The sequence below is a fragment of the Argiope bruennichi genome, chromosome 4, assembly GCF_947563725.1.
Source record: "Argiope bruennichi chromosome 4, qqArgBrue1.1, whole genome shotgun sequence".
Lineage (NCBI taxonomy): Eukaryota > Metazoa > Arthropoda > Arachnida > Araneae > Araneidae > Argiope > Argiope bruennichi.
The window spans coordinates 67,355,570-67,625,521 of NC_079154.1; the positions used below are offsets into that span (position 1 = coordinate 67,355,570).

The window sequence follows — 269,952 nt, forward strand, 5'->3', positions numbered from 1 at the left end:
TAAAGAATTTGCAATCCCTCATTATTAAATTATTAAAACTCCACCAGTCTCAATCACCTCATTAATATTTTTTACATTTCAGATTGATTTTATCTTTATTAAAAAAAATGTATGAACAATTTTTTATTACATTCGATGATTACTTTTATCTTTACTTGGTAATTTTTAAAAAATGAATAGGCAGATAAAATAGTTATGTGTAATAAATAACAATATTTAATATTTGATATGTTTATTATTTAGAACTATTTGAAAAAGAGCCGATATAATTTTTTTTTCTTTCTCACTATAGAGAATGGTGGCTCTGAAAAATTTATGAATCTTTGGCTTAACCGAAGAAAAATTGGTTCCTTTTCCCTTTTATTTCAATTAATTGGGATTGTACTGTATTCTTAAAAAGAGACAAATGTTCATTGAAAGTTTGGGATTTCATAATCAAAAGGACAAGAAGGTGGATAAGAAACGGGCGTGGCTCCCAAATGTTTGTTCATGTAGATAACTTCACCCACATTCGGCACCTTAATGCTTCAAGAAACTGGCATCTTAAAATATTCAAAATATCAATAATTCCAGTTCAAGTAAATTATTTTTTTATAAAGCTGTATATTCATCACTTAGCACCAACGAGTCGAACATTTTTATTTTGTCAAAGAAAGCGACAAGCTCTGTAAACGTTCGGGAATGCCCAAACCCGAATAATGTCTTTATTCCAATATTCGTCAAGCACTAGCCGGTTCCGTCTTTGAAACAAAACAAAAAAAGAATAAAAGAAAAGACACCTCACCAAAAGAAAGAAAACTTTACCTGTAGTGACGTAGGCATTCACTCGGCCAATCAGCGGTTAGCGAGGGCCTCTGAAACAGGGTTAATCAAGGACAGCATCGAGCCTTGAGCCCAAAGAAGTTCTCTCAGTTCGACTGCGCGCGCGATATTCTACTGTTCTAAACGCATCCGTGGAAAAAAAGTTTTCGCGGATGCCCGTAAACATTGAGAAATCACCATATGTTCCTGGAGTTATGACAGAAAGAAAGTGAAGAATTTGTGATCCTTTAGGTTTTCACCCCGTTTCTAAGTTTTAAATCTAAGTTTCTGAAGTGTGTGCTGTCCAGTTCTGCGAATGAAAGCTTATTTGGGTTAAGTGATTAAAAGTTGTTCTGGATTTGAGATCTCCACGTGTTTTGTTTATTTGTGAAATAAAGTGGACTATGGCATCGTAGAAGACAGTACGAACAAATTTGAAAATGTTTCGGATAGCTTTGTTTATACTTTTGGCAAATTTGGCGCAAGGTAAGGAACTTTTTGTTTACATTTTTTTTTAGAAAATTTATTTGATTCATTGAAACGAAAAGTTCAAATTCAGATACATATTAAATATATTATATTCGCATAATTGTTTTGATACAAAGCTAGTAATCGAAAGTCTATATATGTTGCAAAATTATTACAAGATGAATAACTTTCATAAATATTTAAAGATTAATAACCAGATTTGTAATTGGCAGGTAATGAAATTATTCAGTATGAATAACTTAAAAAATTTTTACAATAAAATTTTGAATATGTAAATTACAAACCAAAATTTAAAATTTTACTTTGTATTTGAAACATTTTCTCCATAAATTAAATATGTACTTGTTTTGAGATTAACAGCAAATATTTCATAAATTAAAAAAAAAAATCGGAGAGAGAGAATCTATTCTAAAATGTGAGCTAAAAAATTAATTCATTGGCAATACAACTGCCTTGTATTTTTATCTTGAAAAAGTCATTTATTTAAAATTGGGACTTTCAAGCTGATTGTTTATTTAACTTAATCTGCATAAAACTTCCGGTGCAGTTGAAATTTCCGACAAATTAAAAATCTGACCTTCAGAACTCAGTCGATTTGTTATTTCGTTTTTTGTACTTATAAGCTGACACTTTGATTAAAATTCAAAAAGTTTGTGACTTGCATTCTTAACAAAACAAAACAAAAAAAATCTTATTTATTTGCCAAGGAAATACTTTACTGATATTTTCTCAGCTTTTATTTGTAAGACGAATATTTTGACAATTAATATTCCTTTTGCGTGTTTTCGTTGGTCAACATTTTTGGCCAATATATTTTTCTGTTGCTCTGATATTCGGATATATCTGAATTAATAATTGCATTTAATAACACAAGTTTTCGATCGGTTATTCTTTAATATAACACAATGAAATAAGTAAATATATATAAATTTTTTTTTCTGACTTAATGTTTTTTTCTAGCTTGATTTTTATATATATTTTTTAAAAATGATATTCGACAAAGTATATTGATATTATATTTAATTTATAAACAAATAAAGTAATATTCCACAGTGTCATTCTTTATCATTTGTGTCCTGGTTGTTTTAATAGTAGAGGCTCAGTTTCAAAATCATGGGTATAAAACTCCATTCTGCTGCAAGGGTTGTCATGTACACTGGTCCGATCTTTGTTAAAATGTTTTCCCATTGGTTAGGTGTTGTTTGCAATGAGAATGCTGACGTGTATTTTTTTCATCAACATCTCATCAAGGTTCAAATTCATGAGATTATCAAGGTTCACATTCATCTACTGTCGCTTAAAGGCAGATCTGCCATATCTTTAGATACAGACTCGTGTTGTTGATTTTACTGCGATGTCAACTGTAATTGTTTTTCTAGAACTTAAATAATAATGGTTCTTTTTTTAAATTCTATAATAATTAAAGGAGGGAAAAAATGTTTAGTAATTTTTTTCCGGGTCTGTGTGTAAAAAAAATATCATTTTTTTAAAGACGGTTGTTAAGGATTACTGAAGAAATGTCTTAGCCCTAATAGGATTATCTTATATATATAGGCACTTACTTTTAAAAATTCAAAAGTAAAAATATCTAATATTTAAGAGACAACGACATTCTGGATTAATTCACTTACAGGATAATTTATTGAGTTCATAATTTTTGGTCAATTTACCAAGAATTGTAAGTAATTATTTTATAAATTTTTTAATTTGGAGATGTAGTTTTTTGTTCTAGCTGATCCGGAAAATTGCAGCGCCAAATTTAGTATGGATTTTGATCAACTTTTAAACTTAAATTTTCCAATCTGGTAATATTTAATGTTTCTCACTGATATCGAGAATAAAGAAATGCTACGTTTAGTTCAACGAGGAATAAAAAGAAAAATTAAGAGGATTCTACTGAGCCAAACACAAAAACTGGCACTGAAAGGGAAAACATTCCTAATTCGATTTAAAGTCCCAAGAAGACTAATGGGAAATAACTTTATATATATTTAGCATTACATTTCTTAAATTTTTTAGATTTTGAATAATGAAAAACGTTGCTTAAAATATCACCACATAATCTGTTAGTTCCTAAAAAAGTGTAAAAAAATTAATTATTTCAAAAAAAAAAAAATGTGTGCATTTTTCAGACTGTTTATCAGTGTTAAATTTATTGACTTTAAAATAACTGTTTTTTTCAAATGAGTTATTTGATCACTATCCGTTCTGACTTCTTTATATACAAATTTAATTGGAAAAAACTTTTTGCATATCATTTCCTTAACCTTTTCGCTAAACCATTAGCGGCAATTTGCGTACAAACAGATGCCTTAAAAAATCAATTATCTGAAAATGTGCAGAACATCTGAGAAATATTTTATGGAAAAAAAAAAAGCAACGCATATAGAATAGAATTTATACGATCATTTTTAATGGTCAGTTGTTATACTATTTTTCGTTTGTACGCCCATATTTGAAAATTTTTTTGATCTTCTGACAATAAACAAAGTGTTTAATTTTAAAAATACTTTTTTTTAACGTATCATAACAGAAGTATGACATATGCCTAGCCACTCGAAAAAAATATCCAAAAGTCAGTAGGTTCACTTAGTTAGATTTGTAATTTAAATTTAGTGTATATTCGATGTTCATAAATTAATAGTTGAAGACCGTGGTATCCTAGTAATGAGGTTCCGACTTCTAGATCAGAGGGGCTTCGAGCTCGTAACCCAATATTATCGTAGAACCACCTATGAATGGTCTGGTGTGTATTAATCCTTCGAGAAAAATGCTCTTTGTAGTTGGGCGCAAAGGTTGGATAGGAGGGATACCAACTGAAATGCATCCTCGCCATCGGACAACGATTCTGAATTACAAGGCGAGCCCCAATAAAGCCCTAGTGTTGCCTTTAAATACGACTAAAAATAGCTAAATTAAAACTTTGTAATGGTGAAAAATGTGGTTTTGGAAAATGTTCTCTTGCAATGGAATCTGTACATAAGAAATACTGTAATAAACTTCAGCGTATGAATTTTTTTTAAATGTGATTATTTTTTTGTATATGAGCTTTTAGTTATTTATACACTTAATAACTTGAAGTGTGCTTTCTTAAATACCCTCGAATAAAAGAAATGGGTTTATATTTATCCAGTACCCGTCGCTCTATTATTAAATCACTATGCAATAATTAAGAGGTGATTTTAATAAATTTCATATCAGGAAAAGTGCAAATCTTGTCAAAATCAATTTACACTTGGACTGTAATTGAAAAGCATCCAAGCGATTTGCCACTCTCACGAAACGCGCGGCCGCGAGTGAATTTAGTTGTGAAAGTCGTGTTCTTCAGCTATTCGACGTCTCGGAAAGCGCTGGCTGTTAAGTGAAGATGCATCGAGATGCGGACAGCAGTCGAAAGTTTCATCACTGTCAAATTGAGAAGCGGAAGGAGATTATTAGGAGGGCATTATCCCGCACCAGCTACGCCGAGATAGATCCGCCTGAAGGAGAAAAGCTCTCTGCTATCAGTGTTTTTTTTCTCCTTCAGATGAATCTATGATATTGTTGAGCAAATTCATTTATGCATAGAAACGCCATAATTTCACGCCAGAGTAGGAACTTAAAATTCCTAAGTTATTACGATGAGATGAGTTGGTTAATTTTTGATATGTTTATGGGATCACACGACCGGCAAAAATGTTTATTTTATAAAAAAAAATGTTTTGAATTAGCCCTGAAAGAAATTTTTGTAGAATGTTTCACTGATTATATCATCATAAAATATTTTAATTTATGCAGAGAAGATTTACCAGAAATAACCAACCGCGTAATTATGCATTGTTAATACGGTCTTAATTTTATTTTTAAGCCATTCAGTAAGGGATAAACTTATGACTTAACCCTCTGACTGCATATTTTCTAAAATAACTATTTAGATGCGATGCAAATAAGTTCAAATATTTTTCAAAGTAAACTGATAGTTTGCCAACGGATTTTAAAACCCTCCGGGCTTCTGCGCATGCGTTAGGATGAGTTTAATTCGACAAAATAGGGGTGAGAAAGGTGAAAGGAGGAGTTAATATTTAGCAATAAAGTAAATTCTGGAAATGAGTTCATCCTTCCGCGTCTCGCCCCTCAGTGAGATAGAATCGTCGAAAATTGGTCGTCGCAAGATACTGAAACGAACAGTACTATATGTCACCCGATAATAATATGATATAATAAAAATCCATAATCATAAAAATAAACATACTAAACTGTGAAAAACAAGGGATACAATAGAAAATGAACCGATTGCCACACTGCAGAAATCGCGGGATAAGCAGCTGGAGGGTTAAAACTAATACTCTCTCTCTCTCTCTCTCTCTCTCTCTCTCTCTGTGTGTGTGTGTGTGTGTGTGTAATATAGCTTTGTTTGTTTTATATATACAGCTTTATTTTTTATTTTACTTTTCGTATTTTATATATTGGTACGAATAAGTGTTATGAATATGGGAAAAATAATTAAAATAATCATTGAAATTCTAATTTTTATATTAAAATTAAATTTACATGATTAAATATATACTATTTATTTAGTTATTAAAGTATTCATAATTGCCTTAAACAATTTTAATATAAAAAATATAGTCAATATAAATGTCAAACAATACGCAGTGAAGTTTTTAAGGCATTACTTATTAATCATTTATCATTTTTAACTATTTTATAACTTATCGTTTTAATCATTCTAATCAGTTTTAATAGCATTCCAATAAATTATAAAATCAAATACATCCTCTCTCCCCACTTTTATAGAATTTTTAATAATGAATATAAAAATGCATTTTGTGCTGATAATAAGTTTATAGTATTTTAATTATCGGCATTTAATGTAATCTTGGTGTCAGAGATGTTTTGTTATTTTTTGGATTTAATCATTTACTAGAAGTCAGTAGACGATTTTTTTTTTCGGAACTCACTTGAAATGGATTGAAAAATGCATGGTATTCATAAATTTGAGCCTTTTAAGAGATGCTCATTAGAAGCACAAATTTACCTCTTTGCCTTCCAATGTCCGGCCTGACTGCCATTGTACTGGATCCATCATTTCCACATTCCTGTTGAATAATGGTTATTAAAAAAGCCGTATAATAGCAAAAACTTTCACATTAATTTTTAGGAATTATAGCAAACCTACAACTATTTCTGAGATTTCTAAGCACTAAAAGGAAAAGCACTTGTTGCTCAATTAATTGAATCGATACCAGCGATGTTCTAGATGCTTGAACAATATTATTGGAAGAGAAATATATACTATTATAATGATAATGCAACGGAAGCACTCGCCTACTTGGAAGTTTCGTTTATCACGATTTAGCATTAAACAATTCTGTCAAAAAATTATGCTGTTTAAATAGCTGTGTTGATTCTATTATCTTATTTATAACCTCTAATCGCCTGCAAGAGGTAACAGGCGTAGAATCGGATTATCAAATGGGAAAAGTAAGAACTGCTTATTTTGACCTGTAATTTCGGTAAGAGGAGGGGCAACGCTCCAATATTTTTTGCAGCATTTCCAAAATTAGAAAATATTTATGCTCTTTCGTTTGATTTAAAAAAAGCCATGCATTGTAAAATGTTTAAATTCGAATTAAAAAAAATAATTTAAATCTTCAATAAATCTCGTTTTTGTATTCATTACGATATTTAAATCAGTACGACCTAAATTTTTCCCTTAGTAATGAGACTGACTTAAATATCTACTGCTTGCTAAACTTTGTATTTTGGTATTATTTAAATTTAAAAAAATTTAAATTATAAATATTTTACTCGATATATTGGACTTTATTCTCTTGAAGAGGATTCACTGCTGAATCTTTTGTTATCTCAGTCAGTGGAAATATTTATTGCTTAAAAACTGCTTATATACAGATTAAATTAAAATTAATAAAATCTGGTTTAAAAAATTATGGAGGGAATATGGGAAAATGAAACGAATTATTATTAATGAATTATTATTATTAAACGAATTGCTTATTAGTCCTAAAGGACTTCACCTAGTCCTCAACCAGGATGATAATACTTGGAACTGATTGGTGGAAAAAAAGTCATTTGCAAAAGCCATTTTTAATAATGTCACATCTTGAATTTCAAAAAAAAAAAAAAATCTATTGTTCCACTTGTACAAAATGGAAGGCATCTAAATCTTAAGTATTACTTTGTGGTCATTGACCCTAAATTAACTGTCTTTTAACAATTCACTTATTTTTTTTTTCACCAACCACCATTCTTGCATGCGAACTCTTAAGTTAAGGTCCTTCAGAAGCGCTGAAATGAAACTTGCAATTTTTTTTTGTAACTTTAATTCCCTCTCTGCTTAACAGTGAAGTGGATAATATTTTTTTTTCTTCTAAAAGTCCTTAAAGAATTCTTCGGCACCGAGCTTTGTTTCTTCAAAAGATTAGAAGGAGAGAGAAAAAAATTCATCCGAAAGAGAAATCACTGACATTTCTTTCCTCTCAAACATTTTTTTCCGCATCCACGCCTATATAAATGCTAAGTAATTCGGTTCAGTGAATTCCAGCTGCCCAGCTGCTTTACCATTCCTACAACTGAACCGAGCCCTTTTCTTTTCCGAATTCTCTTGTGACGGACATTATTTCTGTCTTGTTGGTTTTATGGCTCACAAATATGAATGACAGAAAACTGTCTTTTATGCTCGGAATATAGAGCAGATGAATGTGCCAGTCGAATTAATTATTTTATGTTTAACGTAAACTTCCGCATTTCCGAATTGAACAGCTGGACATCGCTGTTCGGTTTCTAAGAGGGGAAAAAAATCAGTTGGCTTGGCTGTTTGATTTGGATTCTGATTAATCTCGGAGTCTATGTACTTGTATTGAGTGCAACAGAAGGATAGAAAAAAATAATTTATTGCTATAATAAATTATCTACGTGGGAAATAAAGTCATTTGCAAAGGAGCATTTCAGATAACGGTGGATTTTCGTATCTCGAAATATTGCTTTGGCTTTGAATCCTTGCTAATTAGGGGTTCATATCTTCATGCATTATTTCTTCATTTCAAAAATTAGTTACTTATTTCAAAACTTAAAAAAGCAAAATTGGTGTAATGAAAACCTCGATTTTCAGATCAAAGGACGGAGGGTTTAAGATCTATTTTTAATAAATACTGCCATAGAACAAGTAACATTAGCTTACGACGTTGAAAGTCAGAGGACTATATGCCATGTTAGGATTAGTCATGTTACCAATGTTTATAATTACGAGATCCAGCCAGTGTGGCTTTTGAAATTAGACGTAAATCAGCAAAAAAAAAAAAAAAAAAAAAAAAAAAAAAAAAAAAATCAAATCACCACTTTAAAATCTCCATTAGTAGTTTCAGGAAAAAATTTCATGGCAAGTGGAGATACTACAATGTCATAAATAACAAAAAAAAAAAAAAAAAAAAAAACCGTTTTGCAAAACAAATTTTGTGTTTGGAACCTTGAAAGGAAAATTATCGATTCCCGTCAAATATGAAAGGAAATCTACTACGATGTCTGTCCTTTTTTGTGTAACTGAACACGATAGCTCAAAGACGTAACAGGTTAGATTTGTGAAATTCGGTAAATAATTTTATTAGAATTGCAGATTTGTATCAAATTGTCGAGTTGATCATATTTTTCAACGAATTGATCCCCTTTCGGTCTGTCAATTCTGACACATGTGAAAGAGATAGCTTATGAATTCTGCCAATTAAAAGTTCGATTTCATAGTATGATGTTTTAGTTAAATCTAATATTTATGTCTATGGACTAAATTTATTGAGAGATTTTTCGATTGTATGTCAAAACTCAAACACAAAGGTAAAATAAATGGCATTTTGAATGTGATTTTACATCAAAATAATGGAACTATTACAAATTTTAGATCAAATTAGCGAAAGGGGAAGAACATTAAAATGTGTATTTATTTTTCTTTTAATTATATTAAAAGAATCGAATTCACATTCATAAATTCGAATTCACATAAAAATAAGAATTCTTTTATTATTATTAATCGAACTAGTTCGATTAAGTTGAGGACAGAAACTCAAATTGCTTCTATTTGACTACATTCTTTAAAAAGCGTTGTAAAAAGCGTTAAGCGCTTAGTTTCTTTTTCAAGAAATCGATCTGAAATCATCTATGGCTATCCACCTTTTGATTCGTTAATCCTGAAGCCAACAAACTCGTCGAATTTAATAGGCCATTAACCAGATTTAAATACCAGTGTTTCGACTTATAATTCCATGACCAATGAAATTCATGTATTCCTTATCCTCAGGGGAGGCTCCTTTATTGATTTCCTTGTTATTAAACTTCTTCAGAATGTTTACCTTGAGATTATAATTCCTACCTTCTCGCTTTTCAGAATTTTTCTCTCCCGAGGCGCAAAGGACACGACCCATTCATCACCTCAATTAGCATTTTATTCATCGTACTTTCTCATCGCGTGTGAAATTGATTAGTCCTCGGAGTTAAGCGATGAGCATCGGAAATTGAAACTAAAAGTGATGGCTGGATGGCCAATTTCGTATACTGCACAGCAGGTGGTTCAAATATCGTAATGTGATGTATGATTCCATTAATCGGTTAAAATCTTCACGTATACTCTACAGATAAAGTTGTAATTACATGTAGCAAATCAATTTATCTATTTTGTTTATATTTTTCAGCACAAGGGCTTGATCTAACACTTCGGTGTAAATGATATTGAATATGTTTTATAAAAAGGTCGGATAAATTAAATATTTTGATACAAAGGAATTGTTTTTTGCTTTCTTTTGAGGAAAGTTGTACAAAAAATAAATGCTTGTTGGAAAATATTGTCCAATCTTTGCATTTTACACTATCTGAGACAACAACAACAAAAATTTTGGAATTATATTTGTTCGTCAATTTATCTGTACATGAAAATAATTTAAAGTTACATTAAGTCAAACGGATGAAATTATGTTAACAATCTTTATGCTCAAAAATGAAAATTCAAAAGAAAAATAATAAGTTCATGCTAGATTTTCATTATTACTACGATGCCAATTACAAGATGTGTATTCTAATTTAAGAAAATCGAGGGACAGATAATTTCATCACAATTTTAGATTATGAAATCAATTATCTTAGTCAGATTCTAAAAATTAAAGTTCGAAGGCCAAACTTGAATGTCAAAGATGGCAACTGATGGAATAGCACCCTGCTTTTCCAAATTTGCACGCCGAAATCAACTGGATCTAACAGCAAATTTATTAGTTTATTTTCCCATTTCTGTTTATATATTTTATGCGAAAATAAGCCATGAAGTGAATATGGAAAAATTATGAACAATTAAAATTTATCGAACAATAAAAGTGGACTATTTCTTAATTCTTTATACAAACGTCAAAGAAATAAAAATAATTAAAATTAAAAGGCGATTTTTTTAAGGATTCATAAATGGATTTTTCCGCACATAAATAATAATTAAGTTGCATGATAATGTAACCATATGTGCCATCTAACAGCACGTTTGTGCTGAGATGTGTTTTCTTTTTCCTTTTAAAATATGGCAAATTCTATATTGAAAATAGTTAAGCACACTTAACGCTTAGCAATGTGAATTTGCCATATTGTTCTTAAAATTATTTTCTGGTTGATATCTCCCAAGATATACAATCAAATCACGACCCTGTCATTTTAAATTTTATTGATTCAGAACTTATTTGCATTATAAGTAAACTGAATAGAATTTATGGAATTATTGATTTCTAGCACAAATTCAAATCAGATTGCTGGCCATTGTCTTCATTCCGAATATCACTTTAGCTTCTAAAGATATGAAATATTATTATTGCTTCTTTATAAACGAGTAACAACGCTTTGTTAGTAATATTATGCTTATTATACAAATGGTTAGTTAATCCTGTCCTACATCATTTTTTTTCCCTTTATTATTAATTTTCAAAATCAGTCCTTGCCTCTTGTTCTCATTTCTCTATGCAGAAATTCTTTTTTGTTTATTTTGCAGCAAAAGATAATAGTAATATAAATGTATTTTCTCTAAATTAATTATTTTTGATACTAAAATGTTCATGAAAAAGCAAATGAAACCAGTCTTCAAGACTTAATGAAGCTTTTTTATAATTCGGAACAAGGTTGATTTTCTAGGGGAAAAATAAAATACATGAATTTGATGAATGAATTTTTTTCTGATAATTAACCAAACAATGCTTAAATCTTGTATCAGAACATGTGTTAATCATGCAATGCGTTAAACATCAATTGAATTCTTTTTGATTATAAATAAAAGTACTTAAAATTAAGGTCAACAATGATTAAGAATGTGATAATTGATATATCTTCTCTTTCATAAGCGTGGTGTAATAAAATATTCTAATTTTAATGGAAAGAATTTTTACTTTTTGAAATGTATTACAAAGTCTCCGTTACTAGTCAAAATTATGTATAAAAAATCTCTTAATAAGACTACAATATTTCATAATACTAATTGTATTTCGAAATATACCTCAAAACTATGCTCAGTCGAAAGAGAATTTCATGAAAAACCAGCTACTTTACCCGTGGTCCCGCCTGCATTTGTTATATATATATATATATATATATATATATATATATATATAAAAGCAAAGTACAAATTTTTTTTAATCGTACAGTTTTTGAGTTTTTATATTCAAATCCTAACGATTTATTAGAACCTTCAATCCTTATTAAAATGGTATGATTGCGGAAAACATATTAAAAATAATTAAAATTAGAGAAATGGTTGTACGAAAATGAAATTTATGCGATTGAAAAGCCAAATTTTTAAATTTTAAGATAATTGCAAAAATGATTATTTTGTTCAATGATATACTTCAAAATTATGACTTTAAAATTTGAAATATTTCTACCTTCATTGAATCCTTTTAGCGGACTGTAGAATTTTTTTTAATAGCACAATAAATCTTTCTAGGTGCTAAGAAACTCGCTAGTTTAGATTCTGTCAAACGGTGTGGAATTGTATAAGGTTAAAAAACAAACATGTCTTCAATTTTATTTAATATATGTAATTGACTTTACGAAATATTTAGATAAATCCTCTATTAGAATTTATAGTCAAATTTAATATAAAGAAGCGTAAATGATTTTATTTCTTGAATCGTTTTGACAATGTTTCTTCATTTGTGGGGGACGATTTTAATATCATTAGATTTATTAAACCCTTTCCACAGCCCTGAAAATTATAATAATAATAAAAATAAAAGCATAAAACATTTTTTTTGTTAATATTCTGTGAATGGTTATATCAAGCCAGAGTTTTCAATCCAACGACAGAAAATCCTTTTTCGTCCAACATATTCATTCAGCAAGGCGTTGCTAAAAACCTACATATAGAGCTAACAATATAGTTGAAGAGTCAAGCATTTTTAAGCATCATTTATATAAAGTTTATATAAATAAACAGGAAAAAAAAACTCCTCCAGTTTAAAAATTTTTAATAGTTTTACTACAGATATGTTTCCAAAATGTAGACGACAAACTGTCTAAGTCAGATTCTCGATTCAACACGGAACAGATAGTCCTACTCAGTTGCGTGTTCCATTTGATCAACATCGGACTATAATGAATTTCGCATTCTTGTATCTATGAAAAATATTTTCCAATATTGCTGTTTTAAGCTGTATGAAACTGTTAACGCTGTTGCCGCTGTTACTGGAATGAAAGGTCATACTGAAAGCATTCCCACTCTGTCTTCAATCTGATGAGTTACAACGACGTTTTACTGTTTAAAGACAAATTTATTTTCATTTTTGATCTATTCATTCTGATTTTGGTGAAAAGTGCAGCTATGCTCTGCTTACTTCTAGACATTTATGCGGCAACTATCAAATATTTTCAAAAGAAATTTTGAATAAAATTCAACTTTTATTGAAATTAACACTTACATTGATTAACACTGCTTTTATTTGTTGGCCAAAACGGTGGTATCATAATAAAATGAACTTTAGATTAATTAATGCGAGGGTAGAACTGATAGAAGATTAAACCTTTAAACAGTTGATCAAATCACAGCCGTTTATTAACCGGTTAAAATTGTATATTGTTTTAAGCAGGGAAAAGGACGAACTGTTTCACTTAATTTTATCTTTTTAATTTACATATTTTTAAAATTTTAATCGTATATCTGAAAATAGTGTCATTTTCTTATCTTTGAACTAATGCAAGTTCATCAATGTGAACTAGTACTATAAAATTTCAATTCTAATAAAATCACTTAATGATTTATAAAGACACCAACGATGTTTATATACGTAGGAAGTTCTCCGTAAAGCACACACTGTTGGTGCTTTTTGAAAGATAAACAGCACCGCCTTAAAAAATTTTCAACCTTTTATTCAAACGATTAATGATCATATACCGAACTTAAGATCAATATAATAATTGTGAAAAAAATAATAATAAAAAAGAGACAATTGGAAGAGTCAAATGGGATCATTAATGGGAAAACTTTACATCTCTGTCTGGTTACTCCAGTTATGAAAAGATTACGAGGCAAATTGCTGGAAATTTAATCAAAGAGGGGTGTTTAAATTTCTGAGATAGTACGAAAAGTTTATCAATACAAAACCAGTCTAGTACAGGCAATAAAAATTGGATAATAGCAACAGTGGCAGATAAATTTATAGATTGCATTAATAGATTGCAAACGGAAATAACCGGAATGTATGCAAAATTAAACCGAATAATGAAACGTTCAATTCAAATACTTTCAAAATAAATGCAAAATTTCAAAATACTTGCAAAAATTTAATCTATGTCCTTAAATTAGATAAAAAACAATGGTGGGAACGAAAAAGTTAAATTAAAATTTATATTGATTTTGCAATATAAGCAACTTGACAGTGAAATATACATATATATTTATTATGTGAAAAAACGATTTTTCTATTTTGATAGCAATGACAAAAATTACATCTTGGGATTTGAAGACTACAGAAATATCGTTTTCGTCATACAGAAAAAAAAATATAATCTGAAGTCAATGGCAAAAAAAAAAAAAAAAAAAAAAAAAAAATCAAAATTATGATATTAAACAATAGTTTGTGCAAAATTTCAGACCAGATTTTTAAAGAATATTCATGGATGTCACTGAAGAACGATTCGATCGTATAGCACAATAACTTTTTGACAGCATGTACTTTTAAGTGATTTTTCTTCTTAATGTTGTAACTATAAATGACAAAACTGGCAAAAGGCTAGAGACTATTGACTATTTAAACTTTTTGTTATGAAGGCGAAACCAGGTGTTCCACACACCGCAGCTGTCCTACCCCTGCAGGACTAAAAAATGAACCCCTTCTAAAGCATTTACAAGAGATCTCTTTATGCCTCGAAGTCTATCATGTTAAAGTATTCAAAAGAGCTGAAGAAAGAAAAGAAAGTCAAGAAATATATAAATAATTGAGTTTTTAAATATTTAAATTGTATTTCAATATTAATCTATCTGCAAAAAATTTCGTAAATAATGTGTTAGTTTTATTAAGTACCATTTCATAGGGAATTACTATTTCCTAACTCGATTATGAATTTGATGAAGTTCAGCTACATATGGAGAAATATTCGCTGCAGTAACAATTTTATTGCGCTGAAATACACTTCTCACATCATTTAAGGTAATTATATAATAATAACATCTAATTTTCCCACACAATTTTAGATCCGAAATGAAACATTCTGCTCTAAATATTTTGTTCCAATTAAGAAATCTGTAATTACCATTTTCACTTAAGTTTGCGTTATTGTATAATGAGTTATTCAAAAGGCAGTGAATTTATAAGGAGCTCTGCATAATTTCACACTTTCTTGATACATTGTAATACAATTCTCATTGATCTGCGATTTGCAAGTTCCTTGTTTTCAATTCCTCACCTGAAATATGATAATGAACATTAAGTCGGTTATCCATGCTTAACAAAGCGCAATTTGCAAGTTTTGTAAATTAAATGTCATTGACACATCAAGCTCTGAAATCAATACATACAGGTTTGTTTTTATTTTTGGGTGATTTTGAAAGCAATTTATGGTTTCGTTATTTCTTAAAACCGTACTGTACATTGTTTTTTAATGAAAGAAATAATATCTTACATGTTTTAGTTAAATTGGATTTTTTCTTATCTATCAAATCTGACTTTTAATATCGAATTTTTAACTCATTTAGAGTTCTAAAATTCTCTGTTATATTTTCTCAATAACAATAAAACATTTTACTATTTTCATAACTTAATTAGTTAATTGCTTGATTTTAATTAGTTTGATTCAATAACGAGAGGTCTTATCTGGTAGTGAATTTAAGGGGAAAAAATGACTGAAAGATTCTATAATAATTGTTGTATTAAATTATTAAATAAATTATGAATAAGTTTTCGAAAATGAGTCTTTTTAAGTAATTTCATTAACATATTAAAATAGTGAAAATATTTTTTTCACTAACTTCTGGAAATAAAAGCTAAAATCCTAAAAGCGTGAGACTCTGTATTAAATACGACAAAAAAAATCAAACTGCTATAAGTATCAAAATCAATTTTTAAAATTATTTATTAAAAAGGAAAATATATCCTGAATGTCCTGAAGTGCCATAAAAAAAATGGATTTTATGTCAGTACTTCAAGATTTTAGTTTTCAATTTGGCCCTGGACTGTTAATATACAAAATAAATTTTCTATATTTTAATACATTACAAAGAGAACTTTTATTAAACATCTTTACTTTTATAATATTATCGAAATTTTAAGCTGTGGATACGAGATTTAGAAGCGAATTCAAAAATCGGGATAAATATGTAAAACAGAACTGTATCGAATTCCAGCTTGCATGATATTCTCTGAAAACCTGCCTGTCAAACCGGAAGACTGTCAGATTTACGAAAAGGCCGAATTAGATGTTTTTTAAGAAAAAGCATTTTAACAGAAAAATTTGCGTTTATTGCCCAAAATATTACATAAAAGTACCTAATTAATACTGTATAATAAATATAAAAAAATACAATTCAAAATCAAAATCCTGTTGTTTTGTCGTTCATGCTCATTAAAATCCGTATGCAGTTGGGAGTTTAAATAATTTTTTCCCCATTCGTTCTTCTAAATACGATGAATTGCAAGATAGGTGGGATTAGAGTAAATCCACGACATTCGAAGGTCATGGTAAAGCGGCATTACTGAGAGTACATTACATTTTTAATTATAACCGTTCTATATTAAATTAATAAATGAAAATTAACTTTTAAGTATCTCTCTTCAGAAATTTCTTTTATTTACATCCGTTGAGTAAATTTTATTTGTTTTAATTCCAGCCGTTTGCTAAAATTAAGAAGTATAACATTCATAGTAATTTTTATGAAAGCAAATAAAATAATTCAGTTGAATGATTCAATCAGAGCCTTTGAGAAGTAGTTTGATTACTTGAAAAATAAATAAATCACAAAACATTCCTAAATGAATGTTAGCGAATGTTTTCGTAAGTTAAATCCTTCATGATCAGAATTTAAAAAAAAACTAATATCTTTAATAAGCCGTCAGTTAACTGCAAAACTGAATAAAAAAATATTTGATTTTAAACAATCTTTATGAAAAAATTTAATAAAAATAGAACAGGATAAAGAAAATATTTAAAAAAATTCAAATCCCTTATTCCATCGCAGAATAATAAGAATTTTGAATTATCGAAGCATAAAAAAATAATAAATGAATATATTTTCTGAGATATATTTAAAAATACATTATAAGATATACCTTAGAACATCAAGGAAAAAAAATATATTAAGAATTATTCGTTTGAAAAATTCTTACTCTTTTTTTTTTTTTTTTCTTTGGAAACGAGATTTTATGATAAAAGATGAATTATTATTAATCGATTTAAAATTGCGAATCTGCGATAAGTATTCCTTTACAAATCATTTCAATCTATTTTTCCAAGATTATGAAAACATGAATATATGAATGCGAGAAACTCGGCGCTAAAAAGGATTAATTCTTTTTTTTTAACCGTGTTAAAAATTTGCATACATTAGGAATGAATATCTTAAAAACACAAAAGTGAAGATTATAAAGAATTATTTTTTTAATGTTTGGAAATAGTTATAAATAGTCCGGTAATATTATAATAGTTTTGATAATGAATTTTGATTAAATATAACTGAATTTAAATCTTGGTTATTGAAGTTTTGAGGTATTTTCTTTTGTTAAACTTTCCTAAAATATATTTTTGAGTTTAAAATTTCAACAATCTTTCAGTGAATCTCAAATTGCCTTTAAAAATGTATTACAATACAGACAATTATTTCTCCATATTAATTGCTTCATGAAATGTGTTCATTCAAAAGTCGTTTTTTCTTCTTTTTTTATGATTGCATAACAAGCTTATTATGAGCGGGATAATTTTAAAGAATAGAAAATGATTATCGTCTGCATTTTTATCTGACAGATATTTTTTAAAATAAGGAAGTAAATATTTCTAAGGTTCTCGCGGTTGTTTATTAAAACTAAGGCCCATTTATTAAATTTAGATCACTTCATTCATTTCTAAACGAAAAAAAAAAAGTTTCTTCTGATATTATACTCGAAGTGGGGATATCCAATCTATATAGTTGTGAAATTTTGAGGGGAAAATGTTTTGCATCAGTTGAGATATATGCTTTATTCGCCAATATGATGCTGAAAGAATAAAAAATTTTCTCTCTAAGAAGCTGAGATATTATAAAAATACTGCATTATTTTTATTAAGTTTATTTCTTTCTCCTGTTGTTGCTTCTGACTGTATTTTGGAAAATGGAATCATTTACTTCTAAAAGTAGGACTTCGCTGTAATCCTAATTTTTTTAGGCTTTGTATTCAAAAGTTTGCTCACATAAAGGCGGGAAACACGCCCAACTCTTCTAACTGCATACTAATAACACGAGAACAAGGAAAGTAGAGAATTACTAGTACAATTACTATTTCCGGTATTGTTATCTGGAAATAATCTCTCCGTAAATCCGGATCCACGAGACCTCTACTACAAGATTCGACTGGGTGTTCGTATCCAAGATCATAAATAGAGGAAATGTCCAATGAAATTTAGAAACCTTCGAAAAAGTTCTTCCGCCGAGTTTTGTTCAACGGTTTCAGTTCTAAATTGGTCGAACGCGTTTCTGAACTACCATACTTAACAATGATGAACGATAAATTGCTTCCTCACAAAGTTGTCCCGTTCGTTCGCACTGCATGTTTGTTTCCTTGTACAAAAAGATAATAATAATAAACCGAACTGCTAGTTTCAGACATAGTAGCGCGATAATAATTTAATTTCAAAATATCTTTTTTTTTTTAAATCTGAATTGACAGTATTTTGTGTGAAACGATTTATATATCAGTTTATATAAAGTCCGTCTGTCTTAACGTCTTGGCTTCTTTCCTCTTTACATACGCAAACAAAGTGTAGAGAAAGCATCATAATCATTAAAAAAAAAAAAAAACACCGATGGGAGTGGTTTTTCCAAAACTTTCTTGCATACTTTCTAATAACGGCGTTATTCCAGAGAAGCCTTGCTTAGAATTGGCGTAAAATATTTATGAAATATTAACTTTTGGTGTGAATTTAGCATTTTTATTGTATATTTCGTGCGAACCTTGGCAATTAATCATAGCATTCGAAAATGGAATTTGTGTTTTAAACACGTTTTTTCCAACCGATTGAAGCAACATTTTGATACAAAACTACACTTGTAGTCTTGAAATCAAATACCAAATTTGATATATTTAAATCGCTTTTAAAGCTATCAATATTTAGAACTATGTAAAAAGCTATCGCTTTTACATAGTTCTAAAATTACAGATATCAGGTGGTCAATCCTTGTTGGATTTGGCTCAAAGTTTGAGAGGTGTGTAGACTATAGAAGTTAATTCGGTGTATCGATTTTTATCTATCTAGCTCTCTTTTTGTAATTATCGTATTAAATTATATTCGAACATCCAGACTTCCTCTGAGCGGATTTTGCTCATAATTTGATAGAAATCTATAAATTTGGTATTAAGACCTTATATGAAATTTCTATCGCCCAGCCAAAAGCGTTTTTGAGTTATCTTTTTCACAGGCAGACGGATATTTTCCAAAAATGTGTTTTTGAAAATATCACATTTTTCGGGAACTCGAGGAGGTCTGAAGCGTGGAGATGCGTCAAAATCTCTACTTCGAATTTTTTGACGATTACTGTACTTTCTCTACACTACGTATACGAGAAGGTAAAGTAAAAAAGGCAAAAAATGGCCTTAAGATTTTTGGCAAATTTCTACATTTCAAACTTCTCGGAATTCGAAAAACACTTTTTTAGCATTATATCTGTCTGCGAACATATAACTCAAACGCCTTGAGCTAGCAGGATGACATTTAATGAAAAGACTTTACACCAAATTTATAGATTTTTATAAAATTTTATGCAAAATACATTCAGAGGAAATCCGCTTGTTCCGAAGTTAACGTGATGACTACAAAATCGAGAGTAAGATGCGGGAAATTTGGTACACAAGTTTAAGATCTTTTAAAAGTAGATACTTATCATATTTGGATCAAAATCAATCAAGGCATGTACAAGCACGTAAACGCAACTCCAAAACGAGAGTATTTAAATTAATGAATTTTTAGTATGTGATCTTGTTATTAAAAATTTATTTCTGCGTCCAATTCTGGTTTCAGTCGTTTGGAAAAAAAAATCGATTTCCGGGTACTATGAAATTGCTTGCCAATCTCCAAGGATCATACGATAGATTCAGTAAAAATGCTAAATTCATGTAAAGTATCGATATTTCATAACGTCAGTGTCATGCAAACATTCAGGACTTTACACAAAGTCCATAATTTGAAGTAGGAATAACAATTTTATGCAAAGAAAGTTTTGTGGAACCTATCGCTACCGCTGGTTTCAGTGAACGATTTGAGCATCACGCAGTTTTCATTCAGTAGAAAAAGCCTAAAATAAAACCTTAAAATCATTATGAAGTTATAAATAATTTATCAAACGGACGCCTTCTTTTATAATTAATATAATTTTCCTGGTACTGTAAACCGATGATTCATTTACTAATTTATGAAATTATCTTTTTGTGGCACTAAAAACCAAACTTTTTATTAAATGGATATTTTTTAAAGCAATTTGGTATTAAACAAATGTTTATGTCGCTCTAATCATCACATTAAAACTATTGGCAAAACTAATTTTCTAATCCTCAAATGTTGCATTACTGCTTTTTAAAGGAATGAATTCTGTAAGAATACCAAAAGGCAGGAAACAATAAGGAGCCATTCGCAAAATGGTTCACTAAATTACCATAATCGATTGAAGAATCGTCCTGGTTTGATTCGATGAGTAAAATTGGCAACCGATTTTTGACTATTAACCAAGTCTGAACCGTGACCGGCAATACCCATTGAGTTCAAAAACAAAGAAAACAGCAGGGAGGTAAAAAACGCGCGAAAAATATGTGGACGCGAACACAGAAGCCTTTGTCTTCCAGCACAACAAAGGCTGGCTTCTTGTTGACGGCGGACCCGGAAATTCAAACAATAAATACACAATTCGAATCGTTTCTGAGGAATGAAAAGAAGGCTTCTGAAGTGGTGTGGTCAAGAAAAAGAATTGTAGTAGAACTGTATCGTTCTTTCTGGTATTAAAAAAAAAAAAAAAGCAAAGAAATTTAAGCTGAAAAAAAATTTCTCAATTCTTATTCCAGCTGTCATTACTAAACTGAATTCTTGATTAAGGAACCAGCATTTATTTTAATTATTCTTTGCAATATAAGGAAAAACTGAAGTAGTTCTAGCTGTTTTGAATTGATTTGAATGACTTTCGTCTGTTTTTCAAAGGATTCCGCGTAGCAAGTTATGTAGGTTTTCTTTTCTAGTAGAATTTAACGAATCATTTACTTTGCGCTATATTTTTTTTATTCTTGCCATATGCATCCTTATAGAATGAATTAAAGACTTGTTTTATTGCAGACAGGTTGATTATGAATGAAGGGGACTCATGAAATCCGTATAAAGGTTGGATTATTCTATGTTTCATTCATTTGTTTATTTTTTGTTCTGTGAACAAGCAATTAAATGCAAAAGAATTCCGGATATGAGTAGTAAGTTTAGAAAAATATTAAAGTTAGTTCTTTCATATTTGGTTTGCTAAAAATTACTCTATAAATATTACTCTATAAACATTTGCTGTTTTGGAATGTTTCAGTTTCCTTTTCCACATTTGAATGATAATTTTTTTTTATATTCTTAACGAGGGGAGAAAAAAAACAGCAATCATTTCTTGATTAATCTTTCATGTCAGTTTTTTTCACAATCTAACATATTCTGTTTCGTTGTTATTCGCAATCTATTTTGAAGTCTTGAGATGTATTACAATTTTTCATTCATAAAAAATAAAAGTTTGGAAAGAAAGTGTACTTAGTTTTTTTATTGAATATTTAAAAAATTATTGTAAGATTCCTTTTTTTTTTAAGTATAAGGAAACCTTAAGATAGTACATTAATGTATTAATTTTAAATTCGAGTATTTTGTAAATACTATGCGCAGAAACAGGGATATAAATACAGTGCTCGATATTGTAAACGATAATGCAGTTATTCGCCATGTGAGTATATCATGCAAATTACTTCAGTTTACAACAAATTTATTTTTATTTTTTAATTATTTAGTATTGTTTAGACAAATTTCAAATGTGTGAGAATTCTTCGACCATTTTATATTTTTTGTTGACTTTTTATGGAATTCGAAGACCATTTCGTCACCTCTTCGAAAGGAAGTATAGGGGATCTTTGCAGGACAGACCGTTTGATCTAGAATAACTAAATTTGGTACAGATGTATTTTAGAGGGATAGGAGATTAGTGATTGGTCATCTTGGATCGATTTAAAAAATATTAATTACAATTTTCATTAATTAAAAATTAAGCGAGGTTTTCGAATTTATTAGTAATAAATCCTGAGACTGTTATTGTGCATAACTGATTTTTACATTAACTTTTTTTAATTTTTCAATCATACCAATTTAATTGTAGAGCAAATTTTTTGAAAATTTTGCCAATTTAATTTTTTTTCGCTACAGATTTTATTGTTGCAATGAAAATGAAATTATTTTTCGCTATTTCATCAATTACCTAATCGCCCGATTTTCGTCTATTATAATTTATGAAAGAAAATCCTGCTTATTATCCGTGTCTTTTACATGAAGAAGTGGAAAGTGAAATTACATTTTCAGAAAAAAATAAAGAGAAATTTGAAATAATTTATTCGGACACTTAAGCTTTAAATGTCTCTGTGATGTCACGGGACTGGACTCCATTCGAAAGGTTCATGCATTTATTTAATAAAGATTTAAGGCTATTGAAATAGCACAGTTTTAATGCTGGAAACAATGAAAAATATTTATTGGTGTACATAAAATTATGCATAAAAAATGTAATTGAAATTAAGGACAATCGTCGAACTTGCTTGTCGACAAATACATCGAAGATAAATTTAAATAAATAAATAAATAAATAAAGAGTAGTTTTCACATCTAGTAAAAATTTCAAACCTCAGCTTATTTTTATATCTCTCGTGTTATTTCTAAACGGGATAGGTGTTAATCTACTTGATGCAGCACAACAAGGTAGAGATCACAAATGGCGAGTAAGAATCTTCAGTTTTACCATCTGTTTTTCCGTGAAAGATCCAATTTCCCGAAATCGTCTATTTTTGAAGAGCTATCATCCAAAATAAACAGTCTTTTCACTTGTTTAACAACTCTCTTCGCCGAAAAGTAAGCGCGAAACGAAAATGTTATCATAAAGAGGGCAGGGAATGTATTAAATTTTGATGACTCAAAATGCCTGACGAAAGTGTTCTTTGATCCAAAGTAAACACCACACCCTTGGTCCAGATGCTCATCTTACCTGTAACCATGACCCGAATCACTTTCAAAGAGGTCATTGCACGATCTTAAGGTCAATATAAAATAGCGAACTTTACAGTTGGTTTCAGGTACACAAGAAGAGATGGCAATATATATGTCTTTAAAGAACTCCACCCAGTTATAATCAAGTGACAAGGCCTATAATTAGGGAAGATACATTTTCCTCAAAATGATGTCAAAGGATTCGCTTAAAAACAGAGGATTATTTAGATCGTGGTAAACAGTTCTCAGCAATTTTTCTTCTTCTTTAAGACCTTACGACAGTATTCCATAACACCCAATAGCGGGAACACATGAAATAATGATGCCAAAAATTTCACCACTATAGCCATTTTAAAAAAGAAATAGAATAAAAGGTTTGGTTAAAAGAAGAATATGAGGAAGCTCCTTATTGGAACTCCAGTGTAAAATCTATTTGATTTCATAATATAAAATGCATGAAGAATACTTGAAGAAGAACATAAATGCTGAAAATAAAAACAAAATTGCATTTTTGTTTTCAGTACTGCCATTTTTTTTATTCTAGCGATCAGTTCTTGTTCGTTGCAAAATGGAAGAAGTGATTGATCTCTATTAGTTGTATTCTTTGCAGCAAAAGACGACGAACGTCATAAAGCTTATAAATATAGTAAATTTTCGTAAAAGAAACATTAAGTTGTTTCTTTGTGGATAAAAAATTAAATTATTATTTTCGGATCATAGTAAAAATTTTACATTTTTGAAAACAAGATTTCTTTTTTCTCATCCATGATTGATGTAAATATTATTTCTTGTTTACTCAGAAGAACCTAGTTTAAGAGGAAATTGCATTAAGTGCAAATTCAAAGTATCCCAACAATCTAACAAATTTACCTACATTAGAAGATTGATTCGTATTTAATTCTGCAACTAAACGTTACCTTGCTTTCCTCTTATATTTGGCTCGCATTTTAAGATCAAAAGTCAATGGATGGAAAATAAGTACCAAGCCCTGAACGTCAATTATTCTAGCTGCACCACAGGATTGCTTAGAGTTTTGAAACTTCAAATTAAAAATGCTAAGTATGAAGACATTTAAGAATATATACTGATATATCGCCAAGAGATTATTTTCCCTTTCATAAAATAAATAAAAACGTTGCGAAATTTCACGGTATCAAAGACGAGTGAAGTCATATTTTTGAAAACGTTACCACACGGAACTATTACACTTTCTAAGAAAATACACAATTTTATTTCTATCGGTTGAAACATCAAAGTTGATGCAATCATTCGTCATTAGAATTCGTAAAGCATAGACTATGCAGACTGGATAGCAGAAAAACCTGATTGCCCCAAACTGCTTTTATCAGCTTTATGTAATGTCTTAGTAATGCAGAAAGAGTCACGTATCTCCTTTGCGGTTAAAGCATCTTTAAATGTAATAAAATAGTAACATTAAGTAATGAACTTGTAAACACTGAACAATTTTTATCATCGATAACCTTTCTAATATGATAAAGTATACAAAATATAAAGTTTCAGAACTTAACATTGTTGAACTCGGTTCATTTCATAATTTTTCTTCTGGAATGACGATTTCAACAAAAGGACTTGGTTTAAGATGTAAATAAAACCAAATGCTGAATTAAGGAGATCCTTAATTATGTATGTTAATGCTTCGCAAAAATAATAATAAAAGTAAGAAAAGTATAAAAGTCAATTTCCTTTTTATTTATTTCTTGTATTAGACCTAATAAGTTGAAATAAAGATATTTTGGCTCCAATAGAATAAAATGTCCTTTTATGGACAAACTTCTAAATGCAATGTGAATATGAGGTAATAATAGGTGTAAATGTTAAGTTTACTAACAATTTGCATTCATTTTTGTCTGTAAAAATTATTTATGTCAGCTTTAGCCTGATTCTTATAAGACAGACTACTCCACAAATTCAACAAAACAATAACAACAACAAAAAAATTAATGGATGCATGAAACAACAGACACAAATTCCTATTTCTCTTTGAGAATTTGTTACTACGTTTCCAGTGCTCAATAATAGGTTTAATATAATATAATGAAATTTTAATTGACTCAAACAATTTTAATTTAACAGTAATTCGAATTTTCATTTCTTGAATTTCTAATGCACAAAATTTTAAAATATCGCCTATAATTGATTTTTATTTTTTTGGTCGATTGATTCTGATTTATTCTTAATTCACTCCAGATGTAAACTGTTGTTCCATGTATTCAAGCAAAAAAAAAAAAAGACATAAAAAAGAACTTTGAACCCCTTAGATATAAATTTTATTGCTAATTTTTAAGTGTTATTGCACGATTGTTATATTCAAAATGTATATTTTTTGTTGAAATTTCTTACTAAATTGGTGAAATTATAGATAAAAATATTAAAATTTTAATTATAATTTCACTTTTATTAAGAATATTTATAATTATATAGGGTGTCCCAAAAAAGTATATGCAGTTTGGATGATCATAATCTCAGTCTGTCGCATATTACTATTTAAGAAACAAAAGAATCCATATAATATATATAGATTTTCCTCGCTATTCTGGTTGATGTACTAATGATGACTTGCAAACTTCAAGAAACCATTTACCATTATCAAGCATTTTTGCGTAATTGCAGCTTTTAACTACACCAATATTGTCGGCTTTCTGGAAATAGATTTTAAAGTAGACAAACAAAGTCGAGTAATGTCTGAAATGGTTCTAGCTGAGACTCCCTATCGCATTATATTTGTACTTCTGCTACATTTCCCTACTTTTAGCATTTGAAACCTTTCTTTTTTCTTCTAGAAGTTAATTTTGGTTCTTTCATTATTTCTAATTAATTAAATATTGACGAAAAAGTAAAAAGTTATGATCCTTTAAATAGTGTATACCTTTTTAGGACACACTATAACACTTAAAGTAAGTCTTTAACTCCATTCTGAGTTTGTCACTTTCTTCTCGTATTTAGAATCACTTTTCATCAATTCGAATACTGTATTACCTCGTATTTGTAATTCAGTCTTTGACGTTTTCCCTTAGTTTACAATATTTTTTGTTAATCCCCTCGAATCAGTGGCATAGTGACCGGACATGCTCTGAACGTCAGTCTTAAGAAGCGCCATGGAGAGAAAACATTAGAGTGATTATGCTAGTATTTAAATATTATGAGAGGGAATAATCCCACGACATGGGCGTCATTTACTTTCGCTACGTCATCGCCTTCTGGCAGTTATTGTATGTGGCTTCAGTTATTAACACTTCGCTCCAATTTGAATTATTTTTCCCGGGTAACTTCCCTTTCTTCTGAGGCTTTCCAGCTTTCAATCGCTAACTTCCACTGTATTTGAAAAATGGTACGTATGGCTGATCCATGAGATTGAAAGTAATAATGTAATGTAAGTATTGTCGATAGCCGTGGCAATTATTGAATGTGGCTTTAGTTATTTACACTTCGCTCTGGTACACACTACTGTTTCTTCGGTTCCCTTCTATCTTACTGAGGGCTCGCCAGCTTCCATTTTGCGAAGTTCCACTGTATTATTTGAAAAAGGGTACGTATGGGTGATCTATGGGAATGTAAGTAATCATTAACATTTTTAATGTAACTTACCGATAGCCGCTTGATTGGTGAAAACGTAATAAACTTGGGCAATAATATTTCACGGAAGAATGGATTTTATTACTGGATACACTGACTGATAAAAGCACCTGCAATTCTTATTTCATCCCGGAGATAAAATAACCAGATTCGCGGTACATATTTAGGGTACAGTACACCTATTTCCTCTTCTCATTTTCATAGTAAATCACAGACTTAACAGCACGTAATACCAAAAATCCTTATCGGTCCATCGTTCCTGTCTCGCGCAGGGGACAGAAAGATAGACGTGCGCATCTGAAATCTCTATTTTTAATACGACACATCCGCTGATCCCTCTTGGTGTAAGTGGATGGCGTATCTGAAGGAAGAAAGATGGCAGTTTTCTAAGAATATGAAGATGTTCTTGCCCCATTACTCGTGACATAATTTCTTTTCTGCTCGCTCAACTCGATGACATTCTAGAGCTCCTTTTTATGGTTTTGTTTTCTTTCGACCAACCTCTTGATCAAGAATAATTGCCTGCTTCTTTTTTTTTTCTTTCTTATTGCTATAAATAGTTTTTAAGCAAAGCGGTGATGCATTTTTTAAAAGCATTGTTGTATACGGTGTTTCTGAGGAGATAATAATAATAAAAAAAAAATCTGAAAGGGAATTAATCAAATAAGTGGAAACTTTTTAAGTTCTTTTGTAACGAGACCTGTAACTGTTACTCTCTTGTTTTTTCAGGCACGCGCTTTATGTTTTTGTGTGAATTTAGCGATTTTCAGATAATTATCGTTTTCATTTGGACTATATTAGCTGCATTTATTTATTTTTTGTGTCTTGTTATACGTTGGATTTTCGAATGAAGTTTACTATATATATTTTAAATTGCTTTACACTTTTGATAAAGCTTGAGATTTCCTGCTTAACGTTATGTATCTTCTGATTTCATTCCTTGAGTTTAAAGCTCTGATAAATTGCCTTTCATTGAAAACTGGAAATATAATTAATAACTCTGAATTACAGAATTGGAATTCGATTGATTTTATTCAATAATCAACCGCCATTTAACAAATAGCTGGTTTGCTGGGATTACTGGTTGGACACTTTTTCAATTAAATTTTTTGTACATAACTTAATGGGTTCCTCAATAAACTTTTTTTTAAATTAAAATTTTCATAGACATGCAATTCTTATTATATTCGAAGCCTTAAAAATTTATGCTCATTAACTATTCTGGGCCTTCCTAAATGACTGCCATTTCACCTAAAATTTTAACAATTTTAAACAAGAAGCGATTAAACTTCACTCATTCCAACAATTTTAATCCCTTTTTAATTGAAACATGTTCATAAAAAAATAAAAAGAATCACTCAGCATCGAAGTTTTGCATGTATTTCAAAATGTTTTGCATTTTGTTAGAGGATTATTCAATAAAAGTTTTCTGGTTCAATAAAAATCCAATATAGTAGTGTAAGAATGCAAAATTTCTGCAAAGTAATGGTAAGAATCAAAGCAAATAAAGAAAAAGCTAGTTAAAATAGTGATAATATATAATTATGCATTTATTTGTATTCCAAAAAGATTAATAGTTATTGAAAATGATTGAACCTTAAAAATTTTTTCCCATTGCTTGATGTTGCCATTATTTATGTTAACATTCCATAAATTGGGTGTCACAGAAATAAAGAAATCAAACATTTTATTCAACGCAGGCTTTAGATAAACGTATTCAGCCATCTTGAGCTATCAGCTAGTTTACTGGAATTGATGACGTCTAAAATTTTCAATAAAATATTTTATGTAGTAATAACTTCGTCAGAAAAATATATTTTTTAATTTCAAATTTTGATAAGCGCGTGACACATGCTATTTTAGATTTACACCATTCTGCTTATTATGCCGTGTGTGAAGTTCCCTAATTTTCTTTCGTCTTGCCTAATATATAATTTGAAACGGAAGGGGTTAAGCTTCAACTAATAAGAATTATTTAAAAATGGACGTCCTTTAAAAATTTTTCATCATTGCTTACTTGTGAAGTCAAACGTTAATTGTAAGCATATCAAATTTCAAAAAGTTTTTAAAAGAACTCTTTAAATATAAATTTACTCACCATAAAATAAGATGTCACCATAAAATAAGCTTATTTTCGAATCCTCACCATCAACAATGGAAAAAAAAAATTTCGAACAAAATATTTATAGCAACGAAAATGATTTAAGTTTCTTTACTGCGGAAAAATATATTATTTAAAAATAAACTTAAGGCAGTCTTATAAATTAATCAAAAATATACAAACTGTACAAAAATTAAATTTATATACTTGAAAAAATAATTTGTTAAATTTTAAGATGGTATAAAATTAATTTTCGTGCAATAATATCTTCGGCGATTTTATAGAAAAAATGAGTTTTGCTTGGTTTTTAATTAACTAAAATGCTAACAAATTTTCAAAATTCGCGCACATTTTTGCTATCTATATTATATACGTTCCAAATTTAGTAGCCGTAGATCTAATAGTATGCAATGTAAAGCGTAAACACTCGCACACGCTCTATCCTTTACTATTAGCAGAGATTAAATTCTCGACACATCTGTTTCTTGCCAACAAAATACGTTTAAAAAAACTAGATTTTATTATTGTACCCTATATGACTAAATTTACTTGTTATTACATCAAGCATAAAGTTTTTTTTTAACTTTATGGATGAAATCACATAAACAGAGTATTCTTTTATTCGTGAACTTACTTGAAACTACTTAATTTCATAACTATCCAGTAAATAGGCAAGTAAAAAAAAAATCCAAAATATACTTTTTACCAGAAGTACAATTGAAAATGGTTTTACAGTTTTTCAATTGAGCTAACCTAAGCAATGTGGATTTTATTACTCATTTAGTTGAGTTTTCAATTAATACACTGTCGCCATTTTTAAGATTTCATACCGAATAGGTGGTATACCCAAGACTTTCTTGTATCTTTGTTCTACATTTGTTTTAAAAATTATCTTGAAAGATTTTTAAAATGAAGAATATTTTGTGCTATCAAATATATTTGCCGAACACTCAGTTCTTATCAGAGTCTGAATATTTTTTGTAATTATTATGCTAATAATATAATCTATTTATTTATTAAGATTCATTTTGAACGGATTTTCTGATTTTGAAATATCGCATAAAAAATGTATATATAATATAAGAAAGCCAAAATGGCGGAAATTTTATGAGTAATGCTAAATATTAGATTTGAAGTAAATTTTATAGATATGTTACCTCTGCATTCAAATTGATATCCAGTAATAAATAAAGTAATAGAATAAAGAAGTCGGTACCCATATTTATTTGGAACTAAAGCAATACCAAGAAAATTGAATTTTTATGAAATCTTATATTTTTGTTTTTTTTCCGCTTTACTTTTGCTACTAAGAATTTACTTCCAAAAATCTAGTTTTTATCAAAATAAAAAGGGATGTCTTTATGACATCTGCATAGCTTTATTGCAAATTTCTCAACTTCAACTATACCCATTGTTTGAAAAACCCAACCCCGAAATTTTTAGTTTCTCATTTTTGATTTGCATGTCAATATAATTTTGAAAACTAATGATTGCTAATTGATGAAAGAAACTTCTCAAATTAAATCTACAAATAAAGAAGATTGCATTGAAAAATGTAGAAATCAAAATAAATTGATGAAATTTCATTTAAAATTCTTGATTATACAATCGCAAAAAGAATAAACACTTTTATAACGTGAAGAGATTTTACACCACCATTTGAAAATAAAGATTTTGTCTAATAAATCAGAAATTACTTTTCTTTTTTGCCAATTTTTCTTAAACCATTGGAAGTCGGTCAATCTTTTTCAATAATTACAAGTCAATTTTCAATCTTTGATTGTTTTGACTGCTACTTAGTAATGCAGCATTAATAGTAAGCAGTAGACAGAGGAAAAAAACGTTTATTGGTAAAGCATTTGCCTTCTTCATAAGAATAAATAAATAAAAACACGCTAAAATTTGATATTATTTTTGTTGTATTGAAGATACTTAGAATTGTATTACAAATTCCGTGTAATGATACACAGTAGTAGGTAATACACAAACTTAAAAACAATTCGTGTTGTTTCTGTTTCCCGACCATCTAGCAAACAACTTTATCGAATTACCTATTTTATGTCTAAATCCTTCTCCTCTGACTGGAGTTCCGGTAACTCGCTTCTACTAAAATGTTACAACATTTATATCTTTTTAATATCAAGATGGAAACAAAACAAAATATTCTTCGTGTAATTTAAACATTATTTGAGGTCATGAAGGAAATAATATTTTATTTAAAAAAAAAAAGGCTATTACTAAACCATTGTTATTCTGTCCAATAAAATAAAACGATAACGAACACTTCGATAGAAAGTCGATTGCGATACGTTTTCCCACCGACTTAATAAAATGCTCAACGAACTTGGATCTTGCCGTTACAGCATTAGGAAGTACATCAATTAACGTATCCGGCGGTCATGGTCTTTTGACTGCGACCGTTGAGAAAAAAGAATCAACCATCTTTATTCGGATAACACGAACTTCCTTGGTAGGAGATACAAAAGATGTAGCACGGAGGGCTGATTGTTACCATCCTGACCTGGTGACATTGAAAACCACGTTGCTATTAATCAGATTATTGCCGTGATTAGCTGCGTGGAACGATTTTGAATACCACTGACACAAATGCAAGTGATAAGTTACACAGCAAATATATAAAGAGTAAACACAATGGAGTATCAGTATATCCACTCTAATAATCCTGCCACGAAAAGTCACGCATAAGAATGATCGCATACATCACGAAAACGTTACAGAACTTCAATGCGGTGACACTGAATGAAGGACCAGTCTTTACCACTGCCAGTATTTGAAAGCTAAGTAGCGTGATAGTGTTCTTTCTGAAGAACTGCAGTGTATCTTCCTGTGTTTTAAACTTTTTCTTCAAAGACCGATGTGGAAGACTTCACTGGTGTCATCGCTGAAGACTTCACTTCATCGCTGAAAAATTTTCATATTTTTCTTAACTGTTAATCATATGAAATTTAATATATCACGTGACAACCATCTTCCTCTGAATATTAGTAAGCTTGATACCTTTTGGACTTAAGAGCTAATTTATATAAATATAAAATTTTAAAACAAATGTTCTTTTGTGTTATAAGTAGTGATCAAGATATATTCGAATACTCTGTTAACGGCATAAAGAAGCGAAAGTGTTTGACATTGAAGTATTACCCTCTTACTTTTTAATTTTCACATATCACTTTTAAAAAGTGCAGTTATGAGGACTTTGAGTAATCAAAAAATTCTTTTTGGGGGGAGAGGGGGGGGAATTGGTAGAGCAATCTTTGATGTTTCTCTAGAGAAAAATAACCTGCTCATTTTTTGTTTTTGTTTGAAGCATTTGAAATAGTCTTCCATCTTTAAAATTATCATTATTAAATTACCTGGAGGAACCATCTTAGTAATGTATATGATCAAACAACACCCTCTCCGTATAAAGAAAAATCTAGTATACAAGTGCAGAAGAAAATGAGAAAAAGAGTGCTTGATTTGCAGTTTATTGAAAAAGTCCGCAGTGAATGCTTTTTTTGGCTAAGGAAGCCATTTAAAATCATTCTGAATCAAAGACGATATCGTACTTTCATTCTTGAAGAATCATCATTATTCGTGCCACGGATCTTTTATTTTGAGCAATATTTTTGTACCAGGTCGATAATTTTCTATCCTGAACTAAGTGAAGTGAAAGACTTCCTTTTTTTTTATTGGGCAGACAGCAGCGTAGTGATCTGTATCCCTTTCATCTCTATAGACACAACGATCACAAGAGTATAAACCGAACCTGAAGGAATGGATCATAAAGGCCCCATATCTGTGATGAACTGATTGGATTTTGAGTTAAAAGAAGATAGATTTATATTAACACAGGTATGAATAGTAAATCTTGACGCCCCGTCTCCGAAAGATTGCATCAATCTCATCAAATTTCGAAGAACCACTTTGAGATTTTTAAAAATATACACCATTTACATCTTTCCCATATTGGTATTTTTTGCTAAATAAAAATTATAAACATGCAAATGTATATCACAGTATAAGAAATTTTCACAAATCCCAAGATTTCAAATGTGACAAAAAATATCTCTACACCGTTTACATTATTTTTCATCAAAAATTAAATATTTAATTCTCAAGTTGAGCTATAGAATTTCTGGACGCAGTTCACATCTATTTGCATCTATCACATCTACTAATTTTTATCTATTTGCATTTTAGAAATTTAGTTAGATTTTTTCTTCTTCCATTGAAATCTATTTTAAATTATTCCCAATACATATTATATATGCAGATTTTATACAAGTTTTAGGAAGATGAATTTATACTCGCCGTTGCAAAAGTGATTTGTGTAACACAAGTTTCATGCCATTTATCCATCTTTAACGCGATGAATAAAATTTTGGATAAAATTAAATAGTAATATTGGTATTTCAGAAACAATGACTTTTAATACGAATTCAAAGTTTTATAATTTTACCCTTTTGCACTCAGATGGTGCCTCTCATTCAAGACGGTGCATTATTTTTACGTTTTATTTATTTATTTTTTCAATTTTAATTATTAAAAATGGCTACAGAATGGTAAAAAAAAAATGTAGATTTTTTTCAGGGAAATAGAGCTTTAAAAAATTATATATATTTATTTTTAGAAACAATAAACAAGCCCTTGTATTAAGTGAGTAATTATGCATCGAATTACTTTTCCGAGTGTACAGCATTAAAACACAAGGTTTCAATCCCCATTTTCTTTAAAAATCTTTTTACTAGAAATCTTTCAATTGGAGTTTGACCAAGCTTTCACTAAGAGTTCTATTCTAAATAAATCGGGAAGTTAATTGCATATTCATTATCACTTTTACCTGCATACCTTTTTTAGAAAACCATATCAATATATTAACCTCGTTTATAACCTGAAAAGCGACACCTACTGATTATTAAAAGCCAGAAAAGACGAAATCGGGAGCACATTTCCCACACAGTCTGTCGATGCCTCGGGACTATTGCATACATTTTTTTTTTTCGGTAAATTCCCTGTCCTCTCTGACAGACGTGTTTTTCTCAATCTGAACATAAATAAAACGACTTCATGTCATTGAACGCTCCGTCTGCAACCGTGGATAGAGACAAGCGGCTTTATGAAGTGTGTCAAGGACGGATCGTCTCTTACCTGAGCCGATTAAGTGGCCTGATCCATTGATTTGACTTCGCTGTCGGATGATCAAAACTGGGAGATAAGCACTTGTCACTTTGTATGCATTGTATTCGTGGAATGTAGGCGGTCCTACGAAGTGCAAACAAAATAAATGAACTGGTCAATGGAGATACAGGAAATCGATACATTTCCTTGATATTAAAGAATTAAATCGGGATGTAGAGTCGCCCTTAATGGACATTAAATAGATTGATGTTGTTACTAGCAACTCCAATTGACTAAGAAAGGTAGCATAATCATCAAATAATCGCGCTTACGTCTTGGACTGAATAGAGATCTTCATAAAAATACACAATTTTCACTTTAAATATAGAATTTCATTACATAGAATATTTTTCTATGTTTTATTTCAGTTTAATATAATATATAATTAATATAAATTTTAGGCAATTTATTTCAATTCCATTTTTATTTCATCTCAAAAATATAAGTTGCTTTTGAATTTGTTGGGATCTTTTTATGATTGTTTAATGCTAAAAAAATGATACATCATGAAACTTTCTTTTTATTGTCAATTGGAACAGATAGCAATTATCATAAGAAATACAAAAAAGTCCTCTCGAAAAGCTGGAAGACAAAGGTAGATTCTTTTACATATGTTACTATCTAGAAACATAAATTGTTGATGTTAGAACAGTCAAAATTAGGGCTTAAAAATCCCTAATCAAATATTGTAGTTATAGAAAAAAAACTTTAAATAAAGAGGTTGTTCGTCTTAATGAGGTGCTAATTTGGTTAATTGGATTTATTTTTCTATCTTCAATATATTAAAGTTTTAGTGAGATGAAAATTTCAACCCGCCCCCAACTACCATTTCCATCTCCTTTGAGCTAGATACACCAGTTACGAGATCGTCAAATATTTTTTTCATTTCTAACAGCATAGTCCATGGCAATTAAAATCCAAATAAAATTACTCTAGTAGTTAACCTGTTCATAAGATAGCATAGGCAAAGCGTTATACTGATATATATAATATAAAACTTTAGAATGAAGGGTGGTTCTAGGGACCATGTAAGTTCTAGGGATCAACAAAGAATAGAGATATTTTTCCGAAGTCTTGTCATGAGAACCATTGCAATAAGTAGTCATCCTGTAGGAATCTACCTAAAAAAATTTTGAAATGCTCTGTTGAATTTTTGTGTGATAAATCTCACTGATTGAAGCTTAACATATTTTAAAAGTATAAAATACATTTTCCAAAAGGCTGTGGGCAATGTCTACTTTTGCAACTAAATTTAAATGGGTATGACATTAATTTTCCGCGTAAAATTACGCCAACAAGAATAGTGGATACTATTTTAATTCGAACTAATAAGATTATCACTTTATGTATCATACACTACATAATAAAAATTATTTTTGAAAACAAATTTCATGCTTTTTTCGCACGGATAATATGAAATTAGGGAGGGCCCAAAAAAAGTTTTTTTCTTTTAAAATACATATCACTGAAAAGTAGCCAGTTGAAGAGAAATATGAAGAGGAAGAAAATTAATGGTATTTTCCGCTCCTGCACAGGACTCAAATGTCAAAGAGGGGCGTATTCGCAAGAATTTTGACGTTTTTGAAAGCCTTTTTTTCATCTAAAGTTCAAAATCTTAAATATTGTGCTTAATTTAAAGAAGGAGGAAAAAAAAAGTACAAAATTACGCAAATGTAATCTTGAGATCTAAGTAATTTTTTTACAACCAGCAGTTCTTGGTATCAACGGATAATTCATCCAAGAACAATGAATTTTAAAATCTCCATAAAATAATGAAGCTATTAAAAGTGAAATTGCTGCATGGATTTTAATTACAACATCTTATATATGTGAAGATGAACAGAATTGTGCTGCGTGTTTGATGACCTCCATAAAATAATAACAATAGTGCAATTTACGTTCGTTGTTAAACGGAATTATTGTCACGTGACTCTGCCATCTAATTTGCTATTTTGCGCGGAATAGCTCCACGCAGTTAATTCTTTAATATTTCTGAGTAGAACAGTTTATGAACGTTATTAACTCCTCGTTTTTACTTTACATATATCTATTGCTATTACGAGTTCAGATATTTTTTTTTTTTTTTTTTTAAGATTTAGCACTTAATGAAAAAAAATTCGAAAATTTTAATCTTCCATAATAACGATATTCTCCAAATGGTATTTATCTTTAAATAGGTCTTTTTAAAAGCAGAATGGCAAAAATATAATCTTAAATAGTTTTTTTTTCTATATATCAAACAAAATTCTTGTAAATACGTTAAAATTTGGTATTTTGCACTGCTATTTTCCATGAACTAAAATTCAAAATTTCTATCTATAAAAATCAAGATGAATTTTACATATATTATTTATTTTTTATGAGAAATCCAAGTTTCTTTTTCTTTAATTTTTAATATAAATACTTTCCAATAATGCAATTGAAAAAATGGACAATGGAAAAAGGACTCAGTCGTAGAACGAAATTTATTAAAATTTGTACACTAATAATATTTAAATAAACACTTGATTTAATTTCTAAAAAAAGTTTTTAGTAGAAATATTTAACATATAATCTTACATTTGAGAAAGATTATTTGACAGCAAAGCCATTGCCAAAAAAATTATTTGCATCTAAATTAAAATTTCATTAACATCGGCTTACAAAATTTTAATTTTTTGTTTAATTAGGAAAAACATTTATATATAATGAAAAATTTTTATAATATGCAAAACTGTCTTTGAATATGTTTAATATGCTCTTTAAATATTTTCTTTGAATATGTTTAATATGCTCTTTAAATACTTTCTTTGAATATGAAACATGAAAAAAAAATGTCTCAATTAACTCAACTTCTTATTAAAAAGAATGATTTTATCAAAACAAAACAAAAAGGAATGGAATATATTTTTTCAATGAAGGAGCCAAATTTATTTACTTTCGCTTAGTATTTGATTCTAGTGAAGATAAGAAAACAAAATATTAAGCGTAATAAGTTTTAAGTTCTCAAATATAAATTCGATTCTTCTAGAATCAATCTAGATTCTTTTAAATATGTAATAGATCCCAATTGTGTCACACTCACAAACTTTGGGATATCTTCAGCTTAATCTCGAATACACTGTGAAAAATTAATGTATTTTGCAATAAACAAACTAATACAATCATTTGCATTATTCTTGTGGGTGACTAATTTGCGAGGATAGGTATTTTCGACAGTGCACTTCTTTAAGCTTACACAAAATGTTATGGACAAATGGTGATTTCTTCAGCTATCAAACAGTGGAAAACCATGAAACAACATTCTTGATATATCTACCGACACCAATAGAGACATCTCAAACGATATTGGTTGCAACGGTTCATTTGAATTCTCGTAAATCTCTTTAGAATCGTTCTCTTGGGCCTATTTAGAATATCTTCGTATTCATGACAGATTATTTATTCTAGTTTGGCAAGCGTCATGAAATTTCACCAATAGAATACAAATTTCGAATGGTCCTCAGGGTCACACATGGATTAAGATTCGGCGAATAAGTTAAGCCTTCTCCTTTCCTTTGGAGATACCATACTGATAATCTAATACAATAAAATGGTTATCAAAATATTCCATCAGGAAGGTGAAAACTTGATTTATTGGATAACTACCGCTCCATTTTGGGTAAAGTATGTTTCTGGTAATTCGTCCAAATGTTTCATACATGTTTTTATATGATACACAACGATATTTGGGCATTAATAATATTCTGAAAAAATAACGTAGGTGACTACATTAAAAAGTAGTTTTTTTTTTTAGAAATTATGAAATTTTTGTTTATTTAATGTTCTAAATTATTGAATAGATTTCTTTACAAAACCGATAGAATTTTGTTTCCAAGTCTATTTTTCGGAAACTTACTGATTTCTATATTCGCTTTTACACACATTTTAATGCTATCTTGCATCTTTAGATGCTATTTTCTGAAATTCTAATCTTTGATAGAATTTTCTGACGAACAGCTTCATAAATTAAATTCTAATGGATATTTTTTGTTCAAATTTGCTATAATGATTTCTCAATCTATTCATTTTAAAATTTATAGTTATTTTAGTGTTTCATAATGTGAATAGAAATATAGAAGGAATGAATAGAAATATAGTATTGAAAAATAGAAGGATATAAATATATCATACTTCTGAAGATATTGCTTATTTTTTAGTTCAGGGACTAGATAATATCTTAAGCTTTTACAACACTTTTAGCAAATTATTTAATAAACCTCTAAACTAAAAGATTTTTGCTTTATACTTCTTTTGAGCCGAAAAATGCTTTTACCAATTTTTAAAAAAAACATTCGCCATTTTACTGGTATATTTTGGTGTCGTAGATATTTTTTTCAATCTCTTGTATGCAAATATTCAAAATTATAACTACTTTAGAACGTTTTTCAAAAAATTCATCCCGAACGTAGTGACATAAGAGCTATAGTTATTTTGCAAATCCTTTTTTAAAAACTTGGACCATTTCTGACCACCATTCAGCATCCAAATAAGTGAAAGGAAATTCATTTATATTGGAGAGAGTAGGAAACGCAACACTATCAAAAAGCCTTGCGTTGTTTTATGTATTACGATATAAAGGAAACTGTCCCTTTCTTCTGCAATTATTTTTATTGGCTAACAACATTTTATGGATTTGGATCAAGAAAATGACAGGGTCATTAGGAACTCTTTTATTATCCAACGTGAAAACGGCCTTTAAAAGTTCATTTGAATCGTTATTTTCATTGTGGAAGCTACATAAACTAGTTTCTTCTGTGATTGTTTTCTTACCTTTTGTGGTAGTTACGGTTGTAAGTATTTTCATTGTTTTACCAGAGCGTACCTAAGTGCCTCGGGCGGTACTTTCATCCATTGTGCACGCAGTCACGGGACCATGTGGACTGTTTCATTTTTATGCGTAGTATCCCATCTCATTTGTCTATCTTCAGACTCATCTGGGTATTTAAGACAATGAAATACTTAAGATTCATTGTGCCGCTGGGGGAAATCAATAAGCTACCTGTGTTTTCTGGGTTACCGGGTGAATTTTTTTTTCTAGATTTCTGTTCAATTAATTTTGAGAGGAAGTGATCGCCAGACAATTTACATCAATTTCCTGGATTTTTTTTTTTCATTCTTCAATACAAAGCTTTTTAAAAAATCGTAAATTTAATGCATTATTCCTACTTTTATAATGCAAGTATAATTAATTTATACTTTTTTTACACGAATAAAAAAAAAGAAATATTATAGTCCTGAAGAATGCTTATTTGGTTTCTTATTCCTTCATTGATGTAATAAAGTTGCTGTTTCCCAATTCTTTTTTCAAAACTATACAAAGACGCTCCAAAAATGACTCTGAATAAAAGGTAGTTAGGTAGATCTCGAAATCCCCCCCCCCCAAAAAAAAATTGCATGCAAAGAATATCTTCTGGAGTATTATTGCTTGTCTTTATTTATTTTTTTTATCTCTAACCAATGTTTTCGTAAGTGCGAGAGTGGCGTTATTCTTCTTTGTAAAATTTGAAATTTAACAAGAATGTTGAAGATTACCGATTCAATTACTTTATTAAATTACGACATAAATAACTGTTAAAACAAGAGTTTTCTAGTTTTAAAACAAAAAAGAATTACTTAATTTATTTGTTGTTATTCGCATAAAAATTTAGGATTAAAATAATTACTGAAAATTTAATAGTCGAACATTTTTATTCAAGTTCACTTTAAAATTTTATTATAAAAATTCATTTTTACTATGGCATATAATAAGACACTGAAAATTATAGTCTTTCCCAATTTCTTATTAAACTTCATATAAAATCTGAAATTACTTTTGGAATCGAAGTAAATTTTGTATTTCTAATAATAAAAATTTAAATTTTTATTCTCTCAATATTGGATACACATAAGAAACACTAAAATTTTTACACTAGAAATTTTTTATTTATTTTGTGTTTTTTTGCTGGTTCTATTTTACTTATCTTCATACATATTTTGTGTTAGATCAGGAAATAAAACCTTGCTTGTCAAAATAGCATCCATAATTAGAGTTAAGATTCGCTAATCCGAAAAAGTTTTTAAAACATCTAAAACGATAGATCTTTAATATTATGCTTTTCTTAAACAGTTGTTTTTGACTTTTTAAAATCCCTTTTCTGTCAAATTTCGATAAAAATCTAAACTGATTATCAAAAGTATTGACGGTAAAAGTCAAAATAAATAAATAACCGTTTAACATTGACCTATTTACTAAGTAATTTTTTGAAACTTAAATGCGGTTTTGGAGTTTTTTTCTGCTCAATTACACAGTTTAATAGTATTATTTTCTATATGAAGTTGATTGTCAATCATATGTTTTAATGTTTGCTTTCTCTTTTTAACAACACAATAACGGTAAGTTTACCTTGTTTCTGTTTCCAACTTTTTTGTTCGTTGCCATCAATGAAGTGGTCAAGGACATTTATCTGCCCGCTTCACTTCACTTTGCTTGGTTTATGATCTTGCTAACAATTAAACATTTCTTTATTTGTTTTTGAAATCTCTATTATTTGTTACCATGAATTTTCAAAAATGTATCCAACAATAAAAGAACGATTCAAACTTTCAGAAATTCTAATATTTGGCGAGCAGTAGTTCAGAAATATTGGCGTTTGGCTGAAATTTAATATATTTACTGAATCCAGAGTATAATCTTTGGCGATTCATTGCTGGCATGCGGTTAATACATAATATCAGAAATGTATACCTAATATGTATTTTACAAGCCTTTGTACAACCAATTAAAACAAAATATTTGACCCGGAACTACAATGGTAATCACAAGATGACATATCACATTGCATTTAATTGTCGTTGCTTTTACATGCATGCGAAAGTACAGATTGACAGATGGCTAACCTCTTGATACTCTCATCACCTTGGTTCTTAATCTGATACACATCTGTCTTTCAGATGCTAAATCTATGAACCAAATTATATACATCTAGCTAACTGTTTACTTTTTTTAATCGTATTTATTTGTACTCAGAAAGCCGAACAGACAGACTTCCTCTGAATGGATTCATTCCAAATTTGATAGAAATCTACAATTTTAAGTGCATATACGTTTTCATCCTTCTAACTTAGAATGTCTTTCAGTTACGCTTTTAGACAGATGTAATTCCAAAAAATGTGTTTTTGGACACAGAAAGAGTTCAAACGTAAATATTCGTCAAAATCACAAGTACCAACTTATTATTATTATTTTCTGACTGTATACCTTTATGGAAAAGAATGTATGAGTGTCTATATATACGAAGTTTGTATGTATACGCATATGAAAGTCACTGCCTCGAAGATATTGTGTATATTGTGTCCCAACTCTAGTGTGTCGATTGTAACGCCTTGTTCAAAATAACTTAAATCTTGATAATTTGTCTTGTAACAGCCAAACCCGATATAACAATTTTGCAAGACACTTTTTGTCTTATGTAGCTACTACCAGATGACGCCATGTCACCCTGATTGGTTGTTTTATTTCATATGCATTTCTGTACCAATTTTTCTGGCTCTTTAATGTAAATTATCATGCGCAGGGCTCATAACTATTCTTTTAAGTATAATTCACTTTATATCGTTTCGCGTACTACCAGTTAAGTTGTCATTGATATTAAAATTCTAAAAATACTGCCCATATATGATGACCGTAACCGTTTCATTAATTGTAGTCAAATTAGAGGTAAGTATGGGCACATAATACTTCCCTTTCCTTTCATTTATGGAAAAATTACAAATACCAACACTATATATAACACCTAAGCATTATCACATGTTTTACATGGAGAGTGCGAAAGTTTTGGTTCAAATACAATTATATATTTTAGGACGTTTATGAACGTCATAGAAATAAGTTGGATATTGTATACAAAGAGCTCTTCATGTTTGTAAGTACTAATCAATCTAATGATATCTCCTTTCTTTTACAGGCCAAATAGTGTTATATGCCATCTTTAATACTGCTGGTCTTCGAGGCAACATAACATTCCACCAACGGCCTGATGACACCAACGTCACCATCTCTGTGCATCTAAGTTCGCTAAGTCCAGAGCCCCGTTCTTTTGCTTGGGGCATCTACTCTTTCCCAGTCTTTTTCGATTCCAGTGCCCCATGTTCCTCCGCGGAACTTGGCTCCACGTAAGTTCCCACCTTTTATTATTTGTTTTTGGCATAAAATCTTATTATTAAAATAGATTTCGAATCATATTTAAATAACATACGGTTCCATTTGTTTCCATAAAATTTCAACACCCTTATCAAAGATACTTCCATATTCGAGATACTATACACATAAATTAAGAGCTATCGTGCAAGTGAAAATAAAAATTCTTAAATTTTATATGAGATTATAAAAAGATAATGAAACACATGACAATGACTCTAGTAAACTTGAAATATAAAGTCGAAGTTTTCATCTGAGTTTAGTCTTCAAGAAATAAAGAAATTCGAGTATTTCCACAAGGATTTTAAACATTCTTGGAAGTATAGAAAGAAAATTGCCATCAACAGCAAGAAAGCTAAAGTATCATAAAACAATAATTTATGGCAATCGCATTGGATAGAATTTAAATTCATTGGAAATCAATTGACGATCCACACTTTCAACTTTAAAATTGTTTGGGCATCCATCAGTATAATTCCTGCAATTGGAACGTAGCTTTATCAGATAATAGTACAAATTCAGTTGCATCGTGATAAAAAATATTTGTCTCTTTTAATCGTCTGATTTCGTCCAGAGATTTATTATTAATAATTTTATTTATTTTTTTCTCTACTCTATTCAAAAGTCACCGAGCCCTTAAACTTGGCATTTTGGTACATTTTAATGAGCGACCGTCGCTTGTACTAGTATTACATCAAATAGAAAATATCATTATGATGTATCATCACCACCACCCTCTTATAGGTATTCTAATAGAACTTTATCATCAGGGATGATAACACTTCTATTATTATACTCTATGCAGGAGAGTAGCCACTTAGTTATTCGGTATACTTCCCATCACCATATCAAGGACTCTGATTTATTAATTAGAATATTTAATTAAAATTATAATTGACATCTTTGAATTAGAAGTGAAGCTTAAGAATTTGTTATCCATTGCCAGCGAGATATTTAGACTATTGCAGCATATTACAGATCTTCTTAGCGGGTGCGCTGATAGAAAGTTGTACTTTTATCTCTCCATTTAACATCTTTAATGGCAGAATAACCAACTGCCTTGGGCTGCTTGAATGAGGGTGGAGCCGCAAGCAGGTAGATTTATTTTAATGTAATTATCCTAGCTTTCATTATCCTAGCTTTCAAATTTTGTAAAATTATAAATACTATGAATTATCAAACATCTTATTTTTCCAGATGCATATTATAAATATGCCCTCAATTGCGAATCAAGTATAATTTTACGAAGTTCCCGAAATAAGGCGACCTAAAATACATACAACAGAAATAAACATGTTGATTTAGTTAAACAGTGTAGAGCTGCGAAATTAAAATGACTAAAGGAGGCCTCATAATTTGTAATATCTAAATCCGTGAACGAACATCTTCCAATTTATCTTCAAACCCTCAATCTTTGTAAATAATTTTCATGCTTCGATCCACCAATATTCCATTACTTTCCAAAGTATATAGATTAAAAAACAACAACCATGTATCAGTAAGAATTAATTTAATTACAATTGTTAGATTTTTTATCTTTATTATTTGTATCCCGAAGAAAACTTAATTTGAAATGAGCATGTGCACAATTTAATTCCTTGGCTTTCCCTCAGAAGCTTTCAAATAGCACTTATTTGAGCGGCCGTACCTATTTTCTATCTTTAATCAGTCTTTGAGAGAAGATTCTTGCAGATCAGAACAAAGGAAAGGCATGAGCGTAACAAAAGGTACAGGTTGGAGGTTAAAATGGAACGATGGGTGGGACAAGTGTTTTCCAGCTGTTAGGCTTAGGAAAACATCATTAGCTCGAAGGGGAGAGTTTCGAATCGCTGAAGGATGCGCTTTCCACTGGATTACAAAGAAGAGTGTTTTAAAGCGCTAATAATGGGTTTAAGAAAGAATTTTCTTATTTAACTGGTGAATGGAAAGGGGGAAGGTCACACAGTCGTGCACAAGGATTGAAGAATTAAATAACGTTGGTTGATAGTTGTTTTAATGTAAGATTGATCTGTAATTTTTTACACATTAAGAAAAGATGGCCATCGCGTCCATCCTCAGGGTACAGAAAGAGATTATGGAGTAATGATGAAGATTTACGAATATTAATCATTATTTCTAATCTAACATAACATATGAATTCTTTTCATAGTTGAAAGATTGCAGATTTCTCAGCAAATATTCATTTAAAAGTATTTGATTCTCAACGCTGATTTTGGCACTCATTTCTACCAGGCAAAACATTTCATTTATTTATTGAAATCATGTTTATAATTTAGCTCTAGGATCCTTTAGCGACCAATTGTTCCCTACCATACTGTTCCATTCAATTTTTACTGTCTCTTATCTGATCTTCTGATGTATCTTATCCCACCAAATGAAAATACTATTTAAAACTTTGCTTGCAAAATAAGAATGGAGCAATCAGATTAGTTAGCTATGTGCGAAAAATGACGAAATCGGTGTAACTTCTGATGTTGGGGGCTATGTCGAAGTTTTATTATCTGATATCTCTAGAAAATGAAGAAAGTATGAGACAGACTATTGATGATATATGTAAGGATTTCATATATAATGCAAATTAGCAAAGTATAGTGGCTAGTGATGGGGGACTCTGTAGTCGTTTTTGTTTCTTTTCAGGAGAGGATGTAAAGTGAAGTAGTATTTTTGAGGTTTTTCTCGCAAACTGGTGGTAATGGGAAAACATTGATGCAATTGCAATCATTGATGATATATTTAGGGATCGTGAGTTTTTATATGAAAGGAAAAAAGACAAATGCGAAAAAATGTTTCTAAAGTGTTAGGTTTTTGATTTCCTAATTATTTTATTATATAAATTTCAAAAAAATATTGTAACATAAGGTGTATTTGTTAAAAAAAAATTTAGAAAGTTGTATTCTTTCACATCAGTAATATTTTGGTTAATGCATGTTTATGAATCAGCGAATTTATACAAACGAAATAGAAAATTCAGCAAACGTTGTCAAACATTCGTATCGAACAATGTTTTTGATTCCCACATAGAGAAATTAATTTTTGAAAAAATATACCACTTAATGTATTGCTATCATTTAATGTATTCCCTGGTGGAAATATTTTGAATTACTGGAAGACATAATATTGAATTTGATTTAATAATGTGGCCCGCTAACCTAACAAGTAGTGCCATTTTTATGATTTTATTATGTGCACAATAGTAAGCAAATTGCTGTGCACTTATAAAGAAAATAACTCGCAGTGCTTCATCGGACAATTGAATTCAGAAATTAACGGGAGTGGTCTTTCAAAAACTTTCTCGCATACTCTAATAAAGGTGTTATATTTCAGACAACGCCTGGCAAGGCATTTGCATACAATACTTACGAAATATTAACCATTCGCATGAACTAAGCCTTTTTATTGAATATGTCGTGTCATTCTTGGCGATTGATTCCTGGCTTGCAAGTTAATAGTATACAGTATAGGAAAACTGAATGTGTGTTTTAAACATTTTTTCTCCGACCGATTGAAACAAAAATTTGCATTTATGGTTATAAAATCCTATATCAAATTTGATATACTTAAGTCATTGCGATTTTGAGTTATTGCTTTTATATTTTTCTGAAAATACAGACCAACGGACGCTCATGGTTGGAATTGGCTCAAAATTTGATTGGTGTTTACACTGTAAATGCTAAATCTGTGTACTGAGTTTTATCTATCTAGCTCTCATCGTTTTGTAGTTATCTTGTATTCAAACAGCCAGACAGACTTCCTCTGAACGGATTTTGCTCAAAATTTTATAGAAATCTACACAATTTGGTGTAAGAATCATACACCAAATTTCATCCGTCTAGCTCGAAGCTTTTTTCGTGGTCACAAAGAGGCAAACGGAAATTTTCCAAAAATGTGTTTTCGAACTCGACGAAGTCTGAAACGTTGAAATTCGTCAAAAGTCTGAAGTTCGAATTTTTTGATAATTATTATATTTTTTCCATACTACTTATACGGAAAGTAAAAGGTAGTAGACTTCTTTAAATGTTAATGAATCAACGAAAGAATATCATCTTCCACTTAAAACGAAGATTAGTTTTCTAGAAACTGGAAAGGTTTTAACATATTTATTGATGATATTGGTTTTACATAATTTAATTTCATGGAACATAATGCACGTTAATACCTACCGAAATCCTATTGTGCATTAAGATGCAGTATTTATTACAGAATGCAAAATTGAGTAGCGGCATTTTGTTTGTTCTGAGCCCACAACAAAAGCGGATAGTTACTATCCAAATATAGGATTGTTACCCCACCTTCCAAATTTAGAACAAAGCGCCCCTCTATGCCCCAGAGATTCGTTTCAACTGCGTGACCAATTGCATCATGTGGTAATAAAACACATCCGATCTTTGTTTGCAGTTGAAAACCGTAGATTGGCGTTCGACAGGAGAACCAAAATACTCTCGTTTCAGACCATTTTCTCACCTGGTTTGATGCGACTCATTTATCATTTGAAACGGCGGTTTGTTCCAAGAAATTTTTTACGCGTATATATGAAAGCCATGAAAAATTACTTTTTTCTTTTTTGTCTTAGAAATAAGGACCTTGCTGATATGTTCACTCTTACAATGACTTTCTTGTTTTCTCCTACTTAAATGACACCATGGCATGAATTCGTTGAAAAGAAAAAAGCGATGAAAAATTGATTCATACGAAAAATTGACCTGTCTTATTTAATAACTCAAACCTCTTTTTTTTTTAATTCTCTTTTACAAATTATGCAAAGAAAAATTTAGAAAAAAATTCAAATTTGAAATTTTGGCGAATCGCACAGAGTTTGAAAAACACACTTTTGGAATTATGCCTACCTACCTGCGAACATGATAATTGAATAATTCTCTAACAAGTCAGGTGAAATTTGATGTATGGTCATTACATTACATTATATTTATACATTTCTATCAAATCTGAAAGAAATTATTACTGAGATGAGATTATTTTGAGAAATTATTACTTGGATGCGCAGGGAAGGATATCTCGAAATGAGCATGAGAAGCTTCCGGCATGGTAGTTGTTTCTCAACACCCTGGAGGGAACACTAAAAGATGGAGGTCTGACTCCCCCTCCCCATTGATGATGGGACGTACTTCATTATGGAAGGGTTGTACCGTGGCCGGTGCTGGCCTTTAGATCTCAACCACAGGTTCTGCCAGTGTTGGTGTAGCGACGATCCGGTCATTCAGTTTTATTATCCGTGTGCCTTCGGGTGGGTCGGAGAGTCAGTGATATGACTATCTATCCGAGTTGACCGTTCATTTTGAAATTTTATTCTATTCAAGTATTATTTTATTCTTCTTCGTACTTATTAAAATCATTTATATAATAAAATAACTATACTATTATGATTTAATTTTTTAAAATTATTTGTTTACGTGTCATGTATAGTTTACTGTGACTGTATTGAAAATGAATTTTTACTTTATCCTAAACGAAGTACTGAGAAAGTACTGTAATACTCAAAAAAATTCAAACTTGAAATTTTGATGAAAGTCTTCATTTCGGACCTCTCCTAGTCCGAGAAATGCATTTCAAGCATTATGTCTGTGTGTTGGTATGTAGGTGCTATGTAGTACCTTGACTGAACTATAAAATTTCAAATGTAAAATTTTGTTGTTTTGGGTTGAATGTATTGCACAATCAACAAGTTCTGTGAATGCGATAACTGGAAAAAGGTTTGAGCTAGATGGCTGAAATTTGTTGTTTAGAATTATGACCAAATTTGTAGATTTTTTAAAAAATATTTTAACGAAATATTTACAGGAAATCTGTTTGTCTAATTATTCGAGTACAAGTGAACTCAATAACTGCAAAACGCAAAGTACTAGGTAAATAAATTTTGGTACGCAGGTTTCGCATTTAAAATATAGACGCTTATCAAATTTTGAACCAAATCCATCTAACGATTGACCGCCTGTCGGTCTGTACTTTCACATGCGTAATTTAAATCATTGAAATGCAGTATGTTATCTTGAGATTTGGTTTAGTTATATTAAAGTCCCATTTGAAGCAACACTAGGGCTATTTTGGAACAGACCTCGTAATTTTGAACCACGGTCAGATGACGAGGGCGACACCTGAGCTGGCACCCCACATCACACACCACACCACACCAGTGGGAGGACGTTTGGTCATGACGGATTTAACGTGCAACAGACCCCCTTACACGACGGTTTTTTGGTGGAATCGGGTCTCGAACCTGAAACCCTCCGGTTCCGAAGCCGAGACCTTACCACCAGGCCACTGCGGTCCCCATGTTATCTTGAGACTACAACTGCAGTTTCGTGTCAAATTTTGATGCCAATCGACCTGCAAAAAGCCGCCAAATATACATATACTCGATAGATTCAGTAAAAATGCCAAAACCACACTAAACTTTCGTTCACTAGGGCTATAGAATTACCCACAATTTTATGCGGAGGAAAATAAAATAAAATCCTTATGTGGAAATCGCTCTTTCCTAAATATTTCGGAGAGATCACACCCACTGGTTTTTCTTATACTACATGTTTAGATCCAGCTTGTCTCAATTTAAATTTTTGGCTAAATCAAATTTTTATTGTTGCCCTTCACCTTCAAGTCATCTAAGATGCTTTGTAGTTACAGTTTTGTCATTATTTCACTTTAACTTCATTTAAATTTTCCTGACTTAAACGAAAATCCTTGGTTGACTTGCGTCACTTTGTTTTAAATGTTTATTTCGGAATGAATGAAGGCAATGGGCGTGTATAGAGCCACGAAACTGATCTTCGAATGAATCTGCTGCACGCATCTCTCTCACTTCGACCTTGCACTTCTGTCGCATCTGGCAATGGCATTAGCTTCCTGGGCAAATAAAATTCTTAAACGGGCCAGAATGAAGCGTGGTGAATCGCATCTGCTAAATGGCAGTGGAATGCGCTGCTACTGGCGGTTCGGGCAGCTCTAGTCAATTAGTGTCTCATTTTTTTGCACGATGTGCTTGCCAATTTCTTTTTAAAATTGAGAATACAGTTTTTTGCAACTGTAGACTGCGTTATTATTCTGAAAATAAATAAAAATTCCAGAATTATAACTAAAAAAGTTTTTTTCACCCTTTGTAGCATATCCAAAAAGATATAGTTTATTATTACAGGACTACTCATTAGGATTTTAAAAAATAATTGGATCAAAACATCTCACTAAGTTATAATATCAATTTTTTCTTCTCTAATCTTTCCAAGTATTTTCGTATTATATCAGGAGTTATTAGACCATTTACTTGAATAATACGTTTCAACTTATCCACAGTTGCAGTTTTTATTTATACGTTATGGATTTAATGAATCCGCAAGCAAAAACGTTCAATGGTGTCAGATTCGAAGATTTTGGCAGAATTAGGCACCCTCATCCAATTCAACTTATATGAAATGTCATATTCAAAAAGATAGTAACATCTCCATGATAGTGTGGTACAGCGTTGGAATGGGAAATCCGTGGAATTTGTGGAACAGAAAAGTTATTTTACCATTGTAACCTAATCTATACTAATAAAATTAAAACTAAATCTTTACTAATGAAATCTATTGGCTTTTCACTTTCATGCTGGTTGCTGATTACTTAAGCGTGTGCAGCTGATCGGTCTAGATCCAAAAAATCCAGTGCGGTTTCCAATTCATGGACTATTACTCTATTTTATTATATGGAAACTTTTATACTAATAAACTATAATATTTGAATATTTTTAGCCAGGGCAGCCAGTATTCCATTTTTAACTATGAGTTATTTTCGGAAGGACTTTAACAATATTCTGTATTTTAATGTACTGTAGCAAGTGATGGGTTTAGACAATTAGCGATCCTAGGCAATGCTATTAAGATGCCTCTAGTCGGTTTAATATCCCATTTTTACAAATTTTTATCTTAATTAACATGTTAACGATTTATTTCTGTTTAATATTTTATTTTAGCAACTTTATTAAAATATAAATGTTTATTTTTTAATATTTATATTTGGGGAAAATGACTAAAGTAAAAAAAACAAAACACAAATTTATCAAAATCGATTGTTGATAATGCCCTTTGATGATGATGATGTCGTGTCCGCGTTACCACGGAAAGGGGGAGCAGTAGCTTCTGAGAGTATAGACCCCCTGAGCACCCAAGGGCAGAAGTCTGATTTTTAACTCATATGAAGAGGAAACTCGCACATTCGCTTGCACAACCCCTTTTTACAGGGGGGCACATTCACACACCTCACAGATAGAACACAGATGAAGAACAACCATGCCCGAACCGAGATTCGAACCCGGGACGCCCAGATCACGGGGAAGATGTGCTATTCCTATGCAATGACGCCGGCGATAATTTCCTTTTAAAATATTAATTATTATGCGAGATTATAGGAGAATACTGAAAGTCAAACAAATATAACATTTAAAAAAATTCTTCTCGGCAAGCTGGAAGGCAAAGGTAGATTTCTTTATATCTAAGTAACTATCTGGCAACATAAATTGCTGATGTTACAAGAAGTCAAAATTAGGGCTTTTGAGTGCCTATTGCAGTTATAGGAAAAACTTTGAATACAAAAGTAGTTTGTCTTTATAGACCACTAATTTGACCAATTGGATTTTATTTTTCTATTTTCAATGTTAAGGAAGTCATAGCGAAAAAATTTTTTTTGAATCCTTACCATTTCCTTACCTTTTTGAGCTAGACAACCCATCAACGAAGTGGGCTGAGATTTCTACATTTCTAACAACATATTTCAAGTCAATTCTGTATTCAATATTCTGTTATCAAGATAATATGGGTAAGGTATTTATTTTACACACACACACACACACACACACACACACACACACACACACACACACACACACACACACACACACACACACACACACACACACTTTTGAGTTCTAGGGACAATGATCGATGAAGAACTGAAGAAATTTTCTCGAACTCTTGTCATGCGAACCATTACAGTAGTAAGTTTTCCTTAGGAATCTACCTAATACAGTTTTACAGGATCTGTCAATAAAATATAATGTAACAAGTAGAATATAATGTAAATAATTAATATTCTAACATATTATAAACATATAATTATACTTTCACAAAGATTGCTGTTTTTAATATTTAATCATTCAAAGAATTTATATTTTTCCACCTTTTTATTTAACTAATAACATTTTTAATGGATCTGCCCCCATCAATGGTTCTAGGCAATTACCTAATTGGAAATCGACCATTGACTGTAGCAGGATTCACATTATTCTGATAATAGAAACAATAAACAAGTGTTTATAAATTTCGGTCAAATATTTTATTATTCTTTGTTGAATTAAATAGTATTAAATAACAAAAATAATACTCAAAATATTCAATTTATATGTGTGATTTACTTTGAAAAGGAAAGATGAATTCTTAAGAAGAAAAAAAATTCCAAATGGATGCTTCACAACTGCACACTATTCATTCAAGTAATTTTCATTATATATATCTTAAAAGGATTCTGTATTTCCACCTTAATTAGAAATATTTATCGTTAGAAACAAATAATCCTTTCATAAACAAATATATAAAGAATTTAATTTAAGAAAATAATTTTTGATGAAGATATTTTCAGTTAAAAAAATAATTTCTCTAATTAGAATGAAATCTTTTTATCCTGAAATACACATATAAGTTCGTGTAAGAAAAATTGTTTTGCGATATCAAGATTGTTGATATCAGAATTGAATCAACAGGCCTCGCGACGATTAGATCAAGGACTGATAAAAAATTTCACATTAACATTCTTTATTTATTTTTTGTTAGCAATTGATACACCATGCTCTTGTAATTCTTGTTATAAATAATTTATTCATCTGGTCTATAGCTTCCGTATCATTATGATGAACAGAGTAGTGCAAATAGAAGCATTTCTAAAGGTTATTTATCAAAGTAGTGCAAGAATAAAAAAAAATACCTTTTAAATATATAGTGATGATAAAAAAAAAAATTGTGCTAGGAAAGATTCTGATCACTTTGCAAATCAGCTATTTACAGCCTAGAGAGTAGTAATATTTTCTATCTAATACATGGTTAGGAGAAAAAGCATGTATAATTAATATTGTTTTATTTTTGTTTCATAATCGCGGAGTCCTATTACTGCTATCTCAATACTTTGAAACAGTTTGTAGATAAGCTCAATATTATGGCATTTTTTTTTTTTTATTTCATAGGTTGTTTATTTTTTTTTTATAAAGGTTCATTAAAACTTCAGTCGCAACTTTCTTTGATACTGATCAGAAATTCTTGAATTATCTCTTTAAAAACACAATCAGATACGACAAAATTCCTCAAACATTTTTCAAAGCTAATGTAATGTGCCTTATATGGAAACTCGTATTAGTATCATGGAATCGAAAAATATTTAATGCAAAAATAGGTTTGTATTTTTGATTATTTTATTTAGACATTATAGATCTGATTTGTAAGAAATGGGAAACGAAAAATAATTCCAAGATTAAATTGGATTTGCTAGGTCGATTTTATTGTTTAGACATTTAGCAATATATTTTTCTATTTACGTCATTTTCACGGTGATATATATTTGATATAGCATTTCATTAATTTTCTATAAGAATATCTTATGGTTTTAAAAGCGGTATAAATCCATTTTTTGTTTGTTTATTTGAGAGATTTAGTTAAAAGATAATCTCTTGTAAAATCTTGGATTCTACTCATTTTTTGCTCAATATTTATTAAGAATGACCTTTTTAAAAAAATATGTACATGATTTATAATTAGAAAAAATGTTTAACCCTTTTATTTAAATACTCGTTTATCACACATGTGGAATGTAATTAATGCATTTTTAAATTTATAAATTAAAATGTATTTATAATTTCTATAATTTTGTACAAAGTTTACATAGATTTCATGAGCATTTCATGTACTCTTTGAATATGACAACTATTTAACAGCACGATGATGGGCAAGAAAGCAAAACAATTGAAAATTAAATTATAAAAATCTCGCTAAGGATTATTTAAATTATTTTTATTCTAAGTACTTTTTTTTAATGAAATTTTGCATTTCTAAATATAATTGTACTTTCATAAGAAATTTTCTCTACCTAAAATTTTGCCAAAACCCTAGAAGAAAGCATACATTTGAAGCAAAAGTGACGCTCAAAACTAAATTCAGTAATAGTACTTTCTGTCATTGGAGTTACGTTTTATATATTAACCCTTTGTACCCGGAAAAGTAATTTGATACATAATTATTCACCTAATAAAAATATTCGTTTATTGCTCTGAAAAATAAATATACATAATTGTTTTAGGTCGAATTTCTTCGAAAAATTAATCTACATCTTTTTATCATTCTGCAGGCGTTTTTAATAATAATAATATAATAATAATAATAATAATAATAAATAAATAAATAAAACGTCGAAATGATGCACTTCCTGAATGGTGAGTGAGAGGCACCATCCGAATGTAAACGGTTAATATAGATAAAACAGTAGCTATTGCTGTTCAACTTCTATGCTTGAATAATTTTGCAGACTCTTATGATAAATCAATCTCCCCGTAGCTTCCAAAAATGAAATACCTTAAGGCCAAAAAATAAGCCTGAAATAAAATAGATGAAAAAACAATATCCCGACAGCACCAGTGATCTAGTTATTCTGCTCTTCCATAACCAACTATAGCAACAATACCTGTGTGGTCCACCGATGACAATCGCCTTTTGTTCTTTCGATACCATCGCTACAAGAATGCTCGTGTTCGGTGCACTTCCAGACAAAAGCCTTTGAAAACTGGCAGCACGATCGATAGCGATAGGTTTAAATGTTTCTAGATCATTGGACAAATTAATGGCGCGGTATAATATCTCTTACAGATCGAAGCTGTGTCAATTTATAGTGGAAAGTCCTGTTCAGATATTTCCGGATCCAGTAGTAAGGCGTTTTAATCCTTATGTCTGTAATGAATCTAAAAGTCATTCGATAATTCGTACATTAAACGTGGCTAAAACAACAGAAGCTGATCTATCAGTTTGACACTATCTTGCGACTGAACAATCGTGATGTTTTTCTTCTAATTGTATGATGGATATACTCTTATGGCTTAATGATTTGGAACGGAAGTGCTGACATATAACCCAGAAATGTAACATTTACGGTGATTATATTAAAACTTTGTATCAGACTAAATCTTTTAACAGGAAGAGATGTAAAGTGGATAACGATTATCTTCATTATACTACGAAGGTAAACTCAAAAACTGCCATATTGCCTAAATATAAGAAGAAAAGAGAAACAGCTAAGAGAGAAAACAATACCAATTTTTCTTATGAAAATAGTGTTTTGTAAATTCCAAATTTACTTCCATAACTTTGTGGAAAATCTCATTTATAATGTATCTCGAATTATTTTTTAAATTCCCAAATACTTATATTAATATAAATAAGTCGTTGTGGCTATGTATATTTGTTTCACGCCTTCTCAACATTTAGGCCGAATTCAACAAGATTCCCTTCCTTATAATTTAAGACAAGAAAAAGAATATTGCCAGCTTTTCAAAAGACAAAAGCTTATTAAATAATTAACCGAAATTTGGGTGTTGTTCCACAGAAATTTCGGAGAAATTTAATAACTAATATATGAAATTTAATAAACTAAAATATGTTGTATCATTTTAAAATTTAAAATTTTTCTTTACAGTGATACCGCCTTCATTTCTATTAAATTCTTTCTTCTATTTTAATTATGTTTTGGAAATTTATAAATGTTTGAATTCATGCAAATGATTGAAATAAAGAAATTTATTGATACTTGGTTACTACGCAGAGGCAAGATTTTGAGCTACACTTTTATAAATTTTATATATAAAATCTACATATACTGTTCAATATATCATTTTTTTTAAAATTCTTAAAAAATATACAGAAAATTTATTTTAAAATATCTTTTAAATTTAATTTAATTCTTTAAAAATAATACTGCAGATGATAAAAAGATTTTTATAATATATTTTATATAAATTTTTTCATTAAAAATATTTTAAAAGTACTGGTTAAAGGAAGCTCTGAAATTCAAACAAGTATTAATAGATTCTTCTTTTTCGCATGTTGTCCATAATTCAAATTATGCTCTCAAATATTGGAATATAATCAAGGATTTAATGAAATTTTTGTAGCAACTAAACCATTTCATTAGTTAAAAATATAAAAATTTCATCCGTAGACATGCTGGATAATTCAGCCTATTCAAATTATTAAATATCATTGAAGCCTCTAAAAACCTTTTTACCTAATTTTGATATTACTGAACTACATATCATGCATAAGAATGAATATAAAAAAATATGTAAAGAATATGAAAAAATAAGAAAAATATAATAAAATATGTAAAGAATATAAAAAAATAAGGAAAATATAATAAAATATGTAAAGAATATAAAAAAATAAGGAAAATATAATAAAATATGTAAAGAATATAAAAAATAAGAAAAATATAATAAAATATGTAAAGAATATAAAAAAAATAAGAAAAATATAATAAAATATGTAAAGAATATAAAAAAAATAAGAAAAATATAATAAAATATGTAAAGAATATAAAAAAAATAAGAAAAATATAATAAAATATGTAAAGAATATAAAAAAAATAAGAAAAATATAATAAAATATGTAAAGAATATAAAAAAAATAAGAAAAATATAATAAAATATGTAAAGAATATAAAAAAAATAAGAAAAATATAATAAAATATGTAAAGAATATAAAAAAAATAAGAAAAATATAATAAAATATGTAAAGAATATAAAAAAATAAGAAAAATATAATAAAATATGTAAAGAATATAAAAAAATAAGAAAAATATAATAAAATATGTAAAGAATATAAAAAAATAAGAAAAATATAATAAAATATGTAAAGAATATAAAAAAATAAGAAAAATATAATAAAATATGTAAAGAATATAAAAAAAATAAGAAAAATATAATAAAATATGTAAAGAATATAAAAAAATAAGAAAAATATAATAAAACATGTAAAGAATATAAAAAAATAAGAAAAATATAATAAAATATGTAAAGAATATAAAAAAAATAAGAAAAATATAATAAAATATGTAAAGAATATAAAAAAATAAGAAAAATATAATAAAACATGTAAAGAATATAAAAAAATAAGAAAAATATAATAAAATATGTAAAGAATATAAAAAAATAAGAAAAATATAATAAAATATGTAAAGAATATAAAAAAAATAAGAAAAATATAATAAAATATGTAAAGAATATAAAAAAATAAGAAACGATGAAATAGAATGTAAGAAAAATAATAAGAAACAAATATAAAAAGAATATAAGAAAAATAATAAGAAACAAATATAAAAAGAATATAAGAAAAATAATAAGAAACAAATATAAAAAGAATAATATAAGAAACAAAGAAAACAGAATATAGTTGTTGAGTTCAAATAATGAAAGAATACAGATATAAACATCAATACAGATAGTTTAGTCAAAATAAATAATAGATAAATAAACCTAAAGACACTTTATCATCTACTCAAATCGTTGCCTCTCTCCTTGAACTTTCCAAGCTATATATTTTCTTGATTAAAAGCCGTATTACTTAAAATAATACACTATTTTCTAATAAAAGTCTTTTTTGTCCTTGACATCAGTTGCTCGGCAACCTGTGTGGGTTTTCTTTGTCTCGACCAATCTTCCCTTTCATCTAATGGAAGTCCTTTAAATTGTTTTCACTTTCTCTTGTCTATTGATTAAGTGTGCATTGTTGGTTTTAACCATTAATAGCTTCTAGAAAGATCTAGGAGATAGGTAGCTTGATTTTTCTTGTTCCATAAAAAGATATCTTGAAAAATATGGGCAAAATTCTAAAATATTTTAATCCCCAAAGTATTTAGATAATAAAGTGGAATTTTCAGAAAATATTTTGATGTCCTTTTTTATAATCTTAACTTTAGATTACATGTCATTTTCTTTTTCAATTTCCTTTTAAGTTAAGATTAGCAGAGTTGTTTCTATGGTATAATTTAAGTATTTAAACATTTCACTCTTATACAAGAGATATATTATATTATATAATATATCTTATATAATAGTTTTAACATATCTGTACATATAATAAATGTTTCTAAATGTTTAAACCTGTCATTCGAATGCCATAGAATTTCTCATGTATCTACTCTCAAGATATAGACTCAAAAATTTAGTGTTATAGCTTAAATTACCATTCATGTAATTTCATAGTCATATGATTCCAACTTTCATCTAAATATATGATGTCTACATTGTGGCGGAACGGCCATTCTGTGACCTTATGCAAAATGCATAATAAATTCCAAACCTAAATTTTCAAGGACACTTGGTGTGTATCACGTGAATATGAATTAAGTCCATGTCTCTTCGTAAGGCAGTTATATCTCTGAAGAATTCGTTTCTGATCCATTTGCTGTGAATATATTCAGAATTAGCATTTTAACACACACTTGAGTTTTGATCATGCAAGTCAGACCATTTAAATATAAGGAATAATTGTTTGTAATGGGTTGTTTATCATTAAAGAGCAAAATTAAACTATAGGACTTGTTACATTCAGCAATCTTGCCTATCAAAAAGTGCTGAAATATATTAATGAAAGATTTAGAAATCCAAAGCAATTTAATAATTTGCCAATGAATGGGTATTAAAAAAATGAAAAATAAGGCCTTATCATGAGGCCAGAAATTAATTAATGGCATATTTTACAAGTTAAACCACCAGTTGGTTTTTGCAGTTGAACATACACTTTACATAAGACAAATCAATTAGAGAAACGATAAATAAACTTTCAATTTTTCTCCATTCTGGTGCTCAACTGTCAGACAAAGGACCATGACTTTTACAGTCTTGGTGTGCTTTGGGGTTATTTTGGAGCAAGAGCCATAGATTTGACATGCTGCGCCCGACTAAGTGAAATTCCATTTGGAAAAAAAAGTAAAAGATTTTTACAGCATTAAGGCTAATTCCTAATTATCTGAAAATAACATAAACAATAGAAACGCAGTTTATCGTGAGTAAAAGTGTGCTTTCTTGACTTCTTGAGCTATGCTTCCCAGCTGAAGGTAGCTCATAGAATGTTTTTTAGCTATTATTCCACTCATTATTTTATTTATCAACCACAACATAATAATTGTTGAGAAAGTTTTCGAGAGGCTCTGACAAATACATAAAATAACAAACATAGGTAAAGAAATGTGATTAATATTTATCTTTACTTTATGTAAAAGAAAATCCTATCATTATAAGAAATAAGTTTCATAAATTCGTTCAACTCTTCAAATTATTGTATTAAGATACGGAGTGAAAATGTAAAAAATTTTATTTTAAGAGGCTTTAAAAGAAAGAAAACCTTGGTTACGACATGTCTCTTAAACAAATAATTTCAATCAATTGAACAGACTTTAAATTTTTAATGGGACGGTTTAAATTAACTTGTGATTCTGCAGAAGGACTAAAGTTCGAAACATCTGTTAAAGCATCATTTTTGTACATTTAATAGTCACTAGCATTACTTTAAGAACATAATAGTTGCCATTTAGCATTTATAGTCAATATTTGCATTTTTTTTCCCCTCATACATAAATTTTTTTTTCTCTAGTTTCCATGATCTTGCCAAGCGCCATGGATCCATTATGGTACCTGCACCTGATGGGATGCCACAAGTATTTACAGACTCTGAAATTCAACTTCGTGGAGCCAATACCATTTGGGGCCGATCTCTGTTGCTGCGTAGCACTGCATACAGCACTGACCTCAGGGCTTGCGCCAACATTGCAACTGACGGCGATGCCAAAACAGTGGAAGCGACCTTTTCTTCACCAGTGGCAGGAACTGTCATCTTCCGCCAAAGTGAGCTAGGAGAGACCACGATCTTTGCCAATATCTTTCACATTACAGAGGATTATACACCTTCCACTAATCATGAATGGAGGATTCTGGCAACGGATATCCTTGACACGTCACGAGAGATTTCGAGGAAAAGAAGATGCGAATACTTGCAGGTACGACAATATTAGATTTTTGTCAAGTTGCTGAGTATATTCATTACAAAGTAGAATATAAAACAAAATCTTAACATTTTTAACGAGAAATTCTTGCATGTATATAAATTTATTTCGTGTATCTCGTAAAGGCTCTAACAAATTGGATCAAATTTTATATTTAGATAAGTTTTTTCTTTTTATCTATAAAGATGTCTTTCCTAAAAAAAATGCAATTTTGCCCCCCCCCCCCCCCCATAAAAAACATTTTTTTATAACTAACTATTGGAATAAGTATATTAATCTTCGCTTCGAAGTGTGGGCAGTGCAGTAAAGTCGTCAGAAAAATATGGATGGCGCTTGTGTTGCAGTTCCTTGGATTCGAGGCGCGCTTTCTGTTTTATTTTTTTACTAAGTGTGTTTATATTTAATATTTTTGCTTTTTAAGTTTATCTATATAGGTGACTTTCCTGAATATACGAGATTTTACAAGCAAAAAAAAATGTTTTATGACTAATTATTAGATCCTTTTTTCTAATTGTTCTCATGCTGATAATGTCATATGGCGCCATGTCAGACCCAATTTCACCAATATAAAATTAAGTTTCAGTTTAGAAATATAAGTAATGATAGATAAACTGCAAAATGAACGCTGTAACAGAGCAAATTATTTCGAATAACGTGTTAAATTATGTGCATTCATGATTCCCCCCCCCTTTAAATGACCAGTTCATATTGAACAGTAAGATTGAAAAATATTCATATGTAATCAATATGTAATTCGTATCTAAATATTTTCCCCCCAAAAAAATTGCGATTTTATTAAAAAACAAACAAACTGCCCAATTAAACTCGGTTTTCCAGACATTGGTAGTGAATTGTTATAACTTAAAGAGCAAATTCAGAGGATTGAAATTTTATAAAGTATTGTTACGAAATTTCCGGGGTTCGTTTGGATAGTGGAAGTTATATGGTGTGGAGAACGCTCAATCAGCAGGCGACAGTAGAAAAAGAAACAACGACGTTTATTTACACGAAGACGCACAGGACAGCACAAAAACGACAACTATATACAGCATAGAAGACGATTATCTTCAGACGAGACGTGCAGCATACAACAGCATACACGGCAGCATATAACAAGACTCTACTGCAGACAGTAGCTCACAGCTTAGTTCAGCACTGGCTTGACTCCGTCGCTGCTCTGCTAATCTCTGGAAGGCCAATTCTTTACTATCGATTCCGACTACGACGACTCTGGTTCACGACTACCCGACAGCTGCATGCTGCTCCTTTTATAGGTCACAGGAGGCTGGGCTAGAAGCCTCTTAACCAATCAGGAACGTTCGAACGTTCGGTTCCTACTGGACGGATCGGGAAAATTCTCGATGTTTCGGTTATAATCTATTTTGGTGCCAAAGTCGCCAAATGGTCGCCAAGCTCTGGGACCTCCTATGGAACCCCCTATGCTGGGAAGCCGCATCACAGATTCGTAACAGTATTAATCCTTTGTTTAATTTGGATTGTTTAAGAAAAACGGATAAATTTAGACCTCTTTTGTCGCTACTTACTAATAAAAACTAACTTATACCTGATAGAAATGATATCCAAATACATCACAGAAAAAATATAATCTCTTATTTTGAATGAAATATTAACACATATCTATTATTTTCTCATTTAAGCAAAACGTAGCGTGATTAACTAATATGAAAATACCGACAATATCAAATTTATCTGAAAGTCATTGTTGCACCCCATGCTTTCTTTCTAGGAAATGAGTATATAGACAAGATTTCCAAAATGCATCTTATCTACGTTTCATCAATAGCAATTGCTATATATATCCACCCATAAAAAAATCCTATCTCAAAAGATCGTACAATCTTTAAGAAAAAGATGCTATGATCAGTGATGTGGAAAGAAGCTTGGAAGTAGACATTCGTCATTTTGCAGGTGAATGCGCTACCTATAAGATAAAAATTTTAAAAAGAAACATATATTAGTATTTATTTTCAGTAACTGCAGTTAAACTATAAGAGTACGTTGCACTGTGAAAGTATATTAGCATTAATGGAATGGTGCATTTCTGTATTAATTTCTCTTTATTTAAAAATCAAAGAAAGAGATGTAACGAAAGGAAATAACATTGCTTTTAATCTCTTATAAAAAATATTCTATTTAAAATGTCAAATTTCAATTTTTGATAGGTTCTCTTTGATCCGAATAATGTGGATGATACAAATTGTTCCCAGTCGTCTCATGAAAATTGCAAAATAGGAGAAATGACCCGGAAGCACGGAGAAGCAACGGTTGGAGCCACCAATTCAAGATATTCGAAAAGGTTTGGCATATTTTAAATGGCGTTTTGTGAAAATTATCTTCTCAAAAACTGTAAAATTTCAAATTGAATGATGTTAAATTTATCGGAAATTGCTGGAGCCATAAACATATAAATTTCTTTTTTAATTTTACTGCTAAAATGCTTTTTGGAGTTGTGCTCCATTCATCTAACTGCATTCAAGATTTTCTCTGTTCACTATGTTTACCCTCATATTTAATATTATTCTTATAGATGATGGATAAAAAAATATAGAAAAACAACTTGCAAAAAGTATAAAACATTGACTAATAAGCATAAGATAATCTTTTGACAATTGGAACTTCTTGCAATATCCTAAGAATAAATATGCAGTGTTATCGGTAGAATCTTTTTAAGTTCCCTATATTCCGAACAACGTCTTGTAGAGCTAGAGAAGTAACGTGGACCTATAGTGAAGTTGCTGAAATGGTTGAGACATTTCGCAGCATCCCTAGCGGTGAAATAAGGAATCTATAAAAAATAACACACAAAAATTAAAGGAGATCGATCAAAAAGTTCAATTGGAAAAATGTACGCTACTTGATAATAGAAACATAGGAAAAATTTTCATGGATATCGTAGATATCTGTAAAATTGTTGGAGACATTTGCGATTAATATTATTTTTCTGACTTGAAAAATATATTGCTCTGCATTATCATACATTTTTTCCGAATTCAGCAACCGCGAATGAAATTTAAGCAACCAAGAAGTAAACAAAAATAATACTGAAAAAAAAATGGAAAATGCACTCGAGGGGGAATACCGGAGGATACATTTTTCAGTTTTAGGATGGGTCCTTTTTCAAGACATAGATTCTTAATTCTAATCGCAAATACTTCCTCCAGTTTCTTAGATAACGCTATGAATTTTTTTTTTCCTGAGTGTGTGTTTTTATGATATATAGAGTTTATTTATTTAATTGGATTTTCTGGACGATCTCATTCATTTTTTGCAACTTCCTTATTTCGCTGCTAAAAGCGCTGTAATATGTCTCAATAAATTTAATATAATCACTTTACTATTGGTACACGCTACTTCCTTGACTATGCGAGATGACATTTTAAATTTACAGGACTTAACATGGCGATTGATAAAGTCCTTTTAAGAGATATTTTGTGCTGTACTGGGATTACCAGAATTTTTTAGTACAGTATGGAATCAACAGAACACTTTTGTAGCCACGGATTACTTGTTTTCCTTCATTATAATCTTGTGTGCTTTCAACTGTCTTTGTCACTCAGCACGCCTTTTTGTTCCCATTGCTGTTTATAATCATCGACTTTTCAGTATTCTGTGTGCATTCAAACTTTTGGATACAATGCCTCAACATAGACAATCCTGCTTATTGAAATACTACCATACGATCTTATCAATTCGACCATATTGGAGTTTCGTCAGCTCTGACAGGATTCATTCACAACTGTACTGAACGTTACTTTAATGATAATGATACTACGTCGTAATATCTAAATGATTTAATGTAGATATTTGCATTACATTAAACAATACCTTCTGCAACCATTGCCATAACGAAGAGGAAAATTAAAGGAAGTTTTATGCAAGATATTTCCACATTCTGGTCCATCTTTATACGACTAATATGCTAGTTAAATCAAAAAAAAGTTTAAGAAACGTAAACATTAAAAACATTAAAAATCGCGCAAAACACATAAGTAATGGATATGTATAGCAATAAATATGAATGGTCATTATTTCAGTATGAACATGTTAATATATTTTCAGAAATCATTTTTGGAAAAAAACTAGTTGACCAATAAAAAAATTGCAAAATAATTTGGTTTTTTAAAATCGGAACTTGATCTGACATCAAAGCCTGTTTTCATGAATCTTGCCTAAAAATCATTGTTTACTACTCATAAAGATGAACAATCAAAATTCCAGTTTGTTTTTATCACATTATCAATTTTATAATATAATTATTGATAGCTTGCATCTTACATTTTTTAATACAGCATTCTTTTTATCTCGGTTCACACTTGTTTGAAAGTACAAAATTTTGTTAGAAAGCAATACCTCTTCTTATAAAATAACCATAGAATAGGTTATAAACACCAACTATTCAATAAAATTATTAGAATAAGAAAAGTTGGACAACGATGAGAATTTTTTTTTTCTATATGTGGTATTAAACTCTGTATGACTTTTATAGGTTCTACGTAGACACCAACCTGCCCTTGTCCTTCGCAGAAGTTGGTCTTCGTTCCCTTTACTTAGTACTATACGAGAGTGGCAATGCCTTCCGCATCATGGCCTGTGCCCCATTGGTATCCGTCAAGCCCAAAGAAGTTAAGGCTTTCATTAGTGCCGATTCTGTTAAGGGTCATATTCTACTCAGCCAGAGCTACCGAACGCAACCCACTGTGGTTACCGTTCAGTTGCACAATTTGAGAGGAAGAGGGTCAGAATTCAAGATACACGAGTTCCCCGTTCTACCAAAGCTCAAAGGTGGGGAAAACTACTGCCAGTCGAAATATGTAGGAAACGTTTACAATCCATACGCGATGCCAGATGAGAAGATTCCTCAACCTGGTACAGGTGAGATGTGAACTGTTTTTGTTCAGTTTTTTATAACTGAATTTTTTTTTAGTTCATTACTAAAGGAATCGGGTAATGAGAAATGAATGAAAAGATATCTCTTCACTCGGTTGTATGAAATACTAGAGACAGTTAGCCTTTCCCTTTGCTTTCGTGAGTACTGATATATATTTATATCAATTATAAAAGTACAAAAATGAGAGGAAAAAATATTTAATTCTTGGAAAAGATTTATCCAAAAGATTATTTCATAAGTATGCAATTTTTTTAAACATGAAAAACATCTAGGAGAGAAGCTTAAAATATTTCACTGAGTTATTCTCGAATAAACGGTGCTTTGAAATTATAGCTTCTCTCTGGAACGCTTCCTAAACAAATATTTCAAGACATTATGGAACGACAGTATTTAAAGAAAATCAAATACGTTAATTTATAGTTTAGTAAAAGAAAAATGAAATTATTGTAGACTAATTGAAATTATTATTACTAATGTCAGTATTAAAAGTCATTTATTATTTCAACAATATTCTGGCTATTTGAGGTTTTAAAATATACAGTTATTTCTTACGGAGCACAGGAGTAATGCCATTTATACATTCGGGGCAAAGTAATATCGCGTTCCTTAGTTTATCGATAGGAAAAAAAATGTATTGGGTATAATAAAATTTGTATAATGTGACAAATCTAAATATTGTATTTTTAAAAAGAAAATAAATAAATAAAACTGATTGAAAGGAGTTTTATTAGTGCTTCCTGAGTAGGTACATGTTAACAATTATTTTCTTTACTGTTTTTGTTCAGGATAAAGATAGACGCAACTCCTTAGTAGTTTCGAGGTATAAGAGTAGAATTTTTTTAAAATGTTTCTAATAAAGGCCTCTTCTTCTATCCTTTGCATCAATTTCTATTGCGAAATCAGATAATTTCTACGCCCTTTATTATTTAACAATTCGTTTAGCTTTTTATAAGTTAAAGACAGTTTATCATCGGCTGATGTTACAAGGTCAAATTAGTATTGGTATCATCGGTTGGTGTTGCAAGGCTCAATTCTTCCTTCCCCGTAATTAAACAATTCTTTAACTTCTCATTCCGTCTCTAAAACTCTCTCGCTGCTACATGCTTTAAGAATTTGTTCAATTTATATTTCTTCCTTTTCAATACGACAAATTGGCCGAACCTCAGGCACATGCCGCACATCAATAAAATTTTAGCACTAAATTAAAGGGGACGATTAAGATACAACCCTTATGTGCAAAACTGTGGTCTGTAAATCCTCACTCGGGAAAAGTTTATTGTATGCTGAATCAACTTTCGTGTATCAGTCGCAAGGTAAATGAAATTGCATAAATCGGCTCGTATGAAACTATACGTTCGCTGTAACGTAATACTATAAATATAAATAATAATAAGATGAACAATGAATTCAAAATTAAATCGGAGAAGCATATTTTGTCTATTACTTGAATATGAATCGACTCCTTTGAAAGTCTTTTCAAAATTGTTTTATCTATATATAAAAATAAAGGTTTTAATGCTTATAATTTTACAAATATCTTGATCCACATTATTTATTTTTACTTTCATTGGAATATTTTTTGACTTTTGAATTAACTTAATTTCCACGAAAACCTTTATTTCAACAACAGATCTCGCCTCAATTCTACAACAATTTTATATCAATTTAATTTTTTTTAATATAGTCTTATTTGATTCTTTTAAAAGGCTCTGGCGATCAGTATCCAGTTGGCGATTTGAGCGGCAAGTTTGGTCTTCTGGATGCCAGCCCGCTGATGAATCTTCACCTGGGCATTCACGTGGATTTCAATCTCCCACTTTTTGGTACAAATAGTGTCATTGGCAGGTCCATTGTCATCACCAATACAGAGGGAGAGCCATGGATCTGCGCAAATATTGGGCATCCTGGTCCCACGAGGTTGGCCGTGGCCACTTTCGTTTTCCCCTTAGCAGGGGAAGTGTTTTTCAGGCAAGATGCCAAGAATCCCTACGGAGACACCACAGTCTTTGGAGAATTTTATTACATAGATGGAAGTGTCAATGATACTATGGAGCACAGGTATTTATTTAATAAATATTTCGATATCTTTTAGTTATAATTAAAATTACAATTTGGTAACTGATAAGCAAGCTCAGCAAGAATTTTTTTCTTTCATATCGTTATTTATTAACCTATTTTTATATTTTTGGATAAGTTGCTTTTATATTTCAGTTATTTCGAATAGAAAATTTAGAACCACTTTGGATAAATTTCATTGAATTGGATCTCACTTTAAATAAGATAATTCGAATTTCTCACAAGTAATGATTTCTATCTTTCGTTTTCCTCACTTTTTTGCCCTTATATATCCATGTTCCAAGTTTAAGAACATTTAATAAAAAGAAAGCCTCGCAACAACTTTGATTCATTAAGTTTATTGGCAATACACTGGTCTACTGTCTTAAATATGTTAAAATTCGACAATATAAATCAATCAGCTTTTATTAGATTAAGGATAAACAAATAACTTTTAAAAATGTGCTATTCAATGTCAATTTTAATATAAAACATTCTCAATTTTAAAAGGTATAAATTGTGAGAAAATTACTAGCCAAATGGATTCTCAACATATCAATATGGCATGTTAGACTTTGGATAATCATTATAATTGAGCACTGCAGTTCTGAATAAAGAATTTTGATTCATCCAGTAGTAGATTCTTTATTAAATAAGAAGCCAAAGAATGCATCTAATTATACCTTTATTTCTTATCAAAGTTCAGGATGCCATCACAGTTTTTTTATTATCCTTCAGCAATTTCTGAGTATTGTTTTTCTTAATAAATAAGTATCTGTATCATTTTTAAGAGGTAGATAACCGTATGTCGGGTATTCTAATACTTGCAAATTATGCATCACTGAAGACGATAATTTCGGATTATTCAAAAAGAAAAGCACAATGACCACTTTTGCCTTTCCACAACAATCCTAAGCAGTAGAAGTTATATATACCAGCAACATGTATTTGCAGCAGTAAGTCCTACACGGACTTCATGCCAAAAATACCCACCACACTACTACTATTATTATTATAACTAATATTATAGCAACATTCTTCGATTTAAAAACATTAGGAGCATTACAAGTTATTTAGGAGGTTTTATGTCATTTTCTCGAAATATCTTGCGGAAAACCCCTTGAAGGGGAAAAAAAATACGAAATTTTATGAAACAGCAAGCAACACTTGCGACGTAAGTCATTCTGTGCAAGCGCATAACAGTTTGATGGCAGATACAGAAAATCTGCATTGATAAAATGATTTAGAAAATTTCACATATAACATCTTGATATGACGAAGACAATATACAACTACAATACATAGATTACTAAAAAATTCGTAAATTACAAGAATATAGCTATAATTTTGATTCTTGCTCTTATTCCAGGTGGGATGTACACGAATTCGAACCAGGTCGAGATTTTTATAATTGGACTAAGCGTTGTGAAAGCACAGGGGCACAATACAATCCATTCGGGGTTGGAGCCGGAAGACAGTATGAGCGGCATTGCAATCCAGAAAACCCCTTGAGATGCGCTGCTGGAGATTTAACAGGCAAAGGATCACGCCTCAATATAGCCGCAAAGCAGACAAACGATAAAAATATTCGCAACAGGATCTTTTATACAGACGTCCAATTGCCACTGTCCGGACCAGACAAAATTGTGGGTAAGGGGCTAGTTATACACGACGACTACGCTCCACCCCATCGAGGTGATCGACTTGCTTGTTCTGGAATTAGAATCCGGCATCCTGTGAAGGCATCTGTGAGAGGCTGGATCAGTGGTCCGGCCATAGAATCCAATGTATCTGGTGTTATCCAGTTTTCTCAAGAAACGCCGTTCGATATAACTGAAGGAAAAGTGGAATTAAGCGGATTGGCTGGGTTGGCAGGAGGTTATCATGTTCATAAGGTAAAATATTTCGTATTATAAATAGTCTTTCAAAATATTATTCGCTAACCTTAATAGGCATTTTTCTAACATTTAGTTACTAATATTTTTTGTTACAATTAAAATTGGTAATAACGTTGTTTTGTGTTGCTTAGGATAAATAATATTAAACTACTCACCTTTGTCCGATTTCTGTACTCGTCATAATAATAATTGAAAGATTCATATAGTGATTTCATCACTGAATGCGCTACAAATGGTAATATTTAATTTGTAGATATCATTCATTACCTTTAGATTAGAACAAAAGTCTAGGAACGTATTTTTTATTCATAAATTTCAGTTCAAACCCAAAAGAATCAATGACAAATACAGAAAAAAAATGTTTCTGAAAGAACAATACGATTTTATAAAAAAAACTTTTACAACAAAACTTCTGAATTTCTGCAGTCTATTGAAATTGCATAATCGAAGAAATCCTCTAATTTATTAACGAATATTAACTAATGTTCCAGATTATTTCGGAGTATTAAAAAAGTTTGGGCGTCAAAATACTGTATTGCGATATATCTCTAAAAACAAATTTCAATATCAGACTCGACAATGAATAACAGAAAATATGTGGCTTCCTTTGTTTGTGCATAATAACATCAAAGATCTATTTAAAATAATCTTTTTCAATAGTTGTCACTAGTGATTTTCAGTTTTTACTAAAGCCTTGGGCTTTGCCCAAACGGCTAAATTATTTATTTTTATTTATATGGTAATAGTTTAAATCTTTTCAGATTTAAAACCTAAATATATTTAAGAAATAAGTCATATGAATGGAAGAAGAATGAAAAGGAGAAATATATCGCACGAATAAAAGGAAGAAATATGCCACATAAATTTGAGAAATGCCATTCAATAAAGGGATTTAAATTATATCCCTGTATAATTAAATGTTAATTATCTTAAATTTATAAGGTTTAAACTTTTGGTTGGTTGATTTATGTAATTTTTCATCTCATATTTTGACATATTGCAAGATCTTCAAATTACAGGTGGTTTTTCTTTAAATAAAAATTCCAAACTTGGAATCATACAAACACAATTGAAATTAAACATACAAAGGACTATCATACATGACTGCTAAATTTACTAATATGTATTATTCTTTTATTTTCAGTGGTGGGTTCCCATCAGCAAAGAGTTCCCTTGCACTGATGACTCAGTGTCCGGACATTTCAATCCCTTCAACGTAAACGTTTCTCTGGGTCCAGCAGCAGGTGTTGGTTCTAATGACCAATATGAGGCCGGAGACCTCAGCGGGAAGCATGGATCTCTGGATGGTCAAGACAGCTACAGATTGCCTGAATTCCGAGACGCCAACCTGCCCTTACATGGACCTCATAGCATTGTTGGACGCTCAGTAGTCGTTCACAAGAAAGCTAGGAATTTCCGGTGGACCTGTGCTACGATTCAACCAGACTACAAAAAAGATGGTATCCGAGAAGTTATTGGACTGGCATCTTTTCATCGACCTGGCATTTTTGTTGAAGGTTACATCAGGCTGGTAAGCCATTATATTACGCAATATGTATCAAGTCGCTATAAATCAATTAAATACGAAGTAGTTAACGTCATAACATTCATCAGCTGATGTCTTAGCTTTTAAGTTTAAATTCTATTCAATAGCAGAACCTTGGAATGAAATTCCTGAATTTTTGGCAAGAGAACTGCATTTTACGTTGTCCACTAAGTCAGAATCCCTTAAAATAATATTAAATTCCAATTTTTCTTATGCATCAGTAACATATATAAAAATATTACTGATATATAAAAAATTGTCAGCCTACTTTATCTAATTATTAATCTCTTATTATATTAATAATCATAAGAAAGGGTTAAAAGGAAATATAGATGTCTCTGGACCTAGACTTGGAGAACAATATTAGAATATTCCCTTGCATACAATTACTACGTTCTATGCTATAAAGAATAAATTAATGTGTACTGTTTGGATGAGAAACTTTGGGAAATCTTAAGGAGTACTACCAAGACAAATTATTAGTGCGTTTATTCCTGTTTTTGAAGTCAAATATGCCGAAAGAAGGATGAAGGATGGATTGCATTGCTTCAATACATCTTATATACTATATTTGCAATTTAAATACTAATAAGGGTTTTAAAAAATATTTTAATGCAGCTGTCAGATTTTTAGATGAAGTGAAAAAATTTGATGAGATTTATGTTTGGATCTGAATTTTCCTCATTGATTTCAGCGCCAACTGGAGTATGCAGATGGTGGACGAGGCGACACTTGGATTGAAATAGATCTCCGTTATCCTGGAATGCACAACAGAAATATTGTAAGTTTTTTCTTTCCAGTTTCAAGATGCTTTTTTCATATTCAGGGATATGGGGATCTTTTTTCTATTTGTGAAAATATTAACAGAAATTTCTAAAATAATTCGTACAAGAAAGATATTTCTGTTAAAAATGTACCATCTACCGCCATCGTGTTGTCAAAACATATACACCTTGCACAAGTTTATTATAATATGATATTCGCATCTTACGAGCTGAATAACGTGTAATCAAACCTTGTTGGGGCCGATGTACAAGTACTAAGCCAAGGAAGACGAATGATAGGGCATCGATTAGGCTTGACTTTGTTACTTCAAGACCGTAAAAGACAACTTGTGAAAATGCCTGAATAATGAAATGAAAAGAGACCAAATAAGTAAAGGACAACTAAATTAAAGATGTTTTAAATTGTGATTTTTGTTAACTTTTCACAAAATATTTGTAACAAAATTGTAATAATTCATATATTTGCTGTATACTATGCAGTCTAACGTGTCTGAACTAAAACATATAATTGAACGTAATTATTTTGTTCACCCCCCCCCCGCTTCTTTTGCGATTCCCGAAGTATTCCACTAAACATTCATTGCAATTTGTACTTTGTGCATCTTCAATATAAGCTGAATAATAGTGAATTCTTTTTATGAATTTATGAACAAACCCAGTTTATGATTATATCTGATTAGTAAGAAAGCAAAAATGCTGTAAATCAAATTTAAAAAAATTTTAAAATGTCACGAATTTAAAAAAAAAAAAATAGTGAAAATTAGCTTGAAATTATTATTCCATTTAAGCAAAGGAAGATAAATTGATAAATGTAACAAATAGATAAATAAATAAAATAAAAGTAATCACTTACTCTTTATTTATTCCAAATTATAGTAACAATAAAGAGTATGAAAAAAAAATATTATTTAATGTTGTTGCAATATACGTGTATGTAACGGCAGTTGCTAAAACCATGAAAAACATTTTTGTAAAATATAAATGTTTTGAAAAATTTATTAAAATTGGAGAAAATGATAAAGAAATAAAAACCTTTTTATATAATTGAAAAGCTTTTCTTTCGTGCAGTTATGTGTTCGAAAGTCATTGAAAACAAACACAAAAATTTCGTTTAATTTTCAAAAAAAATTTTAATAAAATTTTGAGAAAGGCCCCCTTCCTCCCCCTTCTTAATAATACTAAAATGTGTTTTGTCTGAAGTAGTAGTTCAGTGCCAAATTCGGTAGTCTTAGGTCCAACGATGAGTTCTGTAGAAAGTTTCGAACGATTTTTGCATGATGCGTGCAGCAGCTAGAAAATTACAAATGATATGCAGCTTACAAACATTATTGTATTAATAACACTAAGTTTCCTATGAGTCTGGGATACATTTAATGATCGCTTCAATTCTCATTTTCAGACACACGGCCACGAGTGGGCTGTTTACGTTAATCAAGTAGCTCACGATGCAGTGGAGAAAGTGGAATCCTCCAGATGCATATCCTCAGGATTCAGATGGAATCCGTACATTGTAAAATCTGATGACGTAAGTACTAAAATAATCATGCAGTTCTTTTAACACATTAACAGTCATGAAATACAATGGTGATTAGACCAGTGCTAATAGATACGGTGGTCTTTATAAGAGTGTCAGTTATAAATTAAATATGCAATGTAAATTCTACAAAATATTGGGTGGTACTTGCATATATTAACCGTATGCCGGGCATTAATCTTCAAAAAACAAAAATGACCAAAGATTTCGCAATTATCAGCAAGCTATGGCCGCCAAGGACATGTATTTAATACTTAATTATCTATTTGATTTTCAGATAATCGGTTAAGTTTTTCTTTTAAAATCATATCGTTACAGAAATTAGCAATATATAACTAATCAATAGTAAAGTTAAGAATGGAAATTTATCATGCATTTATTATGCAGCGTGTGAAGTTTTGAAAATGGAAAGTAATGGAAATTATTAATTTCTGTCTAGCATCTTATCTGAAAGATAAATCGCATATTTTCATTACCTGTAGATAATATTGTGAAAATAAGTGGTCGTAATAACAACAATGATAAAAATTTCAAAATATTCGTCACTGGCACGTTCTGCAGCATTCTCTATTTACTCAACAAAAATGTAGATACAACAACAGCAAAGCTAATGACTGAATCGAATTACGAAGTATTTAGATAAAAAGAAAACACTGAATAAATCACAATAATTCCAACCTCTAGATGAATGCTAAAAATAAACTTGCAACGATTATTCTCAAACGCTAATAGTATCACATTTCTACTTCCCTGTGCAACGTTTATATTCCCTATCGACTCTAGGTAAATTACAATTTTCATGCTTCTTATACCTCTATTGCAATATTCTGAAAATACATCTGCACGTTGAGATTCCTGTATTTTATTCAGGATGTTATTTTATTTATTTAAATTACCCCACTAATTGTTCTATCATTATTTAATGAGTTGTACCGACATCGAGATGGTATTAAGGAATACAATTGCCACGCAAATTTATTTTTGAACAGCCTATGTACTATTAATGGAGGCCATAAGAATGTATCACAAGTAGCTAGGTTTTCGTCTTTTTCAGAGTACTAGTCGCTTTCGAAGACCACTTATTAGCCACCATATTAATAGTATTAATTTAATTTTACACCAAACAATTTATAAAGAACCTTATCTTATCGCAAAAGAAGAAAATGACATTTTTAATTATACTTGTACAATAATTATAAAGCATTCTGATTGGTTAGCTATGCAAGTAAATGGCGAAATAGTTTTAGTTATTGTGGTTGGGAGATGCATAAAGATTTTATTTTCAAGATGGAGAGGAAGGGAAGAGCAACTATTAATGACGTATCAAGGCACTTATAAAATTAAGAGAATATAAGATTTTATTTTAATTCAGAAAATTCGACAAAAAAGTACGGTAGTTCCATTTTTTCTTGTAGAGAATGTACAGTGAAATAGTGTTTTTGAGACTTCACTTGAAAATATGGGTTTCGAAGAGGGAGAGGAACAAGCAATCGTTGAGACGTATCTGGGAGTCACGAGCTTTTATAAGAAAAAAATTAGTAATTGGAACTGAGAAGTTAGTTCCTTAGTATTTCTTCATATTCTGATAATAAATCATTAATAGGCCAATTTAATGTAATTAATTGGATTCAACAGATCGGTACAAGCACGCGAGTACACAGCCAATACCACAGATCTAATAGAAAGGTGAGGGGAATGCTTTACGGTTATGAAACGAAAGTTAATTCACTGGATCAATCGCATAATGAAGTAAATCGTATTCTTCAAATTTTGACAAAAACTATTGTTTGAACATTTTTGTTCACGAATATTAAACCAAACCGGAGGTTGTTCCATTCAAAAACTCTTTTGGCCACTTAAAATTTTAATTCATATTTAAAAAGTAAGTTAAAAAAATAACGGAAAAGTTAGTTTGGAAAGGAATATAGAGCGCAGAATTGTATTTTGAAAACTGCAATGGTGTTTTTCATGTTTCACTTTCTCTTTGTTCTCAATGGTGTTAAACCGCAAAGATCTAGATTTTCTTGTCTTATGAGCTTTAGCTTTCTGATTCACAAAAACGGTTTTTTTTGTTTTTGAATTAAATGTTTTAGTCTGCACGTAAAATTTAGCAATAGAATGCGAAGATCAGTATCTATTCCAGCCAGTATAAATTTCTCTTACCTCTGCGGTTTCTTCGGAATTCGGACCAAAAAATTATAAACTGCTCTGAGAGTTTAATCGTATTACTCTCAATAAAAAAACTTGATAAAAGCTTTTATTTTCAAAATTTCGTAAACTAAAATTTGCATATATTTCTTTTTTATTTTGAAATACTAAAAGTTATATATAATGGATTCTTTAGCTGAATGAATATCATGAAACGGATGAAGAACAAAATTTATATTCACAATCTTAGGATTAGTCGGACATATGGAACTGGTGCATATCATATTTACCATTCGGATTTATCATCCCCACTCGATGTTAGATCTAATTCTGAAAAGCAGAATAAGAGAGTTAGAGTACTGACCATGAATCCCCATTTCTTCAACTTCAAAACAAATGTTAATTGTTTAACCTTGTTAGTTAAGTGATTTCTTTTCCATAGTCACTATCGGATGATGCACTGCATGATCTTTCATTGCTCAATTAATTCTTAGATTTCTATACCGGAAAATGTTTCGCCGTCATTTGCTTTTGCAATTTCTAAGATTTTTTTTTTTTGGACTTTGTTCCCAATGATGCTCTATAACGTACTGCGCATGAATGAAAAGTGCTAGAAATTCCAAATAAAATTACGCATATAATAAGTTTGGTTTAAAAAAAAATAGTCGAAAAATGGAAATACTTCAAAAGACATTAATAACTGTTTAAAATGTCCGGTAGGTGATGGTGAATTGATTTACGAAGATTTTAAAATATTTCTTGATTAAATCATGATGTCTTTAGAATCCAAATAATTCGTTTTCATAAAAATTTGGAGTTTTTAAAACTAAGTAGACGTTATATACATTTTTAGATTCACGAAATTTTAAAGTAAAAATAGAGTATCTTTTATATTTTGGAACACCATTTCTGATATTTTTAAGCTAACTAGTGACCCAATATAGTCTAGCTGTGTATGCATTAAAAATGAAATTTTAAAAATGTATGTTCCAATGGGCGAAAAATATTGATAAAAAATTGAAGTTATCAAATTTAAAGGTCTGATAATAATGAAGATTCAGTTTGAACTGAATTTCTAAGCAGTTTCTTTTCACTTCGAGATATGTACTATTTTATCTTTTAAGCCATTTTTTTTTTATTATTAATCTTGGAAATATTCAGATCAAAATCGTAATGTTGTAGTTGTACTATAAATGTTGTATTTAATTTATAATATTTCATTCACTTTTAACATTAGCTGCAGGAAAACCACTAATGATTTCGTAAAAATCATTTCCATCAAATTTAGCTTTCGCTCAATCTAATAACATGACGCCATTAAAAGAATGCGACTTAGAATGGGTTCTAAATAATGAAATTCTACACTTAATATTTGTCTTTGGCTGTTGATTCATTTATGTTCTAAATATGAAATAAATGTTTGTACTGCAGGATCTTTACAAATCCGAATGTAACCTTGAAAATCCATACCGATGCGAAATGGGCGATTTGTCTGGCAGACACGGACCTCTCCACATTGGATTGGGAAAGAGAGTCTTCACTGATGTCAATCTTCCTCTGGTAGGAAATTATTCAGGTAAGCCAACAAATGCCGATTCTTAGAATAGCTCTGTAAATCGAAAAGTCGATGTTCGAATTCTCTTAACTTATTACATTTTACAACTAACCCACGATATAATAAGAAATGTACAAACTTAGCATACTATTAACTTCAAATATTTGGTAGTATGATTGAGCAGATCTATCAGATTCTGCTTGTTAGTCAATCAGAAAGGTTTCTTGTAATAATTTAACTCAAGAAACACAAATTTCATTAGAATCTGTATATTTCTATGAACTGTGGAAATAGCCATCAATCCAGGAGTGTACAATATATGCAAATCAAAAATTGAAATTGACTTGATAAAGTTTGAGCAATATACCACTTCTTTCTCTGTAAATGAAAGTCTAAATAAGAAATCAAAACTATGAGGTATGAGCATAACATACAAGATATGTAGGATAATAAAGATAGTTGTCTAGCTTAACCATAGAATGTGAATGAATAAAGAAGCGAAATACAATATTCTTTTCTTTTCATAAAATTCAGAACACAATATAAAATTGCTGTAGAAATAATTTCCACATAATAATCGTATTCACATCACTTTATTAGTTATATCCCCACTGTTATGATACAAATGAAACTGTCTAGTATTTATTCAGAAATTTTGTTAATATTTTAAATCTTGCTGAAAAATGGTCTAACTTCCGCCACATTTGCCAAAAAATGTTTTAATTTTCCTTTGACAATGGTATTTGAAGAATTTAAATTGACACTTAAATTGATTTTAACACAGAGAAATCTTTTCTTGTTCTCATAAAAGGTGATGATATCATTTAAGAAATTTAAATTATAGTATTTTACTTTCGTGCGAAAACGATTATTTTTCATGCAGCTCCTTTTTCTCAAAACTATAATTTTTAATTATTACCACAAAATTACAGATTTAATTAAGGTTCAATAAATTCGTAATTAGTCTCGGATCAACTTACTCTCTTTCCGGATCTAGCAACAAAAATTTAAATTCGATCAATCCAATCATTTGATGCTAGAGTAGGTAGAGAAATTAAATATTCTCCTGGTGAAAAATTAACCATAACCACCTGCATTTCTAGGTAATCAATAATTAATAGTTGGGAACAAAATTGTGGAAAGAAAAGACAGATCATGGCAGATGCACCTCTTCCATCATCATCATCATCACCCCACGGATTGACATTTAGAGAAAGAAGAATTAAAATAATAACTTGTATTAAATCACTGAACACATAAAAGCACTTCATAATTTTCATGAATAGCAATCAGATTTAAATTTTAATATTCAATACATTTTTTTGGTTCTATATATTTATTTTATTCACTATTTTTTTCAGTAATGGGACGTTCAATAGTAATCTTTGCAAAAGATGGTTCGAGCAATAAACTGTCTTGTGCTAACATTCTTCCCGACATTCATCTGATTCGTCACGTCACGGTTAAAAAGAATCCAGGATTCACGGTGTAAGTATGAATAACATTCTATAAGGAATACAGGATTAAAATATTCTTTTCAAACATTTTATTCGGAATGTAAATGCAGTTTTGTGCAATTTTGAATAAAAGTTTAGTTACTACTATTTGGATACGAATCTAGGCATCATATTTTATATTCTTCAGCTATAGTCTATATATTTTCTGTAGGTGGTTCAAGGTCACATTTTCTACCTCGTTATTAGTTGTCTGGTATCAATAACGCGGTAGAAAATATGACCTTCAACCGCCTACAGGAAATACAGACTATAGTTTTAGAGCAAATAATGGTTGCGAAATGAAGTCTTGTATTTCTTCAAAGAGGTGAATTTAAATGTTTTGTTTAAATGCTTTAAGTTTTAGTAAATTTAATACAGTTGATAATGTTACTTTATCGATTTACTAAAAAACAGCATTGTTTAATAAAATTAATTGATTATTTAATCTCGTTAAATGCACCTGTTAGTTAATACTGATGTTCTGTAAAAAGCAATAAAATGCTTCATATACTTTTTTTTTCTTTAGAAAATCAAACTATTACAATTTTTTAAGAAACTTCACAAAACATGCTTCCAGTGGACTTCATCGTTAAAAAAAATTTCAAACAAGTAAAAAATATTGAATTTAGAAGTGATAAAAAATGAGCTGTTATTCATCAAATTCAAAATTTAAAAGGGTATAATATTTTTTTGTTCCCAGGATCTTTATATTAATTCGTTCACAATTGTTTTATATAGATATAAGATTGTACCAATATAAAAAGCACAGTACAATAAATACAGTGTCAATATTCTAAGCAGAACAAAATGAAGATAAAATTCCATAATATGATCATTTTACAAGATATGAATACCTGCATTCTTTATAGGGCAAGATTTATGGAGCATATGAGAGACCTTTTGGACACTAAGGATTGGTTGGTGGTGCAAGATACACAATCACAAAGAGAGATTCTGGATGGTCAATGTATCCAGCTAACAGTCCACTTTTACGGTAACATTCTTTTACCGTAAACTTTGCTAATACTCAATAACATTGTAATAGTAAAGATGAATATGTATGTGTGTCTGTGATTTGACACTAAAAAGCACAGACCATCTGACCTAGAGTTCTTAAACTTGGTGTATATAAACTTTAGAAGGTGGGAATAGGCACCTCCATTTTTAAAAAAATGTTGTGATTTTTTTAAAAAATCTTAATGAAAAGTTAAGCGAATTTTGGTAATTTTTATGAAATAACTTTCAAGAATATTAGAGCATAAAAAATATTTTTATATCATCTTAAAATTGAGAAAAAAATTATATTTTCAATGGTTATATAATTTTTATTTTTAATCAATCTTATAATAATATATTTCATGGTAGAAATGAAAACTGACATTTTTTTACCAATATTTTATCCTGGCTCTTTTTCTATTGTTGATTATCGATATTTAAAGATAATCCTTATTTTTCCATACTGAATGGGTTTTGGTATAAGATATGCTTTTTTTTAAAAAATGTGTATCCATCTTTTGATACAGTTGCTTTAACCTGTGATATAACTGGATATATAATATATATATAGGCTGAAACTTAGTGGAATGCATAGTACAAGAACAGAAACGGCATGAGATTATTAAATTAATATGTCATACATCAATCAAAATTAGAAGTTTAAAAATATGTTGTTGTGTAAGCCAAATAGATATATTTAAGACATAGTAACATCAAAATATTTAATAGAAATTTTTAACTGGCATTAATCCTAGCAAACCAACTAGTCTACAAAGGCAGCTTATATATATAATTAAGATATTCTAAGAGTTATTTTAGTCAGTGAACACACTTGCAGAATTCTTCCAGATTATGCCTTTGAGGTAAGAAGAACAGCGTCAATGCGCACCTAATAACGATATTTCAATTTGAAAGTTAATGGTGATTTTAATCTCGGCCTATCTTGTCAAGTTCATGAATTAAAGAATAAAGTCAAAGGAATAATCAAAGAATAAAAGCAAAATGTGGTATCTTTTGATGCTCCAAGTATTTGTCTGATTCAGGCGAAATAAAATCAGAAGGGCTTTTAATGGATATGCCCATATTTGAGTTAAGTTAATAGGAAAATTAACTACAACCAACTTGACCACAGAAAACACATATTAATCAATGTGTGCTTTTGATAATTGAGACCACAGTCAAAGGATAGACTTCATATGTGTCCTTAATATTTTTTTTCCTAAGCCAAGGAATGATTTAATCCACTACACCTCCATGCATGAGAAAAAATTTTAACGAATAAAAAAAAAAAAAAATCTTCTAATTCCTCACTTTACTTTTCTTAGCTTTGAATTAATTTTTTTTTTACAGGCCCCGATGCTCATCGACTTCAAATCGAATTTAGTAATCTCATCAATCTTGGAAGTGTGAAAAAGAGTACACGAGTTGGCATGAAGCTCATTGAAACTTACTACAAACCATGTAGAAATTGTAAGTACAGTCCATTAATGTAATGAATGATATTAGTCCTTCTCAAAATATATAATCACTAAGATGATTATTATGCTTAAGCAATTCTTAAGAACCTATACAAATTTAAAAATTATCAACTATATTTCCTGTCCTCAAGTAAGGATTCATTACTACAACCATTTTTAACCTGCACATCAATCTTTCAACTTCAAGCTAATTATCACTAATATATTTTTGTTTGCTTACATAAATGAGCTGGTTTTTACTTATTTAATAAATAGCTTAAATTGTGTTATTTCTTATGGCACTTGTCATAACAAGCCCTCTGACAAAGTCAGATTTTAAGCTGAGGGAGTGCCTCTTGTTTCAGTAGCCCATCTAATGTCACAACCCTTTTTAGGGGACAGAGCTTAAATCGTATTATTATTATTATTATTATTATTAACTGGATAGCACAAATTGAAAAATCCCATAATTTAGATATTTTTTATTCGATATAGATATTTAAAAAAAAGTGAAAACTGAACTGCATTTTTTCTTCATAAAACTACACATACTTAACTAGAAAAACTGTAAGAAGATATGAATTTTTATGCATAACTAATTAAAATATTAGCATATTCAAGAGTAAAATCCATAAACTAAGCTATTCATGATTAAAAATATCCAGAATTATTTTAATCATTAGAAAAAGAATATGCTGCTGCATTCAGAATTCTATAATGGTATCTTGCGCGATGAAAATTTTACAATTTCTTAACATGCCTGATGTTAAATGAAATACATAAATATTAGATAAAACTTATACAAAGAATAAATATAAATTAACAAAACAAAATTTAAAATACATTTATAAAAATAGAACTAATAATTTTAAAATCAGTGGTAATAAGTTGTTTCTCACTATGTAAGGCTATGAAGTTCACATCTCAGGATATTTTAGCTGTTCAAAGTATTTCAAAACTAAAATAACTATTTCAATATAAAATAAGTAAACTAAATAAATATTTCATAAACAAAAATAACTATTTTCCTTGTATTTGCCATAAGAAGATAACTGATTGAAACATAAAAACATGCACAAAGAATAAACATTGATATTTAATACCATAGTAGTCTACTTATGTCAGAGATCATCAGGATTTGCCTCTTATTTTAGTGATTCTTATGTTCACTTTACAATGATTTTTCACTCACTTTTTATTATCTTACAGATATAAATTTAAGCCTTTAAAATGCTTATATATACAGAAAACATCTAGGAAAACTTATTTAAGTATAAAGAAAATATTTTAGACAAAAAAGAACGAAAACTATAAGATACTAAATTTTTTGTATATATTATATTAAATATTCTAGCAGCAAATGCAAAATGAATTATATAGAAATTGTGCCATAATAAAGTATTTTTCTTAAGAAATTGAATACTATTAATTATATTAACATAATTTTAATGTTTTTCCTTTCAGTGAATGATGTAGATTCATCAGTTGCTTTTCAAGCATCTCAGCTCCTTGTTCTAATAAGCATCACTGTATTAACAATTTTGCAGTATCGCACTAGTTTGTAAAAAGAGTAAATAAATTTGGTGATAAAGACCAAAACCTGAACTTGTAAATACAAATGAACTTTTATTAAAAGTGAAACTCAGGCATAGAAGACCAAAGCCAAAAATTTTATGGGAGATATTTTTATTTGGGTGTGCTTTTGTAAATATCTCATTAAAAATGCATTTGTTAATTATTGACATTTTCATTATATTGCACTTAATATATATGTATTTTGTTACTCAAATATGTCATTTAATTTGTATTTTGTTATTCAAGTATGTCATGCATGTATTATAAATGTGCTGTAACATATGAATTTTTAAGCAAAGTTTTATAATAAATTTGATTTTTCACTTTTCATCTGGTAGAAATGGTTTCAAAAATATAATTCATTGATAAAACTAATTTTTTTTTATTAAATATAAATGCTTCCACAGAGTGAGAGAAAAAGTTTTAATTAGTATCAGTGACTCTCTCGCTAAAAGGCATTTCAGATATGAGGATGTGAAGTTACCATTATGGTTGTTGATGACGAGGATGGCAAGTTCTCCACACCACACCAGCGGGAGGATGTTTGGCCCAGTCGGATTTAATGTGCAACAGACCTGCTTACACGATGGAATTGGATCACAAACATGAAACTCTCTGGTTTCGAATCCGAGACCTTACCACCGCGACCCATGTATCATCCAGAAATAAGTCATTTAGTTTATTATACTTACTAAAACTAAATGTTTTAAAGAAACTATTGTAAGATATGTAAAAAAAAAAAGTGCTAGAAAACCAAGACTCTAGCCAAAATAGATTTTTTTTTAATAGTTGGAATAAATAGGCATGAAACATATTTTATTGCTTTTATATCCAAGTATGTATCGGCACTTAAAATTACAAAATACAAGAACTCATTGAGCATGACTTAATGTGGCATTTATTTTCTTATATACTTATACCACTTTATCTGATATACAAAAAATTGAATATTGAAAAATTAATATCAATTTTGCTTTCAGTGACATTAATTTTTTTTAAATTTAAAAAAGTGTTCAGTTTTATATTTGATAAATATTAGTCAACTTCTAAAATGGACTATGTCATGAACAAACAGTATTGGAATTTTGCTTTTCTAAGAAATTTCTACTTAATTCTTTAAAGGGCTATTTTTTCCTAATAACCTGAATCCAAAAGAAACTTTAGTTTAAGAAATGAATATGCATTGACTTAAATAACTAAATAATGAATCAAAACACTTTTTAAGGAAAGAAACTGAAATACATGACTTTCTTAATGAAAAATTTGGTTAGTGTTTATTTCAACTTTCTCTTTAGTGACAATATTAGGCTCAATACTCTCTCAAAATGAGACTAATTAACTGGAAATTTCATTGCTAATACATTGTGAAATCAAAATGTTCATTAATAATATAAAAATAGTTAAGCAATGTAACTTTAATTGGAGGGGTCCAAATAGCTTATCTTAGACATATAAAAATTGATGAACTAGGTGGTAAATATACTGCAAACTTTAAAAGGCTTAAATAGAGCCAACTTTCTTTATAAAGGGGCCTGGAAGTACAAGAAACCATTTAGAGCCCTAATTTTCTGTGAAGAAAAAAAAAAAAAAAAAAAAAAATACAAACGCAAATATATATTGTTATTGTATGTTTATTTAATGTTATTTAATGTTTTTTTCATAATAATTACTTCAGAGAAATTAGAATTTTTTACAATTTCTTTTTCAATGCTTAACATAGCAAATACATTTAAGCATCCTACACTCATACTGGACCACACATTTCTTTATTGATTTTAATTTTAATTTGCTGAAAGAGCATTTGCTATAATAACTGGCAAGGTAAAAAAAAGTTTTAACACAGTTAATATATTGTCTGGTAGGTACTCTAGTGTGGAACTCAATGACACATACAAGAAGTAGAGCTAAACCAATTTATTAACAAACTCGGAACACGGTAACTGGCAGATCTCCTGCTTTTATACTAGCAGAAAAAGTTCCAGAATACTTTTCTGGTGACAGTAAGAAAAGTCCAGAACACTTTCTAGTAAACTAAAGAAATGTCCAGAATCTTCTGGAACATGAAATAAAGAAAAACATAAAATCAAGGAGTTAAATATTTACACAAACTGTGAATCGCATTGTCTCTAGTGGGATTCGAACGTTCGATCTCTTGATTAAGAGACCAGTGCTATGACCATTCAGCCATGGAGAGTCAACTTCCTCTTTTCAATGCAGCAATATTTTGGAATAATTCATTATAATTATTATTTAGTACGTACAGCAGTATACCTTGTGCGTTAGTTACATCCCTTTTATTCGAAATCAAATCCTTTAGCAAGCAAATTCCTTGGATTAGATTTACATTTATAAAGTTCCTGGAACATTTTTTCTAATTCCTGCTTTTTTTTTTAAATCTATTTTCTATCTGTACAATAGTAGTATCAATGCTAAAAATAACAACTATCCTCTACCAGGTTTTCTATAACTTCATCTTCTGCTATTTCGAAATATAATATTTTTTCTTTTTCAAATTTGTTTTTCAGGAAAATGTTCTGAAATATTGAAATTGCAAGCTATCTCTTTTGCTTCCTCTAAAACTGTGTTAAATTTTGGATTTCATTTTTAATTTTATTGACCAAATTCAATTAATCAAGAACAATTGTTTTTGCTTGAAATAGTTTATTGATAGTGTTAATTTTAGACAATATTAGAAACCATACTATTAAACATAAGATAAATGGCAATTCTTGTATTGAATACTAGACTTTCTGCTTCAGAACCACTGTAGTATTGTTATTAGCATCAATAAGTTCTTCTAAGGCATTACAAGTTTGTTCAAACTGTGCATAAACCGCTTTAACCAAATCTGTTTTTGCTCCCCAACGAGTGTCGTATAATGTTTTAAGAGTAATATTTAAATGTTTTTTGTAAAATTTCCCATTTTTGTAGATTTAGAAAATAAGCAATATAAACGTTGCAATATCAAAAAAGAATTACAGTATATTCTGCTGGAAGCAGCATCACAAATTTATAAATTAAAAGAATGTGATGGGCAAGGCACAAAAATTGCATGAAGATTTAGAGCAATTATTCTAGATTGTACATCTTTGTATTTCCCTTTCATGTTGCTACTGCTACCATTGCAGTATGCAATGTCTCGACAATTCATTCTTATACAATATCTAAATCAAGGTCACTTAATATTTTCAATGGAATTTTTGCCTGTCTTTCTTCAGTTACTTAAACTTTTCTCATCAAAATTTACATACCTAATAATGACTGAAGTTTGTTCTTTTTAGGGAATATCAGGAGTATTTGAATACTATAGTAAATAACTGCTTTCACATCATTTTAATTCTTAATCGTGTTGGCCCCTGGCACGTAGCATCCATTGCACCCTTCAGATGGCCAACCCTATGTTTAAATTAGTATTTTAACAATTTGCTATAGAAAAAACAACCAATTCTAATTTTTTAAATTAAGTTTTATGGCAACATCTACTGAGCACAGATAAAATGTAATCCTGGGTAGTAAAAATATTAATTCAAACAACTGATTATATTAAGGGATAAAAAAATTCTATCATACAAAGAGATTCCTAATATTTGGAACATTCTGGGCTTACATTACCCTTTATCCTGTACTTCATCAAATACAGGTAACAAGAAATCTTTTGGTATTCTGGCAAATAGTATACCATTTTGCTGAAAATGTTTGAAGTAGAAATGAGCATAAAATTGAAAAATGAAAACAAAGCATAAAATTTCAATGTCATATTCAACGTAGCTTAGCTCTTTGGATTTAACTAGAACATCTCGCTTAAAAAATATAAGCCCATCTTTTTTCTAATTTTAAATTAAATATTATTTAAATTAATTATTCAATTTATGCTCAGAATGAATTTTTAAAATATTCCATGGATAAAAGTAATTAGTTTTTTGTATAAATTTTTTTAAAGATTTCAAAACAATTTATTAAGTTGGAAATGATCCCATCAACAACGATTTCCTACTTTAATATTTTTCCTTTCAACCTTGTATTCAGTTCCCTTTTATCAAATAAAAATAGATAACAAAACAGCACAATGCACTATTATTCACTTTAATTTAAAATTTAGATGCATTATATACAAAGAAGTAAGGTGTTTTTCTTCTCTATCAAAAAATATAACAATAGAATACTAAGATGCAGCTTTAACAACTCCCACCATTGCAGGGCGAACGACTCGATCATGCAATCGATAACCCACTTTGGTCACAGTTCCTACTGTTCCAGGTTCTTTAGATGCATCCACCTGCTCAAACAGGGCCTCATGAAGGTTAGGGTTGAACTTCTCACCAATTGGATTGATCTTTGTAACACCATGTCGTTTAAATACACTAAGTAATTGAGCTTCAGTCATCTGCAAGCCTTGGAAAAGGCCCTTTAGATGAGGGTTGTCTGATTCCAGAGCTTCTTTAGGTATGGATTCAGTAGCTTTTCCTAATACATCAGCCACTTCAACAAGGTCTTTCACAAATCCTTGAATCCCATACTGCTTAGCATCGTTTATTTCACGCCGCATTCTATTCCTGATGTTTTCATTATCAGCAAGAGCTCTCATATACTTGTCCTATTAGAAAGAACATACTTAAATAGCAATCATAATAAAATCAAATATGCAAACCCCAGAACTTTAAACATTATTTTACTTTTACACACTAGCATTTAAATGAAAACTGTAGACTACTATTTAAATCATTGATGATTAACTCCTGAAATATTAAAATGAAGAATGTCTGAACATTTTTTCAAAAGGGGAAAAAAGTCAGTTACTTATTTTTTATAACTGAAGATTTGAAAAGAAAATTATTGCAAGAATGGAGGATTATACTGTATAGTGAATTGATAATAATTCGAATATACAACATCGACTGCAATCAACCAGAATGTCTTGTATTTTGGAAAGGATGTTCCCTGCCTTTTCATGAACCAGTTTAGAAGAATTTATACTCAAGTATCTGCTGCAGTAAAATTGAAAGAACACCCAAAATTCTATACCAAATTATATATTTTTTAAAAAAATCCACTCGGCCAGCTGAAAGGCAAAGACAGATTAATTTTCATTTAAATTATTATTTTCAAATTCCTTTCAATCCTTACACGAACACTAACGGGTATAGTCTTCTTGAAGCGTTCTTGCATATCCTCCAATTAATTTCTCCCCTTCCCCCATGCGCTCTTCCTGCATAAAATTGTGGACCTTGGATAAGGCTATGAATATATCGCATGGCTTTCATTATCACCAGATCTGGTGATAGCTATTAAATATAGATTTTTGACAAGAATCTAGCATTTTTACATAATCTATTTTGATCTATGTAATAATAATATACATAATCTATGTTTGGGAGGCATTTTGCAGACCGATTCACACCAAAATTTGGCATGAAAGTACAATCATATTGACAAGGCAAAATAATAAATTTCACTGATTTAAGACATAGTGCTTATGAATTATTGCATTTACATGCATGAGAAAAAAAAGGTCTGTCAAACTGTTGACCAAAATATGGACAACTTTTCGACTAATTTGGTTCAAAATTTGATACAAGTCTCCATTTCAGATACTAAACTTGTCTACCATATATAATTTACACTACAAAACTGTGTGTTCCATCAGTTGAACAGACAAACTGGCTCTGAATAAATTTTGCTCAACATTTGACAGAAATCTACAAATCTAATGATCTGATCTGTAAATGAAATTTCCCTTGTCTACTCCAAAGTATTGTTGAATTATCTTTGTTACAGACAGATGGCCATAATGCCAAACATATATTTTTCGGACTCAAAGACATCCAAAACAAAGAGTTTCTTCAAAATCCTGAGTTCAATTTTTTTGATGATTACAATAACTTTTGTATATGTCATATATGATAAAGTAAAAATATAAAATTGCTATTGAAGCAATCATTGGTAATGCTTATAATGCCTACGAACAATTCAGTATTTATTGCAAAATAAATAATATCAATATACAAATAGTATAAAAATCTAGGCTCATAACAATATTATATCATTGAAAAATTTCCAAGGTTTCAAGAAAGTGCCAAAAGTTTGTATTAGTTAGAAAGAACTCAAAGTTTATCTATGCATTTTAAAACCTATTTGAAGAATTTAATGATCGTTTGCAAATATTCTTCTAGAAATAATTGCAAACAATAAAATTTTATAATAAAAGGCTTGAATTTTTTTTTTTTTTTTTTTAAGGTTCAAACAAAAAGTTTGAAGTTTCATTTATATTGGAGGGGAAAAAAAACTGCCTTTCCCAACTAATATTAGAATTAAGATCTTATTTTAACGTTATAATACTCCAATAATTATTAATTATAGTAAAAAGAGTTTTTTTTAGATATTAATGACATTTTATAAAAGTGTTTCTAAACTTAAAGCTCATAAGGTTAATTTTAGGGACATCGATTCTGAACAAGATTTCTAACTATGAGAAAACTTAAGAATAGCACCCTCTGGATTTCTATAAAAATTTTCAACAGTCAAATTTTATCTTTAAAAATAAAATGAATACATGAATCAAACAATAATCAAGGTAAAATAAAACATGTTACAACTTGTTCCATCACAGTTTTTTTTTTTTTATCTTTGTTAATAAAAAATATTGCCATTAGAAAATAAAAGTTTTTTTTTTTTTGTAATTTAATACAAAGCAAAATAAATAAGTAAATATATTGTTGTTAAAGAAACATATGTTCCACCTGTTTCAGTTCGGCACTAACTGTACTAATATAATAGGAAATAGAATAATCATATCTAATAAAAATTCCAAGGTTTTTTTTTTTAATAAGTGTAAAGTACATGTTATAACTAGTCCTCAATTAAAATATTTTCATTACATATCTACAGTGACTTCATTACGTTACAGTTAGTAGTATTTAATATATATATATATATATATATATATATATATATATATATATATATATATATATATATATATATATATATATATATAGGATAAATCTACAAGTTTTAATACTTAAATTAGCTTATTATAATTTATAACTTATTAGAAATTTTGCTATCAAACATTATTATTCAATTTTCTCATTAGTACTTTTTGTAACACATTAAATTTTGTTTATTCAATTTAAGCAAATCTCTAATATTTTTCTATAAGGTGATCAAATTCTAATATTCTTTTCTTAATACTTAATGAAAAATTCCAAAAAGACTTAAAATCAATGGGTTCAAAACAAAGGGTGCATGGTAAAACAGTTTGACAGCTCTAATAATAAAAAAATTTTTAAAAAATGCTTTATTCACACAAGAGTATGAATACACAGGCAACAAAACTCAAGTGAAGCATATAACATAAAGAGCACTTGCAGAAAACAAAATGCAAGCAGTAAAACAATAATAAACAGCAAAAAGCACTCAGAAGGAGAATTTGCTGAACTCAAAAAACTAACTCCAGCTCAGACTTTCGACCATTTATAGCTTCCGAAGAAAGGCAGAAGGTTCCATAAAGATCATTATAAATAATAATTTAATGGACATATTGTAAAAATTCCTGGAGATTGCAGAACTTTCCATTTTGTCACGAAAGTAACCAAGTTTGTTGCCAGCCCCAAGAGTCAATGATCCTACATCTGCTTAACATATAATAGATCTCCCAAACTGTCTTTCTTACAATGGAACCAGCTAAGCTTGGAAGTAACATTACCAATTTGTAACAATATCATTGACAACATCTTTGGCCCTCTGTTATCAAGAATATGTAATATTTTATATGAACAAATATTGTTAATATTCTCAATCTTTAGTGATGTTCACTGCTTTATTGTTAGTTTTGCAAGCATTCACCCATTCAAAATAATCACTTCTAAAAGTTGATTGTGAATTAAAAGCACATTTTCTTGGCATATATCAAAAAAGTTCTTTTTAAACAAAATTCACTTTCATTAGAAATACTTAATTTATAAGGAAAAACATTGAAATATAATAACAGATGGTCTATAAAGTAATAACCATGTACAAAAAGCAACTACAAGCTAAAGTCATTTAAAATGAGACATACACAATTTCTGAGAATACATGAAATTACACTTGAAAGGACCCACCCCCACCCAGCAATGTAAAATGAGACAAAAGGAGTGTCAAGACAATGAAAAGTAAATATTTTTTCTCAATATTTTTATTTCATTTTGAATCTTTTGCACTGACCTTTAGAAGCACTTTCAGCTGAGATGAAAGATCAAACAGAAAAGGATTTTTTAATTTTTGCTGGGGGGGGGGGGAGGGAAGTACCTGGGTAGAATATAAGCATTTTAAGATTTTTATGTATAAATTATTAAAAATAAACAGTTTTTAAGAACTTTCAACGACAACACATCCTGTTCATATTAAATAATGTAAAAGGTTTTTCAAAGCCACCAAACAAGTGATTATCTTTTAAGGATACAAAATTATTCCCAAGAAAGAAATTGAAATAATAATAAATAAGAATATAATTAAAATTCATGAGTAACAAAAAGTATCCATTTGAACCGATTAATTGTGCAACCTACACAATAGGCATCAGAGAAGTTTTTCCCCCTTCTCTTCTTTTCATTTACTTGCACTTAAATATTCCCTTCTTTTACTTACTGTTAATAATTTTACTTTCAAGCAAAAAGATTCTATTTTTTTAAATCTACTTATCTACTACTATTATAGTAAATCTTTAAATTGTAAGTAAGTCTAGAAAATGAAATTTTAGGAGACAGAAATGGACAACAATAAAGCTTACATTTAAAACTTTGATATCCTCTGCCAATTTTTCCTTTTCTTGAAGAAGTTCTTTTTCTTTAGGTGAAATTTCATCTTTCATATTCTGGTTACTTTGCTCACCTTCACTGTTAGCTGCTTTTTCTGCAGATTGATCACTGGCAGCAGCAGATGTTGAAGAAAACCTATTACTGCATTGTTTCCTATAGAAAAAACACTAAACTAAAGCTTTCCCGAATAAAAATTCTTTGAAGGAAGTACTTTCTAATTTCTTTTTTTATGCAAAAATGCTTATTAATAATAAAATTTTAATAAAATATTATGAAATTATATTATTACTTTTTTAGCAAATAATTCATACAGAAAAATTAGAATACATTTAAGAAATCAACTTCAGAAAGATCTTCTTGACAACTTTTACTTTTCACAGAATATGGTTACATTAATAACTTAAGAATTAATTATTATTATCATTATTATTTTAATTTGCACGTATGTCAAGCAAACTCATGTTACGCCTTTAAGCAGTTAATATGACCAGTTTAGATAAACTTGAAAAATATATAAATTTATGTCTCTTTACCTTTCATTCCTTTAAAAAGCTCAATATTAATCTACATTATCAGTAATATTTTTACAGGTATTCTCCCCACCCAATGCTCTCCTTTCCTGATCAGTTCAGAAAACTAGGTTACTTTATTTAAAAATAGATTAGGTAAGCATTAAAAAGAGAAACACTTCCTAACAGTAAATGTGTGCACAAAGCTCCCATCGTTATTAAACGGGGGAAAAAATTCAAGACTTTAGAAAATTAAAAATTGACATATTTTAGATATAAAAAATGCAAATGACATTTTAAAATAAAACATTGTCCCTATGAATGCTCTGCTTCAAAATGCTTATGAGAGAACTCTAAGGACAACACCATTAAAGTGTTGTAATTATGATCATCCTGCAGTTAAGAAATCAAGACTTACAGTTCAAAGTGGGTTTTGAGATCACAATGCTTCTTGCTGTTGCTACTTCTGATGAATTATAAACATTAACCTTTCACTACTAATCCAGTTGAAAAAGTCCTATATTAATGGGCTGTTTTGGGAACAGTTTCTTTTTGAAAAAAGTGTTAAGGATGTAAAGCAAAGATGCGATTACCAAAGATGCCCCTGTTTTACGTTCTGAATTCTTCATTTGAAAAGGAAATCGAACACAAAAGGGCCTATTAGTACAGATCTTATGCAAGTGAGTTGGTTTGGATTAGTAACGATAGAATTACTGATACACATCAGGAAAATACAGTCAATGGTCAATGTATACTATTTTGCCACATCTTGATGAATTTTGATAACATACAGACTAAAAATATCTCCATTTATAAACAATGCTCAAAATAATTTTAGCATTTAATCATCCTACGAGTAAAAAAATTAATGAAAGTTGAAACCATCCATTGAAATAAATAAAATCTTTCAAATCCAGTTTTTCTGCAAAATTGCAAAAGTCTGATAAAATATTTTTGGCTAAAAAAAGTTCCATGAAAGTTGAAGCAAAATATCTAATTTCAAACTCCTTGTTTTACTTCCTATTCTAAAACCAAATCTGTTTTTTTTTTTAAACTTAAATTTGTCTATGGAAGAAATTTTTAACACTGTAGCCATTTTAGAGCAATTCTCTAAACATTTCAAAAACCATTTCAGTTCTGTTTCTAAGCATTCTGAAGACACAATGAATGATTTAATAGTATCTACGTGTTTTGGTCTGAAAAAATTCCTAGGTGATAACCCTGCTCACTCTTGGTTTATGAGTGATAGAATTCTCATAACATCCATTTTCTGTCGGTGGAATTTTCGAAGCAATGATCTTCTTTCCACTATAAAAAATAATAACTTGATATATATTTTGTCTCTTTTTCAAAGGCCAAAAGATATACCAAGCACTTTCCCAGGACCTTTGATAAAGCAAAATAAAACTCAAGAGTTTCAAAAACTGTGAAAAAACTTTTGTATCTTCTGATAGTAAATATAACAAATATCTATCACATCATTCAATTGGCAATTATTAATTCAAATTTTTGACTAAAAAAATAAATGTTTTTAAAGTGATAAAGCATTCTAAGATAATGCAGAGTAATGCATATAGTATTATGAAAGATCAATAACAATCTTTGGTTACAAACTTTAAAATGATTAAAAATTCACGACAGTCACAAAGCTATCTTTATTCAGATTAATTGACTATACTACACAGATTTAAAGACTTTTCAATAAAAAATGTAAGAAGTAGAGCACAGGAAACAATCATACTTAGGGTGCAAATGCATAAAAATTTCCAATTCATACTTTTTTTAATTATTTCATTTCACAAAGCACAGTTTAAGAAAATTAAACTAAATCAAAAATAAATAAAATTACATGTACTATTTAGTTATGTAATAAACTTATACCAAAATAAAAAAGAAAAAGAAATTAAAAATATATTCAGTTAACAGTACATACTTATGATTTTAAGAAGCAATGTTATAACTGTCATTGTGTTAAATATTATCGCTTATATGGCTAAAAACAATTTTAAAGGTATTTTTATATTAAAGATAGCACACTACATTGCTTAAAAAAGAATATGCAAATTTATTTCCAGTATCTACAGGGGTGTTTGTGGGACCCCAAAAAATCCCCTGAAACTTTTACGGACTTACTACCGACATTTTGGAGTTTCGAGAAGGGGGGGGGGGAGAAATGAAAAATTACGATTATGAAGTATTGAATGACCTAATTATAAAAGTTCAATGAATTACTTTTTTTGCAAAATTAAGACCTTTGAACCCAGGTCACGTGATCGCACATCTGGTCGAACGAAGTCTGTCCCTTTTTTTTCTGCCGCGCCTACTTGCCGAAAAGAATCCAGAAGAGAATGTCCGAGAATCGGGGGAATGAGTCATAACTCGCAATAAGGAAAGAACAAAAAAGAAGTTTTTTCCCCCTTTTCACGCATTATCACTGCCTTTGGAGAAAGAAAGGAAAAGTTTTCCCCACACACACTGACCTTGCGTTTTCTGCTTTCAAAGCAAACAAAATTACCCAGATCAAAATAAATAATTCATTATTATTCCTACTTCCTTTTGAACGACGATCCCCGGAATTTCCGGGTATCGAAGTTCAAAATCCCCGGAATTCCGGGGTTTCCCCGGAGCACAAACACCCCTGATCTATCATTGTTACCAAATCTTTATGATAACATACATCATATAAAACAGAAAATCTAAGGAATCAGTGATTTAATTATATCTCATAAAGTCCTTGTTGCACCTTTTAAAGATTTGAATCAATAATTTAAAAAACATGAAAATTAATAATTTTAGAATTAAATTTTTTAAATTTTTCTTCAGTTTAAATATATATTTAGTAGCCACAAGCCAAATTCAGACACTACAGGGAAAAAAAACTTTCTAAATATTTTAAATAAAGTGATTTAGAAAAACATGAAAAGTTTTTTAACAGTGAATTTATTGTATAGCTAAAAACAAAACCAAATATTGTCAATTCATAAATTATAATTAACAATTTAGACATTAAATTAAAATTTGTGGAAGAGAGTCCATATGCCAAAATTAGACATCTCACATTTCAGCTGCAAATAATCGCAACTTTGGGTGAAAATTACTGCCAACTTTATAGTTAACATTATAGTTATTCAGAGGAATTTCCCAATTTGTGTTATTTTCATTTGTTACGGAAGTAAATATAAATTTAATTAAAATGTCAAGGCAAAGGGAACCAACGAGCATTGCAATAAGAAAATTGGCTATTAAGCATGAATCAAATGGAAAGTCTGTGCGAGAAATATCAGAGATTGTTGACAGAAGTCATTCAATGGTTTATGACAACATAAAACACTTTAAAACGAATATTAAGTGGAAAATAAGCCTAAGATAGCCGGCATTTTTTCACTGAAACAGATGAACAATATTTAATAAAAAAAGTAAAATCAAAAATGCTCCTCAGTATGCCAAAGCTAGCTATTATTATTGAAAATGAATTGCAGAAAACAGCCAGCCCATCATCAGTAAGAAATTTGCTCAATAAAGCAGATCTCAATGGAAGAAAGTCAGACTAAAGCTTTTCATAAGTAAGTGTAATCAGACCATAAGACTTAAAATCACAAAAAAGTATGAAAACAAAGATTTTTCTTATTGAGAAAACATGTTATTTACTGATGAGAATAAATATGGTATTTTTGGATCTGATGGTAAGCCTTATGTTTGGAGAAAATCAAATTAGGAGTTGAGCACAAAAAATTTGAAAGCAATTATAAAGCATGATGGGGGATCAGTAAAAGGCTGGGGCTCATTTTTCCATTGCTGGCCCAGGGAACCTGAATTTTATTTATAGCTTACTGGATCAGAAGGTATACCTCGACATTTTAAAGAAAAATGGTCTTTCTACACAATATGTGTAGAAACTTTCTCTAGGTAAAAACTGGCAATTTTATCAGAATAATGATTTTAAACATAAAGTTTATCGAGTGTGTTCCTATATAATTGTCCGCGTGTAATGGACACTCCACCCAAAAGCCCCAATATAAATCACATAAAAAATTTATGCGAACACCTTAAAAAAGAACCCGGAACACACTGTTTCCGGTAAAGATGAATTAAAAAGAGGTAATGTTTGTAAAAAATTGATGCAATCTATGCTTAAAATGATCATTAAAAAAAAGGGGGGTATATAAAAAATATTTATTTGAAATATTAAGTAGTTTTCAAAATCTTCTCATTTGTCCAAGTTTGGATTGTACATTATTTTTTGCTTTTTTTAACCATAATTTATGGGTGAAATGAATTAATTTATAATTTTTATAATTTGTTTTTATAATTCCAATAAATATATTAAAAATTCAATTAACTGCACTTCAGCCCTAGCATTCGTTAGTAAAAAAGTTGTAATTAAGATTTGGTAGCTTTTATCTTCAATTTGATTAATAAAAAAAACTCATTACTAAAAAAAATTGCAAGTTTAAAAACATCAACTTATAGTGAATTGTAATTTAATTCAAAAGAAAGGGGGAATATTTACTATTACACGATGTTTTCTTTATTAATGCAATGAAAAGTAAAAGGTTTTGTATAAATTTAGAATTTTAAGGTTCTAAATTTTCCACACATTTTGGACTCTTTTACAAGACAAAAAATATTACAATAATGAATAATTAGTTCTATCTTATGCAATTTAATTTATTAAAGAAATTAACAAATCAAGGAATTCAACAGAGGATACTAACATTATAAGAAATATAATGGTTAAAAGTACAAAAGTATACAAATAGAAATCAATGGAGAATATTCAAGAGAAGCCAAAATAAACTACTCTCACCTACTATGATATTGAAAATCAACGGCACTAATTTAGCATAAACAATTTAAAATGCATGGAAATTCTATGACTATCACAATTATTTATTTATATTTTTGTTTTAAAAATAAATGAATCCTATAAAGAAGTTTAATAAGGATGTATAATTTTTGCAACCATTAAACATATGAGATCAGTATTACAAGTTTTATAAAAAATGTTATATAGATATTTCTTGGCTAGAAAATTTAAACTTTTAATAATTAATAATAAATAATTAAACTTTTTTTTCCGAGTATTTGTGACCAGTGAAACAATTTACTCTTTAGTATACTTACACTATTCTTCTTATTTTATACTTCATAACAGACAGAGGAAGAAAAGTCAAGTATGGATTTGGATTCCTCTCATTTTACCAATTGATAAGGGAGATTCTCCCATTTACCAATTGAGTTGTTTATTTGACTCACTGTACTTTTGAGTACTTCATTTTGCAACTATTGATAAAATTTGAAACTTTGTGTGTTCAGTATAAAAGTCATCTGTCAATTTTTTAATTTGCCTAGTTGCTGTTTGAATGAAATACTTACATTTTATTTAAGTATTTGTTTGATTTCACCATTTGAAAGGAATGATTACAAAAATTACTTATTGCACCATAACATTTTTAATACTATTCAGAAATGATATCAATCCATACATACTACAGACTTACTATCATATTTTTGAAACTGTTTTCTTTCTATTCTCAACCAAAAATGAATTATAGAGGTTTTAAATATAAAACTGTACCATATTGTATCTTTGATCATTGTGATGTCTTATTCCCTTAAAATCAGAGGTACACTTCTTATTTATAGGAAACTAAAGATACTTTAACCCAAGATTTTCTCAAATTGTGAGAATGGGCAACAGTATGTGCTATCTGTAATTAACTTTTTGTCATATGGCCTATTATTAGAATTTCTCATTCTAATCTGAAAAACCATTATAATTGTAAGGTTAATATGCTCTAAAAACACAAAGTAAAAATTTCCCTTTTTATTCCTTTGTGAATTGAAATCTACTTTTGAAGGACGACAAAATATTTTTGAGCTTTATCCATACTTCAATAAATAATTGATAATTAAAATTGTGCAAATTTTAAATTATTTAATTTTTAGATTATTTACAAGAAAGTTAAGTAAGATATCTGGCATGAACTAAAGAAAATTTCTAATTACTTATACATGTAGGTACATTTCCATATTTATTGCTATTACTTTGTCAATTAGTTCTAAATTTTTCGTTGCCAATAAAAATGACCAGCGGGATTGGTCTACCCGAGACATTCTAGTATATTCTATTACAAAGATGTTATTCTTTATTCCTTCCCCCTACAATACATATTTAGGACCTTACTACATACATATGTGATATTAGGACCTTACTACATACATATTTAGGTAAGATCATAAATGTCATGAATACAGCGATTTCTATTTTCAAAATAATACATATCACCATTTTCTGCTTCTAATATATTAATGAAAACTGAGAATACATTTTGGTTCTTTTTTTTCTTTTTTTTTTTTTTTTTTTTTTTTGTCCAACTGAAACCAAAATTTGACATAAAACTATAATTTTAGTAACAAGATCACATAACAAATTAAATTATACTAAGCCTTCTTGATTTTTAGTTATCGATTTATATGCATGTTAACATAAAGACCAACGGGTGGTCAAGCTGTTTGCAAGATTTTCTATAAAATTTAGTATAAATCTACATTTTAGATATTAAAATCAAGTATCAAATTTTGTTAATTTAATTATTTATGTTTTGTAATTTTTATTTAGGTTATTACATTCACTCAAATAAACAGATAAACTTCCTGAGAAAAGATTTGATTCCAAATTTCATAGAAATCTATATATACTTAAACAGAAAGACCATATACCAAATTTCATACGTTTAACTAAAACTTTTTTTTAATTTCTGTGTTTACAGACGGATATAATTCCTAAGGTATGTTTTGCTGAATCAAGAAAATTTGAAAAATAATTTGTCAAAATTCTCAAATTTGAATTTTTTTGAAAATTACTATATTTTCTATTAGTGCACCAGAAAATAAAAAGATAGAGTTATCATGAATTACCAATAAAAATGCAAAGTATGCTATGAGTACACTGATAGGTTTTAGGAAAGAAAAAAAAAATCTTAAAATAGAATTTATATTTCCTCAATCTAAAGAATTGATTAAAATTTTCCTTGTTCATTGAATAGTAGAATAATGAGCATATCTTATAATGAGGAATCAATTATATAATTATCTTGTGTGATCAAAAGTTTTTATTTAATATATGTTCGTTTTCATAATAAATCTAATGGTATAGTACCTCTGCCCAGTCAGAAGCACAATTCTATATTATACCACTTAAATTTAAAAAAAAATTTAAAATTTAAAATTGGACATTTTGGTATTTTAAAATGGAAAACTAAACTGAGTTATAATCCAAGATTTACAATAGAATAAGAAATTGATAAATAAAGCCAATAAACAAATTAATATCATAAATTGGTCAAAGATACAATATTCCACTTTATGAAAATTTGACAAATACCTGTAAAAAAAATGTAGAACAAATTTTTTAATCATTGTCAACCAAATCATGCCAAGCATTTGATAATTCACCAAATATCAACTAAACAGTACAGTTAGGTTATCACTTACCACTTTTCACAAATTATCAACATATAAAAAATTACCTACTATTAGGCCCTTCCATCATTTCCTTTAGATAGGCCAAGATCATGTACGTATAAACAGATGGATCAATAAACAGCAAATTATGACCAAAACCTAATGTTCATAATTCTAATAAAAAAATGTATTAAATTTTGTTGATTAAACTAATTGTAGTTTACATTTATTATGTTTATATATATATACAAACATAATGAAATATATAAAATCTATAAACTAGAGCTGACCTAATTCACAAAATGAATTACTGATTGCTTTTGTATATTACTGTATATTATTTTTAAGTTTTAGGGAACGTAAAATTGAAAATCTGTCAACTTATTTTTCTAGAGAAAAGTATTGTAAAATAAGCATTTCACTTTCCAGAAATGAGAACACAAGAATTGTGTTCTACTTAAGTGATTGAAACCAAAATAAAAAATATATATCAATTAAAAACGCATTATTTCTTTAAAAAATTTTCGAGAAATTATTCGGAATTTCTGGCAAGGAACCTGCCTCTCATTCTTGGTTTCTCTTTCAAGCAATTATATAAACAAATATAACAAAATAATGTATATGATAAATATAACAAAAAAAAGCATCTACTTTAATTTTTTGAATATTTTAATTAATTGAATATTTTACATTCAATTAAATCTCAATCTCCGTAACACCACATATATTGGCAGATATAATATTAAAAAAAAAATTGAAGAGTATTACTATCTATGTCCCGAATATAATAAAACATTAAATTTATTCCTTACCACTGAAATAATAATTAAAAGTTTTTTTAAAATAAAAAGATAAGAAGTAATTTTGTATTAATTAACATATAAACAAAAATAATTCTACTTACTGAACGCACGTAAATGAACGGTGTAGGTGAGGAATTTCGGAATTTAATACACTAATTTTCCTATATGGAAGAAAATGCAAAGTTTTTTGAAAAATATTCAATGCTTTACAACTTACAGACACAGCCATGCTGTTATGATGCAATGAATGAAAAGAATCCACAGATACAGTTTCGGTTAATTCTAGACTTGCCGGCTGTCCAATGCCAAGTTTCGCTTTTTTGTTATTATGTAGCGTGGCGTAATACTTTTTCCTATTTCCATCTGCAATCTGGATTAATTTTTTAAATGTTATCTGTTACTTACTTTTAATTCTTCTTTATTTGTAAGAAATTAAATTAAAATTAAGGTTTAACCATCACCAATGATAGATAGATCCATTTAACTCAGTACTGAACATTAGAGCGATGACTAATTTTCCTGATATGATTTATGAAGTTTCAGTTATTTAATTTTTGATGGAATTGAAACTAATAAATGAAAGCAACGAAACGAATAGCAAGTTTAGAAATATTCCCTATTTATAAAACATACAAAAAAAATCTTAAAAATGACATGGTATTCATTATACAATTTTAGAGATGCCCTTGTTTATTTATTTATTTAATACTGCATTTCATAACCATGGTGCGTTGTTGTGTTGATATCCAACTCGAGAGTTCGGGAGACACCGGTATCAATATGAAAATTATCTTGCTATCTGAAATTATCTGCTCTATGAAAACTATCTGTTCCGGTATATCTATAAACATCGGAACTAAGAATAATAAATTTTCTGAAATTTTCAGTGCACTATTCTAACACTGCAGATAGATTTATAGATTTCATCAACAGAACAGCTTTTAAGAAACAGTAGTTTCATTTTTTATTGCTCTATTTTACGAAAAATTCGCCTTTATATTTATATATAAGTGCATAGCTTTAGATATGGAACCCCAAAATTTTGACTGAACATTTTAAACATTTCCGATAAAGTATGTATCAAGAGGCGCTGAAGTGAGATGAATGCCAATCAGTGCTGTTGAGACTGACAGACAAGGGACCTTCACATTAAAATGAAACTTTTGTACATTTTATGCTCTTTTTTGAAACCAAATATGATGAGAAAAGAAAAAAAATAATAATATCATATCCGCCTCAAATAGTACAAAATTCTCATTAACATTGTTGCGGTATCCCCATGCTATTGTATAACACTGAAAAACATCTTCGAAATAACGTAAAATATTTTGCTCTAGTAACATGGGCACCATTCACACTTTTCCGTCATTGATGATGACGGAGAGAACTGAAAAGTCATGTTATATTTCGAGCGCCACTTACCCTCGTTACACCACTGCCGTTGACATATCGAGTAAAAGAATATTCGTCACCGAAAATAAAAATTTTGCTATATTCAAAAGGCACCTGATATAAAATACATCAGCCCAGAAAACCATAATCCCACAAAAGAGGCGCTTCGAGGCTGAAAATAAAAATTATATAGTAAACGAAGCATATATTCTTCCAAAATTTAAAAATACCCCAAAAATTTCTTTCCGTTTGGAATTAAAACAAATAAGAATATGAGATTAGCAGAAAAATTAAATATTCTACTGTTCGTTTCAGTACCCTGATACTACTACTTTTTGACGATTCATCTGACTAAGGAGAGAGACGTGGAAGGATGTGTGCATTTCTGGAATTAACTTTATTGCCAAATATAAAAATCTCCTCCTTTCAGTATTTCTCTTAAACCTATCTGAGCGCATGCGCGACGGTTTTAGAATCCGTTGGCAAACAATACTCACCATTCTAATAAAAAATATATTTTATTAATTTTTCATGTTATTCACCGACTTACTTAATGGCATATTATTTTCACTCTAATAAACATTACTACCAATAAAATTCAAACATTAAAAAATTATACATACAAGTTAAGTGAACTGCAAAAATGATTTCATGCATAAAATGTATAATGACCGATTTTTTCAGCAAAAAATTTAGTTTTCCCATGGAAATTAATCTAATGCACCAGCCAAAATTAAAACAAAACTATTTCTAAATGGACTCGAAAAAATTTTTGAAAAAATTTAAAGCAAAAATTTGGTTTTCGTTCTATCAAACAAGCTGTAAATCAATGAGAGATTAAAATATTTACTCTAAATGAAAGCTTTCATTTGATATTACCTTCAAGATGTTTTTCCGTGCATAAATAATTCAATTACTCAACTATTTAGAAACGTGGTTACAAAAAAAAAAAAAAAAAACACTACAACTTTTTTACTTCCGACATATAAAAAAAATTTCCTTTTGGGGGGCAATTAATTCATACAGATACATTCTTAAAATTGAATAATTCATTTCCAGCTATGATTATCAAAGCAATCAGAGTTTTAAATGTATAAATGTAATTACCAATTTTCTGTGTAGTAAACTTAAATTTATATGGCAGAACAAAAATTCAAGTTACTTGATCTTAGAACTTTCAAAACAAGTAGAAACATGATTCGAAAATGAAACAAATATGATATTTGGAAACAAGAAATAATTTCTGAACAGAGGAAATAGTATTTTATCATTAATTATGACAGTTTCCAAAAACATTGTGTCAAAGTTGTAGCTTTTGTATTAAAATTGTGGGATCGATGAAGAAATAAAAAACATTTTTAAAAAATTCTATCTCCACATTTGTCTTTGTATCATTTTTTTTTGTATCCATTTATATAAAGAATTCTTTTGTCATATGAAAAAATAATCCTGATAATTGAAAAAAGCGTGAAAGAAAGCAAAAAAAAAAAACAAAAAAAAAAAAACAAACAAACAAAAAAAAAAACACATAATTCAGAAGAAAATATTTTATTTTAGGATATTTTCTTTTTACAACACACAATATCACAGCACCGACAGGGGATACACATATTTTATGACAATTACAAACATAGAATGTTACTCAAAACATTTTAAGTTTTTCAGTAAAATGTAGCAATTATTTTTTCTTTATTTTTGTACCTCAAAAAAATGAATTTGTATGGTCAAAAATAAAAGATAATATATATCCTCTAACTTATTTATGCAAAATGATGCAGTATTCTAACTTATGAAGAGACAAAACTAAATATCTGTTATGACACATCAGAAAAAAAAAATATGAAATATACTATCTAGAATTCTGAGAGAATCATGTACATATGGCAGGGAATACACAAATAACATACTCTGAAATATTTACAAATCATTAATTAGAGCATGCATAGAAGTTAAAAAACAAATTTTTATAAAGTATGTCTTAGAAATACACACATCAATGAAATTAATTTGGAGCTTCTGAGAAATTGAAACTTTTCAATAATTATGCACAATATAAGGCATGTATATTATATAAATAGCTAAGAATAAAATCAAAATATGCCACTAATAGGAACTACATTTAAGGTAGATCTGCACCCCTTATATTTTTACCTTAAAACATTGAAGGACATTTTCCAACTTAATAACTAATTAATTTTAATTGAAAAATTATGAAAAATGTTATCAAAAATATGAATTTAACAATAATGACTAATGAAAATGCACTACCCACAATTCTGCCCTATTTTATGCTGACGATTACTTTACCCTTTGTATTTAAAACTCCTCGGATATCATTTTACAAAGTACATCATTTTGATGTTTCTTGATCTTGGATGGAATATACACCTTTAGAGTTGCAAAGAATTGCAAATTAATTTTTTTAGAAAAAATCAAATTATGCAAATATAGTTTCTACTCTCAAAGCAATAAAACAAGCTCTTGTATTCAATGCATAATTATGCAACTGCTTTCACACATGAAGAGTAAAAAGATGATTCCTATGTAACAAAACTGTGGATGATTCAACCACACATTCCAAATAAAAACAAAAAACATTTTTTTTTCCCAAATCCATTTTAACATAATTAAGTCATGCATTTTCACTGGTCATTATTATATATTATATTTAATTCCTCACTTTCAATTGCTTTTTGACAAGTCTTAAGCCAATAATTACATTGAAATTTAGTTTTCGAAGATTAAAGAGTATAAATTAGGGATGAATTTTTTCAAAGACAAATAAAACATTGATATTAATACTCCAATTAATATATTCAAAGATATGTCTAAATCAATATTCTTCATGGTTACATGAAATTAACTAATAGTTATTAAACTAATTGATTTTTTTCTTCAAAAAAAAGTTAAAAACTGTCATCACGAATTTACACAAAAATCGTCATTCATCATTATAACACTCATTGTCCTCCAAATAATAATTTGGATTATTATAAGCTCAATTCATTCACCATTTTTCAAAACTACAACTGAAACTTTTGACATACATGTAGAGTCTAAACTTCAAAATCTCATAATCTATACACAGCTTATTTTCAACAAAGATAACAGCAATGAATGGCATACAAGCTGTGCTGTTATTAAGTAAAAACGAACTTGCTTTAGCACCAGAAAGATATGGTTTTTAAATTACTCTATTCAACATTCATACCACAAAAGTAAGCAACAAATATTAAATGAGCATTTGGCAAATTTGAGCAAATGAGGTAATGAAGTTGACATAAAAGAATTTTCTGTGACAAAACACAGAGCTATAAAATATATTTAATATCATATAAAATAATTATATATTATCTGTACATTATTTTCGCTTTATGTATAATAGTAAGCAATCTGACTGTGCGAATAACAACAGATTAGGAATATTTCTTGATAAACATGTTGAAGGTAGAGCCAAATGAAGCAAAACTCTGTTAAAACAGATGGTCACATTCAGAACAGAGTAGAGTGATAAAAGAAAAGTTAATACAAAGTAAAATCCATTTAAAAATCGTATTAAGAATTTGTACATCAGCATATTAAGATAAAAATATTGTAATAAAAATACATCTACTGATAAAGGAATGAATAAGTTAAAATGTATACAATGGTGAAAACATGATGCATAGCAATGCAGCATATTGGTTAATTATATTTTAAAAATCAAACATTTCAACTTCCAAATATTTATAATAGAATTTCAGGCTAAATTACAAACTTATAAGAGTAGTTCATGATTAAATCTCAAATTTTAACTTTAAGTTCACATACAACAAGTCAGATTGACCAAGTTTATGATTCTCAATAATATTTACATTAGAACAGTAAAGATATTATAAGAAATAACACAGATATTTTGGCAGTATGTTATTCACATAACAAGTTGATCTTTTATTTCCAAGTACACTTGAAAGTTATACCACAGGATAAATTATTATTATAGTATCCACTTTTGATTTGCACTAACCCTTATATATACAAATAACTCATCCAACTTCTTGCTTAAATCAAAAGGAAATGAAGTTTTCAACATATCTTTTCTCTTCACAAAAAATCACTCATTATAAATAGGAACATAATATACTTTACAACAATACAACTGTTTAATAGCAGTACATACATTACTCATTTGAATGAAAATTCCAAGCTCTATAATTAATCAGTTGATTGTTTAAAAATATTTCCAGAGATCACATTTTTAAATGTTTATACATTCAAGTTTCAACAGACAGTGTGTCTGTTTTCAGAACACGATGTCATTTTGATTTTTAGTAAAAAGTCATGTCCAGAGAACATATAGTGAGAGTAAAGATACTTTGAAGAGGTAAAATACACTAATTTTACCATCTAAGTTAATGACTCATGGTATAAACAACAGTAATATTCAAAAGACATAGCAATGAACAGGGGGGAAAAAACACGATTATTAGAACTTATTTAAAAATCAAAAGCTAATTATTCAAATGCAATTTTTAGAAAAAATATTTCAATTTATAATTTATTCTTTTAAAACAAAACTTTATTAACCATTTTATTTCAATTTTATTGTTAAATTCACTATAGGAGCAGAAATATTTTATAAGAGATATTTTATTTTATTATTCACAGAATTCTGAAACTGAATTCCAAAGTTAACTAATTAACTTTGAGAGTCACAGCAAATTATCAAAATTTTAAATTGCACACACTCTCATAATTTCATATATGAAGTAGACAAGCCACTTGTCTAGCTCATTCAAACTATATAGTCAAAATTTAAGCATTTTAAACAAAAGGAAAATATTGTATTATAAAATGATTTTTACCTTCAAGGTAATTGCCAAGGGATTTTCTTAATCTATCTAAATATGAAAAACATAATTTTTTTTAATTTTCTCAAAAATATTAATTTTAGACATTTAATGACTGTCTAATGATGCTGTAGGATCTTTTCACAAAAAGCTAGTATAATCAATTCAAACAAAATTTATTTTTAAAAAAAATTGCCCCTTAAGTAAACTGCAAAAATAATCTGTTTACAAATAAGTTATACTTTCAAGATTTTCAAACAAATCTTAAAAGCATGCAAACGATATCCTTGATGAAGCTGCTTATATCTTGATTGTCTCTTCATTATGCAGACTTTTCAAATGAAAATTCTTTTCTGAATTATAAAAAAATCCCAATATCCATCTATCCACCGGAGGAATTCACTTTCCAAGTGTCTTAAACTCAATCCAGTAGAAGTTAGTAATTTTAGATACTGGTGCTTCTCACTCATTTGAAACAAGCTAGTCTCAAACTTGACTTCTGGAAATGATCGATTTGACAAAAATTCTGTTACATAATTAAACTTTCCAGGAATTTGATGACTGAAATAATGTAAATGATAATGAATATTGTATGATTATGAGAACTATACAATAAAGCTCTTGATGCTTCTCGGAAGCCCTTCAAGCTTTACTAAAAAGCTCAGTGTTCACACCTCTAGCCTTCATCTCAGTTAGTAAGAGTTTCCGAAAATCAAAATCATCATCATCTTTGTTCTTCGGTCGGAAGGAAGATCTGGAATTATGCTTGTATATGGAATTCTCATTTTTGGCCACAATTCCATCTATATAAAAGAAAACAATGCATATTAATCGTATAACACAGATAATAGTAAAATACATCCACAGATAGTAATACATCCATGCTATGATTGCTTACAATATATAACTAGAAAGTATTATTTCAAGACAGGAAAATACTCTGTCATATGGTGTTTTATGTTGACAAAATTTTTTAATTCAAAGAAAATCTGAGATAAGACTTTTCCTTGAAGAATCAAATTTCAGTAAAGTATTGAAATTTTGCCTATTAAAAAATATATGTTAATATACCTACAGAATAACTGATTCAATTTAACAATTCTGATGCAAATGAAATATATATATATATACTATCTATCATGAACCAAATCAAGATTGGACTTTGAAAAAGTTTCATCATGCTGAGTCTTCTTGAAGCATATTCTGCTAAATTAATAGCTGTGGGTCATTTTTTTTTTCAGTAAAAGATTAGTCAACTACCTGAATAAGATTTGAAATGGTGCTCTTGCCTTAAGATCCAGATATTAAACAAACTAAAAAAAATCCCTCAAATATATATACTTGAAGCACTTGTAAAGATCTCACCCCCCCCCAAAAAAAATTAAGCGTATTTCATGATGCTACACACCCTATAATACATTAAAGTCTAAAAATATAGACTTTAATGTAATAATATAGACTTTAATGTGTAATTAATTAAATAAATAGCTTATATTTAAAAAAATTCAGAGAAATTCCAATTCAAAAAGCATAACTGTCCAATTTATTTACAACATCAAACAGATAAAAAGTAGTAAAATTATAACCATACTTTCATACCTAAATCTTTATACTCTTCTCCAACAAATTGACGTCTTGCTCCAAAACTTAACTGAAATTTCAATTCATGTTCTCTATTTCCTTCTAATAAAAAACAAAAATGAATGTTTATAATATATCAAAATAACTTGATAATATATAATTATTTAAATTATGTTTACAAAATCTATTTAGATTTCAGTCATCTGATAAGATTTTCTATTTATAATTGAAAAATCATAAAAATCCTTTGAACTTAAGAATAAGAATAAGCAGTTTCATAATTTTAAATTTATAACAAATACAAAAGATTTTTTGCATTCAAACATGTAAAAAACTTACTCTCAATAGCATTAGCTGCTTCTTGATTAGATGAAAATGTAATAAATCCATAATTCCTACAAAAAACAAAATATTTTATTTACCCTTTATAATATTCTTACCAGGATTTTTATTAAATTCAATAATTATAATAATATATTCCAAGTTTCAATATCTTAACAAATAAAGAGTGGCTTGTTCTACAAATTACTGTGAGTGAAAGTTTCTTAAAGTTTCATTCATTCATAGTAAACTATTACTAGGAATATAGTACATAATATATGTGTTAATAATTGTCAATTTGTGATGACTATTGTATTGAAGCTCTGATTTAATTACCTGTTATCAAAAACGATGAGATATTTTCTCATCAATGTCAACTAAGAACAACTAACTTTAAACAAGAACTCAATATGAGGTATTAAGGTTAGTATGTTCTTATGAAACTAATCAGTATCAAAGACATTAATACTGCATCTCCCTATGCTTGAAATCTTTCAATTGTTAATTTTTAAATTGCAATAAGTTAAATAATACATTACAAAAAAGCACAATATATAATTATATATTTGAAATATATATACAAATCAATAAAATAGAGAAATTTGTTGTTTCTTTTTTTATCATCAGATTTATTTATTTCTATTTATCATTATCATTTAACTTAATATTCTGTTTTATTTAATTCATTTATTAATTTATTTAATCAGATTACTTTTTTTACAGACTATAACAATAAATGGATAAATCATGAGATAATAATCACAGTAAATTTTTTTTTTGAAAAAAAAAAATCATTAGAGGTAAGGACTCTGTATGTAAAGAAGGATATTTACATATACACTAAAAAAAATGTTATGTTTGTTTGTATGACACAAACAAACATAACACTTCTTTTATATTAAGCCAATTTGGAAAATAAAAGTCAAAAGCATTTGAAATTTCTTGAGAAGGAAACTTTCTCAAGTGGAATATTTACATACAAATGTTTTATTTCTAAAAAATCAATAAGAGAAAGAATTAATAAAAACTTACTTCATTTCCTGAGAACCCACAGAGTGACCATCCAAATTGTTGAAATCACACCTACTATAATACAGAAATTTCATTTTTAATAAATAATCGCAGCACAATAACAAATCATATTTCAAAAAACAGAGAAACTAACACTTTTGACTTTATTTGGATGTCCTTTATAGTTCCAAATTTCTGAAACCTTTTTCTCAACTGTGCTTCCGAATAACCATGAGGAATATTCCCAACATAAACAATGCATCTCTCATCCTAAAAATACATAAAAAGAAAAAATAAGCCTTTCTTACTATATTTACATACACATATTTAAATATCTTTGAAAGAATAGTACTGTGTGTCCTCCAGGATAATACTTCCTGAAAAATGGCTTTGTTTATAGTGGTTGTTATAGAAACAGGAGAAACAGGTTTCAATAAGGAAGATTCATTTTGAATAGGAGAAATCAGATGGAAATTTGGGAGTTACTTTTTTTTGGCATCAGTCTGAAGATATAAAAAAGCTGTTGATCATTTGTCTTCTTGGCTTAACTGTAGTTGCATAAGTTTCTATATTCGCTCAGCTTACTTTTTAAATATTTTATTAATCTTTTCTCTAGTTAATATTATTATTTATTAATTATTAATATTAATTGCACTTTATTATTTGTTAATTCAGTCTACATTTAAAAGGCTCATCAAAAAAAGAAATTGCACTGGCAATTTAAGTTAGAATTTAAATAATTTATCATGCCAAGTTAAAGGTTAAATGATTTCCAAAGAATAGAAAGCACTTTGCTGTTATGTGGAAAAACTTGTAAACACTTCCTGGGAAAAAGACAGAACTTTAGAAGAGTTTCTTATTCATATTTTTATGAATAAGAACTGAATTTTATAATTACTTATTTGTTTTATTTCATTTAGTTTAATCATTGCTTATAGAGGATTCTGGAATTTTATTTGATCTATTATTTTCAGTTATGAAATCACAGTTTTGGATACTTTTTTTTATTAACATGTTCTTCCTGATATTCATTCATGTTTGTGTAAATAAATAAAAACTTCAGTTTAACATTCTTTTAAGTGTCCTTATTTTTAAAATTCTATTTTGATTTTTTTTCAATTTCAGATTAATATTGTCACATTTTTTGGCAGATTTGACTAACAATAAAATATAAGATTATTATATGACTGGAATATCAAATATTTTCCAAGATTCCAAGTATTCATATAATTTTGAATTAGGTAAATTATTCCTTGAATTTGTTTTCAAAAATCAAATGCAATTCCATAAATTGTCAGTTTGGCCTTAAATGCGCCAATGTAAGAAACCTGAATGAATTTCCAACTACACGAAATGAACTCTTCCTACAATAACCTGTTTCTTTAGTGACTACCATAAAAAAAGACATTTGGCAGGAAGTGTTCTTGTGGATGATACAGTAGACAGATATAACATTAGTCATTAATTTTTTTTATGCTCAGTTTTATTTGCACACAAATAAATTAGCCATTTACATATTAAATAAAAGCCTTGTTGATTTGTTTAATGCTAAAATGGAATTTGAGATTTGTGTATTCAATAATGAATTAGACTAAATGAGTGGACACATTTTTAACTCTGCTGTATGTTACAGATTTCACTGGCATATTCTATTAAAGGTTGAGAATGATCTAATGGCATTTGTGGCAATAAAAATCTAGGCAACAAGAGCCTCCTCAAAATCAACAGGATTCTCTAGGATTATGATGAGAAGGAGGGATTATGAGGGACTCTCAGGATTATGAGACTTTTAATTTGCTTGTGGTAGAAAATTAATCATCTGCTTATAAAAAAATTAGTAATATTGGGACTTTAATTTATAATTTGATATCACACACTTTTGTTTAATTACAAAATGGTATTTATAACTAAAAGATGAGTAGAAGACTACGATTTGTTTTTCTCTAAAGGGAAATATTTATATTCTGTTACTCAAGAACGCTGCAAAAGTCATAGAATCAGTACGTAATAAGTCAAACGATTGCTATTATTAGAATTAAAACACAAAAACACATTTTAAAATCAAATTGAAGAAAATTTGCAAAAATCTTTCAAATATACTAAAGAAATTAATTTTTAATAAGCAATTTATGTTTGCTGCTAATTTGCTGTACATAATTTGCTGTACATAACAAGAAACCAAAAACAAGATTAAAAAATCATAAAATAATTCATTTCTTATACTACTGGGAAAAATGTATTATCAACATTTAAGTAGAATATTTCATTTCAATCAAATAAAAAAATTCTAGCATGACACAGCAAGCATTCAAATTCTTGCTAAATTAACAGATATTGCACAAATGGACAACAGAAAAGTGTAGTAAACTATTGTGATCTAACTAAAAGAAATATGATGAAGCAAACAAAAAGAATATCTAAAACTATTAAAGGAATATGAAAAACTATGGAAGATTAGGAAGTACTGCCTTTATCAATTTAAGAAACAGAATTATCATGGAAATTGGATGTGAAATGATAGTTAAGAACAAGAGCATTCAAACAAAATATTTAAAAACGTAAGAATCTAATGTAAAAGCTCAATTTATAATATGAGAATTACAATAAGAAAATAAAAATCAAGCAGCCTCTGTACACTGGCTAAGGAATTGAAATCTCCAAAGTAATTTTTGGCCAAACAAATTACCAACACTTACCATAGCTTTCCTTTTTTCTTTTTCTTTTGCAACATGATTTTCTTGCCTAAAACCATCATTGCTACAAGAAAGATTAATAATTTTAATAAATATTCTGAGCATGAGAGTAGAGAAATCCCCACCCCTTTAAAGTACAATAAATACTCTTTAATTATTTACTGCAATTACATAGTAAAATAGCACTAGTACCTCACCAACTGATACATTAGGAATTTATTATTGTTATATTAAGTGTACATAATACATTAAAACAAATTTTTAAAAGTAATTATATTAGAAACAGAAAGTTCAGAAATTTTGTAACAACTTCTGTTTTACAAATAAGTTATTTTAAATTAAATGCACTATGACCAGATGATGGTTACAAGTACTCATGTCTTTTTGCTAAATATAGTTTGAAAATACAGTCAATGGTGAATTTTTGACTAGTTCTATAGGACTGCAGGATTGAGAGGGAAAAAGTGGTACAGGCAAATAAAACAGATATTATTAGCCTTGTTGCCAAATAAATTTATAAAAAATAAAAAATTCAAGTAATTATATTAACATTTTGCCAAGTACAATTGTGCATTTCCCATCTGCCTCAGTATATTCATTGACTACACCAAATGTCTTCTTAAAGAATTTTCTACACAAAGAAAGATGCTTTCTTACTACAATAAAAATAAAAGCATATGCACTTTTCCAAAATCACTAAAGTAAAAAATAAATAAATAAAACGAATAAATAAAAATAAAATAAAATAAATATCAGTAATATGTTATTAATTAAAAATATAAAATCAAAATTTACCATTTAATTAAAAGAGGAACCCCATAATGTGCACTATTAGGACCACAAAATGCCTAAATCAGTCACTGGGTGTATCAATAAAGTATTGACACACAAAGTTAAGCTTTATAATTTAATAAGATATAAATAAATTATATTCTGCATCAATGTAAAATAAATATAAAGCAAACATAATTTCAGTATAGTCAAAACTTCCATTTTAATTCACTGTGCAACATGTTATGTACATTTGGTTGTACATTTTCAGTCAAAACATTTAGTTTTTATTTCCAATTTAAAAAAAAAAAAAAAAAAATCCAGAGTGACTTTCTGCAAACCTATATTGGTACTATATTTATTCAGTGCTTTTTGAACTTTAAAAAGTTTCTAACATTTGATTGATATTATTCAAAACTACTGCCTGTTTTGTGAATTTGAAAACAATATTAACTAATTAATTATATCTGTTTTAATGTTTAAAGTACCCAAATCTGCTAATTTGATATATTAAGTCCATTCCATTGAAATCAATGGGTAAGACCTTTTTCATATTACTATGCGATGATTTTAATTTAATAAGAATTTTTTTCTTAATGCAAGATTATTTCTCAAAGTCATAAGTCATTAGAACAAAATAAAAGGCTATTTGGAGAGATAATGACAAATAGTGAATACACAGAAATAAATGATACTATTGCTTATTTATAAAAATTAACAAGTAACAATCAATAATCAATAAGTTGATGACTAATAGGATCTTTTTGTGTCTTTTACTATATAAATTATATTTCCTTTTATCAAAAAATTAAATATACTTAAAATTTAAACTATTTGTTGTTGTTGGCTAGGATTTAATTTATGCCTTTATATATCTTTTAAAATCGTCTATTAAAGGTCATAAAAAGTTGTTTTATTGTACACATATTTGTAAAGATTTACTAGCTTTAATTCTCTACCTACAGGTAATATCAAGCCAAGTTATTAATATTCTCCCATATAAAAGCAACCATTTTTATTAAGAAAAAAAATTGGTTATAAACTATTAAAATAATTCCTTTTCATCAGAATAATTTTAGCTTTATTATTTTTAATGCATAATTATCTGCAATTAGAAGAATAAATTGGATTTAACAGCATTTAATTTAAAAACTTCAGCTCAAAATACTTTTTTAAATGTGCAAACAATTAAGAGAAAATTAAGTTAAACATTCCTAATAGCAATGAATCAATAAAACTTATAAACTTACTAATTGTGAGTATTTCTATAACCTCTAGCATGACTTTTAGAACCTGGGGAATGGCTTGATGGTGATCTTGAGAACTGCTTAACTGATGTTTTTGTAGAATCCAACACACATATTCCATTCTTTATATTAGATATATTTTGATTGGTTCTTGCTTGACTGGAATGATTCACTGGAGAAAGTTGAACTGCAGAGTTTTTTTGAACTGCAGAGTTTACAAGGCCATTTAATTTATTTGAAATCTGTGAATCGTGCTGCTTTGATATTTGAATAACCAAGTCTGTAAGAGCATCAATATAACGATTTGCTCTGAAAAAGATAATTTAAGTAGCCAATTTAATTTTCGTTTGGTTAGTCTGAATTTAGAACATAAAACTTTTTTTTGTAACTAAGTTATTTAAGAAAGGGGCAAAATACAAAAAATAAATAATATAAAACAAAGGAACTCAATTACAGAACACATAATGGTATTATTCCAATAACTTATGTTAAACTTATTACTTGAAAATCCACAAAATGTATATGCTACTGGTCCACTTCTATTTATGTTCCATTATTTGAATAGTATTAAAACAATGATTTTGAATATATATTTGAAAATTTTTGAATATATATTTACTGAAAATGAATGCACACAGAGAGAAAAGAATGCTATTTAGTGCAAAATAATAAGGCAAATTTGAAGATGGCTATTAGTTTTTTAGATACAGGACACACAATTCTATTGACAATAAACAAATAGATCATGGAAACTATAGTAGTATTAAAAATTTTGCACAAAATTTAAAAATTTGATTTTTTTTTTCTCTTTAAATACAAAGTTAATCATGCAGTTATTATGTTATATAATTTACATTCAAGGTTGGCAAAATGAAAAATAAAATTTAATTAGTGAATACACAATGAGAGTAAGTGTTCAAATTTTTTCAAGAAAAATACTCTTGCGATTTGTATTTGAGATTCCCAGAAATCAATTAGTACACAATATTTGCTCTTATTATATATGCATTTTATTTTATCAATACTTGTAGATGGATAAAATGCATTTATTTCAATCAAAACATACTAAAAGATTTTTCAGATTCCAATACGAAAAATTTAACTATTAATAATTTAAAAATTGTTTAATACTTACTGAAACATCTATTTAAGGGAAATATATTAATCATCCAAATATACACCAAAATATCTTCCTTATGAAATGCAATTGATTAAATACCAGAAAACATTCCTTGTTTTCTTAAGCAGCTTGCACAAACGAATTAAGAATTTGGCCATTTCTTGTACACATTTTTCTTCCATTAAACAGAATACTCATTCCTAACCTTTTTAGAATATAAATTGTCACTACAGTTTTTAAGAGGGAGACAGGTAAGAATTTCTATCTCTGAAACAGGACTCGGATGTTCAATTACTTTGAAGCTCAACAGAATATCTACATTTAATGGGATTCTTGGAGAATTCATCAAATAGTGTGAGTAAAGAATCTTCTTCTTATTATTATTTAAGGGCAGGGAAATATGATTTCAAAAAAAAAAAAAAAAAAATCAGAGCATTTTGTGCACTCTAGAAATTTTTAAATAATGTACACATAAAGCTGTTTTTTTTTTTTTTTTTTTTTTGGCAAAAGTAAAAAATGAGAAATGTAAAAGAACTGCTTACCGCTGGTTAGCCAATGAGAGCTCCTTTGAATGCGAAAAAAATTCTTCAACTGTAGATGAATCCAAATTTTTAAGTTCATTTTCAACTGTAGATGAATTCAAATTTTGAAGTTCATCTTTTTTATCCGCAAATATCAATAAATCAACATTAATATCTTTAAGTAAAGATTCGTTCAGTGTAATTGGATATGCGTGGTCATTATGAGAAACATTGACCATTTTTTCAGTATTGCAGCAAACTTTAGATGTGGTTTTCTTATTTAATGCACATTCTTCTTCTTTCTTTGGCAAGTAAAAATAATGCACTTCTTGGGGAGCATTCACTGACGGTATGGCAGGTACCTGATCTTTAACATTTTTGTTAGGAAATTTAAATGAATTTACAGTTTGTACTCTATTAATTGAAGGTGCAAGAGTAACAATATTTTCCATATCATCATACTTCTGTAGAGGAGAAGATAAAGAAAAATTGAATGGCTCCGTAGAAGAAACTTCTTCATATGAAGCAACTTCAAGTTCATGAATATTGATTACATTTGCAGCTGAAGAGGACTCTGCTAATTGGTTTATCTGATTATCTAAATTTAAAAAAAGTCAGCTTTTGTATCAAAAAGAAAAACAAAATATCATGACTTCAATAAAAAGTTATCAGTAAAAATTCATTAAACAGATTAGAAATAACAATACATTCAGAAAATTTATAACATAGTTTAATTTTTCTGTGCAAACTTTGTGTTTTTTCTTAATATTTAATAAACATTCTTAATAAAAATAAAACCTGCTTTTATTAAAATGCATTTCTTGATAATTTAGCATTATATATATATATACACCTATCCTATTTATTGTGTAAGGAACTATAGTTATAAAATCAAACTACACATCATATTTGTAAGAAAGTGTATTTACTATCCAACATCTAACTGCATGATGTCTTATGCAGTAAGTTCACTTTTATGTTTCTCATATAAAATGCACAGTTGATTCTAATAGTAAAATTATATGCACAACAGGCAGAAAAAAATTAAATAGGCAACATGATCTCTCAGCATAGAAGAGAAAATATTTAACAGCTTAACAAAGCTCTGATTTCACACACACATACAAATAAAAAAAGGTGGAAAAAATAAAATAAAAACTTAAAACTGCATGGATAATGATTATGAAAAACAAATAGAATTTTTATTCTACAACTTTCAACAGTGGAAGCAAAACATATGATTAAATACTTTCAAATGAAATAAAAATAGTTTAAGTTTTACTGAAATAATATCTTGGTAAAATCCTAGATGGGCCCACCCCTTGGCGACTTATTTGAAATCTCGCAAGTTGACTACTAATTGAATATTTGTTATTTTTATTATTTTTCAATTAAAAAATGATACTTGAAAGCCAGAAATTATAATAAATAAAATAAAAAATAAATATAATAAATAAATAAAATAAATAATAATTATAATAAATATAATAATTAAATTAAATAAATAAATAAAATAATAAATAAACAAAAATAAAATAAATATAATAAAAAATAAATTAAAAAAATCCGACTGGGTTGCCACATTGGCGACGTTATCGTCACTCGTTTGGCGAGAATTCAAAAAGACGCCAAGAGGTGGATTGTGCTAGGATCCACCCAATATCTTTTATAGAAAATATTGTATAAAATATCTTTTTAAAAAATATTGAAATTCAAAGAAAAATTAAAAGGCAACTAAAAATAATAATATTTATGATGGTGTAAAAACAATTTTTATGCTGTAAAATTTACAGAAGTTATCAATGAAAAAATGTCATAACTCTGCTTTATTTTTTAATTATTTTGAAAAGTATACTTCCAACATCCCAAATATATCTGTACTAAATTTAGTTACTAAAATTATTATTCAAATTAAAATTATTATTCAAATTAAAATTATTATTCAAATTATAACTCTAATATAAATAATTTGAGAGTTAAGAAACACATTTTCAATTCTTCCACTTAATATTTAAAGGTACAAGCTACTGAATAAGTGGAACAATTATTACATACTAATAGGTTGCATACTAGCATTTTATTGATGCATATCTTTTTCAATTAATATTTGTTCTAGAAATTTAATTTTTGGTTACCATAATCATACATTTTCTTGAAGAGAAACAATTATTAAGTAGTTAAAGAATGAAAACACTCTATGTTAAAATTTTTAAAAGTAGAATGAATTTTCAAATGAGAAATGCCAAAGTGCTTTGGCACCTTTCAATTAAAAATAATCAAACATTGAAAAGTTATAAAAAAATCATTAAAATAATAGACTGCTTATTATTAGAATTTGTTTCTTATATATGAACTGCAAGCCAACAATTAATCGACAGAAGAAAAAAAAGTCATGTAAAAAAAATTGCTGTAAAAGGTGTCACGTTTAAAGCAATCAGCAGTTCGTTACCAAAAATGTCAAGCTAGCTTACTGATCATGTTTGGCAATAATACAAAAGTACCTAGAATTATTATACTATAAATATTGCTATACTGTTAAAATATTTTTAATAAAAAGCAATAACAATGCTAACAACATTTTTCTTAAATATAATATACAAAAAATTTATTTTTATTAAATGAACATAAACAATTGTCGAAACATAACCAAAATATTTTCAATTAAGTCTTTTATCATAATAATTTCAGCTAAAATCATATTTAAACATGAAAAATCAATATTTCATGTATTTCCTGATAATAACAGTTTTTTGAAGGGGGGAAAAAAAAAGCATATGCAAGTACAATTTAAGCTATTAAATTATCAACAATCAGTTCAACAGCAAACAAAAAGGTGAAACAAATCAAAAAATAAAAACTTACTGAAAGAACAATGTTTAGCTCTTTTATACGGCAGTTCAGAAGACACATTATCCATTTCTAGGACAGATTTTTTCACTTTTTCACGTGGAAGTTCAATAATACTTTTTATTGCATCACAAATCGGAAGACCCTTGTTGGAATTTGCTTTAGAAGCTATTTTAAAAGTTTCAACATTGTGCGGAGAAGATGAAGGAGATGATGAAGAACCACAACTGGTTCTTCGTTTTTTGCAAGGTAAAATAGATTTAGAAATTGATTTAAACACTTCAACACTTGAGGAATCTCTTCCTCGTTTTCTTAATTTTACTTTATCAGCTATTGTTTCTGAAAAACTTTCATCAACTGATAATTCTGGAGAATTAATTATAACAGGTATTTTCTCTTTTAATGAAATAATTAATTTAGGTACTCGTTTCTGTGCTTTATTTTCATTCTTTTGTCTTCCTTTCTGTTCGACGTTTCCTCCAGCAGTATTCACCATGGATTTTTTACATTTCTAAAAGAAAGATAAACATAAATTATATTTCCAAAATATTATTCCAACTGCCATTAACAAAACTGTAACAACAAACTAAAACAAGTTTTAAAAAAAATTTTAAAAATAAATGTTCTAAATTTGTAAGTGTAACTGAAGAATAATTCAAAACCATGAATGCATTAATCATGCATTTTATGAAAAGATATCTGAAGAAATGAAAATAATATAATGGGGTTTAACTTTCAGTATAATTTAATATTTTGGAAGAGGAATTTATCATTTACAAATTGTTATTAAGATCAAATGAGCTTTTAAATCTTTACACTGTAAAAGCAATTGTTTACAATTTACTTGCAAATCAAAAATTCATTTCCAAAAACAAGTCAAATTTTTTTTATCAGTCAAATAAAGAGATAGTTTCAAGTATGTTATTAAATAATTAACTACAACAAAATATTTCTGGGAAAAATATTACTTATTATGAATTTTTTAATAAATTAATTTTAAAATATACTATGCAAATAGCAACTAATATGTTACTAAGTAATTACAGTAAAATTAAAGACAATGCAAGAAGAAGGGGGGGATGCTAAAATATTATATGAATATAAAAAGCTAATATAATATTAATAAAAAATAATTAAGAATATTCATGCATATATATATATATATGTTAAGGAAATATACAATTTAGATTATTTCGTTTCACTTTTAAAGAGAATATAGATAAGTCGGAATTTCAAAATATTATGCAGGTCATATGCAATATATTTATAAAGAGTTATATTACATTTCTTTTATATGTACAATGCAAATTATTCCAAATTAATTTTCTTTTCCTTAAAAAGCTTCCTTTCTAAATAGTTAATATTGGAAAAGCACATTATACTGCAACACATTAGCTTATAATATAAAATTGAAATTATAATTTCTAATACATTTACACAAATACATCAAAACGATGCGAAAAATATGTTCCTATTATTTCCTTTTTCGAATAATCGATTCTAAATTCGTAAAATAGATTCTAACTCAACTGAGTTAAATTTGTAAAACTAACGTCATACAACGACACCATGTGTTATTTAAACGCTGTTGTTATCTGTTGCAACAATTAATGTTTAATAAAATAACAGCTATAAAATGTTCTTACCGTCATGTTTATTTATTATATAACTAATTATCTGCTTTCAATGCAATGAAAATCCTTACAACAAAAGGGAAAAAAAAAATAATAATAGTAGTAGTAGTAGTAGCCAACATTATGGCATATTCATCTTAGAACGTCTCCGAGCGCACAGATATTGTTGACTACCCGTGGGTAGCAAAATTTTCGGATGGGTGCCTATTGGTAGATGAACTAAAGTGATGTCACACATGCAAAACACGCCCCTGAAATGTGGCTTATTCATTGGTCGTCACATATCCGAAAATTCCCGCCCATAACGCAGACGAGCTTTGGTGGAAATTAGGATAAACAAAACACACGTGGTAACAACACAAAACTACTCACGCATTTTTAACGATTAAATAATCATGAAAATTTTGAATGAAAACAATTTATAACTATGCAAGATTTATATAACGATAAGATTATATTTCTTTTAAAGAAGAAACTATGTGAAAAATGCTTAGGGGTAAATAAATAGTCAGTTACGAGATATAAATAAAAATATTAAGTTGCGTTGAATAGAAAAATATTTCTGAATAGACTTAACGAATAAGTATAAATTAAAATGCTAGAGAACATATAATATAAAAGAACATCAAATATGTTAAAAAATAATTAACTAGGTCTAAAGAAATAAGTTTGTATGGGTTCCAAAATATAGATAAATAAATTCAATAAATCTATATAGTTTTTTTGTTGTGGTTCAACACATAAAAAAAAAAAAATAGAAACATAGGTAAGTGCAAAAATATTGATATTAAACAAGACAAAATTCTCAAAACTACTTTAATATCAACTTTTCTGCTTCGAAAAAATATTAGATTGCAATAATTGTTTTGCAAAGATGTCATTAACATCTTTATATATACTGAAAAATATTAATTTAGATGTGAATGTGCACTTCGGATGAAAAAGAAATTTTAAATAATTTATACCGAAGATAATACTGCAGAACTTGGCTAATTCGGACATTTTTAATTCGAATTTTTCATTGGTTTATTGGATTTCCAATAAACATATTAAAACATCATATGCAAACGAACTTATCTTGGTTGATTCGAAGTCAAATAGGTAAACTGATTTTATTTTTGAATTGTTTGTTTTAGTTCGAAAACATTCGTACATTGGTATAACTGTTAAGGCCAATGTGAATAATCGGTTAGTATTAATAATTATTCACATTGACCGTAACATAATCATAAGGTAATGGTTTTTCAAGGTCCTTTAGTCAATCGAGGAAATTACTCTTGCACAATGTATTCAATAAAAAATAATAATAAATAAAACTTCCCTTCTTTTAAAAGCATTGAACACATTCGTTGTGAATTGATGTTTAAGTTTTATGATACAATAATTTTATGATATAATTCTAATAATGATAATAATCACACATTTCTGTATGTATTGTTTATAAATTAAAATTATTTACTATTCAGTTATTAATGATATATTACTTATTCCAAATAACTCGTGCTAAAAATGAACTTTTATTGCAAATTTTGATTTACAAGTTTTTTTACTTATCCTCGCTAAACTCATTTTTTGACTAAGTTTTTTTTCGCAGACCGGAAGTCATTTACGAAAATGACATATGCATTTCTTACTTTGTTCTAAAAATCCTTTTTCTAAGAGCAAGTTTTTTATTTAAAATTCAGTTTAATTTTAACTTTCTTATAAAGAATACGGTTCCTTGGTAAAATAAAATAAAAATAAATCCTTAAATAAAATATTTTTTTAAAAAAATGAGGAAGTTTGACTTAGTAAAAACATGCTTCTGTTTACAGTCCATACAAGACATTTAAAAATTCTAAATGTTTCTGAAGCTATCAAAATCAATAGTCAAAGGAAAATCTACAAACAGAATTTTAATATCAAGTAATATTGGGTTTGAAAAAAAGTTTATTATATATATATATATATATATATATATATATATATATATATATATGAATCCATTCGTGTTCGTATGAAAAGCTGAATATCTTATTTTACATTTTAATGCAATATATATACCAAGTGTGAAACCATTACCGAATATATGTCGATAGCAGTGACTGTAAATATGTCGTGAAAAAAAATCGATAAAAAATAAAATATACAACAAATAATATTAATGAAAGTGGTACTTATTAATTAATGGTGAAAGAGCCACAACTCGCCAAATATAGTACCAAAGCCAAATTGATATTGCAATCCTATGAGCACGCTTCTAACTTACGAGAAGAAAACAAGCATCCGGTTAGGCTGTTTACATTAAAAGATGACACAAATTATTGATGTAAAAAAAGAAAAGTAAATGAATAAATAAATATAAAGATGTCAAAATCATCACCGACGAATCGCCAATCCCTCACCTTTAATTAATAAGTACCAAGAAAACTACTACCATTTATTAGTACATTATTTTTCCCATTATATAATTAATGGCAGATAATAACAAGTGGAACAAGTATAATATAAGATGTATTTATTTTAAAATTAAATGTCAAGATTAATTACCATTTTATTTTGTTCTTTTAATATCAAACTATCCTTGACTTTAAATTTCCAACTTTTAAAACAAAAACTTAATGATACTTTTGAATAATGAAAAATGTATAATTAAAAATGAACCTTTGATCCTTATTTGAACAATGAGCAAAAAATACAATACAATTTAGCATTGTAAAACACTACATAATATGAAATTTTAATTTGATTAATAATCATTGTGCTAAAAATATAAATGGTGTCTAAAGAGTGCAAAAATATAAATATTATTTTGATACAATTAAAGATATAATTTAAAATAGAATTTTTAAGTAGAACAAAAGAAAAGTGTTGAAGTTTTCAGGTCAAATTTATAAAAAAATGCAAAATGGGAAAAACTGTGAAAATTATAAAAAGTGGCATAAAAAAAATCAGCATTAGAAATAATTTTTGTTGATATATAAAATTTAATACTACATAATTAGGGTACTTTGGGGTTATCCCATCGGCCTGTCAACGCTCGCGAAAATGCGCCAATTATTTGGCGCCATCATAATGAAAAGCAATTTACAGTTATTGGCGCAAAGCTACCTTTTGGCGATAATAGTCGACGGGGTAATCCCAACATACCCCAAGTAGGATTATTAAGATTACTTTTTCATTTCCATAAATAGTAATATAAAACATAAAATTTCACACAAAATTTGATGCATTAAAAAATTTTGTTGAATAGTAACATTAACTTAAATATACTTAACTTCAGATATTTGCATAGTTGCAATTACATTTCTAATTATAATAATAGAGAAAAAAGTGAATATATTCTGTTATTATTGCAAGAGCATAAAAATCAATTATTTTCCATTAGGATTTCATTAAATTCATATTGAATTTAAAAATGAAATAAAAGTATATGCAAGAAAATTTTTAATTTAACAAATACAAATAACTTTGTATTTAATAAATGCTTATAACATTAATTTTATGAAAAAAAATTAGCAATTGTTATCTTACTTAATTGAATACAGAAATAAATTCAGGAAATAGCTTCACTCCAATACGGAAACAATATTCTAATGTTATTTGTATATCCTAATTTAGGTAGTAAATTATTAATAATCCGCATAAGATTTTATTTTACAAGATATATGCATTTCAGGATCTTTTTTTTCTTTTTTTCTCCCCATTTCAGAATCTGAAATCCATAAAATCATAATTGGTTCTCTAAATACCTAGTTCAGCACCATGGTTTAAAGGTAAAATTGATAATTACGTTTGTTTTTCCTTTAAAACTCCTTTTATACTAATGATTTTTATTTTTGAAGAAAGAAAAAAAAATAATATAAAATACAATATTCAAGTTTATTTCAAGTTTCAATATTCAAGTTTTAATAATTTGTTAATACTTTTGATTACACACTCTGTGCAGATTTTTTGGAAATGACTCATTACATGAGAGGTTCCCTCCCCCCCCCCTTTTCTTATTTTCCTTTTGGATTATAAAAAATATTTTGATTTGCTCATTTAAGAAAAACTAGCTCAAAATATATGTTGAAATAAAATGAATGCAAATTTAATACAATAAATTAAAGTAATATTGTTGAAATATGATAAGAATAAATATTTTTACCATATCATATAAATAAGCATGTCTCAAGGATTAAAAAATTCTTTTCTGCTATATTTAAACACTTGAAAAAACAATAATCAAGAAAAATGGTGGGAGCAGATAAAAAAGATTTTAATTTTTTTAATGTGCCTTAAATTGCAAACAAATATAACAATAGCTTAGTGAAAGAAATTTTGTTCTGATCATATTGGCAAGTTTTGATCTTTCCAATTCAAAATAATTTTTTTGATTCTCAAACCTAATACATATTAAAGGTCAATTATAAGAAGGAAAAAAAAAATGCATATGAACTAGCAAACCTTCTTTAAACTTCTGAATACACAAATGATCTTTTTTCTTTGATCACAGACATCATATTAAACATGCACTACATACATAAATGATTTTTGGTGGAAATGGGGTTTTGATGTTGGAATCTCTCGAGTTTTGATAAAGAGACCATACTAACATAAAGCAGCATTTCGAGTGCAAAGTTATGTGAAGAATATCTTGTACAAATGACCATTAATGATAAATTAGTAAGTATATATTTTTAGGCAAAAAAGGAAAATTGAAAACATTGAAGGAAAAGATTTCATAATTTATTTTAATGAAATCCATAATTATAGGTAAATTTCAATATGGAACACTCAATGTTTATTGAATAGAATTATTTTTGATGCACCAGGATCCATTATTTCTGATAGGAATTTGTTTTGACATATTTGGAGCTTTTTAATACTCATAAATTTGTTTTATTTCAGATCATCCAAAAGTTTCTAAAAATAGCATCCAGTTTCTTCAAGTTTGATAGTATCAAAATATTTGTCAATGTGCTTAAAATGTCATCATTTTCAATCGTAATCATAACAGTAAAACAGTTGAAACTCCTGCTCTAATTATTGAAAACTTCAAATAGTTTTTGTTTAAAATAAAGTAAAAAGTTATTTAAATAAGATTTCACATTAATAAGTTTATAATATTGTTTCCTTTTTTCTCTTTTCTGATAGAGAGAAGGATTAGTTTCAATAGACAATTTATGATTATGATTTCTCTCTACAACTTCAGTTGGATTCTAAATAAAAATATGCCAAACATTTTTTGTAATATATGAAAATGATAAATCACTCATTTGTGTTTTATTGAAAGCAGAAGTACTAATGTAAAGTTGAAAACTTTAAAAAAAGTTAATCTAACACATAATTTTTTTTATATAATATATCATTAAAATGAAACTACCTATAAATATAATGTAGAAAGAGAAATTAGAAACAAAGTATTATCTAAAAGTTAGTTTTTACATTAAGATTTCTAACTTATTACTAGAAAATAAAAACCATTACTTATGAGCGCACTATATCAGGAGATGTATAAATTTTTAAATAAAAAAATTAGAATTTCAATAATGTAATTATTGAAATTTCATTTTTTTAATGTTTATTAGCTGCTAATTTTGCTAGCTACAGTTTTTGTGTTCTATATACTTCATCAGCATACTACATAGCTTACAGCAGCTACAGCGATATTTTTTATAAAGCTACAAAGAATTACAAGTGTGCTCAAATGCTACAAAGTATAACTAATAATTTATATGCCTTTTATTTAAAGCATTATTCTGATCATTTTGTGTTTAAGATAGCATACTTACTGAATATTTTGTAAATATGCAAGGAAGTAATGTATTTTTTATGTTTTTATTAACACGACTGATTTGACTACTTTCATATGCGCAAAGATAGAATTTTTCAATTGTTCCTTGATGCGCTAGAATTTTGAAATTTTATACAGTAGCATATTTCCACTGATAATATAATATTTTCAATCATCAATAAATTGATAATTTTAAATTATTTTGTTTGAACATGAGAGTGACATTTGGTAGTAAAGTTAAGAAACATTGAGATAATATTCCAATGAATTAAGGGGAAAATATTCAATAACAATTTTTTTAGAAGACACGCCTTTATTAATAGACTAATATGCTGAATATATATCCTATCAAACATCTTGATGTCTAAGTAAAAATCATTAAAATAAAGTGTTGAAAACACAAAATAATACAATTGTTGTCTTTAACTTCATATACTTATCTGGCTATTAATGGTTATTCTGCTTGCAATAAAATACAAATGAATTATTAATCAAAATATTGTCTAATATACATTAGAATATACTACATATTAATTGTGTGTCAAACAAAAGGGAGATTATGCAATGTATCACCAAATGAAATGGCTCCTTCTTATTAATGAAAAAGAAACCATAGAAAACATGATAATTATTCTTACAAAACTTAGTTAAGGGGAAGATCATTTATTTCAAATAAAACAATAATAAAAAGAAAAGTTTTAAACATGCTTCTCTTAGTATACCTATAATAAGAAATAGTGTTTTAAAAAAATTTTAATGTCAAAACAAAATCATAAAAGAGTAAACAGTATATAGAAATACTTTAAGAGAACTAAAATTTTTATTTATTTTATAATATGTCATTTGAAATTAATATATAGCAATATTCTGTCTTATTATACATATAGTGGCTTAAATTTTTTTAATAATTTTAACTACAATTTCTCATGTTTTTATAATTTTGTTCTACCGTCCACATTCTTTCTTAAAGCTATATACTATTACACTAACAAAATCAAGCATTAAGAATTGTATTTTTATTTTTTACTTTTTAATCTTAAATTGGATTTCATTATTATAAATATCATTCACTTTTTTCACAAATTCACTACGAGATAAAGCCACATGTATAGAAATAGAATTTAACTAATAATCAAATAATTGATGATTAAGTACTTTAAACATTACAAAATTTTATTGTTATCTGGAAAACATAAATGAATGAAATTTTTGAAATATAGAAGCGAGAAAATTGATTATAATATACTATAATAAAAAAAAATTCTATAAAAAATTGATTATAATATTCTATCTTTCCAAACATAAGTCAAATTAAATTAGATATGTAAAAATACACTGCTTAAAAAATTATATTTACTTAAAAAAAATCTTGATTGATATTGAGGTTCTGAATGATTTTTTAACTGTCTAATTGTTCATAACATTTTATAATTTATCCTTTAAATGTTTTATATGTTTACCTTACATTAATGACTGATCAAAACATTCAAACATAACTGGTCTATTCTATCACAGAATTTCATATTAAAATAGTCAATTTACCTTTATAATTCATTTATACATGTTTTACATCTGGATCATTAATAAGAATTTTAATTGCCATGTTTCATTCTTTTCATTATGTTTCTATAGGACATAGGAGTTTTTAGAATTTTTCTCTTTTCAGTAAATTACAAAGATGTTATAACTAATATCTTTATTCTTTTTAAATCATTTTTTTTTTTTGAAACTGACATTTTTCTCACATTTTGGTCCCAAAAGGAAAATTTTTTCAGGTCCAGATATTATAATTGTTGAGCTTTATAATTGAGGCTATCATGCAACCATCACAAAATTATGTAACTGCTGCTAATGATTGCTGTAGTTTACTTGATAGTTATAATTGTTAACCATATAATAGATCTAATTTATATCTAGAATAATTAGCTTTGTATAAAAATAATTATGAATAAACATAATATAATTTTATTCTAAATAAACAAAGAATATATAATACAATTTAAAAAATAATATTAATTTTTCCATTGATATATGTTAATTAATCTACTTAAAATATATGTTGAAAAATAAACCATACAACAATTAAAAAGTGAAATTAATATAGTGACCATTAATCTTGAAGATGTGATGAAATGTAAATAAGTTGTCCAAAAATAGATAAATATTATTAAAAAATAAACTCTTGTAAGTAATTATGTTAAATCATATATATTACATTCTATTTTTGAAATGGAACAATAAAACCTAATTTTTTTTACATTTAAAATCTATTTTACTTTAGTTTATTTTAAAAATAACAGTAAAGTTGTAATGCAAATAAAAAACTTTAATGCAGAATTATTGTTTATAAAATTTAAAAAAATTTATGGTAAAATATGCATATATTAATTATATAATGCATATTCTCTTGATGAGAGACAGATCATTTGATAAACGGATAAAAATATGAACCCCTCTCCAACTAGACATCATATAAATTAACCATCAGCTGTAATAAAAACAACTAAAAGATAAAGATATATATATATATATAAGTATGAGTATATTCATTCAAAAAGTGATATAAATCTTTTTAGTAGGAATTTATTTTCTTTATTTAAAAAAGAAGCATTTATGATGCAGAATATGCATGGTGGAAAAAATTTTGAGGATAAAATAACTTATTTAAAATGCATTTCAATGATTTATAAATAAGGGGAATTTAAAAATAATTGCTTTAAAAAGTTAACATGTATAAATTGAATGTTTTTGAGTCAAAGCAAATTTTTTATTGAAATTTTGGGCTTTTCTTTAAAAAAAATTACTGAATTATTTTCAATAATCTCCGGTGAAACTTTTCTAAAATTTTATTCTGTCATAATTAGCGATTAAGGATGTTTACTTTATATCATAAAAGTGATGTCTTTATTAAAATGATGAGACAGTTAAAACAATGCAAGTCGGTGTTGCCCATTCATGACGTATGGTCAGTCCTACAGATTGATTTTGGATTTTTCGTAGACAAAGCATTACGAAATAAAAATAAAATCATGTACATCTATTTAATAAGAGTAACAAAAAGTAAAAATTAATAATAAGAAAGAAAGAAATCGGAAAATTCTATAAAATCATTTTCCGGCTTTCGTCCTCGTTTTTCTGGGAGATTCTGTTGAGGAGATAATAATCCAACTAATACAAATGTATCGGATATAATTGAACTAATATTTATTTCTCAGTTTATATTCATATTATAACACATAGATCAAGGGCACATTACCTTAATTTTCCCTTTTATAAACTAATTTCAAGTTTTTGAACGAGTTTTAAGGTATAATCTGGATCTAAAACAACAACCTTTATTATCAATGTAAGTATTTACAAACTGAACGAAAGAAAAACGAGTTTCAGACCACGTGTCTTCGTCAGTATATTCAACAGGAATAAAAATGCTCGGCATGTGTCTAACGACAGTTAGAGCATAAAATCGGTTCACATGGATTGAGATTTGCTTGAACCGAACGATAATATCTCAAGAAAGTCTAAGCTCTATTGACAACGAAAAATCATTGTTAATTGTTAATTTGCCGCTTTTTAAATTTATATTTTTGTAACAAATATTATCAATCGTTACTAGATTATTTAAGATCTCTACTATAATACGAATAAAAAGTTTTATGAATAAAAACTGGTATTACTGGGAGGAGCAAAAGGATTGTTCTTGCTTCAGCATAGCTTTTGCAAATGTTCTTTATAAAAAAATAAGTTTTTTTTTTTTAATTTCAATTATAAGTCAAAAGGTGTGCTGAAACAAATATAACTTTGTTTTAAATTTATGGTAACAAAACAAAATGGAAACAATTGATAAGCAAAAATGGAATATAATCTCTAACAGATAGAAAATGGAGTCTGTTTCATGGGGTTCATGCCAGTAAAGGATTCATTTATTAAGCATGTTTTCCGATGGTTACGAAATTAAGCCTTTTTCAAGACGGAGGTTCAGATAGCTATCAGTGCATTTATTTCATTTTTCTAAGCCAAATAAAGAATAGGGGTGAAGAAATCACTGCATGCCCGGGGTTATTTACAGTCAGGCATTGTGACCTGTACAAGTAGACAAATCAGCTAAAAAGTTATTTTGTATTCCCCCCTTTCCTTACTAAGGGGAAAAGAGAGTTCCCCTGAGGGGAACGAAAGAGTTTGATAAAAAAAAAAGAAGTACCACCATGAAATATCCATTATTGGTAATAGACATACTATCCACTGTGTAACAATAACATAGTATACATACGAGTATATATTTAATGAGAATCACTTTAACATTTAACTGCTTTATTTAATGGATTTTTTTTGCCATAAAATAAGGAAATGCTGCTGGACAAGAATATAGTAGGTTAGAAATTCCTTTTCTTTTGGGCATTGAAAAGTAACTTTAACTATAGAGGATCTTCTTATTAAAACACGTAAGGTATATTTGAAAAGACCTCGAACATTTCAGAATTTCTTGCAATTCTATTTGTGTATTCCCTAATGTATATGCGTTTAATTTAAGATTTTTACACTTAAAAGAATATTTTTAGAATATTTATAACTCTAATGGTTTAATGCATCCGACTTTAATAACGACGAAAGAATCCTTAAGAATAATAAAATGAATATTTATCGGCTTACATTTATTGGCTCTCTACAAAAGAGACCGACAGATTTACCACATTAGATTGGATATAGAGCTATCACATTTAGTACATGAATACGTTTTGAATGCCGAAGCTATAAATCTCAAACCATTTTTAGTTGGAATCTTATTATATTTTTTTATGAATAAAATTCAATTGTAGCTAATTTTTGAACAGCTTTTCGCCAGTAACTTTTAGAATAGCCAATGCAAGAAAATAAACTTTTGGAAAATTTGTGTAATAATGAATTTTACAATTGATGAGTACAACAGCAATTCATATTCTTGAATGAAGAAAAAAAGGCAACAAGAACACGAAAACTATTAGTTTCCTCTAAGGCTGGTTACACAAACAACGGATTTTTCCGAAGCGGTAAGTTTACCATCGCCGCCATAACAACAATCGTGCAATATGCAGACGTCGGTTGCCACTGGCACCAAAGGTATTTTTACCGTCGCCGTCCAAGTACTGGCGCTCATAATCAAAAGCAAGCTTACACACACGGCATGTTTCAACGTCTAGAGTTGCTTTTTCACAGTGAGTTTTACCTTCCTGAGTGAAACACATTTTTTTCTTTTAGTATCTATAGGTTTTCATCGATTATGAACATGAGTGAGTTAAATATCGACAATGAAATTTAAATTGCTTTAATCCAAGAAAGATCTGTTCTAATGGTTTTTTAAATTCAAAAAAGCAATGGTTGGCATGAAATTTGTATAGAAATTTGTCACAATTTTGATTTATTGGAAGAAAAAGTGAGAAACGATTTATGGGAAATCCATACTTTCTCATATGTACTTACAAATAAAAAGATGGTGTCGTAAGAAAATCTAATTTTGAGAATCTAGAAATGATAGTAGTTAACTCTCTAGTTCCAGAGAATGTTATTTACATTGTACTATTGTTTCTGGATTGAATTATTAATTCTATTTTATTTTTGAGCTGGCTATTATTAAAAGCTTTTTTTTTTTGTAAAAATATATACATTATAGGAAAATTAGTAACAATATTACGTTTTTTAAAAAAGGTTTTATTATGTTTTCAACTTATTTCTAATAAATCAAAAATATTTCGCAATATTTGTTTTAAATAAAAAAGCAGAATATTTTACAGTTATCTGTCGGTACGCTAACAGCATGGCGATCAGAATACTTTTATATAGTAGATGCATGCCAGGAAACAATTCTTACATTTGAAACAAAATATCTACATAGAATGTTTCTCATATTGTTTGCTTTGAAATCTCCTCTTGTAATATTCTACCCTTGAATATCTTCCAATCCTATAACTGACATTGTATTCTCAACCAAAGAAGGCTTTGCATGGTAATGGCGTAAAATAGTTAAAAATAGTTGCCTTTGGTATGAATATATCATTTTTGCTGAATCTGTCATGCAGTCTTTGTTATTTGGCAATTAATCCCTGGCATTCGGTTAATAGTATTCAAAAATCGAATTTGTGTTCGCGTTCTTCCCAACCGATTGAAGAAAAAGTTTGATACCGAATTACAATTGTAGTCACAAAATCCCATATATTTAAGTCAAATGCATCTTTGAGATATCACATTTGCATGTATCTGAAAGCACAGACCGACAGGCGGTAAAAAATTCTTGTTGGATTTGACTCAAAATTTGAAAGGTATCTAAACTACAGATGTTAATTTTGTGTATCTAATTTTATCTACATATTTTTGTTACTACATATTTTGTATTTTGTGCGGAAATTCGTTATCATGTTAAATTATATCCGAACAGTCGTACAGGCAGATTTCCTCTGAGCGGATTTTGCTCAAAATTTGATAGAAATCTGTAAATTTGGTATAAAGAACTTATACCAAATTTCATCATTTTAAATCAAAGGATCTTTAAGTTATTTTTATAACAGACGAACGGGCATTTTCCAAAAATGTGATTTCCGAACTCAGGAAGGTCTAAAATGCGGAGATTCGTCAAAACCTCGAATTGAAATTTCTTGACTATTACAATACTTTCTCTGTACTAAGCATTCGAGAAAGTAAAAATCCGTTGAAATTTCATGTTAAATTTTCCAGTTCATTAAAAGAAGGGTCCTGTAATGACCTCCACTGGACACAATAGCTAATTCCTAAACCATTAGAGATAGGAATATACATTCAGTTGGTTATAGATAACCAAAATAAAGAATTATTTTAATGTTACTTGAATTAATAAATGTACCTCTGAAAAGAAAGGAAATTTAAATTTTTAAGTTATTCTGGGGTCCTGTTATTCACATTTATTAAAATAATCTTGACTCTCAACATTTTAAGCAAAAGAAATTCCGTTCTTCTACTTCTAAAATTAACAAATTATGAATTTTATTATTTTAGGTAAGTCAAAGGTTACTTTCAAAAAGCGCTGCCCGTTGATTGATGAATGTTCTTGGCGTGGCCATTGAAATGATCAAAAACTGTCTAAAACATTGATATCCAGAATTTCATGACTTGTGTCAGACTCAGTTGCAGAAAAATGAACCCATACCTACTTTCTTATAAATGAAGCGTGCTAAGAGAAAGTACTGTAACCGACAACACATTTTAGACCTGCTTGAGTTAGAAAAACACATTTTTGGAATTTTATCCGTCTGTCTGTTTGCGAACACGATAGCTCAAACGCTATTTGAACTTGACGGATAAAATTTGATATACCGTCTCTATTCCAAATTTGTAGATTTTTATTATATTTTGAATGAAATCCATTCAAAGGAAATTTATTTGTCCACCTGACCGAATAGAAGTTCATACGATAGCTATGAAACGAAGAAAGCTAGATGTATAAAATTTGGTGCTCTTATTTAATACCTAAAGTGTAGATATGTATATCAGATTTGGAGCCAAATCTTTCAAGGAGTTGATCGTCTGTTGGTGTGCCAAAAACACAATCTTAAATATATGAAACTTGGTATGTAATTTTTTGATTATAATTGTAGTTTTTTTTTTTATCGAATTTCAATCAGTTGCAAAAAAAAAAAAAAAAAAAAAAAAAAAAAAGCACCCAAATGTATGTTTGGGATTCTGAGACTTATGTATCAATCGCATCCTAGCAATTAAACGCCAAAAAAATTTGCCAAAGACTGCATTCTTATAGACTCTTTGGGAATTATTGTTAGCTGACTGCATGCGGTTAGTAACACATTAGTGCTTTTATTAGAGAGCATTCGAGAAAGTTTCAGGAAAGTTTCGAGAAAGACCACTCCTATTTTTCATTAAAATATCAGCGGATCAAGAAAATTTTATTAAATATGACTGAGAAGACTATAAAATTATGTAATTTTTAGCACTAGATTTATTGATTTCAACAACAAAAAAGATAATTCTTTACGTCATTTGGAGCACTTTGCCAATTTTAAGTGTTCATATGTATTTCCAGCGGTTTTAAAATTATTCCAGAATGCATAATGATATTAAAACATGACACTTATATTTCGGGTTGTCCTTCGCTCATTGATCCCAAATATTTGTCTTTGAACCCCCTCGACTTTATGTATCAGTCAAAATACTCTCGTAACTAAACAAATTGTTTTTAATAAGCAAAGCGAAATATATGTCGGGTGCTTCATCATCTTACCGGCCTGACGAATATCTTATGCCACCATTATAGAGATATGCGCATGATTTTTATAGTGGTGGCATAACTGAATAACATACCTGCTTTGCTAAGGAATATAAATAATCTTCCCATAATAATAATAATTTTTAAAAAAAGTGGCTGAGAAACGTTTTTTTCGAAAAACTCTCTTCCATTACCTCAAATTTTATTTTTCTTTCTTATCTGTAATACTTTAGTTAGATTCGGATTATCGGATATCCGACTCTTATATGAAGAATCATGTTTCTTATCACAATAATTGGGACTTTGTTTATCAAAAAAAATAATAATAATAATTTTGTCAATTATTTTTCAAGTTTTATTCTAATGCTAGAATACTGAATAGGCTAGGATAGGAAAATGTTTCGAACTTCATTTTTTAATTGTTTTTTGTAATTAGAAACATTTTACTTTTGTATAAAAAAGGAAATAGATAATCGATATTATTTCGCTTTTAATATGATAATATAAATATTATTGATATTTTCGCTTTTAATATGATAATATTTATATGCTAATATAAATGTTATATTAAAAGTGTGAGAATATCGATTACTAATATCGATATCTTATTAACTGTAAACTGCGCGATGCATAATAATAACAATGATATTAATAAAGCGTATAGAGTGCTTTATATGGAAAACAGTTTGACTTAGAGCAACTAAATGCGGCACATAGATATTTTGGGGGTAGCTGATGTTATAAAGAAGGGAGTTTTTAAAATTTTAATTACGGTTTTTGAATAAAAATTAATGTAAAATCTTTAAGATGTTTTTTCAACAACTTTCGCCCATGTTTTTTCACAGAATCGTTTTTATGATATTATAAAATTTAAAAAAAAAAAAATATTTTCTTTAGTGATACCAAATCTTATTTAAGCTAATTTTTCTGCTAATAAATGTTTCAAAATAATTTTAATAATTCGATATATAATCAACACTTTTTTTTGTGTGTGTGTGTCTGCGTTACCGCTGCTATATAACTAAGAGCAACTATAAAGTTAAACTGAAGACGGAAAAGTCAGGCTTAAAATATTATCATGCTACGGTGATTCAGATTAGAAGTAAGGATCTTGTTTAAATTTTTCTGTAAGTGAATTTCATTTAGTTTTATTAACATTCCATTAAAAAAAAAAAAAAAAAACTAGAAACGTTTTGGCATTGGTCTCATTATTTTCTCAGATAACGTGGATGACATTTGTATAGGCACATTTCTCTCCAAATTTGCACCATTGTTCCAAAATAACAAATTTAATGAGTCTCAAACCAACATAGACAACTAATTTTTTGTCAAATCCAGTTTGGAATCTGGAACCAACACTTTATCACTGGCTTACAGTGGCTCCTTTTTGTTTTGTAAATTTTGAAATTCATTGTATCGAAAATACTTAGCCATGGCATGTTTTAATAAATAATTTCTTCCAAAAACATTCTATACAGCGGCCAATCTCTATGAGTGGCTGATTTTGTATGAAGAGAAAAGTATTCATAGCAGAGTGATTTCACTATACACAAAGTGTAAAACCTAATTATGCCCAAAAGCTAATTTTTAAGCTGTTTGAATTAGGTATATACTGCAAGTCAAAAATGCTACAAAGGATGTAATGAATAATATATTTTATGTTATTTGACTCAGAAATATATTTCCAAAAATTTTGGCAAATCTACGTTTTTATACAGATTGCGCTGTTGTATTAATTACTTTTATCAATTTATACGTGACATACTTCTGTTGTTTTAAAACTTGTAATAAATATTTTCAATAACGTAGTGAAGCTCGACCGCACCCAAAATCTATCTATCTATATTTACCATCTTCATATTTATTCGTTGATTTTTGATTTCAAAAACTGAAATTATTGTGAAAATGTTATTCCTCCCCCAACAAATTGCTCCTGGGTCATCAATATATCTAGGTCACTGAATGCAATGCTGTATTACCCTTCTTGCACTACCCAGCATTGGCAATAGACCGACTTTGGAAGATCTCGTCATTTTATTTTTAAATCTATGCACCACAAAGAGCATTTATTTAAAAGATTCTTTCAAGTGGTTGGTGAATTATGGTGCAGGCATTCGCTCATGTTTTCTAGATAAAATCGAGATGTGAAGTTGAGCATTAGTGATCAAATGATAATTATGTGGTTAGAGACACATTGGGGAAATATGCAACAAAATTTTGAGATTGTTCCTGATTTTTCATCATTCTAACTGTTACCAGAGATAGTAATTAAAAATGGACTTTGGACGAAATTTTGATGGGACTCATACCTTATGGACACACTCAGATGAAATTTTTTGTGCATTTAAATCCCTGAATATGATGATCTCACACTTGGAAACTATAAACAACATCCCTTTTATTTTGTAAAAGTAAATAACTCCTAATTCCACAGCAGATCGATAATCCCCCTCCCCGCCACCCGAGTTTCCTACAGCTCCCTTGCAACAATGTCCATCTATTGAAAATGACCACACCTGCGGAATAACTTATTTCCAGGGGCGCATAGGAACTTTTAGGTACCATCCGTCATTTTGAAACATACAATTAACTCTGTCACTATTGTATTTTGACAAAAGGAAAGGCTCATCCGCAACAGTTATTTGTTAAAATATCTCACATCCTGATTTTTACTACCTTATTAGTTAGCAGTTTAAGAAAATTCATGCCAGACATAGGGAGCGATGACGTGTCAAAATCAAGCATGACGGTGGAATTTCAAATATTTACTTTACACTGCTGCTTTGTGCCTTATAGAATTTTACCGTGCTACAAATCAGATATTAGCTCTTATCCATTTTTATTTCCTATTTGTATGAGTTGCTATAAACAATAAATATTGCGAATTTCTTAATATAACTTAAAATATAATGAACTTATTGAAACAAACTTACTTGCAAGAAAGTTGGTTTCAAAAATCCACCATAATATTTTTTAAATAAAAATAAACAAAGAAACATAATTAAAAAAAAGGTAAAAATGTTATAAAAGCCTTTAAATACTCGGGAGGGATGTGTGATATATAATGTATTTTTAGAAATCGCGTAGGATGGCAATGGATTGATTCAGGAGATGCAACATATACATAAAGATACAAATACATAAAGATACATATTATAATTTTTTTTTCGGTTGTCCTTTTTATAAAAAAAATTGGTGGTGATTTTTAATTTTCAAAATATGATATAAAGTTAATATTACTTATGATATTCTAAACTTTAAAGCATACATATAAATGCTTAACAGTTACGTAATAATTTTACATTCCTCTGAAATTTTGAAAAATTAATTTTTTTATACTGCGGTCCTCTATATTAACGACCCTTTTAAATAACGAGAAACCATCTCAGTTTTAATTATTTTCTTATTTATACTTTTAATAAAAAAAACCCCCCTATAATAATTATTTATGTAGTAATATAAAAACCTATTAGGGATGCTTTGATTGTTGTAATACTTTGCAAAAATTGTTGATTCTTACGAAATTTTGTAAAAACAGTTTTCCATTAAGTGCAGAAATCCTTATATCTGAAACTAAACTCCTTTAATGTATTTTCCAAAAAGAGAACAAATATTTAGAAATTAACTTTGCATATAATTTTTAGGAGAAAATGTTCAAATTAAAATCCGGAAAATCCTTTTATTTATTTCAATTTGGCAATTTATTTTAACTCGAGGCCCTAATGAATTACAACAATCCCAACCCGACTTCTCTGAAAATATATTACTCATATATTCCTATGACATTTTTAGATTAATTTAAATTAAAATGGTTTCGGAGTTTTGATGATTTTTTTTCCTTTAATGTGGAAGCACAATACGGAGCCAAACGAAAACTTTCGAATTTATTACAATAAGAGTAAATATTTTAGTTGGCATTAGTTAACTAATATATTATCAATCTAAGGTGCCTAACGAACTATTCGGAAATTTAGACTTATGCGACTTCCCTAAAGTCCTTCAATATTGTCTCATAGCGGTGGGGGAATGTTCCTGAGCGGAATGACCGAAGTACGTCCGGAGAGTATTCTCCAGGTAAGGTCACCCAATGCAGGCATGAGTCAAAGTCAGAGGCTGCATTTCAAGCCCTTTTATCGTCCGTTGTTCTCGAGTGCTGAGGCTGTGCTCCATTCTTTGAAGGTATACGTTCTCATGGACCTGGTTTGATGTTACAGTCGACCAGGCAGGATAAGGCACAACAAAAACAGAATTATGCGAAAATAAATGAATGCTTTATTTTGGCATCAGTATTTAATTTGGATATTTATTTTGGGGGGCCAGTTTTAATATTTTATTTGGAATAATTAAATATTAGAAAATACATTAATTATTTTATAGCATTCCTTTTTGTGGAAGCCCTTTTTAATATCAAATTCCATCCACCTATTTCCCAAACTGCGATTTTATCTTGAAAATATTTTACAGAAAATTATATTGTCTTAACGGACTGAATGACCGTAACAACGTGTTATGGTACCATTATCATTTTTCAAGCATTTTTACATAATTAGTGCTCTAAGTCATAATATTTCATACATTTTGAAATTATATTTTATGCCCGAAATTTTATCCAGTATTCAAAGCGAATACACACATATACTAATTTTTGTATTTAAATATGATGAGTAAGGGTGGGGGGAATTAAATTATGACTCAAGTGCACCTTACCACTCTAGATCACAGTAATTAAATGCTTTTTGCTGAAAATTGATCAAAATAAATCGTATTTTTAAATTCATAAGTATGATTCTACTTTACTAATCTCCTGCAATAGCCAAGCTCTGTCAGTAAGATGCGATGGGCATTTAAAAAAAAAGAAAATCAGATTGATAATTTGCGAATACAGCCCTTGTCTAAAACGAATGTCAATATACATACGAAATGTCTCAAACTGACTCACCTTCATAGATTTATGTGCATTATTAACTACAAGTTTCACGTAAGAATAATTTCAGATAAATAATAATCTGTGAGACTCAAAAGATGCGTCTTTTTCTTTTTAATACTGAAATTCATTTTTTAAAATTATTATACGTCCGGCTCTTTCACTTTACCGAACGATCAAAAATGAACTTTCTAAATTTAATTGGTCTTTTAACAAAACAGTTCAATTTCTTGAGCATGAACTTCGGGGTCATTCGTTATATTTATTTCAAATTTGAGGCATCTTTGCAACAACTGGGGAAAACAGTCAAGCTGTATTTTTTTTCACAGAAGCTACAGATTTCTATTATGTTTCGGTGGAAATCAAAAATAAAATCTGTCTTTATGTCCACCTGTGTGGATGTGAACCTGAGAGCCTAAAAATGCAATGAATTAAATGGACAAAATTTACATATTGTTTTAAAACAAGAATTATAGATTTTCATTAAAAATTTATAGAATTCGCAAAGAATTAATGAGGAACATGATTTAAATATCACTAAAATATATTGCTGTAAAATATGATTAAAACATTTTTGAAATCGAAATCGCATCAAAAATTATTACAAAATATATATCTTGGGAAAATTCACATAATTGAAGATATAATTTAATTTACTTTGAGAACCCATAAAAACCAATTTTTGCTGTAATATTTTCGGAACTTTTAATGCAAAAAAGATAAAATTTGAATAATATTTAATTAATTTAAATTAAAAAGAACCTCTCCGAGGTACACATTTCTATCCTCCAAAGTGCCTATATACCAAGTTTGATAACTCTAGTTCAGGTATGGCCTATAGAGGGTCAGATTTTATAAAGTACCTCATACATAAATCTTTATTATTAATAAAGATAGAAATGATTACTTCTTCCTTTTCATTTTTTCATTCCTTTTCGTATTTCATCTTATGAAAAATCTTTCTGAACAAGATTTATTAAAATAAATTATTTAAAATTCAAGTTTTAATATCGCCGGTATTATACTGAAGATGGAACATTTATTATTACTTATTGATAAAAATAAAAAGAGCATTTGAAAAAACCGTGGATTTAAATTTGAAAAATCAATTCCTCAATCTCCAACTTATTTATGAAATATGCAATGAATTTTATAATAAAAACAATTGATTAAAACAGTGTCAAATTTGTTCCAAATAACTAAACTATTTGTTCTCTTAACTGAACAAAACCACAACAACAAAAAGAATGTAATAAAATCTCCCCCCTCCTCAAAAAGCTTTAAAAAAAAAAGCAATTTGTTGTAGTTCAAAATAAATCTTAAAAATATGATCTAGTTTAGGGCCAAAATAAATAACTATTAATACTTCCGCCATTTCTTTCTTCTTCTAAAACGTTCTATTCTTTAAAAATGGCATTTCGATATTAAGGTAAAAAGATAGAAATTCAAATATAACATAACTAAATGTATGAAAAAATGTATCTACAATTACTACAAAGTGTATATTGAGAATCTAAATAATGTGTATTTACATAATTTTTGATAAATAAATCAAAATTAAACAAATGTTCTCGAACGGCATTTTAAAAAATTATAGCAATAAATGATATCCAAAAGTTAAATTAAGATTTAGAGGAAGCAAAAAAAAAAAAAAAAAAAAAAAAAAAACTAATATTTTATAACATTAAAGTATTAATTTTGAAAAGATAATAATAGAAATAAAGACAACAAATGATATTATAAGAAATTGGAGTAAAATTTTATAAAATATTGAACAACTTCAAATTGTTATAATTTTGAAGAAGTGCTATGAAGAAGTGCTTTTCATATTTATGTACTCTTATTCCTGTGATCTCCAATAATCAGAGCTACTGCTAATCAAATACAGTTGACTCATTTTAAACCATTTACAGTTCTCAATGCCTTTTGAAATAGAAACTAATCTCTTTCTAGTCTAGCATTACAAACTGGTAAGTTAAGACATTGCGCCCACATAGAAGATGGTGCTAACTTACCTTCTGTTTATTTATATAGTTCTTTTCTATAGTTATTTTTATAATATAGTTATATTTCTTTATTTATGCAGTTCTCTTTATTTTGTAGTTATCACGTTAACTTATGTACAAATAGCCGGACAGACAGACTTTCCTTGAACGGATTTTGCTTAAAATTTGATAGAAATCTATAAATTTGGCAAGACCGTACACCAAATTTCATCCGTCTTGCTCAAAGCGTTTTTTGAGTTATCTTTGTTACAGAGAGACTGATGGGCATTTTCTAAAAAAATATGTTTTTAAAACTCAGGGTGGTATAAAATGTGGTAATTCGTCAAAACCTCGAGTTCGCATTTTTCGATGATTACAATACTTTCTCTGTACTTCGTATGCAAGAAAGTAGAAAGTTAAACTGATTAATTGTAAACTAAAGTAATGAAATGGCTACAATTATATTTGAATTTGGCTAAAATTATATTTGAATTTTACAAGTTACTCTGAATTTTATAGTAATTGCATCTTCTAGGTGAGTAGGAAGTGCATGAATTAGTAGCATGTAAATGAATAAAAGAATAGCTGAAATATTTTTTTATGTTTAAAATTTAAAAAATAATAATAATAATTTATTAAAAGACTAATTAAATACATCCATAGCCTAAGAATTTTTGGCACTCATATAAATGATTCATATTCATATAAAATACAACTGCTTAGCATCAAATATAGAAATGAATAATCTCATACTGAAAATGATAGCATGCACAAGCTATGAAAATACACTTTTTTCATACATAAATGTAAACAAAAAATTGTGGTTGAAAAATTTATATGAGATATAATATTTTTTTTATATTCTAAGTTTTTTTAACAGCTGTGAAATTAGCATCAAACAGATGGTTTTACATAAGACTTTCCTTCAGGGGCTCATATTCTTCGCTGTTCTCCTGTATTAGTTTTAAAACGTCCGTGAAAATCGAACGAAAGGAGCAAAATTACAATATCCTGATAATAACTAGTGGTAAAGGTCTTCCCAAAACTTTGTCACTCAAATAATTTTTTCATTCCAGAAAACGCCTTACATGGCATCGGCATATAGTAGTTACGAAGTATTATTTTTGGCCCGAATTTATCATTTTTACTGAATCTACCGTGACGTCCTTAGCTAGTTATTTGGCGATCAAATCCTAGTATGCGTTAATAGCATCCATTTTTGAGTTATCGCGTTTGCATATTCCAGAAAATAAAAACCGACAGACCATCAGCCCGCAGTTGGATTTGGCTCAAATTTTGAAAGGTGTTGACATTATAAATTTTAAATCGGTGCAACCAATTTTTTTTTTATCTAGCTCTGATCGTTTTGTAATTAGCGTGTTAACTTATATTCGTCACTTATATTATATTGTTCATTAACTTATAATGTTCGTTAACTTATTATTCATTAACTTATATTGTCAAACTTTCTTTGAAGAGATTTTACTCAAAATTTGATAGATATCTTCATGTTTGGTGTAAAGGCCGTATACCAAATTTCAAAAGTCTAGCTCAAAGCGTTTTTGTGTTATATTTGTCACTGATAGGCAAACGGACAATTTCCAAAAATATGTTTCTCAAATTCAGGGAGATTTAAAATGTGTAGATGAGTTAAAATCTCGAATTCGAATTTTTTGGCGATTACTGTATTTTCTCTATACTACATATATGAAAAAGTAAAAACATCGTAGCAACACAGTGTTGTGTTTATTTAGATTACAATACTTTAGATTTAGACTATAATATTTAAGATCTTTATATTTTAAATAATACTTCATAATCATTTAGTTTATGACCATTACTTAAAATGTCAGACTATCTTAATCAATTCTTAAGAAATTAAAATTTCGAAAATTTTGACATTTAATATTACAACTATTATTCGGGGATTATACCATTTTTAATTCAATACCACTTTCTTGAATAACCGTATATTTATATATTATACATCTTATATTTTTATCACAGAACAGATTACAATGATTAATCTTACGGATAAAAATTCTTTAACTTTAGATCAATTTGTCATTAAATTAACATGATCGTCTCCATTGTAAAATCGAGATTTTTTGTTCCTACAATACATTCGACGGTGTACAGGTTTCTTTAAAGAATACATAAAGATACATAGAAATGAAATAGGATTAAGGCAAAATAATACACTAAAGAGTAACGTACTAAAAAAGTTTAACTGTATGGAGAAAATTTTTCGCAAATTCTTCGCAAAATAATATAGATACAATTCAATCTTTTAACGTTTTAATAAATATTGATATTTTATTAACTGACCACATTTTGGATATATTTTATTTTTATCAAGAAATCTAGAAAAGCAAACACAGAATGAAGATTTTGATTCATTTATGACTCAAAACATGAAGTCTTAATTTCCTCCTCAAAAATAATTTAACTTTAGGTTGAAAATAGTACGCTCTGTACTACGTTCCTTTTCAATTCACTTACACTATGTACTTTCTAAAATAGCAGTTTTATGTAATCATTCACTTTTTTCTGAAAGTAAAAGAATATTTTGATGCTTACTGAAAACTTTACTTTACTGAAACTTTTTTTAAGAATATACTAAAAATTAACCTTATATGCACATAGATACAACTGGTAAATAAGGTCTTAGGTGGCATGAAATCACCACCTAATTTTTCAGTGCTTTATGTATAAGAGATATTTTATAATACAGAAATTTAATAAAGAATGATAATACCATTATGCAGTCCATTCTTTATAACATTCCTCGCTGCTGCGTCTTTAAGTCTTCGTTTCCGGTGTTGTAGAGCTGATATGTAAATGGGGAGAGCTAGCTAGTCATATGGTTATTGAAACTAGTGTCCCCAGTGGAGTCAGGTAATTTAGGGAGAATCTGAGAGTAAGAATTGGCGACATATTGACTTTTTTGGCGACATATCGCGAATCTTGACGTACTCGAAATCTGTCGCGCAATCTTTTTCTTCCCGGAATTAGATCCGGTCGATTTTCATTTCTTGAAAAGTTTATTTACTTATTCTATTCTTGTTTTGAGATTATCATTGTATTAAGCAAAAACTAAGCAAACTTTTTTCAAAAATAATTTTTCTTTTCCATAACATCTATAGCTGAGTTTGTTGATTTAAATCATGTTAGTTTTTCACTTTTTTTTTGCATTAATTAAAAATTATTATTTTTCTTCTTTAAGTAAAAATTTTATTTCTTTTATTTACCTAAAAGCATTCTTTTTAATTTTACGTTTCAAAGACTTCTATCATTATCTCAAACAGATAAAAAAAAAACTTTTATAAACACAGATTTTAAAAGTTCTTTTTTTTTTTCCCCCTAAATGTTTTAAATATTAAAAAAAAAGCATTCGTGTCTATAATTAATTTTCTTACTAAATATTAAATTTTAATCCAAGAATTCGGCGAATAAATATTTATTTTTGAATAAAAAAAACCGAAGAAGATATTAATTAAAACAAATTATTTTGAAATAATTTAGAAAGAAAAAAAAATACTAGTGCAGGATCGAAACCGGGTATCGTGAACGCTACGTCACAGCCCTAAATGAACGTTCGTTCGCGGTAGCACATTATTATTATATAAGCTATCCTGAAAGTTTCAGGGCTATTACCTTGAAATTGGCTGGCTATTGAGGCTTAATACTTTTATGAATGAACATTCTAAATGTATACTACCATTATACAAAATCTCATCTCGAACTGAGTTTTAAACCTCGTGCCTTCTCCTTGTAAGTATCAGTTTTAAATATTTGACTTCTGGTTTATAATTTTGCCGGTGACTTTGCTTCTAAATACCGAAGAAACAAAAGTAAATCGTGTTTTGGAATCTTAAATGCATTGACTTTAATACAAAATAATAAAGAAATTCTGAACTTTTACGAAAACGGTGATTTTAGGGTATGTACATACCGCAAGTTATTAATAAGTGTTGACATGCAGACAAAATTTTTATCTGCAAAGTTAGCATTGCTTTCTTTAATAGTTTCATATCTTTAGAATATCCACTAGTTTCTTTTTAGATCTTAATTAAAATTTATAAAAACATGTAATTATTATTAGCACATTTACGAAATTTTAATTTATAACATTTCCAATAAAACTTACGTTTAAGTTTCACTATTTCGTTCACAGTGATGATTTAATATCGTTCACGGTATAAGAGAATCCGAATATTTATGGTAGAAAAGAAACAACATACTGGAAATAATAAGAAAATTTATTTTCATTAAAATAAATATACAATTATTAATCTGTCAATAGTGTTTATATATACACTTGTATTGGAGAGAAAAAAATCATGCCAAGCTTGCAGCATATTCGAGATTAAAATAAAGCGAGTAGCAAAATATAATGCAGTTATATCAGTTTAAATGAAGCTTAATAACAATAACTAAATCAAACTATGAAATTTTATTCAGTTGTAACATCAAAATCACTGAATGATGCAAGTTACAAAAATTTAAACTGAATTAAAATGGATATAAACAAATCATGACTAAGGCAGGGGCATACGGAGCAGTTGCTCAAGGCCCCCACATCATAGAGGGGGCCCCAAATATAAAAAAAAGTTTATTTTACATTATTTCTAGCTATTTGAGGTTCTAATCAATTTTTTTGTTATATATCTTTAATGAGGTAAAAAATTTGAATACCTCCAAAAAGTTCGGTTCTTCATTACTGAAGTAGTGAAACATAGGGGAGCCCCCAAATAAATTTTTGAAAAGGGCGCCAATTAGGCTAAGTCGGGCCCTGGATTAAAATAAAATATGTTTATTGTACATAGCTGTGAAATGATACAGGACCATCCTTAGAAGATTTTTCTGTGCATCCAATTGCGCAATAAGAGTTAATCATGGCTTAAATAAGCTTAAAAATTGAATAGTTAAAAGCGAAAAATAATCTGCCATTGAACTATTATGAAGAATGCGGTTACAGTGAATATAAATTCTTTCTTGAAGTCACGTGATTTTATCTTGTCCTACACCAAAATAGGGTTGCAGTCCCTCTATGATTATTTCAACTCTATGAGTTGAACAGTTCAGATTTTTTAGCGTCTCTTAAATAAATTAACATTAAGAAGCGGCTCAGTAAATGTAATATCAAAACATAAAATGCAAAGCTATGCTGCAAGAAATGTAAAGTAAATGTATAATGTTTAATGTTTTTTTATAATCTATATATTTTTATGCAGAAAATGTTAATTATTTAATCCTAGTTAATTTTCTACTATCAGTAAATATTTGTACAAGCTAGGATTTAAAAAAATCGATATTTTTATTCTATACTAGGCGATTTTAAATTAACATTTGATTAGTTGGAAATAATGGCTGCCAAAAGTTTCAATTCAATATTATTTTTGTATCTTGGTCTTAATAAATTTCCCAACAAAATATTTTTAAACTTCAAATTTTGACACAGATATAACTGATACAATTTTGAAGCTTTATACCATCCTGCTAATTGCACTATGCCTTTCCTGAATATTCTGTTTACATCTTTTTACAGTTTAAGAAAAGAAAGAATATTTATGGTATTCAAAAATGGGCGTAACTTAAAAAGTTTATGTCATAACTTGATTGTTATGTTAGATTTTAATTGCAATTGCAACAAAATTTTTATTAAAAGCATACCTGATAATCAAACTACTGAATACGGAAAAAAAATAAACTATATTTTTATCATTAAAATTGAAAGAAAAAGAGAGGATGAAATGATAACAAAAATAAAAGCGAGATGAGTTTCGCTTTAACAGTAAAATATATTATTATAAAACGAGATTGAAAAATATTTAAAAATGGATTAAAAATAGAAAAAAAAAGTACAGCAAAAAACATCAAAAACTGCAGAACTGAAAAGACAATTTTCAGAATTTTAAGAAAATCTAAAAATTATTTTTGTACTGTTCTATTTACGGAGGTATAACTAAAGAATACCAAAATTTCGTTTAAATTTTAATTAAAATTTTTTTAATGAAATATTTTTGATGTGAATATTTCCACTTTCCAAATTATATATGGGCGAAATTGGATTAGTCTACTTGAAATGGCAAATAATAAAAGTAAACGCAAATAAAAAAAAGGTACTGAAAATTATCTTTTTTTGAAATTAATGAAAAAGTAAAACTGAAATTAGATTACACAATATTGTTAAGTGATAAAATAATTTCAAGTGAAAATATCCAGGAATAATTGCGATGTACCAGCAGATACCAGATGTAAAGCTACGCAATTTAAAAGTAATTTTTGTACTGTAATATTTTCGGAAATTATAGCTGGAAAATGCTAAAATTTTGCTTAATTTTTAAATAATAGAAATTCTACTTAAAATGTGGAAAAAGGACTAATGCCGATTAACATATTTCCTCCTCTCAGGCAATATAAACGGCAAATTTGATAGCTCTAGGTCAAATGGCTGGGCCTGTAGAGTGAACAGCTGCACTTTACACAGTGTTTGACATCACGTTCTTTATCTCACATAAATGTAAAATTATATTTATGCGATCCATTAATTGTGTTACACATAAATATTAATTCGTACACTGGATTTGATTAGCAGTACCTCTACACCTCTCCCTATATTCCAGTAATACACTGGAATATCGGCCGAATACCCACTCTTATAAAAAATATGCACTTTCTATCGAATAATGCTCTAAATTAAGACATGGAATTATATTTTATGCTGTTTGATTCAATAAAAGGGCTTCCAAAAAACTTAATATTCTTATATTTTTATACAATATCTTAAGTGATAATAATTAGTAAAATATTCTTGACACTCTAAAGTTTTAAATAAAAAAAGAAATCACTTTCCTGAGACCAAAATTGACCTAATAATTACAGAGTTATCAACTTTCCTGGGTCAGTTTTAATTGTAAAAGAATTAATTTTTCTTTGTTTAAAATATCTATAAGACAAGAACATTTTATTAAATATGATTAATATGACTGGAAGATTATAGAAATTTAATATCACATCTTTTCAGAAGTACGTTTTTCTTTTCTTTTATTGGAACAGCATAAGAATATATTTTGTACGAGTCATAAAGACAGTTTTAAGCTGGTAAGATAAGCTTATCATTATCGGTGGAGAAATTAGCTATTTGCTCTCACGCAATTACCCACTATATGAAGTGCTTAGTTTAGTTATAATAAAAATTTATTAAATACATTCATAGTGAGTGGGAAATTCCATATATATTCTTTTCCGATAATTGCAGTCTTTGAATTTAATATCTAAAAAATAAATCCAGTCTCTTAAATTTTCAATTTTTTTTTAAGCGCAACATTTGTTTCTAGTTCTGACTAAGAATTCCCTGAAGAATTGAAATGCATTTTACAATATGTCCTCTAAAATCGGAAAATTTATATTAGACAAACATCTGAAAAAAGAATCATACCAGCATGTCGTAGTTTGGAAATATTTCTTCAAAAGCGGTCAAAGTACCTATATCTTAAATCATATCTCTTATATCTCTTAATCCCTTAAATCAGACATCATCATTTAATGCGATTGAATACATATAAACACGAATCGTAATATTAAGGAAGCAATTAAAAATACAATTCGCAAAAATTGTAAGACAGTGGTGACTCAAAGAATGTATGGCATGTCTTAAGATAGTAATATTCCCATATCAAAATAGGAGCAATAAATCCGTATTCAAATAAGTAAAAGCAGTTTAGTTATGTCTCGTTTCCAGGCAAGCGTTATTTTAGGACGGAGTTCATAATGGTGAATATTCGCCAAACACCGAGAGGGGCCCTTTGGCAGAAATGCCTTTCGCCAAATTTGAATACCACACCAAAGAGGGAAAATTTGACCCCAACTAATTTGACACGCTTCAGACGCACTTACAAAGATAATTTTTTTTGTGTGGGGGGGGGGGACTAACTTTCGATCCTCAACGTTTGTGCTGACAATGGGTATCTACCCCCAGATCACAGCGACCTTTTATACCAGAGCATAATGATTATTTTGATTTGAAGACAGATGAATCTAGAATATCATAGGAAAAATAATTTAAATAAACCTAAATAAGGTATGAGAAGGATTAAGAATAACTATTATAGTTAGTTGCATAACTGGACAATACGGGGACACCTAAGAGTATTTAAAGTTAGTCCAAGTTTTCATTTTTGGAGGGTAGAACTTTAGCTGTATCTATGTGCTATATGAATAACTTTGGGTCGAGGTTCCTATGATTAACCACCAATTGTCTAATTTTGCCAATATATAGTTAAAATGCTGTAGATTTCATATAAGAAATAGAAATCTTTATTTTATTTAATGAAATTAATACTCCATTTTAAAACTACCCGTAGGCTGTTGACATGACAAACTGGCAAATGATCTACGATATGAAGGATAAAAGAATGGATGGAAAATACTTGAAAGGCCTAAACATTGAACCCAAAGCAACAAATTTTAGAACGTAGTTGCTTCTTAACTATTAAGTGCATCTTAACAAAGGAGTTTTGAAAATCTTTAATCGATCTTTGATTATAAAAAATAGAAATCGTGAGATTTTTCCTCACTACTTTCAGACCGTGTTGTTGCACAAAATTTTTTTTTTTAATAATAAAATTTGACAACATTATTTCCTCAAAATAAGGTTTTCAGTAATGTCAATTTTATTCCTGTGAAAATTACTTCTTTTATTTCATTTTACAACAATACTTTTCTTTGTTTCAATTACGTGATCAAAGCATGTGCACTATCGAGAGAACACAGACTCGGAGCACCAAGAAATCGGATGTATCTTGAAGTCAAAGAACTCATAAAAATTCCAGTCATTAAATCTTCTATTTGGGACATTTTGTCAACTCTTTTGTATTTAGCTCTCTCCTAATGTAAAAATTTGATACTCATTTAATGATTTTATGCATTCTTAATGTTTTACAACTTAACATGTAATGTAAAATGTAATGTTTCCCGCCCTTATTCTTTTTCTGTACCAATAAGCATTTTCTCTAGAGGGTTCTTTATTGTTTGCAAGGGTGCAGTGTGATCAAATGTAATTTGTTCCTTCATGCTAGATGGGGTTGCTTTTCGGTGGCCCCATCAAGTTTCCCTCATGGCCTCTGGCTAGAGAGTATTTCTCCCCAACATATTGCTTCTGGGTCATCAATATACCCCAGGTCACTGAATGCAATTCTGTATTACCTTTCTGGCATTTACCAGCATTGACAATAGACTAACTTTTTAAGATCTCGTCCTTTATTTTTAAATCTATGCACCACAAAAACCCTTTATTTAAAAGATTCTTGCAAGTGGCTGGTGAATTAAGGTGCATGCATTCGCTCACGTTTTCTAGGTAAAGTCGATATGTCAAGTTGAACACTGGTGATCAAATTACAGTTATGTGGTTGAAGACATACTGTGAAATTACAGAAGAAAATTTTGAGATTCTTCCTGATTTTTGTTTTTCGTAACTATTATTAGGCATCGGAAATAACGATGGTCTTTGGACGAAATTTTGATGAGAGGCATACCTTATGGGCATTCTGATGAAATTTTTAGTTCATTTGAGTCCCTGAATACTATGAACCCACACTTTCCAACTATAAATAACATCTCTTTCATTTCGTAAAAGTAAATAACAACTCCTAATTAAACAGCAGATCGAAAATCTCCACTCCACCCGAGATTCTTACTATCTTCACACATTCCCGTGCAACAATTGCCAATACATTGAAAATGCCAGCACCTGCAGAATATCTTATTTGCAAGGGCGATTGAAACCTTTATTTGTCAACCATCTTCTTGAAACAAACAATTAACTCTGAAATCAAAGGTCTATCATTATTGTATTTTATAGAACGGTTTGTTTTTGTCAGTTCTTATTTCCTATTTATATGAGTTGTAATAAGCAATAAATATTATAAATTTCGTAATATAACTTAAAATATTACGAATTATTGAAACCAATTTACATGCAAGAAAGTTGGTTTCAATGTTTCACAAAAATATTTTTAAATAAAAATAAACAAAGAAACTAATTAAAAAAAAGGTAAAAATGTTATAAAACCATTTAATATATAATATATAATGTATTTTTAGAAATTTTCCCAATCGCTTAGGATTGCAATGGATTGATTTAGGAGATGCAACAAATACATAAAGATACATGTTGGCTTTAAAACTTTACTGCAAAACTATGTCCCCCTCTTTTTTTTCACTCAAAAAATATATCCTCCTTTTCTGTTATAATTTTTTTTTTCGGTTGTCCTTTTTATAAAAAAAAAATTGGTGGTGATTTTTAATTTTCAAAATATGATATTAAGTTAATATTACTTATGATATTCTAAAATTTAAAGCATATAAATGCTTAACAGTTACGTAATAATTTTACAATCCTCTGAAATTTTGAGAAATTAATTTTTTATACTGCGGTCCTCTATATTAACGACTTTTTTAAATAACGAGAAACCATCTCAGTTTTAATTCTTTTCTTATTTATACTTTTAATAAAAAAAACCCTCTATAATAATTATTTATGTAGTAATATAAAAACCTATTAGAGATGCTTTAAGAGTTGTAATTCGTTGCAAAAATTGTTGGTTCTTACGAAATTTTGTAAAAAGAATTTTCCATTAAGTGCTGAAATCCTTATATCTGAAACTAAACTCCTTTAATGTATTTTCCAAAAAGAGAACAGATATTTAGAAATAAACTTCGCATATAATATTTAGGAGAAAATGTTCAAATTAAAATCCGGAAAATCCTTTTATTTATTTCAATTTGGCAATTCATTTTATCTCAAGGCCCTAATGAATTACAACAATCTCAACCCGACTTCTCCGAAAATATATTACTCATATATTCCTGTGACATTTTTAGATTAATTTAAAGTTAAATGGTTTCGGCGTTTTGATGATTTTTTTCCTTTAATGTGGAAGAGCAAAACGGAGCCAAACGAAAACTTTCGAATTTGTTACAATAAGAGTTAATATTTTAGCTGGCATTAGTTAACTAATATATTATCAATCTATGGTGCCTAACGAACTATTCGGAAATTTAGACTTATGCGACTTCCCTAAAGTCCTTCAATATTGTCTCATAGCGGTGGGGGAATGTTCCTGGGCGGAATGACCGAAGTACGTCCGGAGAGTATTCTCCAGGTAAGGTCACCCAAGGCGTGAAGGTCATTCCATTATGGTCAGTTAAAAGCAATGCAGGGATGAGTAAAAGTCAGAAGAAGCTGCATTTTATGCCCTTTTATCATCCGTTGTTCTCGAGTGCTGAGGCTCTGTTCCATTCTTTGAAGGTATTTGGGCTCATGGACCTGGTTTGATGTAACTGTCGACCAGCTAGGGTAAGACAACAAAAACAGACTTATGCGAAAATAAATGAATGCTTTATTTTGGCATCAGTATTTAATTTGGATATTTATTTTGGGGGGCAAGTTTTAATATTTTATTTGGATTATTTAAATATTAAAATATACTGTAATTATTTTATAGCATTCCTTTTTGTGGAAGCCCTTTTTAATATCAAATTCCATTCCCTATTTCCCAAACTGCGATTTTATCTTGAAAATATTTTACAGAAAATTATATTGTCTTAACGGACTGAATGACAGTAACAACCTGTTATGATACCATTATTATTTTTCAAGCATTTTTACATAATTAGTGCTCTAAGTCATAATATTTTATACATTTTGAAATTATATTTTATGCCCGAACTTTTATCCTGCATTCAAAGCGAATACACACATATACTAATTTTTGTATTTAAATATGATGAGTAAGGGTGGGGGGAATTGAATTATGACTCAAGTGCACCTTACCACTCTAGATCAAAGTATTTAAATGCTTTTTGCTGAAAATTGATCAAAATAAATCGTATTTTTAAATTCTTAAGTATGATTCTACTTTACTTATCTCCTGCAATAGCCGAGCTCTGTCAGTAAGATGCGATGGGCATTTAAAAGAAAAAGAAAATCAGATTGATAATTTGCGAATACAGCCCTGTTTAAAACAAATCTCATTATACATACGAAATGTCTCAAACTGACTCATATTCATAGATTTATGTGTATTAATATGAATAATAAGTACAAGTTTCATATAAGAATTATTCCAGACAAATAATTATCTGTGAGACTCAAAAGATGCGTCTTTTTCTTTTTAACACTGAAATTCATTTTTTAAAATTATTATACGTCCGGCTCTTTCACTTTACCGAACGGCCAAAAATGAACTTTCTAAATTTAATTGGTCTTTTTACAAAACAGTTCAATTTCTTAAGCATGAACTTCGGGGTCATTCGGGATATTTATTTCAAATTTGAGGCATCTTTGCAACAACTGGGGAAAACAGTCAAGCTGTATTTTTTTGCACAGAAACTACATATTTCTATTATCTTTAGGTGGAAATCAAAAGAAAATCTGTCTTTGTGTCCTCTTGTGTGCATGTGAACCTGACAGCCTAAAAATGCAATGAGTTAAATGGACAAAATTTACATATTGTTTTAAAACAAGAATTATAGATTTTCATAAAAAATTTATAGAATTCGCAAAGAATTAATGAGGAACATGATTTAAATATCACTAAAATATATTGCTGTAAAATATGATTAAAACATTTTTGAAATCGTTCAAAATTTATTGCAAAATATGTGTCTTGGGAAAATTGACATAATTGAATATATAATTTATTTTACTTTGAGATCCCGTAAAAAACAATTTTGTTCTGTAATATTTTCGGAACTTTTAATGCAGAAAAGTTACAATTTGGAATATTTTTTAATTAATTTAAATTAAAAAAAAAACCTCTCCGAGGTACACACTTCTATCCTCCAAAGTGCCTATATACCAAGTTTGATAACTCTAGTTCAGGTCTGGCCTATAGAGGGTCAGATTTTATAAAGTACCACATACATTAATCTTTATTATTAATAAAGATAGAGATGATTCCTTTCATTTTTTCTTCTTCCTTTTCATTTTTTCATTCCTTTTCGTATTTCATCTCATGAAAAATCTATCTGAACAAGATTTATTAAAATAAATTATTTAAAATTCAAGTTTTAATATCGCCGGTATTATACTGAAGATGGAACATTTATTATTACTTATTGATAAAAATAAAAAGAGCATTTGAAAAAATCGTGGATTTAAATTGGAAAAATCAATTCCTCAATCTCCAACTTATTTATGAAATACACAATGAATTTTATAATAAAAAGAATTGATTAAAACAGTGTAAAATTTGTTACAAATAATTAAACTATTTGTTCTCTTAACGAAACAACACCACCACTAATAACAAAAAGAATGTAATAAAATCTCCCCCCTTCTCAAAAAAGCTTTGGAAAATAGCAGTTTGTTGTAGTTCAAAATAAATCTTCAAAATATGATTTAGTTTAGGGCCAAAATAAATAACTATTAATAACTCCGCCATTTCTTTCTTGTTCTAAAACGTTCTATTCTTTAAAAATAGCATTTCGATATTAAGGTAGAAAGATAGAAATTCAAATATAACATAACTAAATGCATGAAAAAATGTATCTATAATTAGTACAAAGTGTATATTGAGAACCTAAATAATGTGTATTTACATATTTTTTGATAAAGAAATCAAAACTAAACAAATATTCTCGAACGACATTTAAAAAATTATAGTAATAAATGATATCCAAAAGTTAAATTAAGATTTAGAAAAGGCAAAAAAAAAAAAAAAAAAAAAAACCTAATATTTTATAACATTAAAGTATTAATTTTAAAAAGATAATAAGAGAAATAAAGACAACAAATGATATTATAAGAAATTGGAGTAAAATGTTATGAAATATTGAACAACTTCAAATTGCTACTATTTTGAACAATGTTATGAAGAAATATGTTTTCATATCTATGTATATTCCGGTGATCTCCAATAATCAGAGCTACTGCTAATCAAATACAATTGACTCATAATAAACCACTTATAGCAATCGATGCCTTTTAAAATAGAAACTACTCTGTTTCTCTTTGCATTACAAATTGGTATGTTAAGACATTGCGCCTATATAAAAGATGGTGCTAACTTACCTTCTATTTATTTATATACTAGTTATTTACTATGGTTATTTTTACAGTATAGTTATATTTCTTTATTTGTGTAGTTCTCTTTATTTTGTAGTTATCATGTTAACTTATATACAAATAGCCGGACAGACAGACTTTCCTTGAACGGATTTTGCTTAAAATTTGATAGAAATCTATAAATTTGGTAAGACCGTACACCAAATTTCATCCGGATAGCTCAAAGCGTTTTTAAGTTATCTTTGTCGCAGAGAGACTGTAGAGCATTTTCCAAAAAAAATATGGTTTTAAAACTCATAGTGGTATAAAATGTGGTAATTCGTCAAAATCACGAGTTCCCATTTTTCGATGATTGCAATACTTTCTCAGTACTACGTATGCAAGAAAATAAAAAGTTAAACTGATTAATTGTAAACTAAAGTAACGAATTTTTTGGCTAAAACAATATTTGAATTTTACAAGTTACTCTGAATTTTATAGTAATTGCATCTTCTAGGTGGGTAGGAAGTGCATGAATAGCATGTAAATGAATAAAAAAAAGCTGAAATATTTTTTATGTTTAAAATTATAATATTTTATTAAAAGACTAATTAAATACATCCATAGCCTAAGAATTTTTGGCAATCTTATAAATGATTCATATTCACATAAAATACAACTGCTTAGCATCAAATATAGAAATGAATAATCTCATACTGAAAATGCTAGCATGCACAAGCTATGAAAATACACTTTTTTCATACATAAATTTAAACGAAAAATTATGGTTGAAAAATTTATATGAGATCTAATAATTTTTTTATATTCTAAGTTTTTTTAACAGCTGTGAAACTAGCATCAAACTGATGGTTTTACATAAGACTTTCCTTAAGGGGCTCATATTCTTCGCTGTTCTCCTGTATTAGTTTTAAAACGTCTGTGAAAATCGAACGAAAGGAGCAAAATTACAATATCCTGATAATAACTAGTGGTCAAGGTCTTCCCAAAACTTTGTCACTCAAATAATTTTTTCATTCCAGAAAACGCCTTACATGGCATCGGCATATAATAGTTACGATATATTATTTTTGGCCCGAATTTATCATTTTTACTGAATCTACCGTGACGTCCTTAGCTAGTTATTTGGCGATTAAATCCTAGTATGCGTTAATAGCATCCATTTTTGAGTTATCGCGTTTGCATATTCCAGAAAATAAAAACCGACAGACCATCAGCCCGCAGTTGGATTTGGCTCAAATTTTGAAAGGTGTTGACATTATAAATTTTAAATCGGTGCAACCAATTTTTTTTTATCTAGCTCTGATCGTTTTGTAATTAGCGTGTTAACTTATATTCGGCACTTATATTATATTGTTCATTAACTTATAATGTTCGTTAACTTATTATTCATTAACTTATATTGTCAAACTTCCTTTGAAGAGGTTTTACTCAAAATTTGATAGATATCTTCATGTTTGGTGTAAAGGCCGTATACCAAATTTCAAAAGTCTAGCTCAAAGCGTTTTTGTGTTATATTTGTCACTGATAGGTAAACGGACAATTTCCAAAAATATGTTTCTCAAATTCAGGGATATTTAAAATGTGTAGATGAGTTAAAATCTCGAATTCGAATTTTTTGGCGATTACTGTATTTTCTCTATACTACATATATGAAAAAGTAAAAACACATCGTAGCAATACAGTGTTGTGTTTATTTAGATTATAATACTTTAGATTTAGACTATAATATTTAAGATCTTTATATTTTAAATAATACTTCATAATCATTTAGTTTATGACCATTAAAATGTCAGACTATCTTAATCAATTCTGAAGAAATTAAAATTTCGAAAATTTTGATGTTTAATACTACACCTATTATTGGGGGATTATACCATTTTTAATTCAATACCGCTTTCTTGAATAACCGTACATTTATATAATATACATCTTGTTTTGTTTTTTTATCACAGAACAGACAGATTACAATAATTAATCCTACGGATAAAAATTCTTAAACTTTAGATCAATTTTTCATTTAATTAAAATGATCGTCTCCATTGTAAAATTGAGATTTTTTGTTCCTACAATACATTTGACGGTGTATAGGTTTCTATAAAGAATACATAAAGATACATAGAAATGAAATAGGATTAAGGCAAAATAATACACTAAAGAGTAACGTACTAAAAAAGTTTAACTGTATGGAGAAAAATTTTCGCAAATTCTTCGCAAAATAATATAGATATAATTCAGTCTTTTAACCTTTTAATAAATATTGATATTTTATTAACTGACCAAATTTTGGATATATTTTATTTTTATCAAGAAATCTAGAAAAGCAAACACAGAATGAAGATTTTGATTCATTTATGACTCAAAACATGAAGTCTTAATTTCCTCCTCAAAAATAATTTAACTTTAGGTTGAAAATAGTACGATCTGTACTACGTTCCTTTTCAATTCACTTACACTATGTACTTTCTAAAATAGCAGTTTTATGTAATCATTCACTTTTTTCTGAAAGTAAAAGAATATTTTGATGTTTACTGAAAACTTTACTTTACTGAAACTTTTTTTAAGAATATACTAAAAATTAACCTTATATGCACATAGATACAACTGGTAAATAAGGCCTTAGGTGGCATGAAATCACCACCTAATTTTTCAGTGCTTTACGTATAAGAGATATTTTATAATACAGAAATTTAATAAAGAATGATAATACCATTATGCAGTCCATTCTTTAAAACATTCCTCGCTGCTGCGTCTTTAAGTCTTCGTTTCCGGTGTTGTAGAGCTGATATGTAAATGGGGAGAGCTAGCTAGTCATATGGTTATTGAAACTAGTGTCCCCAGTGGAGTCAGGTAATTTAGGGAGAATCTGAGAGTAAGAATTGGCGACGTATCGACTTTTTTGGCGACATATCGCAAATCTTGACGTACTCAAAATCTGTCGCGCAATCTTTTTCTTCCCGGAATTAGATCCGGTCGATTTTCATTTCTTGAAAAGCTTATTTATTTATTTATTCTATTCTTGTTTTGAGATTAGCATTGTATTAAGCAAAAACTAAGCAAACTATTTTCAAAAATAATTTTTCTTTTCCATAACATGTATAGTTGAGTTTGTTGATTTAAAACATGTTAGTTTTTCACTTTTTTTTTGCATTAATTAAAAATTATTATTTTTCTTCTTTAAGTAAAAATTTTATTTCTTTTATTTACCTAAATGCGTCTTTTTATTTTACATTTCAAATACTTCTATCATTGTCTCAAACAGATAAAAAAAAAACTTTTATAAACACAGATTATAAAAGTTATCTTTTTTCCCCCCCTAAATGTTTTCAATATTAAAAAAAAAGTATTCGTGTCTATAATTAATTTTCTTACTAAATATTAAATTTTAATCCAAGATATCGGCAAATAAATATTTATTTTTGAATAAAAAAAAGCGAAGAAGATATTAATTAAAACTTAAATTATTTTGAAATAATTTAGAAAGAAAAAAAAATACTAGTGCAGTATCGAAACCGGGTATCGTGAACGCTACGTCACAGCCCTAAATGAACGTTTGTTCGCGGTAGCACATTATTAGTATATAAGCTATCCTGAAAGTTTCAGGGCTATTACCTCGAAATTGGCTGGCTATTGAGGCTTAATACTTTTATGAATGAACATTCTAAATGTATACTACCATTATACAAAATCTCATCTCGAACTGAGTTTTAAACCTCGTGCCTTCTCCTTGTAAGTATCAGTTTTAAATATTTGACTTCTGGTTTATAATTTTGCCGGTGACTTTGCTTCTAAATACCGAAGAAACAAAAGTAAATCGTGTTTTGGAATCTTAAATGCATTGACTTTAATACAAAATAATAAAGAAATTCTGAACTTTTACGAAAACGGTGATTTTAGGGTATGTACATACCGCAAGTTATTAATAAGTGTTGACATGCAGACAAAATTTTTATCTGCAAAGTTAGCATTGCTTTCTTTAATAGTTTCATATCTTTAGAATATCCACTAATTTCTTTTTAGATCTTAATTAAAATTTATAAGAACATGTAAATATTATTAACACATTTATGAAATTTTAATTTATAACATTTCCAATAAAACATACGTTTAAGTTTCACTATTTCGTTCACAGTGATGATTTAATATCGTTCACGGTTTAATACAATCCGAATATTTATGGTAGAAAAGAAACAACATACTGGAAATAATAATGAAATTTATTTTCATTAAAATAAATATACAATTATTAATCGGTCAATAGTGTTTATATATATACACTTGTATTGGAGAGGAAAAAAATCATGACAAGCTTGTAGCATATTCGAGATTAAAATAAAGCGAGTAGCAAAATATAATGCAGTTATATCAGTTTAAATGAAGCTTAATAACAATAATTAAATGTGAAATTTTATTCAATTGTAACATCAAAATAGCTGAGTGATCCAAGTTACAAAATTTTAAACTGAATTAAAATGGATATAAACAAATCCTGACTAAGGCAGGGGCATACGGAGCAGTTGCTCAAGGCCCCCACATCATAGAGGGGGCCCCAAATGGAAAAAAAAGTTCATTTTACATTATTTCTAGCGATTTGAGGTTCTAATCAATTTTTTTGTTATATATCTTTAATGAGGTAAAAAAATTGAATACCTCCAAAAAGTTCGTTTTTTCATTACTGAAGTAGTGAAACAGAGGGGAGCCCCCAAATAAATTTTTGCCACGGGCGCCAATTAGGCTAAGTCGGGCCCTGGTTTAAAATAGAATATGTTTATTGTACATGGCTGTGAAATGATACAGGACTATCCTTAGAAGATTTTTCTTTGCATCCAGTTGCGCATCAATAGTTAACCATGGCTTAAATAAGTTTAAAAATTGAAAAGTTAAAAGCGAAAAATAATCGTCCATTGAAATATGGTGAAGAATGCGGTTACAGTGAATATAAATTCTTTCTCGAAGTCACATGATTTTATCTTGTCCTACACCAAAATATGATCGCAGTCCCTCTATGATTACTTCAATTCTATGAGTTGAACAGTTCAGATTTTCAGCGTCTCTTAAATAAATTAACATTAAGAAGCGGCGCAGTAAATGTAATATCAAAACATAAAATGCAAAGCTATGCTGCAAGAAATGTAAAGTAAATGTATAATGTTTAATGTTTTTTTTATAATCTATATATTTTTATGCAGAAAATGTTAATTATTTAATCCTAGTTAATTTTCTACTATCAGTAAATATTTGTACAAGCTAGGATTTAAAAAAATCGATATTTTTATTCTATACTAGGCGATTTTAAATTAACATTTGATTAGTTGCAAATAATGGCTGCCAAAAGTTTCAATTAAATATTATTTTTGTATCTTGGTCTTAATAAATTTCTCAACAAAATTTTTTTAATTTTGACACAGATATAATTGATACAATTTTGAAGCTTTATACCATCCTGCTAATTGCACTATGCCTTTCCTGAATATTCTGTTTACAACTTTTTACAGTTTAAGAAAAGAAAGAATTTTTATTGTATTAAAAAATGGGTGTTCCTTAAAAAGTTTATGTCATAACTTGATTGTTATGTTAGATTTTAATTGTAATTGCAACAAAAATTTTTATTAAAATCATACCTTATACTCAAACTACTCAAAACGGGAAAATAAAATAAACTATATTTTTATCATTAAAATTGAAAGAAAAAGAAAGGATGAAATGATAACAAAAATGAAATCGAGATGAGTTTCAATTTAACAGTAAAATATATTATTATAAAACAAGATTGAAAAATATTTAAAAATGGATTAAAAATAGAAATAAAAATGTACGGCAAAAAAACAACAAAAACTGCAGAACTAAGAAGATAATTTTCTGAATTTTAAGAAAATCTAAAAATTATTTTTGTACTGTTTTATTTATGGAGATATAGCTAAAGAATACCAAAATTTCTTTTAAACTTTAATTAAAAATTTTTAGATGAAATATTTTCGATGTGAATATTTCCACTTTCCAAATTATATTTATTATTTCCAAATGGCAAATAATAAAGGTACTGAAAATTATCTTTTTTTGAAACTAATGAAAAAGTAAAACTGAAATTAGATTATAAAATATTTTTAAGTGATAAAATAATTTTAAGTGAAAATATCCAGGAATAATTGCGATGTACCAGCACATACCAGATGTAAAGCTACGCAATTTAAAAGTAATTTTTGTACTGTAATATTTTCGGAAGTTATAGCTGGAAAATGCTAAAATTTTGCTTAATTTTTAAATAATAGAAATTCTACTTAAAATGTGGTAAAAGGACTAATACCGATTAACATATTTCCTCCTCTCAGGCAATATAAGCGGCAAATTTGATAGCTCTAGGTCAAATGGCTGGGCCTGTAGAGTGAACAGCTGCACTTTACACAGTGTTTGACATCACGTTCTTTATCTCACATAAATGTAAAATTATAATTATGCGATCCATTAATTGTGTTACACATCAATATTAATTCGTTAAATATTGAATTTAGTCATGATATCCACAGGAATATCTGCCGAATACCCACTCTTATAAAAAATATGCACTTTCTATCGAATAATGCTCTAAATTAAGACATGGAATTATATTTTATGCTGTTTAATTCAATAAAAGGGCTTCCAAAAAGAATTAAGATTCTTAAATTTTTATACAATCTCTTAAGTGATAATAATTAGTAAAATATTTTTGACACTCTAAAGTTTTAAATTAAAAAAAAAAATCACTCTTCTGAGACCAAAATTAACCGAATAATTATAGAGTTATCAACGGCTCAGTCATTTGCTAGAGGTGACCTTTGATTACTTAAAATAATGAAATGTGTTAAATTTCCTTTCTTGGGTTAGTTTTAGTCGTAATAGAATAAATTTTTCTTTGTTTAAAATATCTATAAGCCAAGAATATTTTCCCAAATATGATTAATATGACTTGAAGACCATATAAATTTAGCAATACATTTTTTTCAGAAGTACAGTTTTTTTTAAACTTTTTTTTTATTTAAACAGCATAAAAAATATTTTTTACTTCATTAAGAACAGTTTTCAGCTGGAAAGATATGTTTATCATTATCGATGAAGAAATTAGCTACTTGCTCTTGCGTAAATACCCAGTATATGAAGCGCTCAGTTTAGTTATAATAAAAGTTTATTAAATACATCCATAGTGATTGGGAAATTCCATATATATTCTTTTCCGATCATAATGAAATATAATTAAAATCTTTGAATTTAATATGTAAAGAATTCTTCCAGTCACATGGGTTTTCGATTTTTTTTCTTAGATTGAAGTACAACATTTTTTTCTAGTTCTAAGAATTCCCTGAAGAATTGAAATGCATCTTACAATATGTCTTCTAAAATCTGAAAATTTATATTAGACAAACATCTGAAAAAAGAATCATACCAGCATCTCGTAGTTAGGAAATATTTCTTCAAAAGCAGTCAAAGTACCTATCTCTTAAATAAGGCGTCATCATTTAATGTGATCGAATACACGTAACCACGAATTGTAATATTAAGGAAGCAATTAAAAATACAATTCGCAAAAATTGTAAGACAGTGGTGACTCAAAGAATGTATGGCCTGTCTTAAGATAGTAATATTCCCATGTCAAAATAGGATCAATAAATCCTTATTCAAATAAGTAAAAGCAGTTTTAGTTATGTCTCGTTTCCAGGCAAGCGTTATTTTAGGATGGAGTTCATAATGTTGAATATTCGCCAAACACCGAGAGGGTTTGGCGAAATACCATTTCCCAAATTTGAATACCAGGCCAAAGGGAGGAAATTTGCCCCCAACGAATTTGACACGTTTCAGACGTATTTACAAATAGAATTTTTTTTTTTTTTTGGGGGGGGAGGATGAAGTTTTGAGCTTCAACGTTTGTGCTGACAATGGGTATCTCCCCCCCCCCCAGATCACAGCGACCTTTGACACCAGAGTAGTAATGATTATTTTGAATTGAAGACTGGTGAATCTAGAATACCATAGGAAAAATAATTTAAATAAATCTAAATAAGGTATGAGAAGGATTAAGAATAACTATTATAGTTAGTTGCATAACTGGACAATACGGGGACACCTAAGAGTATTTTAAGTATGTCCAAGTTTTCATTTTTGGAGGGTAGAACCTTAGGTATATCTATGTGCCATATGAATAACTTTGGGTCGAGGTTCCTATGATTAACCACCAATTGTCTAATTTTGCCAATATATAGTGAAAATGCTGTAGATTTCATATAAGAAATAGAAATCTTTATTTTATTTAGTGAAATTAACACTCCATTTTAAAACTACCCGTAGGCTATTGACATGACAAACTGGCAAATGATCTACGATATGAAGGATAAAAGAATGGATGGAAAATACTTTAAAGGCCTAAACATTGAACCCAAAGCAACAAATTTTAGAACGTAGTTGCTTCTTAACTATTAAGTGCATCTTAACAAAGGAGTTTTCAAAATCTTTAATCTATCTTTGATTATAAATAATAGAAATCGTGAGATTTTTCCTCACTACTTTCAGACCGTGTTGTTGCACAAAATTTTTTTTAATAATAAAATTTGACAACATTATTTCTTCAAAATAAGGTTTTCAGTAATGTCAACTTTATTCCTGCGAAAATTACTTCTTTTATTTCATTTTACAATAATACTTTTCTTTGTTTCAATTACGTGATCAAAGCATGTGCACTATCGACCGAACACAGACTCGGAGTGCTAAGAAATCGGATGTAACTTGAAGTCAAAGAACTCATAAAAATTCCAGTCATTAAATCTTCTATTTGGGACATTTTGTCAATTCTTTTGTATTTAGCTCTCTCCTAATGTAAAAATTTGATACTCATTTAATGATTTTATGCATTTTTAATGTTTTACAACTTAACATGTAATGTAAAAGGTAATGTTAACCGCCCCTATTCTTTTTCTGTACCAATACGCATTTTCTCTAGAGGGTTCTTTATTGTTTGCAGGGGTGCAGTGTGATCAAATGTAATTTGTTCCTTCATGCTAGATGGGGTTGCTCTTCGGTGGCCCCATCAAGTTTCCCGCATGGCCTCTGGCTAGAGAGTATTTCTCCCCCAACATATCGCTCCTGGGTCATTAATATACCCCAGGTCACTGAATACAATGTTGTATTACCTCTGGCATTTACCATCATTGACAATAGACTAACTTTTTAAGATCTCGTCCTTTATTTTTAAATCTATGCACCACAAAACCCCTTTATTTAAAAGATTCTTGCAAGTGGCTGGTGAATTATGGTGCATGCATTCGCTCACGTTTTCTAGGTAAAGTCGATATGTCAAGTTGAACACTGGTGATCAAATTACAGTTATGTCGTTGAAGACATACTGATAAATTACCGAATAAAATTTTGAGATTGTTCCTGATTTTTCTTTTTCGTAACTATTATTAGGCATCGGAATTATCGATGGTTTTTGGATGAAATTTTGATGAGAGGCATACTATATGGGCATTCAGATGTAATTTTTAGTTCATTTAAGTCCCTGAATACTATGAACCCACACTTGCCAACTATAAATAACATCTCTTTTATTTTGTAAAAGTAAATAACAACTCCTAATTAAACAGCAGATTGAAAATCTCCACGCCACCCGAGTTTCTTACTATCTTCACACATTCCCGTGCAACAATTGCCAATACATTGAAAATGCCAGCACCTGCAGAATATCTTATTTGCAAGGGCGATTGAAACTTTTATTTGTCAACCATCTTCTTGAAACAAACAATTAACTCTGAAATCAAAGGTCTATCATTATTGTATTTTATAGAACGGTTTGTTTTTGTCAGTTTTTATTTCCTATTTATATGAGTTGTAATAAGCAATAAATATTATAAATTTCGTAATATAACTTAAAATATTACGAATTATTGAAACCAATTTACATGCAAGAAAGTTGGTTTCAATATTTCACAAAAATATTTTTAAATAAAAATAAACAAAGAAACTAATTAAAAAAAAGGTAAAAATGTTATAAAAACCTTTAAATACTCGGGAGGGATATATAATATATAATGTATTTTTAGAAATTTTCCCATTCGCTTAGGATTGCAATGGATTGATTTAGGAGATGCAACAAATACATAAAGATACATGTTGGCTTTAAAACTTTACTGCAAAACTATGTCCCCCTCTTTTTTTTTCACTCAAAAAATATATCCTCCTTTTCTGTTATAATTTTTTTTTTTTTTCGGTTGTCCTTTTTATAAAAAAAAAATTGGTGGTGATTTTTAATTTTCAAAATATGATATTAAGTTAATATTACTTATGATATTCTAAAATTTAAAGCATATAAATGCTTAACAGTTACGCAATAATTTTACATTCCTCTGAAATTTTGAGAAATTAATTTTTTATACTGCGGTCCTCTATATTAACGACTTTTTTAAATAACGAGAAACCATCTCAGTTTTAATTCTTTTCATATTTATACTTTTAATAAAAAAAAACCCTCTATAATAATTATTTATGTAGTAATATAAAAACCTATTAGAGATGCTTTAAGAGTTGTAATTCGTTGCAAAAATTGTTGATTCTTACGAAATTTTGTAAAAAGAATTTTCCATTAAGTGCAGAAATCCTTATATCTGAAACTAAACTCCTTTAATGTATTTTCCAAAAAGAGAACAGATATTTAGAAATAAACTTCGCATATAATATTTAGGAGAAAATGTTCAAATTAAAATCCGGAAAATCCTTTTATTTATTTCAATTTGGCAATTCATTTTATCTCAAGGCCCTAATGAATTACAACAATCCCAACCCGACTTCTCCGAAAATATATTACTCATATATTCCTGTGACATTTTTAGATTAATTTAAAGTTAAATGGTTTCGGCGTTTTGATGATTTTTTTCCTTTAATGTGGAAGAGCAAAACGGAGCCAAACGAAAACTTTCGAATTTGTTACAATAAGAGTTAATATTTTAGCTGGCATTAGTTAACTAATATATTATCAATCTATGGTGCCTAACGAACTATTCGGAAATTTAGACTTATGCGACTTCCCTAAAGTCCTTCAATATTGTCTCATAGCGGTGGGGGAATGTTCCTGGGCGGAATGACCGAAGTACGTCCGGAGAGTATTCTCCAGGTAAGGTCACCCAAGGCGTGAAGGTCATTCCATTATGCTCAGTTAAAAGCAATGCAGGGATGAGTAAAAGTCAGAAGAAGCTGCATTTTATGCCCTTTTATCATCCGTTGTTCTCGAGTGCTGAGGCTCTGTTCCATTCTTTGAAGGTATTTGGGCTCATGGACCTGGTTTGATGTAACTGTCGACCAGCTAGGGTAAGACAACAAAAACAGACTTATGCGAAAATAAATGAATGCTTTATTTTGGCATCAGTATTTAATTTGGATATTTATTTTGGGAGGCCAGTTTTAATATTTTATTTGGATTATTTAAATATTAAAATATACTGTAATTATTTTATAGCATTCCTTTTTGTGGAAGCCCTTTTTAATATCAAATTCCATTCCCTATTTCCCAAACTGCGATTTTATCTTGAAAATATTTTACAGAAAATTATATTGTCTTAACGGACTGAATGACAGTAACAACCTGTTATGATACCATTATTATTTTTCAAGCATTTTTACATAATTAGTGCTCTAAGTCATAATATTTTATACATTTTGAAATTATATTTTATGCCCGAACTTTTATCCTGCATTCAAAGCGAATACACACATATACTAATTTTTGTATTTAAATATGATGAGTAAGGGTGGGGGGAATTGAATTATGACTCAAGTGCACCTTACCACTCTAGATCAAAGTATTTAAATGCTTTTTGCTGAAAATTGATCAAAATAAATCGTATTTTTAAATTCTTAAGTATGATTCTACTTTACTTATCTCCTGCAATAGCCGAGCTCTGTCAGTAAGATGCGATGGGCATTTAAAAGAAAAAGAAAATCAGATTGATAATTTGCGAATACAGCCCTGTTTAAAACAAATCTCATTATACATACGAAATGTCTCAAACTGACTCATATTCATAGATTTATGTGTATTAATATGAATAATAAGTACAAGTTTCATATAAGAATTATTCCAGACAAATAATTATCTGTGAGACTCAAAAGATGCGTCTTTTTCTTTTTAATACTGAAATTCATTTTTTAAAATTATTATACGTCCGGCTCTTTCACTTTACCGAACGGCCAAAAATGAACTTTCTAAATTTAATTGGTCTTTTTACAAAACAGTTCAATTTCTTAAGCATGAACTTCGGGGTCATTCGGGATATTTATTTCAAATTTGAGGCATCTTTGCAACAACTGGGGAAAACAGTCAAGCTGTATTTTTTTGCACAGAAACTACATATTTCTATTATCTTTAGGTGGAAATCAAAAGAAAATCTGTCTTTGTGTCCTCTTGTGTGCATGTGAACCTGACAGCCTAAAAATGCAATGAGTTAAATGGACAAAATTTACATATTGTTTTAAAACAAGAATTATAGATTTTCATAAAAAAAATTATGAAATTCGCAAAGAATTAACTACGAACATGATTTAAACTTCACTAAAATATATTGCTGTATAGTATGATTAAAACATTTTTTAAATCGTTCCAAAATTATTGCAAAATATGTGTCTTGGGAAAATTGACATAATTGAATATATAATTTATTTTACTTTGAGATCCCGTAAAAAACAATTTTGTTCTGTAATATTTTCGGAACTTTTAATGCAGAAAAGTTACAATTTGGAATATTTTTTAATTAATTTAAATTAAAAAAAAACCTCTCCGAGGTACACACTTCTATCCTCCAAAGTGCCTATATACCAAGTTTGATAACTCTAGTTCAGGTCTGGCCTATAGAGGGTCAGATTTTATAAAGTACCACATACATTAATCTTTATTATTAATAAAGATAGAGATGATTCCTTTCATTTTTTCTTCTTCCTTTTCATTTTTTCATTCCTTTTCGTATTTCATCTCATGAAAAATCTATCTGAACAAGATTTATTAAAATAAATTATTTAAAATTCAAGTTTTAATATCGCCGGTATTATACTGAAGATGGAACATTTATTATTACTTATTGATAAAAATAAAAAGAGCATTTGAAAAAATCGTGGATTTAAATTGGAAAAATCAATTCCTCAATCTCCAACTTATTTATGAAATACACAATGAATTTTATAATAAAAAGAATTGATTAAAACAGTGTAAAATTTGTTACAAATAATTAAACTATTTGTTCTCTTAACGAAACAACACCACCACTAATAACAAAAAGAATGTAATAAAATCTCCCCCCTTCTCAAAAAAGCTTTGAAAAATAGCAATTTGTTGTAGTTCAAAATAAATCTTCAAAATATGATTTAGTTTAGGGCCAAAATAAATAACTATTAATAACTCCGCCATTTCTTTCTTGTTCTAAAACGTTCTATTCTTTAAAAATAGCATTTCGATATTAAGGTAGAAAGATAGAAATTCAAATATAACATAACTAAATGCATGAAAAAATGTATCTATAATTAGTACAAAGTGTATATTGAGAACCTAAATAATGTGTATTTACATATTTTTTGATAAAGAAATCAAAACTAAACAAATATTCTCGAACGACATTTAAAAAATTATAGTAATAAATGATATCCAAAAGTTAAATTAAGATTTAGAAAAGCAAAAAAAAAAAAAAAAAAAAAAAAAAAAACCTAATATTTTATAACATTAAAGTATTAATTTTAAAAAGATAATAAGAGAAATAAAGACAACAAATGATATTATAAGAAATTGGAGTAAAATGTTATGAAATATTGAACAACTTCAAATTGCTACTATTTTGAACAATGTTATGAAGAAATATGTTTTCATATCTATGTATATTCCGGTGATCTCCAATAATCAGAGCTACTGCTAATCAAATACAATTGACTCATAATAAACCACTTATAGCAATCGATGCCTTTTAAAATAGAAACTACTCTGTTTCTCTTTGCATTACAAATTGGTATGTTAAGACATTGCGCCTATATAAAAGATGGTGCTAACTTACCTTCTATTTATTTATATACTAGTTATTTACTATGGTTATTTTTATAGTATAGTTATATTTCTTTATTTGTGTAGTTCTCTTTATTTTGTAGTTATCATGTTAACTTATATACAAATAGCCGGACAGACAGACTTTCCTTGAACGGATTTTGCTTAAAATTTGATAGAAATCTATAAATTTGGTAAGACCGTACACCAAATTTCATCCGGATAGCTCAAAGCGTTTTTAAGTTATCTTTGTCGCAGAGAGACTGTAGAGCATTTTCCAAAAAAAATATGGTTTTAAAACTCATAGTGGTATAAAATGTGGTAATTCGTCAAAATCACGAGTTCCCATTTTTCGATGATTGCAATACTTTCTCAGTACTACGTATGCAAGAAAATAAAAAGTTAAACTGATTAATTGTAAACTAAAGTAACGAATTTTTTGGCTAAAACAATATTTGAATTTTACAAGTTACTCTGAATTTTATAGTAATTGCATCTTCTAGGTGGGTAGGAAGTGCATGAATAGCATGTAAATGAATAAAAAAAAGCTGAAATATTTTTTATGTTTAAAATTATAATATTTTATTAAAAGACTAATTAAATACATCCATAGCCTAAGAATTTTTGGCAATCTTATAAATGATTCATATTCACATAAAATACAACTGCTTAGCATCAAATATAGAAATGAATAATCTCATACTGAAAATGCTAGCATGCACAAGCTATGAAAATACACTTTTTTCATACATAAATTTAAACGAAAAATTATGGTTGAAAAATTTATATGAGATCTAATAATTTTTTTATATTCTAAGTTTTTTTAACAGCTGTGAAACTAGCATCAAACTGATGGTTTTACATAAGACTTTCCTTAAGGGGCTCATATTCTTCGCTGTTCTCCTGTATTAGTTTTAAAACGTCTGTGAAAATCGAACGAAAGGAGCAAAATTACAATATCCTGATAATAACTAGTGGTCAAGGTCTTCCCAAAACTTTGTCACTCAAATAATTTTTTCATTCCAGAAAACGCCTTACATTGCATCGGCATATAATAGTTACGATATATTATTTTTGGCCCGAATTTATCATTTTTACTGAATCTACCGTGACGTCCTTAGCTAGTTATTTGGCGATTAAATCCTAGTATGCGTTAATAGCATCCATTTTTGAGTTATCGCGTTTGCATGTTCCTGAAAATAAAAACCGACAGACATTCAGCCCACAGTTGGATTTGGCTCAAATTTTGAAAGGTGTTGACATTATAGATTTTAAATCGGTGCAACCAATTTTTTTTTTATCTAGCTCTGATCGTTTTGTAATTAGCGTGTTAACTTATATTCGTCACTTATATTATATTGTTCATTAACTTATAATGTTCGTTAACTTATTATTCATTAACTTATATTGTCAAACTTCCTTTGAAGAGGTTTTACTCAAAATTTGATAGATATCTTCATGTTTGGTGTAAAGGCCGTATACCAAATTTCAAAAGTCTAGCTCAAAGCGTTTTTGTGTTATATTTGTCACTGATAGGTAAACGGACAATTTCCAAAAATATGTTTCTCAAATTCAGGGAGATTTAAAATGTGTAGATGAGTTAAAATCTCGAATTCGAATTTTTTGGCGATTACTGTATTTTCTCTATACTACATATATGAAAAAGTAAAAACACATCGTAGCAATACAGTGTTGTGTTTATTTAGATTATAATACTTTAGATTTAGACTATAATATTTAAGATCTTTATATTTTAAATAATACTTCATAATCATTTAGTTTATGACCATTACTTAAAATGTCAGACTATCTTAATCAATTCTGAAGAAATTAAAATTTCGAAAATTTTGATGTTTAATACTACACCTATTATTGGGGGATTATACCATTTTTAATTCAATACCGCTTTCTTGAATAACCGTACATTTATATAATATACATCTTGTTTTGTTTTTTTATCACAGAACAGACAGATTACAATAATTAATCCTACGGATAAAAATTCTTAAACTTTAGATCAATTTTTCATTTAATTAAAATGATCGTCTCCATTGTAAAATTGAGATTTTTTGTTCCTACAATACATTTGACGGTGTATAGGTTTCTATAAAGAATACATAAAGATACATAGAAATGAAATAGGATTAAGGCAAAATAATACACTAAAGAGTAACGTACTAAAAAAGTTTAACTGTATGGAGAAAAATTTTCGCAAATTCTTCGCAAAATAATATAGATATAATTCAATCTTTTAACCTTTTAATAAATATTGATATTTTATTAACTGACCAATTTTTGGATATATTTTATTTTTATCAAGAAATCTAGAAAAGCAAACACAGAATGAAGATTTTGATTCATTTATGACTCAAAACATGAAGTCTTAATTTCCTCCTCAAAAATAATTTAACTTTAGGTTGAAAATAGTACGATCTGTACTACGTTCCTTTTCAATTCACTTACACTATGTACTTTCTAAAATAGCAGTTTTATGTAATCATTCACTTTTTTCTGAAAGTAAAAGAATATTTTGATGTTTACTGAAAACTTTACTTTACTGAAACTTTTTTTAAGAATATACTAAAAATTAACCTTATATGCACATAGATACAACTGGTAAATAAGGCCTTAGGTGGCATGAAATCACCACCTAATTTTTCAGTGCTTTACGTATAAGAGATATTTTATAATACAGAAATTTAATAAAGAATGATAATACCATTATGCAGTCCATTCTTTAAAACATTCCTCGCTGCTGCGTCTTTAAGTCTTCGTTTCCGGTGTTGTAGAGCTGATATGTAAATGGGGAGAGCTAGCTAGTCATATGGTTATTGAAACTAGTGTCCCCAGTGGAGTCAGGTAATTTAGGGAGAATCTGAGAGTAAGAATTGGCGACGTATCGACTTTTTTGGCGACATATCGCAAATCTTGACGTACTCAAAATCTGTCGCGCAATCTTTTTCTTCCCGGAATTAGATCCGGTCGATTTTCATTTCTTGAAAAGCTTATTTATTTATTTATTCTATTCTTGTTTTGAGATTAGCATTGTATTAAGCAAAAACTAAGCAAACTATTTTCAAAAATAATTTTTCTTTTCCATAACATGTATAGTTGAGTTTGTTGATTTAAAACATGTTAGTTTTTCACTTTTTTTTTGCATTAATTAAAAATTATTATTTTTCTTCTTTAAGTAAAAATTTTATTTCTTTTATTTACCTAAATGCGTCTTTTTATTTTACATTTCAAATACTTCTATCATTGTCTCAAACAGATAAAAAAAAAACTTTTATAAACACAGATTATAAAAGTTATCCTTTTTCCCCCCCTAAATGTTTTCAATATTAAAAAAAAAAGTATTCGTGTCTATAATTAATTTTCTTACTAAATATTAAATTTTAATCCAAGATATCGGCAAATAAATATTTATTTTTGAATAAAAAAAAGCGAAGAAGATATTAATTAAAACAAATTATTTTGAAATAATTTAGAAAGAAAAAAAAATACTAGTGCAGGATCGAAACCGGGTATCGTGAACGCTACGTCACAGCCCTAAATGAACGTTTGTTCGCGGTAGCACGTTATTAGTATATAAGCTATCCTGAAAGTTTCAGGGCTATTACCTCGAAATTGGCTGGCTATTGAGGCTTAATACTTTTATGAATGAACATTCTAAATGTATACTACCATTATACAAAATCTCATCTCGAACTGAGTTTTAAACCTCGTGCCTTCTCCTTGTAAGTATCAGTTTTAAATATTTCACTTCTGGTTTATAATTTTGCCGGTGACTTTGCTTCTAAATACCGAAGAAACAAAAGTAAATCGTATTTTGGAATCTTAAATGCATTGACTTTAATACAAAATAATATAGAAATTCGGAACTTTTACGAAAACGGTGATTTTAGGGTATGTACATACCGCAAGTTATTAATAAGTGTTGACATGCAGACAAAATTTTTATCTGCAAAGTTAGCATTGCTTTCTTTAATAGTTTCATATCTTTAGAATATCCACTAATTTCTTTTTAGATCTTAATTAAAATTTATAAGAACATGTAATTATTATTAACATATTTATGAAATTTTAATTTATAACATTTCCAATAAAACATACGTTTAAGTTTCACTATTTCGTTCACAGTGATGATTTAATATCGTTCACGGTTTAATACAATCCGAATATTTATGGTAGAAAAGAAACAACATACTGGAAATAATAATGAAATTTATTTTCATTAAAATAAATATACAATTATTAATCGGTCAATAGTGTTTATATATATACACTTGTATTGGAGAGGAAAAAAATCATGACAAGCTTGTAGCATATTCGAGATTAAAATAAAGCGAGTAGCAAAATATAATGCAGTTATATCAGTTTAAATGAAGCTTAATAACAATAATTAAATGTGAAATTTTATTCAATTGTAACATCAAAATAGCTGAGTGATCCAAGATACAAAATTTTAAACTGAATTAATATGGATATAAACAAATCCTGACTAAGGCAGGGGCATACGGAGCAGTTGCTCAAGGCCCCCACATCATAGAGGGGGCCCCAAATGGAAAAAAAAGTTCATTTTACATTATTTCTAGCGATTTGAGGTTCTAATCAATTTTTTTGTTATATATCTTTAATGAGGTAAAAAATTTGAATACCTCCAAAAAGTTCGTTTTTTCATTACTGAAGTAGTGAAACAGAGGGGAGCCCCCAAATAAATTTTTGCCACGGGCGCCAATTAGGCTAAGTCGGGCCCTGGTTTAAAATAGAATATGTTTATTGTACATGGCTGTGAAATGATACAGGACTATCCTTAGAAGATTTTTCTTTGCATCCAGTTGCGCATCAATAGTTAACCATGGCTTAAATAAGTTTAAAAATTGAAAAGTTAAAGCGAAAAATAATCTGTTATCAATGTTATAAATCAATAGTTAACCATGGCTTAAATAAGTTTAAAAATTGAAAAGTTAAAAGCGAAAAATAATCGTCCATTGAAATATGGTGAAGAATGCGGTTACAGTGAATATAAATTCTTTCTCGAAGTCACATGATTTTATCTTGTCCTACACCAAAATATGATCGCAGTCCCTCTATGATTATTTCAATTCTATGAGTTGAACAGTTCAGATTTTCAGCGTCTCTTAAATAAATTAACATTAAGAAGCGGCGCAGTAAATGTAATATCAAAACATAAAATGCAAAGCTATGCTGCAAGAAATGTAAAGTAAATGTATAATGTTTAATGTTTTTTTTATAATCTATATATTTTTATGCAGAAAATGTTAATTATTTAATCCTAGTTAATTTTCTACTATCAGTAAATATTTGTACAAGCTAGGATTTAAAAAAATCGATATTTTTATTCTATACTAGGCGATTTTAAATTAACATTTGATTAGTTGCAAATAATGGCTGCCAAAAGTTTCAATTAAATATTATTTTTGTATCTTGGTCTTAATACATTTCTCAACAAAATTTTTTTAATTTTGACACAGATATAACTGATACAATTTTGAAGCTTTATACCATCCTGCTAATTGCACTATGCCTTTCCTGAATATTCTTTTTACAACTTTTTACAGTTTAAGAAAAGAAAGAATTTTTATTGTATTAAAAAATGGGTGTTCCTTAAAAAGTTTATGTCATAACTTGATTGTTATGTTAGATTTTAATTGTAATTGCAACAAAAATTTTTATTAAAATCATACCTTATACTCAAACTACTCAAAACGGGAAAATAAAATAAACTATATTTTTATCATTAAAATTGAAAGAAAAAGAAAGGATGAAATGATAACAAAAATGAAAGCGAGATGAGTTTCGCTTTAATAGTAAAATATATTATTATAAAACGAGATTGAAAAATATTTAAAAATGGATTAAAAATAGAAATAAAAATGTACGGCAAAAAAACAACAAAAACTGCAGAACTAAGAAGATAATTTTCTGAATTTTAAGAAAATCTAAAAATTATTTTTGTACTGTTTTATTTACGGAGATATAGCTAAAGAAAACCAAAATTTCTTTTAAATTTTAATTAAAAATTTTTAGATGAAATATTTTCGATGTGAATATTTCCACTTTCCAAATTATATTTATTATTTCTAAATGGCAAATAATAAAGGTACTGAAAATTATCTTTTTTTGAAACTAATGAAAAAGTAAAACTGAAATTAGATTATACAATATTTTTAAGTGATAAAATAATTTTAAGTGAAAATATCCTGGAATAATATAGATGTACCAGCAGATACCAGTTGTAAAGCTACGCAATTGAAAAGTAATTTTTGTACTGTAATATTTTCGGAAGTTATAGCTGGAAAATGCTAAAATTTTGCTTAATTTTTAAATAATAGAAATTCTATTTAAATTGTGGTAAAAGGACTAATACCGATTAACATATTTCCTCCTCTCAGGCAATATAAGCGGCAAATTTGATAGCTCTAGGTCAAATGGCTGGGCCTGTAGAGTGAACAGCTGCACTTTACACAGTGTTTGACATCACGTTCTTTATCTCACATAAATGTAAAATTATATTTATGCGATCCATTAATTGTGTTACACATCAATATTAATTCGTTAAATATCGAATTTAGTCATGATATCCACAGGTATATCGGCCGAATACCCACTCTTATAAAAAATATGCATTTTCTATCGAATAATGCTCTAAATTAAGACATGGAATTATATTTTATGGTGTTTGATTCAATAAAAGGGCTTCCAAAAAGAATTAAGATTCTTATATTTTTATACAATATCTTAAGTGATAATAATTAGTAAAATATTTTTGACACTCTAAAGTTTTAAATTTAAAAAAAAATCACTCTTCTGAGACCAAAATTAACCGTATAATTATAGAGTTATCAACGGCTCAGTCATTTGCTAGAGGTGGCCTTTGATTACTTAAAATAATGAAATGTGTTAAATTTCCTTTCTTGGGTTAGTTTTAGTCGTAATAGAATAAATTTTTCTTTGTTTAAAATATCTATAAGCCAAGAATATTTTCCCAAATATGATTATAATATGACTGGAAGACTATATAAATATAGCTATACATTTTTTTCAGAAGTACGTTTTTTTTTTTATTTAAACAGCATAAAAAATATTTTTTATGTCCTTAAGAACAGTTTTAAGCCGGAAAGATATGTTTATCCTTATCGATGAAGAAATTAGCTACTTGCTCTTGCGTAAATACCCAGTATATGAAGCGCTCAGTTTAGTTATAATAAAAGTTTATTAAATACATCCATAGTGAGTGAGAAATTCCATATATATTCTTTTTCGATCCTAATGAAATATAATTAAAATCTTTGAATTTAATATCTAAAGAATTCTTCCAGTCACATGGGTTTTCGATTTTTTTTCTTAGATTGAAGTACAACATTTGTTTCTAGTTTTGACTAAGAATTCCCTGAAGAATTGAAATGCATTTTACAATATGTCCTCTAAAATCGAAAAATTTATATTAGACAAACATCTGAAAAAAGAATCATACCAGCATGTCGTAGTTAGGAAATATTTCTTCAAAAGCGGTCCAAATACTTCTCTCTTAAATAAGCAACCATCATTTAACGCGATCGAATACAAGTAACCACGAATCGTAATATTAAGGATGCAATTAATAATGCAATTCTCAAAAATTGTAAGACAATGGTGACTCAAAGAATGTATGGCCTGTCTTAAGATAGTATTATTCCCATATCAAATTAGGAGCAATAAATCCGTATTCAAATAAGTAAAAGCAGTTTAGTTATGTCTCGTTTCCAGGCACGCGTTATTTTAGGATGGACTTCATAATGGTGAATATTCGCCAAACACCGAGAGGGGCTCTTTGGCAGAAATGCCTTTCGCCAAATTTGAATACCACACCAAAGCGGGAAAATTTGACCCTAACTAATCTGACACGCTTCAGACGCACTTACAAAGATAATTTTTTTGTGGGGGGGGGATAACTTTCGATCCTCAACGTTTGTGCTGACAATGGGCATCTACCCCCAGATCACCGCGACCTTTTATACCAGAACATAATGATTATTTTGATTTGAAGACAGATGAATCGAGAATAACATAGGAAAATGATTTAAATAAATCTAAATAAGCTATGAGAAGGATTAAGAACAACTATTATAGTTAGTAGCATAATTGGACAATACGGGGACACCTGAGATTATTTTAAATAGGTCCAAATTTTCATTTTTGGGGGTAGAACCTTAGTTGTAACTATGTGCCATATGAATAATTTTGGGTCGAGGTTCCTATGATTAACCACCAATTGTCTAATTTTGCCAATATATAGTTAAACTGCTGTAGATTTCATATAAGAGATAGAAACCTTTATTTTATTTAGTGAAATTAACACTATATTTTAAAACTACACGTAGGCTATTGACATGACAAATTGGCAAATTATCTACGATATGAAGGATAAAAGAATGGATAGAAATACTTTAAAGGCCTGAACATTGAACCGAAAGCAACAAAATTTAGAACGTAGTTGCTTCTTAACTATTAAGTTCATCTTAACAAAGGAGTTTTCAAAATCTTTAATCGAACTTTGATTATAAATAATAGAAATCGTGAGATTTTTCCTCACTACTTTCAGACCGTGTTGTTCCAAAAATTTTTTTTTTAATAATAAAATTTGACAACATTATTTCTTCAAAATAAGGTTTTTAGTAATGTCGATTTTATTCCTGTGAAAATTAATTCTTTTATTTCATTTTACAGCAATACTTTTCTTTGTTTCAATTACGTGATCAAAGCATGTGCACTATCGACAGAACACAGACTCGGAGTGCTAAGAAATCGGATGTATCTTGAAGTCAAAGAACTCATAAAAATTCCAGTCATTAAATCTTCTATTTGGGACATTTTATCAACTCTTTTGTATTTAGCTCTCTCCTAATGTAAAAACTTGATACTCATTTAATGATTTTATGCATTTTTAATGCTTTACAACTTAACATTTAATGTAAAATGTAATGTTTCCCGCCCCTATTCTTTTTCTGTACCAATACGCATTTTCTCTAGAGGGTTCTTTATTGTTTGCAAGGGTGCAGTGTGATCAAATGTAATTTGTTCCTTCATGCTAGATGGGGTGTTCTTCGGTGGCCCCATCAAGTTTCCCTCATGGCCTCTGGCTAGAGAGTATTTCTCCCCAACATATCGCTCCTGGGTCATCAATATACCCCAGGTCACTGAATGCAATTCTGTATTACCTTTCTGGCATTTACCAGCATTGACAATAGACTAACTTTTTAAGATCTCGTCCTTTATTTTTAAATCTATGCACCACAAAAACCCTTTATTTAAAAGATTCTTGCAAGTGGCTGAATTATGGTGCATGCATTCGCTCACGTTTTCTAGGTAAAGTCGATATGTCAAGTTGAACACTGGTGATCAAATTACAGTTATGTGGTTGAAGACATACTGTGAAATTACCGAATAAAATTTTGAGATTGTTCCTGATTTTTCTTTTTCGTAACTATTATTAGGCATCGGAATTAACGATGGTCTTTGGGCAAAATTTTGATGAGAGGCATACCTTATGGGCATTCTGATGAAATTTTTAGTTCATTTGAGTCCCTGAATACTATGAACCCACACTTTCCAACTATAAATAACATCTCTTTTATTTTGTAAAAGTAAATAACAACTCCTAATTAAACAGCAGATCGAAATTCTCCACTCCACCCGAGTTTCTTACTATCTTCACACATTCCCGTGCAACAATTGCCAATACATTGAAAATGCCAGGACCTGCAGAATATCTTATATGCAAGGGCGATTGAAACCTTTATGTGTCAACCATCCTCTTGAAACAAACAATTAACTCTGAAATCAAAGGTCTATCATTATTGTATTTCATAGAACGGTTTGTTTTTGTCAGTTTTTATTTCTTATTTATATGAGTTGTTATAAGCAATAAATATTATAAATTTCGTAATATAACTTAAAATATTACGAATTATTGAAACCAATTTACTTGCAAGAAAGTTGGTTTCAATATTTCACAAAAATATTTTTAAATAAAAATAAACAAGGAAACTAATTAAAAAAAAGGTAAAAATGATATAAAAACCTTTAAATACTCGGGAGGGATATATAATATATAATGTAATTTTAGACATTTTCCCAATCGTTTAGGATTGCAATGGATTGATTTAGGAGATGCAGCAAATACATAAAGATACATGTTGGCTGTAATACTTTATTGCAAAACTATGCCCCCACCCCCTTTTTTTTTTTGCACTCAAAAAATATACTCTCCTTTTCTGTTATAATTTTTATTTTTCGTTTGCCCTTTTTATAAAAAAAATTGTGGTGATTTTTAATTTTCAAAATATGATATGAAGTTAATATTACTTATGATATTCTAAACTTTGAAGCATATAAATGCTTAACAGTTACGTAATAATTTTACATTCCTCTGAAATATTGAGAAATTAATTTTTTTATACTGCGGTCCTCTATATTAACGACTTTTTTAAATAACGAGAAACCATCTCAGTTTTAATTCTTTTCTTATTTATACTTTTAATAAAAAAAAACCTCTATAATAATTATTTATGTAGTAATATAAAAACCTATTAGGGATGCTTTAAGAGTTGTAATTCGTTGCAAAAATTGTTGATTCTTACGAAATTTTGTAAAAACAGTTTTCCATTAAGTGCAGAAATCCTTATATCTGAAACTAAACTCCTTTAATGTATTTTCCAAAAAGAGAACAGATATTTAGAAATAAACTTCGCATATAATATTTAGAAGAAAATGTTCAAATTAAAATCCGGAAAATCCTTTTATTTATTTCAATTTGGCAATTCATTTTAACTCAAGGCCCTAATGAATTACAACAATCCCAACCCGACTTCTCCGAAAATATATGACTCATATATTCCTGTGACATTTTTAGATTAATTTAAAGTTAAATGGTTTCGGCGTTTTGATGATTTTTTTCCTTTAATGTGGAAGCACAAAACGGAGGCAAACGAAAACTTTCGAATTTGTTACAATAAGAGTTAATATTTTAGCTGGCATTAGTTAGCTAATATATTATCAATCTAAGGTGCCTAACGAACTATTCGGTAATTTAGACTTATGGCACTTCCCTAAAGTCCTGCATTACTTCGAGGATGGGGGACTGTTCCTGGGCGGAATGACCGAAGTACGTCCGGAGAGTATTCTCCAGGTAAGGTCACCCAAGGCGTGAAGGTCATTCCATTATGCTCAGTTAAAAGCAAAGCAGGCATGAGTAAAGGTCAGAAAAAGCTGCATTTTAAGCCTTTTATCATCCGTTGTTCTCGAGTGCTGAGGCTCTGTTCCATTCTTTGAAAATATTCGTTCTCATGGACCTGGTTTGATGTTACTGTCGACCAGCTAGGGTAAGACAACAAAAACAGACTTATGCGAAAATTAATGAATGCTTTATTTTGGCATCAGTATTTAATTTGGATATTTATTTTTTGGTGGGAAGCTTTAATATTTAATTTGGATAATTTAAATATTAGAATATACTTTAATTATTTTATAGCATTCCTTTTTGTGGAAGCACTATTTAATATCAAATTCCATCCCCCTATTTCCAAAACTGCGATGTTATCTTGAAAATATTTTAAAGAAATTTATATTGTCTTAACGCACTGAATTACAGTAACAGTGTTATGATACCATTATTATTTTTCAAGCATTTTTAAATAACTAGTGCTCTAAGTCATAATATTTCATGGATTTTGAAATTATATTTTATGTCCGAACTTTCATCCTGTATTCAAAGCGAATAAACACATGTACGAATTTTTGTATTTAAATATGATGAGTAAGGGGGGGGGGGATTGAATTATGACTCAAGTGCACCTTACCACTCTAGACCACAGTATTTAAATGCTTTTTGCTGAAAATTGATCAAAATAAATCGTATTTTTAAATTCATAAGTATGATTCTACTTTACTAATCTCCTGCAATAGCCGAGCTCTGTCAGTAAGATGCGATGGGCATTTAAAAAAAAAAGAAAATCAGATTGATAATTTGCGAATACAGCCCTGTTTAAAACAAATCTCATTATACATACGAAATGTCTCAAACTGACTCATATTCATAGATTTATGTGTATTAATATGAATAATAAGTACAAGTTTCATGTAAGAATTATTCCAGACAAATAATTATCTGTGAGACTCAAAAGATGCGTCTTTTTCATTTTAATACTGAAATTCATTTTTTAAAATTATTATACGTCCGGCTCTTTCACTTTACCGAACTTTCAAAAATGAACTTTCTAAATTTAATTGGTCTTTTTACAAAACAGTTCAATTTCTTAAGCATAAACTTCGGGGTCATTCGGGATATTTATTTCAAATTTGAGGCATCTTTGCAACAACTGGGGAAAACAGTCAAGCTGTATTTTTTTGCACAGAAACTACATATTTCTATTATCTTTAGGTGGAAATCAAAAGAAAATCTGTCTTTGTGTCCACTTGTGTGCATGTGAACCTGACAGCCTAAAAATGCAATGAATTAAATGGACAAAATTTACATATTGTTTTAAAACAAGAATTATAGATTTTCATAAAAAATTTATAGAATTCGCAAAGAATTAATGAGGAACATGATTTAAATATCACTAAAATATATTGCTGTATAATATGATTAAAACATTTTTTAAATCGTTGAAAAATTATTGCAAAATATGTATCTTGGGAAAATTGACATAATTGAAGATATAATTTATTTTACTTTGAGATCCCGTAAAAACCAATTTTGTTCTGTAATATTTTCGGAACTTTTAATGCAGAAAAGTTACAATTTGGAATTTTTTTGAAATTAATTTAAATTTAAAAAAAAAAAACCTCTCCGAGGTACACACTTCTATCCTCCAAAGTGCCTATATACCAAATTTGATAACTCTAGTTCAGGTCTGGCCTATAGAGGGTCAGATTTTATAAAGTACCACTTACATTAATCTTTATTATTAATAAAGATAGAGATGATTACTTCTTGATTTTCATTTTTTCATTCCTTTTCGTATTTTATCTTATGAAAAATCTCTCTGAAGAAGATTTATTAAAATAAAGTAATTAAAATTCAAATTTTAGTATCGTCCGTATTATACTGAAGATAGTACATTTATTAATACTTATTGAAAAAAATAAAAAGAGCATTTGAAAAAACCGTGGAATGAAATTGGAAAAATAAATTCATCCATCTCCAACTTATTTATGAAATATACAATGAATTTTATAATAAAAACAATTGATTGAAACAGTGTCAAATTTGTTCCAAATAACTAAACTATTTGTTGTCTTATCGAAACAACAACAACAACACCACTAACAACAAAAAGAATGTAATAAAATCTCCCCCCCCCCTCCTCAAAAAATAGAAAGCTTTGTAAAATAGAAATTTCATGTAGTTCAAAATAAATCCTAAAAATATGATCTAGTTTAGGGCCAAAATAAATAATTATTAATACTTCCGCCATTTCTTTCTTCTTCTAAAACGTTCTATTCTTTAAAAATGGCATTTCGATATTAAGGTAAAAAGATAAAAATTCAGATATAACATAACTAAATGTATGAAAAAATGTATCTATAATTAGTACAAAGCGCATATTGAGATCCTAAATAATGTGTATTTACACATTTTTTGATAAAGAAATCAAAATTAAACAAATATTCTCGAACGGGAATTAAAAAATTATAATAATAAATGATATCCAAAAGTAAAATTAAAATTTAGCGGAGGCCAGGAAAAAAAAACTAATATTTTATAACATTAAAGTATTAATTTTGAGAAGATAATAAGGGAAATAAAGACAACAAATGATATTATAAGAAACTGGAGTAAAATATTTTGAAATATTAAACAACTACAAATTGTTACGATTTTGAATAATATTATGAAGAAATATGTTTCATATCTATGTACTCTTATTCCTGTGATCTCCAATAATCAGAGCTACTGCTAATCAAATACAATTGACTCATAGTAAACCACTTATAGCAACCATGCCTTTTAAAATAGAAAACTAGTCTGTTTCCTCTCGCATTACAAATTGGTATGTTAAGACATTGCACCTACATAGAAGGTGGTGCTAACTTACCTTCTATTTATTTATATAGTTCTTTTCTATAGTTATTTTTATAATATAGTTATATTTCTTTATTTGTGAAGTTCTCTTTATTTTGTAGTTATCACGTTAACTTATGTACAAATAGCCGGACAGACAGACTTTCCTTGAACGGTTTTTGTTTAAAATTTGATAGAAATCTATAAATTTGGCAAGACCGTTCACCAAATTTCATCCGGCTAGCTCAAAGCGTTTTTGAGTTATCTTTTTCACAGAGAGACTGATGGGCATTTTCCAAAAAAATATGTTTTCAAAACTCAGAGTGGTATAAAATGTGGTAATTCGTAAAATCACGAGTTCGCATTTTTCGATGATTACTATACTTTCTCAGTACTTCGTATGCAAGGAAGAAAAAAGTTAATTGTAAACTAAAATAACGAATTTTTTTGCTAAAATTATATTTGAATTATATTTGTCTCAATTGCAAAATCGAGATTTTTTTTTTTTTTTACTACAATACATTTGACGGTATACAGGTTTCTTTAAAGAATACATAAAGATACATAGAAATGAAATAGGATTAAGGCAAAATAATACACTAAAGAGTGACCTACTAAAAAGTTTAACTATACGGAGAAAATTTTTCGCAAATTCTTCGCAAAAAATATAGATACAAATCAGTCTTTTAACATTTTAATAAATATTGATATTTTATTAACTGACCAAATTTTGGATATATTTGATTTTTATCAAGAAGTATAGAAAAGCAAACACAGAATGAAGATTTTGATTCATTTATGACTCAAAATATGAAGTCTTAATTTCCTCCCCCAAAATAATTTAACTTTAGGTTGAAAATAGTACGATCTGTACTACGTTCCTTTTCAATTCACTTACACTATGTACTTTCTAAAATAGCAGTTTTATGTAATGATTCACTTTTTTCTGAAAATAAGAGATTATTTTGATGCTTACTGAAAACTTTACTGAAACTTTTTTTAAGAATATACTAAAAATTAACCTTATATGCACATAGATACAACTTTTTCAATACTTTATGTATAAGAGATATTTTATAATACAGAAATTTAATGATGAATGATAATACCATTATGCAGTCCATTCTTTATAACACTCCTCGCTTCTGCGTCTTTAAGTCTTCGTTTCCGGTGTTGTAGAGCTGATATGTAAATGGGGAGAGCTAGCTAGTCATATGGTTATTGAAACTTGTGTGCCGAGTGGAGTCAGGTAATTTAGGGAGAATCTGAGAGTAAGAATTGGCGACATATCGACTTTTTTGGCGACATATCGCAAATCTTGACGTACTCAAAATCCGTCGCGCAATCTTTTTCTTCCCGGAATTAGATCCGGTCGATTTTCATTTCTTGAAAAGTTTATTTATTTATTTATTCTATTCTTGTTTTGAGATTATCATTGTATTAAGCAAAAAGTAAGCAAACTATTTTCAAAAATAATTTTTCTTTTCCATAACATCTATAGCTGAGTTTGTTGATTTAAATCATGTTAGTTTTTCACTTTTTTTTTGCATTAATTAAAAATTATTATTTTTCTTCTTTAAGTAAAAATTTTATTTCTTTTATTTACCTAAATGCGTCTTTTAATTTTACATTTCAAATACTTCTATCATTGTCTCAAACAGATAAAAAAAAAACTTTTATAAAAACAGATTATAAAAGTAATCTTTTTTTTTTCCCTGAATGTTTTAAATATTTTTTTTTAAAAAAAGCATTCGTGTCTATAATTAATTTTCTTACTAAATATTAAATTATAATCCAAGAAGTAGGCGAATAAATATTTATTTCTGAATAAAAAAACCGAAGAAGATATTGATTAAGACTTAAATTATTTTGAAATAATTTAGAAAGAAAAAAAAAATATTAGCGCAGGATCGAAACCGGGTCTCGTGAATGCTACGTCACAGCCCTAAATGAACGTTCGTTCGCGGTAGCACATTATTAGTATATAAGCTATCCTGAAAGTTTCAGGGCTATTACCTCGAAATTGGCTGGCTATTGAGGCTTGAGGAACATTCTAAATGTATATTACCATTATACAAAATCTCATCTCGAACTGAGTTTTAAACCTCGTGCTTTCTTCTTGTAAGTATCAGTTTTAAATATTTCACTTCTGGTTTATAATTTTGCCGGTGACTTTGTTTCTAAATACCGAAGAAACCAAAGTAAATCGTGTTTTGGAATCGTAAATGCATTGACTTTAATACAAAATAATAAAGAAATTCTGAACTTTTACGAAAACGATGATTTTAGGGTATGTACATACCGCAAGTTATTAATAAGTGTTGACATGCAGACAAAATTTTGATCTGCAAAGTTAGAATTTCTCTCTTTCATAGTTTCTTATCTTTAGAATATCCACTAGTTTCTTTTTAGATCTTAATTAAAATTTATAAAAACATGTAATTATTATTAGCACATTATGAAATTTTAATTTATAATATTTCCAATAAAACATACGTTTAAGTTTCACTATTTCGTTCTCAGCGATGATTTAATATCGTTCACGGTATAATACAATCCGAATATTTATGGTAGAAAAGAAACAACAAACTGGAAATAATAAGGAAAATTATTTTCATTAAATTAAATATACAGTTATTAATCAGACAATAGTGTTTATGTATAAACTTGTATTGGCGAGAAAAAAAATCATGCCAAGCTTGCAGCATATTCGAGATTAAAATAAAGCGAGTAGCAAAATATAATGCAGTTATATCAGTTTAAATGAAGCTTAATAACAATAATTAAATATGAAATTTTATCCAATTGTAACATCAAAATCACTGAATGATGCAAGTTACAAAATTTTAAACTGAATTAAAATGGATATAAACAAACCCTGACTAAGGCAGGGGCATTCGGAGCAGTTGCTCAAGGCCCCCACATCATAGAGAGGGCCCCAAATCGAAAAAAAAAAATGTTTATTTTACATAATTTATAGCTATTTTAGGTTCTAGTCCATGTTCTTGTTATATATTTATAATGAGGTAAAAAATTTGAATACCTCCAAAATGTTCGTTTTTTCATTACTGAAGTAGTGAAACAGAGGGGGGACCTCAAATAAATTTTTGGCACGGGCGCCAATTAGGCTAAGTCGGGCCCTGGATTAAAATAGTTTATTGTACATGGCTGTGAAATGATACAGGACTATCCTTAGAAGATTTTTCTTTTGCTTCCAGTTGCGCATTTAATAGTTAACCATGGCTTAAATAAGTTTAAAAATTGAAAAGTTAAAAGCGAAAAATAATCTGCCATTGAACTATTATGAAGAATGCGGTTACAGTGAATATAAATTCTTTCTTGAAATCACGTGATTTTATCTTGTCCTACACCAAAATAGGGTTTCAGTCCCTCTATGATTATTTCAACTCTATGAGTTGAACAGTTCAGATTTTTTAGCGTCTCTTAAATAAATTAACATTAAGAAGCGGCGCATTAAATGTAATATGAACATAAAATACAAAGCTATGCTGTAAGAAATGTAAAGTAAATGTATAATGTTTATTGTTTTTTATAATCTATATATTTTTATGTAGAAAATGTTAATTATTTAATCCTACTTAATTTTCTACTATCAGTAAATATTTGTAAAAGCTGGGATTTTTTAAAAAAAAATCGATAATTTTATTCTATACTAGGCGATTTTAAATTAACATTTGATTAGCTGGAAATAATGGCTGCCAAAAGTTTCAATTCAATATTATTTTTGTATCTTGGTCTTAATAAATTTCCCAACAAAATATTTTTAAACTTCAAATTTTGACACAGATATAACTCATACAATTTTGAAGCTTTATGCCATCCTGCTAATTGCACTATGCCTTTCCTGAATATTCTGTTTACATCTTTTTACAGTTTAAGAAAAGAAAGAATATTTATGGTATTCAAAAATGGGCGTAACTTAAAAAGTTTATGTCATAACTTGATTGTTATGTTAGATTTTAATTGCAATTGCAACAAAATTTTTATTAAAAGCATACCTTATACTCAAACTACTCAATACGGAAAAAAAATAAACTATATTTTTATCATGAAAATTGAAAGAAAAAGGGAGGATGAAATGATAACAAAAATGAAAGCGAGATGAGTTTCGCTTTAACAGTAAAATATATTATTATAAAACGAGATTGAAAAATATTTAAAAATTGATTAAAAATAGAAAAAAAAGTACAGCAAAAAAACATCAAAAACTGCAGAACTGAAAAGACAATTTTCTGAATTTTAAGAAAATCTAAAAATTATTTTTGTACTGTTCTATTTACGGAGATATAGCTAAAAAATACCAAAATTTCTTTAAAATTTTAATTAAAAATTTTTAGATGAAATATTTTCGATGTGAATATTTCCACTTTCCAAATTATATATGGGCCAAATTGGATTAGTCTACTTGAAATGGCAAATAATAAAAGTAATCGCAAATAAAAAAAAGGTACTGAAAATTATCTTTTTTTGAAATTAATGAAAAAGTATAACTGAAATTAGATTACACAATATTGTTAAGTGATAAAATAATTTCAAGTGAAAATATCCAGGAATAATTGCGATGTACCAGCAGACACCAGATGTAAAGCTACGCAATTTAAAAGTAATTTTTGTACTGTAATATTTTCGGAAATTATAGCTGGAAAATGCATAAATTTTGCTTAATTTTTAAATAATAGAAATTCTACTTAAAATGTGGAAAAAGGACTAATACCGATTAACATATTTCCTCCTCTCAGGCAATATAAACGGCAAATTTGATAGCTCTAGGTCAAATGGCTGGGCCTGTAGAGTGAACAGCTGCACTTTACACAGTGTTTGACATCACGTTCTTTATCTCACATAAATGTAAAATTATATTTATTCGATCCATTAATTGTGTTACACATCAATATTAATTCGTTAAATATCGAATTTAGTCATGATATCCACAGGTATATCGGCCGAATACCCACTCTTATAAAAAATATGCATTTTCTATCGAATAATGCTCTAAATTAAGACATGGAATTATATTTTATGGTGTTTGATTCAATAAAAGGGCTTCCAAAAAGAATTAAGATTCTTATATTTTTATACAATATCTTAAGTGATAATAATTAGTAAAATATTCTTGACACTCTAAAGTTTTAAATAAAAAAAGAAATCACTTTCCTGAGACCAAAATTGACCGAATAATTACAGAGTTATCAACTTTCCTGGGTCAGTTTTAATTGTAAAAGAATTAATTTTTCTTTGCTTAAAATATCTATAAGACAAGAACATTTTATTAAATATGATTAATATGACTGGAACATCATAGAAATTTAATATCACATCTTTTCAGAAGTACGTTTTTCTTTTCTTTTATTGGAACAGCATAAAAATATATTTTGTACATGCCATAAAGACAGTTTTAAGCTGGTAAGATATGCTTATCATTATCGGTGGAGAAATTAGCTATTTGCTCTCACGCAATTACCCACTATATTAAAGTGCTCAGTTTAGTTATAATAAAAATTTATTAAATACATTCATAGTGAGTGGGAAATTCCATATATATTCTATTCCGATAATTGCAGTCTTTGAATTTAATATCTAAAAAATAAATCCAGTCTCGTAAATTTTCAATTTTTTTTTAAGCGCAACATTTGTTTCTAGTTCTGACTAAGAATTCCCTGAAGAATTGAAATGCATTTTACAATATGTCCTCTAAAATCGGAAAATTTATATTAGACAAACATCTGAAAAAAGAATCATACCAGCATGTCGTAGTTAGGAAATATTTCTTCAAAAGCGGTCAAAGTACCTATATATTAAATCATATCAATTATATCTCTTAATCTCTTAAATCAGGCATCATCATTTAATGCGATTGAATACATATAAACACGAATCGTAATATTAAGGAAGCAATTAATAATGCAATTCGCAAAAATTGTAAGACAATGGTGACTCAAAGAATGTATGGCCTGTCTTAAGATAATAATATTCCCATATCAAAATAGGAGCAATAAATCCGTATTCAAATAAGTAAAAGCAGTTTAGTTATGTCTTGTTTCCAGGCAAGCGTTATTTTAGGCCGGAGTTCATAATGGTGAATATTCGCCAAACACCGAGAGGGGCCCTTTGGCAGAAATGCCTTTCGCCAAATTTGAATACCACACCAAAGAGGGAAAATTTGACCCCAACTAATTTGACACGCTTCAGACGCACTTACAAAGATAATTTTTTTTGTGGGGGGGGGGGGACTAACTTTCGATCCTCAACGTTTGTGCTGACAATGGGTATCTACCCCCAGATCACCGCGACCTTTTATACCAGACCATAATGATTATTTTGATTTGAAGACAGGTGAATCTAGAATATCATAGGAAAAATAATTTAAATAAATCAAAATAAGCTATGAGAAGGATTAAGAACAACTATTATAATTAGTAGCATAATTGGACAATACGGGGGCACCTGAGATTATTTTAAGTAGGTCCAAATTTTCATTTTTGGGGGTAGAACCTTAGTTGTATCTATCTGCCATATGAATAATTTTGGGTCGAGGTTCCTATGATTAACCACCAATTGTCTAATTTTGCCAATATATAGTTAAACTGCTGTAGATTTCATATAAGAAATAGAAATATTTATTTTATTTAGTGAAATTAACACTCCATTTTAAAACTACACGTAGACTATTGACATTACAAACTGGAAAATTATCTATGATATGAAGGATAAAAGAATGGATAGAAATACTTTAAAGGCCTGAACATTGAACTCAAAGCTACAAATTTTGGAACGTAGTTGTTTCTTAACTATTAAGTGCATCTTAAAGGATTTTTAAAAATCTTTAATCGATCTTTGATTATAAATAATAGAAATCTTCAGATTTTTCCTCAGTAACTTCAAACCGTATTGTTGCGCAATTTTTTTTTTTTTTTTGTTTTTGTTTGAAATAATAAAATTTAACAACATTATGTCTTTAAAATAAGGTTTTCAGAAATGTCAATTTTATTAATGTGTAAATTACTTCTTTTATTTTATTTTACAACAGTACTTTTCTTTGTTTTAATTACGTGATCAAAGCATGCGCACTATCGAGAGAACGCAGACTCGGAGCACCAAGAAATCGGATGTCTCTGGAAGTCTAAGAACTCATAAAAATTCCAGTCATTAAATCTTCTATTAGGGAGATTTTGTCAAATGTTTTGTACTTAGCTCTCTCCTAATGTAAAAAGTTGATACTCATTTAATAATATTATGCATTTTTAATGTTTTACAATTTAATATGTAATGTCCCCACCCCCTATTCTTTTTCTGTACCAATATGCGTTTTCTCTAAAGGGTTCTTTATTGTTTGCAAATGTGCTATGTCATCAAACGTAATTTATTCCTTCGTGCTAGATGGGGTTGCTCTACGGTGGTCCCTTCAAGTTTCCCGCATGGCCTCTGGCTAGAGAGTATTTCTCCCCCAACATATCGCTCCTGGGTCATTAATATACCCCAGGTCACTGAATACAATGTTGTATTACCTCTGGCATTTACCAGCATTGACAATAGACTAACTTTTTAAGATCTAGTCACTTTATTTTTAAATCTATGCACCACAAAAAGCCTTTATTTAAAAGATTCTTGCAAGTGGTTGGTGAATTATGGTGCAGGCATTCTCTACCGTTTTCTAGGTAAAATCGACAAGTGAAGTTGAACACTGGTGATCAAATTACAGTTATGTGGTTAAACGCATACTGTGAAAATACCGAATAAAATTTTGAGATTGTTCCTGATTTTTCTTTTTCTTAACTATTATTAGGCATCGGAATTAACGATGGTCTTTGAACGAAATTTTGATGAGACGCAGACCTTATGGGCACTCAGATGAAATTTTTAGTTCCTTTAAATCCCTGAATACTATGAACCCACACTTGGCAACTATAAATAACATCTCTTTCATTATATTTTATGCCCGAACTTTTATCCTGTATTCAAAGCGAATACACACATATACCAATTTTTGTATTTAAATATGATGAGTAAGGGTGGAGGGAATTGAATTATGACTCAAGTGCACCTTATCACTCCAGATCAGAGTATTTAAATGCTTTTTGCTGAAAATTGATCAAAATAAATCGTATTTTTAAATTTATAAGTATGATTCTACTTTACTTATCTCCTGCAATAGCCGAGCTCTGTCAGTAAGATGCGATGGGCATTTAAAAAAAAAAAGAAAATCAGATTGATAATTTGCGAATACAGCCCTGTTTAAAACAAATCTCATTATACATACGAAATGTCTCAAACTGACTCATATTCATAGATTTATGTGTATTATTATGAATAATAAGTACAAGTATCATGTAAGAATTATTCCAGACAAATAATTATCTGTGAGACTCAAAAGATGCGTCTTTTTCTTTTTAATACTGAAATTCATTTTTTAAAATTATTATACGTCCGGCTCTTTCACTTTAAGGAACGATGAAAAATGAACTTTCTGAATTTAATTGTTCTTCTTTCAAATTCTTAGGCATGAACTTCGGGATATTTATTTCAGATTTGAAGCATCTTTGCAACAACTGGGGTAAACAGTCAAGCTGTGGTTTCTTTATTAATACAGATTTCTATTAACCCAGAAACTACAGATTTCTATTATCTTTAGGTGGAAATCAAAAGAAAATCTCTCTTTATGTCCACTTGTGTGCATGTGAACCTGCAGCCTAAAAATGCAATGAGTTAAATGGACAAAATTTACATATTGTTTTAAGACAAGAGTTATAGATTTTCATAAAAAAAATTATGAAATTCGCAAAGAATTAACTACGAACATGATTTAAACTTCACTAAAATATATTGCTGTAAAATATGATTAAAACATTTTTTAAATCGAACAAAAATTATTACAAAATATATATATTGGTAAAATTGATATAATTGAAGATATAATTTATTTTATTTTGAGATCCCATAAAAACCAATTTTGTGCTGTAATATTGTCGGAACTTTTAACGGAAAAAAGTAAAAATTTCGAATAATATTCAATAAATAAAAATTAAAAAAGCCTCTCCGATATGCACATTTTCATCCTGTAAAGTACCTATGTATCATGTTTGATAGCTCTAGTTCAGGTCCTGCCTATATTGTGTAAGATATTATAAAGTATCACTTATATTAATTTTTATTATTAATAAAGATAGAGATTGATTACGTCTTCCTTTTCATTTTATCATTCCTTTTCGTATTTCATTTTATGAAAAATCTTTCTAAAGAAGAAAATAAATTAAAATTCAGGTTTTAATATCGCTGGTATTATACTGAAGATGGTACAATTATTATTATTTATTGATAAAAAAGAGCATTTGAAAAAACCGTGGAATTAAATTGGAAAAATAAATTCATCCATCTCCAACTTATTTATGAAATATACAATGAATTTTATAATAAAAAGAATTGATTAAAACAGTGTCAAATGTGTTCCAAATAACGAAATTATTTGTTCTCTGAACGAAACAACACCGCCACCACCACCACTAACAACAAAAAGAATGTAATAAAATCTCCCCCACCCCTCAAAAATGTTTTGAAAAATAGCAATTTGACGTAATTCAAAATAAATTTTTAAAATATGATCTAGTTTAGGGCCAAAATAAATAACTATTAATACTTCCGCCATTTCTTTCTTCTTCTGAAACATTCTATTCTTTAAAAATGGCATTTGTATATTAAGATAAAAAGATAAAAATCCAAATATAACATAACTAAACAAAAGTGTATCTATAATTAGTACAAAGTACATATTGAGATCCTAAATTTAGTGTATTTACATATTTTTTGATAAAGAAATCAAAATTAAACAAATATTCTTAAATGGCATTTAAAAAATTATTGTAATAAATCATATCCAGAAGTTAAATTAAGATTTAGAGGAGGCAAAATAATAATAATAATATTTTATAACATTGAAGTATTAATTTTGAAAAGTTAATGAGAGATATTTAGACAAGAAATGATAATATAAGAAATTGAAGTAAAATTTTATAAAATATTGAACAATTTTAAATGATTAAGTTTTTGAAGAAGTGGTATGAAGAAGTGCTTTTCATATTTATGTACTCTTATTCCTGTGATCTCCAGTAATCAGAGCTACTGCTAATCAAATACAATTGTCTCATAATAAACCACTTATAGTTCTCGATGCCTTTTAAAATAGAAACTAGTCTCTTTCCTCTCGCATTACAAATTGGTAAGTTAAGACATTGCGCCCGCGTAGTGGATGGTGTTTACTTACCTTCTATAGCTTCTATATATATCAATGGGATAGAGTAATATCTTTATTTTGGTGTAATGATTTAATATAAAGTCTTGAAATAATGTTCTTCTTATAAATTATTTATTAACAAGAAGATAAAAAAAATCATTAAAAAAGTCGCTTAAAAAAGAATACGGTTTTTCTCGATCAATAATTAAAATTCGTTGATATATGTAACAAAAATACCAGCGTAGTCATTTAATTTATTATTTGCATCTAAATTGAGATAAATAAGATAAATGTTTAATTTTCCGAATACAGATATTTTTTACTATTATCTCAACCGTGCAGTTTTCATTCGGTATTCGATTAGTAAACATCCACAAAAAATTCTGTCATTACATATTAACCCTTTAAGTTTTATGAGATAAATACGCACCTATTTATTTTTGTTGGTGGTGGTGGTATTCTTTTGTATTTGACTGTACTTCCATTTCAAGAGACTACAAAAAATATTTTATTTTCTAGAAATATGTAGTATAGAAAAAGTATAGCAATTATCAAAAAAAAAAAAAAATTCAAAGTGGAGATTTTGACAAATTGCCACGTTTCAATCCTCCTTGAGTTCAAAAAACACATTTTTGGAAAAGGTTCGTCTGTCTGCCTCTGACAAAGATAACTCAAAAACGCTTTGACCTAGACGGTTGAAATTTGGCATATGGTTTTTGTACCGAATGTGTAGATTTCTATCAAATTTTGAGCAAAATCTGTTCAGAGGAAGTCTGTCCGGCTCTTCGAATAGAAGTTAACAAGATAATTACAAAACGAAGAGATCTAGATGGTTGAAATTCGGAACGCAGAATTAACATCTATAGTCCATAAATTTATGGAATTTTGTGTTAAATCCAACTATGGGTTGATTATCTGTCAATCTGTACTTTCAGAAACATGTAAATGCGATTACTCAAAAAGGAAATTATTTAACTGTTTTGACCTCTTCGGAAACTGCGTATCTAAACTGTCATAAACATACATATATTATAAAAATATAATAAATAATTAATTATAAATGTAAAGATTAAACAGTTATTATATAAATATAATAATTGTCGTTGAATAAACTCGTCATATCGCAAAATGTTGTACTTTGTCCATGATAAATAGACTTGTCAAAAAAAGTTACCTCATTAAATACATCAAATTTGGTACAGGATTTTGTAACTACAAGTGCAGTACTGGGTCAATATTTTTTCAGTCGTTTGGAAAAACACATCTAATTCTATTATCGAATATTATTAAACATTCTCCAGAAACTTGCCAAACTTGCCAAACCAAAAAACTTGCTATGGATCACAATTATATTCATTAAAAATGTTAAATTCACTCCAAAGTTTAATATTTTGCAAAACTTTCTCAGTATAACGTCTTTATTGCAAGAAAGTTTTGGGAGACCACTTTCATTGGTTTCTCTCTGTCAAAACTCCTCTTTATAAATATATAAACGTCATATCTCTCATTTTAATTAAATCAGTTAACATTCTGGCAGAGAGAAAAATATAAACTTTTTTTTTTTTTTATCTATCCGTGACGCATCAAGCGGTTATACCAAGTTATGCTTAATGTGTTAAATAAAGTACTGGCAATTTGATTTCAAGTGGGTTCCGACTGTAAATATCATCAAATGTATAAGAGATATTTTATAATATAAAAATATTAATAAAGAATGATAATACCATTATGCAGTCCATTCTTTATAATACTCCTCGTTTCTGTATAAATACTACTTCTCGTAATGTCTCTTTATCCTCAAACCATACCATATATTAGGTCGGTGTGTCTTGGTCGGATTTCACAAGCGGAGAAAAACGTCATGTGTAAACGGAGGGAGCTAGTCTTATGTTTCTTAGTGAAACAAGCGTGCCCAACCTGATTATCACGTGACTTAGAATCTGAGAGTAAGAATATCTTTTTTGGCGACATATCGCAAATCTTCACATACTCAAAATCAGTCGCGCAAACTTTTGCTCCCGGCAATAGATCCGGTCGATTTTCATTTCCTGAAAAGTTTATTTATTTATTCTATTCTTGTTATAAGATTATCATTCTGCTAAGCAAACTGGTTTCAAAAATAATTTTTCTTTTTCATAACATCAATAGCTGAATTTGTTGATTTAAATCATGTTAGTTTTTCACTTTTTTTGCATTAATAAAAAGGGATTATTTTTCTTCTTTAAGTAAACATTTTATTTCTTTTATTTACCTAGAAACATCTTTTAATTTTACATTACATCTTCAAATACTTCTATCATTATCTCTATCATTTAGTTGTGAAAGAATTGATCTTTGTTTAAATTATCTATAAGACAAGAATATTTTCCTAAATATGATTAATATGATTGGAAGACTATAGAAATTTAATATCACATCTTTTCAGAAGTACATTTTTTTTATTTAAACAGCATAAAAATATAATACTTAAGTCATTAAGAGCAGTTTTAAGCTGGAAAGATATGCTTATCATTATCGGTGTAGAAATTAGCTATTTGCTCTCGCGTAAATACCTAGTATATGAAGCACTGAGTTTAGTTCTTAAATACATCTAAAATTAGTGGAAAATTGCATATACATTCTTTTCCGATCATTATAAAATATGAATGCAGTCTTTGAATTTAATATCAAAAAAATTCCTCCAGTCTCATGAATTTTTGATTTTTTTTCCTTCATCTTAGATTGAAGCGCAACATTTGTTTCTAGTTCTGACTAAGAATTCCCTGAAGAATTGACATGCATTTTACAATATGCCCTCTAAAATCTGAAAATTTATAAAAGACAAACATCTGAAAAAAGAATCATACCAGCATTTTGTATTTAGGAAATATTATTTATAATCTAATTCTTCAAAAACGGTCAAAGTACCTATCTCTTAAATCAGGCATCATCATTTAATGCGATCGAATACACGTAACCACGAATCGTAATATTAAGGATGCAATTAATAATGCAATTCGCAAAAATTGTAAGACAATGGTGACTCAAAGAATGTATGACCTGTCTTAAGATAGTATTATTCCCATATCAAAATAGGAGCAATAAATCCTTATTCAATTAAGAAAAAGCAGTTCAGTTATGTCTCGTTTCCAGGCAAGCGTTATTTTAGGATGGAGTTCATAATGTTGAATATTCGCCAAACACCGAGAGGGTTTGGCGAAATACCATTCCCCAAATTTGAATACCACGCCAAAGGGAGGAAATTTGCCCCCAACGAATTTGACACGCTACTACTTACAAAGAGAATTTAATGGAGAGATAGATTTCGAGCTCGAAGGATTGGTCCTGACAATGGGAATAACCCTCCGGATACCGCGACCTTTTACATGTCAGCAGTAATGATGAATTTGAAGGTGAATCTAGAGTAACGTGGGAAAAGCAATTTAAATAAATCTAAGGTTTGCCAACTGATTCTAAAACTCTACGCACTTTTGCGCGTGCGTTAGGATGGGTTTAATTCGCCAAAATAGGAGTGAGAGAAAAGATGAAAAGAGGTAATGTTTACATTTAAAAATAAAGTAAATTCTAATTACTCGTGGACTGAATTGAAATAAAATAATAAGATCAGAAGCGATAAGATACTCGCATACACGTACAAAAAAGAGTTGTACGAAAAAGTAAGGGCGAAAATCAAGGTCAAACAATGAAAAAGAATGCCGGAAATGCACTTATCCTTCCGCGTCTCATTCCTTAGTAAAATAGAATCGTCGAAAAGTGATCGTCTCAGGATACTGAAACGAACAGTAAATAGTTATGATTAGTTTCATAACTAGAAAATACGAGGATACCTGGAAATATTTTAGTTAGGGCCCATTTTTCATTTTTGGAGGGTAGAAACCTTAGCTGTATATATGTGCCATATGAATAACTTTGGGTTGATGTTCCTATGATTAGCCACTAATTGCTTAATTTTATCAATCTATAGTTAAAATTCCTTTCAGAAATAGAAAGTTTAATTTTGTTTAATGAAATTAACTAAAATTTTAAAGCTACACTAAGGCTTTTGACATGACAAACTGGCATATTATCTGCGATAAGAAGGAAAAAAGAATGGATCAAAAAATTTTAAAGGTCAGCCCATTGAACCAAAAGCCACCTATTTTGGAACATCATTTCCGTAAATATTAAAAGCACCTTAACAAAGGATTTTTCAAAATTTTTAATAGATCTTTGATTATAAATAATAGAAATCTTCAGTTTTTTTCCCCCTCAATAACTTGAGAGTAAATTGTTGCACAAAAATCATCTTTAAAATACTAATAAAATCGAATAAAATCATTTCTTTAAAATAAGGTTTTCAGTAATTTCGGTTTTATTCCTGTATAAATACTATTTCTTTTTTATTTTACAACAATACTTTTCATTGTTTTAATTACTGGATTTAGACTCACGAATTCTAGAATGATAATTAGTTCAGTGCTTTATATGATTAAAAATAAATTTCAAAAAAATCAATCCTAACACATTATCATGCTATATTGCTTTGGATTAAAAATTCGAATTTCATTCTTTTTTTTTTTTAATTTTTAGGCAGGGTCTAAAAATTAAAAAAAAAGCTATGTGATTTATAGCTTTTTTCGAATTATCGTTAAACGACGATGAAAATCGGCACGCGCCTTTCCAATTTCCACACCACTTCAACTGGAGAATGTCATCATTGGAGAATTGTAGCATTCTGCAGTCAAAATATACTGTAAATCTTCTAGTTTACTACCTATTAACAGAATACTGAAGGTTGTGGTACCCGAGTTTCTTTTCGAATTTTATTGCAGAGAAATCTGTTGGAAAATGAATTTGCTACAACTGTATGTAATGAAGTTTACATTCCATTTGAGCAAAAGAAAATAGAACAAAACTTATCTGCATTGGATTTAATTTTTGATATTGAGGCTGCTTGTCAATCCAGAAACGAGCATTTCTGTAAAATATGCTCAAAATATAGTCTTTTGATTGTTGTTAAGCTAAAACGTTTGCATTCATTGCCGTATTTCAGAATTTCTTCAAGAGATATTAAATAAAATTTATTTCTATATATGTCTGCAATATATAAGTTTTGTTAATTGTTTAATTCACTTGAATGCAACTGTATTAACTGAATAATAATAAACTTTAATAAACCAGTTGTATTAATTTAGTTTTAGCCCCTACATTAATAAAGAAAGCCACTGTATTATAAAAATCAAATAAAATGTTCAAGATATTTTATTTTTTTAAAATCTCTGAGAAACAATTTTCTTTATCTGAATGATTGATAAGAAAGCATTTGAACAATTAAGCAGGAAGTTGCAAAAATATTAAACAGAAGTCATAAAATAATAATAAAGCTGACGAAAATAATTTAGTCGGGAAAAAAAGTTAAAGGTGAAGGCTGATTCTTTTTTGTCTAATTTTAGGTTAGAAAAAAGCATTTAATCTGTAAGATGACAAAGATAAGAAAACACAAATTTTAATAGGCATTGTTGTATAACAAACAAATTGATGACTATGTTATGGTAAATTGAAGGAACCATCACCTTCAATTTACCATACCAGTATATTATGGAAAAAAAAAATCCAGTTATTGCCGAAAACGAATGCTCTACTTATGAATAGATAACAATCATATTCTATATTCAAAAGCTAGAGAGACGTAGAGAAAAATTTTGCCTTCTCCCTATCATCATTTTAACTCATTCTTTCATGAATATTTAAACTATTGTATTTCGCTGAAAACAGAAAAAAGAGAATATTGCTGCTAACGGTTCTCCCAGAAAATATTACATGAATCGAAAAATATTCGACAAACAGAGACAGACAGTCTTAACAGCAAAAATCCTTCTGAAACTTTTAATGCAAAAGGTTTTAGTTTACAATGAGGCAATAATTTGCCTAATTTGGGCCATCTTTCTATCTTCAATAATAAGGAGGTTATGCAGAAATGAATGATGTGATGTGAGATGTGATTATAATATAAAGAAAGAGATAATTTGAGTTGAAATTTTCAAATGCTAAATATGTAGATATTAAAAAAGTCATATAAAACAGCTTTCGAAAATCAGTAATACATTTAAAAAAAGTTAAATTTTCAATAATATTTTAATTTCTGGAAAGACGAAGAAACGCGTTTTCCATGGTGCCTACTTCGGTACACCGAGATAAAAATGTTGATTTCAAATTTAATTTTCACTCATTTTCTTCGGAAAACTACGTATAGGAATCGTTTGAAATTGTATAATATCAGTTTTAGAATATAATTTGTTTTCTCTTCGAAAACTGGGACAAATAAAAACGCATTTGCAGCTTTTTATTTTTTTGGTATACATAGAATAAAAAAAGCATTTGTAATTAACAAAAATTTCAAACTCAACATGCTGATGGCTCTATAAATTTCTGAGCTCTTTGAGTTCGAAGATATATTTGACATTGTGTCCGTCAGTCTGTGAATATGATAACTCAAAAGCGCTTTGAGATTGATAGATGAAATGTGGTATATTGGCTTAAAACCAAATCTATAGATTTTTATCAAATTTCTATAAATTATATTTCTAAATTCGAAATCTATTCCTATTTTCGGAAGGAATTTTTATAACAAAATTCCCTTCCGAAGGAGTCTGTTAATCTAGTTATTATTACCTGTCTGTTAATCTAGTTACAAAGGAAATCGATAACTACAAAACGTAATAATTTTAAATAATTCTTTATTTAATTAAGCTATGTTAAAGTCCGATGGCTCACTTAATGCTTACAACTTTTTAAAACTTTTTTTTCTAAAACAAATAGTTTTTATTTACACGTGATAAACCCATGATTTAACTCTCTCCTCTTGTTATATCTGATTGTGTGATTGAGATGTTAAGGATAGCAATCCAACATCTTATACAATAATGTTTTGTACTTTTTTAATATTAAACCATAATTCGACAAGGTACATATCTGAAAATGACATGCAATTGTCCAAAATGCTGTCTGTTGCATTTTCCAAAGTGTTTACATCTCTGTTTTCTATCAAAGACGAATGCTTGTATGTGTAGGAATATGTTATCACCCTATAGACCAGATTATTTTACCTTGTCTTCCGAACTTGGCCTTCACATATTTTCAAGGGTGGAAATACGCACCAAAGTGCTATTTCTTAAAATTTTAATTAAAAATTAAATGAAATTTTGCCATTTCTACGAACTGGTTTCCAAATAAAAACAGCACAAAAATTATTTTTGCATTCATCATTTAATTATCTTTGCAATGAAATAAAAAAAATGCGCCATAATGTTTTTCCTAATTTTAATTTATTTAAAATAATTTTTAATGTATTTTACATCATTATGAGCAACATTTAAGCACTAAGCATTATTCAATAAAGGCGTGCTTTCATTGTTGCTGCTAATATTTCAAACTGGATTTTTTTTCTCCAATGTTGATGATCAAAATATGAAGATTCGGCTTATTTTTTCATGTTGAATATATTTTAACAAAAAGTGTAATTTAATAAAAATTTTTTGAAATTTTGCAATATTTACAATTAAATTTCAACTTCAGAATTAAGAAAATGTGAAATTTTTTTGAAATGCGCCTTTTTTACAGCTTTTTTTTCCCTGCATTATATCTAGATATAAGCAAAAAATTCGGGTTGATTAGATCTTGGCGCAAGGTCCATGTTTGGCCATTCTGCGACAAGTTTGAGGTGGATAAACAGGATCGCGGTGTTAAAATATATGGTAAAACAATATAAAACGGGATGAATTTCTAAAAACATTGTAAATGCTGAATGACCAGATCTAAAAGGAAAAGCCAATTAAAATAGTGTTAGAAGCAAAAAATAAATAAATAAATAAAAAAAAAAATGCTACATTGCATAGTGGTTCGCAGTGAGTAAGCCAGTCAACATATTTTGATGTAAATCATATAGGTAAAAGAGCCAAAACACAGTGGAAGTAAAAAATTTTAAAAATTCAAAATATAAATATTTACGAAGTTTGCACTATAGGGTAAGGTAAAACCATGTAAAATAAAAAAGGAGTTAAAATTGCTCCCATTTTTATACTTAGTAGGTATACTATGCTTCCTCTTCTACTTTTCAGGTATTTTAGATGGGGGGGGGGGAGAAGCAAATTCAGAAAATGCATAGTACGAGAAAAAAAAAAAATGTAAAACTTCTAAAATAGTATGAGTTATATATATAACTCAAAATTTGCAGTTTTAAATTATTTTGCTGAGGACCCCATTAAAACCATCACATAAAATGTTTAACGGCAACGTCGTGATGTTTCGATGTGACAAAGAGACCACATAATTTGAAATAGTTGTTATAATTTGTAAGTTTAGGGAAAGATTAAAATGAATTGAAACTAATTTAGACGAGCGCATAAAGCTCTAACGTCTTGAAATTTGGTAGAATTGTAAGATGAAAACTTTTATGATATAATTATTAATATAAAATAATATTTTGAATTATTTATGGGGGAAATGGAACTTTAATGGAATTACGTTGCACGAGCTTTCTACCATGGAAAATGATTTAACTACATTGGTTAGTTATTTTCGAAAAATTCCAAAAATTTCACGCGTGTAGCTCATCGTAGCTACTATCCAAGGCCGAAACAGGAATAATTTTGAGAGATTTTAATCCACCAGATTGGCAACAGAAATAGTGAATTCTCAGTCTTTTTACGGACGGGAAATTTGTGTAGAATAGAGACGTCTGGCATTATCTTCTAGTATTCCTTTCCCAAGACCCGCCTCCCATAATACTGACTCATTTGCCTATTGTTTGCTGAACAATATCATGTGCGCACAAACTGAATTTTCCTGCAGTTCTGAGCAGGTACGCAACGTGCTCGAATACGAAAAGCTATAAATTCTTGCAACCGAATCTTTTTTCACAGGATATAAGTGATAAATATTTTTTATTTTTCTTTCTGCGTTGGGATTTATCGCCGAAAAGTTAAGATGTATTTATAAATATCATGAAAAATAAATAAATGAGTGAATTATTTTATTTGTGCTATTATTTGGATGAACAAATCAATAGTTTTCGATAGTCATGAATAAATCCTCCTTGATTTTAACATGAATGCGACGGGAAAACCGACTTTGAATTAATTTTTTTCACTAAGGATTTTTCTTCAAGCAGTGCAAATCAACTGGAAAACGGAGCTTGGAAAATAAGATGTCTCAAGCCGGAGCAATTCCAATTATTTTGAATGAGTAGCTAAAAATTTATTGTTTTGAATATTATTTATTGTGTTATTTTCTTTCTTTTATTTAATATTTTTTTTGTTTAAACTTGAATTATAATCTGCTTAGTTTATTTGTATGCATTAATATAATTTATATTGGTCAAGCTTTATATATAATTTATATGGCCAAATTTTATAATTGATATCGGTCAAGTGATCGAGCTTTGCTTATATAATTTGTTTTATATAGTCAATTAATGTTTGTAGATATTTAACCATTAATTTAAATTTCTCTAGAAATATGTCTTTTAGACATAAAATCAAAGCTATTCCAGAGTTATTAGTCAAGTAGTGTTCCTTAAAATAAAACTATTTTGTTTAAAAATATTTTTAGCGTTTTAATTAAAAATGAAATAAAAAATCTTGTTTACTATTCATTTAAAAAAAAAAATTTTTTATCCTTTTTACTACTGTATTAAAAATGAAGATATTTTTTTCTTACAATGTTTTATCTGTTAAAGGTATGTTTAAAAAATGTGTACATTTATTTTAAAAAATCTTAATTTTGATACTAAAATGAAGCATTTAACTTCATTTGAAATGTTTCAAATGTTTTAGTGGATTCAGAGACTTAAAATTGTATATCAGTTTAAAGAAAAGAAGTTCCATCATTTTGTGATATGATACTCTCTTCCTAAAAAATCTTTTGAAAACGATTTTAAAGAACCGAAATGAATTTGAACTTTTCCTTTTTTTTATATAAATTTTAAACGAAATTCTTGTAAATTTAATTTTTAAAATTTTGCTTCGTTGACTTTTGAGATCTGAAGAAATGCTATGTTAAAGAACTTGTATTTAGTATTGCATCATAAATTCTTTATTTGTTAAAATATGTGGATTTTGCAATTACTATGTGAATATCATATGAGTTTAATTTGATAATGTTTATAAGCTAATATATTTTCAGTGAATTATGTGATAACGTCATGCAAAAGTCATTCAAAATGCTTTATAGGGAAAATCGTTAAGCCTACAGCTATCAAATTTTGCACGTGATTATTTGTCTCGGTAAATCGGCTAATATTTTCCACAAAAGCTTCGGAGCATATTATTGCATAAAAAGTATTTTTACACTATTTTAAAATTTAAAAAATTAATCTTTCGGTAATATTAATTTCATCTTCATGCAATTTTTTCCCAATTCTAATAAATTTTTCACAGTTATTTTGAAATATACCATTTTGTCGCAATATTTTTCGTCTATATAACCATATTCAAGAAAATAGCAATATTGTGAATTATTCAATATGAATGCTTTAATAGCTATCAGGCCACTAAGCAAATAAAAATATAAGATCTTTCAATTTTTATCCAATTAATATTATTGTGAATTAATCAATATGAATGCTTTAAAAGCTATCAGGCCACTAAGCAAACATAAATATAAGATCTTTCAATTTTTATCCAATTAATATTTTAACTTTACAAATCATTAGTTTACGTTGCCATTCTTTCTGTAAATCATGTTATACAAAAAAACGTAAGGCACAGAATGCAACGGCTGATTCCCATAAAATTAGACGAAGGTGAAGCAGAAGAATGAAGCCTACAACAACATGCCATGAAGTTTCGGACTAGAATTATTGAAATATTCGAATTGTTCAAAAGTGCAATTTCAGATTTATATGGCCTTGTTAATTCAAAATATTAAACTTAATAAATGAAAACACTATAAAAAATAATTTTTAAGTAAGAAATCGCCATAATAAAGCTAAAGCAAAAAGTTGGAATATACAGGAAATGGTATGGATATACAGTAGGGCCAATGATATTGCTCCCTCTTTTTCTTGTAAATACACTTATATAATAAATTGAAATTGGATAAATAATACAATTGAAAAGAAGGAATCTATTTGCCATTGTTGAAGTTTTTGAACGATTTTTGCCAAATATGATAATTCTGACAATTTTATGACAATCCTAAAAACCATTTGTTACCATTACTTGTAGATATCCAAGATGGTTGACTCTTGGCGACTTTTTGAATGGTTGGCATGATTTTGTGGCACTTAGCGAGAAGCCGGACACAACGATTGCATTATCATTTATGCAAGTCAGCGATTTCCAACATGTGTTTCCTTCCTACTCAGATTCATTTATTTATTTTATTTTTTTTAATTTTCAGGTCCCCTAACTTTAAGTTCTAATTCCCAACCATTTTTTATGCAAGAAAATTGTTATTAATAAATATTGCTATTAGTTTAAATGTGAAACAACCTTTACATGATTTATTTTTAAACGCATTTACTGAATTTCGCAAATTTGATGTTTGTAAGATTAAAATTTGGCGATGGAATTTTCATTCATTTCCTCATTTACTGCTTCTGAAATTTAGTGAGTTATTCGATCCTAATGACATTAGAATATTTTAATAATTTCAGAACTCTTAATATTCATTAAATATATTAGTTAAATATATTAAATAATTATCTAGTTAAAAATTGATTTCATGGATGTGTGATTTCATGGATTCAATTAAAAAAGTATTAATTTTTAATCAGCAAATACTTCTACCTATGAATTAAAAAAATATATTAAAGAATTAAAAAGTGCAAACTTATAGAAACAAAAAGTTTTAAACATGCTTTCATTAGTGCTATAAAAAGAAGAAAATAACATTTTTCTCGAAAAACTAGCTATATTATAACGATATTAAAATGCAAGAAAAACACGAAAAAGAAATTACAGGCATTTATTAAAAGTTAAAACGCACTATTTTGGATATTAAAATTCGATTTTACTTATAGCTTATCTGTCAGAAACTCAGGATTGGGTTGTTTTATTTTAGCAGCCATGCTTTTAATAAAAAATAAATAAAAATAAAATAAAATATTGAGAGATTTTAAGTGTTAAAATATTTATCTTTAATATAATAAGATTTCTAATGCTAATTAAAATATTGTATATACTCTCAAAATATTAAATATATAAATTATGAGGGAATTAGAATAATTTTTCTCAGAAATTTAGAATATTAATAGAAGTTAACATTCTTTATAATGAAATTTTATATGACTATTTAAAAAAATGATGCAAAATTAAACAGGGCCAATCAATTTCATGCAAAAATTTACGTGTGGCATTGTAAAGCTTGTTCGATTTCTGGATAAGGCTTAGGTGCTTTACGCTTTTTTAAAATAATCATAATGAAAATCGTAAGAAATAAAAAGTGGAAAATAGAAATATGGAAAGCTTTTTTTAAAAAAAGAAATAACTTTATCAATGCAATAAAAAGAAAAAATAATTTTTGATCAAAAATCTGGAAATCAAATCGTAAACCGTAAAAGCGCTAGATGTGAAAAAAAAAATATTGACTATAAATATGCAATGAATATCATAAGAAATAAAAAAAATTCCAACATTCATATTATAAAATTAATCCTTGATTATTCATTACAAATATAGTTACAATTCCAAATTATTTAAAGCTTTACCATCTGGATCTCACACTTTTACAATTTTTATTTTGACATCTAGAGTTTTTATTAAAAACTTTATTTATTGCATTGACAAATGAATTTTTAAGAGTTTTCTTTTTTTATTAACTGATTTTTAATTTGCTCTATCTTGGATAATAGAATTAGTTATAAAATTCTATTATCCAAGTTTCTTATGCCGAATAAAAACAGCATTTAAATAATTATCATTATTTCATGAAATAAACTATCAAGTACTGATTCTAATAATTAATCATTTAAACGGAAGCCAATTTAAACGTAATTCTTGAAATGTTTTGAACCGATTTTAAGAAAACTAAATTCAAAAGACATTTCTGTAATCGGGGGGAGGGGGTTGGCTGGTCGACCCCTCTATCGGGGCAAAAAATATCTCGAGAAGGGAATTCATGGAAGTAAAGAGGAGAAAGGAAATTCTCGGAGAAGAAATTGTTGCGATTTACCCCTATTGGCAACTTTTCTTTATTTTACTAGAGATCCCAAGGGGTTTACTATGCACACAAAATAGCTAAGATCTAGTCCTTTTTTTTTACCACAAATTTCTTGGCATAATTAATTATAAACGCGGAATTTTCTTATGATTGAAACCGAGAGCTTTCAATAATTTGATCTGAGATACCTTTCTTTATATGTGTATCAAATTTCATTTTAAAATTATCAGTAGTTTTTGAGATATAATTAATCTTGTTTTTTTTTAAACTCCCCTTGAAAAGAAACAATCCGATAAGATGTGTAAAATAATTAAATCTCAGATTGCTAAAAACAAGAAAAGCAATTTTTTAATTCACTGAAATTTCGAAAAAGTAGACAGACATGATTCAAACTAATTTTTAACAAAGACATTTTTTTCAAAATTCCAACTAATATTAGATTTTTTTAATTGAAAATTTAAAAAATTGCATTATTCTTCAAAATATTTCAGAATCCATTTCTGTGATGGACCCCGCCCTGGACATTTCAGTAATACCCAGAAATTTTTATTGCAAATGAAATGAATTGATTCCAGTGTTTTAGAGGGAAATTTTACTTCATTGGTACAAATCTAATTCGCTTAATATCGTTTTAAACCAATGGATTCATCAGGCTTTATTTAATACTTTCAAGCTACCGGCGAGATATCTTCTATTTCAGATACTTCCAATTACAGGTTTCTGTGGGCTAGATTTTTGTCTCTTATGAGACAAATTTTATCCCACAGAAATCTATAATTGGAAGTATCTGAAAGACGAGGTATCTCGTCGGTAGCGTTGAAATTTTATTTTCTGGTGGAAACGATTGTTAATCAGATAGGTACAAAAGTAAAGAAGTACTTTATCTTAATATTAATTATATTAAATGTTTGATTTTAAGCAGGTCCCAACAATATTACAATCAGATCAACAAAATAAGTAAGTTTAGGATTTTAAATAGCAAAAATAATAGTTTATTTCCGGTAGAAAATTCAAATACTGTCATTTGATTGAAATAATTGCATTCTAGTGATATTTGTGGCGATGAAATAATTCAGCACCGGAATTAACATTCCCCCCCCCCCTCCCCTTTATTTCACTGATGGTATTATTATTTTTTATTTCTGGTATACGAAGAATGCAAGAAATCTATTGTAAATGCCAAATAAGTTGAACTTGTAAATGTACAGAAGCTTCAAGTTTTAGAACTTGTTAAAATAATATTTTGGGGAATTATTTCCGCCTTTCTGTAAAAATAAAAATTTTAAAGAACGAGCTACTGCAGTGAAATTTCGCATTTGGTTTTTCATACCAATAATGTAGTTTTGCATCAAGATTTACACAAACTGCGAGTGAGGAAAATCGTTAAACCTCTCCGTCTACCATGCGCATGTTAGCATGATAGATTTAAAAAATTGCTAGATGGCTGAAGTTTGGTACTTGATTGAAAATTTTATAAAACTTAAAGATTTGTGTCAATTTTTTTTTTTTCATATGGCTGCCTATTTGTTATTCGATCGGATTCTGAGTATTCATACATAATTGTTTGGAAATGCAACATGCTAGATGTATGAAATGTGACATATAGTTTGGATACTGAAACTGTCGAGTGTCAAATTTTCCATTCAATCAGTTTAAGTCCAAAAGTTTCAATTACTACAAAATAAAATATTACTTAATTTAAAAAATATTCTAAGCAACATTATTTGTTCGGAATACGGGCACAATATGCATACAGTCAATCACAGTAAAAAAAGATAATTAAAAAAACAAATGACCATTAATATGATCTTTGCAATATTGCATTTTCCCATTTGAACTTGATCATTGATACCAAAAATCATAGTGAGCGAGAATGGTGCAGTTATCAGGATTTTATTAGATACAAGCTAAAAGCAATTTTTTTATAAATGTGCTTTTGAATTAAGACTGTAATTTTATTTTAGTTATCTTCGTGTAAATATGTTATATGAAGAGAATTGGGGATTTATTGTTTAGTCTGAAAGCGAATAACCACAACCACCGATAGACATTGGTCTATTGGTGATTGTGAAATGACACTAGTTTGATTATCATATAAAGCGATGTATGTAATTTTTATGGGAGCAATTAAAGTAATTTTTTGTGAACATATTTGATAATTATTTTGATCTATGCAAGTCTGACAGCGCGAAGTTATGGTATTATCTTGAAAGCATTTCACTAAGATGTTCAACATTTTCATTTTCGACAACCTTCTTTAGTTCAGCGAAAAGTTAAAAGTTTTGTACCATAAATTTTTTCCTAGGAAAACTATGCAAGAAATTCTTCTCAAAATACAATGAAATACAATTCCTGCTTCATGAGCTGTTTGGAAGGGGGAGATTCCGCGCGAAGAAGGGAAATTTCTATCCATTCTTTGTTGTCAAGCCATTTGTTGGCTATCTTCGTTTTCTGGAACGCTTCTTTCTGTGGGAAAAACCTTGTCAGTCTTTCAACCACCTGTTCCAAACTTGTAACTCAATGGATCTGTTAGACTGATCAGTGCGCAAACCTTACTGAAATAATCTTTGCTCTGCCATCGCGTTAGTACATCCTTAACACGAATCTTTCTTTTTGCAAAACATAAACTGGGATGGGCAATTGTTCCTAGATTAATAGTTAATTATGAAACAAAATTAATGTTCAACCTTCTACCACATTTTCGAACTTCCAATATGACATTAATTACTATACAAACTAATTATATATATATATATATAATTTTGCAATATTTCGATTTTTCAGTTTAATTTATATAGACTTATTTTTTTTTAATTATCTAGAAATTTCTTATATAATAATTATTACTGTACTATTTGTATTATATTAATATGTGTTTTTATTATTTATATAATTATAAAACCATAATAGAAATGTGTATTAATAAGATGAACAAGTAATATAAAAAAATTTTTAAGTCAGTTCCTACTTTCGCAAGAATTGAAGTCGCATTCTTCATCTTCATGTGAAATATACTGAAGTCCTAGCATTTTACCGATTGAACTACTTACTGCCTGCTGATTTCAATTTTCATTACAAACTGCTAAAACTCTATTAAAAGTATTAAAAATTAATTTAATTTAATAATTAATGAATTAACATTTGAAAAACTGTATTAACATCAAGTGCCATCCACTACAAGTGTAAAAAAAATGTATTTGATCTTGAGTGGATGAATAAAAAGTATTTTATTAACGATTGAAAATTTGAACAAGATATATAAATATACTAGCAGACCCGGCAAACGTTGATCTGTCATATAAATAATTTCTAGTGAATATTTTGGTTGTTAATTAAAAAATAACGAATGTATTGTAAGTGTGTGGGGATGAGATCTATGACAGAAAGAGGAATGGAGCGCTGTAGACGATGATCACAGATAAAAAAAAAAAAAAAAAAAAAAAAAAACAACCATTCATTTTCTCAATATAATGTATTTCATTAACATAACTAACATATAACATTGTTTGATCTCTTAAAAATTAAACGTAAAGTGAAAAAAGTAATGTATTTTTTATCCTGAAGTATAAAAATGAAATAAAGAAAATAAATATTCATTTCGAAGAGCAATTGAGTGTGCGATATTTTTTGTCAGTCCGACTTTAGCCAACACAAATAAGCTCGATGGTTTGCCCACGCGAGAACATGCCACGTACAATTGTCCTTGTAAATGGCGTGTCCAAATTTAAGCCGTAAACAGACATCGTTTGGCCTTGCGACTTATTGATTGTCATTGCGAATGCCAATCTAATAGGAAATTGAACGCGTTTGAATTCAATTGGCACGTCTGTGAGAATCATTGGAATTCGTGACAGCAAAACATTTTCGGCTCGGAATTTTCCATTCAAAATGGTGGCTTCGACAACGTTTTTCATCCATTTTTTAATGGCCAATCGCGTGCCATTGCACAACCATGGTGGGTTCAAATTCCGAAGTAAAATAAGCGGAGATCCATCTTTCAGTCATAGAAGGTGTAGTGACATGCCTGACAAATTCAGTGAGTTCAAAAACTCTGTTGGATAATTTACAGCTTCGTTAGCATCGCAAACTGTAACGATCGATTTGTATGATACCAAGTCACCTGGCAACGACTGCTGTATCTTGAAATTTAAACTGCCGACGTCCACATTTTTTGCTGCCAAAATGGCTCTTTCTGCCAGCCACGCATGATTTATGTATTGTGTGCGTACATCGGGAAATATGCGGTCAATGAAAGCATTTTGCGAATCAACGACAGTGCAGAAATTAGTGAGCAATTTTATGCATCCAGTATTTTCATAGACAACAACTTTTCCATCACCGATATCTTACAATCGGTCCGAGAATGTGTCAGCAGATGGATCTTGTAGCATTTGGACGCGCGTGTTTATTTTTAGCTGGACTTTTTCAACATTACGCCACAGTGGCGAGGATTTCAAGTAAGCGTTGATCTCATCAGCGTACGTTGAACGTGGATATGGACACCCTAATTACTTAGCATTATGAAATATACTTTACCACCTATTCTCATACCTACCAAATACACATAAAAAATTTCATGAAAATCGGTCGAGCTGTTTCGGAGAAGTACGAACACAAACACCGTGAAACGAGAGTTTTATATATTAGATATAGAGAGAATGTAAACTAATAGTAAGAATTGAAAAAAGTATAATTCAATTAAGTCAAAGCTTTTTATCTTAATATCTGAAATCAGTGGAAAGGGTCTCCTCAAAACTTTCCCGCATACTCTCTAATGAATGCATTATTTCATAGAATACTTCGCATGGCATTGGCGATTAATAGTTACGAATTATAGTTAATCTTTAAAATGAATTTAGCATCTTTAATGAATCTATCGTATCATCCTTGGCGAATTCTTTGGAGATTAAATTCCTGGGATGCGGTTCATAGTATCAGAAAATCGAATTTGTGTTTCAAACTTCGATTCTCTCGACTACCCATTAAAATCAAATTTGACACAGAAATACACTTGTAGCCGCAAAACCCCATATCAGATTTGATATATTTAAGTCAGTGCGTTTTAGAATTATCGTGTTTGAGTGCTTCTGACAAATGGTGAAACCCTCTTTGAATCTCACCCAAAATGTGATAGTTATCTTCACCATAAATGTTGAATATATGTACCGAATTTTATCCATCTAGCTCTCTTTATTTTTGTAGTTATTGTGTTAATTTATATTCGAAATGTCGGAAAGACAGAGTTTCTTTGAACGGAATTTGCTCAAAATTTGATAGAAAACTACAAATTTGGAGTACAGACCATATACCAAATTTCATCCATCTAGCTCAAAGTGCTTTTAAGTAATCTTTGGCACGGTCAGATGGATATTCCCCCCCCCCCAAAAAAAAAATGTGTTTTTTGAACTCAGGCAGGTCTAAAACGCGGATATTCGTCAAATTATCGAGTTTGAATTTTTTGACGATTACAATACTTTCTCTATACTACAATACGAGATGGTAAAAATGATACCTTAAATATCACTTTCGGCTGCTTTTGGTTTGTATTAGCAGTCGGCACTTAGTTTTGATTAAACATTTGGCGAACCGCAAGAATTTGAAAACTGGTGCCAAAATTTCTTCTTTCTTATTTACCCATAATGCAAATTAGATATTAACAAAAAAAGATTTCATAATAATTAATGTCTTAGTATTTTTTGAATTATTAGAAACTTCATAGGAGCATATTCCGTAATTAAGAGACACATTAAGCGAGGTATTAATAAAAAGCCTTCATCGTCATTCATCAAAATGAATTCCATTCCAGAAAGCGTATTCAGGTCAAATTTCAAATCATTTTAACTAGAAGTTCTCTGTTTGTAGAAATGTATAGTAAGCAGACGAAATTCATTTCATTCCTATGTCTTCCAATTTGACCGCTCACGATGAACCTTTCTCGAAATTCCATGTACTCCAAATTTTAAGCAAGGGAGAAAAAAAAAAAAGAAAAAAAGAATCGACTATGTACTCTGGCGCCATTATCAGAGAGAACACAATTTAATATTAAAGACAACATTTTTTTTAAGTTTCTGGCAAACGAAATATAAAAAGGGAAAGTACAATAAACGCCAAAAAATTTAACTTCAATGAATTCCCACGTTTTAAATCATAGTATTAAAAAAAAAAATCCACCTTTCAGGAAATGTCTCAATTCTCGTAAGTGGGAACTCAAAAATGAACTACATTAGAACTTGGCATGAGGGTATAATATCAAGACTAGATTTTCTGACAGATAAACTTTGAGACAAAATTTAAAATTTTGTCTCTCAATTCGCCCGTGTGCATATGAACTCAGAAAATATACCATGAGATCAAGAACGCTATGACCTATGTAAATGAAATTTGGTATGGGGACTTGTGATCAGAATTGCAGTATTGTTTGAAATTTGAATTTCAAGCATAGCTAAAGAATATACCCAAAATACACAGCCGGTGTTCTTTATATTTCTATGAAGCATTAAATATTGCATAATTTGCTAATATATGAAAAAAAAAAAAAATGGGAGGACAACATTCCGGCTGGATTTTTTTTCTGAACTCTAAATTCTTAAATTCTTTAAAAATACTTAATCTATTAAGTCTTTAATCCTTAATAAAGTCCTGGGACAGTCCCTCTTAGAATATTTTTGAACTTCAACTTTAATTAAAATCGTTCTGTATATGGGTGATGTCATTTTTTTTAAATGCCCAGAAGTCGAACAGGTTTCCACTACTACGGTGTGGAAGTCAGAAGAGAGGGCATTGCTAGATTAGGTATCATTTTTATTAATCGACTGTAGTTTCAAAATTTAGAGGTTGGTCTTATAATCGTCACCCAGCCACCTTTAAACTGAAATATGATCGTCAATGTAGTTCAAGTAATTGATAAAATACTATAAAAAATTAACTATTTTTATATGCATTTCATATCAATATTTCGCGAAGTTATATACTTTTGAGTACGGAACATTGAAAAGAAATATTCACCATTAAAATATCCTGGTATAAAATAAATAATTAAATAAAAATAACTATATTTTAGTTGAAACATTTTTTTATCTTCGTAAGATTTATTTAATTTCTTCTTAAAATAAAAATTTAAGACCTACTGTAGTTACACAATTGTTGGAGGATAAATAGGGTTTGCATATCCGCCCATTCGAATTCCTTCGGGTATGAAGATTCATTACGATTTCTTTCTAATGAGTTTATAACGTAATAAAAATGCTATTTTTCTTATTTGACTTTAAAATTTCCTTTCTTAAGCTTAACTGAAGCAGCAAGTGGACTGGAAATTGAAGTCAATAGCAACAATAATATTTCGTTTTTTTTTTTTTTTTTTTTTTTTTTTTTTACGAAAGCCAGTATTAATGATGCAATGAGAGCGAAAGCCGAAATTTCTGGTGTACTAAAGTACTCATGTGATTTATTGTAAGCTCATTCGAAAGCTAATGGAAGGGATAAGTTTTTGGTAAAGTTGATAGATGGCAAATATTCAATATTAAAATCTACAAAATATTCAATATTATGGTATCAGCAAATATTCAATATTAAAAATTTTAGCGACTGTTCAATTTTGCCTTTCACCAAGGATTCGATCCCTGTAGCTCAGCTTTAAATCCATACATTCCGATTAAAATGATACCATCTTAGAGAATATTCTCTACGATTTGAAATTATGTGCTCATTTTAATTGTAGGCAGCCACAAACTTTTCGATTACGATTTTTCTCGATTATAGTAGCATAATCATATTATCCGCCGTAACTTGCAAACGGTAAGGAATGGAATAAAGTTGCTTTGTGTTTTATGATCCACATGGGTTCTTCAATCATCCTCTTTCATTAATAGATTATGTTAAATGCATGTCAAAAACACGGAAACTGCCATTTCGTATAACGAAGTACAAATCTAGAGATATTATAACACACTGTTTATTCCAAATGGTAGAATTTTAAATATATTCGAGCTAATTTAAACTAGAATTTGAAATTCTTTTAAATATTGGTTGCTAACATTTGAAACAAACAAATTTATTCAAATTCTGGTATGAAGACATCACTCAGGAAAAAAAAATTAAATCATTGATCGTCACATTTTTAATTTCAGTGTATAATTAGTTCCTGTGTAATAAGCAGCATTATCATATTTCTTTCATAAACATGTTAACATTTATTTATTTAAACGGATTATTTTCCATCATTGACCTTATTATTGTTTTGAAAGTCTGAAGATGTGCCAAGAGAGTTCATGTTTCATTACTAAATTTAGCCATCTTAAATTTGATTTCACACCCAGTGTTTATTTTGAGATAGATTTTGCAGGCTAAAGCCAATTTCGGTAATGTATTGCGAACGAAAGGCGACATTTCTGGTGAACTAAAATACGCATATGATTTATTGTAAGCTCATTAGGAAGCTGATAGAAAGGATCAGTTTTTGGTAAAGCTGATAGATCGGAACAATAGAGGGCAGCTATCTTCGAGCTGCCAGAAGGATAGAAGATAACTGTATTGGCCACCATAGAGGACCAACTTCTTCTTCCAGGTTCTTAAATAGATTTCGAGAAATTTCTACAATTCTTCATCCAGGGTTTCTATAGACCATAATCACTCTTCATTTAGGGGCGGACAAGTAGTTTTCAGTCTACCTGCATAATAGCCTAAGGAAGTGTCATCTCAATGAAAAGTCCTTATCTTTTGCATTCTTTACTACCTCTTTGAAACGTCTCATGGGAATGGTGACGGATGGGAAATGGAGTGTCATCTCATTGAAAAGCTTTTCCTAATTACGTTCTTTCCCACCCTTTTGATACTTCAAGTGAAAATATTTCTTTGCTTTGTATCTCCGAAGAGGAGTGAGAAGAATTAACTTATTACTTTCGGCTGAGCTGTTACAATGATACTAGTTTGGAGGCGATTTCCCTGTACATGGTCTCACTAAGGTGAAAACCCATCAAACTATTCAGTGACCATAATGGTTATGGATACGGGGGCATGAGATGGCATTCTGACAATAGTAAATTGAATCTAACCCCCCCCCCCCCACCTCTCCCTTTTCTCCCACTTCTGAAGTTCTGGAAAATTCTGGGAGGGGGGATTTCAATGGCAAACTCAAATCCTTCACATTTTTCTATTCCTTTATGAAGTTGCAGATGGAATTAGATAGGCACATAAGATAAGATAAAGGAGGGAATGAAATTTTTTCCCCGCATATTTTCGAGTAAAACGTATTGACTTCGGAGTTGCCGATAGCAGTTATCTTTTGTTGTTAATTTTAAATGTTAAAAAATATCAATGAATTTAAGCTATATGTATTGAAAAAGTCCGCTTGATTTTATCAACTTTTAATTGTTATATGGAAAGATTGTCTTTTTTTTAACGCATTTCACAATATCATTGAAAATTTTCAAACTTCCTGCGAATGTAATGCTATTTTATGTTAATTTAGAAATTGATTTTAATTCCAAATGAACAAATTCAGCTCTGCTTTGTCTTTCAAAATCGCAATAACGATCTAACGAGTAAGAAGTAGAAAATTTTTGAAACGGATGAAAATTTGCATGTTTATAAGTTCAGAAGTATTCCTACTGAAATCACTGTGCAAGCCAAATTTAAAAAATGCACCATTAGTAGTTTCTACGATATTTTACTTAAATTTAGATAACTTCATTCTGAAGAATTGTTGCAGTTTCTCTTTTAAATTAATTCAATTCTTAAAAGTATAGATGTGTTTTTACAACAAACTGACGATTTCATTTATTAGGTAGCATATAACAGTATGCAAAATTCGAAAAATAACATAAATAGCATATGCAAAACTTAATAAAAGTATCATAAATTCAAAAAAAAAAAAAAAAAAAAAAAAAAAACACTGATAAAAGTAAAATTTTTTAATGGCGTTGAAAAAGACAAAGGATTTGAATGTAAAAAAAGGGAACGATGTAAAATAAATTACATCAAGTTAAAAAAACTATTAAAAACACAAATAAGGATGTGAGAAAACAATGCTAAAAGATATGTAAAACAACAATAAAAAAACACTTACTTCGAAACATTATTATTATTATTATTACGCACAGCAAATGCACGATATCTAAAATAGCATCAGCACGATAGCATATATAAAATTTTAATCATCTTAACGCTTGCTACCCGAGAATGAATAAATCGCCATCGCTTTTATCATCTTAACATGCAATTAAACGCTTCATTATTTGATGCTGAGTGCTTTAAGCGATTTTAATGTTTTATTTCATTATAATAATTTTGAATTATGTTTAAGAAATAGAGTAAGCATATATTTTAATCGCGTGATTTTCTTCCACTGATGAAAGCTTAAAGGATGAATAAAAAAGAAACAAAATGAAGTCACAATAATGTAAAAGAGTTGATCTTGAAATTTACGCTTTTAATAGCACTCTGATGCAATGGAACTAGCTCCATAAGGAATATTCATGTACAAAAATAGATCTTAAAATTACACCATTAAACTAACACGACTTTAATTTGGAAGTATCATGAAAAAGTTATGCCTAATCGATTTATCTGAAATGAAATACAATTAATATTTTTGGTAAACCAATTAATCTTCTGAAGCAGCTATTTAATAATAAGCCAATTAATTTTATAAATATTTTTAAATTACAAATTGATTCAAAAAGGTTGATTGTATTTGATTATCCAGTATACGTAGTATCCGTGCTGGTTAAAAAAATATTCTACTTAATATAAAATGGGGAATAACTTAATCACCTCAAAAGTTACAGCAAAGTATCTGACAAACTAAACATTCTTGTAATAACTGTCATTTTTTACTCATTCTTTGTAGACTTATTTTTTTTTCTCATAAGTAATAAATAGGGAAATAAATATAAATAATATTAGAGAGAATAAAGTCGTTAATGTTTTGTTTATTTTAAAAGTGTACGTATCATTCTGTACAGTGAACATGAATATATGTTTTGAATATTTAAATAAGACGTTATTAAATATTCAAAAAATGTGCGCATCATTTTTATTTATGATTTTCTTAAATAAAAAGTTAATATTACATAATAAAAATTGTCTGTGCTAAGGAAGCAAAACATTTTAAAAAGATTAGGATTTGGTATAAAATAGGTGCTTTTGATGGTATGGATGTGGTTAGCTTTATCTAAACCTGGAGTATTCGTTTTAGGGCAGACGATTTGAAATTACTGTATTTTTAATTCCTTCGTATTATCGGATATTTATTGTTTTATAGTTTTTGCAATTCATTTGTAAAAATTTTTGTTTTCTAATTAAATTTATTATTTTATGTAATAGACAGATTTTGTCTTTGTTTTGTGCTTTTTTTTTTATAAATTGTAATTCGAAATTATTTGTATTTCAGCATTCAACTTGTATTATTTTTATTTCAGTATTTTGTTTAATCCATCTGTAAAATGTACTAAATTCTGTATTTATTTTTCCTTGTAAAATTATTGTAAACTATTTTATTCCTTGTAATGTCTTGTATCCATTTTTTTATATAAATGTATATACCAAAAAAAAATTGGTAAAATGTACCAAATTCCGCGATTATTATTTTTTTCTTGTAAAATATTTACTTAAATTATTTACTCTTCTAAAATTATTATAAACTTCTCGAGTCCTTCTAATATTTTGCATCAATTTTTTTATATAAATATGTATCAAAAAATTTGTAAAATGTATGAAGTTCTATGTCTATTTTTTTTCTTGTAAAATATTTACTTAAATTATTACCCTTGTAAAATTATTGTAAACTAGTGGTTTCCTTGTAATATTTTGTATCAATTTTTTTATATAATAAACGATAATTGGGGGGGATGGGATTGCAAACTGAGTAAAAATCGACGTGTATTCATTCTTTCTCTCGCATTATATTTGATGGCTACCACTGCGCTGAGGTATTTTCTCGCCAGAAGATCGATGAATGCGTTACCTCCAAGGGTTCAACCAGGTTTGACGCCAGAAGAATTTCGTGGACAACACCTCTCGGTACAAGCCTGTCATTTAAAGATGTGTTTATAATTTGTGAAGCCCTTTTCGGTTGAAAAACAAAATGCTTTGGCGTTTAACTTTCTTCAAAACATTTTGCATTCATTTTTTGAGGAAACGACTTAGTTATGCGAAAAAGTTTGTCTAGTTTCTAGTTTACACATTTGAGTATTTAAACTACTGCGCAAAGAGGATTCGATAGGAAAGTTTTCAAGCCTGCATCGTATTGCGTACTTTGCTCTTTTTAGACTGACAGTTTTTCAAACATACTGGCTCACATATTTTTACCTTCTCCTGTATATAGTATAGGGAAAATTATAGCATCCATTAAAAAACTCAACCTCAAGATTTTTACAAATCTCCATATTTATGACCCCCTGAGCTCGAGAAACATTTTTGGAATACTATTTTTCTGTTTGACTATCTATGACAAAAACGCTTTGAGCTATACGGATGAAATTTGGTAAGCGGTTTTCACACCACATTTGTAGATTTCTAGCAAATTTTGAGCAATATCCGTTCAGAGAAAGTCTGTTTGTCCGGCTGTTCGAATATAATTTAACATGATAACTACAAAATATGGATAAAATTCGGTACTATATGGATAAAATTCGGTACACAAACTTAATTTATAATGTAGAAACCCATTAAATTTTGAGCTACATCCAATGAGGAGTTGACTGTCTGTTGGCCTGTTCTTCCAGAAACATATAAATGCTATTATCCAAAATCGCTACGAGTTAAATATAATAAATTTGGCATAGGATTTTATGACTACAAGTGTTGCTTTGAAAATTCAATTCAAAATTTTGTTGAGAAAAACGCAAATTTGATTTTCGAGGATTATTAATCGCATGTCAGGGATTAACCACCAAAATACACGCCAAGGATGACACTATAGATTCAGTAAAAATGCTAAATTCACGCCAAAGTTTAATATTCCGTAACTCTTCTACGCCAATGCCACGCAAAGTATTCTCTGGTACAATACCTTTATTAGAGAGTATGCGAGAAAGTTTTTTTTTGGGGGGGGGAACACTCCCTCTGGTTTAACTGGTAAAAAATAAACGTAAACATTAGGTGATTTAAGTAAAAATTAATCAAAAATATTATAAATTCAAAGAAAATTGGATAACAGATATAAATAAAATATAAATTAATTAAAATAACTATACATGTGATAAAAAATAATGATACTAATTTTCTTAATATAAATAAAAGAATGATATTAAAAATAACATACATTCCAAGAACTAATAAAAATAAATAATTACTTGAATTTCTAGCGCAATAGCGTTAATTATAATATAAAGCAAATAATATAAAAATAAATAATATATAAATATTAAAAGCAAAAGAGATAATATTTATACAATGGCATATCGATCGGGGTTCAAAACGGATATCCCTAACTGACCGTCGGTCAGAAGACAAAGCGTTTAAGCGTTAATGTCATTTTTTAAAATTTATGAGGAAGCTTTTGTGTGTTGGAAGGTTACTGTACCATCAATGCGAGAACACAGCCAAACATCCTTGTAGAACATCTGGTGTACATCTGTTTTGTAGTACATTGAATGAGAACTGTAGTTGTACCACACCTTCGTCCTCTTATCTCTAATGCGGAGCGTTAATGGGTACAAACATAGATCATCCTCTGACAGGAGAAGAAAAGCGGTGGTAAGAGAATCTCGGAAGGTGAAACATCTATTGTACTTCCGGGGTTAGAAGCTTAGGGCTGCATTGAGATATGGCCTGCTTTAATAGCATGATATCACCTCTCCAATACATTTCTCATTTCTAAATGGTAACATTTTCCCTGCCGCAACTAATAGTAAGCTTAAAACAAAGGGTAACATGGTTAGCCCAGACATCTCTGACTCGTTTTATACATAAATCTGCTCTTCCTTATCAAATCGTTACTGTTACACAAAGGTTTTTGAAAAGTTTGAGCAGCTCGCAAATTCCAAATATTTAATGTCAGTGGCAAAAGGATATTCCTTTGTTTATTTATTACGAATTTGAAACAGGGCATTTTTTAAAAGATGACTGAATGCGATCATTCAAAGTTAAAATAGATATAACCTGTAAATTAAATCATAAGTGGGAAAAGTCTATTTCCTTTGTTTATTTTTTACGAATTTAAAAGAGGTCATTCCTGTAAAAGACGATTGAATGCGATTGCTCAAAGTTAAGACAGCGGTAACCTGGAAATGGCTGATGCAGAAATTATTGTATGTTTGTGAAAAGTAGGGAAGTGCCATGAAATACATGATAGCTGTACACCTCCCACGAAGATCTATTTATCAAGAAAGAGGTACATAAAACTTGCCAATACCACGTGACTATCACAACAATCAATCATATTAATCGGTTTGTCAAAAGCATAAAGAAGGTGAGATGCCATGTGGGTCATTATATTTATCTTCTTATCATCTATAGCGGTCTCTTGAATCTATTTTTACTTTCTCGTATGTGTAGTATGGAGGGAGCATTGTAATCTTCAAATAATTTGAATTCAAGATTTTGATGAATCTCCATGTTTTAGACCACCCCTGAGTTCCGAAAATACATTTTTGGAAAATGTCCGTCTGTTTGTCAGTCTGTTACAAAGAAAACTTAAAAATGCATTGATCTAGCCAGTTGAAAATTGGTATGCGATCTTTATACCAAATTTGCAGATTTCTATCAAATTTTGAGTAAATTCTGCTCCAACTTTTGAGAAAGCCCGTCTGCTCCAATATACGTCAACACGGTAATTAGTAAATAAAAATAGATAAAATTCAGTACACAAATTAAACATCTGTTGAGTAGACACCTGACAAATTTTGAGCTAAATACAACAACAGATTGACTGTCTGTCGATCTGTATTTTCAGAAACATGTAATCGTGATAATTCAAAAACGTAGTGACTAAAATACATCAAATTTGGTGCGTAATTTTGTCACTACAACAGTAACTTTGTGTCAAATTTTTGTTTCGATCGGTTCGGAAAAACCTGTTTAAAACGCAAATTCGATTTTTGGTTGCTATTAACTGCATCCCAGGAGTTAATCACCAAATCACTCACCAAAGATGACATGATAGATTCGATAAAGATATTAAATTCACGTCAAAAGTTAATATTTCGTAACTATTTCACGCCAATGCCATATAAAGCGTTCTCTGGCAGGACAAGTTTCTTAATAGTATGCGAGAAAGTTTTAGAGAGACCACTTTCTCTGGTTAGCTTTACAAATTTGATTACAAAGTTATTATTCTTGCTATACCTTTACCATGACTGATATGTGGAATGTTTCCTTTCTCATCCTTTCTGAGAGAATGAATAGTAACTTAGTGACGAGAATGTTCTATTGATACATTTTTTAACATGTTTTAAATTATTGTAGCTACATTTAGTTTGATGAGCACAAAAGCCACATCTAACTTTAAAATATAACATTTCAAATAAGACTTGGTAAGTATTAAATAAAACACTCAATACCAAAACTGACAAAGAGGCATGAAATGCTTTATGCCAAGAGATTAAAACAATGTCAAAGGGTTTGTGGTGCCTCAAAAAGGCTTTGTTGGAGGCATCATGAAACATACTTAATGACTATGGCTACGGATCTCTAGAGCATAGTACGAAAAATAGGTACGTAATGTAGATCTTGTACACGAATCTAGAATTTTTATTAAATAAAAATTATGATATTATATTAATAAAAATTATTGATCCATTTATTTAAATACTCAAAAATGCAGACGATTAATTCTTATTTCCAATATGATTAAAAAAATAACACAATAAATCATTATTCCAATTTAATTAAAACAGATAACGATAATTTTATAGATTTATTTATTGTTATTATCATGTTATGAAATTAATTTAAATAATGTTAATTGAGGACAAAAAATATCTGATCCATGACCATTTTAAAACTATAAGATAAATTCTTAATTTAAATATAATTTTAAAAAATCTGAATTTTTTATTTAGGTTTTTCTTTAAGGTGTAATTAAATATCCCTTTAAGCATAATTTTAGAATTTCTTGAAATTATTTAAAATAATGTTAGTTCCACATGATAAATTTTCAATCCATATACATTAGATAAAACGATTCTTGTGTTTATATTCTTCTTATTTTTTTTATCTTATTCTTTTTAATTACTATCTTTAGATAGAATCAAGTTGTAAAAATTTCCTCAAAGCTATAAAATATTTCCTGCAATATATACATATAGAAAGATTTAAATCATCATATAATCCATTTCATTTTTAACCAACGATAATGTTTTCTCCCTGCACTTTCATTATACGGCTCGCTTTCTATTAAACTTCTTGATATAGAGATGAGAATTCGAATATTCTATTTAAACATCGTCTCTTCTACATTTTGGATCCTGAACTTGACAAAGTAACCAAGTTTTCCTGTCAAAGTTATATACCAAATTTCATATATCTTGCTTATTGCTTTTTTGAATAATATGATTTGCATACTCGGATATAAATAGATTGGCAGGCAGTCAAATTCAATTTGCCTAAAATGTGATGTGATACCAATCTCCAATTATGGCGACATAATAATTCTTATCATTGTTATAATTCCGTGCAATTTGAAGTTACGTGTTTACATTTACGCAAATGGCTTTTTTAAAAATAAAAATGCAATAAACATTTGATACAAACAGAAAATTTTGATGCAAAGTCTATGCGCCAAATTTAATTTCTCTGCACTGTTTGCGGTTTTCTTTTCACAGACAGATAATGTAATTCTAAAGAGTATTTGTTCAGAGTAAAGAGGGCTCAAACACACACACACACACGATATCCGAAAAAAGGGGAATAAGCGTTTATTTCCCTAAATATTGTACCTAGACATTTACTTCTAATTACGGTTTTCATTACGCAAGAAGGGTAATTGTATGATTACGCCTTGGCTTCTGCATATATTAATAATAAAAAAATACACTTTTTTTTAAAATCTAATTTCCAAATTATAAAAGTATCAATACATTTTTCTTCTAAATGTAGAGTAGCTTATAACAAATTTAGATGGTTTTTTTTTTAATTGAAATTTATTCGACACAGTAAAACTGTTATATGCAAATATTTGTCTGTTAGCATATCATTCAATCATCATAATATGAAAGAAATTTGCTAATCGCATATACTATTGCTCACTTTGATTAGTTAATAGTTGTAATTTTGAATTAATAAAAAAAGGAAACGCAACTTAAGAAACTAAGCATTTCAGAGCCTCAAAGAAATAGAATCATTGCAAATAAGAAGATAAAATTCTTACCTCGCAATTATATTCGAAAGGTTTTCTTTGAAAAATGACATATTTCAGTAATTAGCGTTTCAAAATGCTGATGATTTATATTGTATTTAATAGTAATACAGCTGTACGTATATATAGTATATATTATTAGAAGAATACAACTACGTAGAAGTATTGAATCCGCTGAATTTGATCGAGTTTTGTAAACATTTCATTAGCGTATTATTCTACCATTTTAAAAAAAATAATAACATTTAAAAATGTATTAATGCTTCCAGAATTCATCTATTTAATAATCTATTATGATAAGTGTATTATCCCTGAAATGAGCAATGAAAGATTCGTTCTAATTCCAGTCGCAGATACGAATGAGAGGTCAAAGTCAATAAATTTACCTTTCAATGTCTTTATAAATTCATTTAATTTCTTAAACATGGTAGTTTATTTCTTGAACCCTTCATAGCCAAATATTTACTGCACGATGGTTTATTTTTAAGCCATTAAATGAAGAAAAGCTATTTTTAAAGCACCATTATGAACTACATTATAAAAACAATTTGCATTCTTCAGATATTTACCAAAAGCGCCCTTTTTGACATATCAATGAGAAATATCCCTTAGAAGGTATCCTAATTGCAGCGCGCACACACACACACACACACACTAAAGCAGAACGCACTGAGTGGATTTTCTCAATTTGTCAAGTATCGTTATGCTTAGCCCCCCCCCCCATCACGCCAAAAAACACATTAAATTGTTTTGTAGTAAAGAGTTAATTTAGACCAATATGTTGATACATTTGAAAAAAAAATCCTTAATTAAAAGGTTTAAATTATTTTTTGGCATAATTCATTATTCTAATTGCTTTCTGCTATTTAAATGATGATTGTTAAATTGCTTTAAAAAGTTAAAAATTTGATACTAAATTGCAAAATTTTGATTAATTTGATATAATCAAAACCATTTTATATTATGTATAAGAAAATTTGAAAGCATTGGGATACTAAATATGAACCATCCTTTCAGAAAAATATCAAAAAAAGTTTTGTTCATATTTTAAATGTCATGTTAAAAAATGCTTTTGATAGTAAAAGTAATATTTTCATTGAAAATACTAAATAAGTACCACTCCTTAAAAAATAAAATTTTGTTGTCCAAATTTTATCTTAACATTGAAGAGCATTGGGGCAGCCTTCGATCACGTTCTTTAAAGCTTTTTTTTATGGACTTGTTTTTTTTCTCCACGAAAATTATCTTAATACATATTTGAAAACTTCCCATTTTTTTTTTAATTCAGTAATATTTAAATTTTTAAAAATAAAGTGTCATAAAAATAATTTTAAATTAATATCTTTTCAGATCATGAAATTCTGAAATAAAATGTAGCATGCCTTCATTTAAACGGAATTGTTAAACTATAAATATTCATATTTTTTGCAACCTCCTAACAAATGCAAAATTATGTTGTTGGTTTTTCTTTCTTCTCTTTTAAATAAAATTTCCTTCGTTTACTCAGAATATCTGAATACCCCTTTGTCACCTCTCAGAAAACTTATCCTGTCTTTCACATAGCATATTATATTGTGCTATTATTTAGCATATGTAAATTTTTGAATGCATTAAGGGCATTCTACATTGCTCCCCCTCCCTTTCAGAAAATTTACAATGGGTGGTGAAGAGGTGTGTGTGTGTGGGGGGGGGGGGTATTTCAAGTGATACCTTTTGTTAAACTTAGTATCACCTCAAGCCTTAGAGGGCCTCAATCTACTAATGGGTTTTTTGAATTTGGTTATTTGGTAGGATTTCAATAATTACAAATATACGTAACTAAAAACGAAAACTTCCTAAATTTTTATTTTATTGATGGAATGTTCCCAAGTTTTTAAAGAAATTTCTCACTTTTTCCGGATGTACCGAATATTCTCAAAACTGAGTTGCTTTATTTTCTTTTCTCTAATTATTGCATAGATTCTTAATTGTATTTCTAAAATTGTTCTTCTCTTTTAACTAAAATCAATGCAAAAAAAAAAAATTAATGCTCGGGGAAAAAACCCCATAATTTTCACTTATTGAATTTCAGATAAGCTTCAATTATGTAAAACTTTTTTTTTTTTTTTGTAAATGTCTTTACCAACACTAGAAGATACATACCCATCTAGACCGACTCTTAGACAACCAATCATATTTCAGAACTGTTTGCCAAATTTACTTATCTATAAAACATATGCACACTACCAAAGAACTTAATAATGAAAGGATTTGTTACCTTCCAGTGGATTCTCCCCTATCCATGCAGCTTACCAACACACAAATCAAAACTGAGCAATAATTTGACTAACAGAAAATTCATTTACAAATACAAAATTGAATCACTACATCAAAACGAAATTCTTTAATGACATCCAAATTTCATTGACATTTAGCCCATTAACTACAGTAAAAAATCGCTTGCATGTTGGCTGAACGCTGAACCCGTAAAATAAAGAGAAAAGTGGAAAATTGGTTTTTACAAACAATTTTTTTAGTGCATAAAAAGAAAGATGTTTTAAAAGTATGAATTTTTTAAAAAAAAGATAAAATGAATGCAATTTGCAAATTTTTGTGGTAATCACTTTCACATACCACAAAACTTATAAGAAAATTTATGTCCTTCACTTAAAAAAAATTTTTTTTGAGAAAATTATAAGTGAAATGAGTATTTATAACATGTCAAACAGATTAATTTCTTCTGTTTAATATTATTTTTAAATTATAGAGAATTCTGTTGAATGTATGGAAAATTTTAAACGAACACAAAATTTTAAAAAATGTTAAAAGAAAATATTAGCAATAATGTCCATTCCATGTCATTCATAGCATTCATATTAGGGATTGTAATACCGGGATACCGAATACCGGAATTTTGAGCCATTTGTACAATTTTGTAATACCGGTATTCACAAGTTTAAATACCGATTTTTCGGTATTTACTAGAAATTTTTTAAATTGTCTTGCAATTGTTTAAATTGTTCAGGGATAGCCAACATAGCAAAATAAATACGTTTTTTTTTTTTTGTCTCCCTAACGGATGAAATTAATTAGACTGTCAATACAGTGTTGCATCGTACAACCAAGAGAAATGATAAAATACTGTATGACAATGGATTGTAAAACCCTCCACTTTTTGCGCATGCGTTAGTATGGGTTTACTTTGACAAAATAGGAGTGAGAGGAAAGATGAAAGGAGATGTTTAGGAGGAGATTCTAAAACACGTTGGAACAGTTTACTCTTAATGATGAAACGATTTTTGAAACTGAGAAATCCAATCCAAAAAGCAATAATCGACTTAAACCAGCAAATTAATTTTCAGATAGTGAATTCGACTTAATATCCAGAATTAAAACTGGTTTTGGAGGCATTATGTCGGAGATATTCTAATTTATTAACAGCGAATGCAACGATAAATTTCATATTGCAGTCACTGAAAGAACAGCACGCATCACTATCTGGAGAATTATATATTACATTGAAAAATCGCACAGAAGAAAGGCATACCGAAATAGAAAATGTCTTAAGGTATTTACATAATTATAATGATTTTAAAAATGAAAAAGAAGAAAAGAGAATAACCAATTCAAATCTGATCAAGTTTATAATAAATTTTCTTAAATTTTTTTTACCCACAAACCTATCCACATTCAGAAGAATTCGGTACAGTTATCGGAGATTATAATGGCACTAATGTGAAAGGAATTGTTCCTCGAACAAAAATTAAAATTAGCGATAAAAAAAATTCAACGAACCAAAATACAATACAGAAATCAGCTATATCCAAAACCATCCGTCGAATAATCGATTTATTTGAAGATGAGGGATTTAGAGGTAAATATTTGGAAAAAGTATATCGCAAATTGCTAACAGTACCACCAACTAGCGTAGATGCCGAAAGAGCGTTTTCGACAGCTGATAATTTTTGCGCAAAATTACATTCCAGGCTTAATGACAGTACAATTGACAATGGATGCATTATGTTTTTAAGATCACATTTCAAAAATTTGTAATACTACCACACACTGAATAGTTATGTTAACTCTTTTTTGTTTATCCAAACATTATTATTGCCAGGCTCTCCGCTGAATACACTATACACTTTCAGTGGGTCTCTTCACACGTTGGTTTAAATGGTAATGAGATTGCGGATAATTTAGCGAAGACTGCCTCAGCTAACATCTTTCATGGTGATGCAACATTAACTTATTCTCAAATCTCCTCTATCAAAAAGATGGAGTCGAGTGCACTTTGGAGAGTCCCACCTGCTCACCCTTGGTACTTTGGTAAGAGTCCCGGTTGGTGTCACCGTCTGAATATCTCTAGAAAACAGCAAACGGCTCTCTCTCTCTCGTTTTTTAAGTGGACACACCAAATCCCTCACCTTCCAACACGGACGGAGGATCTTTGCTGAATATCTTTGGTGCAAGGCAGATCAAGCCTCCCCCAATCATATTTTTAAATGCAGAAATTTTACGATTTTTGAGATTTTAAGGCATTCGCTATTGTTTTTGGGCTTTTTAGAGATCTTTGGTTTCATGGAGGTGGTATAGCGCAGCTATACCACCTTGGATCAGAACGAACAACAACACTTTTTTGTGATTTAAATAAAGAAGATGTTCTTTTACTTTTTTGTGATTCTTTATAACTGTTATAATTTATAAGTTACAAATTATTTTTGTGATATTTACATACTCTAATAAAACTAGTAAATAAAACAAAAAATACACTCGTGTTTTTTTTCTTTTCCTAAAATGTCTAATACCGGTATTAAAACCAGTATCAAGATCTAAAAAATACCGAATTCCGGTATTAAGATCTAAAAAATACCGAATACCGGTATTGAACTTTTGGTCCGATATTGCAATCCCTAATCCATAAATATGAAGAATTTAGTAAATCAGTATTCATAATGTTTTTAAATGAAGAAAGAATGTTTTATGAAAATATTAGCAATAATGTCCGATACATCATAATTCAACAAAAAGATATCGGAGAAGCGGGAAAAAATTACAGTAAAATACTTATTTAATTAAAAACAAATGCTTCGGGATTATAATAATGGGTCAATATTTTACATCCAGCTTAAATTCGAATATTAATACTAAAAATTCATACTTTCGCTTGCATAACACGAATGGTATGATTGATTTGTTGTTCGAAGGAAGTAAAAAACTCGGATATATTTCCTTTTAAATAAAAGACCCATTAAAGTTTAAAATCATAACAGTAATGGGAGTTGAGCTTTAGTTAGACTGCCTTGTCCCATAGAACACAAAATCATTTTCGGTAATTATGTCGATAATTTGACGTACTGAAAAAAAAATGTCAGGGAAATATATTTACATACAATAAATAGATATGGCAGTTATTCTTTTTTTCCATTACAACGTCAAATGCTAAGTTAACCAATTTTACAGCATCTAAACTGTTTTGGCTAAGCTAAACCTAGCCTCAATCGCGATTCGATCTAAAAGCTATGAATTAACGAATTATAATACCATCAAATTAACATTATAATATCATAGTTAAAAAATGGAGTTAAAGGAATACATTTTTAATTAAATATATCGAATATAAAAATAAGGCAAATAATAAGCCTTTTAATAGATACATCTGGCCTATAATGAATCAGAATCCATTATAAGTTAGATGCACGATGTTATATCCATTATAAGTTAGATGTTTTTTTAATTGGAGGAATTCTAAATATAGCACTGATACTACATACTCGAAATTTCGATCCTTCAGACATTTTAAGACAAATCCTCCGCAGCCTGATGCATAGGCGGAAACGCGGACAGCCTCTGTTTTTCACTAATAATAAATATTTCATTTTTTTATTGGTTACCAACGATATTTCATTCTACTTACGAAAAAATATCAACCAATTATTATGTTCGATAAGAATTACCAATATATATATATATATATATATATATATAAATCCAGTTTTATAATAAATTTCCCTGAATTTTTCCCATCTCCCGGAATTTCCTGACGATTTCCGGTCTGCTGGCCACCCTATGAAAGTTACTTAAAACTGTATATACTATGTACAGTAAATTTGCTTCGGGTATAAATTATTACACTATCTTTGGTCCTATACTAGAGAGAGGTTGTTGGCGAACTAGATTCAATTTTGAACTTACAAACTCTAGAGGCAACCACAGATAACATTGATTATCCGGAATAATAGGTTAAGATGGCACGGCCATATCTGGAAAAGTCCTGAAAACAGCGCCCTGGAAATATCTACCTTTAAAAATCCTATGGGATCCCGGGCCAGAGGAAGACCTTTAATTAGATGACTAGATGATGTGGAAAGAGAACTGAGTGTTCTGAGGATAAAGGACTGGAAGGGAGTTGCGGAGGATAGAAAGCGTTGGAAAGTGCGCGTGGTTGATGCAGCCAAGGTCTGCAAGGGGCTGTAGTGCTCATGGAGATAAATTATTACGCTATTAAAGTACCTTCCGTTTCCTACCACACAAGAAGTAAGGCTTATAAGACGACACTCAACAATGCCATCTGTAGGAACAGGAATCTATTGCACTTCCCATCTGAACTCACATGAATTCACTTATTTTAAACTTCAATTAAAATTTATATTGTAGTAAAAGCGAAGAATATTATATCAAACAACAATTAAAATAAATCAATACAAAATCTTATATAGCAATCTGATATAATCAAATTAAAGTATCAATAATATAGAAGAAAATTAACATTCTGCAATTCACTTAGATTTATATAATTATGGATTTATTTCAAGAATATAAACAAGTTGCTCTGATCGTTTTATGTTACCTTTAGAAGATTTAATGAGAAGGGAACGAACATTTGGTCACGGATACAGTTCAAAATTCGGCCTGGGATATCATTAATTAAAACAATGTCATTCTCTTTAAAGGATGAAATCTTACTTGGTTGTGGAGATATACAAGATGAGCTAAAGTTAAATATATATTCCTTCCTCCACCGGTGATTTTAAAAGAGTTTGCTGATATCTAAAACTTTTTACCAAAAAATTACTATTTATATTTAAATTCCCAAATTTAGGTTGAATAACAGGAAAATACATTAATCTTTTCCGTTCTAGAAAATGAGAAGTGAGTAGAAAAGGTTCCGAGGGATTGTTTTATACATATGTAATAGGCCTGGAATTAATTATGGCTTTAATTTCTAAAAATATAGTTTACAATTACCTGAGAGAAAGAGATGATTTACCAACAATTTTCTTTAAACAAATTTTAATCTTACATATCTGTCTCTTCTATAGACTTCCTCACCAAGGGCTCTTTTCAACGATAAATTTTCAAGTAATATCTTTGGAAACAAATACAGTTTTAATTTCAGGATTCTTGATGCAATTCTGCCATTTTTAAATCCCCTATGGTCTTTTAAAAAATTTTGCACTGTCAGAATACAATATAGAACATAAACCTTTATGAGAAATAAATCTTCTAAAACCTAATAAAATTGAATCAGTACACCTATTTTGTACAAGATCTCAATTTTTTGAGCAGATTTTCCGAACTGATTTCTTTTACTTTAAGTCGCATTCGTAATTGCATTAATATATGAATTTTGTTCGAATTATTATGATTTGAATTTATCAAAATATAATATATTTTTTATTTTTTTTTGTTTCAATTTTAGATTTAAATTACATATTTTGATAAATTCCTGTGAACTTGCATTGTGACCCAATATTTTGAGTGATTGTATAAGAGATCCTTTAAATCCCTTGGGAAATGACTGATTAATTTCGAATCTGAAGTGCTTTAATTGAGTAACCTTGATCCAAGAACACAACGTTTCTCGAAGTTCCAAAGCACAAAGAGGTTCCCTTAATTTTAATAAAACAGATTTATCATTGATGAATAAACCTCTTAGTCCAAGCAGTAGAAGTTCATCACGACTGCGATATTTATTAATATCAATAGTCAGAAATTTAATAATTACCATTATGAGTAGTTACTACTGTTTTGGAAATGCAGTTTACTGAAGTTTTGATGAAATTGCCTTTTTATTATAAATTCCGTCCGAGGGATTTGGCAAACATTGAATACTCCACGATTTTACAGCCAAAGATAGTCATGCTAGTTCTGATCACCAGAGTTTAGTTTGTTTAGTTTAGTTACATATTAGCATCCAATTTTAAAGTAACACTAGAGCTATTTTGGCACGGACCTCGTAATTTTGAACCGCTGTCAGATGACGAAGACGACACCTGAGCTGGCACCCCTCTCTCCACACCACGCTACACCAGCGGGAGGATGTTTGGCCACGACGTTTAACGTGAACCAGACTCGCTTACACGGGTTACAGACACCCGCTCTTCGGTGGAATCGGGTCTCGAATCTGAAACCCTCCGGTTCCGTGACCGAGACCTTACTACCAAGCCACCGCGGCCTTCTGCCCATCAGAGAGAACTCGTAAGGAATTCCTCTTTGCAATTCTTCTCTCGTAAAGTTTGCAGGATTTTCAGAGCCACTACAGTGGTTCCGGCACTTTGGATAAATTAACGATTGCACCTGAATCGTCTATTGGACCAAAAGGTTTCCAAATCTTCGAAGATACTTCACCCAACGAAGGGCTATTTTTTAGAATCACTTCATAAATAATTTTCTTCAATCAAAATTGGAAAAAGCTTCTGTGAATATTTTCCTAAATGAGCAATATTGCCATAAGCTCTAATCTTGCGAGGATTGCATTTAAAGAAAGCAACCTTATTTTTAGGAATAATAAAGCTTATTTTAATTTTTCTTTCTTCTCTGTCATATCGAAATTATGCCACAGTGCTATATGTCTTATGACTGGCGTCATAGAAAATATGAAGTGAAATTTCAGACAATCCTATTTTTGAGAGCAATTATGCTCATTCTATAAATTAGCGAGATCAGCAAGCTCCCAAGTCGTCCATCTCTCATCTAAATTACTCGGTAACTGGTCATCCCATTTCAAATCATTTACCTACAAGTCTTGCTTGTCGTTTTGTAATTCCATTGATGATTCCAGTTTCCAAAGAATATGTAACATCGCTCAAATTTAATTTACGCTTATCCTTCTTTGAGTCCTAATTCAATTCCAAGAAATCTGATTCTTGTCCATGATTAATATTTTCCTTATACCAGTTCTCATACCAAATCTTATTCAATTCAACAGTTAATCTTTAACTACCTTAAATTGAATTCGGCGGAGAATAGCATTTCTATAGCCAAAGAAGTTGATAAGTACCTTGAGTAGATTTAGTCACATAATACAAATCTTTGAAGTATAAAAAATTTAACATTTCATAATATTTTGGATAATCATCCCCGAACTTTTTTTTATATGAATCTCAATTCACAAGTCATTACAAATGTCAAAACAAGCCTTTGTTATCACTGTAAAAATTCTCAAGGAAGAATTGTGGGTAAAGGATCTTAAATGGGATGGCTAGTTACCGTGTGAATCCAAGGGATGGCGATTAAGGTGCATGTTTGCATAGTATTATCCGTATCGTCAGAAAACTATTCATTTTGAATACTTTCTATATTCTTCTGCATTTTCTATCATAAGAAATGCCTTTCCTAAATCTCTACAAAATGCAACTTGACTCTCCAAAAATAAGGAATTAGACCCAATGAATTTGCATTCAAATTAACTCCATTTCAAGCGTGTCCCAAAATAGCCCTAGTGTTGCTTCAAACAGGACGTTAATATAACCAAACCAAACCATTTCAAGCGTATCAAAAAAAAAAAGTATTTACCTTATTACTACAATCATACACTATTTGACCCTAAGAAGTAAATCTATAATTGAGAATTACCGCTCTTTGAAGCATATATCGCGAATTTGTATCCTCATTAACAGTTTTCAACACAATATTACGTTATAATTAGGAATTGCAATATCGGACCAAAAGTTCAATACCGATATTCGGTATTTTTTAGATCATAATACCGGAATACCGGTTTTAATACCGGTAATAGAAATTTTAGAAAAAGTAAGAAAACACAGGTGTTTCTTTGTTTCATTTGCCAGCTTTATTAGAGAGTGTAAATATTACCAAAAATAATTTGTAACTTATAAAGGATAACAGTATATAAAGAATCACAAAACAGTAAAGGCACATCTTATTTATTTAAATCACAAAAAAGTGTAAATATCACTATTCAATCTATGGTACTATTAAAAATTTTTGAAATGTGATCTTAAAAAACATAATGCATCAATTGTACTGTCATTTAGTCTGGAACGTAATTTTGTGCAAAAATTACCAGCTGTCGAAAACACCCTTTCGGCATCTACGCTAGTTGTTGGTACTGTTAGAAATGCGCTATATACTTTTTCCAAGTATTTACCTCTAAATCCAACATCTTCAAATAAATCGATTTCCCGTCGGATAGTTTTGGATATAGATGATTTCTGTATTGTATTTTGGTTTCTTGAAATTTTTTAATTTGTCGCTAATTCTAATTTTTGCTCAAGAGACAATTCTTTTTCACTATCGACATGAGTGTCAACATAATATTCGATAACTGAATATTATGCTGACCTATCCACTTTCCGAATTCTTCTGAAAGTAGATAGATTTGTGGATAAAAAATGTTAAGAAAATTTACTATAAACTTGATCAGATTTGAATTGGTTAGTCTCTTTTTTTCGTTTTAAAATCATTATAATTATATAAATACTGTAAGACATTTTCTATTTCGGTATGTCTTTCTTCTGTGCGATTTTTCAATATAATATATAATTCTTCAGATAGTGATGTGTGCTGTTCTTTCAGTAATTGCAACATGAAACTTATTGTTGCATTATCTGTAAATAAATTAGAATCTCTCCGACATAATGCCTCAACAGCCAGTTTTATTGGAAGTAGAGCTGATGCAGTTCTGGATATTAAGTCGAATTCACTATCTGAAAAATTAATTTGCAGGCTAAAGTCGATTATTGCTTTTTGGATTGGATTTCTCAGTTTCAAAAATCGTTCCATCATTAGAGGTAAATTGTTCCAACGTGTTTTAGAATCTACTATTAACATATTTTTTGTTTTATATTCAGTTAGTATATACTTTTGTAATATGGAATTTTTTGTAGGGGAACGTTTAAATATCTTAACAATTTTTCAAACCTTATAAATTATAGGAAGCAATTCTTGATGGGTTAATATTTCATCCTTATTAGCAATATCTTCTTCAACAATTACATTGTCATTATCTTTATTGTCAATATCACTCTCACTCTCTTCAAAGGCGGAATTCGAAGTTTCTATATCCACAGTATTTGGATTCTTCTGTTCTTTATTTTTTTGATATAATACATCTATTACTCCTAATTGAATTCCATGAGCATAGCACAATTGCTGATTTACACCAATCAACTTTCCAACTTTTTTCATAACTGTTACTCCATCAGTCCTTATGGATACAATATCTTCTTTCAGGGATAATCCATGTTTCGCTAATTTAGATTTAAGCACTTCCACACATTTTTCGGCTGGCATACTTCCCGAGACATGTATAAGTCCTATATTCCCCCCAAAAAATTTCTTATTGAATATTTATATTTAAATAGCGTCTTTTTCTTACACTTGTCCATTCATCAAATGCAAGACTAAATTTTTCATTATTTACTTTTAATTGTATTAGCTCGTGTTTCAAAGAATTGCGAACACCGTTACTGTAGTTTATACCAGTTCTTCTTCTAGTGTTAATCGATGTTGGTAGATTTTTAAAACCTCTGGCGGCTAGTTATTTTCTTAATTCAATAGAAGTGCAAAACATTCGAAATGGCAAACCATGTAATGTTGTCATTTTACTTATAATTTCATCCAAATTATCTTTTTTTTTTCTTTCAAAAAAATCTAAAATTTCTGATAGCTTGGGCTTAGAAACTGTTCTTAAATTTGTATCTTCACCGCAATTAGATTCTTTTCTCTTTAACAAATTTGTATCATGTTTTGTTTTTAAATGTGTATGGAGTCCTCTTGTGCTTTCTCCGTTAACTTTAATAACTCTCTAACATTTTTTACATTGTGCCAATATATTCTTTTCATCATATAAATAATGAAACCAAATCGAAGTATTATCGACTGATTTTTTTATGTTCTTTAAAGTTATTCTTACTTATTATTATGGGTTATTATTTATGTGTATATATATATATATATATATATATATATATATATATAGTAAATCTGAAGAATATTTTGGACCCTAAAGTATGATATGCAAATACAATGTGAATATCAAACTCACCAGTTTAAAATAATATCGAAATATTGCGCACTTTTTTCATAACCACAACCTTGTTTTCACAGTTACGAATATCAGACTACGAATCCGCCTCCTTGGATGATTTATGTATCTTGATTATACGATGCAACTTTATATTCACAATCTAATTAATTTCGCTCGTTAGGGAAACAAAAACAAAAACGTATACTATTTTGCTATGTTGGCTATCCCTGAACATATAGTGGATACAATTTAAAAAAATTACTAGTAAATACCGAAAACACGGTATTTAAACTTGTGAATACCGGTATTACAAAATTGTACAAATGGCTCAAAATACCGGTATTCGGTATCCCGGTATTGCAATCTATAATTATAATTGATCCACACTTATTTTTTTATACTGGACAGAAATTTCGGGAATTTAATTTATTACTTATTGAACTAAAACGTCTTTTCCAGACCTCATAATTAGAAAATCCAGTTCAACTGGAGGTCATATATTTTCCTTATACATTAATTTACAAGCATTCCGTTCAAAGACCTTTATTTTTTTCTTCCAATTGATCGTTCTTTTCAGAAAGACCTTATGCATAAATTAGAAAACTCTTCTGTTTTGAAAACTTACATCCCCCCCCCCTCTTGCGGCATTCAAGATAGAGCCATCAGGAATATTCAAGGACAAATTGAATATAATTTATATTATGAAAGCTTCGAGTTTATAGCACCTAGAACTAGCATGTCTACTTTGCAGTTTCAAATTTACAACTGGATAATATTTCTTATGAGTTGTAGTTTGACAGAAAGATTATATTAAAAGTTCTTCGTATGGTATTTCTTTTAGATTTAATACTTTAGTTAACTCAGCCTAGACAAAACTTTTATTAGAAGCATTATCCAAGCGTTTATTTTTATTTGAACATGCATAAAAAGAAACGTTTGTAAAAAGGATTTTTATTTCGCACTAAACTTATTATACGATAGTGAAATATGCTCATTATTTTTATTTAATACTAAGGGGGAATTATTTGAATTACTTCCACTTTCAGGTCGCTTGTTAGAAACTTTAATGGGTTAATTACTATTTCTACAGACGTCTGAGATTTGATACGTCTGGCTCATGGCGAAATTTAGCACAGCATCCATCGTTTACGAACAATACCCGATTTACAGAATCTGCTCACAGGTTTTTTCTTAAAACAATTTTAGCATCTCCATTTTACCCTAAGTTTATTGATTTTCTGTTCAACATTCAAAACCTTGCAATTAACGGATTTGTGACTATTTACAGAATTGCAGAATGCAAAACTACCCTTTATCAGCATATGCAGTGACGCAGCAGTTGGTACATTTTAAGAGTTTGAATAATTTCTTTGGCATGTTTGACCGCTTTGATAATTTTGAGAAAAGACGCGATTTTCACAACCTTCGGGATTTACTCATAACAGATTCGCAAATTTCCCATGATTCAACCTCATTCATCATTATCAGGACATTATTTTAGTAACATTTAATCCTCCAGCTGCTTATCCCGTGATTTGGTAATCTGTCCGTTTTCTATAGCATCCCGCGTTTTTCGCAGTTATAGTGTGTTTATTTTTACGATTACAGATTTTTTATTATATCATATTATTATCGTGTAACATATAGTATCAATTCACTTTGAAAAATATTTGAACTTATTTGTAAACATCGCATCTAAGGAGTGATTTTTAAAATTACGCAGTCAGAGGGTTAAAGTTTTTAAATTTATTATGTTTATTTCAATCTCATGATACAATCTTAGCAAATCTCTAACATTAAATGAATTTCTCACAGGTTCCAAGTTTAGTAATTTAGACATGTAAGAACTTGTAATTAAATCCATTCGTCCGTAACACTGTTTTAAAAGTTCGAGGCACGAATCATAGTTTTTCTCTTTAAACTCAAATCGAGCAACAACATGATACGTGGGGTCAAAAGCAATGATTTTAAGTATTGAAAATTTTTCTATTTTAAAAAGTGAATCATTTGACCCGATTGCACTATCAAAACAGTTAAGGAATTTCATAAAATTAAAATCACAAAAAAAAAAAAAAAAAAGCCGCGAAATTTTGGCAATTTCAAAGCCTTTTTCAATTATATTTTAGCAGTTAAAATTTTTATCATCATATTCGTCTGATCCTTTAAATTCAGTTTTAAATTTATCAATATCAGTTTTAAGATTTTCGATCTCTAATAAATCATATTTTTTCAAAAATGTTTTCTTTTATTTCGATTAGTTGAAGTAACTCGGAAATAGAGTTGAAATCTTCTGATTCATTATCAAAAATTTGAATTTTGTTAATCAATTTCGTGACTCTATTTCCAGCACAGCTCCTTTTTTTTTAAAAATAATAATTTTCGATAGTTAATTCATCACTTTTTAACAATACCAAAAGCACCTTGTCCTTCTTAATAAATAATTCATTACTTTTTAACAATACCAAAAGCGCTCCACCTTGCAAATAAGTACTTCATTACTTTTTAAGAATGCCAAAAGCATCTTACCTTGAAAATATGCAATTCATTACTTTTTAAGAATGCCAAAAGCACCTTACTCTGCAATTAAGTTGATCGAATCTCGACTCTTTCCCGGCCATGCAGCAAATATCGCATTTGTAGTCAAACGCCTCATGAATATCAAAGTCCTTTCCAATTATTTATTCTTTAAAGTTACTTGAAACTATGTACAATAAATTTGTTTTGGAAATAAATTATTAAATCGTCGTCCTTCCATATGTTCCGTAGCCTGCCACACGAGAAGCAAAGTTTACATCAAGTACAAAACAACACTCGGCAGCGCCATCTGGAGGAACAGAAATCAATGAAAAATGCTATAAATAAATAGTTAATATAATTTAATTTATTTAAAAATAGTTTTTATAATTCAAACAACTTATTAAAACACATTACAAAGAAGGGATTGGAACTACTAGAGCTCAATGACTCCATATGGGATAATGAATTTTCTTTCTTTGTGTAACAAATGAAGTTGAAGGTTTGTTGCCACTCCTAATAAGTTTTATATTTCCTGTTTCTGTTGCATCTTATTCCAACTTGGAATCTGGGAACCCGGTTTTGATTTAAATAGAATACGCTGTGCTTGCTTTAAGTATGGAATTTATACGTTACGTTATTTCCTCTCTTTGATGTACAGATCATTTAATCAATTTAAGTCTATTTCATCTGTAAATACACTCATCAATTTCTATCATCATTGTGTAAATAGTCTCATGAAATTATCTGTTTTGTGTTGTGCAAAAATAAACTAACTCGAAAACGAAAGTAGAGTTCCGAGTCATAACAAGGCTTTTGATGTAGCACGAGAAAATTTTTGAAAACTTAAAAAACAATATTTAATAAATAAAAATTCTTGCTATTATATGAGGTGAAATTCCATTGCCATGTTTTAATTAATAATGAAAAAAAAATCATAGAACGACCATTGCCATATCCTCTTTCTCTTCGGATTATGTTTTTACTTTGAGAAGCAGCTTCTCTGCTTTTTTTTAATAGATTAATTTTCATAGGAAATTTGGAGAATCAGTTATATTTCTTAAAGAAAATTCCTAATTAAACATTCCCTTTGATTATTTGTTATTTTTACGCAAAACAAGAATAGGAATGCTTATCACATATTTAATAAATTTAAAAAGAATATATACAAATTCAAACATGAGAAGTTTGGTTAAGGTTGCACAGTACCATCCAAATATTTTCTTTTAATTTTAACATTTGGAATTATATTTTAATTGCATTTTATGTGCAATAGTGCCTCACAAAAAAATTTAAATTATTTCAAAAAATTTGTAAATTTAATTTTTTTTTAAATTTTGAGCTTTTTTTAAAAAAAATTTTAAGGTTTATTTTTTTAAAAAATTTAGATTTAACAAAAAAAACTTTTTAGGTAAGTACCAATATTTCACATAAAAATTGCTATGGATTTCCACCTGCCAATAATATTTAAGGTTTTTTTTTTTTTTTAAATATTTTAAAATACGAAAAAAAATTCTGAAAAATGCATTAATTTTGATTCGGAACCTTTTTTTTAAAAAAACTTAAACTTGTCTTAGAGCTATTTTCATTGCAAGTTGTATAAAGAATATATTTTAGAAGATCCACAAAAATGTTCACCCTACTACTTTAATTTTTAACAGAGCTTTAGGCTTTTGAATAATAATATATAAGCAAAACTACAACATGGAGAAAAAGGAAATTAAAAGTTTTCTTTCTTTAATACTATGATGTGAAATCCATCCAATTTGGATGGATTTCACTTTTTTACCTTAACTTTTACCAAATGTTAATTAATGTATTCTAAATTGTTTAAAATAGAAAGATTGCAAAAAATTTATTGAAATAAAATATTACTCTTGTTGAAAGAAAAACCTACGAATGATCTATATATCAAAAATCATAATCACAACAACCTGAAAAATATAAAAACATATCTCCGAGCTTATTAAATGCATGTTTCTGTTGTAAACATAAATTAACAAATATATAAAAATAAGAACACCTATATTTCCATTGTTTCAAAGGCCTTATCTTGACGAAAATTGTAAACGACCAATAACGAAAAAAAAAAAAAAATCTAGTTTAAAATTTTTATTCTTGTAAGGAAATTCGTATTTAGACAAAACTAAACGACTTCATTTCAATTTAATTATACAACTTTGAAAGTGGTAGAAAAATATAATAATTCCTTTTTTATCGAGTTCTGTTTTAGCAGATGATCTGAAAAGGGTTATGGCAACATTTTTTTCACTCCTATCATGCATCAAAATTTTTTCAATAACTTAATAAAAATGCAGATACATCTCTAGAATTTTACATCTGTAGAATGATTTAGTTTATCATGAACCCATAAATGTTTTTTAGATTTTTTAGGTACCGTGTCATCTTAACCAAAATACAATTGCAATGTTTTCTCATGATTTGTGTTACCAATTTATATAGAAAAAAACCTACAGTTTTTTTATATGATAGCACCTCCAAAATATTTTATTAATCAATCTATATTTTTTGATTAACTTTGAGATTTATATATATATTAGTTAATAATACAATTGTGTTAGCGTTCACAAGCTTATACTTAATTTGCATATCATCTAATCTCCACTGAATACAATACATACAAATACAGAAAAAAAATACTAAAACTATTCTAAATAGGGCTCATTCATTGGAAGTAAAATTAACACCCCAAAACAATAATTCAATATTTTTTAGCTTTGCGATAGTGGTAACTCTTATCTTAGAATATTTTCGGAAGTGATATTTAATTCATACATATGTATAGATGCCTTTATTTTATAAATAAAAAAGTTACTTTAATTTCTTCATTGAAGATTGCCTCAAAATGATGTATAATGTTTTATTTTTGGGTAAACATATCAAGTTGAACAATCTAAGTCAAGGGTCGGCAACCTATTGAAACGGAAGAACCAAAAGCAACAATACACATAATTTTCCAGTTTTTAAAGAACCACTTTTCGATTTAGTATTATAGTATTTGCTTATATATATTTGAGTTTTGATTTAAAATAAACCGCTTTAAATACGGAATAATCTGTATTGCTATAAAAACACAAATATAGATAGTTACATCAATAGGAACATTGGATTTGCATGCCTTTTGAAAGTTTGATTAAATCTGGCTTACAGCCTGTTATTAAAATCTTGCTAAGTAAAAATAATAAACTTGATCCAATAAAATTAAAAGAATGTCACGTAGAACTCAATGACACACACAAGAGGTAGAGCTAAACCAATTTATTAACTGAACTCTGAACACAGTAACTGACAAATCTTCTGCTTTTATACTAGCAGAGAAAGTTCCAGAATACTCTTCTGGAGACAGTAAGTAAAGTCCAGAACACTTTTCTGGTAAATTAAAGAAATGCCCAGTATCTTCTGGAACATGAAATAAAGGAAAACATGAAATCGAGGAATTAAGTATTTACATATACTAGTAATCGCATTGTCTCTAGCGGGATTCGAACCCAGGTCTCCTGATCATGAGACCAGTGCCATGACCTTTCCGCCATGGATATTCGACTGTCTTTCTTCAATGCGGCAATAGATTAAAGTAAAGTAGTAGCTTTATGTAAGTTCAAAGTATACCAACAAATTAAATCTGTTGAGAAATTGTTATGAAATTTTTGTCTGTGTAGGAGGAAATTCAGGAAATACCATTGGCAATGATGTTATTTACCGGTACTGTAGAATATTACAAAACCTAATTTACAGGTATTTCACACTCTGATCCATTTAACATTTCTTCATTAGGATGCAACGAAATTATTATCTCAACATTTTGCTTTAGAACACTTATTAAGTGTGTGTGATTTTAGTTTGTATAGATATTATTTTACGTTTTTCTATTAATATTCCGGGTTTGGAAAGAATAAAACCGAATAAAATGTATTTTAATGACAAAATTTTAAAAAAAATTATTCTAAACTTCAATTTATCAAGCGATTTATTCAATATTGTTGTATTACCGCCATATAGTCGATAGCGACAAATTTAACCATGTCATCGCCTAAGCCAGATAAGATTCAAATTCCGATCCGCGTGCGTTTATTATTAACAATCTATACGATCCATATTTTGTTATCTAAGATCTATAACTTTTCTAGTAATAGTTAGTTAAACTTGGAAGTAAGTCGATGAAAATAATATTTTATCAATGTTATTAGCAAATCAAAATTTTTGAATGTTGAGACTTGATCTCCAATAACTATAGAAGTTGTTTAAAATTCTTGATTTTGAATAAAGCATTTTCTAAAGTGTACATAACTAGTCAATGTTTGCAATTTGATTGGAAATTTGAAGTGCAATTTGATCACAATGTGCTTTAGTGAATAAATTTCTTCGAATATATACATAAAATTCATAGAAAAACTGCAATCAAATCACTTTACACGTCTTCCTTGAAGAACTGAAAATTGCAGTAAGTATTATGTAAAAGCTTATAATCATAAGTATTGGAGGAAAAGAATATTAATTATCAAGGAAATTATATTAATTAATATTATTTGTATTAATTTTAATAACAAATGAAACTGATTAATGGAAATACTAATATAATTTATGTTGTGAAAATTATATTCTTATTAATAATAGCTTATATATTTATTCATTTAAAAATTATTAAAATTACAATAACAAAACCGTTATTATTAAAATAACTCTGTGCAATAATTTCATTTTAATTCGAATCTGGACCTCGGAACGGGTGCATGATTCCAAAACTGTAGCTGGTCCCGAAACAAAGGGTCTCAACAGCGAAGTGAACGAGTCCAACTTACCACTAGAACCGATTCTTCTACAGTACGAGAAGAAATGGGACCAATGATCAATACATATGACGTAACAGATGCAACATCCACGATTGCGCTTATTTTCTAAGAGGCATCTGCATCGCTGATGACATTAGATATGTCATTAGCGATCTGTTTTTGTTAACTTTTTGTCCTGTATTACTGTGTTGAAAATAATAGCTTTTCTTTCTATATATCCCATGCTCATCACCTTCAAGTTCAAATTGTATTTTCTAATCGTTTATTACATAAATGTTGTTTTACTTTCATAGCTACTAATATATAAGCTCATTTTTGTTATTATATATACTTATATTGTATGTCTTTTTCTTTTTTTTTTCGGTCATGAAATAGAGCTCGCTTTTGCTCAAGTTTATTTTTAAAAACAAGTTTGTGAATTCTTTATTTCTGAAAACAGTGAATAACAGCTATCGTTGTTATTCACTCCAGCCTCATATTTTTAAGTTTCAACTTCTTTCTTTTTTTTTTTTTAATCGTTTCTTTTATTAAAAGATTTTCCTCCAAAGGAATGATTTTAGATAACAAGTTATGTACTTTTAAGTAACATTTATCAATAATATAATATAAATTATCTCTTTTAAATTGGTGTGGTTTTAAATAAGGCTGTTTATTAAAATATTCAAAATATCTTTAATGATTCAATAAAAAATATGATTTCGTATAATTGATTATATTTTTTAGACATAACATTATTGCAGAAACCATCGAATCAATCTAATATAGCTGTGCTCAAATTCAAACGCTCTCAATCAGAGGCAGCAGCCACTGAATAAGAATTTAACTTTAAAAAAATCTTAAGGCCTAGGATCTAGGGCCTTAGGATTACCTAGTAGTAAAGTCTCGGCTTCAGAACCGGAGAGTTTTAAATATGAGACCCGATTCCACCGAAGAATCGTCGTAAAAGCGGGTCTGGTGCACATTAAATCAGTAGGTGCAAAACCTCCTCCTGCTGGTGTGGTGTGGAAGTTTGGAGAGAGGGTATTAGGCCAGGTGTCGCCCTCATCATCTGACCGTGGTTCAAAATTGCGAAGTACGCCCTAAAACAGCCCTAGTGTTGCTTTAAAAGGGGAAGTTAATAAAACTAAAAAGAAAAAAAAAATAAATTAACGAAATCTTAAGCAATATTATTTTGCAGAAGGGGAAAAGATATGTTTAAAACTATGGTTAAAAAGTGAATCGTTTAAAAGTTATGGAAAACAAGATATTAAAACGGGTTTTCACTAAACGCAAGAAAAGATTCATATCAACAATTTTTGGTGTATTTGGTACGACAAAAGAAAGGTTTCTTGCTTTGCTTTCGGATCCTAATTTCTTGCTTCCATAACAATTCTCCAATTATTATAATTTATTTTTTGTGTTCTTTAAAATTTTTTAACTAAAATAAAAAAAAGAAAGTAGATAGACATTTTCTTTTCATAAATGTTATTATTTGAACAATATTTCGGCCAGATTTAAAACCATTGTATTCCTAATAAATATGAATTTTTCAAATCATAACTCACTGTTTAGTTTAGTTATATTAACGTTCCGTTGTAAAACAACACTAGGGCTATTTTGGGACGGACCTAGTAATTTTAGATGACGAGGACGACACTTGAGCTGGTACATCCCTCTCCGCGCCACACCAGACCAGCGGGAGGACGTTTGGCATGACGGATTTAACGTGTAACAGACCCCCTTACACGATGGTTCTTCGGTGGTATCGGGTCTCGAACCTGAAACCCTACGGCCCACAAGCCGAGACCTTACCACCAGGCAACGCGGCCTCATAACTCATTTAATTCGACACCAGATTTACAGTTCAGATTAAATGTTCTATGCTTCATTTCGAAATTAGATATATAAAAAGGCAATTCATTTGATAAATTACTGTTTCAATTTAATTCTTTCACTAATTGATTTAAAGTATCTGGACACTTCCGGATTTACACTTTTTTTTTTTTTTTCAGAATTTTGCATTTTTCAGTGAAATTTGGTCACTAGGGCATTTGGGAATAAACTGTTGTAGAAGGAAAGAATTTGATCCCACCCAATTTCATAGACAGCTAATTATGTTTTAGAGTTTCCATCAGCAGTTTGATTCTTGCATGGATTTTTATAACAAAACGGGTTCAGGTTATCAACATATTCAGGTTGATATAAAGTTATTTAGTTATTTTTAATTAATTTTTCCACGTGTTTTTTGCTTATTATATACGTGTGTGTGTAATGATATCTCTAAATCTAAATTAAAGCTTTATTTATTTCCTAATTTTTATCTTAATTTGACCTATATTAACTTAATTATAAAATGTTCTCTTGTTTCCTGATCCAATTCCCCCTTTTTTTATATAATTAATGCAACAGAAGCTCCGTAAAAATGTTTAAATCAGCGGTTCTCAGGCTCCGAGTGAAGGGATAAAAAAATCTGTCAGTCTAAACAAATTTTTTTTAAGATACCTATAATTCCCTTACCTAAATCAACACGTATAAAGAAATCCCTATCAGAATCTCTTGGACATAATCGTCGGGGGAAATATTTCTGTGGCGTTGTCGATTGGCGTACCTCGTATTTGTACATAAATTATGCCTCCTGGGATGGAATAAAAGCGAAGTTTAAAATTTCAAAAGTGTATATATCTCTTCAGCCACGAAATTACTCAAAAATGATGTATTTACATTATTTATAATGGAGCAAGTGACATTTAACAGATGATTCTCGGAACATTTCAAATAATACCTTTGTTTTACATAGAAGAGACCACATGCTTTGCAAATAATACTGAACTTGAAAGAAGTGAGAGATTGGGATTTATAGCAACAATGGTTGTTAGCCTCTTTTTCCAAACGTAGAGAGCAAACATTTTTATCAACAAACACAAGAGCGCGCACGCATACACAAAAACAAATTGAAATTTCACAGTTACATAGTAGTTCCGTTGATGCGATTTAGTCCATATTCGAGATTCTAAAATTCCAGTGATGAGAAATCTATACTTATAAATAAAGCTCAATGTATGTGTGTGTGTTGGCGCTCTACAGGCCAGGTCATTTGACCTACAGCTACCAAATTTGGTACATGTATACCTTAGAGGTCGAGAATGTGCACCTGGGGTCCCTTTTTTTTGAATTTTTAATTAGAATTTTAATTATTAATCAAAAACTAACTTTCCCGCCAAAAAAATCTTCCATTTTCTGCACCACCAAATGAGTAAGGCTTCATTTTTTTTTTCCCAACAGTAATGAGGCTAGGGTTAACATTTTTCGGCAGATTATTTCAAACTATTCTGTTTATTTTCTTAATGTTTGATGCATTTAAAATTAAACATTGTTAATGAATCGATCTTTCAGATTCATTCTGAAGTACTTTTGAATTAAAATAACACAGAATAAAGGAAATTAAAAATGTCTAATCTGCATAGCGTTACCGTAACTGGCGTAGAAAAATTCAGGCATTTGCGTTACCGTAACTGGCGTTGAAAATTCACGCATGCGCTTTGTGTTCTGATTGTTGACAATATTATCAACGGATGATTCTTGATTTAAATTATTTTCAGGTTAGTGGCATGCTTTTGTAATTAAATTGTATTTATGTTAGTTATATATTTTTTGTGTATGCTTATAGTTTTAAGTACATCGTTTTTTAAGTAGTTTTTTTAACCTGTTTTCAATGATTTAAATTATTTTTAGGTTAGTTGCATGCTTTTGTAATTAAATTGTATTTATGTTATATATATTTTTTGTATATGCTTATAGTTTTAAGTACATCGTTTTTTAAGTAGTTTTTTTAACCTGTTTTCAATGATTTAAATTATTTTTAGGTTAGTTGCATGCTTTTGTAATTAAATTGTATTTATGTTATATATATATTTTTTGTATATGCTTATAGTTTTAAGTACATCGTTTTTTAAGTAGTTTTTTTAAACCTGTTTTCGGCCGATTATTTTAAACGATTCATTTTATTTTCTTAGTGTTTGATGCATTTAAAATTAAACATTGTTAATATTGATCTGTTCATGATGAATCTGAGAAAATTTTGTTGACAAATTCTTGAGATATTACATAAATTAAGAAAGATATTCTTTAGTGCCCATAAAGTTTAAACGCTCACTGACTCTGTTTTCAGTAATTGTTAAAAAAAATGCTTTGTTTCAGTAAAAAATATTATTATATTAATTGCAGATTAATTCTTTCCACTTTAATTTAAAGCATAAATTCTACGAGAGGTAACAGAAAATTAGAGAGATACATATTACGTTATGACTGAAGGCCTTTATAATATTATGAGTGAATTATATGACTATCAAAATTTGAAGTTTTAAAATATTTTGATGAAGAATCTATTAAAGTTGGAATTGCGTAAGATATTTAATTATTAAAATTTAAACGAACATTAAGATTGGCGAACCGGCTAGTCGCCAAAGGCGGCTAGTGGTACAATAAGACGGAGAGTTACCGCAACACAGAATGGTGATTAGGTAAAGAGCCTCAAATGTGGTCAAGATATTGAAATGCTTCATTGCTTGCAGATTGGTTTTGTTTGCAGTTACTTTACCCAAAACATTTTTAAAGGAGATATTTTGTTTATCTACCTGTAGAAAAGACCACAACTTGTTCCTATAATATGTATACTTTTTGTACGAGAGAGTTATGTGTTCTATATCATTTATGGTATTGCATTCATGACAAAGGGGATCATTTTGAAGGTTAAAACGATTCAACAGTCCTGATGTGATGAATGTTTTGTTGATTAGTCTGGCCAAAAAAACATCTTTCCTCCGATTTTTGGACCAGTAAGAGAGTGCTTGAATGGTAGGAATGTCTCCTAAGGAATGAAATATTTGCTGTTTCGATAATTATTGATTGTGACCTGATGCGTCGCTTTTTTGAGGTTTGAAATAATATCTTCAGGAGAGATCAGTTCCATCCAAAGTGTACTTTCTGTAACTTCTTTGGTTAAGCGATCTGCAAGCTCATTCCAGATTATATTCGAGTGACCAGGAGCATATTTTTTGGTTTAGTTCGGTTAAAGTTTCAACTTTGGAGGCTATACGTTGAATAATTTTTGGCGACTGGATGGAAATATTTTTCAACGACGTAAGCGCAGAGTAACTTTCAGTAAGAATCAGACAATATTTTCCAGGAACAACGAGAACATCTAGTGCTTCAGCAATGGCTAAACTTTCTGCAGTATGAATGGAATTGACAGGATGGATTCAAACATGAATTTTCGGATAGAAGAAAAACCAGCAATTGAAGTGTACTGGAGTGTTTTTGATGCATCAGTAGCAATAATAAAATAATCAGGAAAGAAATTCCGAATGCATTCATTAAAGTAGTTAATTTCAATCAAAAGTAAATTTTTATTTTGAAATTTAAAATCCGTAAGAAAAATTTCAAAGTGATTAGAGTTAGTCGGTGGGATTTCAGGCAAGGTGATAATTTGATGGAAGAGACGTTTAAACTGAATAAAAGGAACCTGAGAATAAACGAATAGATTTTGTCTTTGTAGTTGATTGAATTTCCCGATTATTACGGCAGTGCTCTGTTAGAAGTGCGGAATGTAAACCATTATCTATTTGCTTAATAAAAAACTGGAAAGCTAGTCGCTTGATTTTTTTTTTTCAGAGATAATTTCCTGAGAAGTAATTTTCAGAAGGACAACATTCGGGGTTCATTTTAGGAGGCCTAAAGCAATTCTCAGAGCTATAGTTAGAATAGTGTTGCATGCTATAAATACAGTCTCGGGAAAACTTGTTGATTACGGTGCAACCATAGTAAAATATACTGAAAATGCTAATTTTTTGTGATATTGATAATATTTTTAGTTCTGGGTCCATGGGTTTTTTTTTATACGAATATGTTGAGACCATTTATCTTTTTAAGTGCATGATTTCTGAGGTCTCTGAAGATTACTGAGTTTTGATTCTTTTTAGAAAAGTGAATACGAAGAAATGTAACCGTTTCATTCCATTTTAAAGGGTGTCCAACGTAAGAAATACGTAGATACGTTGCATTTTTTTTCTTGAACAATTCAGCTATTGCATTTTTCTCTGGATTAATTTCTAGCCTCCAATAATTGCACCACTTATATATGTTTTCTATTGTGTTGTGAATTTTTTTGATAATGATTTCTCAGGAATGTAGCTACAGAAAGCAAAAATATCATCCGCAAACAGAGTACATTCGATCCCTTCCTCTATGGTTTCATGGAAGTCGTGCATAAAGATAAGGAATAGTGTAATGTTACAAGCAAGGGATGGTCTCCAGCGAATCTGGAAAGTTCTGGATTGAAGGAAGTTGGACAACCCCTTTACTATGTTCCTTGTTATACCAAGCTGTAAGCATTTAAAAATAAGACTGTTTATATGAACAGAATCATATGCACTTCTGATATCAAGATTCACATCAATGAAGTATTTTTGTTGTTGTTGTTGTTGTTCGTGAGCTTCTGCACGTTTTGCCTGAATATTGTAATTTGCCGTTTGGTTATTTCTGAAGGATATGAAACCATGTAAGCTATTGTGTAGCTTTTTGTTACAAGTAAGCAATACGTTGAGTGAGGATACGTTCAAAGACTGCAAAAAACTGAGGTTAGGGCAATGGACCGATAGGAAAAAACTTTCGTTTTGTCTTTATTTGGTTTCGGAATTGAAATAATTATAGCGTGTTTTCATTGTTTGGGCCGTATGTCTGCCGAATCAAATTGGTGTTGAAATAGTTTCAAAATAATTTGAAGTTGATTGTTGCCGAGACTTTTGAACCGATGGCTGGGATATTGTCAGCTCCAGGAGTAGAGTTTTTAATTTTATGGATTGGTTTCTTAAGTTCCCAAATTTCGAATTTCCCGTTGAGGAAGGAATTTATTCCAGAGAAATCCAAAGGTGAAGGTTAAATATTTGTAATTTGATTTGAAAAAATCTTTGCAAATAACTCACTTTGATGTGCTGGATCAGAAATACAGAGATTGTTTGTGTATAATAATGTTGTTGTGTTTAGAGTTCAGATTTGTGTGATTCGAAAGTTTATTTAGAATTTAAAAAAATATTTTTGGATTACGAGATATTGTGCAAATTTTTTCCCCAATATTCTCTATTCGCCTTTTTAACATGAAAACGGAACTAACTTGCAATTTTTTTTTGTGTTTCATCCAATCCATCACAGAAATGTTTCGATGTCTTTTTTTTCTCTAAAATACTTACTGAGCTTTTCATAATTATGGCAAGAAAGATTCCACCAAAGATTTAAATAAAGCACTTAGGATTATTATCTTAGTTGCATTCATTGTAATTACTTCAATGGAACATTAGTTGGCATTATTAAAAAAATCCTGTGTTTATTGTGTAATCCTCGTCCACTTAATTGTTTTTAAGTTACGACTGACCTTTTCTATAACCGAACCGGAAACAACTATCGGGTTTGATCGCTATCGAAAATTGAGTCCATTACATAACAAGAGGTTTGATTATGAATATCAGATGAACAGAGAGTAAGATCTAAGAGGAAGAGGAACTGAGTTCTTAAGGATCTGTGCTTGGGAATAATTGTATTGAGAATTGTGAAATATGGATAAGTTAGCCAATCAACGAAATCATTACTCAGAGCCGATGAACGGGATGCTCCCCAAAAGAGTGTGGTGCAAATTAAAATCGTCGAAGATGAAGGTAGGTAAAATTAGAGAATCAAAGAAGTATTTTCTTAATCAATATCAAAATGTTGAATTTGGTATTCCGGAACTGTATTCCAGAACTGTGTTCCAGAATACCAAATTCAACATTTATAATGTTGAATTTGGTATTCTGGAACTGTACTTCGACTGCCAAATGTTCCAAGTTAAAGTCTTCTCTTATAATGTTGGGAATTATTCTTTCGGACATGTTGGAAGGAATGCCAGTGGGGACAATTCCCCGTCACGTATCAGGTACCAAACAACCTTGTCTGTTCAATTTTCAATCGTTCTGCGCATGTCGGGATGTCTGCCGATAACGCTGATGAAACCATTGTTTAATAAATATTACGCTAGCCAATTAATTATTAAAAACTTGATTTTTTTAAAGAAAATATTTTTAATTATTTACTTCAGATTTTCGTAGTAATGTAATTTTATTTCTTATATTAAAGATCTTAAGGTCACCAGAGAATACACAGAAAAAAATTTTGTTCGGAAAGGAAAAAATTTCTGTTTCTGAAAGAAATATCTCTTGAAAAACCCAAATGAGAGAAGCAACGAAAGGTGGAATTGAAAACCAGAGCTTTTTTCCTTTAACTACCCTGACAATTTCATTGCAGAAAGATCATAAAAAAACAGTTAAAAGGATTATTAGAAACTGATCCCAACTTGAGACTTTAGAAAGGGCACAAAACAAAAGGGATTTGAAAACAGTAAGAGCGTAAATTCGAACCCCAATTTTGAAAAGGAGGTAAAGCAATTCCATCGTTTAGGAAAAAGAAAAGCAAAAACAAGAACAAAAAAGGAAAACGAGCAAAACCCACCCAAAAAAAACTTTTTAAAGTCAAACTTGAAGGACCATCTGCATCTCGTTGCATCGAATCCCGCAGTTTGAATCACAACTTTTGTTGCTTATTTTCTTCTCCCAGGGGATTTGTTTGATTCATCTTCATTAAACATGCTGGCAACAGTTTGCAGTAATTTTTGTACAGTTTTTTGAAAAATTTCAATGAGCATATTTGCTTGCTTTTCGAATTTCTCTGTGATATTTTTGACTATAGTATCGATTTATTGGTTTACGGTTTTCTCCACTCACAGACATGTTTGATTTGACTGCGTTAGTATAACTTGATTTTGAAGATTGTTAGAAGAGGCGTCTGGCCTCTCCAGTGGTTAGGTGGTTGCAACATTTAAATTCTAGCATTTGTCATTCTCTGATGTAATGGGAACAAGATTTCGATGCCGCTGAGTGCGGTCATTGGCAATTTACGCACTTTCTGGGATTTCACATTGGTTTATCATGTGTTTCACCATATATATAACAGATTTGTTAGGTGCAAATTCTAATTTGTTTTGAGAAACTCTGAAATTTCATGCATTTTCTTGGTTTATCTATAAACTTCTGGATTTTTTTGGTTTGTAAACCAAATCTTAATGGATTCTGTTAGCGCGGTGCCGAGTATTGTAATAATAACAGGGGAAGAGTCTCGAGTCGAATAAGATTTAACAAATCTTCTCATTTCAATGATTTCTATATCGTTATTACTTGTTAATTTCTCAGCCAACTGTCCAAGAGAAGGTCGAGTGGGTATATCAAATATTAAGTATCTGTCAGTTACATATTCCCAAATGACACCGACCGAAACGGAAATGTTGAGAATTTTTTCTAAGCTTAAGATTTGGGCTGCACACAGGGGATCCGATGTCGTGAAGGTAATATTTCCTTGTCTTGTGAATTTCATGTCAAAATATTGCTGTGCCGATTTGTATGATGTTTAATGTAGGCTTGGATAAAGAATGGGTTTAAACAAGGGATTTTGGATGCAAGATCTCTGTTGTACATAGTTATGTTTATTTCTTCATATTATCTTAGGCCACTTTGAATAATGAATTCGTTAGGGGATTTTCCACTCTTAAAGAAGGTTTCGTTCGAAGTAGGATGTATTTTAATGCTTCTCGACGCCTGCATTATTGTAGTGACATTTTCAAAAGAAGAATCCGAAACAATAAATGTTGAGTGACTTAGTTTAACAGAGTGCAGACTTTTCAGCTCTTGAAATATATAAGAAATTAGAGCAGATATTCTTACTTTATGTCCAGAAGATAAAAACAAAAGCTGAGGGAAATAAAATTAATTGGAAAAACCAAACTTGGAGTACGAAAGCAAACGCTGGAGTCCGTAAAAGCACGAGACAAATAATACTTTATCTATCTATCTTCATGATGGAATTTTTCCAAAATAATCTATAGATTCGAAGAATAGAATCTATAGAATACCTGTTGGAAAGTTTCGGAGACATTTTTATACAATTTTTTTTTCCACAACTCATATTTAACGAAATTTCTTTATTTAATGCAAATAAGGATAAATATGATTACAAATATCATTTAACAGTTATCTTCAAGTTGTCTTACTTGGTTTTTTGATATAATATCTTTCGTTTCTGTAATATGTTCAAACTCAAGCCAAAATTTCTCATTTATCACATGACAAGCATCAGCTCTTGTGCGATTGAAGCTAACGCAAACTGTTGCGACGCTTTAATGATTTGGCAACACCAGTTTGTTTATTTACTATAATTAAATGTGGTTTGTGGTAGTCTTGTTTCAGTTTAACTAGTAATTTTTGATTGAAAACATGTTCAAGTTTTTTAATGTAAAGTCTCTCAAACCTCATCCTAACAGTGTTCAAGCGAGATTGCCTGATGCGTACAAACAATACATTGAATCATTAAAATTACCCCCTACACCTGTGCACTATATTCCAAATGATATGAAATATGAATTGCACCCTTTGACTAAAGAGCGGTAAGTTGGCATTAAAAACATAACTTTATACTTATTTTCATGAAATTTTATTTAAGGAATCAAAGTCATACTTCATCATTTACAAGAAAAGTCCCCTTTCCCCCTTCAGACTCCTTTCACAATTTCTGCGTTTGTTATTAGAGAAAATTCAATTTTCAGTGATTGCCGTTTCCTTGGGGAAAGATATTCCTCCTATAGTATATTTTTTATGTAAATTTAAATTTATCCTTCATATATGTATATATATGTTACGGTCAATGTGAATAATCGGTTATTATTGATATTAACCGGTCATTATTAATACCAACCGTTTTGGTTATTATTAATAATTTCTGTGTTTGCTTAGAGTGCGGAGAGAAGATAGGCCTATACCATTAAAGTTTCCTAAAGAAGCTGATGAAGGAATTTGGGGTGGTGAAGGTGTTATACAAGGATTTAATAAAGACAAGCCGAAACGAAGAAGGTAAATTTTCTTACTCCATTTTTAATTTTTATATATGCTTGATATATTAACTAAGTTATTTGCTTATATTCTGATCATTATCTTCGTAATTATTTGTTGGTGTAGCTGCAGTACTTTGTTATTTTTTTTATACATTTTAGTTTTTGTATAATATTCATTAAATAAATCTTTTTAATCTGCATTTTTAAAATATATTTATTATTATCTTCTATTTTTCAACTGGGTGAGTTTTGTAAGCCTTTTCAAATTAATGCAGCTATGTTTGATCTATTGTATTTCATTTTTTACATGTATTTCAATTTTTAAAATTATAAACTTCAGCTACTAATTGATGCTCTTATTCAAGAATTTGATATTGATAGTACATAGAACTTTGATCTTCAAAATGTTTTAAATTTTAGCTTTTGAATTATTTAAAAATATTAATTTACACTATAATGTCTTTAATAATGCTTTTAAATTATATGAATGTTACAATAAAAAATTGTTAATCCTTTGGATGATTGGAATCCTCATTAAATTATTTGTACCAAAATCTTTATTAATGTGTGCATTAATTTTTGATCTGTAGTTTAGTGAAAGGCTTATAAATTAATAATATGATGCAACAATGATATTCCTTTTTTCTTTCTTTGATTACATATTGTAAAAATCATGATTTTCTTCTGAAAATTTCCTATCATAGTGTAAAATGACTTTTTTTTTTTTATGAATTAATAATTTCAGTGCAGTTTGGATGTTTATTATAAAATAGTAAATATTTGTTCAGTTATATTGTGTTTAAAAATTATAAGGTCTGTTTTGAATAGCTATCATGTAGTTTAACTTCATGTATTTATTTTTGAATTATATAATAAATTAAATTGTGTGGTTTATTTTAAATATATACAAAGAATTTATGCTGTCAGTAAATTTAATATGTTTGGGAGAAAGGGAAATGAATTTATTTAACCTCTAACATTAAGTGTAATGATATTCTTTATGTTAATATTCTCTCTATATATATTTACTATCAGTATTTTAACACAATATTTTTTAAATAAATTCTCTTTTTTACTATATTTTTATTATTGCATTTCAGCCATAATTATAAATAAAGTTTTGATTAATGCAGCATATAGATTTTTAAATGTTTTTCTTATAGTGTCAATATTATTGATATTCATTGTTTTAATTTTTATTATTAAATTATTTATAATTGTTATTATTCTTTGTTAATATAATAAAAGACGGTCAGGTTTTAAGTAATTAAAAAATGCTTCTTTTTTGCACTTTTTAAAAACATTTTTATGCAAATACACATAATATTTTTCATACATAGCACACCTTTAAATTGCAATATGTTATTTATGAAATTTCCATAAATTTCTTTGAGAAATTTTTTCAAATATATTTGTTTATTCTGAATTTCATGTTATTGACTGCAATTTAACAAAATATTTAACCTCACGCTACTTTTTTCAGCATCAATTATTTTTCTGTTTTCTGATTTAAAATTATTAACTAGATCTGTATATTTAAAATTACAGACATTTTTAAAAATTTTGATGTTTTTAAACTCTTAATTTTATAGAAATTTAAAGAGAATTTTATGCTCTGTTAAGTATGAAAAGTGAAATGGAATTTGTTTTGTTACTAAGTGTGTGTGTAACAATTGTGAAGATGATGAATTTGTGTTATTTTTAACATAGAGATGTTTTAATGCATTTTTAGCCCACATTTAATCATTATTATAGATTTAGCAAAGTATATGATTATATATGAAGCAAATTTTTATTGTGTTTGTTTTCTACATTTTTAGATTATATACATCTTTTTTATTTCAAAAATTGAATGATAAGTGATGATATAATGATAATAAATGATAGTAAATGTTTCATTCAGAGATTAATTACCTACTTGCTATTTCAATATTTAAAAATATTGAAGATTCATATAATACATACTGTAGTGTAAAATATTATGTTCTTTATTTAAACAAAAATACAAATTAAGTTCCTTGGGTCAAATAATCTTTCCAACTCTGTGTGTGAAAATTTTATGGATAATTTATTTAATTGTTCAACAATTTTTAAAACATTCTTTTTCCTCTATGAAACATTATCTGCCTACTAGTATCTGTTCAGTTCTAATACCTATTAGTCATAATACTTCAGCTTCTGATCTAATACTTTAAAAGTGAAAATGCATTGCCACTGGTGATATTAATTTTTTAGTTATTGTTAACAAAAAATATAAGTAAGGAATTTCCATATATTAAATTCTTTTGAAAATATAGATAGAAGTAATAGTTATTAAAATTGTTAAGAAATGAACAATTAATTATTTTTTTTTGTCTTGGTAATAAAATTGTTTGAAAATATGAATACAACATAATTGTATCAATTACTTATAATTATATTAAATTTTTACTCTACTATAATTTTTTTGATATTTTAAAATAGAATTAAGATTATCTATTTGAATGTACTTGTTATATTTAAATAATTATGTCATGTATCACTTTTCCATTTTTAGATTTCCACAGTATTGGGTGCCAAAGTTAAAGAAAGCTGTTGTTTATAGTGAAATTTTGAATCAATATATGGAGGTTACAGTTACTGAACGAACATTGAGACTTATCGATCAGTATTATGGTTTTGATCATTATATTTTAGGTGTAAGTATTTCTTTTATCTTTAATTAAATAATTCAGTATTGCTCTTTTAAATCAATTTCTTCACAAATGATTTTTCTCATATTTAAATTTTTATTCTTTGTAAAAGCATGTCTTTAATTCTATTGCTACATTCACAAAAATGTTGTTAGAATGATAGAATTCTGAATCTGTAATAAACAACTATTATGTTTTTCCATTTAAATCCTACTTCTTAATTTAAAATAACTTGCATTTGAAAGTGTACTCTTTATACAGCTGCTCATTTTTATTTTTTCAGATTCTATTGTGAATACAAGAAAAATTACATTTTTTATTTCTGAGTTTAATATTTTCTATATCTTTATTTCTGTACCTCTAAACTGATAATAGTATTCTGTATTGAGAGATATCTAATAACATAATAAGAATAAATAATACCCCTCCTTTTTTTTTTTTTTGCCTGACTTTATGATTAGCTTTAAAGCCCTTTAACATAATTGCAAAAATATACTGGCTATGCCATCAATATTTCTGTTTCCTCTCCTCTTGTCACATCCAGATTTCATGTTTTACTTATTTTCCTTTTTATGTAATAAAATTCATACGAGATTTAGTTCAAGTAAACTTATCTATTAACCAAATAAAAATTTTCATTGTGCTCTAAATTAAATAAATTAGTTTAATATTTAAAATTAATTTTACTGTCATACTGCTTTCCATAGATTATAATCAAGTTTGTTTTACCTGTTATAAAGGATTCTATTATACACTAAATTATATATAAGTAAAAACAATGTTTGTAAATCTTTGGGGGGGGGGGAAACATGCTTCATTTTTTGTACCATTTTCTTGTTTTAGAACGATAATAAATTGAAACACTTGTAAGCTAGATATGACTTCGTGTGTTAAAATTTCTGTTTATTTTGTACTGTTTTAACTTTCTGCAGGTAACAAACTTCAAAAAAAAAAAAAAAAAAAAAAAAAAAATTTGCATACTTTATGAGCACAAGATATTATAAAGGCATTAGACCTAATTGTAGATATTTCTGTGTAATATCTCTTAAATTAATACAGAACATAAACCTAATGGTTGGTCTTTTGTAATTGTTACAAAGTAAATATACTGAACTTTCAAGAATTTACCTTCTGTACTGTCAGTTAAAAAAAAAAAAAAAAAAAAAAAAAAAAAAAAAAAATCTGTATGCTTTTAATGAAGCAAGCTTGAATCTTTAAAAAAAAGAGAAGGAAAAAAAAATATATATTTATCTAAAGAATTTAATTATTCATATGAATGCTTGTCATGATTATTTACAAGTTACTTTAATAACTCAGGAAATGCTGAAATCTCGTGAAGAGAGTGGTATAATCTCCTGAGATCAAGTTTTGAACTTTACAAGTATGCACACTAATTTTTAGAATAAATAAATTTATTTATACTATGTACATGAAGCTTTTGTATAGTTTTCAATATGGTGTTCATGACTTCTGGAGAATTATTTTAACCCTTTATTTACTGACGGTACTTAAAAGTACCATTTAAATCTGGCTTATAACTTCACAATATGACAATTTTTGCTGATGGTATTCTAAAAAACACGGAGAATGTAACCCAAATAGCAAGAGGTTAATATGAGCTAAAAGTAGGACTTAAAAATATTTAATTAATAATTAAATTAAGATATTTCTATTAATTAAAATATTTTTCTTGGGTTCCCTGGGATTATTCTGCAAGAAAACTTAACTACTAATGCAAAAATGAAGTTGAAAAATTGATAGTAATATAATTTGGTAAACAAAGGGTTAAATGATACACACAAAAACACATTAGAAGAAAAGCAAGTTTTGCTTATTCAGTTGAATTAAAGCTTCCTACAATCAAGGGACTAATCTTCTCAGCCCATTTAAAAGCTCAATGCAAACTGAATTTCTCTGTCCAAGACTCTTTTGTTCCACATTCCAAAACTGCCCAGTTCCATTAACAATAAGGAGAAGAGTCACACACCTAAGGAGTATTGCATCTACAATCTTATTGGTAAACAAAAAACATCTGTTTTTCAACAGTCACAATTTCGTCACAATGCATTTCTAAAATTTAATGATTTGATTACCATTTATTCCATACTATAATTTTAATTTGATTATATTTAGATATTGTTTGCCTAAACTATACGATTAATTGGTGAACTATATGAATTCTAGTTCAAACTTTCTTTCATTCTGAAAGAGGCAAATAATATTGATATTCTTATCTGGAATTCTAAGATGTTCCTTACTTATGGTAAATTATAGTTTAAAAATATACCTTTGTTTGGTTAGACTATATTCAGTTAATCACGAGTTAAATTTCCTTTAGATAAAATCATAAATTCAAAAATGTTTAATTTTTAATCTGTATTTAATTGCATTTAGATATTTATTTTTCACTCATTTTTTTCATTTTTTTTATCTTTTACTTTTTAACTGCTATATGACACACCAGTTGACATACATACATACATACATATATATATATATATATAATAAACATTAATCAATATTATATATATATATATAATATTGATTAATGTTTAGTATGATGTCTCTGGAATGTAATAAATATCTAAGAAATTTGTTTGAGTCACTAAAAATGCAAGAGGAAAAAATTGCAGATGATATTCAAATTGTTGAAATTTAATATAAAATATTGGTGTATTGAAATATAATATTAAAATGGTGAATAGCAATAAGACTTGAACATATACGGTAATGTTTTACTTTGTGTGTGTGTGTATATAGTCAAATTGTTTTTGTTTGGTCCTTTTTTTTCTTATGAATTCTAACATAATGTTTTCTATCAGTTTGCATATGTGCACAAATACAATGTGTATGGTATGTGTAGTGCATATCTCTTCAACTAATTCCAAAATAAAGTAAATAATATATTCCAAAAATAAATTAACTCTAATGTCTTTAAGTGATTTTGTTTATCACAAGAAGATGTGATTTTTGGATTATGAAAAACTGTATTGAATTATGCACATTTTGAAAATTTCACCATGATTAAAATTAGAAATTAGATTTAAAAAATGATTTCATGTGTAATTTATTTTATTTGAGAAGCTTGTACTCATTATTTCTTAAACCTTTGACAGATTATCGAAATGGGACTTCATTAATTTTTTTTTTCTTAATATGGTATTAAAATTTTTTTGTTATAGTAATTTATGAAGTTTCAGAATATAATGTGCATGTGTAATTTCTTCTATGCAATCTCTATCTACCACACAAAAATAGGCTTGATTGTATATATTGTAATTACACAATAATGTATTGCATATGTATGTTTGAACATAAATATATATTTTATAAAAAATTTTAAATTGCAATATTTATGCAATGTATAAGGAATTACATTATATAATTTGCATATTATTACATATACATATGTTATATGATATTTTTTACTTAATAAATAGAGTCCAGTGCAAGATCTGAAATCACAGCTGGCTCTGAATATTAGAAGAAAATTACTTTTAGCCCTCTTAAATGAAGAGAAGCATCATAAAGATGAAGCAACAAATCAAGAAGTTTTAGAAAAATACAAAAAATATATGATACCAGTAAGAAATTTTTCATTGTTTTTTAATAGGTAAAAGAAATTCAAAGTGATTTATAATATTATTGAACTGACTGCAAATGGCTTAATTACTACTAATAATTCAAGAACACAAATTGATTGGAATAGTTTTCAGGCCATTTCATTTACATTACTAAGCTTTAAATTACAGTCTAGGAAACTCATAAGTATTGTGACAAAGAAATAGGTAAGTGCATTCTTCCTTTTCAAGTTAATTTTTAATAAGTTTCTTTCAAATATTCATGGAATAATTATTTTTGTTTTTATTAAATTACCCATCACTTATGGAATAATTGTATAGAATTTTCAAGTAAAATTATTATTTGTATGAGTAGAAGAAACACAAATAGAAACTGGTTATCTTTCTTGCACAACTATTTATATCTAATAAATATTTTTCAGTCTGATATTCCTTGTATGTTCTTGATTGTTTTATTTATTTTTCAATGAAGCTACAAAAAATTATAATTTCAAATATTGTTTCATTCAGACATTCTTATTAAGTTTTTTAAAGCATTCTAAAGCTTAATAATACTTTGCAAACTTTTTCCTATTAATGCTTTTAACACTTTAGTGGACACTCACACAACATGTGTATGATAGCCAGAACAATTGCTATTATCCTCTCATCAAAATGTGTGATGCTACTCTTATGTTTTATGTATATGTTCGTGCATGTTGAATTATTTCATTAATTTACCTAAAGTTTTTAAGAATTAATTTCTCAAAAATATTTCCATCACCTGGTGTATTTGACTGCATAAATATGCAGGCATTGAGGTCTTAATATTTGTTGATCAGCAAAATAAAAATTCAGCCTTTACTTGAATATCTGTGTTTCGATCACTTTGTTTTTAGACGATTTCTTTTGTCAGATGTATCAGCATGCTATCACATTTTTATTATTTTTTTCCCCTTTTGAATATTTAGTCATCAGTATCTTAGAAAAGTAACTTGTTTCGTGAAATTGAAAGCTACTTGATTGCAGAGGATGAGAATGTCAGAATGCTACGTATTAACTGATGTTTGATTTCTTTTTTTCCTGCTTTCATCTTTGAAGCTGTTTATTTTTGGTAAATCATTTTGAATTTTTATCAGAATATATTGCAGAAATTTACTCTCGGATACCATGTTCCATTTATTTACGAGCGAATACATTAAAATTTGGAATAATCTTAATATGTCGTGATATATTTAGAGACATTTCTTTTGATGTGGTTATGTGAATAATTTCTTTCTAACTTATTAGAAACATCTATTAAGTCTTTTATTAAAGCATAATTATTCATCTTTTAAATATGAACTGTAGTTATTTGCTTTTTACTTTAAAAAAATTGCTTATCTATTGACATGTATGTAATAATAATCAAAATTTATGTGTGTTTGTGTCTCTGCTGTACAGGACAGGCTGTCTGACTTTCTTATACATATTCTGTTTCAAATATACTTTAGAGAGTGGGGATGTTTATTTCATATTTTCTAAAATTTTAATTCATTAAATTTAGCTCTTGATATTTTTATAGTGATTTCAGAAAACATTATCTGGCCAAATATGATTTTTATATTGTTTTCAGAGTAAGAATATTACCAATGCAACTTTACCAGTGTTGTTACCATGCAACCTCTCCCTCCTTCCCAGTATCGCCAATTAAAATAATATTTTACTTTGTTGCAATATTAGTTTTATTGTTTTAATGAAATGTAGGCGTTATCACTTAATAAGCATGATTCTGAAAGCCCGTGTAATTAATGAGATTGCATTATATTTAAGAAACTTATTTCTGTCTTTTATGTATTTTTTCTTGGCTTAACATTTTTTTTTTTTTTTTTTGCTTGCCTTGGAGCATTTTCTTATGCCTGTATATCAATTTGATTTTAGATGTTCCTCTTCAGATCATTCGTATATTTTAAAAACCATTCCTTTTTTATACTGTAGTTATTATTATATTTTAGAATCCTAAATGTTTTAGCTAATTTTTTTAAATTTATCCTAGTTGAGTTGACTCAATTAGGTTTAAAGTTCATTTTATATTAATTAATTAAAATAATCTGTTTAACAACTATAAATAAAATTTTTGTGTGTTTGTGAAGTGCTACATACATAGATTTAATAACTGAAAAATGATGTGCTTGAATATATTTTTTTGTCATTTATTTCCTTTTCATATATATAAATGTATATATTTCAAATTTCAGTTTTGTTTTATTTATTAAAGATGCAATCTCCAGTCTGTTCTCTGTAATGAATTACAATTACAATTAATTCATTATAGCTGCATCCAATATTTCTCACAAATTTTAATGGCATCTCTATAAAAACAATTCTTAAATGGAGAATCTCTATTATTGAGTAAAAGTTTGTCAGTAAAGGAAGTTTATTGAAATAGATTGAAACCATGGATGTCCTCTCCCTTATTTTTAACCTGAGATTTATTATGCTTTTATATTTGCTTACAAAAGTACTCTTAGTGCTTTTGTAACTCATATTTTGGGTAGAAAGAGGTTTTGAATTAATATCATGTATTCCATATTTTTTTTAAGTGAAATGTTGATAAATAGAATCTAAAATTCCAGATATATTTCTATGGTCTTACTTTATTTATAAAATTTGTTAATTAATTGTAATAGCATTTTTTTAATACTATGTATCATGGTACCAAGTGGTGTGGAGAACAAAATTAGATTTGTTAAAATTTCAATCCTCCTTTAGAGTTTTCAATATTTGTAAACTCATATGTATAGCTTATTTGTATATGATTAATTCATTAAATTAAGTCAACCATTCATGAAGTTATATATATATATATATAAATTGGTGGTTATTCTGAACTGATTTTTTTATTTGTTGTTTATGAATCGTTTATTTTCCAAATTTAAAAACTGTAACAGAAATTTCTTGAATGAAAGTTGAGAAGCGTTATTTATTTATTTGGCTAAAATGGAACAAGTAGGAAAATTTTAAATTTTCATTTTAACATTCTCTTATTGAATTTGTGTACCTAAATTCATGTAATGTACCGAATTGAATTTTTATTATTGTTTTGTAAATGGTTTTGCCTTTATTTGAATTTTACATGAATGAATCTTTTGTTCAGAGGGAAGAAGCTGAATGGTTTGGGTTAACTGAAAGAGAAGCTGTTCAAAAACAAAGGTTATTAGAAGAAGAAACACAACCAGTGCCTTTGAAGCATGCTTTCCGTCAGAAATATATAGAAGAGTTAAAAAGTACTGATTATTTTGCCTTTATTTATTCTTTAGTTATTGTTTTATAACTGTCTCTCTCTCTCTCTCTCTCTCTATATGTGTGTGTGTGTGTGTGTGTGTGTGTGTGTGTGTGTGTGTGTGTGTGTGTGTGTGTGTGTGTGTGTGTGTGTAATGATATTTTTAAATCTAATTTAAATATTCATTTCCAAATTTGTATCTGAATTTAGCCCATATTAACTTCTCTCTGAAATATTCACTTATTTCCTGATCCAATTCTACCTTTTTTTATTTATTTAATGGTACATGCACTCTATAAAATACTTACTTTTGCATTTTGACATGCTCCAAGTAAAGGGATAAAAATCTTTAATGCTTGCAACATTCTTTTAAACATACCTAAAATTCCCTTGCCTAAATCTACACTTGACAAAGAAATTCCTATCAAAATATCATTACAATCACTAAGGGGAAAATTTCTGTCTGTTTTGTTCTTTTGCACTTTTATCAAGATGTGTCAGTTTCATCATCGTTTCTTGTACATAAGAGGTTTCCTAGGATGGAATAAATCGAAGTTAAAAATTCAAAAATGTCTTCTATTTGGCCCTGCAACTGCTAAAAAAATGTGTTATCTTTTTATTTGTAGATGAAAGATTTGTCCACATAATTATATGGTTTAGTTTATTTCCTTATGAGTTTAATCATTTGAATATGCTTATAGAAGTATTATAGAAATCCCATATCTATATTCCTATTTGTTATACTCAGTATGTGTAATGTCATAAAAACTACTTAAATCTAAAAATGCTTACTTTTAAAAAAGGATCCTTACACAGATCTTAATTTGTCATCTCAATTTCTTTATATAATGTATAATTACGTTTTTCTGTAATTTAAAAAAATATTTTGTCACAATTTTGTCAAGTTTTTTTTATTGTAGTTTTATGATTGAAATACATTAGCTCTCAGCTTTAATTGGCAGCACATATAATATTCTGAATTGCTAAATATAGAAAGTGAGAACAAGAGAAAATTTAATTTATTATCCCAGCTTTGTTGAATCTTATATGTTGTTGGATATATAAAATCAAATACAAAATTTTTCATCATATATGCTTCTACGTCAATGGCGACATTTTCAGAGATGATGTATCCATGTAAATTGATTGTTAATTTTAAGAAATGTTGAAAAGGATCACAGAATTTTTATGGTTAATCTTGTAAAAATAAATTTAATTTTTTATTAGTGATAGTTTCCATTACTATATATATATATATTATCAAGCCAAAAAGACATCCTTTGTTTTAAAATGGAAAATATGATGTAAATGCAATAAAAAGTATGCATTATTATAACATCTTATATATTGGATGCATGTATTCATGCGTATAGAAAGGTACTTTTTTTGGCTAACTTGCTTAATTGTGCAGTTATTCCTTACTACACACCTTGTTACTGCATGCTAAAAAAAAAATTTCAGAAATTTAATGTATTTAATATTCATTACCTATAGTTATGCCAATAAATGAATATAATTTTCAGTGATTTATATTATAGTGCATTTTCTTTTGTCATTTTTTTTAAGGTTTGTTAGTATGAACCTATAACCCTAAAAACTCAGGATTTTATTATAAATTTTTGATGATATTGAATCTTGTCTTATTTTTTTCTTCCATTAGGAAAAGCAGCAGGAGTAGTTGAAGAAAACGAAGGAACAAGCGAAGCTGTTGAAGAGTAAGTCAAAAATAATAAAAATACAATGAAATATAAATATATTATATTTATCTCTTTTATTCCAATTGTATGATTTTCTTTTGGGCTTTTTGGTGTAAAATTTAGTTTTTAGTTAAAATTTTTATTTTGACAATATCTGATTTTTATATTAATTGACACATCTGATAGTAAAAAAAAAAAAAAAAATTCAAATATATTAATTTTTTGCAAAGATTATATGTTTTATAAATAGTTTATTATTATTGTTATTCCTTTATAAGATTGAATGTTGTTCACTATAGAAATAAAATAGTACACTAATTTTTTAAAAAAAATCTCCATTTTTATTTAAAAATGAATTTTATATGAAAATTCTTTACCTATTAAAAAAAGAGAGGGGGGGAGGGGGTATAATTTAAATTTTTTTTTATTATTTGCATTAATTTGTTTTAAGATCTGATAGAAATGCATCGCTGATATCTAAGAATGATTCCAATTAGAAAATCTTCCCCGTAGTCTTGCAGTGTATACACAATAATGATAGTTATCTAATGTGCGATATATAAGTTACTTTTATTTAGAATCCATTTAATTTTTTTAAGATAAAAAGATTGATTTTATTTAATATTTAATTTGCAAAAATGTTGTATTTCTTGAAATTAAAAATTGACTGTCTTTAAACATAACCTATTCTATTCTTTTTTTCCATCATTAAAGTTATAAAAATTTACTGTATAATATATTTTTATAAAAAAAAATGTGTCTACATAATTATTTAAAAATTTATTAATTTGAGATAAAATTTGCTTTATGTGGATTATATATATCATTAATTTCTTTATTTTTTTACTCCAAATAAATCTTTTGTATTATAAAAACATTTCATGCATTCTATTTTACTAAAAATGTATGCCACATTTAGTTTCAGTTTATCTCCAATAGAACTTGAAAAACTGTATATTATTATTTTATTTGAAAGTTTTGTAGTTAACTTTAATAACAAACATTTCTCTTTTTGTAGACAAGAGGAGAGGTCTTGGCTTTCAAGATTTAATCCATTTTCAAGTAGAAAAAATGATGAAAAATAACATATTTATCTGCTTTTAGCTGGACTGAAATGTTTGTAAATATCTAGGAAATAAAAAAAAGTAACAACAATAAACTAATTGTCTTTTAAATGAAATAATTCTTTTTAAATTCTTTGAAGTTGATTTTTTATTTAATTTCCCTGCTTAATCAATAATATATATAGCCTAAATAATTGAATTATATTGACTATAAAATAGACGGTCTAATTATTACTTTACATTTGCACTATTTCTTTTAAATATTAAATTTTTATAAAATTTCTTTTTTTTAATTTGAACTATATGTTATATAAAAATTAAATTCTTATTGTCATGTATCTAATAAATTTATTATTCTGTTGCAAAAGTAATGAAAGTGATCAAAATAATCTTCTAACTGAAGATGAAACAAAATTCATTTTTTGAATATGTTTGTATAGGTTGCCCTATTAAAATAAATTTTGATTTTGGTTCCTCAACTCTTAATTATAGTTGTATATGTATAACCATTAAATGTTATGTTTATAAAGAAAAAAGAACAAAATATTATGAAATGTTTACAAAATATATTCTTGGAAATCTAGAACTATGGAATGAGGAGTTCTATTCTAAGAAATAGGGAATCAACTGCTATATGATCTATCAACACAGGAGCTCTCTGTGATTAATATTTCATTTATTGATGATATACAAATTTTCAGCATTGCATCAAAAAAGGTTCAAGAGAGTTTAGATGTTGGCATTGTATTTGCTGCAAAATATAGCATTAGTAATATAAGATACTACATTGTTAGAATTAGAAGACTGAAAGGTTATTATGGCCCCTATATGTTATATCTGTAAGTGCAACTTGCTATAAATTGAAGACATCTATATCATGAAATATATCTACTGTAATGAGATGTAAATGTCATTAATGTATAATTATTTTAGAAATTTTATTCTGCTTAAATTAATTTTTATAATTCTTCTTAAATAATATTTAAATTCATTCATATATTCACAGTAAGTACTAGTAGAAAATTTTCAAACTATAACTACTTGCAGATAAAAGAAATGCGTTGATAAATTACATTCTATTACCTGCCATATATAACTTGTTTTACTAAATTAATTGATGAGTTTATTTTTGTGATGTTACTTTTTATTATTAACTGCACAAATGAACTAAAAGTTGTATTAAAAACTTAGTTTTCAGGTAACTTGTATTTTTTATATCTGTATGCATTTTTATTTTGAATTAAAAGAATATTAATAAATATAAAAACTGCAGAATTATGAATTCCTGGTACAAAACAAAGGAATCTAATAATTTTAAATATTGATCGATTTAAGTTATATTGTAGAGTGAATAATTTTGTATAAAATCTTTTCAATAATTAAATGTAAAATTTTGCTTACAGTTCATGTCAGAGAAATTTTTGCTTCAAAATGTAACTTTATTAACAATCAGGTGCAGTTCTGCTATTGGGCTAGCTTTAAAGTCCTAGTTAATTTCTGCTATCTTTAAAGTACTAGTGAAAAAAGTGAGCCAAAAAATGAAAATAAATTAAAGTACACTTTGACATATAATTGTTTTCTCAAAATAATGTAAAAGATGTACATTTTCAAAGACATTTTTTGTGCAATCAGTAATGTAATTTGTGGCATGTTGGAGTTAATGCATACAGATATTATTGGATATTAATGCATACAGGTCGGATACAGATATTAGCTAGATCACACATAGAATAGACACTAGAATGCAGTTTGTAACAATGAACTTAAAATAATTAATTGCAGATTGCATAATTTGGTTCAGTTTATTGTATTTGAAATATATTTTGTATATGTTTTGAAAGACATATCACTGCGTTATTTGCATTTATGACCTAAATAACATCATATTTTATTACTGCCATTAATATGCTTTTTGTGCATATTGTTTTAATATATTAATTTTCTCGCAGATGTTTTAAAAAATTTCATATGCAAGAAGAATTTTGTTCTGTTGGTGCAACTGACAATATCTAACTTACATCACTACAAACTAAAATGTAACTGTAAGAAAACTAGATGATCCAAAACTAAAATTTATTTCAAATTGTGTTTGTCAGATATTTCTTATATCTGATAATAGTTTTCTGTTTGATATTGATTCTGTTCAGATATTTCTTATTTTAAAATTTAAAAAAAAATTAATTCAATTATATATTTTCAATAAAGGAAAAAACAAAGATTTAAAAAAAAAAAAAAAAAACTTGAAAATGATAGATAGCTTATTATTTCCTAACACTTTGATTTAAAGAAAATAAAATTATAAAAGAATGTACCAAATTTTGCCTATCTAAGTAAAATCAAATTAATTTGAAAATTTTATTTTCATTAAATTTGTGTTCTTTATTTGTTTTTGTTTTAAAAAAAAATTTAATAGTTTTCTGAAGTAAGTAATGTGTAATTTTCAAGTTCAAAAAGTAAAATTTTTACTGTTACTATTCCTAAAAAACAATGCTTATATTTTGTTGTTAAAACTGTTCTCACATCCTAAGTATTATTTGTTCACATTGAGAACAAATAATACTTAGGTAGTTGAGATTTTGCTGTAATTGTGTCAATGTGCTTTGATTCTTAGATTTTTACAACATTATTAATTAATATTAGTAGCCATTTATAAGTATAAAAGGGAATTAACAGTAATTATCGTTAATTACAAATCTGAAACTACTGGAGTTAAATATACATTCCAAGACACTTTTAAAAAAGAAAATTAAGGATTTGAAATTCAAGGATTTTAAAAAAATCATTATTGTAAACCTTATATACTTTAAAATGTGCATATTTTTTGGACTGAGTTAGTGTAGGATGATATCATTAATTTGCAGATTCTTAATCACTTCTGTGAGAAAGTTTATGTGGATGCGTAATAGAACCTATTGAAACTAAAAATTTATATTAAAATAATTTAAGACAATCATAATATTTTTTTCTTTTACTTAAATGAAACGGTTTGATATTTATTAAAAGTTTTGCGGCTTGAAATAAAAATTCTATTTTGAATATTGTAATTGCATTATGTGTTGAAATGCAAAAGTATCTATTAAGGATAACCAGAAGGCCAGATCCTTTTTTATGACAGAGATTCAGTTAACCGCATATCCCAAACTTTTGACATCCATGAATGTTCTGAATCGCTGTCAGCGCGACAACAAAGGGCTAGAAATTCCTAAGCCTATCGAAAGTATCCCCCACCATTCAAGTGAAGGAATGTGATTTCACCAAATTATGCCTACCAAGGGAGGACCAGCAGTTGAAAGAAAAGACAAATTTTTATATCAACTCATTTAATATAGTTGTGATGGCTAAGAAAATTAATAATTAATATAGTTGTGATGTTATAAAAAAATTAAATAATTAAGACAGGAAAATTTTTTACCTGCATGTGTTACAGCATGACAAATAGTATCTACAGAGAATTAAGCTGTTGGCAAAGATGGTGTTAAAATGTGAACTTCAGTGAGCGAATACAGCTTTTGGGCATGCCGTTATACACGAATTGATTTTCTTGATTTAGTTCCATAAATTTATATGTTTTGAGAACAAGGACTGGCGCAGATTGTGTTTGGGGAAAATTGGTTACTTTGCCAATGAAATTCTAGATTTCTTTTTGTAGAAATGCTTTATTTGATGAAAGCATTATAATAACATAGATTTAAAATAATTCTGAATTAAAAATTTCAAAACTGGTAACATCTCTACGAAGGTTTCCTTTAACTTTTTAGTACTATTTTTTCATTCTAAATCTAACTTATGTCACTTACGCTTCTTTGAAAACCAAGATCGTCTGTAAACCACTGTTCTTGTTCTTTCCTGTAATTTTATTTTTTAAAATTAGGACAAGAAAATATATCTGAAAATAAAAAATAATGAAAGAATAAGGAATCCTCCTTTTTTAATGATTTATTTTCTGTCTTTCGTTTCTTTAGATTTTGTACTTTATAACATAAATCGCTTGACCTTTGTCCGAATATAGTTATATAATCTTGATCTGAAACATAAAAATATCACTCTAAAATCAACTTGTTTTGTTAAATTCCTGAGTCAATAATGAGATAAATAAAACAAAATGTAAAATCTGTTACAATTTTACACATTTTTTTTAGAAACTACATTGTTTTATCATATAATTAAAACTCATGTATAAATCTTAATGTTTGTTTCCATGCAGGCCTAAAACAGTATTGTCTACTTGATTTCTTTATTCCAAATGCAAAGTAGTTTCTAAATCAAAGCCCTTACTAGTCACTGAAAATTTGATTATTTTTTTTTCTCTAAAATGGGAAGAAGAATCACTGTAATACTTAATTTATTCCATTGTTTTCTTCAAATTGCTCTGATCTAATATTTGAGGTAGTCACTTTCATAAAAGAATCAGAAGAAAAGAAAAAAAGCATGGAAAAATTCAAAGAGAAAGCATGCATTAGTTGCACAATAGTTACTAAAGCATGCACAATAGTTACTAACAATATACAGTTTTTTTGTTTTTCATTTGTGACTTCACTTCTTTTCATGTTTCTCAAAAATTTG

At 28.6% G+C, this 269,952-nt stretch overlaps 4 protein-coding genes across 7 annotated transcripts; 2 read left to right on the forward strand and 2 right to left on the reverse strand.

Annotated features, from left to right (window-relative positions):
- Positions 1–884: 884 nt before the first annotated feature.
- LOC129966606 (uncharacterized) lies at positions 885–81,599 on the forward strand. Its single transcript, XM_056081103.1, has 15 exons — positions 885–1,287; positions 42,070–42,277; positions 58,967–59,369; positions 61,559–61,692; positions 63,883–64,268; positions 65,991–66,342; positions 67,709–68,234; positions 69,382–69,768; positions 70,478–70,564; positions 71,968–72,093; positions 75,682–75,826; positions 77,167–77,293; positions 78,171–78,295; positions 79,648–79,767; positions 81,219–81,599. The coding sequence occupies exons 1-15, from the start codon at positions 1,242–1,244 to the stop codon at positions 81,317–81,319; spliced, it is 3,273 nt and encodes a 1,090-aa protein (XP_055937078.1). The 5' UTR covers positions 885–1,241; the 3' UTR covers positions 81,320–81,599.
- A 3,797-nt stretch (positions 81,600–85,396) lies between these two features.
- On the reverse strand, positions 85,397–99,165 carry LOC129966648 (grpE protein homolog 1, mitochondrial-like). Its single transcript, XM_056081147.1, has 3 exons — positions 99,008–99,165; positions 90,100–90,280; positions 85,397–85,923 (listed from the first exon to the last, which is right to left on the reverse strand). Exons 1-3 carry the CDS (start codon positions 99,133–99,135, stop codon positions 85,492–85,494), a joined length of 741 nt encoding a protein of 246 aa, XP_055937122.1. The 5' UTR covers positions 99,136–99,165; the 3' UTR covers positions 85,397–85,491.
- Positions 99,166–101,889: 2,724 nt separating this feature from the next.
- LOC129966599 (uncharacterized) lies at positions 101,890–237,593 on the reverse strand. Of its 4 annotated transcripts, none has more exons than XM_056081087.1 (10): positions 237,444–237,593; positions 117,255–117,750; positions 114,414–114,990; positions 112,755–113,060; positions 110,737–110,797; positions 108,195–108,310; positions 108,062–108,115; positions 107,048–107,103; positions 106,727–106,810; positions 101,890–105,930 (listed from the first exon to the last, which is right to left on the reverse strand). In XM_056081087.1, the coding sequence occupies exons 1-10, from the start codon at positions 237,483–237,485 to the stop codon at positions 105,770–105,772; spliced, it is 1,953 nt and encodes a 650-aa protein (XP_055937062.1). In that variant the 5' UTR covers positions 237,486–237,593; the 3' UTR covers positions 101,890–105,769. The 4 variants fall into 4 exon arrangements, with proteins under 4 accessions (XP_055937062.1, XP_055937066.1, XP_055937064.1 ...); XM_056081091.1 differs by having other exon boundaries at positions 237,394–237,513; XM_056081089.1 differs by lacking the exon at positions 237,444–237,593 and adding an exon at positions 127,888–128,012.
- Positions 237,594–252,457: 14,864 nt separating this feature from the next.
- Positions 252,458–265,484, forward strand: LOC129965977 (39S ribosomal protein L28, mitochondrial-like). Its single transcript, XM_056080297.1, has 7 exons — positions 252,458–252,690; positions 253,037–253,153; positions 255,671–255,812; positions 259,247–259,390; positions 262,503–262,632; positions 264,289–264,343; positions 265,344–265,484. Exons 1-7 carry the CDS (start codon positions 252,521–252,523, stop codon positions 265,408–265,410), a joined length of 825 nt encoding a protein of 274 aa, XP_055936272.1. The 5' UTR covers positions 252,458–252,520; the 3' UTR covers positions 265,411–265,484.
- The last annotated feature ends 4,468 nt before the right edge of the window (positions 265,485–269,952 follow it).

Bases quoted from the DNA above. Each gene is read 5' to 3' on its own strand.
- LOC129966606 (XM_056081103.1), top strand. From the start codon at position 1,242: ATGTTTCGGATAGCTTTGTTTATACTTTTGGCAAATTTGGCGCAAG. The intron at 1,288-42,069 runs GTAAGGAACTTT...TTTCTTTTACAG, and splicing joins TTTGGCAAATTTGGCGCAAG to GCCAAATAGTGTTATATGCC. The intron at 68,235-69,381 runs GTAAAATATTTC...TTTTATTTTCAG, and splicing joins GAGGTTATCATGTTCATAAG to TGGTGGGTTCCCATCAGCAA.
- LOC129966648 (XM_056081147.1), bottom strand. From the start codon at position 99,135: ATGGCTGTGTCTGTAAGTTGTAAAGCATTGAATATTTTTCAAAAAACT. The intron at 90,281-99,007 runs GTAAGTAGAATT...TTTTTTCTATAG, and splicing joins CGTTCATTTACGTGCGTTCA to GAAACAATGCAGTAATAGGT. The intron at 85,924-90,099 runs GTAAGCTTTATT...TCTTTCTAATAG, and splicing joins AGGATATCAAAGTTTTAAAT to GACAAGTATATGAGAGCTCT.
- LOC129966599 (XM_056081087.1), bottom strand. From the start codon at position 237,485: ATGGCCGGGAAAGAGTCGAGATTCGATCAACTTAATTGCAGA. The intron at 110,798-112,754 runs GTAAGTTTATAA...TCTTTCTTGTAG, and splicing joins TATAGAAATACTCACAATTA to CAATGATGGTTTTAGGCAAG. The intron at 108,311-110,736 runs GTAAGTGTTGGT...ATGTATTTTTAG, and splicing joins AAGAAAAAAGGAAAGCTATG to GATGAGAGATGCATTGTTTA.
- LOC129965977 (XM_056080297.1), top strand. From the start codon at position 252,521: ATGTTCAAGTTTTTTAATGTAAAGTCTCTCAAACCTCATCCTAACAGT. The intron at 252,691-253,036 runs GTAAGTTGGCAT...GTGTTTGCTTAG, and splicing joins CACCCTTTGACTAAAGAGCG to AGTGCGGAGAGAAGATAGGC. The intron at 259,391-262,502 runs GTAAGAAATTTT...TCTTTTGTTCAG, and splicing joins ACAAAAAATATATGATACCA to AGGGAAGAAGCTGAATGGTT.